This window comes from Arachis ipaensis, chromosome B6, assembly GCF_059453495.1.
Source record: "Arachis ipaensis isolate K30076 ecotype BB chromosome B6, ASM5945349v1, whole genome shotgun sequence".
In the NCBI taxonomy this organism is placed as follows: Eukaryota; Viridiplantae; Streptophyta; class Magnoliopsida; order Fabales; family Fabaceae; genus Arachis; species Arachis ipaensis.
This window is the reverse complement of record NC_142441.1, coordinates 49,990,905-50,279,262: the sequence shown is the minus strand read 5'-3', so window position 1 is coordinate 50,279,262 and position 288,358 is coordinate 49,990,905. Positions and strand designations below refer to the sequence as shown.

The 288,358-nt window shown below is 39.6% G+C and overlaps 8 non-coding genes and 1 pseudogene across 8 annotated transcripts; 5 read left to right on the top strand and 4 right to left on the bottom strand.

Annotated features, from left to right (window-relative positions):
* Positions 1-28,408: 28,408 nt before the first annotated feature.
* On the top strand, positions 28,409-28,516 carry LOC148555515 (small nucleolar RNA R71). Its single transcript, XR_015887729.1, has one exon. It is a non-coding gene; the product is annotated as a small nucleolar RNA R71 (small nucleolar RNA).
* A 29,105-nt stretch (positions 28,517-57,621) lies between these two features.
* Positions 57,622-57,725, bottom strand: LOC148555514 (small nucleolar RNA R71). The gene has a single exon (XR_015886365.1). It is a non-coding gene; the product is annotated as a small nucleolar RNA R71 (small nucleolar RNA).
* A 56,074-nt stretch (positions 57,726-113,799) lies between these two features.
* LOC148555510 (uncharacterized) lies at positions 113,800-206,838 on the top strand (annotated as a pseudogene).
* LOC148555513 (small nucleolar RNA R71) lies at positions 142,241-142,348 on the top strand. Its single transcript, XR_015886780.1, has one exon. It is a non-coding gene; the product is annotated as a small nucleolar RNA R71 (small nucleolar RNA).
* On the bottom strand, positions 175,534-175,637 carry LOC148555512 (small nucleolar RNA R71). Its single transcript, XR_015886575.1, has one exon. It is a non-coding gene; the product is annotated as a small nucleolar RNA R71 (small nucleolar RNA).
* Positions 191,765-191,871, bottom strand: LOC148555511 (small nucleolar RNA R71). Its single transcript, XR_015887051.1, has one exon. It is a non-coding gene; the product is annotated as a small nucleolar RNA R71 (small nucleolar RNA).
* Positions 206,839-213,676: 6,838 nt separating the features above from the next.
* On the bottom strand, positions 213,677-213,780 carry LOC148555509 (small nucleolar RNA R71). The gene has a single exon (XR_015886384.1). It is a non-coding gene; the product is annotated as a small nucleolar RNA R71 (small nucleolar RNA).
* An 18,095-nt stretch (positions 213,781-231,875) lies between these two features.
* Positions 231,876-231,982, top strand: LOC148555508 (small nucleolar RNA R71). Its single transcript, XR_015886873.1, has one exon. It is a non-coding gene; the product is annotated as a small nucleolar RNA R71 (small nucleolar RNA).
* Positions 231,983-255,153: 23,171 nt separating this feature from the next.
* On the top strand, positions 255,154-255,257 carry LOC148555507 (small nucleolar RNA R71). The gene has a single exon (XR_015886682.1). It is a non-coding gene; the product is annotated as a small nucleolar RNA R71 (small nucleolar RNA).
* Positions 255,258-288,358: the final 33,101 nt, after the last annotated feature.

Here is a 288,358-nt window from a genome sequence, read left to right as displayed (position 1 = left end):
GTTGTTTTTATCTCATTTAATTTCTAATCCCTTTAATTTCCATCTTATGCGTGAAAAACCCCGAGTTCACAACCAATGGTGTGCACTCGATTGCTAGTCCATGGGAGAATGACTCAGGATTTGGAACACCCAGTTATTTAATTTTTAACTTTCTGAGCTCTTTTTCTAAACTTTGATCTGTGTTGTTTGTCAGTTGGGCGCTAAACTTTTAATGAATCCATTCTTTCAATTAGCAAAATTCCTAACCGACATCCAACGATGCATCAGCCACCAAAAAGATTAGCCCTGGAGCATTCTGTCTTGGTGTGTGGCACGCCCATCCTTGGGTTTAGTGATGGAAGAGATTAATGTCGATCTAGAATTTCTGAATAAAAGAATCTCATTGCAGGTATAGTCTAGACCGATGAGTAACCCTCAATCAAAGTTTGAAAGGTTGTCACAATACAAACCAAAATAACTAGGAGTAGAATCCCAGGTCGTTCTCGTTAGAAATTGCAATCGAGTGCTCAATTATTGGCTATAAGGGAAATGGAGATTTTGGTTGAAATAAACAAGAAATGTAAATAGCAAAAAAGTAAATTGTAACGACCCAACTTCCAGTACGTCATGATCATACCAAAAGTAAGGAGTTACTAACCTATTTCTTTTATTAACTATTTAATATTGAGCCTTTAATTCGATATCGCATTTCTATTTTATAGAAAATTCCAAAAAATTTTGTTTTTGATTATCAAAATCATATATCAAACATTTCAAAGTAATAATAATCACATAATTATTAATAATAATATCTGTCATACAAAAGATTTCAAATAAAACCCAGATAAAAATCCTATCCCTCTATACAAAATAAAAATCTTAAGCAATAAGGGCGAGGGAACTCTATGAAAGCAAATTGCATACACTTAACTCATAAATAAATTCTATAATTGCCCACAGCTTCAAACTGTATCTTCAAACCTGTGTCACTGAAAGGATGGAAGATTTTGGGGTGAGAACAAACCACACGTTCTCAGTAGGGAATAGGAATGCCATAAAAGTAATGATTAACATGCAAATAATTAACTTTGCTTAATAAACCATCTTTGTCAAACCCCTTTGAAATACTTTTTAATCTTACTTTAGATAAATAATTACTTTCATTAAATTTCTAAATCCAAAACAGATCTCAATCGCAAAACTTGTCATATCAAATATCTTTCAGCCACAGAATTGATTCTCAGTCATAACAACAGATATTAATCATCTCTATCCATTCACAAACTACTAGCACAAGTAAGAAACTCAATTCAACACACAAACAAATCACAATAAGACAAACAACACAATCACAGAGAAGTAATACAGGCAAACACAACCAAATGTAAATGCACAACCAATATGATGCATGTCTGTCCTAAGCAGGCCATGAGCTCACGTGTCGGTTTACACCCTACAGCCCGACATTACCTAGGAACAAGTCCCAGATATGGCTTCCCTTTGTGTCCTTAGTGCATATGTGTCGGTGGTAAGAATACCACTCCTTCGTGACTACAGGCAGTCGGCGCAAAGCCCGACCCTATAATATACGCATAAGGGGAAACAGTGATCCTCAGTTCGTAGGCGTCCCCGAGATCAATACACAATAAAATAGCGATCTTCAGTTCGTGGGTTATACCCGAGATCAATACACAGCAAACAATAATCTTCAGTTCATGGGTTATACCCGAGATCAACATACAACAATTCATGGGTTATTCCCGTAATCAATGATTATCAGTCTGTGGGTTTTTCCCGCATATAAAAAAATAACAATTTATAGGTTTCTCCGAGATCAATGATCATTTATTTCGTGGGTACTTCCCGAGTTTAACCAATTATCAATTCATGGGTTTTCCCCGTAGTTAAACAACTAACAGTTCGTGGGGTTTTCCCGCCTTTTATCACTTTTCATTTTCCTTTCCAAAACTCAACAATCCATATATCAGTTCCCTATTCTCTTTTCCCCTTTAAATTCTTAATATTTTTTCTTAAACCTTTCTTAATTTTTCAGGCATTTGTCTATAAAAATCTTAATCATCAAATCATTTCATAATTTCTACTTTAGCAATCTTAACTCGAACCAACTTTAAAATTGTTTTCCAGTTTAATTCTCTATCAAAAGACTCAAGAAATTCATTTTTCTCTTTACTATTCTAACTCAAATGTTATAATATAAATTCACAAATCTCTAAAAGGTAATCCTTTACTTTAAGCCCAAATCATAACTTTTTCCTATATTGAATCAAACTCAAAATATAATTTCTTTCTTAAATAACTCAAATTCGAAACATAGACCTTTCCTTGGTAAATCGAACTTAAAATATTATAATTTTTTTTAACTAAATAAAACTCAAGTAATATAGTTTTCCAAATTCAAAGCTTCTAAAATAACTTTTCAAATGAAACCTCAGATTTTTATAAAATTTCGGCAGCACCTCCCCTAAAACTTGGACTTAACCACCCTTACGGGTTCCCTCTTTCTTAACAAATCAACAATCCTTTCTCAACAATTATCAAATAGAAGATTCTCAACTAATCAAAAAATCCACAATTCGCAACTATCACATAATCCAACAATCCAATTTTCATCTCATCAATTCATAACTAAACTCATAAGTCATAGAATCCTTTCAAATTAAACTCAATTAATTCTCCATCCGTTTATCAGCAACTATCATAATAGTTTCTCAATAATTATCTCATCATAATTCAGTTTAAGAACTAATATCCTTTCATCAATTAAAATCATAATTTTCCATCAACCATTCTTGAAAATTAGCCCAGTCCAACGTGAAAAGAATTATGAACAATTTCCGAAAAATTAGTCTTTAACCTCATGCAATATCGTTCACTATCAAATTACTAGTTCATTTTCAAAACTACTATTTTACCTTAAAATTCAGGTTTCAAGAAAATTGATTTAGTAATCAAATGAACCATTCAAAAGCTACCAACTTGACATAATCAACTAAAATCAGAATTTCCAGCAATTCTAAAATAATCAGAAAACCAATAACAATCACAGCCTCAAACCAAAGTAAATCTTATCAGTTAATTACTCACGACAACGAAGCCAGTCAATATCACAGCCATAACCCAAACTCAACTCACATCCGCATCCAATTTCAATCATAACTCAGAGCAATCACCACAGCTAACTTTTCTCAAATACATTTCATTCAATAATTAACTCATCATATTTCAATTTAATAAATAACATTACCATTTATAGCCACATTTCAACCAATTTTAACCTGTCACAAGTCTATTTCACAGCCATTCCTTTATAATAAAATTCCAATTCAATATCAAACAATTCAAAATAGTTCATCCAAGATCAGAATCTCAGCCAATTCATCACAAAAAAATCAACCATTCAAAGTACAATTCACAATCGCATTTAATTTTACTTATAATTCAGAATCATCACAATCGCATCCAATTCAAATTCATAATTCAGAATAATCACAACAGTATCCAATTCTGGTCATAATTCACAATAATCACTATAGTTAACTGTTCTCAAACACCTTTCAGAAATTTCACATCAATTAATCAATTCTTAACCATTGTTAACTATTCGTAATTATCCAATTAACTTTGTAGGCATTCTAAATTAAAAACTTTTAACTTTAAAAATAAATCCCCTACCTCAGCTAGTCGAAATCCACAAAATTAAGCGTGACTCTAACTTCATTCCAACTCGTAGCAGCAGCAGCAGCAACAGCTTTAAACCGAATCAATAACAGCAATGCCGTCGAACAATTTGCAGTGGTATTGACATAACCCTAACATATTAACACCTCAACATTTTCGATCAACCATGGAAGCAGAACGGTAACAATGAGGGTTTGGAACAAGGACAACATACTAAAACTTGAAAAGAACAGAGGAATGGAGCAGCAGCAGTAACAGCTTTGTTTAGGCACAAGCAACCCCACAGCCACCATCACGGTAGCAGTGACTTCGGCACACAAAATGGGAACCAAAAACAGAGACAAGGCTGAGCAACTAACAGAGACGGTGGCTTCACAACAGCAGCGGCGGCAACTCCTACCAGCGACAGCGACAGGCTCCTGTGACGATGATGGCGATTGGGTGCGGCGGCAGTGACTGGATTGGCTTCCCTTCTCTCTCATCTTCGCGCACTCTTGATTTCCTTCGGTACTGGTAAAAGATTACGCACTCGCTGAATAGCCTCTTTCAAAACTAGGACTTGCTTTCGGTGCACATAAACTGTTTGAAGAGAAGGGGAGTGGTAGTTGGAGTAGAACTCCACCACCCGAGAAAGGTTGGCCTCCTGTGGTCTCCGCATTAGAAATTCCCATTGCCGCCGCTCAATGCGGGGCATCACATACTGAACAATGTGGTTCGGTGAGCGAGTAGATGCTCGGAATGATAGTTCCTCTCAACCATAACAGGGAACATGAGCTCACAGAAGTGGTTGGAAAACCTTGTGGAGTCCCTTGCCGGATTGCCCTTCTCTTGTTCATCAATGTGAACAGTTTTCTTCGCCTTCTTTGAGTGGGGCTTAGCTCCTAGTGTTGGGTACACCTTGGTGGTTGATTTTTGGGGTGCCCTTTTTGTGGCCGGCTTCTTCGACGCCTACCTTTTCTGGTGGCCATCATGAAAAAAGAAGGAAAAGAGGAACATTAAACCCAAATAATCAACATGTGGAAAATAACATGCAAGTGACAAGTAGCACCCAAAAGGAATGGTGTGTCTTGAGGACATGACAGCTACAACATGTGATCAAGACAATAATGAAATCATGGGTTATAACACTTAGCATGGGATGCAAGAGTGAGTAAGGCATGCAATAAGGCATGAGAAGGAAAAACTCAAGCATCAATAATAATGAAGCAAGTCATGGGTAATGAGCATAAGAATAGTAAACAAGAGGCAAAATAGGCTCAATGCACTTAGAGAAGAGCTAGTGTATGAAGAAGAAGCACCAATTTGAGAGCATAAAGTCAAAATTAAACTAAAATGGTGTAGGTACCTTTCATCAAACACTTGGTGTGCAATATTCAAACAATGAGCAAGTAGGAAGAAATGAATCATGTAAAACCCCAAATAGAATACTAAACAACAACACCATATAGTCATAAAGGAATCAAGAGACATCAAAATGATCCATCAAAGCAAGAAAAAACTCAAGGTCCAACACCCATGGAAAATATGAAAAGAAAGAAAGCAAACAAGCAAGAACCAATCAATAAAAATGCAACTAAGAAGAGAAGAAAAAAGAAACTAAATGCAACTAGTAAGAGAAAGAAAATTTAGAATAAGAGACAAGAAGGAAGAAGGAGTAGGAGTGAACCTTGAGAAGAGAAAGAGAGCAAGGTGGAGTGTAGGTGAAAAATATGAGATGAGAGGGAAGGGAGAGAGAGGAGAGAGAAAGTATGGGGCTACCAGAGGTGGTAGTGGTGGTCGCCGATGGAGTGGCCGGAGACAAGGGTGGTAGGGTGATGGGGAAAGATAGAAGAAGTGATGGAAGAAGAGAGTGGAAAAGGAAAATTAAAAAGGAAAAGTAAATAGAACAAGGGGCGCAATGTGCATCAGTTGCGTCTGGGATGCGACGCGTGCGCGTGCTCCACGAGTTCGCGTGGATGGATAGAGAAGGGAGGTGATGCGTAAGCGTTCTCCACGCGTATGCATGGGTTGCAGAAAAGGGAGGGGACGCGTATGCGTAAGCGTGGGTCGCAATTGTGCCTTTGGCACAAAAGGGGCATAAAGTGGGCACAACTTTCGGGTTTTTATACCAGAGAGTTGTGAAACCGCGCCGACGCATACGCGTACAGCACGCTTGCGTGTGGATGCCCTTTTTTTTTGTTTTTTTTCATACACGTGAGAAGGGTCAATTATAGCACAAATTGGTGGTAATGTATGCTAAAGAGGTTAAAAACATCAAAAACCTCATGTAACACTCAATCTTAAGCATTTCCCCAACATGTCAATTCAATCAAACCATTACCAATGAACTCCTCATGAGCAATTTAACACAAAAATCAAGCTAAAAGCAATCATACTATGAACAAACTCACAAATCAAGCAATCACAAAAGCACAAAGACTCAAAAAGCTACATGTAAAGAACTATATACAAAGGAAGATCATACTGTGGTGGTGTGTCTCCCACCTAACACTTTTCTTTAACGTCCTTAAGTTGGACGGTCATGAGCTTAAATATCCTCTCCTTCGGGTGCATCCTCAAGAAGGAACACCTCAACCTCTTTGTTGCTTTTCATCTTCTCTCCATGGTATAGCTTCAGACGATGGCCATTAACTTTGAAGATGTTGGGGCTTGAAGGGTGGCGGAGGTGGTAGACCCCATATGGCTCAGCTTTCTCCACTCTGTAAGGACATTCCCACCTTGATCTCAACTTGTCTGGCATCAATCTCAATCTAGAGTTATAGAGGAGGACTAGCTCTCCTGCTCTAAACTCTCTCCTTTTTATGTCCTCATGCTAAAATTAAGAAAGATAAGACTAAGGGATGCAACACTTATTCAAAATAAACTATTTATATGTAATCTACCTAAATGCATTTAACTACTTGGTCAAAATAAATTAATTTCCAAGAATATATATATACAAACATAAGGGCTAAATTAAGCACAACCAAGTCAAATCCAACAATTGATTAGAGTTATTGAAAAGAATTTACAACTTGCAAGATAGGAAATAATAACCGGTGAAAACATAGGATTGAGCAATCGAATCCCTTAACAGATGTGTATACGCTCTAGTCGCTCAAGAGTATAGGGTTGATTCACTAAATTCTCATCTAATCATACTTTCTAAGATTTATTTTTCATCTAACAATCACCAATTTTTCAATGCATGCATACAAGTATCATGAGGGCTTTTTTAAGGTTGTAATCGGGCTAGGGTAAAGGTAAGGATGCATATGGTCAAGTGAGCTTGAAATTTAAATCTTTGATTAACTTAAACTCTTACTCCTAATACATATAACAACCTATATGTTCATACCCTGGACCGAGCTGTACAGTTTGGGTTGGACGAAGATAAAAACGTGCGACCTCTTGTAAAGTTGGCTCGTCACCGACCTCTTCCCAAAGAGCTCGGCCAAATTGCTGTAAGGGCCTAAACAGGCACAAAGCAGGAGATCACAGCCCACCTGAAAGCGGCTGGCGAAAAGATAAGTGGCCTCACCCACAAAAAGATAAGATAAGATAACTAACTTATCTCAAGGGAGGTCACTCCACACTACTATAAATACACTAGAGCACCCAGGTATAACTCATACTCCAATTCTACTAAAGAACCTGCTTAAAGCCCATGCTAACTTAAGCATTGGAGTCTCTTGCAGGTACCACCACCTTCTAGTGACCAAGGAGCGTCAGCACCCCAAGATCCGGTAAGTCAGACATAGCTGCTCCGACCACACCAGAAGATCTCCTCTGAGATTGACCTTCAGTTTCAGGTAAACCTCGGAACATTGGCACCATTGTCGGGGAACCTGGAAGTAATCCCATCACCATGGCAAGCAACCCTGCCAATCATCTCAACTCAGGATTAGAAGAAGGAACGCCACTAAAGAACACGGATGCCACACCAACCTCCCCAAAAAAACATACACCAATCCAAGGGAGACAAACAACCTCAAAACACAGAAATCTTATACGCCATCCGTGAATAGCAGGATCACCTCAAACAGCTCGAACAAGAGGCTGAACATCAGTGAGAGGCCGAGAGAGATCTCCGGAGAGAAACAAGACGGCGTCGAGAGCTGGAGGACAAGCTCCTAAAGCTTAAAGCCAACCTCAAAACTAAGAACACTCGATCTAATCGCCAAAATAGCCCTCACAAGGATCAAGACCCATTTATAAAGGAGATCATCAAAGCTAAAGTCCCAAAAGACTTCAAAGCCCCTGACATGACCCCGTACGATGGTACGTCTGATCCAAGCCACCATCTTAGTAATTTCCGAAGTTGGATGTATCTCACGGATGCCTCAGATGCAATCCATTACAAAGTCTTCCCGATCACCTTGACCAGGACGGCAATAAAATTGTTCGATAGTGATGATGCACAGAAGTTGGTGAATTAAAAATTATTAAAATAGTAACGTTGCAAGTATAGTCCTTAACTCACCGAAAATCTGCCTATCAATTTAGAAATATGTCACAGAGAGTTTAAAATAAAAATTACTGGGAGTTTAAGTCCCAGGTCATCTCCCAACGAGTTGCAGAAAAGTGTGCTATTTTATTAATCAGATGTTCCAAGAAGTTGAGTTAAGTAGGTGGAAAATTAAATTGAGAAAATTCAAATAATATGAATAAAAGCCTTGACTGGGAGTCGATTAGTTGGAATCTCTATTATTGATGGGATGATTTCAAGATTGATTTATAATTAATGGTTGTTCTGTTTAGTTATCCTTTACTAGGTAAAGGAAAGTCAAACAAGTTGGAATGCTAGATCTGTTCACGAGTTGCAACCCACTTAGTTCAAAGGGATTGGTGTTAGTGATTAGATAACAATCCAACAGTTAACCCAATTACAAATTTTCTTTCAATCCTTCCAACTCAAGAGTTCCTTTCAATCAACTCCCCATCAAGTGAGGGAACTACTCACTCATTATAAATAATAAACCCATAACACATGAAAGGGAATTAAAAGAAGACATGATTATTGGAATGGAAAATAAATTAAAATGGAAGAAGTAATCCTTGTACTAAATAATCCTGAAAGTATTCAAATGACAAAATTGAACAAAGCAAAGAACATGGAAGAATAAAACCAAGTTAAGAGAACGAACTAGAATGACGAAGTCTTGATAAGGAAATAACTCTTCTCAATGTTCCAATGCTAAGACCAATTGAAAATTAAAATTCTTAAACCTAGAGAGAGAAACCTAAAGGAGTAAAACTAGATCTAAAACTGAAAATTGTGTAGAATGAATGTTGTCTCTTGTTTCTGCATATTCTCTAGCTCTAGTCTGCTATTCCGGGCCGAAAACTGGGTCGAAATAAGGTCCAAAATCGCCCCCAGCGAATTCTGCAGATTATGCAGATAGCACATGTCACGCGATCGCGTCATCCATGCGGACGCGTCATTCGCGCTTTTCCTTGCCACGCGTTCGTGTCGTCCATGCTACCGCGTCGCTTGAGCTTTTCCAATCCGTGCGGCAGCGTGAGCCATGCGGCCGCGTCACTGCGATTTGCTCTCCTTCGCGCGGTCGCGTGAGCCATGCGACCGCGTCACTTCTCGCTGGTTATCTCTTCAAATTCTTGTGTTCCTTCCATTTTTCCTAGCTTCCTTTCCAATCTCCAACTCATTCATGCCCTATAAAGTCTGAAACACTCAACACACAGATCACGGCATCGAATGGAATAAAGGAGAATAAAAATTACATAATTAAAGTCTCTAGGAAGCAGTTTTCAAACATGTTATAAATTCAGGAAGGAATTATAATTTCATGCTAATTTAATGAATCAGTGGGTAAGGATCATGATAAAACCACACAATTAAACACAATATAAACCATAAAATAGTGGTTTATCAACCTCCCCACACTTAAACATTAGCATGTCCTCATGCTTAATTGAAGGAGATAAGGAAATAAGTATGAACATGTAGAAATTCATGAAATGCAATGCAAGCCTATATATACATAAATAAATGCAACTATATGATTCTTGCCCACTTGATCAAAAGTAAATAAGCTCTTCAAAATAATTACAAATCAAATTCCACTAATTCTATTATTATACAATAAAACAGACAAAAGTGCAAGAAGATAGCTCATGAAAGCAGGGAACATGAAAATTCAAGCATTAAACCCTCACTGATAATGTATGTACGCTCTAATCTCTACTGTATAGGGTAATCACTCTATCCTTCTCTAATCATGCTTTCTAACTTTTGTTCTTCTCCTAACCAATCAATAACAGTTAATATACCAATGCAAACATCATGAGGTATTTTCAAGGTTGTAATGGGGCTAAGGTACAGGTAGGGGTATACACTTGGTCAAGTGAGCTAATAAATTGAATCTTTAATTAACCCAAGCTTCAACCCAACCTATATATTTTTAATGTAATCTTAAAGTTCATACCTAGCTACCCAAAATTCCCTTTTTCTATCCATACTCATGTATCAAGTTTATATTTGGTTCTATCATATCTGCATTGATCTTTGAATTCTGAATTTAACATTGGGGTAATTTTTGTCCCCTTATTTATTTATATAATTTTTTTTGACATTAAAATAAATATAGCTTATCAATGCACATAGAATTTTTTAATTCTTATAGTTTCACATGAGTAGGTATCCAAATTCCCATTAAATTCTCATGACACATTCCCTTAACTATCACACACAATTTTATCTTAAGCTAACCAAAGATTCAAATTGGGATATACAATTGTTTTTCAGCTTAAGGTTAGTAATGTGGTAAAATATAGAACAAATGGGATTTAAAGGCTCAAAGTGGTTAACAAAGGTAATTGCAAAGGGTAGGCTTAATTTGGATAAGTGAGTTTAAACAAATAATGGCCTCAATCATGTGCAAGCATGCAAATATAATAAATATTGGACATATAAGATAAAATAAAATATAGATTACAATCATAGAGAAGTAAACACACAAATTATGGTTAAATAATGTAACCATACATAAAGGCTCAAATCTTTCACAGGTTGTGTGTTCTTTAGCTAAAATATCATGTTGCAAATACAACTCAAGCAAGTTTATCATAAAATTTTGAAAAATTAGTGAAATTTTGTTCCAAAGATAGAGTCTTAAAAAAAACTTATTGTCTTTTCAATCAAGTAGAACATGCATACAACTATCCTAACCTATGCAATTTATTCTATTCTATAAAAGAGAGAAAATCTAACTAAAATATCCTAATTATTGGTGCTAGAGAAGAGAAATTACCTCCGGAAGTCAGGTACTGACCGATCTCCCCACACTTAAGGCTTTGCACCGTCCTCGGTGCCGTCTGTCAGGAACAGGGGTGGGCTGGTGGCAGTATCTCCACAGTCGGGACCATTATGGCTCCCTGTGCTGGTAAAAGAAGTAGAGTCCGGGGTATCCGAGTCCTTGAAGTGTCCCTTGAGTAGCTCCTTGAGGTGTTTGAATCGGCGCTCGTTACGGCGCTCTCTCATCTTTGCTTTCTGTTCTTGCCGATCCAACCTTTCGATTATCTGCTGGAGCAATTCATCAGTTGTAGGTGCTTGTGGTGTTGAAGAAGGATTATCTTCAACTGGAGTAGTAGGAAGGCTTGTAGTGGCTGCTGGGAGTTTGAGGTATTTCCCGTTAGGGACATACTGATCATCCCGTGGAAGCACGGCTTTGGTGTCCCCAGCTCTGTAGGAGACTCCGGCTGCTGAGACAAGATCTGAGACCAAGGCGGGGAAAGGTAAGTTGCCCGCAATTTGTACGTGTCTCATAGCATTCCGGATATGTCTTGAGAGATGCAGAGGTTGGTCTGCAAGGATGCACCATAGTAGAACAGCCATGTCCGCAGTGAAGGAGGACTCATGAGTTCTCGGAAAGACGTAATGGGAAATGATCTGTGCCCAGGCGCGAGCCTCCAAGGTAAGTGCTGAAGCCAAGATTCCCTTAGGGTGGGTACGGTGGTATCCGTAGATCCAACGGCTGCCAGGTAATGTGATAACTCCGAGAACGTTGTCCCAGTCAAATTGGTACCTCTGGCGCTTAAGTGCGGCTTCTTGGAAGGCGTCCATTCCTTCTGGAATAGGGGGAAGATTCAGAGCTTGCTGAATGGCCTCTTCTGTGATGGGGACTTGCTTCTGCCGGACATAAACATACTGTAGGGTTGGCTATAGAAGTTAGAGTAGAACTCAACTACCCAAGAAAGATTGACCTGCCTTGGCTGTCTCCATAGGAAACCCTATTGTCTTCGTTCAATTTGCGGCTCAACAAAGGAAGCAATATTGGACGGGAGGATAAGAAGGTATTCATTGTTATAGTTTCTTTCTGCCAGGATAGGAAACATCTGTTCACAGTAGCGATTGGGAAATCGCACAGTGTCCTTTGCTGGAAAGGCTTTCTCCTTCTCATCAACCTTTATTATCCTCTTAACTCTTTTTGTTGAGGGCTTGACTGCGGTTGAAGAAGGCTCTGCCACTAATGCTCTTTTAGTTCCTCTTCTTGCTGGTGGTTTGGAAGTAGCTTTCTCTTTTCCTTTCTTAGTAGCCATCCTGAAAGAAGGGAAGAGAAAGTAAATTAAATTCAAAGAGATATACAGCAAGGAGGGAAACGGAAAAGAGGGTGAAGGATGCACATTAAGATATACTGACATTATCACATGCTCGCGAGTACATGTGAAAAGCCAACAATGGAAAATAGCTAGTGCATATAAAGGCAAGTGACTGCAAGGTGTTTATTGGCATGCCGGCAAAGGGCATGAGTAGCATAGACCAAGCAATACTTTGTAACAAACCATCACGTTTGTATTGACAATTAAATTCAACTAATACAATAGTAAAGGAAAGTTGTGAAAAGCAAGCATTGAATAGTATAACAACATAGAGAAGTGCATAATGCCATTTGAGCTTTTTCACAAACACATAGCATGCATGTTGAATAAGGTATAAAAAATATGAAGGTGAACATGCAAGCAATCCCTTAAATAGAATAAAAATAATTGTCAAACAATTTGCAACAATCCACAAGCATATAATGAGGGATAATGACTCAAAAAGGAAAAACAATTAAATTTCTAACACCATGTAAAAAGGAAAAGAAAAAGAAAGAAAATATGAATAATGAAAAGAAAAAGAAAAGAAAAGAAAATACATATAAAATAATAAGAATGATAGAAAAAGAAAGAGGGAGGAAGAAAGTAAAACCTTGTTAATGGAGGTGAGAGAGATAGAGAGTGAAAGGTGAGATAGAAGGGGGGAAGAGGGAAGGGGGAAACAAGGAGGGAAAAGAAAAACTAGGATTTGGAGGAGAGAAAGATAAGATAATTTGGAAATTTAGGTTGAGCTGTGAGGCACATGCGACGCGGCCACGTGGGGCACGCGTTCGCGTGAAGGCGCATCAGGTAAGGTGACGCGATCGCGTGGTCACGCGGTAGCGTGACCCATATTATGCTTCTGGCGTGAGTGCAGCCTCGCACCAGCACAACTCTCTGTTCAAATTAATTTATTTGCCAAAATTAGGGTGGCGCGATCGCGTGGGTCATGCGATCGCGTGAGTGTGCGTCAGAAAACGGATGACGCGGCCGCATTGGTAACGCTGTCGCATGATAAGGATTGTGCTTCCAGCACCAATCCAGCATCACTCTCGCACAATATTTCATTGTGCACTCTTTTACGTCGAAAACTCAGGGCACGCGCCCGCGTGGGGCACGTGGTCGCGTGGGAGGGAATGATTTCCTTGCGACGCTAACGCGTCGGCGACGCGGTCGCGTGTGTTGGTTTATGCCATTGGCATGCCTCCAGCCACACTCCAGCGTGACTTTCTGTTCATTTTTTTTTTTGAAAATAAAAACTTGTAAATGCAGATGCACGAAAGTACTAAGAAAGAGAAGAGTTATTGAATAGGAAAAAAAACTAAAAATAAAGAAAAAAAACGATCATACCATGGTGGGTTGTCTCCCACCTAGCACTTTGCTTTAACGTCCATAAGTTGGACGCACCACTAGCTCAATCTTCTACTATGTGGGGATCTTCCAAGAGGAAGATCTCAAGCTCCTTGTTTCTCTGCATCTTCTCGCCATGGTATAGCTTCAGGCGTTGTCCATTAATCTTAATGAGTTCAGAGTTTGAGGGATGGCTTAGGTGATAAACTCCGTACGGTTCGGCCTTCTCTACTCCGTACGGACCTTCCCATCTTGATCTCAACTTGCCTGGCATGAGTCTTAGTCGAGATTTGTAAAGGAGGACTAAATCCCCAGGTTGGAACTTTTTCTTCTTGATGTTTTGGTCATGTACAGCCTTCATCTTTTCCTTGTATATTCTGGAGTTTTGATGACAGAACTTTTGCGTGGTCTAAAAATTTGCAGATAAATTCTCGTTGCAAGTATAGTTTCTAAACCTTCAGAAGTCCTTTCATACAAACGTTTTAGTTGTCACAAGTAACAAACCCCTTAAAAATTGATAACCGAAGTATTCAAACCTCGGGTCGTCTTCTCAAGGAACTGCAAGGAAGCATGTTCTTATTATTGGCTATAAAGATTGTAATCGGGGTTTAGAAGGTGAGAAGCTAGTGATTTGAATGACAAGTAATGTAAATAGCAATTAAAATAAATAAATACTGTAAGGCAACTTTTGGCAAGGTAAGAGAAATTGGAAGTCCAACTTAATTATCTCTCTCAACAATAATGAAAGTTGAATCTAAATTCCACTTAGTTAACCTTTACTAAAGCAAAGAAAAGTCAAGGGACTAATTAGTTTGACCTTCGAATCCTATTTATTTCCTAAGAAAAAGTGGAGATTATTGAAGTTCAGTTCAATAAGCAAGATAGCGATTATCAGTTATGTTGAGTTTCATAATGTTGAGTTACTGATTTCTTAACCAATATCAAAAGGGGAAAAAGTAAAATTGTTGGAATAAAAATGTCCTTAGATGGAAATCAATGGTAACACAAATTAAGGAGAAAGTAATCAATAAGTGAAATACCTCAAATAATCATTAATTCAAATCATAACATGGAAAGGGTTCATAAGTCAAGTTGGCAACATTTATAGATACGAATAAAAGCATTAAAGTAAACATTAAACCTGGATCGAGAGTCACTCTTACAAACTAAGAGAAGTCCTAAATCCTAATCCTAATCCTAAGAGAGAGTGGAGAGAACCTCTCTCAAACTAAATCTAAATCATCAAAAGTGAAAATTGGCGAGCTCTACTTGAATGGATGCGTTCCCTCACTTTGTAACCTCTAGTCTATGCCTTCTGGACTTGGATTTGGGCCAAAAAGGGCTTCAGAATTCGCTATGAGCGTTTTTTGCAATTTCTGGTGCGTGGCCTCTGTCACGCGTCCGCGTGGGTCACGCGGTCGCATCATCTGGAGTTTTCCTTGTGGCGCGGTCGCGTCGGTCACGCGTTCGCATCGTATGCGCTATGCTTAAGTCGTGCGGCCGCGTCAGTCATGCAGCCGCGTCGCTGCTTCTTCGCGCCTGGCACGCGATCGCGTCGTCCATGCGATCGCGTGGATACCAGTTTCTGCAAAACTCCGTTTCGCACTTTCCTTCCATTTTTGTACGTTTCCTTTTCCATCCTTTAAGTCATTTTGCCTTAGAAAATCTAAAACTACTCAACACACTAATCACGGCATCGAATGGAAATAAAGGTAATTAAAATAATTAATTTTAAAGCTTAGGAAACATGTTTTTCACATACATCACATAATAAGGAAGGGAAAGTAAAACCATGCAATTAATATGAATAAGTGGGTGAAGGATTGAATAAATCACTGAAATTAAGCACAAAATATATCATAAAATATGGGTTTATCAACCTCCCCACACTTAAACAATAGCATGTCCTCATGCTAAATCCAAGGTAAAGAATAAGGTAAGGTAAAAGTGGTGGAATGTTATGCAATGCAACCTATTCTAAATGCATCTACCTAAATGAGTCATGCAATTCCAATTTATCCACTCATATATAAAGCTTATATGTAGTCAAATTAATTCACATTCTCAAGGAGTCATATATATATATATATATCCAACCCTTAAATAATAAAGCATTTTAGCAAATGAGATGGAAAATAAAAATATTGTACAAACTTACAAAACAATTATTAAAATAAGCACAGATATATGTTGATGAGTTATTGAACCCTCACTGGATTTTGTGTTTACCCTCTAGTCACTCAGTGTTTATTGGGTTTATTCACTCTACTTTTCTTTTTATTCCTACTTTCTATAACTTTGTTCTTCATCTAACCAATCAACAATTATATAGTACAGTCATACCAAAAGTCAGGAGGTCTTTAATTACGGTTGTAATGGGGCCAAGGTAAAGGTAAGGGTATATGTATAAGGCTAAGTGAGCTAATAAGTGAATCCTTAATTAGACTAAGATCTCACCTAACATAAATATTTAGTAGAACAAGCTTCTTTACCAATTTTCCCATATTATCCCACTTGTTGTTACATGCTCATGTTTCAATTTTATTTTTATCCCATTTGCATTGCTTTTATTTTGCATTGGAGAATTTTTTTGTATCCCCTTTTATTAAATGTTGAAAAAAATAACTTTTTTTTTAATGCACATGATAATTGAATCACTTTGATTTCTCATGAGCATGCTTCCCAAATTTTATTCTATTTCTTTTAACTCTTCTACCTTTTGTTTCTATCATCCATGTTCCCAATAGGTTTCCCACATTCTAATCTATTCATAATTTTCTATCTTAAGCTAACCAAGGATTCAACTTGGGATTTTATTTTGTTTTTCTGCTTAAGGCTAGTAGTGTGGCTAAATAGAATAAAAGGGATTTTAAAGGCTCAAGGGAGCTAACAAGGGTGATGTGAAAGGTAGGTTATTTTGGGGTAAGTGAGCTAAAATCAAATAATGCCCTCAATCATTCTTTTGGTATGTATCTATATTCTATATTCTATAATTGGACATATAGATTAAAGTAAAGTAAAGAACATCAGAATAAAAAGAAGCGAAACACACAGGAATGAAATTATGGTTTGAATGCAACCATATAATTAAGCTCAAGACTCACAGGCTGTGTGTTCTCTAACTCAAGCATCATATATCATTCATATATGTTATGCAGGTTTAGTTAAAAATTCTCATTATTCTGATAAAAAATTATTTAGGGTAGCCTTTAAAGTTTTAATGTTCCTCCTTGATGAAATGTTGTCAACTTAACTATATGATGTAATGCTATATATACAAGGTTTATGGATTTAAATCTGTTATGTTCAATTTCCTAGCTTACTTCCTTTTTATATTTTTCAATTTAACTATGCTATCTTATGCTAAAAAGGGTAAACTATACTAATTAATCTACTAATAAGTCAGAATTGCAAACTAAACTAAATAACTAAAAATATGAACTAAAAATGCAAAATGCAAAAATAGAGTAAAAATACATAAAAGCAGCAATGTATAAGTACTCAGAAAAAAAGAAAAATACAGAAAAATATCCAAAATAAAAGAAAAAGAGATGTAGTGGTTCACCAAAATAAAACGCCAGAGTTGGCGACCTTCCCACACTTAAAATGAAGCATCGTCCCTGATGCTCAGTCAAGCCGGGTGTGAAGGGGTGTCATCACTGGTAGGGATGGTAGCTGGAGGCTCTGTGGTGGTGGTGGGCTGAGCGTTTGGCTACTGTAGAGGCGGTGCGGACTGGATCGGTATCTCCGAATCTGCAGCCTCGATCTGATGTGTAACCTCCTGATGTGGTGCAGCCTGCTCTGTGGCTGCCTGCTGATGGTTCTCCTCCTGGAAGTGAGTCTCCTCCTCGTGCTCATCCTCCTCCTCCTCTGATGGCTCGGATGGTGTGTCGGGCTCGGAGGGGATGTCACCACCCTGTCGGATCATCAGCTTCAGATGCGAATAGCGTCGCTGGCTGCGACGCTCCAATCTCTCATACCGGCGCCGGTTACGGCGCTCCATCTGATCAAGCTGTCAGAATAGGCGGTGCACGAGGCGGTATATGGGCTAAGAGGCAGGTGGAGGTGCTGTGGTGGCAGCAGGGGCAGCAGGGGCAGCCGTGGATGAAGAGGGTCCAGCAGACGGTGGGGCTGTCTCATCAGTAGCAGTGAAGGGTGGTGGTCTGTAGCCCAAAGCTAGGAAGTTCCTGCTGTGAGGAATGATCTTCCTGCAGTCCGCCACTGGTGGTCTCTCATCGGCATCCTCCCATGGCACGTCAGCTCGACGGCCTAGCTGTGTAACCAGATACAAAAAAGGGAGCGTGCCTCGGACGTGGACCCTGGCCATATAATGCCGGATAAAGCGTGGCAGATAAAGGTCCTTACCCTCCAGCACACACCATAGGAGGGTGATCATAGCAGCTGGGATCTCCGTCTCATGAGTACTCGGCATCACATAATTGCTCAAGATCTGGTGCCATAACCGAGCCTCATCATTTAAGTACGCCCTCTTGATCCCTCTAGGCATGGTGGTGTCTTGACCCATCTCCCAAGGAACAGTCGGGTCGAGAGCTATCCGTGCCTTTACAGCATCCCAATCAAACTGCATCAGGCGCATGTCCTCCTTAGCCTTTGAACAACCATCAGGTTGATCGAACTTGGCTTGGAGCTGGAGAATGTCCTCTATGGCCTCCTCAGCGACCAGAATTTGCTTTCCTCTCAGGTTCACTGCATCTAGGGTGGTGATGTAGTAGTTGCAGTAGAATTCCCGGACCCAAGATGCATTGACCTTTGTCAGTGTTCTCTCCAGAAAGAACCAGCCTCTTTGCTTGATTTGCTCAGTGGTGTACTGCTGGAGTGCTTCTGGAATCTTCAGAGTTCTCTCCAGGTATAGATTCCTGGAGTCTGCAAATGCCGGATACTTCAGCTCACAGTACCGGTTTACAAATGTTATTGAATCATTTGCAGGGAGCAGCTGGTCAGCTTTTTCCTACTGTGTAAAGTTCTTCTCCGGCCATGAGGAATCATGCATGAGGGCAATGATGGACTGGGAGGAATCTCCTCTCCTGCGCTTGCCAGTAGCCTTGCCTTTTCCTTTCCTCTGTGAGGCAGACATCCTGAAAAATGGGAAACTAGGATATGGATAAAAATAGGGAAGCAAATAGGCAATTTAAACAAAGAAAACATAAAGCGGCAAAGGAGAATGGGAAACAGGTAAATGAGTTAAGTAATGGTATATTAAGGATTGTATAGTAGTTTAAAAGTTTGAAAGGAAGAATTTACAATCCAAAATGTATTAGAATCCAAGTTAAATAGAAAAAAATTGTCAGTATGCCATGGTTAGAAAGTTAGAGGAAAGTGAAAAATCAGAAAAGAGATTTTAAAAGGTTAGTATGGTTAGAATTTGAAAAAGAAGTTAGTAAATTAAAATTAGTGAGTCAGTAAAATGCGGGTTAAAGTAAGTGGCATAAAGAAAATATTCCATGTAACAAGGACTCACAATTATGACTAAAAATAACTCAAAACCTAACAAGGAAAACAGGGTGATGTTGATTCAAATAGATATAAAGAAAGCAAGAATTGGAATCAAAATATCACAGATGCAGTTTATAAACCAGAAAATCGAAGAGGATAAGAAAGTCTGCCATAGCATTCATGAAATGGTTTGGGTAAAGCAGAGTACAACAGAGTTCAGATTGCCAAACCAAAACATGAATGAAAACAATTCACAAAAAATTTGCGCAGCATTCGGGCTAAAGTTGGATTGTCCCGGAAAATAAACAGCAAACAAGGCAGTTCATATGAATTAAAAAACTTGCTGCAGTTATCTATAATTAATAGAAACATGAAAATTCAGAGTAACAAGCAGCAAATGTAGGAAATCACAGCATATGAACATGGTCACAGGAACAGCAGAATTGTAGTTTTAATAAAACAGAAGCATGAACAGTGGAAGTAAACAGACCTAGATCCACTAACCACAGCCTAATCTACCTAACAACCTAAAATCCAATACAACATGCAAGACTATCTATCCTAATTATGAACATAAACGGGAAAAATAAGAAAAACTATGAACGAAAAAAAAAAGGGGCTTGCGTGCTGCGGAACCTAGAAAGCCTAAGGAGTAGAATGGGGCAGAAAAGCGGCTGGGTGGTGACGGCGGCAGCGTCTGGGTGGTGGCGCAGTTGGGATGGCCGGCGGTGGTGGGTGGTGGTTTGCGAAGGGCAGTGGCGGAAGGGGGGAAGAGTAGAAGAAGGAAGAAGAAAGAAGGGGAGGGAGGAAGGGGGGTAGTTGGCGGCGGCGTTTGGGCGGCAGCGGCGTCTGGGTGGTGGTCTGGGCGACAGCAATGGTGGCTGGGTGGTGGTTGAGAGAAGAAGAAGAAGAGAGGGAGAAGAGGGTTGGGGGAGGATGCGCGACTGATAGGGTTCGCGTGGCTGGAGGGGTTATGTTTTCCAATCCACGCGGCCGCGTGCAGCACGCGGTTGCGTGGTTGGGGTGAAAATGGGAGTGACGCGATCGCATGGGGCACGCGATCGCATGAGAGGGGTGGAAGAGGGGATGACGCGATCGCGTGGGTCGCGCGATCGCGTCGCTGGAAATTGTGCTAAACGCACGATTCCAGCACCATTTCAGCTCAACTCTCTGTCTCCTTCGAGGGTGTTGTGGAATCCATACGACGCGATCGCGTCGCTCACGCGGTCGCGTGGGATTGGTTTTGTGCATGTGACGCGATCGCATGGGACATGCAATCGCGTGAGCCAATTTGTGCAAAACGCACAAGGGCCACACGATTCCAGCCTAACTTTCTGGACATTGGATGTTTACGCCGATCTCCAGGTCACGCGGCCGCGCGGATGACGCGGTCGCGTGGATAGTGTTTTCGCAATATGACACGATCGCATGGGGCATGCGGTCGTGTCGTGCATCCCTTTTTTTTGTATGATAAATGCAGAATGCAATGATTAACATGAATGCTATGCATGATTCCAGGTTCAATGAAGTAAAATGAAAAGAAAATAAAAATGAAAGCAATTAACAAGAAATAAATTGAAAAAGAAGCGACCATACCATGGTGGTTGTCTCCCACCTAGCACTTTTAGTTAAAGTCCTTAAGTAGGACACTGTAGGAGCTTCCTGCTATGGCGGCTTATGTTTAAATTCGTCCAAAAATCTCCACCAGTGCTTGGAATGCCAATAGCCTCCGGGGTCCCAAACTAGGCATGTAAAGCTTCTGAGCAGCTTCAAACGGATTGTTAGGCTCCCGGGGTGACGAATGTCAGAATAGATTCCAGGATCCCAAGCTTTGCTATTAAATCCGCCTCCGTATTGATCTATATGTTTCCATCTGGGCGGTTTAAAAAGTAGAATCTCACCATGGTGACCAAACGTTTTCCGAGATCCATTCAATTGAGCTTGATACCAATCTGTGCACTTCAAGTTGAAGCGTGGAACCTTATTGAACCTTGTACACCAGCCTTGAGTACGAGCCATTTCCCTCTTACTCTTAAAGCCGCAGAGAGCTCTAAGCTGGCCATCTGTTTCAAGCAAACCATATTCAAGTGAATAAGTAAAGTTATAGGTTAAGGATTGTACCCACTTGAAGCTTGTATTGGGTGGCAATGGCCTTGGGGTAGGTGTTTCTGGTGGTTCTGTAAGTTCTTCTCCCTTGTGTTCTTCTATGAATTTTTCCACTTCCTTGCAAGAGTCTTCCGATGTTGTATCACCCTGGTCAAAGTCTTCTATGTCTTCCTCATCACTCGAGTCGTAGATTGGAGGTTGAGAGAAATCTACCTCTGCATCATCTTCGTATTCATCTAGGGAAGATTTTTCGATCTCAGAGAATTCACTTGCGGATGCAAGTTCATTACTAAGAGAGCTAGACTTGTGACTATCACTATCAAGGGAAATTGCTTCTTGGATTATTCCGTCTGATTCTTCATAAATGACTTGCTTTGGGGATTGTGCACTATCCTCCTTAGCATCAACTGTAACGTCCTTGACGGAGTTCTCTTCAGCTCTGCATTCCCATGCAGGTTCAGCATCTCCTAGATCTTCAACCAACTCTTCTTCTTGACCGATGACAGCTTCTTCTACTTGTTCTAATACGAATTCATGTTCTGTCTTGTCCACTGGAGTTTCTAATATCTCCTTCATGCTACGCTCTTTATTAGTTTGTCCACATGGAGTTGTGGTTGATCCTTGTATATTTGAGCATCTAGAAACCCATTGAATTACTGCTTGCTCCAGTTGTCGAATGGTTGTTTGAAGTTTATTTATTGTTTCCTTTAGGCGAACCTCTACTTCTCGGGTTGCCGGACTTGGGCATGATACATAGGAAAGTGGTGGTGATTGGGAGTGATTGGATTGGTACTGGGGTAAGGAAGGATCATATGGTGGCGAATGGTGAAGAGAAGCTTGTGAGTGTGGTGGTTCGAGATTATGTTGAAATGATGGTTTATATGCAAGGGGTGGGGCTTGTTGGTAGTTACAAGGTTGTCCACCATATCTTTCAGCTGGGTATGCACGGTAGAATGGTCTTTGTCCAGGATATCTCGGAGGGTGTTGCTGCCTAAAGGGTTGATTAGATCCTCTTGGCTCCACCCATCCTTGATTGGTCCGACCTTGATGCATATTCCTGCTGTAACTTCTATTTCCTTCAACAAAGTTAGAACCAAACTCAAAGCGAGAGGGGTGAGAGTTCATGGTAGCAAATAAAGATAAAAAGGAAAAACAAAAATAAAGAAACAAGCAAAAGAAAAATATTTACAGTAACCAATAATAAGGCACACGTTAGCAGTTCCCCGGCAACGGCGGCATTTTGATGAGAGAACTTTTGCGTGGTCTAGAAATTTACGGATAAATCCTCGTTGCAAGTATAGTTTCTAACCCTTCAAAAGTCCTTTCATACAAACGTTTTGGTTGTCACAAGTAACAAACCCCTTAAAAATTGGTAACCGAAGTATTCAAACCTCGGGTCGTCTTCTCAAGGAACTGCAAGGAAGTATGTTCTTATTATTGGCTATAAAGATTGTAATCGGGGTTTAGAAGGTGAGAAGCTATTGATTTGAATGACAAGTAAAGTAAATAGCAATTAAAATAAATAAATACTATAAGGCAACTTCTGGCACGGTAAGAGAAATTGGAAGTCCAACTTAATTATCTCTCTCAACGATAATGAAAGTTGAATCTAAATTCCACTTAGTTAACCTTTACTAAAGCAAAGGAAAGTCAAGGGACTAATTAGTTTGACCTTCGAATCCTATTTATTTCCTAAGAAAAAGTGGGGATTATTGAAGTTCAGTTCAATTACCAAGATAGCGATTATCAGTTATGTTGAGTTTGATAATGTTGAGTTACTGATTTCTTAACCAAGACCAAAAGGGGAAAAAGTAAAATTGTTGGAATAAAAATGTCCTTAGATGGAAAGCAATGGTAACACAAATTAAGGAGAAAGCAATCAATAACTGAAATACCTCAAATAATCATTAATTCAAATCATAACATGGAAAGGGTTCATAAGTCAAGTTGGCAATATTTATAGATACGAATAAAAGCATTAAAGTAAATATTAAACCTGGATCGAGAGTCACTCTTACGAGCTAAGAGAAGTCCTAAATCCTAATCCTAATCCTAAGAGAGAGAGGAGAGAACCTCTTTGAAACTAAATCTAAAATCATCGAAAGTGAAAATTGGCGAGCTCTACTTGAATGGATGCATTCCCTCACTTTGTAACCTTTGGTCTATGCCTTCTGGACTTGGATTTGGGCCAAAAAGGGCTTCAGAATTCGCTTTGAGCGTTTTCTGCAATTTCTGGTGTGTGGCCTCTGTCACGCGTCCGCGTAGGTCACGCAGTCGCGTCATCTGGAGTTTTCCTTGTGGCGCGGTCGCGTCGGTCACGCGTCCGCATCGTATGCGCTATGCTCAAGTCGCACGGCCGCGTCAGTCATGCGGCCGCGTCGCTGCTTCTCCGCGCCTGGCACGCGATCGCGTCGAGTTTCTGCAAAACTCTGTTTCGCACTTTCCTTCCATTTTTGTACATTTCTTTTTCCATCCTTTAAGTCATTCTGCCTTAGAAAATCTGAAACTACTCAATACACTAATCACGGCATCGAATGGAAATAAAGGTAATTAAAATAATTAATTTTAAAGCTTAGGAAACATGTTTTTCACATACATCACATAATAAGGAAGGGAAAGTAAAACCATGCAATTAATATGAATAAGTGGGTGAAGGATTAAATAAATCACTCAAATTAAGCACAAAATATATCATAAAATATGGGTTTATCAAGTTTTCATAAGCTTCTAGGCGAAGGCTCTCCAATTCCTGCAGTTGCAACTTCCTTTCAGCTCCGGCTTTCTCAATTCCCATGTTGCACTCCTTAACTGCCCAAAAAGTTCTGTGTTCTACTTCAACTGGGAGATAACAAGCTTTTCCATAAACCAAGCGGAAAGGACTCATCCCAATGGGTGTCTTGTATGCTGTTCTATATGCCCAGAGTGCATCTTGTAGCCTGGTGCTCCAGTCTTTTCTATGAGGCTTTACTATCTTTTGCAAGATATGCTTAATTTCTCTATTCGACACCTCGGCTTGCCCATTAGTTTGGGGATGGTAAGCTGTTGCAACTTTATGAATTATCCCATGCTTCTTCATTAATCCTGTTAGTCTCCTGTTACAAAAATGGGTGCCTTGATCGCTCACGATTGCTCGTGGTGATCCGAAGCGACATATAATATGGTTTCTCACAAAGGAAACAACAGTGTTAGCATCATCAGTGCGGGTAGAAATTGCTTCCACCCATTTGGAAATATAATCCACAGCTAACAATATATAAAAATATCCATTAGAATTTGGAAATGGACCCATGAAGTCAATGCCCCAAACATCAAAAATTTCACAGAAAAGCATAATTTGTTGAGGCATCTCATCCCTCCTGGATATATTACCAAATTTCTGGCATGGGAGACAAGATTTACAAAACTCAGCAGCATCTCTAAAAAGAGTAGGCTACCAGAATCCACAGTCTAAGATCTTTCTAGCTGTTCTTTGAGGACCAAAATGTCCTCCACTCTCAGATGAGTGACAGGCCTCTAAAATGGACTGGAATTCTGATTGAGGCACACAACGTCTAATTACTTGATCAGCGCCACATCTCCATAAATATGGGTCATCCCATATATAATATTTAGACTCGCTTTTCAGCTTGTCTCTTTGATGCTTAGAAAAATTTGGAGGAAATGTGCGGCTAACTAAATAATTAGCAACAGGTGCATACCAAGGGACTACCTCAGATACTGCTTGCAGGTTATCAAAAGGAAAATTATCATCTATAGGAGTAGAATCATCCTTAATATGCTCAAGGCGACTCAAGTGGTCTGCCACTAAATTCTGATTACCACTCCTATCCTTTATTTCTAAATCAAATTCTTGTAACAACAGTATCCAACGTATAAGTCTTGGTTTGGACTCCTTTTTAGCTAATAGATACTTTAAAGCTGCATGGTCCGAATACACTACTACTCTAGTACCAAGTAAATAAGCTCGGAATTTATCCAAAGCAAAAACAATAGCAAGAAGCTCTTCCTCAGTAGTAGTATAGTTGGACTGGGCATTGTCTAAAGTCTTAGACGCATAAGCAATAACAACAGGATCCTTACCTTCATGTTGAGCCAGCGCTGCTCCTACTACATGGTTGGAAGCATCGCACATGATTTCAAACGGCTGGCTCCAGTCTGGTCCTCTCACAATTGGCGCTTGAGTCAGAGCAGTCTTCAGCTTATCAAATGCTTGTTTGCAATCCTCACTGAACTTGAACTCAATATCCTTCTGCAGTAATCTGGATAAGGGAAGTGCGACCTTACTAAAGTCCTTAATAAATCTCCTGTAAAAACCTGCATAGCCAAGGAACGAACGGACTTCCCTCACAGAAGAGGGGCAAGGTAAACTAGAAATAACATTCACCTTTGCTGGGTCTACAGAAATGCCATTATTAGATACCACATGTCCTAATACAATTCCTTGTTTTACCATAAAGTGACATTTTTTGAAATTTAATACAAGGTTTGTATTAACACATCTATCTAATACTCTAGATAATCCATCTAAGCAAATGCTAAAAGAATCACCATAAACACTAAAATTGTTCATAAAAACTTCCATACAGTCCTCAATGAGATCAGAGAAAAGAATCATCATGCACCTTTGGAAAGTAGCTGGTGCATTGCACAAGCCAAAGGGCATTCTCTTGTAAGCATAAGTCCCAAAAGGACATGTAAAAGTAGTCTTTTCCTGATCCTCAGGAGCTATATGAATCTGGAAATAACCTGTGTAACCATCTAAAAAGCAATAATGTGATTTACCTGATAGGCGATCCAGCATTTGATCAATGAATGGAAGTGGGTAATGATCCTTACGGGTAGCTTGGTTGAGACGCCTATAATCAATGCAGACTCTCCAAGCATTCTGAACTCTAGTTGCTATGAGCTCTGCATGCTCATTCTTCACTGTAGTGACTCCAGACTTCTTGGGCACCACTTGTACTGGGCTTACCCATTCACTGTCTGAAATGGGATATATGATACCGGCTTCCAATAGTCTGGTCACTTCCTTTTTGACAACATCCAAGATGGTGGGATTCAATCTTCTTTGGGGTTGACGGACAGGTCTTGCTCCCTCTTCTAAAAATATTCTGTGCTCACATACTTGAGGGTTGATGCCTACTATGTCTGCCAAGCTCCACCCAATTGCCTTTTTATGCTTCCTCAGCACATCAAGTAATTGCTCTTCTTGTTGAGAAGTAATTTCCCTTGCAATGATAACTAGAAACCTCTGCACATCTTCAAGATAAGCATATTTGAGATGTGGAGGGATGGGTTTCAATTCTAACTTTTGATCATGGACAGGCTCTGGATTATCTGGAGCTTGTGAAAATGACGAAGTGCCCTCATTGTCAGTTAAGAGGGTCCCCACACTTGGACCTTGTCCAGTGTGCCTCTCTTCTAACTCTTCCTTGTGAACTTCAGCTACACTTTCATCTATGACATCACACCGAAAGATAGAACGATCATCTGGGGGGTTGTCAATAATTCTGTTCAGATTGAAGATTACTATGCGGCCATCTATTTCAAAGGAGTATGTTCCTGAAAAAGCATCCAATTTGAATTTTGATGTCTTCAGGAATGGTCTTCCAAGTAGGATTGATGATGGCTTATCTGAATTATTTTGGGGCATCTCCAAGATATAAAAATCAGTGGGAAATGTAAGCCCTTTAATGTTCACCAAAACATCTTCAGCAACTCCAGCTACTGTAATAATGCTTTTATCTGCTAACACAAAACGAGCTGCCGACCTTTTTAAGGGAGGGAGCCTCAAAATATCATATATAGACAAAGGCATTATACTGACACATGCTCCTAAATCACACATGCAATCATAAATTACTACACCACCAATAGTACAGCTAACTATACAAGGACCTGGATCACTACATTTTTCAGGTAGTCCTCCCATTAAAGCAGATATAGAACTACCTAAAAGAATAGTTTCTAATTCATTAATTTTGTCTTTATGGATACATAAGTCCTTTAGAAACTTTGCATATTTAGGTACCTGCTAAATAACATCAAAAAGAGGAACAGTTACCTCAACCTTTTTGAATATTTCTACCATTTTAGGGTCGGGTTCCAGCTGCTTCCTGGGCTTCCTTGCAAGTTGTGAAAATGGAATGGGAGTAGTGTTTTCTTTTGTGTTTACGCCGTTTGGTGCTTCCTCTTGTGGTTGAGCTATTTCTTCTTCAGCTATATCCTGTATGTCCTCTTCCTCTTCAACATCTCCTATTTCTACTACCTCTTCAGCTGAGGTATGTTCTGGTGGGCCTGGTTCCTCCTGATTCCTCTCCTGCAGTGTGGTTCCAGACCTTAGGGTGATGGCATTAATACCTCCCTTTGGATTGGGTAATGGTTGAGAGGGGATTCCAGTGGAGCTTGAAGGTTGGTTACTGGAATTTTGCATTGATCCAATCTGTGACATAAGAGCTTGCAAAGTAGAGGTGAGACCATTTAGACTGGCATTAATACTATTCATGATGTTATTTTCCATGGTCTGTTGTCTTCGCTCAAAAGATTGTAGTAGCTCTTCATTAGGAGATAAAGAAGAATGAGTAAATTGAGAGGTCTGCTGTTGATTGTTCTGTGGTCCTCGGTTTTGCCTCAGGTGAGGTGCTCTGTAAGGTTGATTCTGCTGCCTGTTGTTGTTATTATTCCACCTCTGATTTCCCTGATTATCTCGGCCTCCTCTGTTATTGTTGTCCCTCCAATTCTGGTTAGAATTGTCCTGCCATCCATGGTTATTATTTCCACTTTGATTGTACCCTTGGTTGGGGCGGTCATAGAAGTTGTGAGTGGATGCCACCATGTTGTCTTCTTGTTGGAGCTGCGGGCATTCATCAGTGTAATGGCTATAATCAGTACAGATTTCGCAAACTCTCTGTGGGACTAGTTATTGGTTTTGCTGTGGTGGAGAGGGTTGAACTTGCTGAGCTTGTTGTTGATTCAATTGCATCTGCTTCAGCAAGTTAGTCATCTCACATATACTTTGAGTTAAAGTAGCAGTCTCTCTGCTAGAGGATACTTCTGCAACGGCTTTTGAACGGCCTTGCTTTTGCCTGTGGTTCCTAGTAGATTCAGCTAAATCACTGATCAATTGCCAAGCCTCATCAGTGGTCTTGTACTTCTTCATAGACCCATTGCTAGCACTTTCCAATGTGGTCTTATCTTGGGGCCTCATGCGCTGTGTGATACAGCTAAGTAACACTATCTTGTCAATCATGTGGTGGGGGCATGCTTCCAGAAGATTATTGAAGCGCTCCCAGTATTCAAAGAGAGTCTCATTGTCATCCTGAACAATTGTAGAAATATCCTTCCTCAGTTTATCAGTAACTTCAGATGGAAAGAATTTCTCCAAAAACTCCTTTCTGAGTGTATCCAAGTTGGATATATTTGCTAGAGGTTGAGTGTAGTACCACTCTCTTGCTTTTCCCTCAAGAAAAAACGGGAAAGCTTTCAGCAAAATTGAAGTTTCATCAGTACCATCATGCCTGACAGTAGAACAGGCTACTTGGAAATCTCTCAAGTGCTTGATAGGCTCTTGAGCAGGTAGGCCATGAAACTTGGGCATCAAATTTAGCAGTGCGGTCTTTATTTCAAAATTTGTAGCTACCGCTGGATGATGCGCTTGGAATGGTTGCATTGTAAAATTAGGGGCTCCTTCCTCCTGGATGGTAACTCTCCTAGCTGCCATGTCTTCTGCACGTAAAACAACCGAATCAGTAGAACAGGGGCTGGTTTCTTCCTCAAGTTCGCTTTTAGATCCGCCCTCAGAGCGGACTAACCGATGCTGTTGTCGCCTTATTCGTGAAATAGTCCTTTCAATTTCAGGATCGAATATTAGCAAGCGCGGATCAGGAAGTGAACGCGTCATTTGACGAAAGAAACATGCAGCTCATAGTAGCAAAATAAAATAAAATGCAAATAAATAAATTCTAATTAATAACTTTAGCACTCTATTGCAACTCCCCGGCAACGGTGCCAAAAATTGATGATGCACAGAAGTTGGTGAATTAAAAATTATTAAAATAGTTACGTTGCAAGTATAGTCCTTAACTCACCGAAATCTGCCTATCAATTTAGAAATATGTCACAGAGAGTTTAAATTAAAAATTACTGGGAGTTTATGTAACACCCTAACTACCAAAGCTCACACTTCCGGCTACGCGACTCTGATAGTTCGGACATTACGACGACTTTTATATTATTTAATACTAAAATATGAGCCTGTTTAAAACTTTAAATCGTAATACCGATCCAAAAATACTTTCATCCGATATCATACATCCATAAATACCATACAGCTTACAAAACTCATAAAGAGTACATCCATATATATACATACATATATATAAATAATATTACAACCATAATCCAATACAATTCCTATCCCTCTTACAGATTATATCAAGATAAAGGTGAGGGTACAATAAACCATAGCTAAAACAATACAGAGCATCACAACAACAATTAAATAAGCTCTTCGTAACTTCTGCGCCCATATCCTGAAAGGGGAAAAATGTAGGGGGGTGAGAACATCATCCTCGAAAGGGTTCTCAGTAGAGGGTTTTTGGGAATTACTGTGATAGGATACGTGAGTATAAACCGTACCAGTGATTAATAACCGTCTTATACCTCCTTTTCAAAAACAACGGTTTACAATAAAAGTAAAATCGAAAATCTTTTCTGAAAGAGGAACCATTCAATTCTCAAAAACATCAAAGCCTTTCAAAATGATTTATCTATACTGAACCAAAGTAGCCTTTCATATTTTATTCCCAACTAGAAACACGAAACCAAAATCAACCATTGGTTCATCTCATTCCAACCACGGCCCTAGGCCCAAACAATCCAACCAACAACAAATCACCACAATTCAACAGAGTCCCAGATGCAAACACAGATAGGAAGTTCAAGCACAAACAAGCAGTTATTACAAGTAGAACAGTTAGCAATTAATCACATAGGCAAACCAAGTATAATATGCACACCCAACCAATGTCACACAAATGCATATGATGCATGCCTGTCCCTAGTGGCTGATGATATCATCTGTCGGTTATAGAGCCAACCCGACAAGTCCTGGTAGCTAACCATTGGACTGTCCCTTTGTCGTGCATCCCCAACTCGAGTTATACTCATCATAAACTTGATCATAATCATGATCCATATCCATCACCCTCACTGGTGAATATTTACGGGGGCGAGCTCATCCGGGCCTTTCACAGTGCCCGGCCACACTTACGACTTGGGGGTCAAAGGAGCTTTGAGTCTCAACCTGGAGCACATGGTGGCTAGCCATTGCTACTACCCAGGGAAACCCTCATCTCCAATAGTGGAAGTGCAACATCACAACTTATCAATATCTCAGCATAAATGCTTTCATTCTCAATCAAGGATCAACATCCATCTCAGCCATTCGGCTCACGGTTCAATCCAGAACCAGCCAATATTCATATCATTCAAGGCCATTCCGGCTCACGATTCAATCCAGAACCAATCAATATGTATAATCATACACAGCCATTCCGGCTCACAACAAAACAGCACTTCCACCATTCAAAATCATCAGATTTATGAAATCGGCATTTAAGCCATAAATCATTTTCTCAATTCATTTCACTTTGAAATCAAGTTTCAACTCTTTTCAGCCTTGGCTTTAAAGATCTCATTTCTCAAATCATCTCAGGCTCATAAGCCACTTTTACTCAAGGTAAATTCCCCTTTTTAAAACAATGCCACTCTCGGCATCCTCTTTCCAAAACTTCCATAACCATGGCAAGTTAAAAGCCTCTTTGAGATATTCAAAATCACCCATCCAACAATGGGATTTTATAACAAAAGTTTCTCGGCAGAGTCCCAAGTCTTTAGGGGAAGGTCAACTCACATCAATTCTTTAAAATTCATTGAAAATCTTAAAATCATAGGTTCTCGGTTCAAGTAAATAAAATTGAATTTATTATGAAACCGAACCATACAAAATCACAAGTTCCAACCCGGTCCAAAAATCAACTCATTTGAAATGGAACCGGTTCATTTGAATCAAACCGCTTTCAGATTTCTTTTTGGAACCCATTTTTCCAACTCTTCCAAATGCCTCAAACTTGATTACTCAATCAAAAGTCTAGGTTCCTTTAAAAATCACTAAAAACTCCTTTTCATATTGAAATCAATATTAGAGCATCATTCTTTCCTTCAGTGATTCAAACGATAAAAATAGTTCAGTTCTAAATAAGCTGAACTCAACGTTTAAGGTTCATCAAATAAATTAAGCTTGAAAACATAAATATCCTCTTAATAAATCAAATAATACAATTTCTCAAATCCAACCCTTTTTAAATAACCTTTCAAACAAGACTAAGAGTTTATAGAAATTTCGGCAGCACCTCCCCTAAAACTTGGACTTTTGCCACCCGGTTCGGGTCCCAACTAAACCGTTTCTCATTCCTTTTTAACAGCTCAAAACCAGAAATCCATTCAAAAGCAAGCTAAGCCCAACAGTCGCCTCAGTGGCAAATCTCAAGGAAACCATTTCAAAAATCAACTCAATATCAACCGATTTAACTCATTTCTAAAGCTTTAAAGAATCGGTTCAGCGATAAATCATTTATCAAAACCAAATCAATTAAAGCAACCCAGGCTGAATTTCAAAAGTATTCTATCTTTCACATCATCAAAATAATTGACTCAATTCAAACGAATCCTCAACGGATTAAACTCATTTCAAATCTTTAAAGAATCAACTTTAAAACATTATATTTCATAAAGCCGCACAACAATTCAGCCAAACCAACATCCATAATCATTCGAGTCAATCAAATAATACATAAGGCAATTACAATCACCAAATACACAATATCTCACATCAGTATCCATATGTAATAATTCCAATACATAAAACATAGTTTTTGGAAAGCGCCCCTACCTCAAAACGCAAATTCCATAACTCAAACGTGTCACAGAATCCTTTTAGCCTCAACTCGAAATCAACCGCAGCCAACAACTCGGCTCCACTTGCTTTCTCAACAATCTCAACAACTCTAATCGCAACACATAACAGTCAGGACTCGACCCCACGTTACCGAAACTCATAATCATTAACCAAACACAACATGGTACTAACGCGAGGCTTTCGAAATAGAAATACTCACTGAATTAACAAAACGAAGCAGCTGCGATTCCGGACCGACTTGGCAACAGCTCCGGCAGCGGCCAAAAGCTCCGGTGGGTTAACTATAATAACCACGCAGCATCAAAATCTTCTCGAAACCCAAAATGACAGAAACAACAAATTTAACACCCTTACCGAAAAGTCGAAACTCGCAGAGATCACTGAACATAGCAACTCCATCAACGGCATCTCGTAACGCAGCGACCCAGGCAGCGGCATCAGCTGAACATCAGCTCCGATGATGCTATACCAGTGAGTTTCCGTACATTGGCAGTGACACGGCGACTCAGAATCAGCATAGCCGCTTGCAATCATCAACAGCGACTCCATTAGCAACCCTCACAGCACCCTGGCCTCAGCAGCAGCTCCCAATGGCAACAGCGGCGTGCTCAACCCAGATCCCAAATGGAGCAACGGTAAGAACGGCAGCCATGGGTGACAGTGACGCGAGCTTCGATGGTAGCAGGATGTGATGGCGGCTGGGTGCGGTGGCTACTCCCTCACGGCGCATCTCTCTCGCGCGACTGGCGACGGCTAGAGGTGATGACGCGACGGACAGAGGCGGCGACGGTGCCAAGCTTCCAGCGACGGCAACGAGGATGCGCGGCGGTGGCTCCTCCTTCCCAGTCCTGGCTCACTTCGATCTCTCTCTCTCTCATCCTGGTTCGGCGACGTCAGCAGCGGGGCGGACTTGACGGAAAGCAGAACGGACGGCGAGGCTGATCGCAGAAGGCACGACGGCGACTGCGACGGCAGTGAGCCCCAGGCTGTGGTGCCGTCCTTGTCTCTCCGACTCCCTTTCCTCTTCTTTGAACTTTTCCTCTTTGCGTGTGTATGTTGCTATGCTGAGGGAGAATGAGGTTGCTGCCTGATTAGGGGAAAAGGGCTGCGGCGGCTAGGTTTGGGAAAGATTAGGGTGTCATTTTGAAAAGTTAGGGTTAAGGGCATTATGGTAATTTCACATAAAATTGGGAATAATATAGTAATTGAAACCCAATTTAAATCCAACACTATTTGTACATAGAAAATACTATTTGCTCATCAATTTCACAAATTATTTTCAATAAAATGCCCAAAATCTAAAAATTAGAAATAATATACTTAATTTCTTCATTTTCCAAAATAGCAGTATTAATATTTAAAATATTACTTATCTAATCCAAATCATATAAAATCCTTATTATTTCATAACTATCAACTATATGATTCAAATATAGAAAATAATCCAATAATTGTAAAATTGGATAATAACCATAACTTATTTCAAATCCAATAAATCAAAACTTTCCTTAATTATCTTTAATAAAATAATTTCTGAAATTAAGGCTATAAATAACTATATGATTTGAGACTTGATCATAATAATACTTTTCAAAGATTCTGGGTCTTACATTCTACCCACCTTATAAAAATTTTCGCCCTCGAAAATTGATACAAAATGAAAGAAATTCCATAACAGTTCACCCTTGAACACATTTAAGGAAGAAGCAAAAATATCTCAGAATATAATCATATATACGATTTTCAAATACTTTGATTGTCATAAGCATAAGAATGTGAAGGTAGGAGTGTGATTGCAAAGCAAACGTTACAAGGTAGGCTCCATGCGAAAGATAACATGGGTCAATCATGTGGTAGAAGGGCAAGGCATCAGAGGCTATCAAACAGGATGGAGTTAAAACGACGTGCTTAACCTCCGCACGCTAATTTCATATCAACCTCAAAGTTTCAACTTTCCGACTCCATCAAGCACTTTACAAACCCCAAATTCGATCACAAGCCTGACGACCACAAATCCGTTCGCAAGGAAACAAACGCCCACAGCTCATACGTTGCACACCTACCGCTTCGACTTCCATATACACATATCACGTCTTAACTAACGCATCGCGTTACTACGTCTACAAGTCGTACATGATCTCAAAACAATTCTCGAGTCTACTCAGAAGAATGCAAGATCTTAGAAAGGAGAGACAATTGTCAAAGATACTACTCAAAGGTTTGCAAGAGTATATGTAATTCCAGATAAACAAGGATGTTCAAGCAATGAAGTTTGCTAGACACAATTCAATTGACAACTTCAAAGATAACCCTTGGATCAAAGAAGTTCAATAGGATCAACAAGAAAACCAGCGCATCAGTTTGAAACAAACTCAAACTGAGTCGATGAAGTATGAGGTTTACAGAAGAGAATATTTCAAACCCAAGACAAAGCTCACAGAACTCAAGAGCATAATTAAAATACTTCCAAATATCTTATTCATGAAAGAGTTGAAAACTTGCGGAAAACCACTTCGCGGTCTAGAAGAAAGGTTGAGCAACAAACATTCTTCAAGAGAGTAGCAAAAGCATAAACGTGGCTTTACTCCAATACAATTTCATGTTGAAGTAGATTTTGTAGAGTTCCAAAAATAAAATGCACACAACTTTGGCTAAGAGCTAAAATATTTCCTCAAATATTTTAGAAAGATAATTAGATGCACAACTTAACCAAAAGCAGTTCATAAAAACTCGGAAGTAATCAAATGCTTGCTCAAAAATTCTAAAAATTCATATTCAAACAAGCGTGTATAACATTTATAGCAAGTACGAAAGAGGAAGTTAAACTCTTTTTAGAAAAGAAACTCCGAAGTAAAAATTTGCTCACAATTTGGTAAAGAAAATAAGTAGTGCGTTACAAACGAACCGATTTCCACTAAACAAGGAAGTTCTCCAAAGCCTCATTTAAAATAGCGCATGCCGATTTTTAAATTAACTTCATCAAAATTGAACAATGGTTTCAATCTGAATCAAGCAACAGAAAATAAATTCCGTTTAAAACTTCTTACAAGAGAATTCAAAACTTCTTTAAAAAGTTCAAAACAAGACTCCAAAAGTGTTCTTAAAATCACCATCTCAGGAGAACATTCAAGAAGTTTAAGATGTACTAAAAAGGAGTCAAGTCTTGCAAGAAATGATCTTAATTTAAAGTAGTTCAACAAGATCCACTAGGCATGAGTCATTAAACAAGCTTTCAAATTGATTCAAGAGAATATAAAAGTCATAGGAAAAGACAACTCAATCATTAGTAATCTCTCAAGGATAAATCTTTGACTAAAAACTCTTGTAGAGATAATGAGAGAATAAACAATGCACTAACTTGAAACGAATCAAACTGACTCACTTAAGGATGAGATTCACAAGAGAGGACAAACCAAGATCAATGGTAATGTTCACAAGATGTAAAAGATTAGTTAAAAACAGAATCACGTATGACATTCATAGAGGTGAAAAGCTTAAGAAGGAGCGGGTCTGATCATAAGAAGAAAGCTATGAGTCCAACATTTTCAAAAGAATAACAATGGCATAAACCATGTAGTATGCTAAATCAAACTCAAATCAAAATGAACTAGGTAAAGTTTATCAAACGAAACTCAACCGGAATAAAAGCGAGAGATCCCCTTTATTTCCAGAATTTTGAAAAACACCCCAAATTCATAATCAAACGAAGATGTACATTGAAACTATAGTAAAATTACTAGAAAGTCAATTTACTTTTAAAGTAAGTGCAGTTCCGTAAACCAGTAAAAGTACAAGCGAGGTATTAGAAATAAATAGTCGTTAAACTGTATAAGTAGTCTCAAAGTTTCACATATGGATAAGTGTATATCTAGTCAACAGCAATTTTATAAAAATCTCAAAATTGGCTGTAATCACTGCCAAACAAGAGAAAAACTTAATCAACAATTTCTCTAAGAATAGACTCGGAATCCGAAGTTAAAATGAACAACGAATTAGGACAAGTTCGAAACCATATCAAAGAATACATGAACCAAGAAGAATTCAAACAGAGGAAGATAGATGCAACAAGGATTTTAAACAAGCATATGCACTTAAGGTCAAACAAGAATGCATATGATTAGAAGAATAGAGTTGAAAAATCAAACTGCTTCTCAAAAGGGTTAGCAAACAAGAACCTCAAGTTAGGACATGGAAGAACAGGTCAACTCGAACAGAATCCAAAACACACAACTGAATAGCCTCGAGAAATAATTTCCAACTTTTCCAAAACCCGCGATTCGCTTTACTTAAAACTCGGACTTCATCTATGATAACCCATCAGTGCTTTCATATACATAATTCACTAGTATTAAGCCGGCCGAACTTAATATCAAGAATTATGCAATGCAAGACTAACAGTGTTAATCAATAGATCATCATGTGCATAAAGCTCTAATTCTCGTCATTCGACAAGACCTAATACATGACAAACGCTCAGAGTATGCAACTGAAGCATAGTCAGTCCATTCCTCAGGCTCTACAGGAAGAACTGCTCTGATACCATAATGTAACACCCTAACTACCAAAGCTCACACTTCCGGCTGCGCGACTCTGATAGTTCGGACATTACGACGACTTTTATATTATTTAATACTAAAATATGAGCTTGTTTAAAACTTTAAATCGTAATACCGATCCAAAAATACTTTCATCCGATATCATACATCCATAAATACCATACAACTTACAAAACTCATAAAGAGTACATCCATATATATACATACATATATATAAATAATATTACAACCATAATCCAATACAATTCCTATCCCTCTTACAGATTATATCAAGATAAAGGCGAGGGTACAATAAACCATAGCTAAAATAATACAGAGCATCACAACAACAATTAAATAAGCTCTTCGTAACTTCTGCGCCCATATCCTGAAAGGGGAAAAATGTAGGGGGGTGAGAACATCATCCTCGAAAGGGTTCTCAGTAGAGGGTTTTTGGGAATTACTGTAATAGGATACGTGAGTATAAACCGTACCAGTGATTAATAACCGTCTTATACCTCCTTTTCAAAAACAACGGTTTACAATAAAAGTAAAATCGGAAATCTTTTCTGAAAGAGGAACCATTCAATTCTCAAAAACATCAAAGCCTTTCAAAATGATTTATCTATACTGAACCAAAGTAGCCTTTCATATTTTATTCCCAACTAGAAACACGAAACCAAAATCAACCATTGGTTCATCTCATTCCAACCACGGCCTTAGGCCCAAACAATCCAACCAACAACAAATCACCACAATTCAACAGAGTCCCAGATGCAAACACAGATAGGAAGTTCAAGCACAAACAAGCAGTTATTACAAGTAGAACAGTTAGCAATTAATCACATAGGCAAACCAAGTATAATATGCACACCCGACCAATGTCACACAAATGCATATGATGCATGCCTGTCCCTAGTGGCTGATGATATCATCTGTCGGTTATAGAGCCAACCCGACAAGTCCTGGTAGCTAACCATTGGACTGTCCCTTTGTCGTGCATCCCCAACTCGAGTTATACTCATCATAAACTTGATCATAATCATGATCCATATCCATCACCCTCACTGGTGAATATTTACGGGGGCGAGCTCATCCGGGCCTTTCACAGTGCCCGGCCACACTTACGACTTGGGGGTCAAAGGAGCTTTGAGTCTCAACCTGGAGCACATGGTGGCTAGCCATTGCTACTACCCAGGGAAACCCTCATCTCCAATAGTGGAAGTGCAACATCACAACTTATCAATATCTCAGCATAAATGCTTTCATTCTCAATCATGGATCAACATCCATCTCAGCCATTCGGCTCACGGTTCAATCCAGAACCAGCCAATATTCATATCATTCAAGGCCATTCCGGCTCACGATTCAATCCAGAACCAATCAATATGTATAATCATACACAGCCATTCCGGCTCACAACAAAACAGCACTTCCACCATTCAAAATCATCAGATTTATGAAATCGGCATTTAAGCCATAAATCATTTTCTCAATTCATTTCACTTTGAAATCAAGTTTCAACTCTTTTCAGCCTTGGCTTTAAAGATCTCATTTCTCAAATCATCTCAGGCTCATAAGCCACTTTTACTCAAGGTGAATTCCCCTTTTTAAAACAATGCCACTCTCGGCATCCTCTTTCCAAAACTTCCATAACCATGGCAAGTTAAAAGCCTCTTTGAGATATTCAAAATCACCCATCCAACAATGGGATTTTATAACAAAAGTTTCTCGGCAGAGTCCCAAGTCTTTAGGGGAAGGTCAACTCACATCAATTCTTTAAAATTCATTGAAAATCTTAAAATCATAGGTTCTCGGTTCAAGTAAATAAAATTGAATTTATTATGAAACCGAACCATACAAAATCACAAGTTCCAACCCGGTCCAAAAATCAACTCATTTGAAATGGAACCGGTTCATTTGAATCAAACCGCTTTCAGATTTCTTTTTGGAACCCATTTTTCCAACTCTTCCAAATGCCTCAAACTTGATTACTCAATCAAAAGTCTAGGTTCCTTTAAAAATCACTAAAAACTCCTTTTCATATTGAAATCAATATTAGAGCATCATTCTTTCCTTCAGTGATTCAAACGATAAAAATAGTTCAGTTCTAAATAAGCTGAACTCAACGTTTAAGGTTCATCAAATAAATTAAGCTTGAAAACATAAATATCCTCTTAATAAATCAAATAATACAATTTCTCAAATCCAACCCTTTTTAAATAACCTTTCAAACAAGACTAAGAGTTTATAGAAATTTCGGCAGCACCTCCCCTAAAACTTGGACTTTTGCCACCCGGTTCGGGTCCTAACTAAACCGTTTCTCATTCCTTTTTAACAGCTCAAAACCAGAAATCCATTCAAAAGCAAGCTAAGCCCAACAGTCGCCTCAGTGGCAAATCTCAAGGAAACCATTTCAAAAATCAACTCAATATCAACCGATTTAACTCATTTCTAAAGCTTTAAAGAATCGGTTCAGCAATAAATCATTTATCAAAACCAAATCAATTAAAGCAACCCAGGCTGAATTTCAAAAGTATTCTATCTTTCACATCATCAAAATAATTGACTCAATTCAAACGAATCCTCAACGGATTAAACTCATTTCAAATCTTTAAAGAATCAACTTTAAAACATTATATTTCATAAAGCCGCACAACAATTCAGCCAAACCAACATCCATAATCATTCGAGTCAATCAAATAATACATAAGGCAATTACAATCACCAAATACACAATATCTCACATCAGTATCCATATGTAATAATTCCAATACATAAAACATAGTTTTTGGAAAGCGCCCCTACCTCAAAACGCAAATTCCATAACTCAAACGTGTCACAGAATCCTTTTAGCCTCAACTCGAAATCAACCGCAGCCAACAACTCGGCTCCACTTGCTTTCTCAACAATCTCAACAACTCTAATCGCAACACATAACAGTCAGGACTCGACCCCACGTTACCGAAACTCATAATCATTAACCAAACACAACATGGTACTAACGCGAGGCTTTCGAAATAGAAATACTCACTGAATTAACAAAACGAAGCAGCTGCGATTCCGGACCGACTTGGCAACAGCTCCGGCAGTGGCCAAAAGCTCCGGTGGGTTAACTATAATAACCACGCAGCATCAAAATCTTCTCGAAACCCAAAATGACAGAAACAACAAATTTAACACCCTTACCGAAAAGTCGAAACTCGCAGAGATCACTGAACATAGCAACTCCATCAACGGCATCTCGTAACGCAGCGACCCAGGCAGCGGCATCAGCTGAACATCAGCTCCGATGATGCTATACCAGTGAGTTTCCGTACATTGGCAGTGACACGGCGACTCAGAATCAGCATAGCCGCTTGCAATCATCAACAGCGACTCCATTAGCAACCCTCACAGCACCCTGGCCTCAGCAGCAGCTCCCAATGGCAACAGCGGCGTGCTCAACCCAGATCCCAAATGGAGCAACGGTAAGAACGGCAGCCATGGGTGACAGTGACGCGAGCTTCGATGGTAGCAGGATGTGATGGCGGCTGGGTGCGGTGGCTACTCCCTCACGGCGCATCTCTCTCGCGCGACTGGCGACGGCTAGAGGTGATGACGCGACGGACAGAGGCGGCGACGGTGCCAAGCTTCCAGCGACGGCAACGAGGATGCGCGGCGGTGGCTCCTCCTTCCCAGTCCTGGCTCGCTTCGATCTCTCTCTCTCTCAGCCTGGTTCGGCGACGTCAGCAGCGGGGCGGACTTGACGGAAAGCAGAACGGACGGCGAGGCTGATCGCAGAAGGCACGACGGCGACTGCGACGGCAGTGAGCCCCAGGCTGTGGTGCCGTCCTTGTTTCCCCGACTCCCTTTCCTCTTCTTTGAACTTTTCCTCTTTGCGTGTGTATGTTGCTATGCTGAGGGAGAATGAGGTTGCTGCCTGATTAGGGGAAAAGGGCTGCGGCGGCTAGGTTTGGGAAAGATTAGGGTGTCATTTTGAAAAGTTAGGGTTAAGGGCATTATGGTAATTTCACATAAAATTGGGAATAATATAGTAATTGAAACCCAATTTAAATCCAACACTATTTGTACATAGAAAATACTATTTGCTCATCAATTTCACAAATTATTTTCAATAAAATGCCCAAAATCTAAAAATTAGAAATAATATACTTAATTTCTTCATTTTCCAAAATAGCAGTATTAATATTTAAAATATTACTTATCTAATCCAAATCATATAAAATCCTTATTATTTCATAACTATCAACTATATGATTCAAATATAGAAAATAATCCAATAATTGTAAAATTGGATAATAACCATAACTTATTTCAAATCCAATAAATCAAAACTTTCCTTAATTATCTTTAATAAAATAATTTCTGAAATTAAGGCTATAAATAACTATATGATTTGAGACTTGATCATAATAATACTTTTCAAAGATTCTGGGTCTTACATTCTACCCACCTTATAAAAATTTTCGCCCTCGAAAATTGATACAAAATGAAAGAAATTCCATAACAGTTCACCCTTGAACACATTTAAGGAAGAAGCAAAAATATCTCAGAATATAATCATATATACGATTTTCAAATACTTTGATTGTCATAAGCATAAGAATGTGAAGGTAGGAGTGTGATTGCAAAGCAAACGTTACAAGGTAGGCTCCATGCGAAAGATAACATGGGTCAATCATGTGGTAGAAGGGCAAGGCATCAGAGGCTATCAAACAGGATGGAGTTAAAACGACGTGCTTAACCTCCGCACGCTAATTTCATATCAACCTCAAAGTTTCAACTTTCCGACTCCATCAAGCACTTTACAAACCCCAAATTCGATCACAAGCCTGACGACCACAAATCCGTTCGCAAGGAAACAAACGCCCACAGCTCATACGTTGCACACCTACCGCTTCGACTTCCATATACACATATCACGTCTTAACTAACGCATCGCGTTACTACGTCTACAAGTCGTACATGATCTCAAAACAATTCTCGAGTCTACTCAGAAGAATGCAAGATCTTAGAAAGGAGAGACAATTGTCAAAGATACTACTCAAAGGTTTGCAAGAGTATATGTAATTCCAGATAAACAAGGATGTTCAAGCAATGAAGTTTGCTAGACACAATTCAATTGACAACTTCAAAGATAACCCTTGGATCAAAGAAGTTCAATAGGATCAACAAGAAAACCAGCGCATCAGTTTGAAACAAACTCAAACTGAGTCGATGAAGTATGAGGTTTACAGAAGAGAATATTTCAAACCCAAGACAAAGCTCACAGAACTCAAGAGCATAATTAAAATACTTCCAAATATCTTATTCATGAAAGAGTTGAAAACTTGCGGAAAACCACTTCGCGGTCTAGAAGAAAGGTTGAGCAACAAACATTCTTCAAGAGAGTAGCAAAAGCATAAACGTGGCTTTACTCCAATACAATTTCATGTTGAAGTAGATTTTGTAGAGTTCCAAAAATAAAATGCACACAACTTTGGCTAAGAGCTAAAATATTTCCTCAAATATTTTAGAAAGATAATTAGATGCACAACTTAACCAAAAGCAGTTCATAAAAACTCGGAAGTAATCAAATGCTTGCTCAAAAATTCTAAAAATTCATATTCAAACAAGCGTGTATAACATTTATAGCAAGTACGAAAGAGGAAGTTAAACTCTTTTTAGAAAAGAAACTCCGAAGTAAAAATTTGCTCACAATTTGGTAAAGAAAATAAGTAGTGCGTTACAAACGAACCGATTTCCACTAAACAAGGAAGTTCTCCAAAGCCTCATTTAAAATAGCGCATGCCGATTTTTAAATTAACTTCATCAAAATTGAACAATGGTTTCAATCTGAATCAAGCAACAGAAAATAAATTCCGTTTAAAACTTCTTACAAGAGAATTCAAAACTTCTTTAAAAAGTTCAAAACAAGACTCCAAAAGTGTTCTTAAAATCACCATCTCAGGAGAACATTCAAGAAGTTTAAGATGTACTAAAAAGGAGTCAAGTCTTGCAAGAAATGATCTTAATTTAAAGTAGTTCAACAAGATCCACTAGGCATGAGTCATTAAACAAGCTTTCAAATTGATTCAAGAGAATATAAAAGTCATAGGAAAAGACAACTCAATCATTAGTAATCTCTCAAGGATAAATCTTTGACTAAAAACTCTTGTAGAGATAATGAGAGAATAAACAATGCACTAACTTGAAACGAATCAAACTGACTCACTTAAGGATGAGATTCACAAGAGAGGACAAACCAAGATCAATGGTAATGTTCACAAGATGTAAAAGATTAGTTAAAAACAGAATCACGTATGACATTCATAGAGGTGAAAAGCTTAAGAAGGAGCGGGTCTGATCATAAGAAGAAAGCTATGAGTCCAACATTTTCAAAAGAATAACAATGGCATAAACCATGTAGTATGCTAAATCAAACTCAAATCAAAATGAACTAGGTAAAGTTTATCAAACGAAACTCAACCGGAATAAAAGCGAGAGATCCCCTTTATTTCCAGAATTTTGAAAAACACCCCAAATTCATAATCAAACGAAGATGTACATTGAAACTATAGTAAAATTACTAGAAAGTCAATTTACTTTTAAAGTAAGTGCAGTTCCGTAAACCAGTAAAAGTACAAGCGAGGTATTAGAAATAAATAGTCGTTAAACTGTATAAGTAGTCTCAAAGTTTCACATATGGATAAGTGTATATCTAGTCAACAGCAATTTTATAAAAATCTCAAAATTGGCTGTAATCACTGCCAAACAAGAGAAAAACTTAATCAACAATTTCTCTAAGAATAGACTCGGAATCCGAAGTTAAAATGAACAACGAATTAGGACAAGTTCGAAACCATATCAAAGAATACATGAACCAAGAAGAATTCAAACAGAGGAAGATAGATGCAACAAGGATTTTAAACAAGCATATGCACTTAAGGTCAAACAAGAATGCATATGATTAGAAGAATAGAGTTGAAAAATCAAACTGCTTCTCAAAAGGGTTAGCAAACAAGAACCTCAAGTTAGGACATGGAAGAACAGGTCAACTCGAACAGAATCCAAAACACACAACTGAATAGCCTCGAGAAATAATTTCCAACTTTTCCAAAACCCGCGATTCGCTTTACTCAAAACTCGGACTTCATCTATGATAACCCATCAGTGCTTTCATATACATAATTCACTAGTATTAAGCCGGCCGAACTTAATATCAAGAATTATGCAATGCAAGACTAACAGTGTTAATCAATAGATCATCATGTGCATAAAGCTCTAATTCTCGTCATTCGACAAGACCTAATACATGACAAACGCTCAGAGTATGCAACTGAAGCATAGTCAGTCCATTCCTCAGGCTCTACAGGAAGAACTGCTCTGATACCATAATGTAACACCCTAACTACCAAAGCTCACACTTCCGGCTGCGCGACTCTGATAGTTCGGACATTACGACGACTTTTATATTATTTAATACTAAAATATGAGCTTGTTTAAAACTTTAAATCGTAATACCGATCCAAAAATACTTTCATCCGATATCATACATCCATAAATACCATACAACTTACAAAACTCATAAAGAGTACATCCATATATATACATACATATATATAAATAATATTACAACCATAATCCAATACAATTCCTATCCCTCTTACAGATTATATCAAGATAAAGGCGAGGGTACAATAAACCATAGCTAAAATAATACAGAGCATCACAACAACAATTAAATAAGCTCTTCGTAACTTCTGCGCCCATATCCTGAAAGGGGAAAAATGTAGGGGGGTGAGAACATCATCCTCGAAAGGGTTCTCAGTAGAGGGTTTTTGGGAATTACTGTAATAGGATACGTGAGTATAAACCGTACCAGTGATTAATAACCGTCTTATACCTCCTTTTCAAAAACAACGGTTTACAATAAAAGTAAAATCGGAAATCTTTTCTGAAAGAGGAACCATTCAATTCTCAAAAACATCAAAGCCTTTCAAAATGATTTATCTATACTGAACCAAAGTAGCCTTTCATATTTTATTCCCAACTAGAAACACGAAACCAAAATCAACCATTGGTTCATCTCATTCCAACCACGGCCCTAGGCCCAAACAATCCAACCAACAACAAATCACCACAATTCAACAGAGTCCCAGATGCAAACACAGATAGGAAGTTCAAGCACAAACAAGCAGTTATTACAAGTAGAACAGTTAGCAATTAATCACATAGGCAAACCAAGTATAATATGCACACCCGACCAATGTCACACAAATGCATATGATGTATGCCTGTCCCTAGTGGCTGATGATATCATCTGTCGGTTATAGAGCCAACCCGACAAGTCCTGGTAGCTAACCATTGGACTGTCCCTTTGTCGTGCATCCCCAACTCGAGTTATACTCATCATAAACTTGATCATAATCATGATCCATATCCATCACCCTCACTGGTGAATATTTACGGGGGCGAGCTCATCCGGGCCTTTCACAGTGCCCGGCCACACTTACGACTTGGGGGTCAAAGGAGCTTTGAGTCTCAACCTGGAGCACATGGTGGCTAGCCATTGCTACTACCCAGGGAAACCCTCATCTCCAATAGTGGAAGTGCAACATCACAACTTATCAATATCTCAGCATAAATGCTTTCATTCTCAATCATGGATCAACATCCATCTCAGCCATTCGGCTCACGGTTCAATCCAGAACCAGCCAATATTCATATCATTCAAGGCCATTCCGGCTCACGATTCAATCCAGAACCAATCAATATGTATAATCATACACAGCCATTCCGGCTCACAACAAAACAGCACTTCCACCATTCAAAATCATCAGATTTATGAAATCGGCATTTAAGCCATAAATCATTTTCTCAATTCATTTCACTTTGAAATCAAGTTTCAACTCTTTTCAGCCTTGGCTTTAAAGATCTCATTTCTCAAATCATCTCAGGCTCATAAGCCACTTTTACTCAAGGTAAATTCCCCTTTTTAAAACAATGCCACTCTCGGCATCCTCTTTCCAAAACTTCCATAACCATGGCAAGTTAAAAGCCTCTTTGAGATATTCAAAATCACCCATCCAACAATGGGATTTTATAACAAAAGTTTCTCGGCAGAGTCCCAAGTCTTTAGGGGAAGGTCAACTCACATCAATTCTTTAAAATTCATTGAAAATCTTAAAGTCATAGGTTCTCGGTTCAAGTAAATAAAATTGAATTTATTATGAAACCGAACCATACAAAATCACAAGTTCCAACCCGGTCCAAAAATCAACTCATTTGAAATGGAACCGGTTCATTTGAATCAAACCGCTTTCAGATTTCTTTTTGGAACCCATTTTTCCAACTCTTCCAAAATGCCTCAAACTTGATTACTCAATCAAAAGTCTAGGTTCCTTTAAAAATCACTAAAAACTCCTTTTCATATTGAAATCAATATTAGAGCATCATTCTTTCCTTCAGTGATTCAAACGATAAAAATAGTTTAGTTCTAAATAAGCTGAACTCAACGTTTAAGGTTCATCAAATAAATTAAGCTTGAAAACATAAATATCCTCTTAATAAATCAAATAATACAATTTCTCAAATCCAACCCTTTTTAAATAACCTTTCAAACAAGACTAAGAGTTTATAGAAATTTCGGCAGCACCTCCCCTAAAACTTGGACTTTTGCCACCCGGTTCGGGTCCCAACTAAACCGTTTCTCATTCCTTTTTAACAGCTCAAAACCAGAAATCCATTCAAAAGCAAGCTAAGCCCAACAGTCGCCTCAGTGGCAAATCTCAAGGAAACCATTTCAAAAATCAACTCAATATCAACCGATTTAACTCATTTCTAAAGCTTTAAAGAATCGGTTCAGCAATAAATCATTTATCAAAACCAAATCAATTAAAGCAACCCAGGCTGAATTTCAAAAGTATTCTATCTTTCACATCATCAAAATAATTGACTCAATTCAAACGAATCCTCAACGGATTAAACTCATTTCAAATCTTTAAAGAATCAACTTTAAAACATTACATTTCATAAAGCCGCACAACAATTCAGCCAAACCAACATCCATAATCATTCAAGTCAATCAAATAATACATAAGGCAATTACAATCACCAAATACACAATATCTCACATCAGTATCCATATGTAATAATTCCAATACATAAAACATAGTTTTTGGAAAGCGCCCCTACCTCAAAACGCAAATTCCATAACTCAAACGTGTCACAGAATCCTTTTAGCCTCAACTCGAAATCAACCGCAGCCAACAACTCGGCTCCACTTGCTTTCTCAACAATCTCAACAACTCTAATCGCAACACATAACAGTCAGGACTCGACCCCACGTTACCAAAACTCATAATCATTAACCAAACACAACATGGTACTAACGCGAGGCTTTCGAAATAGAAATACTCACTGAATTAACAAAACGAAGCAGCTGCGATTCCGGACCGACTCGGCAACAGCTCCGGCAGCGGCCAAAAGCTCCGGTGGGTTAACTATAATAACCACGCAGCATCAAAATCTTCTCGAAACCCAAAATGACAGAAACAACAAATTTAACACCCTTACCGGAAAGTCGAAACTCGCAGAGATCACTGAACATAGCAACTCCATCAACGGCAACTCGTACCGCAGCGACCCAGGCAGCAGCATCAGCTGAACATCAGCTCCGATGATGCTATACCAGTTAGTTTCCGTACTTTGGCAGTGACACGGCGACTCAGAATCAGCATAGCCGCTTGCAATCATCAACAGCGACTCCATTAGCAACCCTCACAGCACCCTGGCCTCAGCAGCAGCTCCCAATGGCAACGGCGGTGTGCTCAACCCAGATCCCAAATGGAGCAACGGTAAGAACGGCAGCCATGGGTGATAGTGACGCGAGCTCCGATGGTAGCAGGATGTGATGGCAGCTGGGTGCGGTGGCTACTCCCTCACGGCGCATCTCTCTCACGCGACTGGCGACGGCTAGACGTGATGACGCGACGGACAGAGGCGGCGACGGTGCCAAGCTTCCAGCGACGGCAACGAGGATGCGCGGCGGTGGCTCCTCCTTCCCAGTCCTGGCTCGCTTTGATCTCTCTCTCTCTCAGCCTGGTTCGGCGACGTCAGCAGCGGGACAGACTTGACGGAAAGCAGAACGGACGGCGAGGCTGATCGCAGAAGGCGCGACGGCGACTGCGACGGCAGTGAGCCCCAGGCTGTGGTGCCGTCCCTGTCTCTCCGACTCCCTTTCCTCTTCTTTGAACTTTTCCTCTTTGCGTGTGTATGTTGCTATGCTGAGGGAGAATGAGGTTGCTGCCTGATTAGGGGAAAAGGGCTGCGGCGGCTAGGTTTGGGAAAGATTAGGGTGTCATTTTCAAAAGTTAGGGTTAAGGGCATTATGGTAATTTCACATAAAATTGGGAATAATATAGTAATTGAAACCCAATTTAAATCCAACACTATTTGTACATAGAAAATACTATTTGCTCATCAATTTCACAAATTATTTTCAATAAAATGCCCAAAATCTAAAAATTAAAAATAATATACTTAATTTCTTCATTTTCCAAAATAGTAGTATTAATATTTAAAATATTACTTATCTAATCCAAATCATATAAAATCCTTATTATTTCATAACTATCAACTATATGATTCAAATATAGAAAATAATCCAATAATTGTAAAATTGGATAATAACCATAACTTATCTCAAATCCAATAAATCAAAACTTGCCTTAATTATCTTTAATAAAATAATTTCTGAAATTAAGGCTATAAATAACTATATGATTTGAGACTTGATCATAATAATACTTTTCAAGATTCTGGGTCTTACAGTTTAAGTTCCAGGTCGTCTCCAAACGAGTTGCAGAAAAGTGTGCTATTTTATTAATCAGATGTTCCAAGAAGTTGAGTTAAGTAGGTGGAAAATTAAATTGAGAAAATTCAAATAATATGAATAAAAGCCTTGACTGGGAGTCGATTAGTTGGAATCTCTATTATTGATGGGATGATTTCAAGATTGATTTATAATTAATGGTTGTTCTGTTTAGTTATCCTTTACTAGGTAAAGGAAAGTCAAACAAGTTGGAATGCTAGATCTGTTCACGAGTTGCAACCCACTTAGTTCAAAGGGATTGGTGTTAGTGATTAGATAACAATCCAACAGTTAACCCAATTACAAATTTTCTTTCAATCCTTCCAACTCAAGAGTTCCTTTCAATCAACTCCCCATCAAGTGAGGGAACTACTCACTCATTATAAATAATAAACCCATAACACATGAAAGGGAATTAAAAGAAGACATGATTATTAGAATGGAAAATAAATTAAAATGGAAGAAGTAATCCTTGTACTAAATAATCCTGAAAGTATTCAAATGACAAAATTGAACAAAGCAAAGAACATGGAAGAATAAAACCAAGTTAAGAGAACGAACTAGAATGACGAAGTCTTGATGTGGAAATAACTCTTCTCAATGTTCCAATGCTAAGACCAATTGAAAATTAAAATTCTTAAACCTAGAGAGAGAAACCTGAAGGAGTAAAACTAGATCTAAAACTGAAAACTGTGTAGAATAAATGTTGTCTCTTGTTTCTTCATATTCTCTGGCTCTAGTCTGCTGTTTCGGGCCGAAAACTGGGTCGAAATAAGGTCCAAAATTGCCCCCAGTGAATTCTGTAGATCGCACATTTTCACGCGATCGCGTCATCCATGCGGACGCGTCATTCGCGCTTTTCCTTGCCATGCGTTCGCGTTGTCCATGCTACCGCGTCGCTTGAGCTTTTCCAATCTGCACGGCCGCGTGAGCCATGCGGCCGCGTCACTGCGATTTGCTCTCCTTCGCGCGGTCGCGTGAGCCATGCGACCGCGTCACTTCTCGCTGGTTATCTCTTCAAATTCTTGTGTTTCTTCCATTTTTCCTAGCTTCCTTTCCAATCTCCAACTCATTCATGCCCTATAAAGTCTGAAACACTCAACACACAGATCACGGCATCGAATGGAATAAAGGAGAATAAAAATTACATAATTAAAGTCTCTAGGAAGCAGTTTTCAAATATGTTATAAATTCAGGAAGGAATTATAATTTCATGCTAATTTAATGAATAAGTGGGTAAGGATCATGATAAAACCACACAATTAAACACAATATAAACCATAAAATAGTGGTTTATCAGACAGCTTGCCGCCAAGGTCGATAACAAGCTTTGATGACTTCGCCAAGAAATTCCTAGTTAGATTCTCCATCCAGAAAGACAAAGCTAAGCACGCTCCAAGCCTACTAGGGATTAAGCAAGGAGATCGGGAAAGCCTCCACAGTTATATAGAGATATTCAATAAATCATGCCTGGACATACAAAATCTTCCAACAGAAGAAGCCATCATGGGTCTCATCAATTGCCTACATGAGGGACCCTTTAGTCACTCCATATCCAAAAAGCATCCAACATCTCTCAACAAGGTTCAAGAACGGGCGGAAAAATATATTAATATGGAAGAGAACTCCCGATTAGGAGAAACCTCAAAGACTGGATTCTCCTACCCACCTCGGGACAAGCATAAAGAGTCTAGGAAGAAAGAAGACTGAGAATTCTTGCAAAGTTTTGAATCAATCAAAGACAAGCATCAATTCGTTGGTAGCATAGTCCAAACCAACGAGGAATTCTCAAGATCAAATAATAAATTCAAACCAAATATAAACCGAGAGTATTTAGCTCCCGGGTCTTCTTTCCCAGGAGTTGCAATTAAGTGTCTATTATTGGCTATAAGGGAATTGGTTGTTGTGAGAGCAAGAAGCAAGAAACGTAAATAGCAAGAAATCAAAGTGCAAGAAGGTAGCTTAGCGTGCAAGAAATTAAAGGTCAAAGAAATTAAAGAAAGCAATAAAAGGGACAATTAAATGCTAAAAAGAGCTCTTGGCAAGGATTGGATAATGAGGGCTTGCTATCCTAGTTGTGGACCACAAACATGGTAATTATGTGTGGATTAATCCCAATTAGTTACCTTACATTGAGGATAAGTAAACTAGGCATAATTAATCTCAATCCCTAAGTCCTAAGTCAACACTAGTGGGTCACATAGAGTCAAGGGATACAAAATTAATTAACAACCCTCACACAATGTTGAATGGACATCCACCACTCAAGTTCACCCAAACACCCCAATTCCCTACGAAGAGTGTGAAAAACTAAGCAAAAACCCAACCAAGCATTTTGTCAAACACTTGGTGGGCATGTAAAGAAAGCATGGTAAAATGACAAGAAATAATAAATGCTACAACTACTAAGCAAGGAAAATAAAGATAGCAACTCAAAAAAGCAATAAATGACATGAAACATAAAATTGCATTAAATGTAAATGAAAATAACAAGAGTGTGTATAAACATAAAAGACAAATAAAATGAGAAATTAACAAGATAAACAAGGAAATTAAGATAATAAAGTAAAGAAAGGTACAAGAAACTGGATCAAAACAAGAATTAAAAGTAGCAATTACAAGGAAATTAAACTAAAAATCCTAGGTTATAGAGAGAAGGGGGAGCTTCTCTCTCTAGAAAATAAACTACATGACTAAAATCTAACCCTAATTGCTCCCCCCTTTCACATGGAAAGAGGGCCCCTTTGATATAGTGTGAATCAGCTTTAGAAAGTCCCAAAATTGGGCTCTGGAGGCCCAGAAATCGCCCCCAGCTATTTCCATTAAGTAAGTCATGTGCTGGGACTTATGCGTATGCACAGATGTGTGCGTATGCACACTCGCTGATTGATGAGCGAATAATTTATACGCTTTTTGGCATTGTTTTTAGTATGTTTTTAGTATATTTTAGTTAGTTTTTATTATGTTTTTATTAGTTTTTAAATAAAAATCACATTTCTAGACTTTACTATGAGTTTGTGTGTTTTTTTGTGATTTCAAGTATTTTCTGGCTGAAAGTGAGGGACTTGAGCAAAAATCTTATTCAGAGGCTGAAAAAGGACTGCAGATGCTGTTGAATTCTGACCTCCCTGCACTCGAAGTGGATTTTCTAGAGCTACAGAAGCTCAATTGGCGCGCTCTCAATTTCTTTAGAAAGTAGACATTCTGGGATTTCCATCAATATATAATAGTCTATACTTTGCCCGAGATTTGATGGCCCAAATTGGCGTTCCAAGTCAGCATAGAAATTCTGGCGTCAAAACGCCAGAACTGGCATAAAAGCTGGAGTTAAACGCCCAAATTGGCACAAAAGCTGGCGTTTAACTCCAAGAAAAGCCTCTACATGTGAAAGATTCAACGCTCAGCCCAAGCACACACCAAGTGGGCCCTGAAGTTGATTCTGCATCATTTACTCATTTCTGTAAACCATAGGTTACTAGTTTTCTACAAATAGGACCTTTTGCTATTGTATTTTAAAAACAGACTTGATCATACTTTTGATCTTGGCTCTTCTGGTTCCCTCTCTGGGGCCGAAGCCAATGATCACCATTATCACTTTTGTATTTTCAACGGTGGAGTTTCTACACATCATAGATTAAGGTGTGGAGCTCTGATGTTCCTCATGAATTAACGCAAATTACTATTGTTTTTCTATTCAACTCAAGCCTATTTCTATTCTAAGATATCCATTTGTTCTTCAACATGATGAATGTGATGATCCGTGACACTCATCATCATTCTCACCTATGAACGCGTGCCTGACAGCCACTTCCGTTCTACATGCAAACAAGCTTGAATGTGTATCTCTTGGGTTTCTAATCTAAGATTAGAACCTTCGTGGTATAGGCTAGAATCATTGGCGGCCATTCCTGAGATCCGAAAAGTCTAAACCTTGTCTGTGGTATTCTGAGTAGGATCAGGGAAGGGATGACTGTGACGAGCTTTAAACTCGCGAGTGTTGGGCGTAGTGACAGACGCAAAAGGATCAATGGATCCTATTCCAACATGATGGAGAACCAACAGCTGATTAGTCGTGCGGTGACAGCACATTTGGAACATTTTCACTGAGAGGACGGGAAGTAGCCATTGACAACGGTGATGCCCAACATAAAGCTTGCCATGGAAAGGAGTATGATTGATTGGAAGAAGACAATAGGAAAGCAGAGGTTTAGAAGGAAAAAAGCATCTCCATACGCTTATCTGAAATTCTCACCAATGAATTACATAATATCTCTATCCTATTTTATGTTTTATTCATATTTTAATTATTAATTCTCCATAACCATTTGAATCCGCCTAACTGAGATTTACAAGATGACCATAGCTTGCTTCAAGCCGACGATCTCCGTGGGATCGACCCTTACTCACGTAAGGTTTACTACTTGGACGACCCAGTGCACTTGCTGGTTAGTTGTGCGGAGTTGTGACAAAGAGTTGAGATTACAATTGTGCGTACCATGATGTTGGCGCCATTGATGATCACATGCTCTGAGTATCTGTGAGGCTCCATGAGAGCCCACTGTCAAGCTACTGAAATTAAAGAAGCGCTTGTTGGGAGGCAACCCAATTTTACTTATCTATGTTAAATTTCTATTATCCATTGTTATTTTATGTTTTCTGTAGGTTGATGATCATGTGAAGTCACAAAAACAATTGAGAAAGCAAAAACAAACTGAAAAACAGAATGAAAAATAGCACACCCTAGAAGAGAAGCCTACTGGCGTTTAAACGCCAGTAAGGGCAGCAGAATGGGCGTTAAACGCCCAGTCTGGCACCATTCTGGGCGTTTAACGCCAGAAATGGGCACCAGACTGGCGTTTAACGCCAGAAAAGGGTAAGAAGCTGGCATTAAACGCCAGAAATGGGCAGCAACCTGGCGTTTAACGCTAGGATTGGCAGCAAAGGGCGTTTTGCAAGCCTAATTGGTGCAGGGATGAGAAATCCTTGACACCAAAAGATCTGTGGACCCCACAGGATCCCCACCAACCTCAACTCACTCCCTCTCTTCTTCACACCTTTTCATAATACCCTTCCCCAAATACCCTTCACCAATCACCTCAATACCTCTTCCCCAAAAACCCCTCACCTATCAAATCCTACCCTCTTCTCCATAAACCCTTCACCAATCCACATCCATCCATCATAAACCCCACCTACCTCACCATTCAAATTCAAACCACTTTTCCTCCCAAACCCACCTATACATGGCCGAACCTTACCCTCTCCCCACTCCTATATAAACCCATCTTCACCCCTTTATTTTCACACATCTTAAACACTACTTTTCCCCCTTGGCCGAAACAATAACCCCCCTCTATCTCCTCTATTTCTTCTTCCTCTACTCTCTTCCTTCTTCTTTTGCTCAAGGACGAGCAAACCTTCTAAGTTTGGTGTGGTAAAAGTGTTACTTTTTGTTTTTCCATAACCATTTATGGCACCTAAGGTCGGAGACACCTCTAGAAAGAGGAAAGGGAAGGCAAAAGCTTCCACCTCCAAGTCATGGGAGATGGAGAGATTCATCTCAAGGGTACATCAAGACCACTTCTATGAAGTTGTGGCCAAGAAGAAGGTGATCCCTGAGGTCCCTTTCAAGCTCAAAAAGGGTGAATACCCGAAGATCCGACATGAGATTCGAAGAAGAGGTTGGGAAGTTCTCACCAACCCCATTCAACAAGTCGAAATCTTAATGGTTCAAGAGTTCTATGCCAATGCATGGATCACCAAGAACCATGATCAAAGTGTGAACCCGGACCCAAAGAATTGGCTTACAATGGTTTGGGGGAAATACTTAGATTTCAGTCCGAAAAATGTAAGGATGGCATTAAACTTGCCCATGATGCAAGGAGATGTACGCCCCTACTGATGCCAGGGCATCTTGGCCAGTTTCACTGACCTTTTCTTTACTGTTTTTAGGTTAGTTTCATGCATTTCTTTAGGAAATAAGCTAGTTTTGGGTAGATATTCACTTATGCCTTGATTCAAGCATACATTGTGCATTTTACATAATTTCATGAGGATTTTGCATAAGTTTAGTGACAATTATTATGTTGCATTACTCATGACTTGGACTAGAGCTTTGATACACTTTATTGCTTGATTTCAGGACCAAATGGAAGCAAGAAAAAGGGAGGTAACTTGCAAGATTAATGAGAAAAGTGATTGCTAATAACACTCTCAAAAAGCCATCAATGCCCACGTTAGAGAGTCACGTTAACTAAGTTAACGTGAACTCTAACGTGGAGAAGAGAAGTTGAGCCAACGTTAGTGACACTTAACATTGTCACTAACGTTGGCAATTACTCATAAGTGGCCACGTTAGAGGGCACGTTAACCTAGTTAACGTTGCCTCTAACGTTAAGGGGGGAAGAGAAGCCAACGTTAGTGACACTCAACATTGTCACTAACGTTGGCCTATGGTGCAAAGTACCACGTTAACTCCCACGTTAACTTGGTTAACATGGGAACTAACGTAAGGGATGAAGAGTTGTCGACAACGTTAGTGACACTCAACATTGTCACTAACGTTGAAGCAACCACACAACCCCCAAGAGTCACGTTAACTTCCACGTTAACTTGGTTAACGTGGAAGCTAACGATGAGGAATGAAGAATGAGCCAACGTTAGTGACACTCAACATTGTCACTAACGTTGGGATGGCTAAAGATGGCCACGTTAGAAGCCACGTTAACCTAGTTAACGTGGACTCTAACGTGAGACCTAGGGGCACATTGGAACGTTAGTGACAATGTTGAATGTCACTAACGTTCTCGAAGGATGGCAAGGGCTACGTTAGAAGCCACGTTAACCTAGTTAACGTGGGCTTTAACGTGAAGCAAGAAGGGGCACACTGGAACGTTAGTGACAATGTTGAGTGTCACTAACGTTCTCGAAGGTTAACAAGGCAACGTTAAAAGCCACGTTAACCTAGTTAACGTGGGTTTTAACGTGATGCAAAGGGGTGCATTGGAACCTTAGTGACAATGTTAAGTGTCACTAACGTCCTCGAACTTATATTCTCACTAAATATTAACACCCCTGACGTCCTGAACAAATGTCTCCGCCCACTTCACACTTTCTCTCTGCAAGTAAAGCCAAGCCCAAATAAAGAAAGGAACTGCTTCAAACTCAAGATCCAAAGGCCCAAGACTTGAAGAATCACACTAGAAGCTGAGAAGAGTAGTATATATAGGAGTAGCTTTGAATTGAGAAAGAGTTCTGGAGGCTGAGAAAAAGAGAACTATTCTCTGTATTTTACTTTCTTTGCAATTTCTAGTTTTATGATGTATTCTCCATCTTTGTTTTCATTTTCAAGAGCTATGAACAACTAAACCCCTTTCATTGGGTTAGGGAGCTCTGTTGTAATTTGATGGATCAATACTAATTTTCATTATTCTTCTTCTATCTTTCCTCTTGATTTTACTTGAAAGCTTTCGATCTTCATCCAATTGAGTAGTTATCTTGGAAGAGAAGCTATTCAAACTTGGATCTCTTTTGAACCTTGAAAGAGGAATGAAGAGATCAAGCTAGAAATGCTTTCTCATGCTGGACCAAATTGGGTTTGGATGGGTATGTGACTATAACCCTCTAAATACTTGATTTGGGAAATGCATGTGGTATAATCAGTGACCATACTTCATCTCTTCTCATGAGCAATTGACCAAGGAATTGGCTATTGATCAAGATTTGAGAGATTGAATTGCAAGAAATTGTAATTCAATCACTTAAGATTGCCAAGGAGATCAATGAGTGCATTGATTGAGGAAGAGATGAAAATGAACTTGATCTGGAGAATTGCAACATCTCTTAAGCCCAATGAACTCCCCATCTCTGATCTTACCCATTATCTTTAATTTCTGCCATTTACTTTTATGAGCAAATCCCTCATTCCCATTTACAATTCTGTAATTTATTTTTAGTCATTTACTTCCAGTCCTTTAATTCTAGCATTTACTTTTCTGTTATTTACGTTCCTGCCATTTTTATTTTCTGCAACTCTCAACCCAAATTCTGGATTCGCTCAACTAGAACATTCTTCTAATTAAAGTTGCTTGATCAATCAATCCCTGTGGGATTTGACCTCACTCTATTGTGAGTTTTTACTTGACGACAAATTCGGTACACTTGCCGAAGGGAGATTTGTTGAGAGACAAGTTTTCCACGCATCAAGTTTATGGCGTCGTTGCCGGGGATTGATTGTGCATCAACAATGATTAAATTGAAAGATCACTAGATTGAGCATTTTTATTTTGTGAATTTCATTTCCTGTTTGAGTGATTTACTTTTTGTTTTAGTTAAACATCTTCCCTTCCTCCTCTACTCTTTTGTTTTTCTTTGTTATTTTCAATTCTATTTGCTAACCCACTAATTGTTTGATATATTGCATCACCCACAACTAACAGTAATTCTGACACAAATACTGTCTGCACCTATTTTCCTTGCTTGTACTTGTTGGTTGTATGACAGGGAGAAGAAGCGGGGCTTCAACTTCCTTTGATTCTGAACCTGAGAGAACCTTCCTTAGACTAAGGAGGGAGGCAAAAGAAAAACGTGAAGTTGGTGCTGAAGAAGAGGAGGAACACTTTGAGGAACCAAATATGGAAGAAAACATGGAAAATCATCATGAAGAAGAGACTCACAACCATGGCAGAGGAGGTGGAGCAAATCATGCTGGAGAGGATAGAAGAGTTTTGGGCTCTTACATCAATCCAAACCCAGGCAATTGTGGAAGTAGCATCCAAAAGCCAACAATCCATGCCAACAACTTTAAACTTAAACCACAGCTCATCACCCTTGTTCAGAACAACTGTTCGTTTGGAGGAGGTGTTCAAGAAGACCCCAATCAACATTTGACCACCTTCCTGAGAATATGTGATACAGTGAAATCTAATGGTGTTCATCCTGACGCCTATAGATTGCTCTTATTTCCTTTCTCACTCAGGGACAAGGCAGCCAAGTGGCTGGAATCCTTCCCAAGGGAGAGCTTGACAACTTGGGAGGATATGGTGAACAAATTCTTAGCAAGATTCTACCCTCCTCAACGAATTAATAGGCTGAGAGCTGAGGTTCAAACTTTCAGGCAACAAGATGGTGAGACTCTGTATGAAGCATGGGAGAGGTTCAAGGACTTAACAAGGAGGTGTCCACCTGACATGTTCAACGAATGGGTGCAGCTGCACATTTTTTATGAAGGTCTCTCTTATGAGTCAAAGAAGGCCGTAGACCATTCATCTGGAGGATCTTTGAACAAGAAAAAGACCATTGAGGAAGCCATAGATGTTATCGAAACAGTAGCAGAAAACGACTACTTCTATGCTTTCGAAAGAGGGAACACAAGAGGAGTGATGGAGCTAAACAATGTAGATGCTCTGTTGGCCCAAAACAAGCTCATTACCCAGCAGCTAGCTGACCTCACCAAGAAGATGGAGAGGAACCAAGTAGCAGCAATCTCATCTTCATCAACAATCCAAGAAGGAGTGAATGAAGAAGCAGAGGGGAGTCTGGAGCAAGCCAACTACATTGGGAATTCACCAAGGAAAAACTATGATCCATACTCCAAGACTTACAACCCTGGATGGAGAAACCACCCAAACTTTGGGTGGGGAAGTAAGCAAGATCAAAACCAAGACCAGAGGACATCTCAACAACCCCACAACAACACTTCTCCACATACTTATCAAAACCAAAATAGCACATCTGCTCTGAACCACTCATCAATTGATGACAAGATCTCTAAGATCGAAACCTTCATTGAAGGAATATGCAGAGACATTCAAGACAGTAAAGCATTCAGAGAGGAAGTGCAGTCAAACATGCAGAATCAAAATGCTGCCATCACAAAACTGGAAACACAAATCAGCTATCTGTTTAAGCAGCTTCCTAACCACAATTTTTGCTATAATGCCCATTCAAGCAAAAGAGAGGAGTGTCAAGCTATCACACTTAGGAGTGGGAAGGAACTGAAGGAACATCCCCAAAAACCACAAGAAGAAGGCTCAAATGAAAAGGGAGAAGAGCAAGATGGAATGCAACCCCCCACGCAAAGTCTGCAGAAAGAAAAAAAGATACCCCAACTGAACATCTCAAGAGCTCCATACCCCCAGTTATTGAAGAAAAAGAAAGATGACAACCAGTTCTTGAAATTTTTGGAAATCTTCAAGAAGCTACAAATCAACATACCATTTGCTGAAGCCATAGAACAAATGCCACTTTATGCCAATTTTTTGAAGGAGCTAATGACTAAGAAGAGAAGCTGAAAGAACAATGAGACTGTGATACTAACTGAAGAGTGCAGTGCTATCATTCAGCATAAACTACCTCAGAAACTGAAGGATCCTGGGAGTTTTCAGATCCCTTGCATTATAGGAGAAATCACAGTAGAAAAGGCTCTTTGTGACTTAGGGGCCAGCATCAATTTGATGTCAGTAGCTATGATGAGAAAGATGAAAATTAAGGAGGCTAAACCAACAAAAATGGCTCTACAACTGGCAGACCGGTCGTTCAAATTCCCTCACGGGATAGTAGAGGATTTGCTAGTAAAAGTAGGAGATTTCATATTCCCAGCAGATTTTGTGGTGCTGGACATGCAGGAAGACGCCAAGACCTCCATCATCTTGGGAAGGCCATTCTTGGCCACTGCTGGAGCTGTCATTGATGTTCAGAAGGGTGACCTCACCCTGAGATTACACAATGAAAAGATGACATTCAATGTGTTCAATGCCATGAGTTATCCACCGGAACAATTAGGGGAATGCATGAGGTTAGATGCACTTGAGGATGAAGTGGAGGAGAATTTTGAAGAAGATGAACCTGAAGAGAACGAGAGATTGGTGGAGGAAGAATCTGAATCAAGTGAAGAGGTAGCTACAGCAGAAATACATATACCAGATGCACCAAAGGAAGGGAACGAAAAATCAGAAGCACCCAAACTTGAACTCAAAGCATTGCCACCCACTCTCAAATATGCATATCTAGGAGAAAATGAAAACTACCCAATGATCATAAATTCATCCCTCAGTCAAGATCAAGAGGACGAACTACTCAAGATGCTGCGGGAGCATAAGGATGCCATTGGATGGACCCTTGTTGACTTGAAGGGAATCAGTTCAGCCATATGCATGCATAAAATACTGTTGGAAGATGATGCCAAGCCATCAATTCAATCCCAAAGAAGGCTGAACCCAATCATGAAGGAAGTGGTACAGAAAGAGGTTATGAAGCTTTGGCAAGGAGGGGTCATATACCCAATTTCAGACAGCCCTTGGGTTAGCCCCATACATGTTTTGCCAAAGAAGGGAGGGATCACTATGGTTACCAATGAGAAGAACGAGCTCATACCTACAAGGACCGTCATAGGATGGCGGATGTGCATAGACTACAGAAAACTCAATGAGGCTACTCAAAAGGACCATTTTCCCCTTCCATTCATGGATCAGATGTTGGAAAGACTTGCAGGGCACGCATATTATTGTTTTCTCGACAGTTATTCAGGATATAACCAAATAGTGGTTGATCCAAGAGACCAAGAGAAAACCTCATTTACCTGTCCGTATGGAGTGTTTGCCTATAGGCACATGCCATTTGGATTATGTAATGCCCCTGCAACTTTCCAACGCTGCATGCTTTCTATCTTTTCAGATATGATAGAAAAATTCATTGAAGTTTTTATGGATGATTTCTCGGTATTCGGAGATTCTTTTCCTAGTTGCCTACATCACCTCGCCTTGGTATTGAAAAGATGCCAAGAGACGAATTTGGTCTTGAATTGGGAAAAATGCCACTTCATGGTGACAGGAGGAATAGTCCTTGGTCACAAGGTCTCTCACCAAGGCATTGAGGTTGATAGAGCTAAAGTAGAACTTATTGAAAAACTACCCCCACCCAGTGATGTCAAGGCAATTAGAAGTTTTTTAGGGCATGCTGGTTTTTATAGAAGGTTCATCAAAGATTTTTCCAAGATAGCCAAGCCCTTAAGCAATCTCCTTGTATCTGATACACCATTCATCTTTGATGAAACATGCATGCTAGCATTTGCACATTTGAAAATGAGGTTATCCTCTGCTCCTATCATTTCCCCACCTGATTGGAACCTACCATTTGAATTGATGTGCGATGCATCTGATTTTGCAGTTGGGGCAGTGTTAGGACAAAGGAAAGATAACCTAGTTCATGTGATATACTATGCTAGCAAAGTCCTTAATGAAACTCAAAGAAATTATACCACTACTGAAAAGGAGTTGCTAGCAATAGTTTTTGCATTTGACAAATTTAGATCATACCTCATTGGTGCTAAAGTGATTGTTTTTACAGACCACACAGCACTTAAATATTTGTTTGCCAAACAATAATCAAAGCCAAGACTAATAAGGTGGATCTTACTGTTGCAGGAATTCAATATTGAAATCAGAGACAAGAAAGGAGTGGAGAACAAGGTGGCAGATCACCTATCCAGAATCCCTCATGATCAAGGTGGAGAGAATGATACAAATGTGAACGAGCTCTTCCCTGATGAGCAATTGATGACAGTTCACAAAGCACCATGGTTCGGAGATATTGCAAATTTCAAGGCAACTGGGGCATTACCCCCAGGGATCAATAAACATCAAAAGAGGAAGCTCATGAATGATGCAAAATACTTTGTCTGGGACGAGCCATATCTCTTCAAGAAATGTTCAGATGGAATTCTTAGAAGATGTGTTTCGGAAGAGGAAGGGAGAGAAGTCCTGTGGAACTGCCATGGTTCATGCTATGGCGGGCACTTTGGAGGAGACAGAACTGCAGCAAAGGTGTTACAAAGCGGATTCTTTTGGCCCACCCTTTTCAAGGATTCCAAGGAACTAGTAAAAAGCTGCAATGAATGTCAAAGATCTGGAAACCTGCCCAAAAGAAACGCCATGCCACAAAATTTCATCTTGGAACTGGAACTGTTTGATGTGTGGGGAATTGATTTCATGGGACCATTCCCAGCCTCATATGCAAACAAGTACATCGTGGTAGCAGTGGATTATGTTTCCAAATGGGTAGAAGCTATTGCAACCCCAACTAATGATAACAAGGTAGTCATGAACTTCCTCAGGAAGAATATCTTTAGCCGGTTTGGAGTCCCAAGAGCTCTCATCAGTGATGGAGGGAGCCACTTTTGCAACAAACCACTAGAAGCTCTCCTCTTACGATATGGGGTAAAACACAAAGTAGCCACACCTTACCATCCTCAAACAAGTGGGCAAACTGAGATATCCAACAGAGAGCTGAAAAGGATCCTGGAAAAGACTGTGGGCATATCTAGAAAAGATTGGTCGAAGAAGTTGGATGATCTCTTTGGGCATACAGAACAGCATTCAAAACTCCACTTGGAATGTCTCCATATCAACTAGTCTATAGGAAGGCTTGTCACTTACCACTGGAGCTGGAACACAAAGCTCTTTGGGCTATCAAGATACTAAATTTTGACAGCATTACTGCGGGTGCAAAAAGGATCTTGCAGCTGCAAGAGATGGAAGAATTCAGGTCACAAGCCTATGAAAACACTAAGATGTATAAAGAAAAGGCAAAGAGAAAACATGACATGCATCTGGCACCCAGGAGTTTCGAAAAAGGGCAGCAAGTACTCCTTTACAATTCTAAATTAAGGCTGTTCCCAGGAAAACTCAAGTCAAGGTGGTCCGGACCTTTCATGGTTACAAAAGTATCACCATATGGCCACATCGAAATCACAGATGAAGGTTCAGAGAGGACTTTTACAGTGAATGGACAAAGACTCAAGCATTACCTGGGCAACATGGGGGAAAACCCCAGAGTAAAGTACCATCTCAAATAAGTAAGGACTCGTCGAGCTAGCGACGATAAAAGAGCGCTCTGTTGGGAGGCAACCCAACCTCAGGTAGTTTCACTTTCATCTTTATTTCAATAAAAATTGCAAGTTGTTTCCCCTGTATTGTAAGGAGCTAAGTTTGGTGTTCCACACCAGAACAATCCAAGAGTGATAGTGTAGTTCTAAGTTTGGTGTTCCACTAAAAGACATTGGTTAGAATTACACTCCACTCCAAAAGAACATTGCTAGCTCCATCCAATCAAGAGAAACCACTTAGATGTAGTTAGACTATAGGTGATCATTGCTTTGTTGATAACAAGATATGAGGGTCTCTACATATAAGCAATATTTTGTACTGGGCAAAGAACTAAGTTTGGTGTTCACACACCAAATTGAGTTCAAGAGGCACAAGCATACATGTAAGCTAACTATGTCTCAAGTGCTTTGGGAACAAGCAACTTCCAGTAACCTTATAGGAATCTTATAAGGAAATGGTGCACCTTCACCCAAAGAAGCGAGGCAGCAAAAACTAGGATGATGACAAAGAGAGAGGGGGACCAGAGATCATCACCCGAAGGTTGTATTGTTACCTAATTCCATTTTACTCAAAATTGTTGAAAGTTGGAAGTTCGAATGCACTTTTGATTTGTAGTTACTCGTAGTTGAACCCTTTTTAAATTCTGTCTTTTAAATTCTGAATAGGTCTATGTACACTAGTCTTTATGTTACTGCACCATCACTTAACTTACTTGTATGCTGTCCCTTTAAATCAAATAAGAAGAGAAGGTTTATGTTTTTAAAAGACCAGAGTAGAATTCATATTATGGAAGTGCATTCATGAATCTTTGGGGTAGTCATAAGTTAGCTAAGTTGGTTCAACCACAAGGCTGGGATGACAATTATATGGCCTGAATACTTTGCTTTGTATACACTCATGAGACTAAGTTAATAACAAGATCCTAATAAGAGAAAAGGGAAAGAACAATGGAAGTGAAAAACAAAAGAAAAAGAGTAAGCAATAAGGCTAGGCATCAATGGTTTTAATCTTAAGGCAAGTGTCTGTGGTGCTCCTATGTGAGGGATCTACTTGGATGAATAAGCTCTTAGGGGTGCCTTATCACTTGGTAACTTGGGTTAACTAACTCGGGATTATCAGCTGAAAGTCCACTATCAAGAGTAACCTTCACTACAGAACACTTAGTAACCCAAAGAGGTGCTGGACACCAAGGTCTCAAGAAGAGAAAATAAACAAACTAAATGCCTGTAGTGTGTATGTATGGGGGATAGACTTGAGGGAGTAAGTCCTTAGGAGTTTCTCAACACCTAGCACCTTGAGCCAACTGGTTCGGGAGTGTTGGCTGAAAGCTTATCTTAAAGAGTTGCCCCCTTATAGAGCACTTAGCCTAAATAACACAAACACCCCTTGAAATAACAACAATAAAAGGATCAATGAATAAAGGTCTCATGGGATATAAACAAAGTGGGTGTTTTAGGACATGATAAAGGTCTGAAAGCCAGTAATGGAATGAACCTAAGTTGCTATGCATGAAATCACCATAAAATCAGTAACATAACTTCCACAAGAATGACTCATTCCTCTGGATATTCCATTCATCATTCTCTTGTTCCAGTACTTGCTTAGGGACAAGCAAGCTTTAAGTTTGGTGTTGTGATGCCAAGGCATCTTGGCCAGTTTCACTGACCTTTTCTTTACTGTTTTTAGGTTAGTTTCATGCATTTCTTTAGGAAACAAGCTAGTTTTGGGTAGATATTCACTTATGCCTTGATTCAAGCATACATTGTGCATTTTACATAATTTCATGAGGATTTTGCATAAGTTTAGTGACAATTATTATGTTGCATTACTCATGACTTGGACTAGAGCTTTGATGCACTTTATTGCTTGATTTCAGGACCAAAAGGAAGCAAGAAAAAGGGAGGTAACTTGCAAGATTAATGAGAAAAGTGATTGCCAATAACACTCTCAAAAAGCCATCAATGCCCACGTTAGAGAGTCACGTTAACTAAGTTAACGTGAACTCTAACGTGGAGAAGAGAAGTTGAGCCAACGTTAGTGACACTTAACATTGTCACTAACGTTGGCAATTACTCATAAGTGGCCACGTTAGAAGCCACGTTAACCTAGTTAACGTGGCCTCTAACGTTAAGGGGGGAAGAGAAGCCAACGTTAGTGACACTCAACATTGTCACTAACGTTGGCCTATGGTGCAAAGTACCACGTTAGCTTGGTTAACGTGGGAACTAACGTAAGGGATGAAGAGTTGTCGACAACGTTAGTGACACTCAACATTGTCACTAACGTTGAAGCAACCACACAACCCCTAAGAGTCACGTTAACTTCCACGTTAACTTGGTTAACATGGAAGCTAACGATGAGGAATGAAGAATGAGCCAACATTAGTGACACTCAACATTGTCACTAACGTTGGGATGGCTAAAGATGGCCAAGTTAGAAGCCACGTTAACCTAGTTAGCGTGGACTCTAACGTGAGACCTAGGGGCACATTGGAACGTTAGTGACAATGTTGAATGTCACTAACGTTCTCGAAGGATGGCAAGGGCTACGTTAAAAGCCACGTTAACCTAGTTAACGTGGGCTTTAACGTGAAGCAAGAAGGGGCACACTGGAACGTTAGTGACAATGTTGAGTGTCACTAACGTTCTCGAAGGTTAACAAGGAAACGTTAAAAGCCACGTTAACCTAGTTAATGTGGGTTTTAACGTGATGCAAAGGGGTGCATTGGAACGTTAGTGACAATGTTAAGTGTCACTAACGTCCTCGAACTTATATTCTCACTAAATATTAACACCCCTGACGTCCTGAACAAAAGTCTCCGCCCACTTTGCACTTTCTCTCTGCAAATAAAGCCAAGCCCAAATAAAGAAAGGAACTGCTTCAAACTCAAGATCCAAAGGCCCAAGACTTGAAGAATCACACTAGAAGCTGAGAAGAGTAGTATATATAGGAGTAGCTTTGAATTGAGAAAGAGTTCTGGAGGCTGAGAAAAAGAGAACTATTCTCTGTGTTTTACTTTCTTTGCAATTTCTAGTTTTATGATGTATTCTCCATCTTTGTTTTCATTTTCAAGAGCTATGAACAACTAAACCCCTTTCATTGGGTTAGGGAGCTCTGTTGTAATTTGATGGATCAATACTAATTTTCATTATTCTTCTTCTATCTTTCCTCTTGATTTTACTTGAAAGCTTTCGATCTTCATCCAATTGAGTAGTTATCTGGGAAGAGAAGCTATTCAAACTTGGATCTCTTTTGAACCTTGAAAGAGGAATGAAGAGATCAAGCTAGAAATGCTTTCTCATGCTAGACCAAATTGGGTTTGGATGGGTATGTGACTATAACCCTCTCAATACTTGATTTGGGAAATGCATGTGGTATAATCAGTGACCATACTTCATCTCTTCTCATGAGCAATTGACCAAGGAATTGGCTATTGATCAAGATTTGAGAGATTGAATTGCAAGAAATTGTAATTCAATCACTTAGGATTGCCAAGGAGATCAACGAGTGCATTGATTGAGGAATAGATGAAAATAAACTTGATCCGGAGAATTGCAACATATCCTAAGCCCAATGAACTCCCCATCTCTGATCTTACCCATTCTCTTTAATTTCTGCCATTTACTTTTATGAGCAAATCCCCCATTCCCATTTACAATTCTGCAATTTATTTTCAGTCATTTACTTCCAGTCCTTTAATTCTAGCATTTACTTTTCTGTTATTTACATTCCCGCTATTTTTATTTTCTGCAACTCTCAACCCAAATCCTGGATTCGCTCAACTAAAACATTCTTCTAATTAAAGTTGCTTGATCAATCAATCCCTGTGGGATTCGACCTCACTCTATTGTGAGTTTTTACTTGACGACAAATTCGGTAGACTTGCCGAAGGGTGATTTGTTGAGAGACAAGTTTTCCGCGCATCACCTACACTAGAAGTGTCAACTTTGATCAAAGGTTGGACCAAGTTCTTATAGATATTTGTGAAGAGGGCGCTCAATGTAAGAAAGATTCAAGAGGGAAGCCGGTCAGGTAAGAAGGCATGACCTTAAGCCCGTGGCTAGGGGATGGTTAGAGTTCATCCAACGCTCAATCATTCCCACTAGCAATCGGTCTGAAGTTACTATAGACCGGGCTATCATGATCCATAGCATCATGATTGGAGAGGAAGTAGAAATTCATGAGGTTATATCCCTAGAACTCTACAAGGTGGCGGACAAGTCCTCTAATTTGTCAAGGTTAGCCTTCCCTCATCTCATTTGTCACCTTTGCAATTCAGCTGGAATTGACATAGAGGAAGACATCCTCATTGATTAGGACAAGCCCATCACTAAGAAAAGGATGGAGCAAACAAGAGATCCCACTCATGGACAAGAGCATGAGGAAATTCCTCATCATGAAATCCCTGAGATGCCTCAAGGGATGCATTTTCCTCCACAAAATTATTGGGAGTAAATTAACACCTCCCTAGGAGAATTAAGTTCCAATATGGGACAACTAAGGGTGGAACACCAAGAGCATTCTATCCTCCTTCATGAAATTAGAGAAGATCAAAGAATCATGAGAGAGGAGAAACAAAGGCAAGGAAGAGACATTGAGGAGCTCAAGCACTCCATAAGATCTTCAAGAGGAAGAACTAGCCGCCATCACTAAGGTGGACCTGTTATTCAATTTTCTTGTTCTTTATTTTCTATTTTTTGAATTTTTATGCTTTATGTTTATCTATGTTTGTGTCTTTATTACATGATCACTAGTGTCTTAGTGTCTATGTCTTAAAGCTATGAATTTCCTATGAATCCATCACCTTTCTTAAAAGAAAAATATTTTAATCACAAAAGAACAAGAAGTACATGATTTCGAATTCATCCTTGAAACTAGTTTAATTATTTTGATGTAGTGACAATACTTTTTATTTTCTGAATGAATGCTTAAACGGTGCATATTTTTGAATTTGTTGTTTATGAATGTTAAAATTATTGGCTCTTGAAAGAATAATGAAAAAGGAGAAATGTTATTGATAATCTGAAAAATCATAAAATTGATTCTTGAAGCAAGAAAAAGTAGTGAAAAGCTTGCAGAAAAAAAAGAAAGAAAAAGAAAAAAAAAAGACAAGCAGAAAAAGCCAATAGCCCTTTAAACCAAAAGGCAAGGGTAAAATAAAAAGGATCCAAGGCTTTGAGCATCAGTGGATAGAAGGGCCTAAAGGAATAAAATCCTGGCCTAAGTGGCTAAACCAAGCTGTCCCTAACCATGTGCTTGTGGCGTGAAGGTGTCAAGTAAAAACTTGAGACTGAGCGGTTAAAGTCGTGGTCCAAAGCAAAAAGAGTGTGCTTAAGAGCTCTGGACACCTCTAATTGGGGACTCTAGCAAAGCTGAGTCACAATCTGAAAAGGTTCACCCAGTTATGTGTCTGTGGCATTTATGTATCCGGTGGTAATACTGGAAAACAAAATGCTTAGGGTCACGGCCAAGACTCAAAAAGTAGCTGTGTTCAAAAATCAACATACTGAACTAGGAGAATCAATAACACTATCTGAATTCTGAGTTTCTATAGATGCCAATCATTCTGAACTTCAAAGGATAAAGTGAGATGCCAAAACTGTTCAAAGGCAAAAAGCTACTAGTCCCGCTCATCTAATTGGAGCTAAGTTTCATTGATATTTTTGGAATTTATAGTATATTCATTTCTTTTTATCCTATTTGATTTTCAGTTGCTTGGGGACAAGCAACAATTTAAGTTTGGTGTTGTGATGAGTGGATAATTTATACGCTTTTTGGCATTATTTTTAGTATGTTTTTAGTATATTTTAGTTAGTTTTTATTATGTTTTTATTAGTTTTTAAATAAAAATCACATTTCTGGACTTTACTATGAGTTTGTATGTTTTTCTGTGATTTCAGGTATTTTCTGGCTGAAAGTGAGGGACCTGAGCAAAAATCTGATTCAGAGGCTGAAAAAGGACTGCAGATGCTGTTGGATTCTGACCTCCCTACACTCGAAGTAGGTTTTCTGGAGCTACAAAAGCCCAATTGGCGCGCTCTCAGTTTCTTTGGAAAGTAGACATCCTGGGCTTTCCAGAAATATATAATAGTTTATACTTTGCTTTAGATTTAATGGCCCAAACCGGCGTTCCAAGTCAGCATAGAAATTCTGGCGTCAAAACGCCAGAACTGGCATAAAAGCTGGAGTTAAACGCCCAAACTGGCACAAAAGCTGGTGTTTAACTCCAAGAAAAGCCTCTACACATGAAAGCTTCAACGCTCAGTCCAAGCACACACCAAGGGGGCCCTGAAGTGGATTCTGCATCATTTACTCATTTCTGTAAACCCTAGCTTACTAGTTTTCTACAAATAGGACCTTTTGCTATTGTATTTTAAAAACAGACTTGATCATACTTTTGATCTTGGCTCTTCTGGTTCCCTCTCTGGGGCTGAAGCCAATGATCACCATTATCACTTTTGTATTTTCAACGGTGGAGTTTCTACACACCATAGATTAAGGTGTGGAGCTTTGCTGTTCCTCATGGATTAATGCAAAGTACTATTGTTTTTCTATTCAACTTAAGCCTATTTCTATTCAAAGATATCCATTCGTTCTTCAACATGATGAATGTGATGATCTGTGACACTCATCACCATTCTCACTTATGAACGCGTGCCTAACAACCACTTCCGTTCTACATGCAAACAAGCTTAAATGTGAATCTCTTGGGTTTCTAATCTAAGATTAGAACCTTCGTAGTATAAGCTAGAATCATTGGCGGCCATTCCTGAGATCAGGAAAGTCTAAACCTTGTCTGTGGTATTCCGAGTAGGATCAGAGAAGGGATGACTGTGACGAGCTTCAAACTCGCGAGCGTTGGGCGTAGTGACAGACGCAAAAGGATCAATGGATCCTATTCCAACATGATCGAGAACCAACAGCTGATTAGGCGTGCGGTGACAGCGCATTTGGAACTTTTTCACTGAGAGGACGGGAAGTAGCCATTGACAACGGTGATGCCCAACATAAAGCTTGCCATGGAAAGGAGTATGATTGATTGGAAGAAGGCAATAGGAAAGCAGAGGTTCAGAAGGAACAAAGCATCTCCATACACTTATCTGAAATACTCACCAATGAATTACATAAGTATCTCTATCCTATTTTATGTTTTATTCATATTTTAATTATCAATTCTCCATAACCATTTGAATCCGCCTGACTGAGATTTACAAGATGACCATAGCTTGCATCAAGCCGACAATCTCTGTGGGATCGACCCTTACTCACGTAAGGTTTATTGCTTGGACGACCCAGTGCACTTGTTGGTTAGTTGTGCGGAGTTGTGACAAAGAGTTGAGATTACAATTGTGCGTACCATGGTGTTGTCGCCATTGATGATCACAATTTCGTACACCACTGATTTTCTTCTTGTGCATACACACAAACACATGGCTGAGTAGTTCTTGTGTGTATGCACAGAAGGTTGTGCATACGCACACTCCAATGTGTGCTTCTCCTTTGATTTCTTCATGTTTTCTCCCAATTCCATGCTTTCCTTCCATTCTTATCATGCCATTTCAACCTATTACACCTGAAATCACTCATCAAAGCCATCAAGGTATCGAATGGGATAAAAGTGGGATAAAAGTGATTAAAATATGCACAAAATAGCATATTTTCACAATTAGGCTCAATTTAGGGAGAGAACACAAAAGTATGCTATTCTAGTGAATAAGTGTGAGTTTATATCATGAAATCCATCGAATTCAAGCTAAAATATATCGTCAAATATGGACTCATCAATTCCCCAATACTTAAACAATAGCATGTCCTCATGCTAATCACAATCAAAGAAGAAGGAAAAAGGGAAAAAACAATTTATTCAATACAACCAACTACGTGCATGCAACTACACTAAATGCTATCTATATATATGTACACTGTGGTTCCTATTTAGTTTGGCATAAAACAAACAAGAGATTCCAATTAATCCAAAAAAAGCCTTAGGGCCAAGGCAAAGAATTAATGTACTATGATCAATGCCCAAAGAATTGAATTGATATTTTCAAAACTAACCAACAAACAACTTGCAAGAAGATACAATATAAGGCGCAAGAACATAGAATTGAGCGACCGAACCCCTCACCGGATGTGTATTCACTCAATTTGCTCAGTGTTTAGGGCTTAATCACTCAATTCTCCCTTAATCATGTTCCTCAAAGATATGCAAGTCATCTAACAATCAACAATTATTTAGTTCATGCATACAAATATCATGAGGACTTCCATGGTTGTAATGGGGCTAGGGTCAAGGTAGGATGCATATGGTCAAGTAGACTAGAATTTGAATCTTTGATCAACCTAAGCTTCCCACCTAACCTATGACAACCTATACAATTCAAAGCTAACCTAACTACCCATTCTTCACTTTTTCACACACTCATGTATTCTCTTATTGATCATACACATATGCATTGATTCTTATTAACTTCACTTTTGGGCATTTTGTCCCCTTTTTTATTACTTTTCTTTTTCTTTTCTTTTCTATTTTTTCTTTCATTTTTTTTCTTTTATTTATTTTTCTCATCGCTTTTTTTTTTCTTTTTCAAACTAAAATATATACAAGAATATCAATGCATATGGTTTAACTTAATTCATACATGAGTATGTACCCAATTCCCAATATTTCGACAAAAATGTAAAAACACCCTTTTATCCCAACCAATATTCCCAAACTTCCCAAACTTAAATGATAAACACACTCACTAGCCTAAGCTAATCAAAGATCCAAACAAGGGACATTTATTATTTTTCACTTAAGGCTTATGATGTGCTAAAATTAAGAACAAATAGGTTTAGTATAGGCTCAAAGTTGGCTAACAATGGAAGATAAAGGGTAGGCTATTTGGGAAAATGAGCTATTTGAAACAATGGCCTCAATCATATACACGCATTCATACACAAAATAATGGACATATAGAATCATGTAAATCAAATATCACAATCATAAAATGAGTTTATCATACAAGAACAAACTTTATGGTTGAAGATGTGCAACTATACAATTAAAGCTCAAATCTCACAAGGTATGTTGTTCTAGCTCTTTTCTATGTTCTATGAAAAATACTTCAAGCAAGTTTGAAACACAATTCCTCAATTCAATCAATGGCATGCCCTAAAAGGGATTTCATAAAAATTTCTTGTTGTTTTTTACCAAAAATATTCAATCTAACATGCAACATGCAAGTATGTACTACCATGATACTATAAGCATTAAAGATATATATTCAAACAAACCAAACAAAGTGCAAATAAGAACAAAAATTGCATAAATTGAAGAAAAAGAATAAAAAGAATATTGCAAAGTGTCTAAGAAGAGAAATTTTTACCCCCTTGAAGTTGGCGATCCTCCCCCACACTTAAATAATGCATGGTCCTCCGTGCACGCTCATGTTCCGGGGGTGAAAAGCGATGAGGCTCCACCTTCAGCTGGTGGGCTCCGGGGGTTCCGATTGCTTTGTAAACAAATAAATAACAATTGAGGGAAAGTAAGATATGTGTGGTATGATAAAAGGTACTGTGTGCATTCTAAGTGCGCGCGGTTTAGAACACACACGTTGGCCCGGTAAAAATAGAAACCACATAATCAAAAGAAATAGGACGGTCCTCAATTAGGTAGCCTAGGTTGCAAGTAAAGAATAAGTAAACTTAAGGCACAAGCAACCCTAGGTAACTGATAAACCCTAATTTTGTGGTTTATATTGTGTAGAATTTGCGGGGTTTTGTCAATATTTCTCACACTTATTCACAAGAAATGCATGGTTTTGTGTTCACCTCCTAATATTGCTCCATGATGAAAAACATGCTTGTTTTGCCTTAAAATTGCCATATTTTAATCCTCTTTTATTGTCATTCAATGCCGTGATGTATTTGTTGAGTAATTTCAGGAATTATAGGGTAGGAATGACCTAGAAGAGAGAAAGAAAGCATGCACAAAAGGAGGGAACATGAAGAATTGAATTTTTGGGAAAATCAGCATTGGCACGCACGCGCACGCGTGGATGAGGATGGCTGGAAGCGACGCGCAAGGATGGACGCATCCGCGCGGATCAGAAGATTTCTATCGACGCGCACGCGCACTTGGTGCACACGCGTGGATCACAAAGGCAATCGGCGCGCGCGCACACATGGCGCGCACGCGTGGGAAGCTGCACGTGACCTCATTAAAGGAAATCGTGCCTGGCGATTTCTGAGGCTCATGAGGCCCAATTTCAAGCTGTTTCTGCATGGAAAAGACCCAAGGATGCTAGGGGGAAGGGGGGATCATTCATTTTACACTAAGACACAATTTTAGCTAGTTTTTGGTTCTTTGTTCTTCTAGAGAGAAAAACCCTTGTTCCTCTCTAGATCTAGTTTTAATTTGATCTTCCCTTGTTGAATTGTGAATTGGATCTTGTTAATTACTAGTTTTGATAGTTTAATTTTAATTCCTTAGTATAATTTTGCTTAGATCTTGTGTTAGTTTTATGAATTCTTGTCAATTGTCATTTTATACCCATTTCATGAATATTGTGAATCTTGACTTGTTGATGTTATATTGATGATTTCTATGATTAATTGTGTTGTTTGGATGATTGTATGTTGATAATTGTTAGTGGGTATTTGTTAATTTCAATTTAATTGCAATTTGAACATGTCTTTTATTAATGCTTACTAAGTGTTTGATGAATTGTTTACCTTAATTATGGAGTAGTTCTTTTCACTCTTGGCCTAGGCTAAGGGAATTGGGTAAACTTAAGTCATTAAGTCTAATGGATTTGATGATTTGGGAGCCCTTAGTGGTCAATTTGATAACCATTGATGCTAACCTTCTATTAAGTCAATTAGTAGTGAGGTTAGAACTTATGGGTTGATGTTGACCAAACCATTTGACGTACTTCAAGTATAGAAGTAGACTTAATGAGTTTGGTTTCTCATAATTGTCAAGATATGGTTATTAGATAAGGATGGTGACCCCAATTCCTATGCTTAGCCAAGAGTTGCTTTTATCATTCATATTTGAAAACCCAAAATTCTTAATTACTTGACTTAGTTATAGTTACTTGTTTAGTTAGAATAGAATCATATTGAATGTTACTTGTTAGTTTGGAATTGCTCATGTCTTGCTTAGTTATGTGAATTAATTTCTTGCATTTAAGATTGCTTGCTTATTAAAATTCCCATTTTATTTTCTTGCTCATGACTTGCAACCCCGGAATTCTAACCAATATTGAAGCACATGTTTGCCCATTCCTTGTGAGACAACCCGAGGTTTGAATACCTCGGTTATTTTTATTGGGGTTGAACTTGTGACAACGAAATCCCTCTCTAAATTTGATCCTCGAGGCTTGTTGACGGTAGAGCTATACTTGCAACGCAACTTTATTGAGAAAATCTTTACCGTCATAGCGTCCTCTAGAGTGCCCCATTAAATTTTTGGCACCGTTTCCTGGGAGTGGTTGCAACATATGCCTTGATATTGGTTATGTGAATATGTGAATATTGTAGATAGTTTAATTGCTTTCAATACTTAGCTATAGTTTAGATTTCTTTTACATTTGTGCTATGACTCTCAAGTTTGATGACTCGGTCTCAACCGAATTCTAGCTTAGCCGATTTTGATCCCGAGATTGAAAGAACTTTGTTACATACTCGGCAAGCTAGACGGCGGTTGGATTATACGGCTAGTACTTCGGCCTCTCTTGAGGAACATACCGAATCACTAGGCGGTACCGAGAGTGACTTGGAGTCCGCTACTTCCAATTCTTCTATTGGCACTAATAATACGTCTTTACATCCTACAGGTGAACCACACATGGCGGAGCCACGACGGATCACTTTGCATGAGCAAGGAGCTCCGGATATCATACTTCAACCGTTGCAAGCAAGGTATCCTAACCTTGATCCAAACTTTGAATTGAAGAGTAGCTTGATAAATCTACTTCCTAAATATCATGGGTTGCCGGGTCAAGACCCCATCCGACATCTAAGAGATTTTCAAGTTGCTTGTTCTACGGCTCGAAGGCATGGGGCCGATGAGGTAGCTATCATGGTTTTTGCCTTCCCTTTCTCTCTTGAAGGGCAAGTGAAGACATGGTTTTATTCGCTACCGGATGAGATTATGACTAATTGGGAATTCTTGAGAAGAGAGTTTCTAGATAAATTTTTCCCACCAGAAAAGACTGACTACATCCGGAAGGAGATTTCGGGCATAATGCAAAGAGACCAAGAGAGTTTGTATGAGTATTGGTCTTGGTTCAAGAGGCTATTGGAATCTTGTCCACACCATGGGATGAACACTCACTTTCTCATTAGCTACTTCACCAGAGGTCTTTGTGTGGAAGATAGAAGATTGCTCACCGCTTCTAGCGGTGGTTCCCTTTCGAAAAACAAGACGGAGGGAGAAGCTTGGAATTTGATAAAGGATGTTGCCAAAGCTACACAACATACAAGGATGAGAAGTAATCCTCTCAAGGGTGTGGTAGAACCATCCCCTTCTGAATCAAGTCTAACCAAAGCACTTGGAGATATGACTTCCATCCTTACCCAAATACAAAATGATCAAAAGGAATAATACTCCATCCAAGCCATTCAAGCCCCACCTCCGGTTGCTCAACTTGAAGGCCCTCCTAGGATTTGTGGTTTGTGCTCTAGCACCACACATTACACCGATCAATGCCATCAAATTCAAGAGGAACATGCTCTTGTAGTAGCCAATGTGAATTACAACAACCGTCCACCCTATCCTTCTCAAGGCCACAATAATTACCCTCAAGGTGGTAATCAACATCAAGGGTGGAGAGATAATGCACAAGGAAGCAATCAAAACCAAAGATGGAACAACCCTTCTTCTTATCACAACAATAACCAATCTTCATCCCAATATCACCATAACAACACCAACTACCAAGCCAACCAAAGTCATTCCAACCAAAACCAAAACAACTACACCAAGTACCAAGCACCACACCATAGACAACAATCCAACCAAACTCCTCCATCTTCCAATAATCAAGTTGATGAGCTTAGAGCCGCCATGGAGAAAAGAGATGAGAGTAACAAGGCTCAATTTGATGCCTTGGGTGCTCAATCGGCTAACCTCACCAACATGCTTTCAAAGATGACCATGCCAAACCAACCATCAACTCCCAACAACAACAGCAACCAACCCTCAAGCTCTTCTAACCTTCCATCCCAACCCCAACCAAACCCAAAGGGCAGTCTCAACGCCATCACTCTACGGTCGGGGGCTACATGAAGCTCCACGTGAAGAAGAGGTGGTAGACAAAAGGTATGAGGAAGAAGTGGTTATTGAAGCTCCACGTGAAGAAGAGGTGGTAGACAAAAGGCATGAGGAAGAAGGAGTAAATCTCAAGGAGCCCAAGAGGAAAGCTATAGTGGATGACTCCATTCCTATTCCATTCCCTTCCATGGTGAAGAAGGCAAAGAAAACACCGGAATTTGATTTGAACATGCTTCAAGTGTTCAAGAAGGTTGAGGTAACCATACCCCTTCTTGATGCTATTCAACAAATTCTAAAGTATGCAAAATTTTTGAAAGACTTATGTACACACAAAGATAGGATAGGAGAATTGGAGACATTATCCTTAGGTAGTTCAATTTCTTCCTTGATAGAACCTATTCCAAAGAAATGTGGTCACCCTAGACCTTGTTTGGTGTCTTGTTGTATTGGTGGACGCACTTTTCATGATTGTATGTGTGACTTGGGAGCTTGTGTAAGCATCATGCCACTTTCTATCTATGTGCGGTTGAATTTAGCTCCATTAAAGAAGTCGGCGGTGAGGTTTGCCTTAGCCGATAAAGGTGTGATCACAGTGATGGGAATAACGGAAGATGTGCTTGTGGCGATCAAGGATTTGGTTTTTCCAGTTGATTTTTACATCCTTGAAATGCCTCCAACAGAAAATAGAAACTCCTCTTCCGTTCTACTTGGTAGACCCTTCCTCAAGACCTCTAAATTCAAGTTAGATGCCTTCACCAGCACATATTCCTTTGAGGTTGGAGACAAGACCATCAGCTTCAATTTAGAAGAAGCCATGAAACATCCTCCTGAAGAACATTTCGTGCTCCGATGTGATGTAATTGATGAAGTGGTAGTGGAAGTGCAAGAAGAAGACCACAACAAGTTATACTACCCTATTGTTGAGGAGGCGAATGACCAAGAGGATGAACATGAAAAAGCTGTCAAGAATGAACTCCATGAGCTTGATGAAAAGGAACCTCAGCTTGAGGTAAAAAGTGAATTGAAGCCCCTTCCATCTCATTTGAAGTATGCTTTCTTAGAGGACAATCAAAGGTTTCTGGTCATTATTGCTAGTGAGCTTTCATGTGAAGAAGAAGAAAAGCTCCTAGATGTTCTAAGAAAGTACAAGAAAGCAATAGGATGGAGCCTAGCAGATATTGTGGGAATTGACCCCCGCAAGTGCATGCATAGGATATTTCTCCAAGATAGAGCTAGGCCGGTTAGGCAACCACAAAGGAGGCTCAACCCGACCATCCTCGATGTAGTGAAGAAAGAGGTCATCAGATTACTGGATGCGAATATCATATACCCAATCTCCGACAGTGAGTGGGTAAGCCTGGTCCAGGTTGTTCCCAAGAAGTCGGGCATCACAACGGTCAAGAAAGACGACGATAAAATGGTCACTAAAAGAGTACAAAATGCGTGGCGAGTGTGTATTGATTACAGAAGATTGAACGCCGCTACACGGAAGGACCATTACCCCTTGTCCTTCATCGATCAGATGTTAGAACGTTTGGCAGGTAAATCTCACTACTTCTTTCTTGATAGATTTACTGGCTACTTCCAGATTTATATTGCTCCTGAAGATCAGGAGAAAACCACATTTACTTGTCCGTTTGACACCTTTGCCTATAAAAGGATGCCATTTGGACTGTTTAATGCACCCGCTACTTTTCAGCGGTGCATGACAAGTGTCTTCTCCGATCTAATGGAGAATTGTCTGGAAGTCTTTATGGATGACTTCAACATTTATGATACTTCATTTGACTGTTGCCTAGAGAACTTGGCCAAGGTCTTAGCTAGATGTGTTGACACTAACCTTGTCTTAAATTTTGAAAAATGTCACTTCATGGTACGATAAGGTATAGTGTTAGGACATGTAGTATCTCATGAAGGCATTTCTGTAGACCCGGCCAAGGTTGATGTTATCACCACTTTACCTCGCCCCTCATCTGTGAGGGAGGTCCGCTCGTTTTTGGGACATGCAGGATTCTATTGGCGCTTTATCAAAGATTTTAGCAAGATTGCTTTGCCATTGTAGCGCCTACTCCAAAAAGATGTGGATTTTGAGTTTGATAGTGAATGTGTGAAAGCTTTTGAAGAGCTAAGGAGAGTTCTTACCACGGCACCGATTGTGCGAGGCTCCAACTGGATGTTTCCATTTGAGAGAATGTGCGATGCGTCAAACCATGCTGTAGGTGCCGCGTTTGCACAGCGCGATGGTAAACTCCCTTATGTCATTGCTTACTCTTCTAAAACACTGTATGCAACACGATCCAACTATACCACTACTGAAAAAGAACTCCTAGCTATTGTTCATGCTTTAGATAAATTCAGATCTTATTTGCTAGGATCAAAGATAGTGATATACACGGATCATGCAGCTTTAAAGTACTTATTTACAAAGAATGAGTCAAATCCTAGACTCATACATTGGATCTTGCTTTTGCAAGAATTCGACATTGAGATTAGGGACCGGAGTAGATCTCAAAACTTGGTTGCGGATCATTTAAGCCGCATTGAGAATTTGAAATTTGATCCGTTTTCGATTGATGACTCATTCCCATTGGATAGTTTGCATGCTGTGTCGAATAGCTTTCCTTGGTTTGCCCCAATGGCGAACTACTTGGTTGCGAAAATCTTCCCTCCCAACTTTTCAAAAAACCAAAGGGACAAGTTGAGGAGTGATTCCAAATACTATATTTGGGATGACCCTCATTTATGGAAGAGGGGCGTGGACCAAGTAATTCGAAGATGTGTCCTGGAGTCCGAAATCCAACCAATTCTCGAAGCTTGCCATTCGTCCGAATGTGGTGGCCACTTTGACCCACAAAGGACCGCTAAAAAGGTGTTGGATTGTGGATTCTGGTGGCCAACCTTATTCAAGGATGCTAACCGGTTATGTGTGTCTTGCCATCAGTGTCAGAGGTCGGGAAACACATCCCAAAGGGATGAGATGCCTCAGCAACCTATGTTGTTCTGTGAGATATTTGACTTATGGGGCATTGACTTTATGGGACCGTTTCCCAACTCTAGCGGGTATCTGTATATTCTGTTAGCGGTTGACTATGTGTCAAAGTGGGTAGAGGCCATACCTACCCGCCTTGACGACGCCAACACCGTTGTTTCTTTTATTAGGAATCACATTGTATGCCGTTATGGGTCGCCATGAGCAATCGTGAGCGACCAAGGATCCCACTTTTGTAACAGAAAGGTAGAAGCATTGCTCAAGCGTTATGGAGTGTCGCATAAGGTTGCTACTGCTTATCATCCGCAAACAAATGGACAAGAGGAAGTGTCCAACCAGGAAATTAAGAGGATTTTGGAGAAAGTGGTAAATCCACAGAGGAAGGATTGGAGCCTCCGGTTAGGAGATGCACTATGGGCATATAGAACGGCATATAAGTCTCCAATAGGGATGAGTCCCTTCCGGATCATCTATGGTAAGGCATGCCACCTTCCGGTGGAGATTGAGCATCGAGCCTATTGGGCGGTAAAGCAGTGCAACATGGATTTAGCCAAGGCGGGTGAAGCCAGGAAGTTACAACTAGAGGAGCTTGAGTGTTTGAGGAATGAGTCATATGAGAATGCCCGGATTTACAAAGAAAAGACTAAGGCATTTCATGACCATCACATCCGGAAGAAGGACTTTCAAGAAGGTGATGAGGTCCTCCTCTACAACTCAAGGGTTCGATTCATGCCTGGCAAACTCCGTTCTAGATGGGAAGGACCTTCCAAGGTGAAAGAAATAAAGCCCTATGGAGTGGTGGAGTTGTTTGATCCCAAGAGTGAAGCAACTTTCAAAGTGAATGGACATAAAGTGAAGAAGTATCATGGCTACAAGCCCCCAAAAGAGCTAGAGGTGTTCCTATTGGAGGATGCACCAAGAAGAGAGGAAGCTTAAGAAAAGGACCGTCCAACTTAAGGATGTTAAAAGAAAAGTGCTTGGTGGGAGGCACCCCACCATGGTAAGATCTTCCTTGTATATACCATCTTGTTTATAACCTTAAATTCTTGTGAATTTTATGAATTCTTGATGATTGATTGATTGCATAGGCTTGCTAGTTTTATTCTTCTTGTGAATAGATAGGATGTTCATATAGTTTTCATCATTTTGGTATGGATAAATTGTTGAAGTAGGGAGAATGCTATGTTTTGAATAGTGCATGAAATTGTGGAGTATTCTCTTTGACTACTAGCTTAAGCACCTACCAAGAATGTGTTAGAATACCTCTTGTTGAAAAAAAAAGGGAGAGAAAAAGGAAAAATGGGCACCGATGTGCCAGCGCACTGTGCGCGCGTGCGCCGGTGGTGCAATTCCAACTCTTGGGCCAAATACCCGAGAGTTATGCCCACTTCGTGCCCAACTCGCGCCAGGCACTCACGCGTCCGTGTACTTGCCGCCTGCGCGCGCGCCGATGGCGATATCTGAACTCTCTGATACAAAATCCAGAGAGTTGTGCCACATTTGGGCCAATCTTGTGCCAAAACTGACGCGTCCGCGCATTGTGCGCGTCCGCTCCAGTCGCGAATTCCCTCAAGCACGCATCCGCGCAAGGTGTGCGTCCGCGTGCCTGCACCACTCACCAACTCTGGTACAAAATCCAGAGACTTATGCTAACTTTGTGCCAGTTCTGTGCCAGGAGCACAACTCCCCTCGCGCGAGCACGCCATTGACGCGTTCGCGTCCCTTGCCAAAATTTCCCCGATGCGCCATCGCACTATGCGCGCGTGCGTCGGTTGTGCAAATCAGTTTTAAAGCTGTGCGCCCTATTTTTCTCACCCCCTTTCTTTTCTTAATTCTTTCCTCTTCTTCCTCCATCACACCCCCTTCTCTTCTTCTCCTCCCATAATCCACCACCACCGTTTCCGGCCACTCAACCTTGCTCTTTTACACTTCTCAAGGTTCTACTTCTTCCATTTCTTTTCTTTCATTTTCTTTACATTATTTCATCCTTTAGTTAGAATCTTTTTGTTGCTTTACTTAGTTTCTCTTTTAATTGCATGATTATATTACTCACTTTTGCTTACTTACTTTTCCTTTTTCCTTATTTTTCTTTGAATGTTGAATTTGAGTTTAATTTGCATTAATATATCTTTTGTCATTCTTTTTCCTTATCTATGCCAAGATATGATGCTTATGTGATGATTGATGTTTCATTTTGGGCTTTAAATTGATTGAGTATCTCATAATTGCTCTTTGCTTGATAATTTCACGCCAAGTGTTCGAGGAAAAGCATAAATGCCGTTTTGGTTTCTTTTAATAATGTGCTTTCAATTGGATGCTTCTCCTTATTCACTTGTTGTCTTCTATACGCATTGAGTCCACTTTGGTTGTTGATTAGATACTCATTGAACATGACTTGCTCTTTGTTATGGATGCTTGAGTTTATACTTCTCATGCCATTTTGCATGTTTCATTTCCTCTTGCATCCCATGCCAAGTGTGATGACCCATGTCTTTATGATTAGATTATTGCAATGTTTCTTTTGGGCACTATCCTTTACTTGCATGTTTTTGTTAAAATGATTCTTTGGGTTTAATGTCTTCCTATTTCCCTTCCTTTCTTAGGATGGCCACCAAGAGAGGCAAGGAGAAAGCTCCAAGGAAACCGGCCGCAAGGAGGGCACCCCAAAGATCAATTTCTAAGGCGCACTCTTCATTGGGAGACAAACCCCTATCCAAGAAGGCAAAGACACCCACTCCTATTGATGAGAAAGAAAAGAGCAAACCGGCAAGGGATTCTTCAAGGTTCCCCAACCGCTTTTGTGAACTTATGTTCCCTTCCATAACTGTGAGGAACTATCATCCTGAGCATCTACTTGGTCCGCCGGACAAGGTTGCTCCTTATATTCTACCCTGCATTGAACAACGAGGATGGGAGTTTCTTTTGAGGAAACCAAGGGAGATCAGCCTCTCTTGGGTGGAAGAATTCTACACCAACTACCATCTCTCCTCCCTTCAATTGGTATACATGCGCCAAAAGCAAGTCTCAGTTTCAGAAGAGGCTATTCAGCAAGTACTTAATGTCCTACTGGTACCGAATAACATGGATAGTGGTGCACAAATTGTGAATCACACATTTCACAACTTGTACCACTAACCAGCAAGTGCACTGGGTCGTCCAAGTAATACCTTACGTGAGTAAGGGTCGAATCCCACGGAGATTATTGGCTTGAAGCAATCTATGGTTATCTTGTAACTCTTAGTCTGGATATCAATTAAATTATCAGTTTGAATTGTGAAAAATAAAAGAGCATGAAATAAATACTTGTTCTACAGTAATGGAGAATATATTGGAGTTTTGGAGATGCTTTGTCTTCTGAATCTCTGCTTTCCCCCTGTCTTCTTCTTCACGCACGCAAGGTTCCTCCTATGGCAAGCTGTATGTTGGTGGATCACTGTTGTCAATGGCTACCATCCATCCTCTCAGTGAAAATGGTCCAGGTGCGCTATCACCGCACGACTAATCATCTGTCGGTTCTCACTCATGCTGGAATAGGATCCATTGATCCTTTTGCGTCTGTCACTACGCCCAACCCTTGTGAGTTTGAAGCTTGTCACAGGCATCCAATCCCTGAATCCTACTCAGAATACCACAGACAATGTTTAGACTTTCCGGATTCTCAATAATGCTGCTAATGGATTCTAGCTTATACCACGAAGGCTCTGATTAAGGAATCCAAGAGATACTCATTCAATCTAATGTAGAACGGAGGTGGTTGTCAGGCACGTGTTCATAGGTTGAGAATGGTGATGAGTGTCACGGATCATCACATTCATCATATTAAAGTGCGAATAAATATCCTAGATAGAAATAAGCATGTTTGAATGGAAAACAGAATTAATTGCATTAATTCATCGAGACACAGCAGAGCTCCTCACCCCCAACAATGGAGTTTAGAGACTCATGCCGTCAAAGAGTACAAAGTTCAGATCTAAAATGTCATGAGATACAAAATAAATCTCTAAAAGTTGTTTAAATACTAAATTAGTAACCTAGGTTTACAGAAAATGAATAAACTAAGATAGATGGTGCAGAAATCCACTTCTGGGGCCCACTTGGTGTGTGCTGGGGCTGAGACTTAACCTTTACACGTGCCTAGGCTATTTCTGGAGTTAAATGCCAGGTTGTAACCTGTTTCTGGCGTTTAACTCCAATTTGTAACCTGTTTCTAGCGTTTAATGCCAGACTACAACATGGAACTGGCGTTGAACGCCAGTTTACGTCATTTATCCTTGAGCAAAGTATGGACTATTATATATTGTTGGAAAGCCCTAGATGTCTACTTTCCAACGCAATTGGGAGCGTGCCAATTGGACTCCTGTAGCTCAAGAAAATCCATTCCTACAAGGAGGTCAAAATCCAACAACATCAGCAGTCCTTTTTCAGCTTGAATCAGATTTTTGCTCAGCTCCCTCAATTTCAGCCAGTAATTACTTGAAATCACATAAAAACACACAAACTCATAGTAAAGTCCAGAAATATGAATTTTGCTTAGAACTAATAAAAAATATACTAAAGACTAACTAAAACATACTAAAAACTACATGAAATTAACCCCAAAAAGCTTATAAAATATCCGCTCATCAAAACACCAAACTTAAACTGTTGCTTGTCCCCAAGCAACTAGACAAATAAAATAGAATACAAATAAGTCATGAAGCAATAATATCTCAGAGTTTTTTGAGTGAAGCTCAGATTCTAATTAGATGAGCGAGACTAGTAGCTTTTTGCTTCCGAACAGTTTTGGCATCTCACTTTATCCATTAAAGCTCAGAATGATTGGCATCTATAGGAACTTAGAATTCAGATAGTGTCATTGATTCTCGTAGTTCAGTATGTTGATTCTTGAACACAGCTACTTTATGAGTCTTGGCCGTGGCCCTAAGCACTTTGTTTTCCAGTATTACCACCGGATACATAAATGCCACAGACACATAATTGGGTGAACCTTTTCAGATTGTGACTCAGCTTTGCTAAAGTCCCCAATTAGAGGTGTCCAGGGTTCTTAAGCACACCCTTCTTTTTGCTTTGGACCTTGACTTTAACCACTCAGTCTCAAGTTTTCACTTGACACCTTCACGCCACAAGAACATGGTTAGGGATAGCTTGTTTTAGCCGCTTAGGCCAGGATTTGATTCCTTTAGGCCCTCCTATCCACTGATGCTCAAAGCCTTGGATCCTTTTTATTACCCTTGCCTTTTCGTTTTAAGGGCTATTGGCTTTTTCTACTTGCTTTTTCTTTTTTTCTTTTATTTTTGCCATTTTTTTTGCAAGCTTTTGTATTCACTGCTTTTTCTTGCTTCAAGAATCAATTTTTTTTATGATTTTTCAGATTACCAAATAACATTTCTCCTTTTTCATCATTCTTTCAAGAGCCAACATATTTAGCATTCATAAACATCAAATTCAAAAGACATATGCACTGTTCAAGCATTCATTCAGAAGACAAAAAGCATTGCCACCACATGTAAATAATTAGAATTTTTCTTATTAAAAACTCGAAAAATATTGCCTCCTTATTCTAAAGAAAATCTGCTATTTTATTCATGTTTAATGATGATGAGAAAAATAAATTATAGCTTAATTGGAGATAAAATCAAAATATAGATACTAATTACTACTACTCATATATAACTTCTAAAGTAAAATTCAAATAAGAACAATTATCACAGAGTTAAGGCTAAGATTAGAACTCAACAACCTTGAATTTGGGAGGTGGATGCCTCTTTAGTCTGTGGAGTGCTTGGCCCTTCAAGAGATAGTTTCTGACGCTTTAATTCCTTCAGTTCACGCACTTGCTCTTCTTGTTCTCTAAGCAGTTTGCAGAGCATGCTGTTTTGATTTTGCTGTTCTTCCTTCAGTTGATCCACAGCTTCTTGCAACTTGGTGACAGATGTTTCTAGGCGCTCCTAGTATTCAATTTGAGGGATTTCCGGGAGGAACTCCTGTGCTTTTCTCTTGATGGGGTCGTCCTGCACTTGTTATCCTTCTATAGACTTTTTGGTGATTGGTTGCTCAACTAAGATATACTTATCTACTCCCATTTTTATCCCAGCATCTTTACATAACAGAGAGACTAAGCTTGGATAGGCCAATTTGGCATCTTTGGAGTTCTTGTTTGCAATTTTGTAAAGCTCACAAGCAATCAGCTGATGAACTTCCACTTCTTTTTCCAGCATAATGCAATGAATCATCATTGCTCTTCTAATGGTGACCTCAGAGCGGTTGCTAGTGGGCAGAATAGAGCACCCAATGAAGTCCAGCCTGCCTTTGGCGACTAGTTTGAGATCTCCTCTTTTGAGTTGGTTCGGGGCACCCTTTGTGTTGGTTGTCCACTTGGCTCTAGGGAGGCATATGTCCTCTAGGATTTTATCCAAGCCCAAGTTTGATCTCATCATTCTCCTATTGAAGGAGTCAGGGTCATCTTGCAGTTGAGGCAGCTCGAAGATCTCCCTTATTTTGTCAGGGTGGGTGTGAACAATCTTCCCTCTGACCAGAGTTTTATAGCCATAGAATGCGATTCCAGCTATTCTTTTCCTGTCTGTCTGCCATAGATTAGCGTAGAATTCCTGAACCATGTTTCTTCCCACCTTTGTTTCAGGATTAGCTAAGACTTCCCAGCTCCTGTTTCGGATATGCTATTGGATCTCCAGATATTCATCTTCTTTCAGATCGAATTTAACTTCCGGGATCACTGACCTTAGACTCATTATTTTGTAAAAATGGTCTAAATGTTCTTTGGTTATGAACTTCCCTTGATTCCGAAGTGGTTTTGGAATATTCTCTTTCTTACCTCTTGAGTCGGTTTGTTTTCCCTTAGGAGCCATGATCTTAGTGGGTATTGGTTTAGTGATCACGGATAAACACACCAAACTTAGAGGTTTGCTTGTCCTCAAGCAAAAGAAAGAAAAGGAGAGGGAAAGAGGAAGAGCCAAGCACAACTTGTGGAGGAGAGGGGGAGAGGCAGAACCAAAATTTAAAGGGAAGGGGGGTGGGTTTCGAAAATTATTTGAAAAAGATATGATAGAAAAAGTGATTTGGAAAAGATAAGTATGATAGGAAAAGATGTGATTTAAAATTGAAAAGATATGAAAGATATTTGAAAAAGATAAATCTGGATTTTGAAAAAGATGATGTGAAGATTTGAAAAAGATATTGATGAGTTGAAAAGATTTTAGAAGGAAAAGAGATAGATTTGTTTTGAAAAGGATTTGAAAATAATTTGAAGAGGAAAAAGGGTTTATGAATTAAGATACATTTGATATCTTTTGAAAAAGGATTTGAAAAATTAGGATTTGTAACATGTTTGTGCAAGAAATCATGTATTGAAACATAAAAAATGGAAAAAATTTGAATTGAAAACGAAATTGCCTACTCCTCACAATCCTGGCGTTAAACGTCCAACTGCTGCATGTTTTGGGCATTTAACGCCCAGTTGGTGCTTGGTTTGGGCGTTTAACGCCCAGCTGTTGCTTGTAGCTGGCGTTAAATGCCAGAAACTCCTTTGTCACTGGGCATTTTTCTGAACACCCAGTATGCTGTAAATCTGGCGTTAAACCCCCAGAAGCTGCTTCTTTCTGGTATTTAATGCCCAGATGGCTATCTTTACTGGCGTTAAATGCCCAGTAGGTGCTCCTTTTGGGCGTTTAACGCCCAATTGTGCCTCTTACTGGCGTTTTCTTGCCAGTGAGCTCCTTTTTCCTATTTTGTGCTCTGAATTCTTCTGTAACCCTGTGGACTTATGCAATTGATTCTTTACCTTGTAAATATTAAGCTCATATATTTCAAAAATAAATAAAATGAAGAATAAAATAAAATAAAATAACAGAAAAAGTTTTGCTAATGGCTGGGTTGCCTCCCAGCAAGCGCTTCTTTATTGTCTTTAGCTGGACCTTGCTGAGCTTTTAATCTAGCCTCAGCCTTGAGCACTCTTGCTCAACATTGCCTTCAAGATAGTGCTTGATTCTCTGTCCATTAACAATGAACTTCTTATCAGAATCAATGTCTTGAAGCTCCACATAACCATATGGTGATACACTTGTAATCACATATGGTCCCCTCCACCAGGATTTCAGTTTCCCGGGGAATAGCCTGAGCCTATAGTTAAACAACAGAACCTTTTGTCCTGGTTCAAAGACTCTAGATGACAGCATTCTGTCATGCCACCTTTTTTATTTCTCTTTAGAAAGCTTGGCATTTTCGAAAGCAGTGAATCTGAATTCCTCTAGCTAATTTGGCATCAAAGTTTAGGAATCTGGTTGCCCAGTAGGCCTTATGTTCCAGTTCCACAGGCAGATGACAGGCCTTACCATACACAAGTTGGTATGCAGAGGTCCCTATAGGAGTCTTAAATGCTGTTCTGTAAGCCCACAGAGCATCATCTAAGCTTCGTGCCCAATCCTTTCTACGGGTACTTACAATCTGTTCCAGGATTCTTTTTAGTTCTCTGTTAGAAACTTCAGCTTGCCCATTTGTCTGTGGATGATATGGAGTCGCCACCTTGTGGCGAATCCCATACCAGACCATGGCAGAGTAAAGCTGTTTGTTGCAGAAGTGAGTGCCCCCATCACTGATTAGTACTCTAGGGACACCAAACCTACTGAAGATATGTTTCTGGAGGAACTTCAGCACTGTTTTAGTATCATTGGTGGGTGTGGCAACGGCCTCTACCCATTTTGATACATAGTTGACTACAACCTGAATATAAGTGTTTGAGTATGATAGTGGGAAAGGTCCCATGAAGTCAATTCCCCATACATCAAACAACTCAATCTCCAAGATTCCCTGTTGAGGCATGGCGTAACCATGAGGCAGATTACCAGCTCTTTGGCAACTGTCACAGTTACGTATAAACTCTCGGGAATCCCTATATAATGTAGGCCAGTAGAAGCCAAATTGGAGGACCTTGGTGGCTGTTCGCTCACCTCCAAAATGGCCTCTATATTGTGATCCATGGCAATGTCATAAGATCCTCTGTGCTTCTTTTCTAGGCACACACCTACGAATTATTCTGTCTACACATCTCTTAAAGAGATAGGGTTCATCCCACAAGTAGTACTTTGCATCAGTGATGACAAGTCATCTTAGCCTATTTTAGCTAGTCTTTTTCTTTAGTTTTCATTAGAATTATGCACTTTCTTGAGCTGCAAGCAAGCTAATTGAGTAGATTTTCATGTTTCCCTTGATTGAACCAACCATATATGAATTGATGCCATTTCATGAGGTTTTAGGCTATATTTGTTGGATATTATGAAAGATTGAATATCTCATGATTTTGAGCATAGCTTTGATGAGTTTGGTTGATTAATGATAGGTGAAGAAAGCTTGGAGAAAGGTTGAAGCAAAGAGGAATGGCTAGGAGTGAAAAGAGGACAATGGAATAAGTGAAAATTGAACCAGGAAAGCATGAAGTTAGCCCCAACGTTAGCCCCCTAACTTGGAGGCTAACGTTGGGCATGAAGGATTCTCCCTGGGCTCCCCACGTTTGAGCCAACGTTAGCCCCCTAACTTGGAGGCTAACGTTGGCAAGAGAAACTTGAAATTCATCCCTGGGCCAGCCAACGTTTGCGCCAACGTTAGCCCCCTAACTTGGAGGCTAACGTTGGCACATGAACCACAAAGGGAGGGGCACCAACGTTTGCGCCAACGTTAGCCCCCTAACTTGGAGGCTAACGTTGGCGCCACTAGCACTAAGCAAGGCCAACGTTAGGGTCAAAGTTAGACCCCTAACGTTGGCACCAACGTCCAAACCAGAGAATATTGCTTGCTGCTATGAAAAGTTAGGGTCAAAGTTAGCCCCCTAACTTTGACCCTAACGTTGGGACCAACTTTGGCTAACTTCAAAACCGGTTCAATTGGTTCACTTCGGTTCTTCTTCAAACTTCAAGAGCAATCAATCAAGGCCTCTTTCAACCCAATTCCACCAAGAACAAAGGCCCAACTCAAGGCTTGAAGATCGTTTTGGAAAGTGTATAAATAGGATAGAATTCAAGTTATTCAGAGAGCTTTCTTTTTAGAATTTTCATAATAGTTTTCGGAGAGCTTTTGAACTTGAGTGAACTTTAATTTCTTGCTTTCATTGCTTTCAATGTCATTTTACAATTGTCTTGGATCTTGGATTGGAGAATTGAAGAAATTCTGTTTCAATCTCAATCTTAGATCTCTCTGTTTCTTTACTGTTGATTTAATTTCATTTCCGGTTCATTGCTCTTCATCTATTCTCTTTGCAATTTACAATTTCCTTGCAATTGTTCTTGTTGGATCTAGGAAGGCATTGAGATCTAGACTTGGTTTTCTAGTCTCTGGGTCCTGAGATCCAAATCTCCAATTTACATTCTGTTTCTTGCTTTCTTATGTTCATTTACTTTTCTGTTTAATTTTCGGTTCAATCCCAATTCCCTTTTACTCTTCTGTTTGATGCAATTTAGTTTTTCCTTGTTTAAATTCTGCAAATCCATTCCCCAATTCCCTTTACATTTCAAGAAATTTATATTCCTTGCACTTTAAGATTCCGCAATTTACATTTCTTGCACTTTAAGTTTCTGCCATTTAATTTCTTGTTCTTTAAGATTCAGCAATTTAATTCCCTGCTTTCTTTAATTTCATGCAATTTACATTCTGCAAGTCACAAATCACTCAACCAACACTTGATTCGCTTGACTAAATCAACCACTAAACTAAAATTGCTCAATCCTTCAATCCCTGTGGGATCGACCTCACTCCCGTGAGTTTTTATTACTTGATACGACCCGGTACACTTGCCGGTTAGTTTTGTGATGTTTTGTGAGAGATTCGCTTTTCACCAAAATATCTCATCAAGTTTTTGGCGCCGTTGCCGGGGATTGATTAGATTGACAATGATTAAGTGAGGTGGTAATTTAGATCAAGCACTTTTTCTTTAATTTTTGACTAACCCACTAACTGTTTGAAGTTTTGCCTGAGCTAATAGAAACCTCATTCTAGCAATAGAGTGAAATTTCCTTGGCTCATCCTGCTGAACATGGTTTTCATAGTTTGAAAAATAAACGAGAGGAGTGGTTTTCATTCATTACCCTCTCAAGTTTGCCCACTGTTTGATGCTTTGTGTCAACTGATCCTTCAATCATATCCTGGTCTGAATATGCTCTGTCTTCACTTGAATTGGTTGTGACTGTGCAGATCATGGAAGGGAACTCAACAAATTCTAGCAATCATGAGAGTAATACCCCCACCTTGGATGATAATGTAACCCATAGTTCGAAGCAACTATCCATAGCCATGAATGATGTTGCCCAATGGTTTGAAGCTTTTCCACAAGGAAGCATTATCGGATGGGAAGAACTGATGAATGGACTCCTAGTCAAATTTAACCCACCACAAGGAGTTGTTAAGCAAGAGGCAGAAGTGCATCCCTTAGAGAAAGAAATTGAAGGTGCTCGTGCAATAATAAGCCAAAACAAGCAGATGCATCAGCAGACTCTACAACAATTAGATATGATGGCTAAAAAATCATTGAGTTGAGACATGCTGTAGTACATACATACAACCTGACTCAAAGCTCATATGGGTATAATCAAGCTGAACAAAGCTTTGGGGCCATTAACTGAGAGCAACAAAGCTATGAGCAACTACAAGCTCCAAGCAATCACTCTAGCATGCTCCATAACAGGCCTCAGAATGATGTGTACAATCCACCTTGGAGAAATCATTCTAATGGGAGGGGGGTTGAGAACCAAAACCAAAGACCAAGGAACTTCAACTACAACAACCATTTCCCAAACTTGCAAAAACCATACGGCCCACCCTTCCAACCTCAGATACCTCTCAACCAACAACCTTCACAATACTATCATAGGACCACCAATTTGGAGGTCTTAATAGAGAAAATGATGGAACACCAAGAAATAACAAACAAAAACCAGGAAGCCTCATTGAAGATCCTGGAGAGTCAGATTGGGCAGCTCTCCAAGCAAATTTCTATTGAGAGATCTTTAAGCTCACTGCCCAGTGACACAATCTCAAATTTGCAACAACATCACCACACCATCTCACAGAATTCTCAAAGGATTTCCAATCTAGAAAGTGGAGTAGAGAAAATGATGACACATCTAAAAAGGATGAACAAACACTATGAGGACCTACTCGGGGGAATTGAGAAGCAAATAGAACAATTAGCCAAAAACCTCACAGAAACAAGTAAGAAGGAAGCAAAGCCTCACTTAGTTGGACAATGGGACAAGGAGAAGAAGGCTCAGAATCTGAAATAAGCAAGCACAGAGGATGTCAAGCTAGTGACATTAAAAGAGCGCTTGTTGGGAGGCAACCCAACCTGAGGTAGTTTTCTGTTCATAACTATTTTAATAAAAAGGTTAATTAGTTTATCTACTTTGCAAAGAAGCTAAGTTTGGTGTTACACACCAAAACAACATAAGAGAGAATGAAGGATTCTAAGTTTGGTGTTTCACCAAAATCCCATCATAAAACACATTCTCATTTTCTGCATAATGCTGGCTTCAAGCACGATGGATGAATTAGTTAACTATTCTGCTGTTTCCTAGTTTTCAGTTTTATCAATGTTGAAAAAGAAAAAGAGTTTCACACATGGTTAATCCGATGCATTGGCAAGGTGCTAAGTTTGGTGTTCCCACACCAGAGTAAGTACAAAGGCCACGAATAAATCATGCAAGCTAACCATTTTTCAAGTGCTTGGGGAACAAGCAACTTTCAATATCATTGCAGAGGTCCATACAAGCTGTTGGAAGGCTTAAGCATCATCAACCAAAGAAACAGAACCTAAAGGCCAGCAATGATGAGAAGAAGGAAAGCAATTGAACTCCAACAGGTTGTATTGTTAAGTAATTGTTTTACATCAAATATTGCTGTGATTGAAAGTTGGATTGTATCCCTAATTGCCCTGCCTGTCTGCATAGTATAAATTCTTTCTATATACCCCTGCCTGCATACATAGCATAGTCTTTCTTTATAATTCAATAAGCAAGGTGTCTGATCATTCACAACATTCTTATCTTCAAAACTTGTTTGCATTCAATTTTCAAGAAATGCATCACATGAAAGTTCTTTGAAACGAAGGATTGAGGAATCAATCAGTTTTGAGGCAAGCAAAAGATTGGGAGAAGTGGTGGTTCTAGTTGTATGATTTTGTATCGAGGTTGCATGCTTGTGAAAACTTGCATGGGAGCTCATAGGCGGGACATGAAGTTCAAAGAAGTATTGTGGGGATTCTCAAAAATCTATTGATCCGAGAAGCAGCAAACAAAACAAAAGAAAGAAAAGAAAGTACAAAAACAAAAAGAACATGGTCCAAGGCTCTGAGCATCAATTACTAGGCAGAAAAGAAAGAAGAAACAATGACTCAAAGAGTTGTTAGCCTAGTAAAATGCTTGTGGTTGAAGTGTGTCAAGGAAAGAGGCTTGAGCAAGTAAATCCTCAGGGGTGCTTCAACACCTAATACCTTAAAACCAACTGGTTTAGGAGTATTGATTGAAAGCTTATCTAAAGAGCCGCCTTGAGACATGATACTTAGAGTCGAGGCCAAAGCACAGAAACTATAAGCTGCTTCAAGGTGATTACATATAAAGAGATCTCCATGGTACCATTTGGATGAAAATCCTAAGACCTACGACTCCCAATATGTAAGGACTAGTGAGCACTGAAGCCCTTGCATGAGCATATGATTTAGAGTTCACTGACGAACGGATTTTTGATGGTTTAGAATTTCACAAATGAAATCTCGTTGCAAGTATAGTTTCTAAACCAATCACTAATCCTTTCATACAAAAAGTTGTTTGTCACTAAAACAAACCCCTAAAATTTATAAACCGAAGTATTCAAACCTCGGGTCGTTCTCCCTAGGAATTGTAATGAAGTGTCTTGTTATCGGTTGTGAGTTATATTTGGGGTTTTGATATGAAACATGAAAGATAAATGGTAAGAAAGTAAACTAATGGCTAAAAAGGTCTTGGCAAGGGTTGGTGGTCAAAGATCTCTATCCTAATTACTAACCACAATATGAGAATTGGCAAGGATTAATCTCATTAAATCATCCTCTAACTAGTAGTAAAGGAAAGTTAAATGAGCTATATCAATCCTAGTCCATAAGTCTTAACTCTCCACTAATTCAATTAGTGAGGGCTAGAGTCAATGAATCCCAATCATCAATTACTTGGACATTAGTAACTCAAGAGTTCCTAAGTTACCTTTCCAAGCCAAGAACATAAAACTCTACTCTAAAATCCAACCAAGCATTTCATCAAACACTTGGAAGGCACAAAAGAAAAACATAGTAAATCAACAACAAGAATTAATTCTAACTACAATCAAATGTAAAGAATTAACAACAACAATTAAAGGAAACAAGATCTACATGAATTACCTCTTATTGAATTGAAAGAAAATGGAAGGAATCTACAACAAAGTGTAAGAACAACATAAAGGAAATTACAATAAAAGATTGGAAGAAGAATGAATGTAACAACAAGTAATTGAGAAGATAGAAGTAGAAGAAGATGAATTAAAATCTAGATCTAAGAACTAAACCTAATCCTAATCCTAATTCTAGAGAGAAGTGAGAGCTTCTCTCTCTAGAAACTAACTCTAACTACTAAACTAAGCTAATGATTAAAAGTATGTTGATTCCTCTTCAATCCTTGGCTTAAATAACATCAGAAATGAGTTGGATTGGGCCCACAAGGCTTCTAAAATCGCTGGCTACGTTTTGCTTTAAGTGAACCAGGTGGCAGCAACGGCGCATGCGCGTACTATGCGCGTGCGCGCCACCATACGTGTAGCAACTATGGCAAATCTTATATCGTTTCGAAGCCCCGGATGTTAGCTTTCTAACCCAACTGGAACCGTATCATTTGGACCTCTGTAGCTCAAGTTATGGTCGTTTAAGTGCAAAGAGGTCGGCTTGACAGCTTTCCGGTTCTTTCATTTCTTCATGAGTTCTCCAACTTTTCATGCTTTCTTTCTTCATTCCCTTGATCCAATCTTTGCCTCCTAAACCTTAAATCACTTAACAAACATATCAAGGCATCTAATGGAATCAAGGAGAATTAGATTTAGCTATTTTAAGACCTAAAAAGCATGTTTTCACATTCAAGCACAATTAAAGGAGAATATACAAAACCATGCTATTTCTTGAATAAATATGGGTAAAAGGTGATAAAATCCCCAAAAATCAATACAAGATAAACCCTACAAATGGGGTTTGTCATTCACCCCACTGATACTTGATCACTTCACTCACTGCACTTTACAAGTGTTCCTCAATCCATCTTAATTGAAAGAACCTTGGAGCATAAATCTATTTCTTGCTTGGGACAAGCAAGCTTTAAGTTTGGTGTTGTGATGACAAGTCATCTTAGCCTATTTTAGCTAGTCTTTTTCTTTAGTTTTCATTAGAATTATGCATTTTCTTGAGCTGCAAGCAAGCTAATTGAGTAGATTTTCATGTTTCCCTTGATTGAACCAACCATATATGAATTCATGCCATTTCATGAGGTTTTAGGCTATATTTGTTGCATATTATGAAAGATTGAATATCTCATTATTTTGAGCATAGCTTTGATGAGTTTGGTTGATTAATGATAGGTGAAGAAAGCTTGGAGAAAGGTTGAAGCAAAGAGGAATGGCTAGGAGTGAAAAGAGGACAATGGAATAAGTGAAAATTGAACCAGGAAAGCATGAAGTTAGCCCCAACGTTAGCCCCCTAACTTGGAGGCTAACGTTGGGCATGAAGGATTCTCCCTGGGCTCCCCACGTTTGAGCCAACGTTAGCCCCCTAACCTGGAGGCTAACGTTGGCAAGAGAAACTTGAAATTCATCCCTGGGCCAGCCAACGTTTGCGCCAACGTTAGCCCCCTAACTTGGAGGCTAACGTTGGCACATGAACCACAAAGGGAGGGGCACCAACGTTTGCGCCAACATTAGCCCCCTAACTTGGAGGCTAACGTTGGCGCCACTAGCACTAAGCAAGGCCAACATTAGGGTCAAAGTTAGACCCCTAACGTTGGCACCAACGTCCAAACCAGAGAATATTGCTTGCTGCTATGAAAAGTTAGGGTCAAAGTTAGCCCCCTAACTTTGACCCTAACGTTGGGACCAACTTTGGCTAACTTCAAAACCGGTTCAATTGGTTCACTTCGGTTCTTCTTCAAACTTCAAGAGCAATCAACCAAGGCCTCTTTCAACCCAATTCCACCAAGAACAAAGGCCCAACTCAAGGCTTGAAGATCATTTTGGAAAGTGTATAAATAGGATAGAATTCAAGTTATTCAGAGAGCTTTCTTTTTAGAATTTTCATAATAGTTTTCGGAGAGCTTTTGAACTTGAGTGAACTTTAATTTCTTGCTTTCATTGCTTTCAATTTCATTTTACAATTGTCTTGGATCTTGGATTGGAGAATTGAAGAAATTCTGTTTCAATCTCAGTCTTAGATCTCTCTGTTTCTTTACTGTTGATTTAATTTCATTTCCGGTTCATTGCTCTTCATCTATTCTCTTTGCAATTTACAATTTCCTTGCAATTGTTCTTGTTGGATCTAGGAAGGCATTGAGATCTAGACTTGGTTTTCTAGTCTCTGGGTCCTGAGATCCAAATCTCCAATTTACATTCTGTTTCTTGCTTTCTTATGTTCATTTACTTTTCTGTTTAATTTCCGGTTCAATCCCAATTCCCTTTTACTCTTCTGTTTGATGCAATTTAGTTTTTCCTTGTTTAAATTCTGCAAATCCATTCCCCAATTCCCTTTACATTTCAAGAAATTTATATTCCTTGCACTTTAAGATTCCGCAATTTACATTTCTTGCACTTTAAGTTTCTGCCATTTAATTTCTTGTTCTTTAAGATTCAGCAATTTAATTCCCTGCTTTCTTTAATTTCATGCAATTTACATTCTGCAAGTCACAAATCACTCAACCAACACTTGATTCGCTTGACTAAATCAACCACTAAACTAAAATTGCTCAATCCTTCAATCCCTGTGGGATCGACCTCACTCCCGTGAGTTTTTATTACTTGATACAACCCGGTACACTTGCCGGTTAGTTTTGTGATGTTTTGTGAGAGATTTGCTTTTCACCAAAATATCTCATCAATCAGTAATTAATTTTTTCTTTTGTTGCCTGCTGTACTCCTTGGGTATGAACCTTGCAGCTTTATAGTTTGCAATGTCTGTAAACCATGGTGTTTCCTGAATGGCAAACAAATGCTCATCTGGAAAGGTCTCAGAGATCTCAATAGAGGGGGGGAACTCCCCTTCTACTGGTTCTATCTGGGATAGATGATCAGCCACTTGGTTCTCTGTCCCTTTTCTGTCTCTTATTTCTATATCAAACTCTTGCAAAAGCAACACCCATCTTATGAGCCTGGGTTTTGAATCCTGCTTTGTGAGTAGATATTTAAGAGCAGCATGGTCAGTGTACACAATCTCTTTTGATCTTACTAAGTATGATCTAAACTTGTCAATGGCATAAACCACTGCAAGCAATTCTTTTTCTGTGGTTGTGTAATTTTTCTGGGCATCATTTAAAACACGGCTAGCATAATAAATGACATGCAGATGTTTGTCATGCCTCTGCCCAGTACTGCACCAATGGCGTGGTCACTGGCATCACACATTAGTTCAAATGGTAAAGTCCAGTCTGGTGCAGAAATAACTGGTGTTGTGACCAGCTTAGCTTTCAGAGTCTCAAACGCCTGCAGACACTCTGTGTCAAACACAAATGGCATGTCAGCAGCTAGCAGATTGCTCAGGGGTTTTGCAATTTTTGAAAAATCCTTTATAAACCTCCTGTAGAATCCTGCATGCCCCAGAAAGCTTCTGATTGCCTTAACATTAGCAGGTGGTGGTATTTTTTCAATTACTTCCACTTTAGCTTGATCCACCTCTATTCCCTTGTTTGAAATTTTATGCCCAATGACAATTCCTTCAGTCACCATAAAGTGACATTTTTCCCAGTTTAAAACTAGGTTGGTCTCTTGGCATCTTTTCAGAACAAGTGCTAAATGGTCAAGGCAGGACTGAATGAGTCTCCAAATACTGAAAAGTCATCCATGAAGACTTCCAGAAACTTCTCAACTATATCAGAGAAGATAGAAAGCATTCACCTCTGAAAGGTTGCAGGTGCATTACACAAACCAAAAGACATTCTTCTGTAAGCAAATACTCCAGAAGGACATGTGAATGCTATTTTCTCTTGGTCTTGAGGATCTACTGCAATTTGGTTGTAACCTGAATAGCCATCTGAAAAGTAGTAATATTCATGACCTGCTAGTCTCTCTAGCATTTGGTCTATAAATGGTAAAGGAAAATGATCCTTTCTGGTGGCCGTGTTGATCCTTCTGTAGTCAACACATATGCGCCACCCTGTAACTGTTCTTGTAGGAACCAGTTTATTTTTTTCATTATGAACCACTGTCATGCCTCCCTTCTTGGGAACAACTTGAACAAGGCTCACCCAAGGGCTATCAGAAATAGGATAAATAATCCCAGCCTCCAGTAATTTGGTGACCTCTTTCTGCACCACTTCCTTCATGGCTGGATTTAGCCGCCTCTGTGGTTGAACCGCTGGCTTAGCATCATCCTCCAATAGGATTTTGTGCATGCATCTAGCTGGGCTTATGCCCTTAAGGTCACTTATGGACCACCCAAGAGCTGTCTTGTGTGTCCTTAGCACTTGAATTAGTGCTTCCTCTTCCAGTGGGTTTAAAGCAGAGCTTATGATCACTGGAAAAGTATTACCTTCTCCCAGAAATGCATATTTCAGGGATGGTGGTAATGGCTTGAGCTTGGGTTTAAGAGCTTTCTCCTCTTCCTGAGGAAGTCTCAGAGGCTCTTTCAATTCCTCTGAACCCTCCAAATCAGGCTGAACATCTTTAAAGATGTCTTCCAGCTCTGATTCGAGACTCTCAACCATGTTGACCTCCTCTACCAAAGAGTCAATGAGATCAACTTTCATGCAGTCTTTTAGTGTGTCTGGATGCTGCATGGCCTTGACAGCATTCAACTTAAACTCATCCTCATTGACTCTCAGGGTTACTTCCCCCTTCACGCCTGATGGGTATTTAATGGAGCCATCAGCAAGTTGGAGACATATCCGGGTTGGTTTAACTTCTTCAGTTAAACCAAGCTTTCTGATAGTGGATGCAGGTATTAGGTTGATGCTTGCCCCAAGATCACATAAAGCTGTCTTGGTGCAATTACCCTCTAATATGCATGGTATTAGAAAGCTCCCAGGATCTTTAAGCTTTTCTGGAAAGCTTTTCAGAATGACTGCACTGCATTTTTCAGTGAGGAGAACGCTTTCAGTTTTTCTCCAATCCTTCTTATGACTCAAGATCTCTTTCATGAACTTGGTATAAGAAGGTATTTGCTCAAGTGCCTCTGCAAACGGAATCTTTATTTCAAGAGTCCTGAGATAATCTGCAAAGCGAGCAAATTGCTTATCCTGCTCCTCTTGGCGGAGTTTTTGAGGATAAGGTATCTTGGCTTCATATTCCTCAACCTTAGTTGCTGCAGGTTTATTTCCTACAGAGGTGGTTAGAGAAGCCTTTTTAGAGGGGTTGTTATCAGCACTTGTGTATGTCTGATCCCTCACTGGCATTTGAATGCCAGGGTTAGAAGCTGAATTGGCGTTGGACGCCAACTCCTTACTTGTTCCTGGCATTTGAACGCCAGAACTGAGCTTCCATTGGGAGTTTGACACCAACTCCTTACTTGTTTCTGGCGTTTGAATGCCAGAGTTATTCCTCTGTCAGCTCTTACTATCCTCAGAGGGATTTTGGATAGCAGTTTGTTCATTTCTTGGCTTCCTACTGCCTTGAAGTGAGGTATTTAATGTTTTCCCACTTCTTAATTGAACTACTTGGCACTCTTCTGTTATTTATTTTGATAACTGTTGTTCTGTTTGCTTCAACTGTACCTCCATATTTATATTAGCCATTCTTGTGTCCTGTAGTATCTCCTTGAATTCGTCCAGCTATTTTGTTAGATAGTCTAATTGCTGATTGAATTCAGTAATTTGTTCTACAGGACTGAGTTCAGCAGTTACTGTTTTAGCCTCTTCTTTCATGGAAGATTCACTATTTAGGTACAGATGCTAATTTCTGGCAACTGTATCAATAAGCTCTTGAGCCTCTTCAACTGTCTTTCTCATGTGTATAGATCCACCAGCTGAGTGATCTAGAAAAAAAATGAGCTCTCTCTGTAAGCCCATAATAGAAGATGTCTAACTGCACCCATTTTGAAAACATTTCAGATGGGCATTTTCTTAGCATCTCTCTATATCTTTCCCATGCATCATAAAGAGATTCATTATCTCCTTGTTTAAAGCCTTGGATATCCAGCCTTAGCTGTGTCATCCGTTTTGGAGGGAAGTATTGATTCAAGAATTTTTCTGACAACTTTTCCATGTCCTTATGCTAGCCTTAGGTTGGTTATTTAACCACCTCTTAGCTTGGTCTTTTACAGCAAATGAAAATAGTAATAATCTGTAGACATCCTGATCTACTTCCTTATCATGTACTGTGTCATCAATTTGTAAAAATTGTGCCAGAAACTCTGTAGGTTCTTCCTGTAGAAGACCGAAATACTGGCAACTTTGCTGCACCATGATAATGAGCTGAGGATTCAACTCAAAGCTACTGACTCCAATGGAGGGTATACAGATACTGCTCCCATATGAAGAAGTAGTGGGATTAGCATATGACCCCAGAGTCCTTCTGGACTGTTCATTTCCACTTAGGTCCATGATGGAGAGAAGGGAATTGATGTGAATTGTAATTAAAATATATTTTTATTTTTATTTTATAAAAAGAGAACGAATAAAAAAATGAAATAAAATAACTAGAAATTAAATATAGATTTCAAAAATTAAGAATAAAAAATTTTAAAACTAAAATAATTACTTAATTAAGAAGATTTGAAAAACTTTGGATATGATTTTTGAAAAAGATTTTAGATTTTGAAATAGAAATCTGAATTTTAAAAGCAATTTTCGAAAATTTAGTTTAAAATAGAGAGAAAAGATATATTTTTTTTATTTTTGAATTTTATGATGAAAGAGAAAAACACTCAAAAGACACACAACTTAAAATTTTTAGATCTAATGTTCCTTATTTTCGAAAATTTTGGAGGGAAAACTCCAAGGAACACCAAACTTAAAAATTTTAAGATCAAAACACAAGGAAGATTCAAGAACACCTTGAAGACTCACAAGAACAACAAGAACATGAAGATAGAACACCAAACTTAAAATTTTTAGAAAACCAAAATAAAATTTTCGAAAACTAAAGAAAAATCAACAAGAGAACACCAAACTTAAAGTTTGGCACAAGATTTATTCAAAGAAAAATTATTTTTGAAAAAGTTTTAAAAAGAAGATAGCCAATTACCAAGAACATAAGTACAACGCTCTAGCCAATTGAGCTATAAATTTAACGTGTTTTAATAAGGTATTTAATAAATAAAGATTTTTTTTGAAAACTGATATTTTGAAAAAGCACAAGAAAAACAAGAAAAGACACAGAACAAGAAAAACTAAAGATCAAACAAGGAAAATAAACAAGAATAACTTGAAGATTAAGAAAGAACAAAGAACACAAATTCGAAAATTTAAAAGAAAATAAAAATATACAATTGATACCAAACTTAAAATACGAAACTAAACTCAAACAGAAAAACTCAATTTGTAGCTTATAAAAATTTTCGAAAATAATTAAAAAGAGAAAATAAGGATTTTTTAAAAAAAAATTCAACCAAAAACAATAATAGAAGACTCTAAACCAAAAAGAAAAATTTTTCCTAATCTAAGCAACAAAATAAACCGTCAGTTGTCCAAACTCGAACAATCCCCAGCAACGGCGCCAAAAACTTGGTGCACAAATTGTGAATCACACTTTTCACAACTTGTACCACTAACCAGCAAGTGTACTGGGTCGTCCAAGTAATACCTTACGTGAGTAAGGGTCGAATCCCACGGAGATTGTTAGCTTGAAACAATCAATGGTTATCTTGTAACTCTTAGTCAGGATATCAATTATATTTATCAGTTTGAATTGAGAAAAATAAAAGAGCATGAAATAAATACTTGTTCTGCAGTAATGGAGAATATGTTAGTGTTTTGGAGATGCTTTGTCTTCTGAATCTCTGCTTTCCCCCTGTCTTCTTCTTCACGCATGCAAGGTTCCTCCTATGGCAAGCTGTATGTTGGTGGATCACCGTTGTCAATGGCTACCATCCGTCCTCTCAGTGAAAATGGTCCAGTTGCGCTGTCACCGCATGACTAATCATATGTCAGTTCTCACTCATGCTGGAATAGGATCTATTGATCCTTTTGCGTCTGTCACTACGCCTAACCCTTGTGAGTTTAAAGCTCGTTATAGTCATCCAATCCCTGAATCCTACTCGGAATACCACAGACAAGGTTTAGACTTTCCAGATTCTCAAGAATGCTGCCAATGGATTCTAGCTTATACCACGAAGACTATGATTAAGGAATCCAAGAGATACTCATTCAATCTAATATAGAACGGAGGTGGTTGTCAGGCATGCGTTCATAGGTTGAGAATGGTGATGAGTGTCACGGATCATCACATTCATCATATTGAAGTACGGATAAATATCCTAGATAGAAACAAACATGTTTGAATGGAAAACAGAAGTAATTGCATTAATTCATCGAGACACAGCAGAGCTCCTCACCCCCAACAATGGAGTTTAGAGACTCATGCCGTCAAAGAGTACAAACTTCAGATCTAAAATGTCATGAGATACAAAATAAATCTCTAAAAGTTGTTTAAATACTAAACTAGTAACCTAGGTTTACAGAAAATGAGTAAACTAAGATAGATGGTGCAGAAATCCACTTCTGGGGCTCATTTGGTGTGTGCTGGGGCTGAGATTTAAGCTTTACACGTGCCTAGGCTGTTTCTGGAGTTAAACGCCAGGTTGTAACCTGTTTCTGGCGTTTAACTCCAATTTGTAACCTGTTTCTGGCGTTTAACGCCAGACTACAACATGGAACTGGCGTTGAACGCAAGTTTACGTCATCTATCCTTGAGCAAAGTATGGACTATTATATATTGCTGGAAAGCCCAGATGTCTACTTTTCAAAGCAATTGGGAGCGCGCCAATTAGACTCCTGTAGCTCAAGAAAATCCATTCCGAGTGTAGGGAGGTCAGAATCCAACAGCATCAGCAGTCCTTTTTCAGCTTGAATCAGATTTTTGCTCAGCTCCCTCAATTTCAGCCAGAAATTACCTGAAATCACAAAAAAAATACACAAACTCGTAGTAAAGTCCAGAAATATGAATTTTTCCTAGAACTAATAAAAAATATACTAAAAACTAACTAAAATATACTAAAAACTACATGAAATTAACCCCAAAAAGTGTATAAAATATCCGCTCATCAGATGGCTACCAAGAAGTCTTACGTCAGTGAGAGAAGTTTAGATTTGATTGGGACTCGATCCTCCGAGTCATTGCTGAGCCGGAGACATTTTGGACCCAAAATCGACTCCGGATGAGGCCCAAAAGCATTGACGCTCGCTTCCTCACTGTAGAAGCTAGAGCTTGGGCCCAGATCCTATCCCACTATGTGCTACCTAGCACCCACAAGTCTTCCTTCACGGTGGATCTCTGATGACTGAGTTTTGCTCGATGGTCTAGATTTTCTTCTTATGGAAAGAATTACTTCGTTGCAAGCATAGCTCCAGACCAACAAATAACTCTCGCATCAAATAAAGTTGTGGTTTTGTCACGAATAACGAACTCCAAATAAGAATTAACCGAAGTATTTGGACTCCGGGTCGTCTCCCTAGAAAATAATATAGTGCTTAGTTATTGGCTATGAGGGGTCAAAATGGGGGTTTTGGTTTATAAGAGGGCAAGAGAAGTAGATTTAGCAAGCAAGTAAAGAAAGCAAGATAAAGAGCTCTTGGCTAATACTTGGGTAATTGGGATCACCATCCTTGTCAACAAACTGAATATTGATAATTAAGATAGGCCAACCTATTAAGTCTACTTCCCAAAAGCTTTAAGTACGTCATATTTACTCCTAAGCTTGAAGTACGTCAAATAGATTTGATCACATCAACCCTTAAGTCCTAACCTACCTACTAATTAACTTAGTAGTGAGATAGTGTCAATGGGTATCAAATTGATCACCATGGGTTCTCAAATCACCAATTCCATCATACCCGATGACTCAAGATTACCCAATTCCCTTGGCTTAGACCAAGAGTTGACAAAACTACTCAAAAACTAAGGAGAACATTTCATCAAACATATAGAGTGCAATAAAAGTAAACATCATAAACTGCAAGAACAATAAAATCTAACAACTACTAAGTGCAATAAAAGCAAGATCAACAACTCAAATCAACAATAAAGAAACATCAAACATTAAATTGCATTAAAAGTAAATCAAATCCAACATGAGTTCATTATCACAAAAAGGAACAAAACGAGAAATTAACATCACAATTAAGAGAATCAAGATGTAGAAATGAGAAATTATAAAAGAGACAAGATAAGATCAAGTAATTAAACATGAATTTAAGACAACCTAACCTAATCCTAACCTAATTCTAGAGAGAATAGGGAGCTTCTCTCTCTAGAAAACTAACTAAAGGCTCATGTTGGCTAAAACTAATTGCTCCTCCTTTGCTTGGACTTCAATTCTGCATGAAATACACTCAGAAACAAGTTGGAATTGGGCCTGGGTAGCTCAGAAATCACCCCCAGCGTTTTGCCTTTAAGTGGGCCATGTAAGAGTATTGGCGCGTGCGCGCCATGTCCGCGTGCGCGTCGATTGGCAAATTTCCATCCGCGCGGGCGCGGCATGTACGCGTGCGCGTCTATAGGCGAGACAACTTTTGTGCGTACGCACCTTGTGCGCATGCGCGTCCCTTGATGCATTCCCAATCTTTGTTTCTTCATGCATTCTCCCCTTTGTATGCTTTTCTACTCATTTCTTCCATCCAATACTTGCCTTATAAACCTGAAATCACTCAACACACACATCAAGGCATCGAATGGAATTAAAGTGAATCAAAATTACCAATTTAAGGCCTAAAAAGCATTTTTTTACACTTAAGCAAAATTCAAGGGAGAATCACAAAACCATGCTGTTTCATTGAATAAATATGGAAAATGGTGGTAAAATCCCCCAAAATAAGCACAAGATAAATCACGAAATCGGGGTTTATCAAATCTGCCCACAGTTAAACTAAGAATGTCCTCATGCTAAAATCAAGAAGAAGCAAAGGGTATTAACATTTATTCAATGCAACTAACTAAATGGAATCTATTTTCATGACGTAATGGTTTAGTCAAAATAAATCAATTTCCAAGAATATACATAAAACCACAAGGGCTAAGGTATTAGCAATTAAGAAAACCACAATTGGATTGAATCATTGAAAGAGTTCACAAACTTGCAAGAAAAGATGATCATGGGTGGAAACATGTAATTGAGCGATTGAACCCTTACCGGATGTGTATCCGTTCTAGGCACTCAAGTGTATGGGGTTGATTCACTCAATTCTCTCCTAATAATGCTTTCCAAGATTTGTTTTTCATCTAACAATCAACAATTTTTTTTATGCATGTATACAAATATCAAGAGGACTCCCTATAGGTTGTAATGGGGCTAGGGTCAAGGTAGAATGCATATGGTCAAGTGAGCTTGAAATTTTAATCTTTGATTAACTTAAACTTCCCACCTAACCTATGACAACCTATACAATTCTAAGCAAACCTAGCTATCCATTCTTCACTTTTCACACACTCATGCAATTCCTTTTTAATACCTCACATATGCATTGAATTTATGAAACCTTAAACTTTGGGACCCTTTGTTCCCCTTTTGTTCCAAACAAGAGACATTTATTGTTTTTCACTTAAGCTTGTAATGTGCTATAATAATGAACAAATGGGTTAAGCATAGGCTCAAAATTGTTTAACAACGGAAGATAAAAGGTAAGTTATTTTGGGTAAGTGAGCTATTTGAACAATGGCCTCAATCATACAATTGCATATATACACAAAATAATGGGCATAAAGAATGAAACAAATCAAAGATTACAATCATAGGAAGAGAATAATGCACACAAGAATGAAAGTAAGTGGTCATAGGATGTAACCACACAATTAAGCTCAAACCTCACATGCTTGTGTTCTTTGCTCAAAACATGATCCACAAGTATATTGATGAGCGGCTAATTTATACATTTTTTTGGCATTGTTTTTAGTATATTTTTATTATATTTTTATTATTTTTTATTTAAAATTCACTTTTTTGGACTTTACTATGAGTTTGTGTGTTTTTCTATGATTTCAGGTATTTTTTGGCTGAAATTGAGGGACCTGAGCAAAAATCTAATTCAGAGGCTGAAAAAGGACTGCAGATGCTGTTGGATTCTGACCTCCCTACACTCAAAGTGGATTTTCTGGAGATACAGAAGCCCAATTAGCGCGCTCTCACTTGCGTTGAAAAGTAGACATCCTGGGCTTTCCAGTAATATATAATAGTCTATACTTTGCCCAATATTTGATGGCCCAAACCGGCGTTCCAAGTCAACATAGAAATTCTGGCGTCAAAAGGCCAGAACTGGCATAAAAGCTGCAGTTAAACGCCCAAACTGGCACAAAAGCTGGCGTTTAACTCCAAGAAAAGTCTCTACACATAGAAGCTTCAATGCTCAGCGCAAGCACACACCAAGTGGGCCCGAAAGAAGATTTCGGCATTATGTACCTATTTCTATAAACCCTAGGTTACTAGTTCTCTATAAATAGGACATTTTGCTATTGTATTTATTATACTTTGATACACTTGATCACGTTTTGGGAGGCTGGCCTCACGGCCATGCCTGAACCTTGTTCTTATGTATTTTCAACGGTGGAGTTTCTACACACCATAGATTAAGGTGTGGAGCTCTGCTGTTCTTCATGAATTAATGCAAAGTACTACTATTTTTCTATTCAATTCACGCCTACTTCTTCTCTAAGATATTCATTCGTTCTTCAACTTGATGAATGTGATGATCCGTGACACTCATCATCATTCTCACCTATGAACATGTGCCTGACAACCACCTCTGTTCTACTAGTAATGGCTTGGATGCATATCTCTTGGGTTTCTAATCTAAGATCGAAACCTTCGTGGTATAGGCTAGAATTATTGGCGATCATTCTTGAGATCCGGAAAGTCTAAACCTTGTCTGTGGTATTCCGAGTAGGATCTGGGAAGGGATGACTGTGACGAGCTTCAAACTCGCGATTGTTGGGCGTGTGACAGACGTAAAAGGATCAATGGATCCTATTCCAACATGATCGAGAACCGACAGATGATTAGCCGTGCGGTGACAGCGCATTTGGAACATTTTCACTGAGAGGACGAGAAGTAGCCATTGACAACGGTGATGCCCAACATAAAGCTTGCCATGGAAGGGAGTATGAATGATTGGATGAAAGCAATAGGAAAGCAGAAGTTTAGGAGGAACAAAGCATCTTCATACGCTTATCTGAAATTCTCACCAATGAATTACATAAGTATCTCTATCTTTATTTTATGTTTTATTCATCTTTTAATTATCAATCCTTCATAACCATTTGAATCTGTCTGACTGAGATTTACAAGATGACCATAGCTTTCTTCAAGCCGACAATCTCCGTGGGATCGACCCTTACTCACGTAAGGTATTACTTGGACGACCAAGTGCACTTGCTGGTTAGTTGTGCGGAATTGTGACTAAGTGTGATTCACGTTTGAGAGCTCCAAGTCTTTGGCGCCATCATTCTTGGCAGACCCTTCCTAGCCACAGCAAAAGCTGTGATTGATGTTGACAGAGGAAAATTGGTCCTTCAAGTGAATGAGGACTCCTTTGTATTTAAAGCTCAAGGATCTCCCTCTGTAATCATGAAGAAGAAGCATGAAAGGCTTCTCTCAATGCAGAGTCAAACAAAATCCCCACATTCAAACTCTAAGTTTGGTGTTGGGAGGCCATGCTCTGAACATCTATGAGGCTCCATGAGAGCCCACTGTCAAGCTATTGACATTAAAGAAGCGCTTGTTGGGAGGCAACCCAATCTTTAATTATCTATGTTAAATTTATATTTTCTTTTGTTATTTTATGTTTTCTGTAGGTTGATGATCATGTGAAGTCACAAAAACAATTGAAAAAGCAAAAACAGACTGAAAAATAGAATGAAAAATAGAACACCCTGGAGGAGAAGCTTACTGGCGTTTAAACGCCAGTAAGGGTAGTAGAATGGGCGTTAAACACCAAGTCGGGCACCATTCTGGGCGTTTAACGCCAGAAATGGGCACCAGACTGGCGTTTAACGCCAGAAAAGGGTAAGAAGCTGGTGTTAAACGCCACTTGGTGCAGGGATGAGAAATCCTTGACACCTCAGGATCTATGGACCCCACAGGATCCCCACCTACCCCACATCTCTCTCTTCTTCACCCATTCATCTAACGCTCAATCATTCCCACTAGCAACCGGTCTGAAGTTACTATAGACCGAGCGATCATGATCCATAGCATCATGATTGGAGAGGAAGTAGAAGTTCATGAGGTTATATCCCAAGAACTCTACAAGGTGGTAGACAAGTCCACCACTTTGGCAAGGTTAGCCTTCCCTCATCTCATTTGTCACGTTTGCAATTCGGCTGGAATTGATATAGAGGAAGACATCCTCATTGATGAGGACAAGCCCATCACTAAGAGAAGAATGGAGCAAACAAGAGACCCTACTCATAGGCAAGAGCATGAGGAAATTTCTCATCATGAAATCCCTGAGATGCCTCAAGGGATGCATTTTCCTCCACAAAACTATTGGGAGCAAATCAACACCTCCCTAGGAGAATTAAGTTCCAATATGGGACAACTAAGGGTGGAGCACCAAGAGCATTCCATCCTCCTCCATGAAATTAGAGAAGACCAAAGAACCATGAGAGAGGAGCAACAAAGGCAAGGAAGAGACATTGAGGAGCTCAAGCACTCCATAAGATCTTCAAGAGGAAGAACAAGCCGCCATCACTAAGGTGGACCCGTTTTTTAATTTCCTTGTTCTTTATTTTCTGTATTTCGAATTTTTAAGCTTTATGTCTATTTATGTTTGTGTCTTTATTACATGATCACTAGTGTCTAAGTGTCTATGCCTTAAAGCTATGAAAATAAATCCATCACCTTTCTTAAATGGAAAATGTTTTTCATTGAAAAGGAAAAAGAAGTACATGAATTTCAAATTTTAAAAGAGTTTAATTATTTTGATGTGTTGGCAATACTATTGTTTTTCTGAATGAATGCTTGAACGGTGCATATTTTTGAATTTGTTGTTTATGAATGTTGAAATTGTTGGCTCTTGAAAGAATGATGGCAAAAGGAGAAATGTTATTTGATAATCTGAAAAATCATAAAATTGATTCTTGAAGCAAGAAAAAGCAGTGAAAAGATTGCAGAAAAAAAATATATGTGAAAAAAATGCAAAAAAAAAAAAAAAAAATAGAGAGAAAAGAAAAAGAAAAAGCAAGCAGAAAAAGCCAATAGCCCTTTAAACCAAAAGGCAAGGGTAAAATAGAAAAAAAAAGGATCCAAGGCTTTGAGTATCAGTGGATAGGAGGGCCCACAGGAATAAAATCCTGGCCTAAGCGGCTAAACCAAGCTGTCCCTAACCATGTGCTTGTAGCGTGAAGGTGTCAAGTGAAAACTTGAGGCTGAGCGGTTAAAGTCATGGTCTAAAGCAAAAAGAGTGTGCTTAAGAGCTCTGGACACTTCTAATTGGGGACTCTAGCAAAGCTGAGTCACAATCTGAAAAGGTTCACCCAGTTATGTGTCTGTGGCATTTATGTATCCGGTGCTAATACTGGAAAACAAAATGCTTAGGGTCACGGCCAAGACTCATAAAGTAGCTATGTTTAAGAATCAACATACTTAACTAGGAGAATCAATAACACTATCTAGATTCTGAGTTCCTATAGAAGCCAATCATTCTGAATTTCAAAGGATAAAGTGAGATGCCAAAACTGTTCAGAAGCAAAAAGCTAAAAGCCCCACTCATCTAATTAATACTGATCTTCATAGATGTTTTTTGAATTCATTTTATATTCTCTTCTTTTTATCCGATTTGATTTTCAGTTGCTTGGGGACAAGCAACAATTTAAGTTTGGTGTTATGATGAGCGGATAATTTATATGCTTTTTGGCATTGTTTTTAGTATGTTTTTAGTATATTTTAGTTAGTTTTTATTTAAAATTCACTTTTCTGGACTTTACTATGAGTTTGTGTATTTTTCTGTGATTTTAGGAATTTTCTGGCTGAAATTGAGGGACCTGAGCAAAAATCTGATTCAGAGGCTGAAAAAGGACTGTAGATGTTGTTGGATTCTGACCTCCCTGCACTCGAAGTGGATTTTTTGGAGCTACAGAAGCCCCATTAGCGCGCTCTTAATTGCGTTGGAAAGTAGACATCCTGGGCTTTCCAGCAATATATAATAGTTCATACTTTGCCCAAGATTTGATGGCCCAAACCGGTGTTCCAAGTCAGCATAGAAATTCTGGCGTCAAAACGCCAAAACTGGCATAAAAGCTGGAGTTAAATGCCCAAACTGGCACAAAAGCTGGCGTTTAACTTCAAGAAAAGTCTCTACAAATGGAAGCTTCAATGCTCAGCCCAAGCACACACCAAGTGGGCCCGAAAGAAGATTTCTGCATTAATTACCTATTTCTGTAAACCCTAGGTTACTAGTTCTCTATAATTAGGACCTTTTGCTATTGTATTTTCTATACTTTGATACACTTGATCACGTATTGGGAGGCTGGCCTCACGGCCATGCCTGAACCTTGTTCTTATGTATTTTTAACGGTGGAGTTTCTACACACCATAGATTAAGGTGTGGAGCTCTGCTGTTCTTCATGAATTAATGCAAAGTACTACTGTTTTTCTATTCAATTCACGCCTACTTCTTCTCTAAGATATTCATTCGTTCTTCAACTTGATGAATGTGATGATCCGTGACACTCATCGTCATTCTCACCTATGAACATGTGCCTGACAACCACCTCTGTTCTACTATTAATGGCTTGGATGCGTATCTATTGGGTTTCCAATCATTCTTGAGATCCGAAAAGTCTAAACCTTGTCTGTGGTATTCCGAGTAGGATCTGGGAAGGGATGACTATGACGAGCTTCAAACTCGCGATTGTTGGGCGTGTGACAGATGCAAAAGGATCAATGGATCCTATTCCAACATGATCGAGAACCGACAGATGATTAGCCGTGCGGTGACAGTGCATTTGGAACATTTTCACTGAGAAGACGGGAAGTAGCCATTGACAACGGTGATGCCTAACATAAAGCTTGCCATGGAAGAGAGTATGAATGATTGGATGAAAGCAATAGGAAAGCAGAAGTTTAGGAGGAACAAAGCATCTTCATACGCTTATCTGAAATTCTCACCAATGAATTACATAAGTATCTCTATCTTTATTTTATGTTTTATTCATCTTTTAATTATCAATCCTCCATAACCATTTGAATCTGCCTGACTGAGATTTACAAGATGACCATAGCTTGCTTCAAGTCGACAATCTCCGTGGGATCGACCCTTACTCACGTAAGGTATTACTTGGACGACCCAATGCACTTGCTGGTTAGTTGTGCGGAATTGTGACTAAGTGTGATTCACATTTGAGAGCTCCAAGTCTTTGGTGCCATTGTTGATGATCACAATTTCGTGCACCATATATAATTCAAGCAAGTTCTAAAAAAAAATTCAACCAATTGGGTGGTACCCTAAAAATGAATTTCTTGAAAATTTTCATCATATTGACTAGGCTTATTCTAATGCAATGTTGTGATTTAGAAAATTTAAAAAAAAAATTTCCTAGTTTACTCCCTTTTCAATCAAAACATAATTCTCATACAAAAAGGGTCAACTAGAATTTTGTCAACCTGAAACATTTTTCTAATCACAATCAAAAACTAAGATGCAAAACACACACACACACACACACACACACATACACACACAGATATATATATATATATATATATATATATATATACTAAAAGTATGCAACAACCGAAACAAGAGTATCTACAATAGCAAATTTATACAGTCATTCCAAAATGATCTAAAATATAAAGTGCAAAATAACATAAAGTAGCAAAAACTAAAGATGGATGTCTGAAAGTTCACCACATAAATGTAAACACCGGTCACGAACGGTGACCTCCCCACACTTTAGAATCAAGCATCGTCCTCGATGCTACTACTGAAGCTCGGGACGGTAGGTCAACAATTGCGCCAGGCTCCTCAGGCTCGGGCTATTGGACTGGGACTGGCTGTGGCTCTGGATGTGGCTGCAGATCCTCAGGAGGCTGCTGGACCTCAGTAGTGGCCTGTGTCTCTGGAGGTGCATCCTGATGAGTCGGCTCCTCAGCCGGCTCCTCCTCCTGATCCTGCTCGTCGGAAGCGGGAGAGTCTGGGAGCAGCGGTAGCTCGATGCCCTGTGATACAAACACCTGGTCGATGCTATCGAGACGTCGCATGACACGAAGCTCGAAGCGCTCCATGAAGTGGAGGAGGTGCTGCATTAACAGATAAGTCGGCTCAGGTGCTGGTGGCGGCGGTGGTGGTGGTAAGGATGCTGCGGCTGCTGAAGTAGGGGGGTCCTACTACTGCCGCTGATGATGAGGGCTGAGTTGCCTCCTCCACTGCTCTGGCTTGGGAATGGCGTTTGGGTGGGGGCTTCTCGTGCACCCACCCACCCCACGGAATGGTAGTCTCCTTGTCATCGTCATCTGGGGGTGGTGGTGTCACATAATCATCCTCCCATGGGACACCTGCTAGCTCAATCATGCTTGTGACCAGTGTAGGGAAGGGTAGCAAACTGCGAATATGAGCTCTCCACATACTATGCCTGATCAGTCAGGGGAAGTTTACCTCCTTCCCTTCCATTACACACCCAATCAGAACTAGCATATCCATCGAAATCTTTGAGAAGTGAGTGGTGGGAAAGACATATTGGGCGAAGATATGCTGCCAGGTCTTGGCCTCCTTCGTCAGATAAGCAAAGCACATCCCCTTGGGCTTTTTGTTGTTCGAATCCATCACCCAAGGAGCGTCTGGTGTGGCAATCACGTGCTTAAGCGCCTCATAGTCAAAAGTCATGGAGAGGATAGCTACCTTTGCCTGCCTATAGGCACAAGTCTCATCAGGACGATGGTGGCAAAGCAGTGCATCCCCAATAGCATCCTCAGTGATTATAATCTCTCTACCCCGCAGCTGCACTGAATCAATATTGGCTCGAAAGAAGTTGCAATAAAATTCTCTCACCCATGAAGTGTTCACCCTCTCCAAATCTCTGTCAACAAAGTCCAATCCTAACTCCAAAATGCGGGCGTTAATGGCACGCCTCACATCATAGGGATGAAGCAGTTTCTTCTCAATGTTCAGATTTTTCTTCTGAAAGTCAGAGAAGGAAGCTCACAGTAGAGGTTTGGAAATTTGATTGGGTCAGTGGGTGGCAGCAGCTGATTTTCCTTGTCGACCTCATTCAACGGATTCTTAGCATAATTTGCATAGGGAGAGGGGGTAGAGGACTTAGAGCGCTTTCTCTTTTTGGAAGTGGTGGCTATAGCCTTTCCTTTGTCTGACATCCTGAAAAATAGAGATGATATAATATAAGCAGATAGCCAAGTAGATACAAAGAACTCAAAGCAAAGCATATTCATGAAGTGAATAAGGAAAGGAGATTTCTTGGAATGCAAGCAACAAAATTCAGAATTCAAATCATACTTCAAACCAAGAATTCAACCCACATTTGCACATTACATGTTCATCAAGTCTAAGAAACACCATATCCAAAATAATGATCAAAAGAGTTAGGTTGAAAACCAAAAGAAGTTAGTTGGTTAAACAGATTAAAGTTAGAAATCAGTTTGAAAATTAGTGATATGGTGGTTACAAGCTCAATTCAAAAAAGAATGCACAAAATAGGAATGTAAGCATGTTCACAATCATGAAATGCATCAAGTCATTGATGATGAAATATGGTGTAGCTAAAAAGCAACTAATATAGAACAGACCATCAATCAATGCAAGGATCACTAGAGTTATGTGAATTGGTGTTGGTGAAAGTGAAACCTTGAAAAACAAGTAAACCAAGCATATTTAACACCAATTCCAACAATGCATGCAAGTCACAAAGATTGGGATGAGATTTGAAAAATTTTTGACAACTCAAATTTTTGAAAAATTCATGCGCTATGTGACCAAGGGTAATTTGGGCATAAAGGAATTAGGCTCAATTCTCAATCATGTGAAGCAAGCAAATTAGGCTCAATTCTCAATCATGCAATGCATATATGCGAGTTAGCATTGCAAGCAAGCAAGGAGTATTAGAGGCATGACCAAAGAACCTGTTCTTGAGGAATTTTCAAAACCATTTAGACGACACAATTCTATCTGACACAGAAATCATCAAATAGAAGTTTGTTACATCCATCAAACAATGTCAATTCAAGAAATATGGTTAAGAAAAATTCGGCAGCATTTCAGCAGTACATTGGCTAAATCCTAAATTTAAACAGTCAAATCAGATTCTATATGAATTCATCAAAAGTCAAAAGCACAAAGATCATGTATGAGTTCATATGACTGGGGCAATCAAGCCAATAGTGTAGCAGCAAAGCATTAGAGAGCGATTTAAACTAAATCAGCCAACAAGTAGTTATGAACAAGTAAACAACCTGTATCCATGAGCAAAGCAATACTCAATAATGGCAAGCCAAGCATACAGCACAAGCAAGGCAATGGAACAGAGTAATTTCACACAGCAGCAAAATATTTAATCAATCCTAAATCCACTACTCAGCCCAGATTCGCTAACCACCTAAAGTAAACTAAACTAACTAACTAAGCTAACGAAACTAAATTAACAAAAAATAATGTAACACAATAAAGGAGTAGAACAGGGGGCAGAAACCCGGGAGATAGAGAGGAAGTGGAACAGGAAAGAAGAGCGGCCAGGGCAAGGACGGTGGCCTGGGATGTCACCGGGGAGTTTGCCGGTGACAATGGGGTCGCAGCTGTCGAGGGCGGTGACGGAGCAGAGGCGAAGTGAGAGAAAACAGAGAGGAGGAGGCAGAGGAGTGAGAGAGAGTGGGAGAGCGAGGAAGAGGGAGCTGGGATGCGCGGCAATGGCGGCCGTGGTGTGCGCCAGAGGTCGCTGGAGGGAGGCAGGTTATGGAGATGATGGTGGTGGTTATGGGTGAAAGGGAGAAGGAGAGACGTTGGGTGAAGGACGAAGGGGGTTTTGTGCGAATGCGCTAGGGCGTCACGTCCCTGGGTAAGTAAAAATTCAAATCCACGCGTGCACGCACCGTGCGCGTCCGCGTGGGTGGAGGAAATTAAGGATTGGCGCGGAAGCGCCATACGCGCTTACGCGTAGATGGGAGAATTAGGGATTGATGATCGAATATTTTATACGCTTTTTTAGGGTAATTTCATGTAGTTTTTTGTATGTTTTAGTTAGTTTTTAGTATATTTTTATTAGTTTCTAGGAAAAAATTCATATTTCTGGACTTTACTATGAGTTTGTTTGTTTTTCTGTGATTTCAGGTATTTTCTGGCCGAAATTGAGGGAGCTAAGTAAAAATCTGATTCAGGCTGAAAAAGGACTGCAGATGTTGTTGGATTCTGACCTCCCTGCACTCGAAATGGATTTTCTGGAGCTACAGAAGTCCAAATGGTGCGCTCTCAATTGCGTTGGAAAGTAAACGTTCAGTGCTTTCCAGAAATATATAATAGTTTATACTTTGCTCAAGGATAGACGACGTAAACTGGCATTCAACGCCAGTTCCATGTTGTATTCTAGCGTTAAACGCCAAAAACAGGTTACAAGTTGGAGTTAAACGCCAGAAACAGGTTACAACCTGGTGTATAACTCTAGAAACAGCCTAGGCACGTGTAAAGCTCAAGTCTAAGCCCCAGCACACACCAAGTGGGCCCCAGAAGTGGTTTTCTGCACTATCTATCTTAGTTTACTCATTTTCTGTAAACCTAGGTTACTAGTTTAGTATTTAAACAACTTTTAGAGATCTATTTTGTACCTCATGACATTTCAGATCTGAACTTTGTACCCTTTGACGGCATGAGTCTCTAAACTCCATTGTTGGGGGTGAGGAGCTCTGCTGTGTCCCGATGAATTAATGCAATTATTTCTCTTTTCTATTCAAACACGCTTGTTTCTATCTAATATGTTCATTCGCACTTCAATATGATGGATGTGATGATCCGTGACACTCATCACCATTCTCAACCTATGAACGCATGCCTGACAACCACCTCCGTTCTACCTTCGATTGAATGAGTATCTCTTGGATTTATTAATCAGAATCTTCGTGGTATAAGCTAGAATCCATTGGCAGCATTCTCGAGAATCCGAAAAGTCTAAACCTTGTCTGTGGTATTCCGAGTAGGATTCAAGGATTGAATGTCTGTGACGAGCTTCAAACTCGCTAGTGTTGGGCGTAGTGACAGACGCAAAAGGAACAATGGATCCTATTCCAGCATGATCGAGAACCGACAGATGATTAGCCGTGCGGTGACAGCGCACCTGGACCATTTTCAGTGAAAGGACGGATGGTAGCCATTGACAACGGTGATCCACTAACACACAGCTTGCCAAAGGAGGAAACTTGCGTGCGTGACGAAGATGACAGTAGGAAAGCAGAGATTCAGATGACAAGCATCTCCAAAACTCCAACATATTCTCCATTACTGCATAACAAGTATTTAATTCATGCTCTTTTATTCTTCGCAATTCAAACTGATAATTATAATTAATTTCCTGACTAAGAGTTACAAGATAACCATAGATTGCTTCAAGCCAACAATCTCCGTGGGATTCGACCCTTACTCACGTAAGGTATTACTTGGACGACCCAGTGCACTTGCTGGTTAGTGGTACGAGTTGTGAAAAGTGTGATTCGCAATTCGTGCACCAAGTTTTTGGCGCCATTGCCGGGGATTGTTCGAGTTTGGACAATTGACGGTTTATTTTGTTGCTTAGATTAGGAAAAATTTTTCTTTTTGGTTTAGAGTCTTCTATTATTGTTTTTGGTTAAAAATTTTTTTTTATCCTTTTTTTTTCTTTTTAAATTTTTCGAAAATTTTATAAACTAATAATTGAGTTTTTCTGTTTGAGTTTAGTTTCATATTTTAAGTTTGGTGTCAATTGCATTTTTTTTATTTATTTTCTTTTCTTTTAAATTTTCGAATTTGTGTTCATTGTTCTTTCTTAATCTTCAAGTTGTTCTTGTTTATTTTCCTTCTTTGATCTTTGGTTTGTCTTTTTTTGTGTCTTTTCTTGTTTTTCTTGTGCTTTTTCGAATTTTTAGTTTCAAAAAAAAACTTTTATTTACTAAATACCTTGTTAAAACACGTTAAATTTATAGCTCAATTGGCTAGAGCGTTGTGCTTATGTTCTTGGTAATTGGCTATCTTTTTTTAAAACTTTTTCAAAAATAATTTTTCTTTAAATAAATCTTGTGCCAAACTTTAAGTTTGGTGTTCTCCTGTTAACTTTTCTTTAGTTTTCAAAAATTTTATTTTGATTTTCTAAAAATTTCAAGTTTGGTGTCCTTTCTTCATGTTCTTGTTGTTCTTGTGAGTCTTCAGAGTGTTCTTGAGTCTTCCTTATGTTTTGATCTTAAAATTTTTAAGTTTGGTGTTCCTTGGTGTTTTCCCTCCAAAATTTTTGAAAATAAGGAGCATTAGATCTAAAAACTTTAAGTCCTGTGTCATTTTATTGTTTTTCTCTTTCCTCATTAAATTCAAAAATATCTTTTCTCTTTACTTTAAATTTAATTTTTAAAAAATACTTTTAAAAATTCAGATTTTTATTTTAAAATCAAATCCTTTCAAAATTCAAAATCTTTTTCAAAAATCATATACAGAGTTTTTCAAATCTTCTCAATTAAGCAATTATTCTCATTTTCAAATTTATTTTTCCCTTGATTTTCGAAAATTACATTTAAATTTCTAATTATTTTATTCTATTTTATCTTATTGTTTTTATTTATCTTAATAATTTGGTTTGTTCTAATTCAATAAAATAAAAACAAAAAATAATAAAAATATATTTTACTTGCAATTCACATCATCTCCCTTTCTCCGTCATGGATCTAAGTGAAAATGAGCAGTCCAGAAGGACTCTGGGGTATCTGTATACCCTCCATCAAAGCAGGTAGTTTTGAGCTAAATCCTCAGCTCATTGTCATGGTGCAGCAAAACTACCAGTATTCTGGTCTTCCACAAGAAGAACCTACTGAGTTTCTGGCACAATTCTTGTAAATTGCTGACACAGTACGTGACAAAGAGGTAGATCAGGATGTATACAGACTGTTACTATTTCCGTTTGCTGTAAAAGATCAAGCTAAAAGGTGGTTAAATAACCAACCCACAGCAAGCATAAGGACATGGAAACAGTTATCAGACAAATTCCTGAATCAATATTTCCCTCCAAAAAGGATAACACAACTAAAGCTGGACATCCAAGGCTTTAAACAAGAGGATAATGAATCCCTTTATAATGCCTAGGAGAGGTACAGAGGGATGCTAAGGAAATGCCTCTCTGAATTGTTTTCAGAATGGGTGCAATTAGACATCTTCTACTATGGGCTTACAGAAGGAGCTCAGATGTCCCTAGACCACTCAGCTGGTGGATCTATACACATGAGGAAAACTATTGAAGAGGCTCAAGAGCTTATTGATATAGTTGCCAGAAACCAGCATCTGTACATAAGTAATGGGTCCTCCATAAAATAAGAAGCCAAAGCAGTGTCTACTGAACTTGGTCCTCCAGAACAAGTTGCTGAACACAATCAACAATTGTGCTTTCTAACAAAACAGCTAGCAGAATTCAAGGAGATGCTACAAGACACTAAAAACGCTAATAAAAATATGGAGGCACAATTGAATCAGACAAAACAGCAGTTATCAAAGCAGATAATAGAAGAATGCCAGGCAGTTCAATTAAGAAGTGGGAAAACATTAAATACCTCGCTTCAGAACAGCAGAAAGCCAAGGAAAGAACAACTGACAGAGGATGAGCAAAATATCATCCAAAATTCCTCTGAGGATAGTAAGAGCCCAGAGAGGAATGATTCTGGCACTCAAACACCAGAAAAGGAGGGAGAGCTGGCGTTAAACGCCCAACCAATGCTCAGTTCTGGCGTTCAAATGCCACAAACAAGCAAGGAGTTGGCGTTAAACGCCCAAAGGAAGCTCAGTTCTGGCGTTCAAACGCCAGGAACAGGTAAGGAGTTGGCATCCAATGCTAGTCCAGCTTCCACCCTGGCATTCAAACGCCAGTGAGGGATCAAACACACACAAGTGCTGATAACAACCCATCTAAAACGGCTTCCCCAACCACCTCTGTAGGAAATAAATCTGCAGCAACCAAGGTTGAGGAATACAAAGCCAAGATGCCTTATCCTCAAAAACTCCGCCAAGAGGAGCAGGATAAGCAATTTGCTCGCTTTGCAGACTATCTCAGGACTCTTGAAATAAAGATTCCGTTTGCAGAGGCACTTGAGCAAATACCCTCTTATGCCAAGTTTATGAAAGAGATCTTGAGTCATAAGAAGGATTGGAGAGAAACTGAAAGAGTTCTCCTCACTGAAGAATGCAGTGCAGTCATTCTGAAAAGCTTCCCAAAAAACCTTAAAGATCCCGGGAGCTTCATGATACCAGGCACATTAGAAGGTAATTACACCAAGACAGCTCTATGTGATCTTGGGGCAAGTATCAATCTAATACCTGCATCCACTATCAGAAAGCTTGGTTTAACTGAAGAAGTCAAACCAACCCGGATATGTCTCCAACTTGCTGATAGCTCCATTAAATACCCATCAGGCGTGATTGAAGACATAATTGTCAGGGTTGGGCCATTCGCCTTCCCCACTGACTTGGTAGTGCTGGAAATGGAGGAGCACAAGAGTGCTACTCTCATTCTAGGAAGACCCTTCCTTGCAACTGGACGAACTCTCATTGATATCCAAAAGGGGGAAGTAACCCTGAGAGTCAATGAGGATGAGTTTAAGTTGAATGCTGTCAAAGCCATGCAGCATCCAGACACACCAAAAGACTACATGAAAGTTGATCTTATTGACTCTTTAGTAGAGGAGATCAACATGGCTGCGAGTCTCGAATCAGAGCTGGAAGACATCTTTAAAGATGTTCAGCCTAATCTGGGGGATTCAGAGGAATTAAAGGAGCCTCTGGAAATTCCTCAGGAAGAGGAAAAACCTCCTAAACCCGAGCTCAAACCATTACCACCATCCTTGAAATATGCATCTCTGGGAGAAGGTGACACTTTTCCAGTAATCATAAGCTTTGCTTTGAATTCACAGGAAGAGGAAGCACTACTTCAAGTGCTAAGGAGACACAAGACAGGTCTTGGGTGGTCCATAAGTGACCTTAAGGGCATAAGCCCAGCCAGATGCATGCACAAGATCCTATTGGAGGATGATGCTAAGCCAGTGGTTCAACCACAGAGGCGGTTAAATCCAGTCATGAAGGAAGTAGTGCAGAAAGAGGTCACCAAGTTACTGGAGGCTGGGATTATTTATCCTATTTCTGATAGCCCCTGGGTGAGCCCTGTTCAAGTTGTCCCCAAAAAGGGAGGCATGACAGTGGTTCATAATGAAAAAAATGAACTGGTTCCTACAAGAACAGTTACAGGGTGGGGCATGTGTATTGACTACAGAAGGCTCAATACAGCCACCAGAAAGGATCATTTTCCTTTACCATTCATAGACCAGATGCTAGAGAGACTAGCAGGTCATGATTTTTACTGCTTTTTGGATGGCTATTCAGGTTACAACCAAATTGCAGTAGATCCCCAGGATCAAGAGAAAACTGCATTTACATGTCCATCTGGAGTATTTGCCTACAGAAGGATGCCATTTGGGCTGTGTAATACACCTGCAACCTTTCAGAGATGCATGCTCTCTATTTTCTCTAATATTGTGGAAAATTTCTGGAAGTCTTCATGGATGACTTGTCAGTATATAGAGACTCATTCAGCTCCTGTCTTGATCACCTGACACTAGTTTTGAAAAGATGCCAAGAAACTAACCTGGTTTTAAACTGGGAAAAATGTCACTTTATACTGACTGAAGGTATTGTCCTTGGGCATAAAATTTCAAACAAGGGAATAAAGGTGGATCAAGCTAAAATGGAAGTAATTCAAAAATTACCACCACCTGATGCCAGGGCATTTTGGCCAATTTCGCTGACCTTTTCTTTACTGTTTTTAGGGTAGTTTCATGCATTTTCTTAGGAAATAAGCTAGTTTTGGGTAGATATTCACTTACACCTGGATTCAAGCATACATTGTGCATTTTATATGATTTCATGAGGATTTTGAATGAGTTTAGTGACAAATTGTATGTTGCATTACCCATGACTTGGACTAGAACTTTGATCCACTCTATTGCCTGATTTCAGGACCAAAGGAAGCAAGGAATGGGAGGTAACTTGCAGAGTTAATGAGAGAAGTGACTGCCAATAACGCTCTCGAAGCCATCATTACCCACGTTAAGAGTCACGTTAACTAAGTTAACGTGAACTCTAATGTGAAGAAGGGAATTTGAGCCAACGTTAGTGACACTTAACATTATCAATAACGTTGGCCAATACTCACAAGTGGCCACGTTAGAGTCCACGTTAACTAAGTTAACGTGGCCTCTAACATTAAAAGGGGGAAAGGAAGCAAACGTTAGTGACATTCAACATTGTCACTAACGTTTGCCTAAGTGCACAATGCCACGTTAACTCCCACGTTAACTTGGTTAACGTGGAAGCTAACGTGAAGAGGCAAGAGTGGTCAACAACGTTAGTGACACCCAACATTGTCACTAACGTTGGAAGCAACCACACAATCCCAAGGAGCCACGTTAACTTTCACGTCAATTTAGTTAACGTGGAGGCTAACGTGAGAGAAGAAGATGATGGCCAACGTTAGTGACACTCAACATTGTCACTAACGTTTGAAGGAGCCACACAAGCCACTATGAGCCACGTTAACTCCCACGTTAACTTAGTTAACGTGGAAGCTAACGTGGATGAGTAAAAGATGAGCCAACGTTAGTGACACTCAACATTGTCACTAATGTTGGGGATGGCTAAGCAATGCCACGTTAAAGAGCCACGTTAACTAAGTTAACGTGGGCTCTAACGTGAGACATGGGGGCACATTGGAACGTTAGTGACAATGTTGAGTGTCACTAACGTTCTCGAAGGATGGCAAGCCTACGTTAAAGAACCACGTTAACTAAGTTAACGTGGGCTCTAACGTAGGAGCAAGGGGGGCTTTTCAACGTTATTGGGAAAGTTAAGCCCCAATAACGTGTGCGAAGGACCTAGAGGCAATGTTAGTGGCAACGTTTGTGCTACTAACGTTGAAGTTAACGTGGCTTTTACTTAGGAACGTTAGTGAGAAAGTTGATTGTCACTAACGTTCTCGAACTCATATTTTCACTAAATGTTAACACCCCTAACGCCCTGAGCTAAAGTCTCTGCCCACTTCACACTTTCTCTCTGCAAGTAAAGCCAAGCCCAAATGAAGAAAAGAACTGCTTTAAACTCAAGATCCAAAGGCCCAAGACTTGAAGAACCAGCTAGAAGATGAGAAGAGTAGTATATATAGGAGTAGCTTTGAATTATTTTAGAGAGTTCCGGGAGTTGGAAAATAGCATAGAACTACTTCCTGTATTTACTTTCTCTGCACTTCTAGTTTTCATTATGTATTCTCCATCTTTGTTTTCATTTTCCAGAGCTATGAACAACTAAACCCCTTTCATTGGGTTAGGGAGCTCTGTTGTAATTTGATGGATCAATACTAGTTTTCATTATTCTTCTTCTATCTTTTCTCTTGATTTTACTTGAAAGCTTTCGATCTTCATCCAATTGGATAGTGATCTTGGAAAAGAAACTATTCATACTTGGATCTCTTCAGAACCTTGGAAGAGGAACGAAGAGATCAAGCTAGAAATACTTTCTCATGCTGGACCAAATTGGGTTTGGATGGATATGTGACTATAATCCTCTCAATACTTGTTTGGAAAATGCATGTGGTATAATCAGTGACCATACTTCATCTCTTCTCATGAGCAATTGACCAAGGAATTGGCTATTGATCAAGATTTGAGAGATTCAATTACAAGAAATTGTAATTCAATCACTTAAGATTGCCAAGGAGATCAATGAGTGCATTGATTGAGGAAGAGATGTAAATGAGATTGATCCGGAGAATGCAACATCTCCTAAGCCCAATGAACTCCCATTTCTGATCTTACCCATTCTTTTTAATTTCTGTCATTTACATTTATGAGCAATTCCCCCATTCCCATTTAAGATTCTGCAATTTACCTTCTGCCATTTACTTTCCCGCCATTTAATTTTCTGCAATTCTCAACTAAATTTCTGATTCGCTCAACTAGAACAGTCCTCTAATTAAAGTTGCTTGATCAATCAATCCTTGTGGGTTTCGACCTCACTCTATTGTGAGTTTTTACTTGACGACAAATTCGGTACACTTGCCGAACGAAATTTGTTGTGAGACAAGTTTTCCGTGCATCAAGTTTATGGCATCGTTGCTGGGGATTGATTGTGCATCAATAATGATTAGATTGGAGGATAACTAGATTGAACATTTTATTTTTGTTTGATTTAAATTTCTGTTTGAGTTATTTATTTCCTATTTTAGTTAATTTCTTCCTTTCTCCCCACTTTTTTTTCTGTTATTTACATTTCATCTCACTAACCCACTAACTGTTTGATATATTGCATCACTTGCACTAACAGTAATTCTGACAGATATACTTTCTGCATCTATTCTCTTTGCTTGTACTTGTTGGTTGTATGACAGGGAGAAGAAGCGGGGCTTCAACTTCCTTTGATTCTGAACCTGAGAGAACCTTCCTTAGACTAAGGAGGGAGGCAAGAGACAAACGTGTAGTTGGTGCTGAAGAAGAGGAGGAACACTTTGAGGAATACTTTGAAGCAAACATGGAAGAAAACATGGAAAACCATCATGAAGAAGAGGCTCACAACCATGGCGGAAGAGGTCGAGCAAATCATGCTGGGGAGGATAGAAGAGTTTTAGGCTCTTACATCAATCCAAACCCAGGAAACTGTGGAAGTAGCATTCAAAAGCCAACCATCCATGCCAACAATTTTGAACTGAAGCCACAACTCATCACCCTTGTATAGAACAACTGTTCGTTCGGAGGAAGTGTCCAAGGGGACCCAAATCAACATTTAACCACTTTCCTGAGAATATGTGACACAGTGAAGTCTAATGGTGTTCACCCTGACGCCTATAGACTGCTCTTATTTCCATTCTCACTCAGGGATAAGGCAGCCAAGTGGCTGGAATCTTTCCCAAGGGAAAGCTTGACAACTTGGGAAGACGTGGTGAACAAATTCTTAGCAAGATTTTACCCTCCTCAAAGAATCAATAAGCTAAGAGCTGAGGTCCAAACCTTCAGGCAACAAGATGGTGATACTCTATATGAGGCATGGGAGAGGTTTAAGGACCTGACAAGGAGGTGTCCACCTGACATGTTCAACGAATGGGTGCAGCTGCACATTTTCTATGAAGGGCTCTCTTATGAGTCAAAGAAGGCCGTAGACCATTCATCCAGAGGATCTTTGAACAAGAAGAAAACCATTGAGGAGGCTATAGATGTCATTGAAATAGTAGCAGAGAACGACTACTTCTATGCTTCCGAAAGAGGGAACACAAGAGGAGTAATGGAGCTAAACAATGTAGATGCTCTGTTGGCCCAAAACAAGCTCATTACCCAGCAGCTGGCTGACCTCACCAAGAAGATGGAGAGAAACCAAGTAGCAGAAATCTCCACTTTATCAACAACCCAAGAAGGAGTGAATGAAGAAGCAGAGGGTAGCCAGGAGCAAGCCAACTATATCGGGAATTCACCTAGGCAGAACCATGATCCATACTCCAAGACTTACAACCCTGGATGGAGGAATCACCCAAACTTTGGGTGGGGAAATCAACAAGACCAAAGCCTTGATCAAAGACGCCCAAATCCAAACAATGCAGCCCACCGACACTTCACATCTAGACCATATCAACATCCCAATAACAACACCTCTCCACATTCATATCAAGGCCAGAACAACCCTCCTCAACCTCACCTATCATCATTTGATGAAAGAATCTCAAGGATTGAAAATTTACTTGAAGGTATATGCAAAGACATCCAGGACAGTAAAGCATTCAGAGAGGAGGTGCAGTCAAATATGCAGAATCAGGATGCTGCCATCAAGAAACTTGAGACACAAATTGGCTATTTATTCAAGCAAATTCCCAGCCACAACCTTCGCAGTAAAACTAACTCAACCAAAAGGGAGGAGTGTCAGACTATCACCCTTCGGAGTGGGAAGGAACTGAAGGAAACCCCCCAGAAACCACAAGAAAAGGACTCAAAAAAAGAGGAAGAAGAGCAGGATGAAGCTCAAGTTCCGATTTTGAGTTCACAAAAAGGGGGAGGAGTGCTGAAACCAAACATCCCAAGAGTCCCATACCCTTAGCAACTAAAGAAGAAGGGAGATGACAATCAGTTTTCAAGATTTTTGGAAATCTTCAAGAAGCTGCAAATCAACATACCCTTTGCTGAAGCAATAGAACAAATGCCACTCTACGCTAAGTTCTTGAAGGAGCTCATGACTAAGAAAAGAAGTTGGAAGAACAACGAGACCGTGATACTAACAGAAGAATGTAGTGCTATCATTCAGCACAAACTGCCCCAGAAATTGAAGGATCCTGGGAGTTTTCAGATCCCTTGCATTATAGGAGAAATCACAATGGAGAAAGCCCTTTGTGACTTAGGAGCCAGCATCAACTTGATGTCAGTAGCTATGATGAGGAAGATGAAGATAGAGGAGGCTAAACCAACAAAAATGGCCCTACAGTTGGCAGACAGATCGTTCAAGTTCCCGCATGACGTCGTAGAAGATTTGCTGGTGAAAGTGGGAGGTTTTATCTTCCCAGCAGACTTTGTAGTGCTAGACATGCAGGAGGAAGCCAAGGCTTCCATTATCCTGGGAAGACCGTTCTTGGCCACTGTTGGAGCTGTCATTGATGTCCAAAAAGGTGATCTTACCTTAAGACTACACAATGAAAAGATGACATTCAATGTGTTCAAGGTCATGAGTTACCCACCAGAACAATTGGGGGAATGCATGAGGTTAGATGTACTTGAGGAGGAAGTGCAAGAGAATTTTGAAGAAGAAGAACCTGAAGAACCTGAGAGATTGGTAGATGAGGAATCTGAATGAAGTGAAGAGGTTGCAACAGCAGAGATTCATATACAAGGTGCACCAAAGGAAGAAAACGAAAATTCAGAAGCACCCAAACTTGAACTTAAAGCACTACCACCCACTCTCAAATATGCATACTTAGGAGAACATGAAAGTTACCCAGTGATCATAAGTTCATGCCTCAGCCAAGATCAAGAGGAAGAATTGCTCAAAGTACTGCGACAACACAAAGATGCCATTGGTTGGACTCTTGCTGACCTAAAGGGGATAAGTTCAGTCATATACATGCACAGGATACTGCTGGAAGATGATGCCAAACCATCCATTCAATCCCAAAGGAGGTTGAACCCTATCATGAAGGAAGTAGTACAGAAAGAAGTTATGAAGTTATGGTAGAGAGGGGTGATCTACCCGATCTCAGACAGCCCCTGGGTTAGCCCCGTACATGTTGTCCCAAAAAAAGGAGGAATCACCGTGGTTCCCAATAAGAAGAATGAATTAATTCCTACAAGGACAGTCACAGGATGGCGGATGTGCATAGACTACAGGAAGCTCAATGAGGCTACACGAAAAGACCATTTCCCCCTTCCATTCATGGATCAGATGTTGGAAAGACTTGCAGGGCACGCATATTATTGTTTTCTCGACGGTTATTCAGGATCTAACCAAATAGTGGTTGATCCCAGAGATCAAGAGAAAACCTCATTCACTTGCCCATATGGAGTGTTTGCCTACAGGCGCATGCCATTTGGGCTATGTAATACACTTGCAACTGATCTTTTCAAATATGATAGAAAAATTCATTGAAGTTTTTATGGATGATTTCTCGGTATTTAGAGATTCCTTCCCTAGTTGTCTACATCACCTCGCCTTGGTATTGAAAAGATGCCAAGAGAACAATTTGGTCTTGAACTGGGAGAAATGTCACTTTATGGTGACAGGAGGAATAGTCCTGGGTCACAAGGTTTCTAACCAAGGCATTGAGGTTGACAGAGCTAAAGTAGAACTCATTGAAAAACTGCCTCCACCCAGTGATGTCAGGGCAATTAGGAGTTTTTTGGGGCATGCTGGTTTCTACAGAAGATTTATTAATGATTTTTCAAAGATAGCCAAGCCCTTAAGAAATCTCCTTATATCTGATACACCATTCATCTTTGATAAAACATGCATGTTAGCCTTTGAAAATTTGAAAATGAGGTTGTCTTCTGCTCCTATCATTTCCCCACCTGATTGGAATATACCGTTTGAATTGATGTGTGATGCATCTGATTTTGCAGTTGGGGCAGTGTTAGGACAGAGGAAAGACAACTTAGTCCATGTGATATACTATGCTAGCAAAGTTCTTAATGATACTCAGAGAAATTATACCACTACTAAAAAGGAGTTACTAGCAATAGTTTTTGCATTTGACAAGTTTAGATCATACCTAATTGGTGCTAAAGTGATTGTTTTTACAGATCACACAGCACTTAAATATTTGTTTACCAAGCAAGAATCAAAACCAAGACTAATAAGATGGATCTTATTGTTGCAGGAATTCAATATTGAAATCAGAGACAAGAAATGAGTGGAAAACAAGGTAGCAGATCACCTATCCAGGATCCCTCATGATAAAGGTGGAGCACATGATACAAGTGTGAACGAGCTCTTCCCGGATGAGCAGTTGATGACAGTTCACAAAGAACCATGGTTCGCAGACATTGCCAACTTCAAGGCATCTGGAGCATTACCTCCAGAGATAAATAAACATCAAAAAAGAAAGCTCATGAATGATGCAAAATACTTTGTCTGGGATGAGCCATATCTCTTCAAAAAGTGTTCAGAAGTGATCCTTAGAAGATATGTTTCAGAAGAAGAAGGACGAGAGGTCCTATGGAACTGCCACGGCTCATGTTATGGAGGATACTTTGGAGGAGACAGAACTGCAGCAAAAGTGTTACAAAGCGGATTCTTTTGGCCTACCCTTTTCAAAGATGCAAAAGAACTGGTAAGGAGCTGCAATGAATGCCAAAGATCTGGAAATTTGCCCAAAAGAAATGAGATGCCACAGAATTTCATCTTGGAACTGGAACTGTTTGATGTGTGAGGAATTGATTTCATGGGACCATTCCCAACCTCATATGCAAACAATTACATTTTGGTAGCAGTAGATTATGTCTCCAAGTGGGTAGAGGCTATTACAACCCCAACAAATGATAACAAGGTTGTCATGAACTTCCTTAGAAAGAATATCTTTAGCTGGTTTGGAGTCCCACGAGCACTCATCAGTGATGGAGGGAGCCATTTTTGTAACAAACCACTAGAAGCTCTTCTCCTACAATATGGGGTAAAACATAAGGTAGCTACACCATATCATCCCCAAACAAGTGGACAAACTGAGATATCGAACAGAGAGCTAAAGAGGATTCTGGAAAAGACTGTGGGTGCATCAAGAAAGGATTAGTCGAAGAAGCTGGATGATGCTCTTTGGGCATATAGAACAGCATTCAAAACACCACTGGGGATGTCCCCTTATCAACTAGTTTATGGGAAAGCTTGTCACCTACCACTGGAGTTGGAGCACAAGGCTCTCTGGGCTATCAAGATACTAAACTTTGACAGCATTGCTGCTGGTGCAAAGAAGATCTTGCAGCTGCAAGAGATGGAGGAATTCAGGTCATAAGCCTATGAAAACACCAAGATGTATAAAGAGAAGGCAAAGAGAAGACATGACCTACATCTTGCACCTAGGAGTTTCGAAAAGGGGCAACGAGTACTCCTCTACAATTCCAAATTTAGACTATTCCTAGGAAAACTTAAATCAAGGTGGTCCGGACCTTTTCTTGTCACAAGAGTTTTGCCTTATGGACATATCGAAATCATGGATGAAGGCTCTGAAAGGACTTTTACAGTGAACGGACAAAGACTCAAGCATTATCTGGGCAACATGAGGGAACACCCCAGAGTAAATTACCACCTCAAGTAAAGGAGGAACTGTCGAGCTAGCGACAATAAAAGAGCGCTCTGTTGGGAGGCAACCCAACCTCAGGAAGTTTCCTTTTCATCTATATTTCAATAAGGATCACAAGTTGTTTCCCGTGGTATTGCGAGGAGCTAAGTTTGGTGTTCCACACCAAAACAAGTCAAGAGTGAAAGTGTGATTCTAAGTTTGGTGTTCCACCAAAGACATTAGAATTACAACCCACTCCCAAAACACATTGCTAGCTCCAACCAATCAAGGGAAACCACTTAGATGTAGTTAGACTTTAGTAATAGTTGTTATATTAACAACAAGATATGAGGTTCTCTGCATATATGCAATGTTTTGTACTGGACAAGGAACTAAGTTTGGTGTTCGCATACCAAAGTAAGTTCAACAGCCACAAGCACACATACAAGCTAACTATGTCTCAAGTGCTTTGAGAACAAGCAACTTCCAATAACTTTACAGGAATCTTATGAGGAAATAGTGCATCTTCACCCAAGGAAGTGAAGTAGCAAAGACTAGGATGATCACAAAGAAAGAGAGCAACTGGAAATCATCACCCGAAGGTTGTATTGTCACTTAATTCCATTATACTCAGAATTGTTAAAAAATTGGAAGTCCGAATGCACTTTTGATTAATAGATACTCGTTGTTGGAACCTTTTTCAATTCTGTCTTTTAAAGTTTTTGGTGTTGAAGAAGGTCGCTGTGTGCTAGTCTTTATGTTACCACATCATCTCCCTACTTAATTGTATGTTTGTCCCTTGAAACTAGATGAAAAAGAGAATGAGTGTGTTTTTTTTTTTTTTTAAAAAAAAAGACCAGAGTGGAGTTCATAATATGGAAGTGCATTCATGAGATTTTGGTGGGATCATAAGTTAGCTAAGTTGGTTCAACCATAAGGTGGAAAGACAACTATCTGTCATGAATACTATACTTGAGACACACCCCATGAGACTAGATAAATAAGAAGATCCTAATAAGAAAAAGGGAAAGAACAATCAATGTTGAGGAATAAAAGAAAAAGACTAGGCAATAAGGCTAGGCACCAATGGTTTTAAATCTTGAGACATGTGTCTGTGGTGTTCCTGTGTGAGGGATCTACTTGGATGAATAAGCTCTTAGGGGTGCCTTATCACTTGGTAACTTGGGTTAACTAACTCGGGATTATCAGCTGAAAGTCCACTATCAAGAGTAACCCTCACCACAAAACATTTAGTAACCCAAAGAGGTGCTAGACACCAAGGCATCAAGAAAAGAAAATGAATAAACTATATGCCTGTGGTGTGTATGTATGGGGGAGAGACTTGAGGGAGTATGTCCTTAGGGGTGTCTCAACACCTAGCACCTTGAACCAACTGGTTCGGGAGTGTTGGCTGAAAGCTTATCTTAAGAGTTGCCCCCTTACAGAACACCTAGCCTGAAGAACACCAATAAGCCCTGAAATAACAGCAAAAGGATCAACAATTAAAAGTTTCATGGGATGCAATCATAGTGAGTATTCTAGGATATGATAAAGGTCTGAAAGCCAGGAATAAACCTAGGTTGCTATGCATGAAACCACCATAAAACTAGGGACATAACTTCCACAAGAATGACTCATTTCTCTTGGTATCCCATTCATCATTCTCTTGTTCCAGTACTTGCTTAGGGACAAGCAAGCTTTAAGTTTGGTGTTGTGATGCCAGGGCATTTTGGCCAGTTTCACTGACCTTTTCTTTACTGTTTTTAGGGTAGTTTCATGCATTTTCTTAGGAAATAAGTTAGTTTTGAGTAGATATTCACTTACACCTAGATTCAAGCATACATTGTGCATTTTACATGATTTCATGAGGATTTTGCATGAGTTTAGTGACAAATTGTATGCTGCATTACCCATGACTTGGACTAGAACTTTGATGCACTCTATTGCCTGATTTCAGGATCAAAGGAAGCAAGGAATGGAAGGTAACTTGCAGAGTTAATGAGAAAAGTGACTGCCAATAACGCTCTCGAAGCCATCATTACCCACGTTAAGAGTCACGTTAACTAAGTTAACGTGAACTCTAATGTGAAGAAGGGAATTTGAGCCAACGTTAGTGACACTTAACATTATCACTAACGTTGGCCAATACTCACAAGTGGCCACGTTAGAGTCCCCGTTAACTTAGTTAACGTGGCCTCTAATGTTAAAAGGGGGAAAGGAAGCAAACGTTAGTGACATTCAACATTGTCACTAACGTTTGCCTAAGTGCACAATGCCACGTTAACTCCCACGTTAACTTGGTTAACGTGGAAGCTAACGTGAAGAGGCAAGAGTGGTCGACAATGTTAGTGACACCCAACATTGTCACTAACGTTGGAAGCAACCACACAACCCCAAGGAGCCACGTTAACTTCCACGTTAATTTAGTTAATGTGGAGGCTAACGTGAGAGAAGAAGGTGATGGCCAATGTTAATGACACTCAACATTGTCACTAACGTTGGAAGGAGCCACACAAGCCACTATGAGCCACGTTGACTCCCACGTTAACTTAGTTAACATGGAAGCTAACGTGGATGAGTAAAAGATGAGCCAACGTTAGTGACACTCAACATTGTCACTAACGTTGGGGATGGCTAAGCAATGCCACGTTAAAGAGCCACGTTAACTAAGTTAACGTGGGCTCTAACGTGAGACTTGGGGGCACATTGGAACGTTAGTGACAATATTGAGTGTCACTAACGTTCTCGAAGGATGGCAAGCCCACGTTAAAGAACCACGTTAACTAAGTTAACGTGGGCTCTAACGTAGGAGCAAGGGGGGCTTTTCAACGTTATTGGGAAAGTTAAGCCCCAATAACGTGTGCGAAGGACCTAGAGGCAACGTTAGTGGCAACGTTTGTGCTACTAACGTTGAAGTTAACGTGGCTTTTACTTAGGAACGTTAGTGAGAAAGTTGATTGTCACTAACGTTCTCAAACTCATATTTTCACTAAACGTTAACACCCCTGACGCCCTGAGCTAAAGTCTCTGCCCACTTCACACTTTCTCTCTGCAAGTAAAGCCAAGCCCAAATGAAGAAAAGAACTGCTTCAAACTCAAGATCCAAAGGCCCAAGACTTGAAGAACCAACTAGAAGATGAGAAGAGTAGTATATATAGGAGTAGCTTTGAATTATTTTAGAGAGTTCCGGGAGTTGGAAAATAGCATAGAACTACTTCCTGTATTTACTTTCTCTGCACTTCTAGTTTTCATTATGTATTCTCTATCTTTGTTTTCATTTTCTAGAGCTATGAACAACTAAACCCCTTTCATTGGGTTAGGGAGCTCTGTTGTAATTTGATGGATCATTTCATTATTCTTATTCTATCTTTTCTCTTGATTTTACTTGAAAGCTTTCGATCTTCATCCAATTGGATAGTGATCTTGGAAAAGAAACTATTCATACTTGGATCTCTTCAGAACCTTGGAAGAGGAATGAAGAGATCAAGCTAGAAATGCTTTCTCATGCTGGACCAAATTGGGTTTGGATGGATATGTGACTATAATCCACTCAATATTTGGTTTGGGAAATGCATGTGGTATAATCAGTGACCATACTTCATCTCTTCTCATGAGCAATTGACCAAGGAATTGGCTATTGATCAAGATTTGAGAGATTCAATTACGAGAAATTGCAATTCAGTCACTTAAAATTGCCAAGGAGATCAATGTGTGCATTGATTGAGGAAGAGATGTAAATGAGATTGATCTGGAGAATGCAACATCTCCTAAGCCCAATGAACTCCCATTTCTGATCTTACCCATTCTCTTTAATTTCTGTCATTTACATTTATGAGCAATTCCCCCATTCCCATTTAAGATTCTGCAATTTACCTTCTGCCATTTACTTTCCCGCCATTTAATTTTCTGCAATTCTCAACTAAATTTCTGATTCGCTCAACTAGAACATTCCTCTAATTAAAGTTGCTTGATCAATCAATCCTTGTGGGATTTGACCTCACTCTATTGTGAGTTTTTACTTGACGACAAATTCGGTACACTTGCCGAAGGAAATTTGTTATGAGACAAGTTTTCCGTGCATCACCACCTGCCAATGTTAAGGCAATCAGAAGCTTTCTAGGGCATCAGGATTCTATAGGAGGTTTATAAAGGATTTTTCAAAAATCACAAAATCTCTGAGCAATCTGCTAGCTGCTGACACGCCATTTGTGTTTAACACAGAGTGTCTGCAGGCGTTTGAAACTCTGAAAGCTAAGCTGGTCACAGCACCAGTTATTTCTGCACTAGACTGGACATTACCATTCGAATTGATGTGTGATGCCAGTGATCATGCCATTGGTGTAGTATTGGGGCAGAGGCATGACAAGCTTCTGCATGTCATTTATTATGCTAGCCGTGCTTTAAATGATGCCCAGAAAAATTACACAACCACAGAAAAAGAATTGCTTGCAGTGGTTTATGCCATTGACAAGTTTAGATCATACTTAGTAGGATCAAAAGTGATTGTGTACACTGACCATGTTGCTCTTAAATATCTACTTACAAAGCAGGATTCAAAACCCAGGCTCATAAGATGGGTGTTGCTTCTGCAAGAGTTTGATATAGAAATAAGAGACAGAAAAGGGACAGAAAACCAAGTGGCTGACCACCTGTCCCGAATAGAACCAGTAGAAGGGGCGTTCTTCCCCCCTATTGAGATCTCTGAAACCTTTCCGGATGAGCATTTGTTCGCCATTCAGGAAACACCATGGTTTGCAGACATAGCAAACTATAAAGCTGCAAGGTTCATACCCAAGGAGTACAGCAGGCAACAAAAGAAAAAATTAATTACTGATGCAAAGTACTACTTGTGGAATGAACCCTATCTCTTTAAGAGATGTGCAGACTGAATAATCCGTAGGTGTGTGCCTAGAGAAGAAGCATAGAAGATCTTATGGCATTGCCATGGGTCACAATATGGAGGTCATTTCGGAGGTGAGCGAACAACCACCAAGGTCCTCCAATGTGGTTTCTACTGGCCTACCCTTTATAAAGATTCCTGAGAGTTTGTACGTAACTGTGACAGTTGCCAGCGAGCTAGTAATCTGCCTCATGGTTACGCCATGCCTCAACAAGGGATCTTGGAGATTGAGTTGTTTGATGTATGGGGTATTGACTTCATGGGCCTTTCCCACCATCATACTCAAACACTTATATTCTGGTTGCAGTCGACTATGTATCTAAATGGGTAGAGGCCATTGCCACACCCACTAATGATACTAAGACGGTGCTGAAGTTCCTCCAGAAATATATCTTCAGTAGGTTTGGTGTCCCTAGAGTACTAATCAGTGATGGGGCACTCACTTCTGCAACAAACAGCTTTACTCTGCCATGGTCCGGTATGGAATTAGCCACAAAGTGGCAACTCCATATCATCCACAGACAAATGGGCAAGCTGAAATCTCTAACAGAGAACTATAAAGAATCCTGGAACGGACTGTAAATACCCATAGAAAGGATTGGGCAAGAAGCTTGGATGATACTCTGTGGGCTTATAGAACAGCATTTAAGACTCCTATAGGGACCTCTCCATACTAGCTTGTGTATGGTAAGGCTTGTCATCTGCCCGTGGAACTGGAATAAAAAGCCTACTGGACAACCAGATTCCTAAACTTTGATGCCAAAGTAGCTGGAGAAAAAAGATTGCTCCAGCTGAATGAGCTAGAGGAATTCAAACTCACTGCTTTCAAAAATGACAAACTCTACAAGGAGAAAGCAAAAAGATGGCATGACAGAAAGCTGTCATCTAGAGTTTTTGAACCAAGACATAAGGTTCTGCTGTTTAACTCTAGGCTCAGGCTATTCCCCGGGAACTGAAATCCTGGTGGAGGGGACCATATGTGATTACAAGTGTGTCATCATATGGCTATGTGGAGCTTCAAGACATTGATTCTAATAAGAAGTTCATTCTTAATGGACAGAGAATCAAACATTATCTTCAAGGAAATGTTGAGCAAGAATGCTCAAGGCTGAGGCTAGATTAAAAAGCTCAGCAAGGTCCAGCTAAAGACAATAAAGAAGCGCTTGCTGGGAGGCAACCCAGCCATTAGCAAAACTCTTTCTATTATTTTATTTTATTCTATTCTTCATTTTATTTATTTTTAAAGCATATAAGTTCCATATTAACAAGGTAAAGAATCAATTGCATAAGTTCACAGGGCTACAGAAGGATTCAGAGCACAAAACAGGAAAAAAGAGCTCACTGGCAAGAAAACACCAGTAAGAGGCACAATTGGGCGTTAAATGCCCAAAAGGAGCATCTACTGGGCGTTTAACGCCAGTAGAGATAGCCATCTGGGCATTCAGAAAAATGCCCAGTAACAAAGGAGTTTCCGGGGTTTAACACCAGCTGTAAGCAACAGCTGGGCGTTAAACGCCCAGACCAAGCACCAAGTGGGCGTTAAACGCCCAAAACATGCAGCAGTTGGGCGTTTAACACCAGGATTGTGGGGAGTAGGCAATTTCGTTTTCAATTCAAATTTTTTCCATTTTTTATGTTTCAATTCATGATTTCTTACACAAACATGTTACAAATCCTAATTTTTCAAATCCTTTTTCAAAAGATATCAAATGTATCTTAATTCATAAACCCTTTTTTAATCCTCTTCAAATTATTTTCAAATCCTTTTCAAAACAAATCTATCTCTTTTCCTTCTAAAATCTTTTCAACTCATCAATATCTTTTTCAAATCTTCACAACATCTTTTTCAAAATTCAGATTTATCTTTTTCAAAAATCTTTCATATCTTTTCAATTTTAAATTACATCTTTTCCTATCATACTTATCTTTTCCAAATTACTTTTTCTATCATATCTTTTTCAAACAATTTTTGAAACCCACCCCTCCTTCCCTTTAAATGTTGGTTCGGCCTCTCCCCCTCTCCTCCACAAGTCGAACTTGGCTCTCCCTCTTTCCCTCTCCTTTCTTTTCTTTTGCTTGAGGACAAGCAAACCTCTAAGTTTGGTGTGTTTATCCGTGATCATTAAGCCAATACCCACTAAGATCATGGCTCCTAAGGGAAAACAAACCAACTCAAAAGGCAAGAAAGAGAATATTCCAAAACCACTTTAGAATCAAGGGAAGTTCTTAACCAAAGAACATTCAGACCATTACTACAAAATAATGGGTCTAAGGTCAGTGATCCCGGAAGTTAAATTCGATCTGAAAGAAGATGAATATCCGGAGATCCAAGAGCAAATTCGAAACAGGAGTTGGGAAGTCCTAGCTAATCCTGAAACAACGGTGGGAAGAAGCATGGTTCAGGAATTCTACGCAAATCTGTGGCAGACGGACAGGTAGGGAATAGCAGGAACCGCATTCTATGACTATAGAACTCTGGTATGAGGGAAGATTGTTCACACCCACCCTGACAAAATAAGGGAGATCTTCAAGCTGCCTCAACTGCAAGATGACCCAGACTCCTTTGATAGGAGAATGATGAGATCAAACCTGAACTTGGACAAGATCCTAGAGGACATATGTCCCCCTGGAGCTAAATGGACAACCAACACAAAGGGTGCCCCGAACCAACTCAAAAGAGGAGATCTCAAACCAGTTGCCAGAGACTGGTTGGACTTTATTGGGCGCTCTATACTACCCACTAGCAACCGCTCTGAGGTCATGGTGCACGAAATTGTGATGTCCAGGCTCGAACAATCCCTGGTAATGGCTCCAAAGCTTGGTGCTTTGATCTTAATTCATAATTGCACAACTTCGATACAACTAACCAGCAAGTGCACTGGGTCGTCCAAGTAATACCTTACGTGAGTAAGGGTCGAATCCCACGGAGATTGTTGGTATGAAGCAAGCTATGGTCACCTTGTAAATCTCAGTCAGGCAGATATAAAGTGATAATGGTGTTTTCGAATATTATATAATAAAATAGGGATAGAGATACTTATGTAAATCATTGGTAGGAATTTTAGATAAGCGAATGGAGATGTTTTTCGTTCCTCTGAACCTCTGCTTTCCTGCTATCTTCATCCAATCAGTCTTACTCCTTTCCATGGCTGGCTTTATGTGATACATCACCACTGTCAACGGCTACTTTCGGTCATCTCACGGGAAAATGATCCAATGCCCTGTCACGGCACGGCTAATCGTCTGGAGGCATCACCCTTGTCAATGGCTTCATCTTATCCTCTCAGTGAATAATATGCTCACGCACCCTGTCACGGCACGGCTATTCATCTGTCGGTTCTCGATCATGCTGGAATAGGATTTACTATCCTTTTGCGTCTGTCACTAACGCCCTGCAATCGCGAGTTAGGAGCTCGTCACAGTCATTCAATCATTGAATCCTACTCGGAATACCACAGACAAGGTTTAGACCTTCCGGATTCTCTTGAATGCTGCCATCATTCTAGCTTACGCCACGAAGATTCTGGTTAGGAGATCTAAGAGATACTCATTCAAGCTTATTTCATGTAGAACAGAAGTGTTTGTCAAACACGCGTTCATAAGGGAGAAGGATAATGAGCGTCACACATAATCATCACCTTCATCACGTTCTTGGGTGCGAATGGATATCTTAGAAGCGAAATAAGAAGAATTGAATAGAAAACAGTAGTACTTTGCATTAATCTTTGAGGAACAGCAGAGCTCCACACCTTAATCTATGGAGTGTAGAAACTCTACCGTATGAAAATACATAAGTGAAAGGTCCAGGCATGGCCGTGTGGCCAGCCCCTATGGTCTAAGAACAATGCGTTCAAAGATACCTAATACAATAGTAAAAGGTCCTATTTATAATAAACTAGTCACTAGGGTTTACATGAGTAAGTAATTGACGTATAAATCCACTTCCGGGGCCCACTTGGTGTGTGTTTGGGCTGAGCTTAAGTGTAGCACGTGCAGAGGCCATTTGTGGAGTTGAACGCCAGTTTCTGTGCCAGTTTGGGCGTTCAACTCTGGTTTTGGATTCTTTTCTGGCGCTGGACGCCAGATTTGGGCAGAAGGCTGGCGTTGAACGCCAGTTTACGTCGTCAATTCTGGCCAAAGTATGGACTAATATATATTGCTGGAAAGCCCTGGATGTCTACTTTCCAAAGCAATTGGAAGCACGCCATTTCGAGTTCTGTGGCTCCAGAAAATCCACTTTGAATGTAGGGAGGTCAGAATCCAACAGCATCAGCAGTCCTTTTTCAACCTCTGAATCTGATTTCTGCTCAAGTCCCTCAATTTCAGCCAGAAAATACCTGAAATCACAGAAAAACACACAAACTCATAGTAAAGTCCAGAAATGTGAATTTAACATAAAAACTAATGAAAACATCCCTAAAAGTAACTAGATCCTACTAAAAACATACTAAAAACAATGCCAAAAAGTGTATAAATTATCCGCTCATCACAACACCAAACTTAAATTGTTGCTTGTCCCCAAGCAACTGAAAATCAAAATAGGATAAAAAGAAGAGAATATACTATAAATTCCAAACTATCAATGAAACATAGCTTCAATCATATGAGCGGGACTTATAGCTTTTTGCCTCTTGAATAGTTTTGGCATCTCACATTATTCATTGAGGTTCAGAATGATTGGCATCTATAGGAACTCAGAGTTCAGATAGTGTTATTGATTCTCCTAGCTCAGTATGATGATTCTTGAACACAACTTCCTTATGAGTCTTGGTCGTGGCCCTAAGCACTTTATTTTCCAGTATTACCACCGGATACATAAATGCCACAGACACATAATTGGGTGAACCTTTTCAGATTGTGACTCAGCTTTGCTAAAGTCCCCAATTAGAGGTGTCCAGGGTTCTTAAGCACACTCTTTTTTTGCTTTGGACCTTGACTTTAACCGCTTAGTCTCAAGTTTTCAGTTGACACCTACACGCCACAAGCACATGGTTAGGGACAGCTTGGTTTAGCCGCTTAGACCAGGATTTTATTCCTTTAGGCCCTCCTATCCACTGATGCTCAAAGCCTTGGGATCCTTTTTATTTGCCCTTGCCTTTTGGTTTTAAGGGTTATTGGCTTTTTCTGCTTGCTTTTTCTTTTTCTTTCTATTTTTTTTTTCGCCTACTTTTTTTTTCTTTTTTTTTTTCTGCAAGCTTTGTTCTTTGCTGCTTTTTCTTGCTTCAAGAATCATTTTTATGATTTTTCAGATTATCAAATAACATGTCTCCTAGTCATCATTCTTTCAAGAGCCAACATATTTAACATTCTTAAACAGCAATTTCAAAAGACATATGCACTGTTCAAGCATACATTCAGAAAACAAGAAGCATTGTCACCACATCAATATAATTAAGCTAAGTTCAAGGATAAATTCGAAACTCATGTACTTCTTGTTCTTTTGAATTAAAACATTTTTCATTTAAGAGAGGTGATGGATTCATAGGACATTCATAACTTTAAGACAAAGTTACTAACTACTAATGATCATGTAATGAAGGCACAAACATAGATAAGCACATAACACAGAGAAAACGAAAAACAGAGAAATAAGACAAGGAATGAATCCACCTTAGTGATGGTGGCGTTTCCTTCTTGAGGAACCAATGATGTCCTTGAGCTCTTCTATGTCTCTTCCTTGCCTTTGTTGCTCCTCCTTCATTGCTTTTTGATCTTCTCTTATTTCATGAAGCATGATGGAGTGCTCTTGATGTTCCACCCTTAGTTGTCCCATATTGGAACTCAATTCTTCTAGGGAGGTGTTGATGTGCTCCCAATAGTTTTGTGGAGGAAAGTGCATTTGAGGCATTTCCGGAATCTCATGGTGATGAGCTTCTTGCGCCTCTTGAGCTCCATGACTGGGCTCTCTTGCTTGCTCCATCTTTTTCTTAGTGATGGGCTTTTCCTCTTTAATAAGGATATCTCCCTCTATGTCAATCCCAGCTGAATTGCATAGGTGGCAAATGAGGTGAGGAAAGGCTAACCTTGCCATGGTAGAGGACTTGTCAGCCACCTTGTAGAGTTCTTGAGGTATAATCTCATGAACTTCCACCTCTTCTCCAATCATGATGCTATGGATCATGATGGCCCGGTCTATAGTAACTTCAGACCGGTTGCTAGTGGGAATGATTGAGCATTGAATAAACTCCAACCATCCTCTAGCTATAGGCTTGAGGTCCAATCTTCTTAGTTGAACCGGCTTGCCTTTGGAGTCAATCTTCCATTGAGCTCCTTCTACACATATGTCCATAAGGACTTGGTCCAACCTTTGATCAAAGTTGACCCTTCTTGTGTAGGGGCGTGCGTTCTCTTCCATGTATGGCAAGTTGAACGCCAACCTCACATTTTCCGGACTAAAATCTAGGTATTTCCCCCGAACCATTGTAACATAGTTCTTTGGATTCGGGTTCCTACTTTGATCATGGTTCTTGGTGATCCATGCATTAGCATAGAACTCTTGAACCATTAGGATTCCGACTTGTTGGATGGGATTTGTTAGAACTTCCCAACCTCTTCTTTGAATTTCATGTCAGATCTCCGGATACTCATTTCTTTTGAGTTTAAAAGGGACCTCAGGGATCACCTTCTTCTTGGCCACAACATCATAGAAGTGGTCTTGATGGGATTTGGAGATGAATCTTTCCATCTCCCATGACTCGGATGTGGAAGCTTTTATCTTCCCTTTCCCTCTTCTAGAGGATTCTCCGGTCTTAGGTGCCATCAATGGTAATGGAAAAACAAAAAAGCTATGCTTTTACCACACCAAACTTAGAATATTGCTCGCCCTCGAGCAATAAGCAAAAGAGTAGAAGAAGAAGAAAAAGAAATATGGAGAGGGAGAGGGAGATGTGGTTTCGGCTAAGTAGAGTGTAGAGGGGTGTGTTGTGTGAATTTGGTGAAGAATGGAGGTCTTTATATAGGGAATGGAGGGGGGGTCAAGGTTCGGCCATATGGGTGGGTTTGGGTGGGAAATTGGTTTTTAATTTTGAAGGTAGGTGGAGTTTATGAGGTAGGTTTATGGGGAAGAGTGGATGGATGTGAGTGGTGAAGGTTTAGTGGGGAAGAGAGATTGAGGTGATTGGTGAGGGGTTTTTAGGGAAGAGTGTTTATGGGGTTGTGTGAAAGAGAGTGGTGAGAAGAAGTGAGTGGAGGTAGGTGGGGATCCTGTGGGGTCCACAGATCCTGAGTGGATCCTGTGGGTCCACAGATCCTGAGTGGATCCTGTGGGGTCCACAGATCCTGAGGTTTTCAAGGATTTACATCCCTGCACCCCTTAGGCATGTAAAAATGCCTTTGTATCCAACTCTGGGCGTTCAGCGCCAGGTTGGTGGCCATTTTGGGCGTTCAACGCCCATTTGTGTGCCATTTCTGGCGTTCAGCACCCAGAAGCTGCCCATTTTGGGCGTTCAGCGCCAGAACCATGCTCTGTTCTGGCGCTGAACGCCAGACAAATGCTCCTCCAGGGTGTGATTTTTCTTCTGCTGTTTTTGATTCCGTTTTCAATTTTTCTATTTATTTTGTGACTCCACATGATCATTAACCTAAGAAAACATAAAAATAAGAATTAGATAAACATTGGGTTGCCTCCCAACAAGCGCTTCTTTAATGACAATAGCTTGACAGTGGGCTCTCATGGAGCCTCACAGATGTGCAGAGCTTTGTTGAAACTCTCCAACACCAAACTTAGAGTTTGGATATGGGAGTTCAACACCAAACTTAGAGTTTGACTGTGGGGGCTCTGGTTGACTCTGCTTGGAGAGAAGCTTTTTCTGCTTCCTCTCCATAGTTACAGAGGGAGATCCTTGAGTTTTAAACACAAGGGAGTCCTCATTCCATTGAAGGACTATTTCACCTCTGTCAACATCAATCACAGCTCTTGCTGTGGCCAGGAAAGGTCTTCATAGGATGATGGATTCATCCTCTTCCTTTCCAGTATCCAGGACTATGAAATCAGCAGGGATGTAAAGGCCTTCAACCTTTACTAATACGTCCTCTACTTGTCCATAAGCCTGTTTTCTAGAGCTGTCTGCCATCTCTAATGAGATTTTAGCAGCTTGCACCCCATAGATTCCCAATTTCTCTATTACAGAGAGGGGCATGAGGTTTATTCCTGAACCAAGGTCACACAGAGCCTTAAAGATCATGGTGCCTATGGTACAGGGTATTATGAACTTTCCAGGATCCTGTCTCTTCTGAGGCAATGTCAGTTGATCCAGATCACTTAGTTCATTGATGAACAAGGGAGGTTCAACTTCCCAAGTATCAATGCCAAATAATTTGGCATTCAGCTTCATGATTGCACCAAGAAACTTGGCAGTTTGCTCTTCAGTAACATCCTCATTCTCTTCAGAAGAGGAATACTCATCAGAGCTCATGAAGGGCATAAGGAGGTTCAATGGGATCTCTATGGTCTCTAGATGAGCCTCAGAGTCCCTTGGTTCCTCAGAGGGAAGCTCCTTATTGACCATTGGACGTCCCAGGAGGTCTTCCTCCTTGGGATTCACGTCCTCTCCTCTCCTCACAGGTTCGGCCATGGCGCTATGTCAATGGCCTTGCACTCTCCTTTTGGGTTCTCTTCTGTATTGCTTGGGAGAGTACTATGAGGGATTTCAGTGATCCTTTTACTCAGCTGGCCCACTTGTGCTTCCAGATTTCTAATGGAAGACCTTGTTTCATTCATGAAACTTACAGTGGCCTTAGATAGATCAGAGACTAGATTTGCTAAATTAGAAGCATTTTGTTCAGAGTTCTCTGTCTGTTGCTAAGTTGATGATGGAAAAGGCTTGCTATTGCTAAACCTGTTTCTTCCACCATTATTAAAGCCTTGTTGGGGCTTTTGATCCTTCCATGAGAAATTTGGATGATTTCTCCATGTTGAGTTATAGGTGTTTCCATAAGGTTCACCTAAGTAATTTACCTCTGCTATTGCAGGCTTCTCAGGATCATAGGCTTCTTCTTCAGAAGATGCCTCTTGAGTACTGTTGGATGCAGCTTGCATTCCATGCAGACTCTGAGAAATCATATTGACTTGCTGAGTCAATATTTTGTTCTGAGCCAATATGGCATTCAGAGTATCAACTTCAAGAACTCCCTTCTTCATAGGCGTCTCATTACTCACAGGATTCCTTTCAGAAGTGTACATGAACTGGTTATTAGCAACCATGTCAATGAGTTCTTGAGCTTCTGCAGGCGTTTTCTTTAGGTGAATGGATCCACCTGCAGAGGTATCCAATGACATCTTTGATAGCTCAGATAAACCATCATAGAATATATCCAGGATGGTCCATTCTGAAAGCATATCAGAAGGACACTTTTTGGTCAACTGTTTGTATCTTTCCCAAGCTTCATAGAGGGATTCACCTTCTTTCTGTCTGAAGGTTTGAACATCAGCTCTAAGCTTGCTCAGCTTTTGAGGAGGAAAGTACTTGGCTAAGAAAGCCGTGACCAGCTTATCCCAAGAGTTCAGGCTGTCTTTGGGTTGAGAATCCAACCATAATCTAGCTCTGTCTCTTACAGCAAAAGGGAAAAGCATGAGCCTGTAGACTTCAGGATCTACTCCATTAGTCTTAACAGTATCACATATCTGCAAGAATTCAGTCAAGAACTGAAAAGGATCTTCAGATGGAAGTCCATGAAACTTGCAGTTCTGCTGCATCAGAGAAACTAATTGAGGTTTCAGCTCAAAGTTGTTTGCTCCAATGGCAGGAATGGAGATGCTTCTTCCATGTAAATTGGAATTAGGTGCAGTAAAGTCACCAAGCATCTTCCTTACATTATTATTATTTTCGGCTGCCATCTCCTTTTCCTGTTCGAAAATTTCTGAAAGGTTATCTCTGGATTGTTGTATTTTAGCTTCTCTTAATTTTCTCTTCAGAGTACTTTCAGGTTCTGGATCTGCTTCCACAAGAATGTTCTTATCCTTGCTCCTGCTCATATGACAAAGAAGAAGGCACAGAAAAATAATAATAATAATGGAGATCCTTTATACCACAGTATAGGGATTCCTGTGTGAGTAGAAGAAAAGAGGGGGAGACAAAGAATGTGATGTAAAGGAAGAAACACAACTGTACCGATGGAAGAGATGTGAGATGGGATGTTAGGATATGAATGAATAAATAGAATAAGATGGGAGAGGGGGAATTTTCGAAAATATTTTTGAAAAAGAGTTAGTGATTTTTGAAAAATGATTTTTGAAAAATGTTTAGTATATTTTTTTTTTCGAAAATTTTTTTAATCTAAAAATAAAAATAAAAATAATTAGTTAATTAAAAAGAAATTTTTGAAAAAGGGGGAGATATTTTCGAAAATTAGAGAGAGAGAATTAGTTAGGTGGTTTTGAAAAAGTTAAGAAACAAACAAAAAGTTAGTTAGTTAGTTGAAACAAATTTTGAAAACCAATTTTGAAAAGATAAGTAGTTAGGAGGTTAGGAAAGATATTTTGAAAAGATATTTTTGAAAAAGATAAGATAAGAAGATATTTTTGAAAAGATATGATAAAATTAGTTTTGAAAAAGATTTGATTTTTAAAATCACAATTAATGACTTGATTCATAAGAAATCACAAGATATGATTCTAGAACTTAAAGTTTGAATCTTTCTTAACAAGCAAGTAACAAACTTCAAATTTTTGAATCAAAACATTAATTGATTATGTTATTTTCGAAAATTTGGTATAAAAATAAGAAAAAGATTTTTGAAAAATATTTTTGGAATTTTCGAAAATAACTAAGAATTTTGAAAAAGATTTGATTTTTGAAAAAGATTTTGAAAAAGATAAGATTTTCAAATTGAAAATTTGATTTGACTCATGAGAAACAATTTGATTTAAAAATTTTTGAAAAAGTCAATCCAAATTTTCGAATTTGATGAGAGAAAAAAGGAAAGATATTTTTTTGATTTTTGAATTTTTATGATGAGAGAGAAAAACACAAAAAAAATGTAATGCATGAAATTTTTAGATCAAAACATGTGATGCATGCAAGAATGCTATGAATGTCAAGATGAACACCAAGAACACTTTGAATGTCATGATGAACATCAAGAACATATTTTTGAAAAATTTTTAATGCAAAGAAAACATGCAAGACACCAAACTTAGAATTCTTTAATGCTTAGGCACTAAGAATTCAAGAATGCATATGATAAACATGAAAAGACACAAAACAAAAAATCATCAAGATCATACAAGAAGACTTACCAAGAACAACTTGAAGATCATGAAGAACACTATGAATGCATGATATTTTCGAAAAATACTAGATGCATATGCAAGTGACACCAAACTTATGATATGACTCAAGACTCAAACAAGAAACAGAAAAATATTTTTGATTTTTATGATTTTCTAATTTTTTTTGGATTTTTATTTTATATTTTTCGAAAATAGTTTTGAAAAAAGAAAAATAAGGATTCCAAAATTTTTAATATGAATTCCAGGAATCTTGCATTCTTAGTCTAAAGCTTCAGTCCAGGAATTAGACATGGCTCACTAGCCAGCCAAGCTTTCAAAGAAAGCTCCAGTCCAAAACACTAGACATGGCCAATGGCCAGCCAAGCTTCAGCATTTAACACCAGAGTATATTGATCTTGATAACAAATTGCTGCTCATCATTTATCAAGTATGTAACTTACCTCTGATGGTTTGGAAGCCTCAGTCCAAAAGAATTTAGACATGGCTTTACAGCTAGCCAGGCTTCTCATGCTTCATGAAACACTAGAATTCATTCTTAAAAATCTTGAATAAAATTTTTGAAAATATTTTTAATTTTTTTCGAAAACAAATGAGAAAGGTTTTGAAAATTTTTTTTTTTTTTGAAAAATTTTTGAAAAGAAAACAAAAAGAAAGTTACCCAATCTGAGCAACAAGATGAGCCGTTAGTTGTCCAAACTCAAACAATCCCCGGCAACGGTGCCAAAAACTTGGTGCACGAAATTGTGATGTCCAGGCTCGAACAATCCCTGGTAATGGCTCCAAAGCTTGGTGCTTTGATCTTAATTCATAATTGTCACAACTTCGATACAACTAACCAGCAAGTGCACTGGGTCGTCCAAGTAATACCTTACGTGAGTAAGGGTCGAATCCCACGGAAATTGTTGGTATGAAGCAAGCTATGGTCACCTTGTAAATCTCAGTCAGGCAGATATAAAGTGATAATGGTGTTTTCAAATATTATATAATAAAATAGGGATAGAGATACTTATGTAAATCATTGGTAGGAATTTCAGATAAGCGAATGGAGATGCTTTTCGTTCCTCTGAACCTCTGCTTTCCTGCTATCTTCATCCAATCAGTCTTACTCCTTTCCATGGCTAGCTTTATGTGATACATCACCACTGTCAACGGCTACTTTCGGTCATCTCACGGGAAAATGATCCAATGCCCTGTCACGGCACGGCTAATCGTCTGGAGGCATCACCCTTGTCAATGGCTTCATCTTATCCTCTCAGTGAATAATATGCTCACGCACCCTGTCACGGCACGGCTATTCATCTGTCGGTTCTCGATCATGCTGGAATAGGATTTACTATCCTTTTGCGTCTGTCACTAACGCCCTGCAATCGCGAGTTAGGAGCTCGTCACAGTCATTCAATCATTGAATCCTACTCGGAATACCACAGACAAGGTTTAGACCTTCCGGATTCTCTTGAATGCTGCCATCATTCTAGCTTACGCCACGAAGATTCTGGTTAGGAGATCTAAGAGATACTCATTCAAGCTTATTTCATGTAGAACAGAAGTGTTTGTCAGACACGCGTTCATAAGGGAGAAGGATAATGAGCGTCACACATAATCATCACCTTCATCACGTTCTTGGGTGCGAATGGATATCTTAGAAGCGAAATAAGAAGAATTGAATAGAAAACAGTAGTACTTTGCATTAATCTTTGAGGAACAGCAGAGCTCCACACCTTAATCTATGGAGTGTAGAAACTCTACCGTATGAAAATACATAAGTGAAAGGTCCAGGCATGGCCGTGTGGCCAGCCCCTATGGTCTAAGAACAATGCGTTCAAAGATACCTAATACAATAGTAAAAGGTCCTATTTATAATAAACTAGTCACTAGGGTTTACATGAGTAAGTAATTGACGTATAAATCCACTTCCGGGGCCCACTTGGTGTGTGTTTGGGCTGAGCTTAAGTGTAGCACGTGCAGAGGCCATTTGTGGAGTTGAACGCCAGTTTCTGTGCCAGTTTGGGCGTTCAACTCTGGTTTTGGATCCTTTTCTGGCGCTGGACGCCAGATTTGGGCAGAAGGCTGGCGTTGAACGCCAGTTTACGTCGTCAATTCTTGGCCAAAGTATGGACTATTATATATTGCTGGAAAGCCCTGGATGTCTACTTTCCAACGCAATTGGAAGAGCGCCATTTCGAGTTCTGTGGCTCCAGAAAATCCACTTTGAGTGTAGGGAGGTCAGAATCCAACAGCATCAGCAGTCCTTTTTCAACCTTTGAATCTGATTTCTGCTCAAGTCCCTCAATTTCAGCCAGAAAATACCTGAAATCACAGAAAAACACACAAACTCATAGTAAAGTCCAGAAATGTGAATTTAACATAAAAACTAATGAAAACATCCCTAAAAGTAACTAGATCCTACTAAAAACATACTAAAAACAATGCCAAAAAGCGTATAAATTATCCGCTCATCAGGTCACCATCAGAAGAGCAATAACGATTCATTCCATTATGCTGGAAAAAAAAGTGGAAGTTCATCAGCTGATTGCTTGTCAGCTTTACAAAATTGCAAATAAGAACTCCAAAGATGCCAGATTGGCTTACCCAAGCTTGGTCTCTCTGTTATGTAAAGATGCTCGGATAAAAATGGGAGTAGATGAGTACATCCCAGTTGAGCTACCAATCACCAAAAAGTCTATGGAAGGACAACAAGTGCAAGATGACCCCATCAAGAGGAGAGCACAGGAGTTCCTCCCAAAAATCCCTTAAATTGAATACTGGGAGCGCCTAGAAGCATCTGTCACCAAGTTGCAAGAAGTTGTGGATCAACTGAAGGAAGAACAGCAAAATCAAAACAGCATGCTCTGCAAACTGCTCAGAGAACATGAAGAGCAAGGGCGTGAACTGAAGGAACTGAAGCACCAGAAGCTATCTCTTGAAGGGCCAAGCACTCCACAGACTAAGGAGGCATCCACCTCCCAAATTCAAGGTTGTTGAGTTCTAATCTTAGCCTTAACTCTGTGATAATTGTTCTTATTAGAAATTTACCTTAGAAGTTATATATGATTAGTAGTAATTAGTATCTCTATTTTGACTTTATCTCTAATCAAGCCATAATTTATTTTTCTCATCATCATCAAACATGAATAAAATAGCAGATTTTTAGAATAAGGAGGCAATATTTTTTCGAGTTCTTAATAAGGAAAATTCTAATTATTTATATGTGGTGGCAATACTTTTTGTCTTCTGAATGAATGCCTGAACAGTGCATGTTTTTTATATTGAATTTTATGAATGTTAAATTTGTCGGCTCCTGAAAGAATGATGAACAAGAGAAATGTTATTGATGATCTGAAAAATCTTGAAATTGATTCTTGAAGCAAGAAAAAGCAGCAAAAAAAAAAGAAGAGAAAAGAGAAGGAGCAGTAGAAAAAGCCAATAGCCCTTAAAACCAAAAGGCAAGGGTAAAAAGGATCCAAGACTTTGAGCATTAATGGATAGGAGGGCCTAAAAGGAATAAAATCCTGGCCTAAGCGGCTAAACTAAGCTGTCCCTAACCATGTGCTTGTGGCGTGAAGGTGTCAAGTGAAAACATGAGACTGAGCGGTTAAAGTCAAGGTCCAAAGTAAAAACAGAGTGTGCTTAAGAACTCTGGACACCTCTAATTGGGGACTTCAGCAAAGCTAAGTCACAATCAAAAAAGGGTTCACCCAGTTATGTGTCTGTGACATTTATGTATCCGGTGGTAATACTGGAAGACAAAGTGCTTAGGGCCACGGCCAAGACTCATAAAATAGCTGTGCTCAAGAATCAACATACTAAACCAGGAGAATCAATAATACGATCTGAATTCTGAGTTTCTATGGATGCCAATCATTCTGAATTTCAAAGGATAAAGTGAAATACCAAAACTGTTCGGAAGCAAAAAGCTACCAGTCCCGCTCATTTGATTAGAATCTGAGCTTCACTTAAAACTCTGAGATATTATTGCTTCTTGATTTCTTTTCATCCTATTTTATTTTTCTAGTTGCTTGGGGACAAGCAACAGTTTAAGTTTGGTGTTGTGATGAGCGGATATTTTATATGCTTTTTTAGGGTAATTTCATGTAGTTTTTAGTATGTTTTAGTTAGTTTTTAGTATATTTTTATTAGTTTCTAGGAAAAAATTCATATTTCTGGACTTTACTATTAGTTTGTGTGTTTTTCTATGTTTTCAGGTATTTTCTGGCTGAAATTGAGGGAGCTGAGCAAAAATTTGATTCAGGCTGAAAAAAGACTACAGATGCTGTTGGATTCTGACCTCCCTGCACTCGAAATGGATTTTCTAGAGCTACAATAGTCCAAATGGTGCGCTCTCAATTGCGTTGGAAAGTATACATCCAGCGCTTTCCAGCAATATATAATAGTCCATACTTTGCTCAAGGATAGATGATGTAAACTGGCGTTCAACGCCAGTTTTATGTTGCATTCTGGCGTTAAACGCCAGAAACAAGTTACAAGTTGGAGTTAAACACCAGAAACAGGTTACAACCTAGCGTTTAACTCTAGAAATAGCCTAGGCATGTGTAAAGCTCAAGTCTAAGCCCCAGCACACACCAAGTGGGTCCCAGAAGTGGATTTTTGCACTATCTATCTTAGTTTACTCATTTTCTGTAAACCTAGGTTACTAGTTTAGTATTTAAACAACTTTTAGAGATTTATTTTGAACCTCATGACATTTCAGATCTGAACTTTGTTCTCTTTGATGGCATGAGTCTCTAAACTCCATTGTTGGGGGTGAGGAGCTCTGCTGTGTCCCGATGAATTAATTCAATTATTTCTGTTATCTATTCAAACACACTTGTTTCTATCTAAGATGTTCATTCGCACTTCAATATGATGAATGTGATGATCCATGATACTCATCACTATTCTGAATGAGTATCTCTTGGATTCATTAATCAGAATCTTCGTGGTATAAGCTAGAATCCATTGGCAGCATTCTTGAGAATCCGGAAAGTATAAACCTTGTCTGTGGTATTCCGGGTAGGATTCAAGGATTGAATGTCTGTGACGAGCTTCAAACTTACGAGTGTTGGGCGTAGTGACAGACACAAAAGGAACAATGGATCCTATTCCAACATGATCGAGAACCGACAGATGATTAGTCGTGCGGTGACAGCGCACCTGGACCATTTTCACTGAAAGGACGGATGGTAGCCATTGACAATGGTGATCCACTAACACACAGCTTGCCATAGGAGGAAACTTGCGTGCGTGACGAAGATGACAGTAGGAAAGCAGAGATTCAGATGACAAGCATCTCCAAAACTCCAACATATTCTCCATTACTGCATAACAAGTATTTAATTCATGCTCTTTTATTCTTCGCAATTCAAACTGATAATTATAATTGATTTCCTGACTAAGAGCTACAAGATAACCATAGATTGCTTCAAGCCAACAATCTCCGTGGGATTCGACCCTTACTCACGTAAGGTATTACTTGGACGACCCAGTGCACTTGCTGGTTAGTGGTACGAGTTGTGAAAAGTGTGATTCATAATTCGTGTACCAGGGATCGGCGCGGATGCGTACAGTGCGCATCCGCGTGGGTGTGCTGGGCTAGAGGCACAAAAGAAGCCCAGAGTTAGCACAACTCTCGGGTCCTTTGACCTGGGTGATGCAAAAACGAATCGACGCACGCGCGCACTGTGCGCTTGTGCGTGGATGGTTCGATCTTAAGTGATGGGCGCGGAGGCGTGAAGTACGCCAACGCATAGGTAGTGAAACAGGGAGTAGCGCAGACACGTACAGCGTGCGTCCGCATGGGCTGAGACACAGAGTTGGCCCAAAAGTGGCACAACTCTCTGGTCTTTGGCCCAGAAAGCTAAAAATGTGCAGCCGACGCACGCGCGCGCTTTGTGCTTGCGCGTGGCTTGGGGGGGTTTTTTATGAGCATCAAAAGAGCTTATAACCTTCCCATCCTTCATCAAAATTTTAAAACTAGCTAAGATGCAAAATTAAACACATTTTGAAATATTGGGGATTTTTCAAACAAATTGAGGAAACTTGCAATCCAAGCAACCTTAATTAGAGCATAGAATATATAAACATCTTAGCAAGCAAGCAAAATATTTCAAGAAGTAAAGAAATTATATATAATGGAACTCAATTTATTCATTCTTTATATCTACAAGAGAATGGAAAGAGTTTACCATGGTGGGGTGTCTCCCACCAACCATCTTCACTAAGCTTGAGTGAGGTCCTCTCGAAGACATGAGCTCCCAAAATTGATTCTCACAGGGTAATCCAGGATCCCATATCTTGTCCTCGCACCCATCTTCTAGTTGATTGCCTTGACTTTGTCCGGGCGACGAGAAAGCGGAATTCTCATGGAAGCACCAAACTACTCTCCTTGACCTATTTAATTGAGAATCACACCAATCCGTGCTCTTCAATTTTGAGCTTCCAACCATAATAAATCTAGACTTACAATGCCAACCACTACACATCCTCCTTTTTTGCTTAATTCCACAAAGCGCCCTAAGTTGGCCATCCGTCTCAAGCAGACCATACTCCAATGGGATAATAAAGCTGAGAGTTAGAAGTTTTACCCACTCAAGTGAAGGATTGGATGGCGAACTAGGTGAAGAAGTACCCAATGGTCTTGATAAAGCATGCTCTACTCCCGTCCATCCTCTTCAAGAGGTTTTCACCACTCGGTAAGGTTCTTCAAGTTTCTCCTCTTGCCAAGCTTCCTCAAGTTCACATTCTTCTTTACTAATTCCTTCTATCTCCTCCCCATCACTCTCATCATAGATCAGAGCTCTAGTAAAGTCTACCTCATCATCAAGTCTAAGCATTTTGGGGATGGACTCTTCAAAATCGAAAGGATCATATGTTGATGCGGAATCATCATAGATAGGAGGGCTTGTTGCTTGGACCACTCCTTCGAGTTCTTCACTTACAATGGGTTTTGGAGGTGGCGCATCCTCCTCAGTCTTACATTCTAGTCCACTGGGGGAAGGCTTAACAAGATTGTCAAGGGAATTGGTTAATGTGGGCAAAAAATCACTAGTGATTGAATCCACTTCTTGATCATTTTCCTTCAACTCTCTGTTTACTTCCGCAACTTTACTCTCCTCTTTACCATCCTTTATATGCTCAAAATATCCCAAACATCCACCCATTACTTCCTTTTGTTCGCTAATCTCTACCTTCTCCTCTTGTTGTACCTCTTGCTTCAACCCTTCTTCCTCACCATGGAGCTTCAAGTTCACTCCCTCACTAGGCTCCTTGATAGTTTCTCTACATTCAACAATGGAAGTACCCAGGGTACATGAGCCTAGGTGGGATGGTAGGTGATTCACGGCTTCAACCATGCTAGCTATCCTTGCTCTTAACTCCTTGAACTTAGTTTCATCATCCTCTTGTCGCCTTAAGATACGAGATTCAAGGTCTCTCAATTCTAACATGAAGGCTTCGTCGGGATGGTGGTTGTTCTATATGTGATTCAAATGGTGGTTGATACGGTGTGTATGAGTTATGGTCATATGGAGTTGAATGGTGGTGTGAGGCTTGTGAGTATGGTGTATGGCTATATTGAGGAGTGGGATCACATGCATATGATGATTGTGGTTGACAACCACAATGAGGATCATCACATACATTGGATTGATACACATTAGGATCAGGATTATACCCATAGAAGTTTGTAGGAGGTTGTTGCCATGAAGGTTGTTCATAAGCATGAGGTTCCTCCCATCCTTGAATTCCAAATCCTTGATGCATATCCTCATTGGAGCTTTTATTTCCTATAACATAGTTTGAACTACACTCATAGCCAAAAAAATGAGAATTCATAGTGAAAGAGAAAAAAAAGAAACAAAGATTAATAAGAAACAAAGAAAATAAAATCTTAAACTAGCAAAAACTAGCAAACAAACCAAAATTCAAGCTATTCACAATATATACAATAGCCAATAACATAGCACCATTGTGTCCCCGGCAACGGTGCCATTAATTTGATGACTGAGTTTTGCTCGATGATCTAGATTTTCTTCTTATGGAAAGAATTACTTCGTTGCAAGCATAGCTCCAAACCAACAAACAACTCTCGCATCAAATTAAGTTGTGGTTTTGTCACAAATAACGAACCCCAAATAAGAATTAACCGAAGTATTTGGACTCCGGGTCGTCTCCCTAGGAAACAATGTAGTGCTTAGTTATTGGCTATGAGGGGTCAAAAGGGGGGGTTTTGGTTCATAAGAGGGCAAGAGAAGTAGATTTAGCAAGCAAGTAAAGGAAGCAAGATAAAGAGCTCTTGGCTAAGACTTGGGTAATTGGGATCACCATCCTTGTCAACAAACCGAATATTGATAATTAAGAGAGGCCAACCTATTAAGTCTACTTCCCAAAAGCTTTAAGTACGTCATATTTACTCCTAAGCTTGAAGTACGTCAAATAGATTTGATCACATCAACCCTTAAGTCCTAACCTACATACTAATTAACTTAGTAGTGAGTTAGCATCAATGGGTATCAAATTGATAACCATGGGTTCTCAAATCACCAATTCCATCAAACCCGATGACTCAAGTTACCCAATTCCCTTGGCTTAGACCAAGAGTTTACAAAACTACTCAAAAACTAAGGAGAACATTTCATCAAACACATAGAGTGCAATAAAAGTAAACATCATAAATTGCAAGAACAATAAAATCTAACAACTACTAAGTGCAAGAAAAGCAAGATCAACAACTCAAATCAACAATAAAGAAACATCAAACATTAAATTGCATTAAAAGTAAATCAAATCCAACATGAGTTCATTATCAAAAAACGGAACAAAATGTGAAATTAACAACACAATTAAGAGAATCAAGATATAGAAATGAGAAATTATAAAAGAGACAAGATAAGATCAAGTAATGAAACTTGAATTTAAGACAACCTAACCTAATTCTAGAGAGAAGAGGGAGCTTCTCTCTCTAGAAAACTAACTAAAGGCTCATGTTGGCTAAAACTAATTGCTCCTCCTTTGCTTGGACTTCAATTCTGCATGAAATACACTCAGAAACAAGTTGGAATTGGGCCTGGGCAGCTCAGAAATCGCCCCCAGCGTTTTGCCTTTAAGTGGGCCATGTAAGAGTATTGGCGCGTGCGCGTCGAGTGGCAAATTTCCATCCGCGCGGGTGCGGCATGTACGCGTGCGCGTCTATGGGCGAGACCACTTTTGCACGTACGCGTCTTGTGCGCATGCGCGCACTTGATGCATTTCCAATTTTTGTTTCTTCATCCATTCTCCCCTTTGTATGCTTTTCTACTCATTTCTTCCATCCAATACTTGCCTTATAAACCTGAAATCACTCAACACACACATCAAGGCATCGAATGAAATTAAAGTGAATCAAAATTATCAATTTAAGGCCTAAAAGGCATGTTTTTACACTTAAGAAAAATTCAAGGGAGAATCACAAAACCATGCTATTTTATTAAATAAATGTGGAAAAAGGTGGTAAAATCCCCCAAAATAAGCACAAGATAAATCACGAAATCGGGGTTTATCAATCTCGCCTTGCTTGTTTGGTGTGCTCTCACGGAGAGGCCGGTGAACACTCCGTTTCTTTTCAAGCAAGCGATGAGTCAAGTCCATGCCCAGGGTAATTTACCATTTCCAGCATTGGTATCTGATTTAGTTACTGCTGCAGGTGTTCCTTGGGAAGCCAAGGACAGGAAGATTATAGTTCCGGCTAAGGGCGATGTGGTCCCAAGCAGAAAATACTTACATCTTCCCATGAACAACCCAAGCCTTGACATAGCCCTTCCATCTACTATCCCTTCCACTTCATCATCACCACCACGGCAAAGATCAACACTTCAGAGGATAGAAGATCTACACCGGAAGCTTGATAGATATGAACAGCGCAATCAACGCCGATACACTTACATCAAGAAGCTTCTGCGTTGTGTTACCCCTAGCATGGATGAACCCGAAATATTCACATCCACCTCAAACCCAAGTGATGGGAGCTCTGAAGGAGAGGATAGTGACGGTTCCGATCCCGACCGCCCTTTGCGCATTATTCGTAGCACGGAGGAACGTGCTAATTTTTAAGTGTGGGGAGGTCGTTCAACCGATCTCCATGGGTAACAATCTCTTCCTTTCAATACCCATGGATTTATCTTTTGCTTAGTAGTTAGTACATTGTTAGTACATTGCATGTGTAGTTAGTTTTGCTTGTAAATACTCCTTGCATGATAGCTAGTTTCTATAGAGTTGCTTGGTCAAAACAATAACTTCTTCCCCAAAAAACTGTGTTTTGGGGTACCCTACCAATTTTTGAAAAATTTTTTGCAGCGAACTTACTTTAAGAATGTATTTTGGAACATAGTGATTGAGCTAAGAACACAAACATGTAAGTTTTGAGCCTACTGCATGGTTACATCTTCTAACCATTAATTCTTATTCTTGTGGGCATATCTCTCTCTCTATGATTGTGATCCTTGCTTTGTCTGATTTTATATGTCCATTACTTTGTGTATGAATGCATTTACATGATTGAGGCCATCAATTCAGTAGTCACTTTTCCCAAATGGCCTTAATCCTTTTATCTACCATTGCTAACCAATTTTGAGCCCATGATAAATCCTTTTTGTTCTTAAATAGAGCACATCCACAACCCTAAGTGAAAAACCATGAATGTTCCAAAATTTGGATCCTTGATTAGCTTAGGTAAGTTAGGATGTGTTGATGCCAGGGCATTTTGGCCAGTTTCACTGACCTTTTCTTTATGGTTTTAGGTAGTTTCATGCATTTTCTTAGGAAATAAGCAAGTTTTGGGTAAATAATTACTTACATCTTGATTCAAGCAAACATTGTGAATTTTACATGATTTCATGAGAATTATGCATGAATTGAATGAAAAATTAGATGATGCATGTCTCATAACTTGGACTAGAACTTTGATGCACTTTATTGCTTGATTTCAGGACAAAGGAAGCAAGGAAGAACCACGTTAGCAGCCACGTTAGTCTAACTAACGTGACCTCTAACGTGGAAGGGGAGCTAGCTTGCAACGTTAATGAGAAAAGTAATCGCCAATAACGTCCTTGAAGCCATCACAGCCCACGTTAATTGCCACGTTAACTACATTAACGTGGTAGTTAACATGGAAGAAGAAAATGAAGCCAACGTTAGTGACACTCACCTTTGTCACTAACGTTTGACCAAGCTCATATTGGCCACGTTAAGAGCCACGTTAACTCAGTTAACGTGGACTCTAACGTGGGGAAACAAAAGAATGACCAACGTTGGTGACACTCACCTTTGTCACTAACGTTGAGCTAAGCCACTTTGAGCCATGTTAGTTGCCACGTTAACTCAGTTAACGTGGACTCTAACGTGGAGGGAGCAAAGAATCGCCAACATTAGTGATACTCACCTTTGTCACTAACGTTGGGATGAGCCACTATGAGCCACGTTAACTCCCACGTTAACTACATTAACGTGGAAGCTAACGTGAGTAAAAGGGATGACGAGCCAATGTTAGTGACACTCACCTTTGTCACTAACGTTGGAGATGGCTAGCAATACCACGTTAGAAGCCACGTTAACCTAGTTAACATGAACTCTAATGTGGGAAGTAGGGGCATTTTGGAACGTTAGTGACAAAGGTAAGTGTCACTAACGTTCTCGAAGATGTGGCAAACCTACGTTAAAGGTCACGTTAGCCACACTAACGTGAACTCTAATGTAGGGAGAAAGGAGGATTCTCAACGTTATTGAAAAAAGTAAGTCCTAATAATGTGTGCGAAGGACCAAGAGGCAACGTTAGTGGTCACGTTGGTGCCACTAACGTTGAAGTTTACGTGGACCATTCTTGGGTGAGAAATGTTAGTGAAAAAGGTGATTGTCACTAACGTTCTCGAACCCACACTTTCACTTAACATTAACGCCACTAACGTCCTAAGCTAGAATCCCTGCCTACTACACACTTTCTCTTTGCAAGTAAAGCTAAGCCCACTGAAGAAGATAACTGCTTCAACTCAAGATCCAAAGGCTCATATCCAAGACTTGAAGAGCCAACTAGAAGATCAGAAGAATAGTATAAATAGTGAGAGCTTTGAACTAGAAAAGAGCTTTTGGCATTATTAGAATTACTCTCTGTATTTTACTTTCTCTGCAACTTTTAGAATGTACTCTCCATCTATGCTTTTCATTCCCAGAGCTATGAACAACTAAACCCCTTTAATTGGGTTAGGGAGCTCTGTTGTAATTTGATGGATCAATAATAGTTTTCATTATCCTTCTTCTCTCTTTTCTCTTGATTTTACTAGAAAGCTTTCAATCTTCATCCAATTGAGTAGTTATCTTGAAAAAGAAGCTATTCATACTTGGATCTCTTCTGAACCTTGGAAGAGGAATGAAGAGATCATGCTAGAATTGCTTTCTCATGTTGGACCAAATTGGGGTTTGGGCGGATATGGTGACATACAATTCTCCCAATACTTTGATTTGGAAATACATGTGGTATAATCAATGACCATACTTCATCTCTTCTCATGAGCAATTTGACCAAGGAATTGGCTATTGATCTGATTTGAGAGATTGAATTACCAAGGAATTGGAATTCAATCACTTAAGATTGCCAAGGAGATCAATGAATGCATTGATTGAGGAAGAGATGAAAACGAACTTGATCCGGAGAATGCAACATCTCCTAAGCCCAATGAACTCCCCATTTCTGATCTTACCCATTCTCTTTACTTTCTGCTATTTACTTTCATGCTAAACTCCCCTTCCCCATTTAAGATTCTGCAATTTACCTTCTGTCATTTATTTTCTGCAATTTACTTTCCCGCCATTCAATTTCCTACAATTCTCAACCCAATTTCTGCTTAGCTCAACTAGAGCATTCTTCCAATTAAAGTTCCTTGACCAATCAATCCTTGTGGGATTCGACCTCACTCTATTGTGAGTTTTTACTTGACGACAATTCGATATACTTGCCGAGCGAGATTTGTTAAAGGACAAGTTTCCGTGCATCAAGTTTATGGCACCGTTGTCGGGAATTGATTTTGTATCAACAATGATTAAATTGGTGGATAACTAGATTGAGCATTTGTTTTTATTTTGTTTGATTTAAGTTCATTTGAGTAATTTACTTTCCTGCCAGCTCAATCATGCTGGTGACCAGTGTAGGGAAGGGTACCAAACCGCGAATATGAGCTCTCCACATACTATGCCTGATCAGTCGGGGGAAGTTTACCTCCTTCCCTTCCATTACACACCCAATTAGAACTAGCATATCCATCAAAATCTTTGAGAAGTGAGTGGGGGAAAAGACATATTGGGCGAAGATATGCTGCCAGGTCTTGGCCTCCTTCGTCAGATAAGCAAAGCACATCCCCTTGGGCTTCTTGTTGTTCGAATCTATCACCCAAGGAGCGTCTGGTGTGGCAATCACGCGCTTAAGCGCCTCATAGTCAAAAGTCATGGAGAGGATAGCTACCTCTGCCTGCCTATAGGCACAAGTCTCATCAGGACGATGGTGGCAAAGCAGTGCATCCTCAATAGCATCCTCAGTGATTATAATCTCTCTACCCCGCAGCTGCACTGAATCAATATTGGCTCGAAAGAAGTTGCAATAAAATTCTCTCACCCATGAAGTGTTCACCCTCTCCAAATCTCTGTCAACAAAGTCCAATCCTAACTCCAGAATGCGGGCGTTAATGGCACGCCTCACATCATAGGGATGAAGCAGTTTCTTCTCAATGTTCAGATTTTTCTTCCGAAAGTCAGAGAAGGAAGCTCACAGTAGAGGTTTGGAATTTTGATTGGGTCAGTGGGTGGTAGCAGCTGATTTCCCTTGTCGACCTCATTCAACGGATTCTTAGCATAATTTGCATAGGGAGAGGGGGGTAGAGGACTTAGAGCGCTTTCTCTTTTTGGAAGTGGTGGCTATAGCCTTTCCTTTGTCTGACATCCTGAAAAATAGAGATGATATAATATAAGCAGATAGCCAAGTAGATACAAAGAACTCAAAGCAAAGCATATTCATGAAGTGAATAAGGAAAGGAGATTTCTTGGAATGCAAGCAACAAAATTCAGAATTCAAATCATACTTCAAACCAAGAATTCAACCCACATTTGCACATTACATGTTCATCAAGTCTAGGAAACACCATATCCAAAATAATGATCAAAAGAGTTAGGTTGAAAACCAAAAGAAGTTAGTTGGTTAAACAGATTAAAGTTAGAAATCAGTTTGAAAATCAGTGATATGGTGGTTACAAGCTCAATTCAAAAAAGAATGCACAAAATAGGAATGTAAGCATGTTCACAATCATGAAATGCATCAAGTCATTGATGATGAATTATGGTGTAGCTAAAAAGCAACTAATATAGAACAAACCATCAATCAATGCAAGGATCACTAGAGTTATGTGAATTGGTGTTGGTGAAAGCGAAACCTTGAAAAACAAGTAAATCAAGCATATTTAACACCAATTCCAACAATGCATGCAAGTCACAAAGATTGGGATGAGATTTGAAAAATTTTTGACAACTCAAATTTTTGAAAAATTCATGCGCTATGTGACCAAGGGTAATTTGGGCATAAAGGAATTGAATCACAGTGGCCACATAGATAGAAGAACTCATCAATCTTGTGAAGCAAGCAAATTAGGCTCAATTCTCAATCATGCAATGCATATATGCGAGTTAGCATTGCAAGCAAGCAAGGAGTATTAGAGGCATGACCAAAGAACCTGTTCTTGACGAATTTTCAAAACCATTTAGACGACACAATTTTATCTGACACAGAAATCATCAAATAGAAGTTTGTTACATCCATCAAACATTGTCAATTCAAGAAACATGGTTAAGAAAAATTCGGCAGCATTTTAGCAGTACATTGGCTAAATCCTAAATTTAAACAGTCAAATCAGATTCTATATAAATTCATCAAAAGTCAAAAGTACAAAGATCATGTATGAGTTCATATGACTGGGGCAATCAAGCCAATAGTGTAGCAGCAAAGCATTAGAGAGAGATTTAAACTAAATCAGCCAACAAGTAGTTATGAACAAGTAAACAACCAGTATCCATGAGCAAAGCAATACTCAATAATGGCATGCCAAGCATACAGCACAAGCAAGGCAATGGAACAGAGTAATTTCACACAGTAGCAAAATATTTAATCAATCCTAAATCCACTACTCAGCCCAGATTCGCTAACCACCTAAAGTAAACTAAACTAACTAACTAAGCTAACGAAACTAAATTAATAAAAATTAATGTAACACAATAAAGGAGTAGAACAGGGGGCAGAAACACGGGAGACAGAGAGGAAGTGGAACAGGAAAGAAGAGCGGCCAGGGCAAGGACGGTAGCCTGGGATGTCACCGGGGAGTTTGCCGATGACAATGGGGTCGCAGGTGTCGAGGGCCGTGACGGAGCAGAGGCGAAGTGAGAGAAAATAGAGAGGAGGAGGCAGAGGAGTGAGAGAGAGTGGGAGAGCGAGGAAGTGGGGTGAGGGCGAGGAAGAGGGGGCTGGGACGCATGGCAATGGCGGCAGTGGTGTGCGCCGTAGGTCGCTGGAGGGAGGCTGGTTATGGAGATGATGGTGGTGGTTATGGGTGAAAGGGAGAAGGAGAGACGTTGGGTGAGGGACGAAGGGGGTTTTGCGCGAATGCGCTAGGGCGTCGCGTCCCTGGGTAAGTAAAAATTCGAATCCACGCGTGCACGCACCGTGCGCGTCCGCATGGGTGGAGGAAATTAAGGATTGGCGTGGAAGCGCCATACGCACTTACGCGTAGATGGGAGAATTAGGGATTGATGATCGAATATTTTATATGCTTTTTGAGGGTAATTTCATGTAGTTTTTTGTATGTTTTAGTTAGTTTTTAGTATATTTTTATTAGTTTCTAGGAAAAAATTCATATTTCTGGACTTTACTATGAGTTTGTTTGTTTTTCTGTGATTTCAGGTATTTTCTGGCTGAAATTGAGGGAGCTGAGCAAAAATCTGATTCAGGCTGAAAAAGGACTGTAGATGCTATTGGATTCTGACCTCCCTGCACTCGAAATGGATTTTCTAGAGCTACAGAAGTCCAAATGGCGCGCTCTCAATTGCGTTGGAAAGTAAACATCCAGTGCTTTCTAGCAATATATAATAGTCCATACTTTGCTCAAGGATAGATGGCGTAAACTGGTATTCAACGCCAGTTCCATGTTACATTCTGGTGTTAAACGCCAGAAACAGGTTACAAGTTGGAGTTAAACGCCAGAAACAAGTTACAACCTGGCGTTTAACTCTAGAAACAGCCTAGGCACGTGTAAAGCTCAAGTCTAAGCCCCAGCACACACCAAGTGGGCCCCAGAAGTGATTTTCTGCACTATCTATCTTAGTTTACTAATTTTCTGTAAACATAGGTTACTAGTTTAGTATTTAAACAACTTTTAGAGATTTGTTTTGTACCTCATGACATTTCAAATCTGAACTTTGTACTCTTTGACGGCATGAGTCTCTAAACTCCATTGTTGGGGGTGAGGAGCTCTGCTGTGTCCTGATGAATTAATGCAATTATTTCTGTTTTCTATTCAAACACGCTTGTTTCTATCTAAGATGTTCATTCGCACTTCAATATGATGGATGTGATGATCCGTGACACTCATCACCATTCTCAACCTATGAACGCATGCCTGACAACCACCTCCATTCTACCTTCAATTGAATGAGTATCTCTTCGATTCATTAATCAGAATCTTCGTGGTATAAGCTAGAATCCATTGGCAGCATTCTTGAGAGTCCAAAAAGTCTAAACCTTGTCTGTGGTATTCCAAGTAGGATTCAAGGATTGAATGTCTGTGACGAGCTTCAAACTCGCTAGTGTTGGGCGTAGTGACAGACGCAAAAGGAACAATGGATCCTATTCCAGCATGATCGAGAACCGACAGATGATTAGCCATGCGGTGACAGCGCACTTGGACCATTTTCACTGAAAGGACGGATGGTAGCCATTGACAACGGTGATCCACTAACACGCAGCTTGCCATAGGAGGAAACTTGCGTGCGTGACGAAGATGACAGTAGGAAAGCAGAGATTCAGATGACAAGCATCTCCAAAACTCCATCATATTCTCCATTACTGCATAACAAGTATTTAATTCATGCTCTTTTATTCTTCGCAATTCAAACAGATAATTATAATTGATTTCCTGACTAAGAGTTACAAGATAACCATAGATTGCTTCAAGCCAACAATCTCCGTGGGATTCGACCCTTACTCACGTAAGGTATTACTTGGACGACCCAGTGCACTTGCTGGTTAGTGGTACGAGTCGTGAAAAGTGTGATTCGCAATTCGTGCACCAAGTTTTTGGCGCCGTTGCCGGGGATTGTTCGAGTTTGGACAACTGACGGTTTATTTTGTTGCTTAGATTAGGAAAAATTTTTCTTTTTGGTTTAGAGTCTTCTATTATTGTTTTTGGTTGAAAAATTTTTTTTATCTTTTTTTTTTCTTTTTAAATTTTTCGAAAATTTTATAAACTGATAATTGAGTTTTTCTATTTGAGTTTAGTTTCATATTTTAAGTTTGGTGTCAATTGCATTTTTTTTTTATTTATTTTATTTTATTTTCTTTTCTTTTAAATTTTTGAATTTGTGTTCATTGTTCTTTCTTAATCTTCAAGTTGTTCTTGTTTATTTTCCTTCTTTAATCTTTGGTTTGTCTTGTTTTGTGTCTTTTCTTGTTTATCTTGTGCTTTTTCGAATTTTTAGTTTCAAAAAAAAACTTTTATTTATTAAATACCTTGTTAAAACACGTAAAATTTATAGCTCAATTGGCTAGAGCGTTGTGCTTATGTTCTTAGTAATTGGCTATCCTTTTTTAAAACTTTTTCAAAAATAATTTTTCTTTAAATAAATCTTGTGCCAAACTTTAAGTTTGGTGTTCTCCTGTTAACTTTTCTTTAGTTTTCAAAAATTTTTTTTGGTTTTCTAAAAATTTCAAGTTTGGTGTCCTTTCTTCATGTTCTTGTTGTTCTTGTGAGTCTTCAGAGTGTTCTTGAGTCTTCCTTATGTTTTGATCTTAAAATTTTTAAGTTTGGTGTTCCTTGGTGTTTTCCCTCCAAAATTTTTGAAAATAAGGAGCATTAGATCTAAAAACTTTAAGTCCTGTGTCATTTTATTGTTTTTCTCTTTCCTCATTAAATTCAAAAATATCTTTTCTCTTTACTTTAAATTTAATTTTCGAAAAATACTTTTAAAAATTCAGATTTTTGTTTTAAAATCAAATCCTTTTAAAATTCAAAATCTTTTTCAAAAATCATATACAAAGTTTTTCAAATCTTCTCAATTAAGCAATTATTCTCATTTTTAAATTTATTTTTCCCTTGGTTTTCGAAAATTACATTTAAATTTCTAATTATTTTATTCTATTTTATCTTATTGTTTTTATTTATCTTAATAATTTGGTTTGTTCTACTTCAATAAAATAAAAACAACAAATAATAAATATATATTTTACTTGCAATTCACATCATCTCCCTTTCTCCGTCATGGATCTAAGTGAAAATGAGCAGTCCAGAAGGACTCTGGGGTCATATGCTAACCTCACTACTACTGCATATGGGAGTAGTATCTGTATACCTTCCATCAAAGCAGGTAGTTTTGAGCTAAATCCTCAGCTCATTGTCATGGTGCAGCAAAACTGCCAGTATTCTGGTCTTCCACAGGAAGAACCTACTGAGTTTCTGGCACAATTCTTGCAAATTGCTGACACATTACGTGACAAAGAGGTAGATCAGGATGTATACAGACTGTTACTATTTTCGTTTGCTGTAAAAGATCAAGCTAAAAGGTGGTTAAATAACCAACCCACAGCAAGCATAAGGACATGGAAACAGTTATCAGACAAATTTTTGAATCAATATTTCCCTCCAAAAAGGATAACACAGCTAAGGCTGGACATCCAAGGCTTTAAACAAGAGGATAATGAATCCCTTTATAATGCCTAGGAGAGGTACAGAGGGATGCTAAGGAAATGCCTCTCTGAATTATTTTCAGACTGGGTGCAATTAGACATCTTCTACTATGGGCTTACAGAAGGAGCTCAGATGTCCCTAGACCACTCAGCTGGTGGATCTATACACATGAGGAAAACTATTGAAGAGGCTCAAGAGCTTATTGATATAGTTGCCAGAAACCAGCATCTATACATAAGTAATGGGTCCTCCATAAAAGAAGAAGCCAAAGCAGTGTCTACTGAACTTGGTCCTCCAGAACAAGTTGCTGAACTCAATCAACAATTGTGCTTTCTAACAAAACAGCTAGCAGAATTCAAGGAGATGCTACAAGACACTAAAAATGGTAATAAAAATATGGAGGCACAATTGAATCAGACAAAACAGCAGTTATCAAAGCAGATAATAGAAGAATGCCAGGCAGTTCAATTAAGAAGTAGGAAAACATTAAATACCTTGCTTCAGAACATCAGAAAGCCAAGGAAAGAACAACTGACAGAGGATGAGCAAAATATCATCCAAAATCCCTCTGAGGATAGTAAGAGCCCAGAGAGGAATGATTCTGGCGCTCAAACGCCAGAAAAGGATGGAGAGCTGGCGTTAAACGCCCAACCAATGCTCAGTTCTGGCGTTCAAACACCACAAACAAGCAAGGAGTTGGCGTTAAACGCCCAAAGGAAGCTCAGTTCTAGCGTTCAAACGCCAGGAACAGGTAAGGAGTTGGCATCCAATGCTAGTCCAGCTTCCACCCCTGGCATTCAAACGCCAGTGTGGGATCAGACACACACAAGTGCTGATAACAACCCATCTAAAAAGGCTTCCCCAACCACCTCTGTAGGAAATAAATCTGCAGCAACCAAGGTTGAGGAATACAAAGCCAAGATGCCTTATCCTCAAAAACTCCGCCAAGAGGAGTAGGATAAGCAATTTGCTCGCTTTGCAGACTATCTCAGGACTCTTGAAATAAAGATTCCGTTTGCAGAGGCACTTGAGCAAATACCCTCTTATGCCAGGTTCATGAAAGAGATCTTGAGTCATAAGAAGGATTAGAGAGAAACTGAAAGAGTTCTCCTCACTGAAGAATGCAATGCAGTCATTCTGAAAAGCTTCCCAGAAAAGCTTAAAGATCCCGGGAGCTTCATGATACCATGCACATTAGAAGGTAATTGCACCAAGACAGCTCTATGTGATCTTGGGGCAAGTATCAATCTAATACCTGCATCCACTATCAGAAAGCTTGGTTTAACTGAAGAAGTCAAACCAACCCGGATATGTCTCCAACTTGCTGGTGGCTCCAATAAATACCCATCAGGCGTGATTGAAGACATGATTGTCAAGGTTGGGCCATTCGCCTTCCCCACTGACTTTGTAGTACTGGAAATGGAGGAGCACAAGAGTGCTACTCTCATTCTAGGAAGACCCTTCCTAGCAACTGGACGAACTCTCATTGATATCCAAAAGGGGGAAGTAACCCTGAAAGTCAATGAGGATGAGTTTAAGTTGAATGCTGTCAAAGCCATGCAGCATCCAGACACACCAAAAGACTGCATGAAAGTTGATCTTATTGACTCTTTAGTAGAGGAGATCAACATGGCTGCGAGTCTCGAATCAGAGCTGGAAGACATCTTTAAAGATGTTCAGCCTGATCTGGGGGATTTAGAGGAATTGAAGGAGCCTCTGGAAATTCCTCAGGAAGAGGAAAAACCTCCTAAACCCGAGCTCAAACCATTACCACCATCCTTGAAATATGCATCTCTGGGAGAAGGTGACACTTTTCCAGTGATCATAAGCTCTGCTTTGAATTCACAGGAAGAGGAATCACTACTTCAAGTGCTAAGGAGACACAAGACAGGTCTTGGGTGGTCCATAAGTGACCTTAAGGGCATAAGCCTAGCCAGATGCATGCACAAGATCCTATTGGAGGATGATGCTAAGCCAGTGGTTCAACCACAGAGGCGGTTAAATCCAGCCATGAAGGAAGTAGTGCAGAAAGAGGTCACCAAGTTACTGGAGGCTAGGATTATTTATCCTATTTCTGATAGCCCCTGGGTGAGCCCTGTTCAAGTTGTCCCCAAAAAGGGAGGCATGACAGTGGTTCATAATGAAAAAATGAACTGGTTCCTACAAGAACAGTTACAGGGTGACGCATGTGTATTGACTACAGAAGGCTCAATACAGCCACCAGAAAGGATCATTTTCCTTTACCATTCATAGACCAGATGCTAGAGAGACTAGCAGGTCATAATTTTTACTGCTTTTTGGATAGCTATTCAGGTTACAACCAAATTGTAGTAGATCCCCAGGATCAAGAGAAAACTGTATTTACATGTCCATCTGAAGTATTGCCTACAGAAGGATGCCATTTGGGCTGTGTAATGCACCTGCAACCTTTCAGAGATGCATGCTCTCTATTTTCTCTGATATGGTGGAAAAATTTCTGGAAGTCTTCATGGATGACTTCTCAGTATATGGAGACTCATTCAGCTCCTGTCTTGATCACCTGACACTAGTTTTGAAAAGATGCCAAGAGACTAACCTGGTTTTAAACTGGGAAAAATGTCACTTTATAGTGACTGAAGGGATTGTCCTTGGGCATAAAATTTCAAACAAGGGAATAGAGGTGGATCAAGCTAAAGTGGAAGTAATTGAAAAATTACCACCACCTGCCAATGTTAAGGCAATCAGAAGCTTTCTAGGGCATACAGGATTTTATAGGAGGTTTATAAAGGATTTTTCAAAAATCGCAAAACCTCTGAGCAATCTGCTAGCTTCTGACACGCCATTTGTGTTTGACACAGAGTGTCTGCAGGCGTTTGAAACTCTGAAAGCTAAGCTGGTCACAGCACCAGTTATTTCTGCACCAGACTGGACATTACCATTCGAATTGATGTGTGATGCCAGTGATCATGCCATTGGTGCAGTATTGGGGCAGAGGCATGACAAGCTTCTACATGTCATTTATTATGCTAGCCATGTTTTAAATGACGTCTAGAAAAATTACACAACCACAGAAAAAGAATTGCTTACAGTGGTTTATGCCATTGACAAGTTTAGATCATACTTAGTAGGATCAAAAGTGATTATGTACACTGACCATGCTGCTCTTAAATATCTACTTACAAAGCAGGATTCAAAACCCAGGCTCATAAGATGGGTGTTGCTTCTGCAAGAGTTTGATATAGAAATAAGAGACAGAAAAGGGACAGAAAACCAAGTGGCTGACCACCTGTCCTGAATAGAACCAGTAGAAGGGGCGTTCTTCCCCCCTATTGAGATCTCTGAAACCTTTCCGGATGAGCATTTGTTCGCCATTCAGGAAACACCATGGTTTGCAGACATAGCAAACTATAAAGCTGCAAGGTTCATACCCAAGGAGTACAGCAGGCAACAAAAGAAAAAATTAATTACTGATGCAAAGTACTACTTGTGGGATGAACCCTATCTCTTTAAGAGATGTGCAGACGGAATAATCCGTAGGTGTGTGCCTAGAGAAGAAGCACAGAAGATCTTATGGCATTGCCATGGGTCACAATATGGAGGTCATTTCGGAGGTGAGCGAACAGCCACCAAGGTCCTCCAATGTGGTTTCTACTGGCCTACCCTTTATAAAGATTCCCGAGAGTTTGTACGTAACTGTGACAGTTGCCAGCGAGCTGGTATTCTGCCTCATGGTTACGCCATGCCTCAACAAGAGATCTTGGAGATTGAGTTGTTTGATGTTTGGGGTATTGACTTCTTGGGGCCTTTCCCACCATCATACTCAAACTTATATTCTGGTTGCAGTCGACTATATATCTAAATGGGTAGAGGCCATTGCCACACCCACTAATGATACTAAGACGGTGCTGAAGTTTCTCCAGAAACATATCTTCAACAGGTTTGGTGTCCCTAGATTATTAATCAGTGATGGGGCACTCACTTCTGCAACAAATAGCTTTACTCTGCCATGGTCCGGTATGGAATTAGCCACAAAGTGGCAACTCCATATCAACCACAGACAAATGGGCAAGCTGAAATCTCTAACAAAGAACTAAAAAGAATCCTGGAACGGACTGTAAGTACCCATAGAAAGGATTGGGAAAGAAGCTTGGATGATGCTCTGTGGGCTTACAGAACAGTATTTAAGACTCCTATAGGGACCTCTCCATACTAGCTTGTGTATGGTAAGGCTTGTCATCTGCCCGTGGAACTGGAATACAAAGCCTACTGGGCAACTAGATTCCTAAACTTTGATGCCAAATTAGCTGGAGAAAAAAGATTGCTCCAGCTGAATGAGCTAGAGAAATTCAGACTCGCTACTTTCGAAAATGCCAAACTCTACAAGGAGAAAGCAAAAAGATGGCATGACAGAAAGCTGTCATCTAGAGTCTTTGAACCAGGACATAAAGTTCTGCTATTTAACTCTAGGCTCAGGCTATTCCCCGGGAACTGAAATCCCGGTGGAGGGGACCATATGTGATTACAAGTGTGTCACCATATGGCTATGTGGAGCTTCAAGACATTGATTCTAATAAGAAGTTCATTCATAATGGACAGAGAATCAAACATTATCTTGAAGGAAATGTTGAGCAAGAATGCTCAAGGCTGAGGCTAGATTAAAAAGCTCAGCAAGGTCCAGCTAAAGACAATAAAGAAGCTCTTGCTGAGAGGCAACCCAGCCATTAGCAAAACTATTTCTGTTATTTTATTTTATTCTATTCTTCATTTTATTTATTTTTAAAGCATATAAGTTCCATATTAACAAGGTAAAGAATCAATTGCATAAGTTCACAGGGCTACAGAAGGATTCAGAGCACAAAACAGGAAAAAAGAGCTCACTGGCAAGAAAACGCCAATAAGAGACACAATTGGGCGTTAAACGCCCAAAAGGAGCATCTACTGGGCGTTTAACGCCAGTAGAGATAGCCATCTGGGCGTTTAGAAAAATGCCCAGTAACGAAGGAGTTTCTGGCGTTTAACGCCAGCTGGAAGCAACAGCTGGGCGTTAAACGCCCAGACCAAGCACCATGTGGGCGTTAAACGCCCAAAACATGCAGCAGTTGGGCGTTTAACACCAGGATTGTGGGGAGTAGGCGATTCGTTTTCAATTCAAATTTTTTCCATTTTTTATGTTTCAATTCATGATTTCTTACACAAACATGTTACAAATCCTAATTTTTCAAATCTTTTTTCAAAAGCTATCAAATGTATCTTAATTCATAAACCCTTTTTTAATCCTCTTCAAATTATTTTCAAATCCTTTTCAAAACAAATCTATCTCTTTTCCTTCTAAAATCTTGTCAACTCATCAATATCTTTTTCAAATCTTCGCAACATCTTTTTCAAAATTCAGATTTATCTTTTTCAAAAATCTTTCATATCTTTTCAATTTTAAATTACATCTTTTCCTATCATACTTATCTTTTCCAAATCACTTTTTCTATCATATCTTTTTCAAACAATTTTTGAAACCCACCCCTCCTTCCCTTTAAATGTTGGTTCGGCCTCTCCCCCTCTCCTCCATAAGTCGAACTTGGCTCTCCCTCTTTCCCTCTCCTTTCTTTTCTTTTGCTTGAGGACAAGCAAACCTCTAAGTTTGGTGTGTTTATCCGTGATCATTAAGCCAATACCCACTAAGATCATGGCTCCTAAGGGAAAACAAACCAACTCAAGAGGCAAGAAAGAGAATATTCCAAAACCACTTTGGAATCAAGGGAAGTTCTTAACCAAAGAACATTCAGACCATTACTACAAAATAATGGATCTAAGGTCAGTGATCCCGGAAGTTAAATTCGATCTGAAAGAAGATGAATATCCAGAGATCCAAGAGCAAATTCGAAACAGGAGCTGGGAAGTCCTAGCTAATCCTAAAACAAAGGTGGGAAGAAGCATGGTTCAGGAATTCTACGCAAATCTGTGGCAGACGGATAGGCAGGGAATAGCGGGAACCGCATTCTATGACTATAGAACTCTGGTCAGAGGGAAGATTGTTCACACCCACTCTGACAAAATAAGGGAGATCTTCAAGCTGCCTCAACTGCAAGATGACCCAGACTCCTTTAATAGGCGAATGATGAGATCAAACCTGAACTTGGACAAGATCCTAGAGGACATATGTCTCCTTGGAGCTAAATGGACAACCAACACAAAGGGTGCCCCGAATCAACTCAAAAGAGGAGATCTCAAACCAGTTGCCAGAGGCTGGTTGGACTTCATTGGGCGCTCTATACTACCCACTAGCAACCGCTCTGAGGTCACCATCAGAAGAGCAGTAACGATTCATTGCATTATCCTGGAAAAAGAAGTGGAAGTTCATCAGCTGATTGCTTGTGAGCTTTACAAAATTGCAAATAAGAACTCCAAAGATGCCAGATTGGCTTACCCAAGTTTGGTCTCTCTGTTATGTAAAGATGCTCGGATAAAAATTGGAGTAGATGAGTACATCCCAGTTGAGCTACCAATCACCAAAAAGTCTATGGAAGGACAACAAGTGCAGGACGACCCCATCAAGAGGAGAGCACAGGAGTTCCTCCCGGAAATCCCTCAAATTGAATACTGGGAGCGCCTAGAAGCATCTGTCACCAAGTTGCAAGAAGTTGTGGATCAACTGAAGGAAGAACAGCAAAATCAAAACAGCATGCTCTGCAAACTGCTCAGAGAACAAGAAGAGCAAGGGCGTGAACTGAAGGAACTGAAGCGCCAGAAGCTATCTCTTGAAGGGCCAAGCACTCCACAGACTAAGGAGGCATCCACCTCCCAAATTAAAGGTTGTTGAGTTCTAATCTTAGCCTTAACTCTGTGATAATTGTTCTTATTAAAAATTTACCTTAGAAGTTATATATGAGTAGTAGTAATTAGTATTTCTATTTTGACTTTATCTCCAATTAAGCCATAATTTATTTTTCTCATCATCATCAAACATGAATAAAATAGCAGATTTTTAGAATAAGGAGGCAATATTTTTTCGAGTTCTTAATAAGGAAAATTCTAATTATTTATATGTGGTGGCAATACTTTTTGTCTTCTGAATGAATGCCTGAACAGTGCATGTTTTTTATATTAAATTTTATGAATGTTAAATTTGTTGGCTCCTGAAAGAATGATGAACAAGAGAAATGTTATTGATGATCTGAAAAATCATGAAATTGATTCTTGAAGCAAGAAAAAGTAGCAAAAAAAAAAAGAAGAGAAAAGAGAAGGAGCAGTAGAAAAAGCCAATAGCCCTTAAAACCAAAAGGCAAGGGTAAAAAGGATCCAAGGCTTTGAGCATTAATGGATAGGAGGAACTAAAAGGAATAAAATCCTGGCCTAAGCGGCTAAACTAAGCTATCCCTAACCATGTGCTTGTGGCGTGAAGGTGTCAAGTGAAAACTTGAGACTAAGGGGTTAAAGTAAAGGTCCAAAGCAAAAACAGAGTGCGCTTAAGAACTCTGGACACCTCTAATTGGGGACTTCAGCAAAGCTAAGTCACAATCAAAAAAGGGTTCACCCAGTTATGTGTCTGTGGCATTTATGTATCCGGTGGTAATACTAGAAGACAAAGTGCTTAGGGCCACGGCCAAGACTCATAAAATAGCTGTGCTCAAGAATCAACATACTAAATTAGGAGAATCAATAATATGATCTGAATTCTGAGTTCCTATGGATGCCAATCATTCTGAATTTCAAAGGATAAAGTGAAATGCCAAAACTGTTCGGAAGCAAGAAGCTACCAGTCCCGCTCATTTGATTAGAATCTGAGCTTCACTTAAAACTCTGAGATATTATTGCTTCTTGATTTCTTTTCATCCTATTTTATTTTTCTAGTTGCTTGGGACAAGCAACAGTTTAAGTTTGGTGTTGTGATGAGCGGATATTTTATACGCTTTTTGAGGGTAATTTCATGTAGTTTTTAGTATGTTTTAGTTAGTTTTTAGTATATTTTTATTAGTTTCTAGGCAAAAATTCATATTTCTGGACTTTACTATGAGTTTGTGTGTTTTTCTGTGTTTTCAGGTATTTTCTGGCTGAAATTGAGGGAGCTGAGCAAAAATCTGATTCAGGCTGAAAAAGGACTGCAGATATTGTTGGATTCTGACCTCCCTGCACTCAAAATGGATTATCTGGAGCTACAATAGTCCAAATGGTGCGCTCTCAATTGCGTTGGAAAGTATACATCCAGGGCTTTCCAGCAATATATAATAGTCCATACTTTGCTCAAGGATAAATGACGTAAACTAGCGTTCAACGCCAGTTTCATGTTGCATTCTGGCGTTAAACGCCAGAAACAGGTTACAAGTTGGAGTTAAATGCCAGAAACAGGTTACAACCTAGCGTTTAACTCTAAAAACAGCCTAGGCCCATGTAAAGCTCAAGTCTAAGCCCCAGCACACACCAAGTGGGTCCCAGATGTGGATTTTTGCACTATCTATCTTAGTTTACTCATTTTCTGTAAACCTAGGTTACAAGTTTAGTATTTAAACAACTTTTAGAGATTTATTTTGTACCTCATGACATTTCAGATCTGAACTTTGTACTCTTTGATGGCATGAGTCTCTAAATTCCATTGTTGGGGGTGAGGAGCTCTGCTGTGTCCCGATGAATTAATGCAATTATTTCTGTTTTCTATTCAAACACGCTTGTTTCTATCTAAGATAGTCATTCGCACTTCAATATGATGAATGTGATGATCCATGACACTCATCACCATTCTCAACCTATGAACACATGCCTGACAACCACCTCCGTTCTACCTTCGATTGAATGAGTATCTCTTGGATTCATTAATCAGAATCTTCGTGGTATAAGCTAGAATCCATTGGCAGCATTTTTGAGAATCCGGAAAGTATAAACCTTGTCTGTGGTATTCCGAGTAGGATTCAAGGATTGAATGTCTGTGACGAGCTTCAAACTTGTGAGTGTTGGGCGTAGTGACAGACGCAAAAGGAACAATGGATCCTATTCCAGCATGATCGAGAACCGACAGATGATTAACCGTGCAGTGACAGCGCACCTGGACCATTTTCACTGAAAGGACGGCGGGTAGCCATTGACAATGGTGATCCACTAACACACAGCTTGCCATAGGAGGAAACTTGCGTGCGTGACGAAGATGACAGTAGGAAAGCAGAGATTCAGATGACAAGCATCTCCAAAACTCCAACATATTCTCCATTACTGCATAACAAGTATTTAATTCATGCTCTTTTATTCTTTGCAATTCAAACTGATAATTATAATTGATTTCCTGACTAAGAGCTGATGCCAGAGCATCTTGGCCAGTTTTACTGACCTTTTCTTTACTGTTTTTAGGTTAGTTTCATGCATTTCCTTAGGAAATAAGCTAGTTTTGGGTAGATATTCACTTACACCTTGAGTCAAGCATACATTGTGCATTTTACATTATTTCATGAGGATTTTGCATAAGTTTAGTGACAAATTGTATGTTGCATTGCCCATGACTTGGACTAGAACTTTGATGCACTCTATTGCTTGATTTCAGGACCAAAGGAAGCAAGGAAAGGGAGGAAACTTGCAAGGTTAATGAGAAAAGTGATTGCCAATGACACTCTTATAGCCATCATTGCCCACGTTGAGAGTCACGTTAACTAAGTTAACGTGAACTCTAACGTGGAAAAGGGAAGTTGAGCCAACGTTAGTGACACTTAACATTGTCACTAACGTTGGCAAACACTCATAAGTGGCCACGTTAGAGCCCACGTTAACCTAGTTAATGTGGCCTCTAACGTTAAAGGGGGAAAGAGAAGCCAACGTTAGTGACACTCAACATTGTCACTAACGTTGGCCTAAGGATGCAACACACCACGTTAACTCCCACGTTAACTTGGTTAACGTGGGAGCTAACGTAAGAAGTGAGAGTTGTCGCCAACGTTAGTGACACTCAACATTGTCACTAACGTTGTAAGCAACCACACAACCCCCCAAGGAGCCACGTTAACTTCCATGTTAACTTAGTTAACGTGGAAGCTAACGATGAGGAATGAATGATGAGCCAACGTTAGTGACACTCAACATTGTTACTAACGTTGGGATGGCTAAGAATGGCCATGTTAGGAGCCACGTTAACCTAGTTAACGTGGACTCTAACGTAAGATCTAGGGGCACATTGGAACGTTAGTGACAATGTTGAGTGTCACTAACGTTCTCGAAGGTTGGCAAGGCCACGTTAGAAGCCATGCTAACCTAGTTAAGGTGGAGCTTTAACGTGAAGCAAAAAGGGGCACACTGGAACGTTAGTGACAATGTTGAGTGTCACTAACGTTCTCGAAGTTTGGCAAGGCCATGTTAGAAGCCACGTTAACATGGTTAACGTGGGCTCTAACGTGAGGTAAAGGGGTACATTGGAACGTTAGTGAAAATGTTAAGTGTCACTAACGTTCTCGAACTTATACTTTCACTAAATGTTAACACCTCTAACGCCCTGAGCTGAAGTCTCTGCCCACTTAGCACTTTCTCTCTGCAAGTAAAGCCAAGCCCAAATGAGGAAAATAACTGCTTCAAACTCAAGATCCAAAGGCCCAAGACTTGAAGAGCAAACTAGAAGCTGAGAAGAGTAGTATATATAGGAGTAGCTTTGAATTGTAAAGAGAGTTCTGGAGGCTGGAAAAAGGAGAACTACTCTCTGTATTTTATCTTCTCTGCATTTTCTAGTTTTAAGATGTATTCTCCATCTTTGTTTTCATTTTCAAGAGCTATGAACAACTAAACCCCTTTCATTGGGTTAGGAAGCTCTGTTGTAATTTGATGGATCAATACTAATTTTCATTATTCTTCTTCTATCTTTTCTCTTGATTTTACTTGAAAGCTTTCGATCTTCATCCAATTGAGTAGTTATCTTGGAAGAGAAACTATTCAAACTTGGATCTCTTTTGAACCTTGAAAGAGGAATGAAGAGATCAAGCTAGAAATGCTTTCTCATGCTGGAACAAATTGGGTTTGGATGGGTATGTGACTATAACCCTCTCAATACTTGATTTGGGAAATGCATGTGGTATAATCAGTGACCATACTTCATCTCTTCTCATGAGCAATTGACCAAGGAATTGGCTATTGATCAAGATTTGAGAGATTGAATTGCAAGAAATTGTAATTCAATCACTTAAGATTGCCAAGGAGATCAATGAGTGCATTGATTGAGGAAGAGATGAAAGTGAACTTGATCCGGAGAATTGCAACATCTCCTATGCCCAATGAACTCCCCATCTCTGATCTTACCCATTCTCTTTAATTTCTGCCATTTAATTTTATGAGCAAATCCCCCATTCCCATTTACAATTCTGCAATTTATTTTCAGTCATTTACTTCCAATCCTTTAATTCTAGTATTTACTTTTCTGTTATTTACATTCCAGCCATTTTATTTTCTGCAATTCTCAACCCAAATTCTAGATTCGCTCAACTAGAACATTCTTCTAATTAAAGTTGCTTGATCAATCAATCCCTGTGGGATTCGACCTCACTCTATTGTGAATTTTTACTTGACGACAAATTCGGTATACCTGCCGAGGGGAGATTTGTTGTGAGACAAGTTTTTCCCGCATCAAGTTTATGGCGCTATTGCCGGGGATTGATTGTGCATCAACAATGATTAAATTGGAAGATCACTAGATTGAGCATTTTTATTTTGTGAATTTCATTTTCTGTTTGAGTGATTTACTTTTTATTTTAGTAAAATTCTTCCCTTCCTCGTCTACTCTTTTGTTCTGCTTTGTTATTTTCAATTCTGTTTGCTAACCCACTAACTGTTTGATATATTGCATCAACCACAACTAACAGTAATTCTGACACAAATACTTTCTGCACCTATCTTTTCTTGCTTGCACTTGATAGTTGTATGACAGGGAGAAGAAGCGGGGCTTCAACTTCCTTCGATTCTGAACCTGAGAGGACCTTCCTTAGATTAAGGAGGGAGGAAAGAGGAAAGAAAGTGGTTGGTGCTGAGGAAGAAGAGGAATTCTTTGAAACAAACATGGAAGACAACATGGAAAACCATCATGAAGAAGAAGATCACAACCATGGGGGAGGAGGTAGAGCAAATCATGTTGGGGAGGATAGAAGAGTTTTGGGCTCTTACATCAATCCAAACCCAGGCAATTGTGGAAGTAGCATCCAAAAGCCAACAATCCATGCCAACAACTTTGAACTTAAACCACAGCTCATCACCCTTGTTCAGAACAACTGTTCGTTTGGAGGAAGTGTTCAAGAAGACCCCAATCAACATTTAACCACCTTCCTGAGAATATGTGACACAGTAAAGTCTAATGGTGTTCATCCTGACACCTATAGACTGCTCTTATTTCCATTCTCACTCAGGGACAAGGCAGCCAAATGACTGGAATCTTTCCCAAGGGAAAGCTTGACAACTTGGGAAGACGTGGTGAACAAATTCTTAGCAAGATTTTACCCTCCTCAACGAATCAATAGGCTGAGAGCTGAGGTCCAAACTTTCAGGCAACAAGATGGTGAGACTCTATATGAAGCATGGGAGAGGTTCAAGGACTTAACAAGGAGGTGTCCACCTGACATGTTCAACGAATGGGTGCAGCTACACATTTTCTATGAAGGGCTCTCTTATGAGTCAAAGAAGGCCGTAGACCATTCATCTGGAGGATCTTTGAATAAGAAGAAGACCGTTGAGGAAGCCATAGATGTTATTGAAACAGTAGCAGAGAACGACTACTTCTATGTTTCCGAAAGAGGGAACACAAGAGGAGTAATGGAGCTAAACAATGTAGATGCTCTGTTGGCCCAAAACAAGCTCATTACCCAGCAGCTGGCTGACCTCACCAAGAAGATGGAGATGAACCAAGTAGCAGCAATCTCCACTTCATCAACAATCCAAGAAGGAGTAAATGAATAAGCAGAGGGGAGTCAGGAGCAAGCCAACTACATTGGGAATTGTCCAAGGAAAAACTATGATCCATACTCCAAAACCTACAACCCTGGATGGAGAAACCACCTAAACTTTGGGTGGGGAAGTGAGCAAGATCAAAACCAAGACCAGAGACGTTACAACTCCAACAACAATGCAGCTCACCAGCAATTCACACAGAGGACGTCTCAACACCCCCACAACAACACTTCTTCATATGCTTATCAAAACCAAAATAGCACATCTGCTCTGAATCACCCATCAATTGATGACAAGCTCTCTAAGATTGAAACCTTACTTGAAGGAATATGCCAAGAGATTCAAGAAAATAAGGTGTTCAAAGAGGAAGTGCGAGCCAACATTAAGAACCAGGGAGAGACCATTAGGAAGCTGGAATTCCAGGTGGGATATTTAGCTGAGAAGATTCCCAAACCTACCGATAGTTTCCCAAGTGACACAGAGAAAAACCCCAAGGGAGAAGCAAAGAAAGTAAGATGGGAAGATTGCAAAATGGTCACTACAAGTGATCAAGAGACTGAAGACAAGCAAGGCAAACTTTTCGAACAACCTGAAGACAACTCAACAAAGGAGGAGGATAGAGATCACCAAGAACCAGAAATCTCACAACAAGAGCTGCTGAAGCTCTATGCACCCTTCCCCAACTACTCAATGGTGCTGTGGGAAAGAGAATATACTCAAGGTTTCTAGACTTGTTTGCATCTCTGCATGTAAACATACCATTCATCAAGGAAATTCAACAAATGCCTGCATTCATCAAGTATATGAAGGAACTTCTTCCCAGGGAAAGCTCACTCAAAGGAGGCCAGACTATAGTGATGAACAAGGAATGTAGTGCCCTTATTCAACCTGAGCTGCCTATAAAAAAAAGAGACCCAGGGAGTTTTCACATCCCTTGTGCCATAGGTGAAACTATGTTCGATAGAGCACTATGTGATTTGGGGGCCAGCATCAACTTACTGCCTTTATCCCTGGTGAAGAGGCTGCAGATTAATGAGATAATGCCCACAGATGTAATCATCAGACTGGCTGACAAAACTCAAAAGCAAGCAATAGGAGTGGTGGAAAATGTGTTGCTAAAGGTTGGGAAATACTTTTTCCCAACAGACTTTGTCATTCTGGACATGGAAGAGAGTCACACTCACCCAATCATATTGGGAAGACCATTCCTAGCTACGGCCAGAGCACTTATCGATGTAGAGAAAGGGGAGCTAATATTGAGAATCCATGATGAACGACTCAGCTTCAATGTCTTCAAACTCTCACAAGAAACAGATCAAGAGGACAAGAAACTAAGCACAAACAATAAAAAGACACTGAAGGAGGAGACAAGCACTGAAGCACAACCAGTTCATTCTGAAACCCCCTCAATTGATAAACAAGGAAAACAGCAATTACCACAGCTCAAAGAAAAGTTGGAGGAACCTAAACCTCTAGAGGCATGTGAAGACAACATCACAACTCCTTGGAAAAAAAAAGGTCACCAAGGGGAAGGCAACCTTAAAAGAAACAAAGAAGAAGGTACCAAGGAGATGGAGGAACAAGAAGATCCCTACGGAAGCTTTCTCTCCAGGGGATAGAGTTGTCTCAGCTTACTTCCCAGATATTCCCCCTAATCTCCCTACTGTACCATCTCAATTACCCAAGGTCTTCACTATCAACAGAGTTCTTTCCCTGGAACATGTGGAGATCATTGATCCAACCAATGGATACAAGTCCACAGCAAGAGGGGAGGACTTTAAGCACTACCAACCACCCTGATGAAGGAAAAACGTCAAGCTAGTGACGCTAAAGAAGCGCTTCATGGGAGGCAACCCACGTTTTATATGTTTTTAAAATAATGAATAAATCAATGTTTATGAATTTCAACCCAAAACTTGACAAACACTTGGTGAAATCTTTATCATGCAGTCTATAGTGAAGAACAAGTTTGGTTTTCAAAGTAGAACTCTTGGAGCTTTGAACATAACTTTTCATCACATTGCTTCAAATTAAGTTTGGTGTCACCCCATGGTGCCACCAAAATGCATATAAGGACCCACCAATAGTTAGTTAGTTAGTTGGAATTCATAAATAAACAATCAATTCCTTTCTTCCCGTTTATTCTAGCCGTAGAGTTTGAATTTTTTTATGATATTAATTTTCTTATTTTAAATCTTTATAGGAAAGGAAAAGGAGCATAAAAAGAGATAGATTGGACAACCAAATAAAGAAGGTTCGGACACCACAAGAGGAGGGGTTACACACTTGTTCTAAAGAGGGAATACATTGGAAAATGTTGCCATGCAACATTGGAAAAAATGGAACCCCTAGAAGATCGAGCAATCCCCATCATAAAGTGATGATCCTTCTCTTATAGCCATGCATAACCCTAACCAACCATCAAGTGACCACTTCATCAATCTACACCCTCCATTCTCTCACAACTTCTTTATATAAACGACCCTTGTCAGTACCACCCTTCATTGTCATCACACACCCTTCACCACTCTTCATTTCGGTACAATACACCCCCTATCTGATTATAAACGTTCCTCCCCTCACTCTCTTCATTGCCATAAAACCCTAAACAACCAAAAGTCTCCACAACCTTACCACCTTCACATATTAATCATCATTCATGGCATCTTCAAGTTCTAAGAAAAGGGAGGGAAAGGAACCCATGGAAGAACACCCATATGATAAGAAGAGATTTAGAAGCTTGCATCATGCATTGCAATACGGGTGGATGGTTGATAAGCAAATCATCTATGAGCTGGGGTTTTAAGTTAAGAAGACTGAATGCCCCGAAATCACAGAGAAGGTAGAAAGGAGAAGATGGGAACTCCTCACTGAACCGGTCACTAAGGTGAATGCGAATCTCATAAGAGAATTTGATGCAAATGCAGTCAGATATGATAAGAAAGATGAATCATATACAAGCTTTGTGAGAGGAACAATGGTGGGTTTTGGTCCCATGAGTGTAATGAGGGCATTGAAGCTACGGTCTATACCATTTGAAGAAGAAAGTTATCACTCAAGATTGGACAACAATCCCAATTATGACCAGCTTTTACGAGACCTTTGTGTACCAGGAGCTGATTGGGAAAGGGGTGCAGGAAATAAACCAAAGTTCATTAAGAGAACAGACCTCACTCCTGAAGCTAAAGGGTGGTTCGAGCTAGTGAGGAGGTCTATTCTCCCAGCTACAAACAACTCGGAGGTAAATCTCGAGAGAGCAACAATGGTGCATTGTATACTCAAGGGAGGAGAAATCAAAGTTCATGAGATCATAGCTCAAGGCATTAGAAAGATGGCAGAGAAAAGTGACTCAAGAGGAACATTAGGTTACCCCAGCACTATTTACCGAATATGCAAGAAAGCTAGGGTGGTTTTTGAAGATGAGGACCCCGTTTGGATAAAGGAAGGCATTCCAATAATGGTCCGAAGGATGAATGCTGCAACATTCCCCCTGCCTCAACGGAAGCAAAGAAAGAGGACAGCCCCTCAAGTAGTGGAAGGCCAAGTCTCAGAGGGTCAAGCACAACAGACCTTGGACATGCACTAATTGCAGGAGGCCATTGATGGCTTGTCTAGACAATATTTGGAAAGCCAAGGAGCACAAAAAGAGCTTCAACTACAGATGATGGGGCAGCAAGAGGAAACACTTTCAAGATGGATGACTCAGCAAGGTGAGTGGCAAAGGCAAATGATGGAACAGCAACTAAGCCAAGGACAACAATGGGAAGAAGCATTCAACAGGATGGAACAAAGGCAAAACGAGCAACAAGAATCCACCCAGAGGCTAATCAACATCCAAGCACATCAAGGGGCACACATACATGAGATGCATCGAAGACAAATAAAACAGGCAGAACTATTGGACGAGCAAAGGGCATTCACAAAAGGAGTTTACATGAGCCAAACAGGACATCATATAAACACTCAAGCCAGGCTCAGCTACTTAGTGGGACAGCTGCCAATATTGCATCCAGGAATAGCCAAGTATGACGAAATGAAGGATGAATTAGCATGAAGGGAAAGACAAAGGGTGGAAGAGAGTCATGAGACAGTGAGGAAGGCACTTGAGGATTGGAAGTAAGCAAGATTGGCACGGATGCGAGGAAATGCAAGAGGAAACAAGGAGGACAAGCAAGGAAAAGAGCATGGACATCCACAACAGTAAAAGGTGGTGGAGTTCCTTCTTTGTTCCATCTTTCTCTATGTCTTAAAATAAGGAAGATCTTGTATGAAATAAAACCTGCTTCCATGTTATGTTTAAAACTTTTTAAATTATGTCTTTTAAGTTTTCTTTCTGAATAGGTCCATGATTTCTGGTTTAAATGTCACTGCATCTTTCCCTTATTTACTTGTAAGCTTGTCCATTTTAAATCAAATGAAGAAGAGAATGTTTATGTTTTTAAAAGACCAGAGTGGAGTTCATATTGTGGAAGTGCATTCATGAATCTTTGGGGTAGTCATAAGTTAGCTAAGTTGGTTCAACCACAAGGTTAGGAGGACAACTATCTATCCTGAATACTTGACTTTGGATATACCCATGAGACTGAGTATATGACAAGATCCTAATAAGAGAAAAGGGAAAGAATAATAGAAGTGAAAAACAAAAGAAAAAGAGTAAGCAATAAGGCTAGGCACCAATGGTTTGGACCTTGAGACAAGTGTCTGTGGTGCTCCTGTGTGAGGGATCTACTTGGATGAATAAGCTCTCAGGGGTGCTTTATCACTTGGTAACTTGGGTTAACTAATCCGGGATTATCAGCTGAAAATCCACTATCAAGAGTAACCCTCACTACAGAGCATTTAGTAACCCAAAGAGGTGCTGGACACCAAGGTCTCAAGAAAAGAAAATAAACAAACTATATGCCTGTGGTGTGTATGTATAGGGGAGAGACTTGAGGGAGTAAGTCCTTAGGGGTGCTTCAACACCTAGCACCTTGAACCAACTGGTTCGGGAGTGTTGGCTGAAAACTTATCTTAAAGAGTTGCCCCCTTACAGAGCACTTAACCTAAATAACACAAATAACCCTTGAAATAAAAGTCTCATGGGATATAGACAAAGTAAGTGTTTAGGAACATGATAAAGGTCTGAAAGCCAGTAATGGAAGATTAGGGACAAGAAAGATTTAAGTTTGGTGTTGTGATGCCAGGGCATCTTGGCCAGTTTTACTGACCTTTTCTTTACTATTTTTAGGTTAGTTTCATGCATTTCCTTAGGAAATAAGCTAGTTTTGGGTAGATATTCACTTACACCTTGAGTCAAGCATACATTGTGCATTTTACATTATTTAATGAGGATTTTGCATAAGTTTAGTGACAAATTGTATGTTGCATTGCCCATGACTTGGACTAGAACTTTGATGCACTCTATTGCTTGATTTCAGGACCAAAGGAAGCAAGGAAAGGGAGGAAACTTACAAGGTTAATGAGAAAAGTGATTGCCAATGACACTCTCATAGCCATCATTGCCCACGTTGAGAGTCACGTTAACTAAGTTAACGTGAACTCTAACGTGGAAAAGGGAAGTTGAGCCAACGTTAGTGACACTTAACATTGTCACTAACGTTGGCAAACACTCATAAGTGGCCACGTTAGAGCCCACGTTAACCTAGTTAACGTGGCCTCTAACGTTAAAGGGGGAAAGAGAAGCCATCGTTAGTGACACTCAACATTGTCACTAACGTTGGCCTAAGGATGCAACACACCACGTTAACTCCCACGTTAACTTGGTTAACGTGGGAGCTAACGTAAGAAGTGAGAGTTGTCGCCAACGTTAGTGACACTCAACATTGTCACTAACGTTGGAAGCAACCACACAACCCCCCAAGGAGCCACGTTAACTTCCACGTTAACTTAGTTAACGTGGAAGCTAACGATGAGGAATGAATGATGAGCCAACGTTAGTGACACTCAACATTGTCACTAACGTTGGGATGGCTAAGAATGGCCACGTTAGGAGCCACGTTAACCTAGTTAACGTGGACTCTAACGTAAGATCTAGGGGCACATTGGAATGTTAGTGACAATGTTGAGTGTCGCTAATGTTCTCGAAGGTTGGCAAGGCCACGTTAGAAGCCACGTTAACCTAGTTAACGTGGAGCTTTAACGTGAAGCAAAAAGGGGCACACTGGAACATTAGTGACAATGTTGAGTGTCACTAACGTTCTCGATGTTTGGCAAGGCCATGTTAGAAGCCACGTTAACATGGTTAACGTGGGCTCTAACGTGAGGCAAAGGGGTAGATTGGAACGTTAGTGAAAATGTTAAATGTCACTAACGTTCTCGAACTTATACTTTCACTAAATGTTAACACCCCTAACGCCCTGAGCTGAAGTCTCTGCCCACTTAGCACTTTCTCTCTGCAAGTAAAGCCAAGCCCAAATGAGGAAAAGAACTACTTCAAACTCATGATCCAAAGGCCCAAGACTTGAAGAGCAAACTAGAAGCTGAGAAGAATAGTATATATAGGAGTAGCTTTGAATTGTAAAGAGAGTTCTGGAGGCTGGAAAAAGGAGAACTACTCTCTGTATTTTATCTTCTCTGCATTTTCTAGTTTTAAGATGTATTCTCCATCTTTGTTTTCATTTTCAAGAGCTATGAACAACTAAACCCCTTTCGTTGGGTTAGGGAGCTCTGTTGTAATTTGATGGATCAATACTAATTTTCATTATTCTTCTTCTGTCTTTTCTCTTGATTTTACTTGAAAGCTTTCGATCTTCATCCAATTGAGTAGTTATCTTGGAAGTGAAGCTATTCAAACTTGGATCTCTTTTGAACCTTGAAAGAGGAATGAAGAGATCAAGCTAGAAATGCTTTCTCATGCTGGACCAAATTGGGTTTGGATGGGTATGTGACTATAACCCTCTCATTACTTGATTTAGGAAATGCATGTGGTATAATCAGTGACCATACTTCATCTCTTCTTATGAGCAATTGACCAAGGAATTGGCTATTGATCAAGATTTGAGAGATTGAATTACAAGAAATTGTAATTCAATCTCTTAAGATTGCCGAGGAGATCAATGAGTGCATTGATTGAGGAAGAGATGAAAATGAACTTGATCCGGAGAATTGCAACATCTCCTAAGCCCAATGAACTCCCCATCTCTGATCTTACCCATTCTCTTTAATTTCTCCCATTTAATTTTATGAGCAAATCCCCCATTCCCATTTACAATTCTGCAATTTATTTTCAGTCATTTACTTCCAATCCTTTAATTCTAGTATTTACTTTTCTGTTATTTACATTTCCGCCATTTTATTTTCTGTAATTCTCAACCCAAATTCTGGATTCGCTCAACTAGAACATTCTTCTAATTAAAGTTGCTTGATCAATCAATCCCTGTGGGATTCGACCTCACTCTATTGTGAGTTTTTACTTGACGACAAATTCGGTACACTTGCCGAAGGGAGATTTGTTGTGAGACAAGTTTTCCCCGCATCAAGACCTACAAGATAACCATAGATTGCTTCAAGCCAACAATCTCCGTGGGATTCGACCCTTACTCACGTAAGGTATTACTTGGACGACCCAGTGCACTTGCTGGTTAGTGGTACGAGTTGTGAAAAGTGTGATTCATAATTCGTGCACCAGGGATCGGCGCGGATGTGTACAGTGCGCATCCGCGTGGGTGTGCTGGGCTAGAGGCACAAAAGAGGCCCAGAGTTGGCACAACTCTCGGGTCCTTTGGCCTGGGTGATGCAAAAACGCATCGACGCACGCGCGCACTGTGCGCTTGCGCGTGGATGGTTTGATCTTAAAGGATGGGCACGGAGGCGCGAAGTACGCCAACGCGTGGGTAGTGAAACAGGGAGTGGCGCGGACGCGTACAGCATGCGTCCGCATGGGCTAAGACACAGAGTTGGCCCAAAAGTGGCACAACTCTCTGGTCTTTGGCCCAGAAAGCTAAAAATGTGCAGCCGACGCGCGCGCGCGCTTTGTGCTTGCGCGTGGCTTGGGGGGTTTTTTTATGAGCATCAAAAGAGCTTATAACCTTCCCATCCTTCATCAAAATTTTAAAACTAGCTAAGATGCAAAATTAAACACATTTTGAAATATTGGGGATTTTTCAAACAAATTGAGGAAACTTGCAATCCAAGTAAAAACTCAAATTCAAAGAATCATCCCTAATTAGAGCATAGAATATATAAACAACTTAGCAAGCAAGCAAAATATTTCAAGAAGTAAAGAAATTATATACAATGGAACTCAATTCATTCATTCTTTATATCTATAAGAGAATGGAAAGAGTTTACCATGGTGGGGTGTCTCCCACCAAGCACTTTTAGTTTAGGTCCTTAAGTTGGACATTGGGAGGCTTCTTGTCAAGGTGGCTTATGCTTGTATCCATCCTTGAACCTTTAAGAGTGCTTGTCCTTCAATCGGTTGTCAGAAGTTCCAACCATCTTCACTAAGCTTGAGTAAGGTCCTCTCCAAGACATGAGCTCCCAAAATTGATTCTCACAGGGTAATCCAGGATCCCATATCTTGTCCTCGCACCCATCTTCTAGTTGATTGCCTTGACTTTGTCCGGGCGACGAGAAAGCGGAATTCTCATGGAAGCACCAAACTACTCTCCTTGACCCATTTAATTGAGAATCACACCAATCCGTGCTCTTCAATTTTGAGCTTCCAACCATAATAAATCTAGACTTACAATGCCAACCACTAAACATCCTCCTTTTTTGCTTAATTCCACAAAGCGCCCTAAGCTGGCCATCCGTCTCAAGCAGACCATACTCCAGTGGGATAATAAAGCTGAGAGTTAGAAGTTTTACCCACTCAAGTGAAGGATTGGATGGCGAACTAGGTGAAGAAGTACCCAATGGTCTTGATAAAGCATGCTCTACTCCCGTCCATCCTCTTCTAGAGGTTTCCACCACTCGGCAAGGTTCTTCAAGTTTCTCCTCTTGCCAAGCTACCTCAAGTTCACATTCTTCTTCACTAATTCCTTCTATCTCCTCCCCATCACTCTCATCATAGATCAGAGGTCTAGTAAAGTCTACCTCATCATCAAGTCTAAGCATTTTGGGGATGGACTCTTCAAAATCGAAAGGATCATATGTTGATGCGGAATCATCATAGATAGGAGGGCTTGTTGCTTGGAACACTCCTTCCAGTTCTTCACTTATGATGGGTTTTGGAGGTGGCTCATCCTCCTCAACCTTACATTCTAGTCCACTGGGGGAAGGCTTAACAAGATTGTCAAGGGAATTGGTCAATGTGGGCAAAAAATCACTAGTGATGGAATCCACTTCTTGATCATTTTCCTTCAACTCTCTGTTTACTTCCGCAACTTTACTCTCCTCTTTACCATCCTCTATATGCTCAAAATATCCCAAACATCCACCCACTACTTCCTTTTGTTCGCTAATCTCTACCTTCTCCTCTTGTTGTACCTCTTGCTTCAACCCTTCTTCCTCACCATGGAGCTTCAAGTTCACTCCCTCACTAGGCTTCTTGATAGTTTCTCTACATTCAACAATGGAAGTACCCAGGGTACATGAGCCTAGGTGGGATGTTAGGTGATTCACGGCTTCTACCATGCTAGCTATCCTTGCTCTTAACTCCTTGAACTTAGTTTCATCATCCTCTTGTCGCCGTAAGATACGAGATTCAAGGTCTCTCAATTCTAACATGAAGGCTTCGTCGGGAGGTGGTGGTGGAAGATAGCGTTCAGTGTTTGAAGGAAGGTTGTTAATGTTGGAAGGTGGTTCATATTGGTGGAATCCTTGAGGTGGTATATGTGAAATTTGTGGTTCTTGGGAGTATTGGTGTTGGGATGGTGGTTGTTCTATATGTGATTCAAATGGTGGTTGATACGGTGTGTATGAGTTATGGTCATATGGAGTTGAATGGTGGTGTGAGGCTTGTGAGTATGGTGTATGGCTATATTGAGGAGTGGGATCACATGCATATGATGATTGTGGTTGACAACTACAATGAGGGTCATCACACACATTGGATTGATATACATTAGGATCAGGATTATATCCATAGAAGTTCGTAGGAGGTTGTTGCCATGAAGGTTGTTCATAAGCATGAGGTTCCTCCCATCCTTGAATTCTAAATCCTTGATGCATATCCTCATTGGAGCTTTCATTCCCTACAACATAGTTTGAACTACACTCATAGCCAAAAGAATGAGAATTCATAGTGAAAGAGAAAAAAATAAAACAAAGATTAATAAGAAACAAAGAAGATAAAATCTTAAACTAGCAAAAACTAGCAAACAAACCAAAATTCAAGCTATTCACAATATATACAATAGCTAATAACATAGCACCATTGTGTCATCAGCAACGGCGCCATTAATTTGATGACTGAGTTTTGCTCGATGATCTAGATTTTCTTCTTAAGGAAAGAATTACTTCGTTGCAAGCATAGCTCCAAACCAACAAACAACTCTCGCATCAAATTAAGTTATGGTTTTGTCATAAATAACGAACCCCAAATAAGAATTAAGCGAAGTATTTGGACTCTGGGTCGTCTCCTTAGGAAACAATGTAGTGCTTAGTTATTGGCTATGAGGGGTCAAAGGGGGGTTTTGGTTCATAAGAGGGCAAGAGAAGTAGATTTAGCAAGCAAGTAAAGGAAGCAAGATAAAGAGCTCTTGGCTAAGACTTGGGTAATTGGGATCACCATCCTTGTCAACAAACCGAATATTGATAATTAAGAGAGGCCAACCTATTAAGTCTACTTCCCAAAATCTTTAAGTACGTCATATTTACTCCTAAGCTTGAAGTACGTCAAATAGATTTGATCACATCAACCCTTAAGTCCTAACCTACATACTAATTAACTTAGTAGTGAGTTAGCGTCAATGGGTATCAAATTGATCACCATGGGTTCTCAAATCACCAATTCCATCAAACCCGATGACTCAAGATTACCCAATTCCCTTGGCTTAGACCAAGAGTTTACAAAACTACTCAAAAACTAAGGAGAACATTTCATCAAACACATAGAGTGCAATAAAAGTAAACATCATAAATTGCAAGAACAATAAAATCTAACAACTACTAAGTGCAAGAAAAGCAAGATCAACAACTCAAATCAACAATAAAGAAACATCAAACATTAAATTGCATTAAAAGTAAATCAAATCCAACATGAGTTCATTATCACAAAAGGGAACAAAATGTGAAATTAACATCACAATTAAGAGAATCAAGATGTAGAAATGAGAAATTATAAAAGAGACAAGATAAGATCAAGTAATTAAACATGAATTTAAGACAACCTAACCAAATCCTAACCTAATTCTAGAGAGAAGAGGGAGCTTCTCTCTCTAGAAAACTAACTAAAGGCTCATGTTGGCTAAAACTAATTGATCCTCCTTTGCTTGGACTTCAATTATGCATGAAATACACTCAGAAACAAGTTGGAATTGGGCCTGGGCAGCTCAGAAATCGCCCCCGGCGTTTTGCCTTTAAGTGGGCGATGTAAGAGTATTGGCGCATGCGCGCCATGTGCGCGTGCGCGTCGATTGGCAAATTTCCATCCGCGCGGGTGCGGCATGTACGCGTGCGCGTCTATGGGCGAGACCACTTTTGCACGTACGCGTCTTGTGCGCATGCGCGTCCCTTGATGCATTCCCAATTTTTGTTTCTTCATCCATTCTCCCCTTTGTATGCTTTTCTACTCATTTCTTCCATCCAATACTTGCCTTATAAACCTGAAATCACTCAACACACATATCAAGGCATCGAATGAAATTAAAGTGAATCAAAATTACCAATTTAAGGCCTAAAATGCATGTTTTTACACTTAAGAAAAATTCAAGGGAGAATCACAAAACCATGCTATTTTATTGAATAAATGTGGAAAAAGGTGGTAAAATCCCCCAAAATAAGCACAAGATAAATCACAAAATCGGGGTTTATCAATCTCGCCTTGCTTGTTTGGTGTGCTCTCACGGAGAGGCCAGTGAACATTCCGTTTCTTGTCAAGCAAGCGATGAGTCAAGTCCATGTCCAGGGTAATTTACCATTTCCAGCATTGGTATCTGATTTAGTTGCTGCTGCGGGTGTTCCTTGGAAAGCCAAGGACAGGAAGATTATAGTTCCGGCTAAGGGCAATGTGGTCCCAAGCGGAAAATACTTACATCTTCCCATGAACAACCCAAGCCTTGACATAGCCCTTCCATCTACTATCCCTTCCACTTCATCATCACCACCACGGCAAAGATCAACACTTCAGAGGATAGAAGATCTACACCGGAAGCTTGATAGATATGAGCAGCGCAATCAACGCCGATATACTTACATCAAGAAACTTCTGCGTTGTGTTACCCCTAGCATGGATTAACCCGAAATATTCACATTCACCTCAAACCCAAGTGATGGGAGCTCTGAAGGAGAGGATAGTGACGGTTCCGGTTCCGACCGCCCTTTGCGCATTATACGTAGCACGGAGGAACGTGCTAATTTTTAAGTGTGGGAAGGTCGTTCAACCGATCTCCATGGGTAACAATCTCTTCCTTTCAATACCCATGGATTTATCATTTGCTTAGTAGTTAGTACATTGTTAGTATATTGCATGTGTAGTTAGTTTTGCTTGTAAATACTCCTTGCATGATAGCTAGTTTCTATTGAGTTGCTTGATCAAAACAATAACTTCTTTATGGTTTTAAGGTAGTTTCATGCATTTTCTTAGGAAATAAGCAAGTTTTGGGTAAATAATCACTTACGTCTTGATTCAAGCAAATATTGTGAATTTTACATGATTTCATGAGAATTATGCATGAATTGAATGACAAATTAGATGATGCATGTCTCATAACTTGGACTAGAACTTTGATGCACTTTATTGCTTGATTTCAGGACAAAGGAAGCAAGGAAGAACCACGTTAGCAGCCACGTTAGTCTAACTAACGTGACCTCTAACGTGGAAGGGGAGCTAGCTTGCAATGTTAATAAGAAAAGTAATGGCCAATAACGTCCTCGAAGCCATCATAGCCCACGTTAATTGCCACGTTAACTACATTAACGTGGTAGTTAACGTGGAAGAAGAAAATGAAGCCAATGTTAGTGACACTCACCTTTGTCACTAATGTTTGACCAAGCTCATATTGGCCACGTTAAGAGCAACGTTAACTCAGTTAACGTGGACTCTAACGTGGACTCTAACGTGGGAAAACAAAAGAATGACCAACGTTAGTGACACTCACCTTTGTCACTAACGTTGAGCTAAGCCACTTTGAGCCACGTTAGTTGCCACGTTAACTCAGTTAACGTGGACTCTAACGTGGAGGGAGCAAAGAATCGGCAACGTTAGTGACACTCACCTTTGTCACTAACGTTGGGATGAGCCACTATGAGCCATGTTAACTCCCACGTTAACTACATTAACGTGGAAGCTAACGTGAGTAAAAGGGATGATGAGCCAATGTTAGTGACACTCACCTTTGTCACTAACGTTGGAGATGGCTAGGAATACCACGTTAGAAGCCACGTTAACCTAGTTAACGTGAACTCTAATGTGGGAAGTAAAGGCATTTTGGAATGTTAGTGACAAAGGTAAGTGTCACTAACACTCTCGAAGATGTGGCAAACCTACGTTAAAGGTCACGTTAGCCACACTAACGTGAACTCTAACGTAGGGAGAAAGGAGGATTCTCAAGGTTATTGAAAAAAGTAAGTCCCAATAACGTGTGCGAAGGACCAAGAGGCAACGTTAGTGGTCACGTTGGTGCCACTAACGTTGAAGTTTACGTGGACCATTCTTGGGTGAGAAACGTTAATGAAAAAGGTGATTGTCACTAACGTTCTTGAACCCACACTTTCACTTAACGTTAACGCCACTAACATCCTAAGCTAGAATCCCTGCCTACTTCACACTTTCTCTCTTCAAGTAAAGCTAAACCCACTGAAGAAGATAACTGCTTCAACTCAAGATCCAAAGGCCCATATCCAAGACTTGAAGAGCCAACTAGAAGATCAGAAGAATAGTATAAATAGTGAGAGCTTTGAACTAGAAAGGAGCTTTTGGCATTATTAGAATTACTCTCTGTATTTTACTTTCTCTGCAACTTTTAGAATGTACTATCCATCTATGCTTTTCATTCCCAGAGCTATGAACAACTAAACCCCTTTCATTGGGTTAGAGAGCTCTGTTGTAATTTGATGGATCAATAATAGTTTTCATTATCCTTCTTCTCTCTTTTCTCTTGATTTTACTAGAAAGCTTTCAATCTTCATCCAATTGAGTAGTTATCTTAGAAAAAAAGCTATTCATACTTGGATCTCTTCTGAACCTTGGAAGAGGAATGAAGAGATCATGCTAGAATTGCTTTCTCATGTTGGACCAAATTGGGGTTTGGGCGGATATGGTGACATACAATTCTCCCAATACTTTGATTTGGAAATACATGTGGTATAATCAGTGACCACACTTCATCTCTTCTCATGAGCAATTAGACCAAGGAATTGGCTATTGATCTAATTTGAGAGATTGAATTAACAAGGAATTGGAATTCAATCACTTAAGATTGCCAAGGAGATCAATGAATGCATTGATTGAGGAAGAGATGAAAATGAACTTTATCCGGAGAATGCAACATCTCCTAAGCCCAATGAACTCCCCATTTCTGATCTTATCCATTCTCTTTACTTTCTGCTATTTACTTTCATGTTAAACTCCCCTTCCCCATTTAAGATTCTGCAATTTACCATCCGTCATTTATTTTCTGCAATTTACTTTTTCGCCATTCAATTTCCTGCAATTCTCAACCCAATTTCTACTTAGCTCAACTAGAGCATTCTTCCAATTAAAGTTGCTTGACCAATCAATCCATGTGGGATTCGACCTTACTCTATTGTGAATTTTTACTTGACGACAATTCGATATACTTGCGGAGGGAGATTTGTTAAAGGACAAGTTTCCGTGCATCAAGTTTATGGCACCGTTGTTGGAGATTGATTTTGTATCAACAATAATTAAATTGGTGGATAACTAGATTGTGCATTTGTTTTTATTTTGTTTAATTTAAGTTCATTTGAGTAATTTACTTTCTGTTTTGCTATTTTCTTCCCTTTCCCCTACCCATTTTCTTAGTTGTTTACAATTCAGTCACTAACCCATAACTGTTTGATATATTGCATCACTCACACTAACAGCATTTTTATAGAAATTACTGTCTGCATCTATCTCTCTTGCTTTTGCTTTGTTGGTTGTATGACAGGTAGAAGAAGTGGGGCTTCAACTTCCTTTGATTCTGAACCTGAGAGGACCTTCCTTAGATTAAGGAGGGAAGCAAGAGGAAAGAGAGTAGTTGGTGCTGAGGAAGAGGAGGAGTACTTTGAACCAGATATGGATGAGAATATGGAGAACCATCATGAAGAAGAGGCTCACAACCATGGCCGAGAAGGTCCAGCACATCAGGCTGGGCAAGAGAGAAGAGTTCTGGGTTCTTACATCAACCCAAACCCAGGAAACTGTGGAAGTATTATCCAACGGCCAACCATACATGCCAACAACTTTGAACTAAAGCCTCAGCTCATCACCCTTGTTCAGAACAATTGTTCATTCAGAGGAAGTGTCCAAGAAGACCCCAATCAACATCTAACCACCTTCCTGAGGATATGCGATACTGTGAAGTCTAATGGTGTTCATCCTGACACCTATAGACTACTTCTGTTTCCCTTCTCACTCAAGGAGAAAGTATCTAAATGGCTGGAATCCTTTCCAAATGAGAGTTTAGCAACCTGGGAAGATGTGGTGAACAAGTTCTTGGCAAGATTCTATCCTCCTCAACGGATCAACAGGTTGAGAGCTGAGGTACAAACATTCAGGCAGCAGGATGGTGAGACTCTATATGAAGCATGGGAGAGGTTTAAAGACTTGACAAGAAGATGCCCGCCAGATATGTTCAATGAATGGGTGCAGTTGCACATTTTCTATGAAGGCCTTTCGTATGAATCAAAGAAGGCAGTAGACCACTCATCCGGGGGATCTCTGAACAAGAAGAAGACCATTGAAGAAGTCATAGATGTCATTGAGACTGTAGCAGAGAATGACTACTTCTATGCTTCTGAAAGAGGCAACACTAGAGGAGTGATAGAGCTGAACAACGTGGATGCACTGCTAGCTCAAAACAAGATGATTACCAAGCAATTAGTTGACCTCACCAAGAAGATGGAGAGGAATCAAGTAGCAGCAATCACCACTTCAGCAGCAACCCAAGAAGGAGTGAATGAAGAAGCAGAGGGTGATCAGAAATAAGCCAACTACATTGGGAATTCACCTAGGCAGCACCATGACCCATACTCGAAAACATATAATCCTGGTTGGAGGAACCACCCAAACTTTGGGTGGGGAAATCAACAAGATCAAGGCCAAGATCAGAGACGCCATAACCCCAACAACAATGCAACTCACCAACACTCCACACAGAGGTCTTATCAGCACCCACCTAACAACACACCTCAACATCCATACCAAAGTCAAAATGGCCCTTCTCACCCCTCCAATCTCAACTCACCATCATCTGAAGATAGACTCTCCAGGATTGAAACCCTACTTGAAGGCATATGCAAGGAAATCCAAGATAGTAAGATGTTCTGAGAGGAAGTGCGATCTAACCTGCAAAATCAAGATGCTGCCATCAAGAAACTTGAGACACAAATTGGCTACCTATTCCAGCAAGCTCCTAGCCATGACCTTTGTAGCAACATTGAGTCAAGGCCAAGGGAGGAGTGTCAAGCTATCACCCTCAGAAGTGGAAAGGAATTGAAGGAGACTTCTAAGCGACCACAAGAGAAGGATTCAGTTGGAAAGAAGGAGGAACAAGATGAAGTTCAAGTCCCCACCTCTAACTCATATCAAAAGGAAGGAGAGCTGAAGCCATATGTTCCGAAAGTCCCATATCCTCAACAACTGAAGAAGAAGGGGGATGACAGCCAGTTCTCCAGATTTTTAGAAATCTTCAAGAAACTACAGATTAACATACCCTTTGCTGAAGCAATAGAGCAAATGCCACTCTATGCCAAGTTCTTGAAGGAGTTGATGACCAAGAAGAGAAGCTGGAAGAACAACGATACTGTGATACTGACTGAAGAATGTAGTGCCATCATCCAGCATAAATTACCCCAGAAATTGAAGGATCCTGGAAGCTTCCAAATTCCTTGTATTATAGGAGAAATAACAGTAGAAAAGGCTCTATGTGATTTAGGAGCCAGTATAAATCTGATGTCTGTAGCTATGATGAGGAAAATGAGGATTGAGGAGGCCAAACCAACAAAAATGGCCTTACAACTGGCAGACCGATCATTCAAGTTTCCTCACGGCATAGTGGAAGACTTGCTAGTGAAGGTAGGAGACTTTATCTTTCCAGCAGACTTTGTAGTGTTGGACATGAAGGAAGGAGCTAAGGCTTCTATCATCTTGGGTAGACCATTCTTAGCTACTGCCGGAGCTGTCATTGATGTCCAAAAGGGTGAACTTACCCTTAGACTACACAATGAAACAATGATGATCAATGTGTTCAAGGCCATGAACTACCCACAGGAACCATTGGGAGAATGTATGAGGTTGGACTCACTGGAAGATGTGGTACAAGAGACTTTTGAAGAAGAAGAACTTGAGGAGTTAACAGAAAAGGAGGAATCAGCATCAAGCGAAGAAGCTGCAACAGCTGAAGTTCAGGTTCAGGGCACAATAGAGGAGAAGAATGAAAAGAAAGAAGCACCCAAACTTGAACTAAAGGCACTGCCACCCACTCTCAAGTATGCATATCTAGGGGAAAATGAAAGTCATCCGGTGATCATAAATTCATCCCTCAGCCAAGAACAAGAGGAAGAGTTACTTCAAGTATTACAAAAGCACAAGGATGCCATAGGATGGACCCTTGCTGACTTGAAGGGAATCAGTTCGGCCATATGTATGCATAAGATATTGTTGGAAGATGATGCCAAACCATCCATTCAACCCCAAAGGAGGCTGAATCCAGTCATGAAGGAAGTGGTACAGAAAGAATTCATGAAGTTGTGGCAAGGAGGAGTGATCTATCCGATCTCAGACAGCCCATGGGTTAGCCCTGTGCAAGTTGTCCCAAAAAAGGGAGGAATCACTGTAGTCCCCAATGAGAAGAACGAACTAATCCCTACAAGGACCGTCACAGGATGGCGGATGTGCATAGACTACAGAAAACTCAATGAAGCTACACAAAAAGATCATTTCCCCCTTCCCTTCATGGATCAGATGCTGGAAATACTTGCAGGGCATGCATATTACTGTTTTCTCGATGGTTATTCAGGATATAACCAAATAGTGGTTGATCCAAGAGACCAAGAGAAAACCTCCTTCACCTGCCGATATGGAGTGTTTGCCTACAGGCGCATGCCATTTGGGCTATGCAATGCACCCGCAACTTTCCAACTGGGAGTATGAGTCCCAGGTCGTCTCCCAACGAGTTGCAGAAAAGTGTGCTATTTTATTAATCAGATGTTTTCAAAAAGGTTTGAGTTGAGTAAACAGGAAATTAAATTGGTGAATTTGAATAATGTAAATAAAAGCCTTGACTGGGAATTGATTACATGGAAGCCCTATTCTTGATGGAATACTCTCAAGATTAATTGACAATTGAGAGTTATTTCGTTTAGTTATCCCTTACTAAGTAGGGGAAGATCAAACAAGTTGGAATGCTGTTCTATCCACAAGTCCCAATCCACTCTTGGGAGGATTGGTGTCAGGAACTAGAGAGAAAACCAATAATAACCCAATTACAATCTTTCTCTTGAACCTTCCAACTCAAGGGTTCCTTTCAATCAACTCCCCATCAAGTTAGGGAACTACTAGCTCATTGTGAATGTAAAATTCATAGCATATGAAAAGGAATTAAAGAAAGACATTGTAAATAAAAATCAAAATAGTCCATTAAAAAAAAAGTGATCCTTGTATTAAATAATCCTAAAAATATTCCAATGGTAAAATTAAACAAAGCAAAGAACATGGAAGAGTAAACCAAGTAAAGAAAACGAACTAGAATGACGAAGTCTTTATGAGGTAATAACTCTTCTCAATATCCCAATGCAAAAGCAAGAGAAAATTAAAATCCTAAGAACTATGAATGTGTAGAAAAGAAAAACCTAGAGGAGGAGTAAAAACTAGATCTAAAACTAAAACTGTGTAGAATGAATGTTGTCTTTGGTTTCTGCACGTTCTCTGGCTCTAGTCTGCTGTTCTGGGCCAAAAATTGGGTCAAACTAGGGTCCAAAATTGCCCCCAGCGATTGTGCAAATTATGCAGATCGCGCACGCCATGCGATTGCGTCGCTCATGCGGACGCGTCATTCGCATTTTGCTTCACCACGCGGGCGCGTAGTCCATGCCTCCGCATTGCTTGTGCTTTTTCATTCCGCGCGGTCGCGTGAGCCATGCGGCCGCGTCATTTCTCGCTGGTTATCTCCTCAATTTCTTGTGTTCCTTCCATTTTTGCTAGCTTCTTTTCCAATCTCCAACTCATTTATTCCCTAGAAAGCCTGAAACGCTTAACACACAGATCACGGCATCGAATGGAATAAAGGAGAATTAAAATGCATAATTAAAAGTCCCTAGGAAGCAGTTTTCAATCATGTAATAATTTCAGGAAGGAAATATAAATGCATGCTAAATTAATGAATAAGTGGGTAAGGATCATGATAAAACCACACAATTAAACACAATATAAACCATAAAATAGTGGTTTATCAACCTCCCCACACTTAAACATTAGCATGTCCTCATGCTTAATTGAAGGAGATAAAATAAATAAGTATGAACATGTAGAAACTCATGCAATGCAATGCAATCCTATATATATGAATGCAACTATATGATTCTTGCCCACTTGATCAAAAGTAAATAAGCTCTTCAAAACAATTACAAATCAAATTCTACTAATTCTATCATTATACAGTAAGACAGATAAAAGTGCAAGAAGATAGCTCATGAAAGCAGAGAACATGGAAATTCAAGCATTGAACCCTCACTGATGATGTATGTACGCTCTAATCTCTCTAGTGTATAGGGTAATCACTCTATCCTTCTCTAATCGTGCTCTCTAACTTTTATTTTTCTCCTAACCAGTCAACAACAGTTAATATACCAATGCAAACATCATGAGGTCTTTTCAAAGTTGTAATGGGGCCAAGGTAGGGGTAGGGATACATGTATGGTTAAGTGAGCTTATAAATTGAATCTTTAATTAACCCAAGCTTTAACCCAACCTATATATTTAATGTAACCTTAGAATTCATACCTAGCTACCCAGAATTCCCTTTTTACATTCCATACTCATGTATCAACTTTTTATTTTAATTTTACTATATGTGCATTGATCTTTGAAGTAAACACACAAGAATAAAATAATTATGGTTAAATAAGGTAACCATTCATAAAGGCTCAAATCTTTACAAGTTGTGTGTTCTTTAGCTCAAAAATCATGTTCCAAATACAACTTCAAGCAGATTTATCATAAATTTTTTTTTAAAAAATTAGTGAAATTTTGTTTCAAAGATAGAGTCTTAGAAGAAACTTATTGTCTTTTCAATCAAGTAGAACATGCATGCAACTAACCTATTACTATGCAATTTATCCTATTCTATAAAAGAAAGAAAATCTAACTAAAATATCCTAATTTATTGGTGCTAGGGAAGAGAAATTACCTCCGGAAGTCATGTACTGACCGACCTCCCCACACTTAAGGCTTTGCACCGTCCTTGGTGCCATCTGTCAGGAATAGGTGTGGGCTGGTAGCAGTATCTCCACAGTCGGGACCATCATGGCTCCCTGTGCTGGTAAAGGAAGTGGAGTCCGGGGTGTCTAAGTCCTTGAAGTGTCCCTTGAGTAGCTCCTTGAGGTGTTTGAATCGGCACTCGTTACGGCGCTCTCTTAACTTCGCTTTCTGTTCATGCCGATCCAACCTTTCAATTATCTGCTGGAGCAGTTCGTCTGTTGTAGGTGCTTGTGGTATTGAAGAAGGAATATCTTCAACCGATGCAGTAGGAAGGCTTGTAGTGGCTGCTGGAAGTCTGATGTATTTCCCGTTAGGGACATACTGATCATCCCGTGGAAGCATGGCTTTGGTGTCCCCAGCTCTGTAGGAGACTCCGATTGCTCAGACAAGATCTGAGACCAAGGCGGGAAAAGGTAAGTTGCCCGCAATTGGTACGTGTTCCATGGCATTCCGGATATGTCTTGGTAGATTCAGAGGTTGGTCTTTAAGGATGCACCATAGTAGAACGGCCATGTCTGTAGTGAAGGAGGACTCGTGAGTGCTCGGAAAGACGTAGTGGGACATGATCTGTGCCCATACGCGAGCCTCCAAGGTAAGTGCTGAAGCCGAAATTTCCTTAGGGCGGGTACGATGGTATCCGTAGATCCAACGGCTGCCAGGTAGTGCGATAACTCTGAGAACGGCGTCCTAGTCAAATTGGTACATCTGGCGCTTGAGTGCGGCTTCCTGAAAGGCGTCTAATCCTTCTGGAATAGGGGGAAGACATAGAGCTTTTTGAATAGCCTCTTCTGTAATGGGGACTTGCTTCTGACGAACATAGACAGACTGCAGAGTTGGTAGGTGGAAGTTGGAGTAGAACTCGACTACCCAAGAAAGATTGACCTACCTTGGCTGTCTCTGTAGGAAATCCCATTGTCTTCAGGTAATTTGTGGCTCAATAAAAGTAGCAATATTGGGTGGGAGGATAAGAAGGTGTTCGTTGTTGTAGCTCCTTTCAGCCAGGATGGGGAACATATGCTCACAGTAGCGATTTGGAAATCATGCAGTGTCCTTTGCTGGAAAGGCTTTCTCCTTTTCATCAACCTTGATGATCCTCTTAACTCTTTTTGTTGAGGGCCTGACTGTAGTTGAAGAAGGCTCTGCCACTAGTGCTCTTTTAGTTCCTCTTCTTGCTGGGGGTTTGGGAGTAGCTTTCTCTTTTCCTTTCTTGGTGGCCATCCTGAAAAAGGGGAGAGAAAGTAAATTAAATTCAAAGAGATATATAGCAAGGAAGAGAAAAGGTGGTGATGGATGCACATTAGGAGGTGACTGACATTAACACACGCTCGTGAGTACATGTGAAAAGTTATCAGTGGAAAATAGTTAGTGCATATAATGACAAGTGAATGCAAGGTGTTTATTGGCATGCCGGAAAAGGGCATGAGTAGCATAGATCATGCATCACTTTGTAACAAACCATCATGTTTTTATTGACAATTAAATTTAATTAATACAATAGTAGAGGGAGTTTATGAAAAGCAAGCATTGAATAGTAGAATAGAATAATGTAGAGAAGTGCATAATGCCATATGGGCTTTTTCACAAACACATGGCATGCATGGTGAATAAGGTATAGAAAGTATTAAAGTGAACATGCAAGCAACCCTTTAAAGAAAATAATATATAATTGCCAAATAATTTGCAATAATCCACAAGCATATAATGAGGAATAATGACTCAAATAAAATTCTAGCACCATGTAAAAAGGAAAGAAGAAGGAAAATATGAATAATGAAATGAAAAAGAAAAGAAAAGAAAATAGCATATAAAATAAGAAGAATGATAGAAAAGGAAAGAGGGTGGAAGAAAATAAAACCTTGTTAATGGAAGTGAGAGAGAGAGAGTGAAAGGGGAGATAGAAGGAAGAAGGGAGAAGGAAGAAATAAGGAGGGAAAAGAGAAAATAGGATTTGGGGAGAAAAAGATATGATATTTGGCAAAATTAGGAAAAACTGTGCGCCGCAAGCGACGCGATCACATGGGGCACGCGGTCGCGCGACTTACGCTTAAGGTGATTAACGCGGTCGCGTCGGTCACGCGGTCGCATGACCCGGTTTGTGCCAGTGGCGCGAGGTTTTCCTCGCACTCGTATAACTCTCTGTTCAAAATCATTAAATGCCAAATTTTAGGTGATGCGATCGCATGGGACATGCGATCGCGGGAGTGGGCAGTTTTTGGAGTACGACGCGGCCGCGTGCGGCACGCGGTCGCATGAGGGGGATTAAGCGTCCAACGCCAGTCCAGCACCACTCTAGCACAACTTTCAGTTATGCACCATTATTACGCCGAAATCCTAATCACGCGGCCGCGTGGGGCGCACAGTTGCGTGGGAGGCCATTATTCTCGTATGAGGCGGTCGCATCAGCGACGCAATCGCGTGGGACGATTTGCACCATTGGCACGCCTCCAGCCACGCTCTCGCGTGACTCTCTGTTCATTTTTTATTTTTCACCCTTCTCCATGCGACGCGGACGCGTCGCTGATGCGATCGCGTCACGAGGCGTTTTTTTTTTATTAAATAAAAGTATGTAAATGTAGATGCACGAAATATACTAATAAGGAGAAGAGTTATTGAGTCAGAAAACTAAAAATAGAGAAAAGAACGATCATACCATGGTGGGTTGTCTCCCACCTAGCACTTTGCTTTAACGTCCGTAAGTTGGACGCTCCACTAGCTTAGTCTTCGGCTATGTGGGGATCTTCCAAGAGGAAGATCTCGAGTTCCTTGTCTTTCTTCTGCTTTTCGCCATGGTACAGCTTTAAATGATGTCCATTAACTTTGATAAGCTCAAAGCTCGAAGGATGGCTAAGGTGATAAACTCCGTACGGTTCGGCCTTCTCTACTCTGTATGGACCTTCCCATCTTGATCTCAACTTGCCTGGCATGAGCCTCAGTCGAGATTTGTAAAGGAGGACTGAGTCCCCAGGTTGGAACTCTTTCCTCTTGATATGCTGATCATGTACAGCCATCATCTTCTCCTTGTATATTCTTGAGTTCTCATAAGCTTCTAGGCGAAGGCTCTCCAGTTCTTGCAGTTGCAACTTCCTTTCAACTCCGGCTTTCTCCATTCCCATGTTGCACTCCTTGACTGCCCAAAAGGCTTTGTGCTCTATTTCAACAGGGAGATGACAAGATTTTCCATAAACTAAGCGAAAAGGACTCATCCCAATGGGTGTTTTGTATGCTGTTCTGTATGCCCAGAGTGCATCTTGTAGCCTGGTGCTCCAGTCTTTTCTGTGAGGTTTGACTATCTTCTGTAAGATACGCTTTATTTCTCTGTTTGACACCTCGGCTTGCCCATTGGTCTAAGGATGGTATGCTATTGCAACCTTATGAATTATCCCCTGCCTCTTCATTAATCCTGTTAGTCTCCTGTTACAAAAATGGGTGCCTTGATCGCTCACGATTGCTCGTGGTGATCGAAAGCGAAAAATAATATGGTTTCTCACAAAGGAAACAATAGTGTTAGCATCATCATTGCGGGTAAGAATTGCTTCCAGCCATTTAGAAACATAATCCACAGCTAACAATATATAAAAATAACCATTAGAATTTGGAAATGGACCCATGAAGTCAATGCCCCAAACATAAAAAATTTCACAGAAAAGCATATATTGTTGAGGCATCTCATCCCTTCTAGATATATTACCAAAATTTTGGCATGGAAGACAGGATTTACAAAACTCAACAGCATCTCTAAAAAGAGTAGGCCACCAGAATCCACAATCTAAGATCTTTCTAGTTGTTCGTTGAGGGCCAAAATGCCCTCCACTCTCAGATGAGTGACAGGCCTCTAAAATGGACTGGAATTCTGATTGAGACACACACCGTCTAATTACTTGGTCAGTGCCACATCTCCATAAATATGGGTCATCCCATATATAATATTTAGACTCACTTTTCAGCTTGTCCCTTTGATGCTTAGAAAAGTTTGGAGGAAAGGTGCGGCTAACTAGATAATTAGCTACAGGCGCATACCAAGGGACTATCTCAGATACTGCTTGTAGGTTATCAAATGGGAAATTATCAGCTATAGGAGTAGGGTCATCTGTAATGTGCTCAAGGCGACTAAGGTGGTCCGCCACTAAATTTTGGTTACCACTCCTATCTTTAATTTCTAAATCAAATTCTTGTAATAGCAGTATCCAATGTATAAGACTTAGTTTGGAATCCTTTTTAGCTCACAGATACTTTAGAGCTGTGTGGTCTGAGTACACTACTACCTTCGTACCAAGTAGATAGGCTCAGAATTTATCCAGAGCGAAAACAATAGCAAGAAGCTCTTTCTCAGTAGTAGTATAATTAGACTGAGTAGCATCTAAAGTCTTAGACGCATAAGCAATAACAAAAGGATCCTTACCTTCATGCTGAGCCAGTGCTGCTCCTACTGCAAGGTTGGAAGCATCACACATAATTTCAAATGGTTGGCTCCAGTCTGGTCCTCTTACAATTGGAGCTTGAGTTAGTGCAATTTTCAGCTTATCAAACGCTTGTTTGCAATCCTCACTGAACTCGAACTCAATATCCTTCTGCAGTAATCTGGATAAGGGAAGTGCTACCTTACTAAAGTCCTTAATAAATCTCCTGTAAAAACCTGCATGGCCAAGGAACGAACGGACTTCCCTCACAGAGGAGGGGTAAGGTAAACTAGAAATAACATTCACCTTTGCTGGGTCTACAGAAATGCCATTATTAGATACCACATGTCCTAATACAATCCCTTGTTTTACCATAAAATGACATTTTTCAAAATTCAATACAAGGTTTGTATGAACACATCTATCTAATACTCTAGATAATCCATCTAAGCAAAGGCTAAAAGAATCACCATAAACGCTAAAATCATCCATAAAAACCTCCATACAGTCCTCAATAAGATCAGAGAAAAGACTTATCATACACCTTTGGAAAGTAGCTGGTGCATTGCACAAGCCAAAGGGCATTCTCTTGTAAGCATAAGTCCCAAAAGGACATGTAAAAGTGGTCTTTTCCTGATCCTCAGGAGCTATATGAATCTGGAAATAACCTGTGTAACCATCTAAAAAACAATAATGTGATTTACCTGACAGGCGATCCAGCATTTGATCGATGAATGGAAGTGGGTAGTGATCCTTACGGGTGGCTTGGTTGAGACGCCTGTAATCAATGCAGACTCTCCAAGCGTTCTGAACTCTAGTTGCTATGAGCTCTCCATGCTCATTCTTCACTGTAGTGACTCCAGACTTCTTGGGCACCACTTGTACTGGGCTAACCCATTCACTATCTGAAATGGGATAGATGATACCTGCTTACAATAGTGTGGTCACTTCCTTTTTGACAACTTCCAAGATAGTAGGATTCAATCTTCTTTGGGGTTGACGGACAGGTTTTGCTCCGTCTTCTAAAAATATTCTGTGCTCACATACTTGAGGGTTGATGCCTACTATGTCTACCAAACTCCACCCAATTGCCTTCTTATGCCTCCTCAGTACATCAAGTAACTGCTCTTCTTGTTGAGACGTGAGTTCCCTTGCAATGATGACTGGAAACTTCTGCTCAACTTCAAGATAAGCATATTTGAGATGTGGAGGAAGGGGTTTCAACACTAACTTCTGATCATGGGCAGGCTATGGATTGTCTGGGGCTTGTGAAAGTGCGGAACTGCCCTCATTGTCAGTCAAGAGGGTCCCCACACTTGGACCTTGTCCAGTGTGCCTCTCTTCTAATTCTTCCTTGTGAACTTCAGCTACAGTTTCATCTATGACATCACATTGAAAGATTGAATGATTTTCTGGAGGGTTGTTTATGACTCCATTCAGATTGAAGATTACTATTCGGACATCTATTTTAAAAGAGTATGTTCCTGAAAAAGCATCCAATTTGAATTTTGATGTCTCCAGGAATGGTCTTCCAAGTAGGATTGATGATGGCTTATCTGAGTCATTATGGGGCATCTCCAAGATATAAAAATCAGTGGGAAATGTAAGCCCTTTAATGTTTACTAAAACATCTTCAGCAACTCCAGCCACTGTAATAATGCTTTTATCTACTAACACAAAACGAGCTGCCGACCTTTTTAAGGGAGGGAGCCTCAAAATATCATATATAGACAAAGGCATTATACTAACACATGCTCCTTAATCACACATGCAATCATAAATTACTACTCCACCAATAGTACAACTAACTATACAAGGACCTGGGTCACTATACTTTTCAGGTAATCTTCCCATTAAATCAGATATGGAACTACCTAAAGGAATAGTTTCTAATTCATTAATATTGTCTTTATGTATACATAAATCTTTTAGAAACTTTGCATATTTAGGTACCTGTTGAATAACATCAAAAAGAGGAATAGTTACCTCAACCTTTTTGAATATTTCTACCATTTTGGGATCGGGTTCCAGCTGCTTCCTGGGCTTCCTTGCAAGTTGTGAAAATGGAATGGGAGTGGTGTTTTCTGCAGTGTCTGTGCCTTTTGGTGCTTCCTCCTGTGGTTGGGCTTCTTCTTTTTCAGTTATGTCCTGTATGTCCTCATCCTCTTCAACATCTTCTATTTCTACTGCCTCTTCAGCTGAGGCGTGTTCTGGTGGGCTTGGCTCCTCCTGATTCCTCTCTTGCAGTGTGGTTCCGGACCTTAGGGTGATGGCATTAATGCCTCCCTTTGGATTGGGTAATGGTTGAGAGGGAATTCCAGTAGAACTTGAAAGTTGGCTATTGGAATTTTGCATTGATCCAATCTGTGAGACAAGAGCTTGCAAAGTAGAGGTCAGACCATTCAGACTGGCATTAATGTTGTTCATAATGTTATTTTCCATGGTTTGTTGTCTTCGCTCAAAGGATTGTAGTAACTCTTCATTAGGAGATGAAGAAAGGTGAGTAAATTGAGAGGTCTGTTGTTGGGTATTTTGCGGTCCTTGGGATTGCCTCAGGTGAGGTGCTCTGTAAGGTTGGTTCTGCTGCTTGTTGTTGTTATTATTCCACCTCTGATTTCCTTGATTATCTCTGCCTCCTCTGTTATTATTGTCCCTCCAATTCTGGTTAGAAGTGTCCTGCCATCCATGGTTATGATTTCCACCTTGATTGTACCCTTGGTTGGGGCGGTCATAGAAGTTTTAAGTGGATGCCACCATGTTGTCTTCCTGCTGGAGTTGCGGGCATTCATCAGTATAATGGCTATAATCAGCACAAATTCCGCAGACTCTCTGTGGGACTAGCTGTTGGATTTGCTGTGCTAGAGAAGGTTGAGCTTGCTGAACTTGTTATTGATTCAATTGCATTTGCTTCAGCAAGTTGGTTTTTTCACAGATACTCTGAGCTAGAGCAGCAGTCTCTCTGCTAGAGGATACTTCTGCAACGGCTTTTGAACGACCTTGTTTCTGCCTGTGGTTCCTAGTAGATTTAGCTAAGTCGCTGATCAATTGCCATGCCTCATCAGTGGTCTTGTACTTCTTCATAGACCCATTGCTAGCACTTTCCAATGTGGTCTTATCTTGGGGCCTCATACCCTGTGTGATATAGCTGAGTAATACTATCATGTCAATCCTGTGGTGGGGGCATGCTTCCAGAAGATTATTGAAGCGCACCCAGTATTCAAAGAGAGTCTCGTTGTCATCTTGAACAATCGTGGAAATGTCTTTCCTCAGTTTATCAGTAACTTTAGATGGGAAGAATTTTTCTAAAAATTCTTTTCTGAGTGTATCCCAGTTGGATACATTTGCTAGGGGTTGAGTGTAGCACCACTCTCTTGCTTTTCCCTCAAGAGAAAACGGAAAAGCTTTCAGCAAAATTGAAGTTTCATCTGCACCATCACGCCTGACAGTAGAATAGGCTGCTTGGAAATCTCTCAGGTGCTTAATAGGCTCTTGAGCAGGTAAGCCATAAAACTTGGGCATCAAATTGAGCAGTGCGGTCTTTATTTCAAAATCTGTAGCCACTGCTGGGTGATGCGCTTGAAATGGTTGCATTGTAAAATCAGGGGCTCCTTCCTCCTGGATAGTAACTCTTCTGGCTGCCGCCATGTTACCTGTACATAAATCAACCGAATCAGTAGAACGGAGACTGGTTTCTTCCTCAAATGGCGTTTCAAATCTGCCCTCAGAGAGGACTAACCGACGCCGAGCTCGCCTTATTCGTGAAATAGTCCTTTCAATTTCAGGATCGAATATTGGCAAGCTTTGATCAGGAAGTGAACACGTCATTTGACGAAAGAAACATGCAACTCATAGTAGCAAAATAAAATAAAATGCAAATAAATAAATTCTAATTAATAACTTTAGCACTCTATTGCAACTCCCTGGCAACGGCGCCAAAAATTGATGCGGGCAGAAATTGGCGAATTAAAAATTGTTAATTTATATGCGTTGCAAGTATAGTTCTTAACTCGCCAGAAATCTGCCTATCAATTTAAAAAGGTGTCACAGAAAAATTGAAATTAAAATACTGGGAGTATGAGTCCCAGGTCGTCTCCCAACGAGTTGCAGAAAAGTGTGCTATTTTATTAATCAGATGTTTTCAAAAAGGTTTGAGTTGAGTAAACAAGAAATTGAATTGATGAATTTGAATAATATAAATAAAAGCCTTGACTGGGAGTTGATTACATGGAAGCCCTATTCTTGATGGAATACTCTCAAGATTAATTGACAATTGAGAGTTATTTCGTTTAGTTATCCCTTACTAAGTAGGAGAAGATCAAACAAGTTGGAATGCTGTTCTATCCACAAGTCCCAATCCACTCTTGGGAGGATTGGTGTCAGGAACTAGAGAGCAAACCAATAATAACCCAATTACAATCTTTTTCTTGCACGTTCTCTGGCTCTAGTCTGCTGTTTTGGGCCGAAAATTGGGTCAAAATAGGGTCCAAAATTGCCCCCAGCGATTCTGCAAATTATGCAGATCGCGCACGCCATGCGATTGCGTCGCTCATGCGGACGCGTCATTCGCGTTTCGCTTCACCACGCGGGCGGGTCGTCCACGCCTCTGCGTCGCTTATGCTTTTCCATTCCGTGCGGTCACGTGAGCCATGCGGCCGCGTCACTGCAATTTCTCCTCTTCCGCGCGGTCGCGTGAGCCATGCGGCCACGTCACTTCTTGTTTGTTATCTCCACAATTTCTTGCGTTCCTTCCATTTTTGCTAGCTTCCTTTCCAATCTCTAACTCATTTATGCCCTATAAAGCCTGAAACGCTTAACACACAGATTACGACATTGAATGAAATAAAGGAGAATTAAAATGCATAATTAAAAGTCCCTAGGAAGCAGTTTTCAATCGTGTAGTAATTTTAGGAAGGAAATATAAATGCATGCTAAATTAATGAATAAGTGGGTAAGGATCATGATAAAACCACACAATTAAACACAATATAAACCATAAAATAGTGGTTTATCAACGACTTCTCAGTATTCAGAGATTCCTTTCCTAGTTACCTAGATCACCTGGCCCTGGTATTAAAAAGATGTCAAGAAACTAATTTGGTCTTGAACTGGGGGAAATGTCACTTTATGGTGACAAGAGGAATAGTTCTTGGTCATAAGGTTTCTAACCAAGGCATTGAGGTGGACAGAGCCAAGGTGGAACTCATTGAAAAATTACCTCCACCAAGTGATGTTAAGGCAATTAGGAGTTTTCTAGGGCATACTGGTTTTTATAGAAGGTTTATTAAAGATTTTTCAAAGATAGCCAATCCCTTAAGCAATCTCCTTGTATCTGATACACCATTTATCTTTGATGAAAAGTGCTTGCTAGCATTCGAGAACTTGAAAAAGAGGTTATCCTCTGCTCCTATCATTTCCCCACCTGACTGGAACCTACCATTTGAACTGATGTGCGATGCATCTGATTTCGCAATTGAGGCAGTGTTGGGACAGAGGAAAGATAACTTGGTCCATGTGATATACTATGCCAGCAAAGTCCTCAATGATACTCAAAGAAACTATACCACTACTGAAAAAGAGTTGCTGGCAATAGTTTTTGCATTTGACAAGTTTAGATCATACCTCATTGGTGCCAAAGTGATTGTCTTCACAGATCACACAGCACTTAAATATTTGTTTCCCAAACAAGAATCAAAACCAAGACTAATAAGATGGATCTTATTGTTGTAGAAATTCAATATTGAAATCAGAGACAAAAAAGGAGTGGAGAACAAGGTAGCAGATCACCTATCCAGAATCCCTCATGATAAAGGAGGAACACATGATACAAATGTAAATGAGTTCTTCCCAGATGAGCAGTTGATGATGATTCACAAAGCACCCTGGTTTGCAGATATTGCCAATTTTAAAGCAACTAGGGCTTTACCTCCAGAACTCAACAAACACCAGAAAAGAAAGCTCATTAATGATGCAAAGTATTTTGTCTGGAATGAGCCATATCTCTTCAAGAAGTGTCCAGATGGAATCCTGAGAAGATGTGTTTCGGAAGAAGAGGGACGAGAGGTCTGTGGAATTGCCACGGCTCATGCTATGGAGGCCATTTTGGAGGGGACAGAACTGTAGCCAAGGTATTACAAAACGGATTCTTTTGGCCCACCCTTTTCAAGGATGCCAAAGAACTGGTAAAGAATTGCAATGAATGTCAAAGAGCTGGAAACTTACCCAAAAGAAATGAGATGCCACAGAACTTCATCTTAGAACTGGAACTGTTTGATGTGTGGGGAATCGATTTCATGGGACCATTCCCAACCTCATATTCAAACAAGTACATCATGGTAGTAGTGGATTATGTTTCCAAGTGGGTAGAGGCTATTGCAACCCCAACGAATGATAACAAGGTGGTCATGAACTTCCTCAGAAAGAACATCTTTAGCCGGTTCAGAGTCCCACGAGCACTCATTAGTGATGGAGGGAGCCATTTTTGTAACAGACCACTAGAAGCTCTCCTCCTACGATACAGGGTGAAACATAAGATTGCCACACCTTACCACCCCCAAACAAGTGGGCAAACTGAGATATCTAACAGAGAGCTAAAAAGGATTTTGGAAAAGACTGTAGGAGCATCAAGAAAGGATTGGTCGAAGAAACTGGATGATGCTCTTTGGGCATACCGGACGGCATTCAAGACACCAATCGGGATGTCCCCATACCAACTGGTGTATGGAAAGGCTTGTCATCTACCATTGGAGCTGGAACACAAAACCCTCTGGGCTCTCAAGCTGCTAAATTTTGATAGCATTGTTGCTGGTGAAAAAAGGATCTTGCAGCTGCAAGAAATGGAGGAGTTCAGATCTCAAGCCTATGAAAATGCCAAGATTTATAAAGAAAAGGCAAAGAGAAGGCACGACCTCCATTTGACACCTAGGAGCTTCGAAGAAGGACAGCAAGTGCTCCTCTACAATTCCAAATTAAGACTTTTCCCTGGGAAACTCAAATCAAGGTGGTCAGGACCCTTTCTTGTCACAAAGGTCTCGCCGTATGGACACATAGAAATTATGGAGGAAAGTTCAAAGAGGACGTTCACTGTGAACGGACAAAGGCTCAAACACTACATGGGCAACATGGGGGAAAACCCCAAAGTGAAGTATCACCTCAAGTAATGGAGGAATCGTCAAGCTAGCAATGCTAAAAGAGCGCTTCGTTGGGAGGCAACCCAACCTAAGGTAGTTTTTTTTTCATTTTCATTTTAATAAAAATCACAAGTAGTTTCCCCCGTATTGCGAGGAGCTAAGTTTGGTGTTACACACCAAAACAATACAAGAGTAAGTGTGTAATTCTAAGTTTGGTGTTCCACCAAAGATTTCAGTTAGAATCACACTACACTCCTTCAAGGGCAAATTGCTAGATCCAACCAATCAGGGGAACCACTTAACAGTAGTTAGTTCATAGTTGTCTTGCTGATAACAACCCATGAGATTTTCTGCATGTATTCAACCTGCTGTATTAGGCAAGGAACTAAGTTTGGTGTTCACACACCAAATTAAGTTCCGAAATTCACAAGCACACATGCATACTAACTATCTCTCAAGTGCTTTGGGGACAAGCAACTTCTAATAACTTTACAGGGATTCAATCAATCTTTTGGAAAAAAGTGCACCATCATCCAAGGAAGCGAGGAAGGATGCAGAAGCTATGGAGGATGACAACAAATGGGTAGCTGGAAGGCATCACCAAAAGGTTGTATTGTTACTTGATTCCATATGCTTGGAAATACTCAATTTGGAAGTCTGAATGTGCCCTTGATTAATAGTCACTCTTTAAGCTTAATTCACTAGAATTTGATGTTTGTTTTTGCTTAGGTCTATGATTGCTAGTCAAATTGCCTATTTTCAATTCCATCTTGCTTATTGTATGCTTGTCTTTTTTTTAAGCTAAATAAAAAGAGATGTTATAAAAGACTACAATGGAGTTCAATTTGTGGAGTAAGTTCTTAGATTTGTGGTGTAGTAATCACTTAGCTAAGTTGGTTCACCAACAAGGTGGGAAGGCAACTATCTGTCCTAAATCATATGCTTGAAACACACCCCATGAGACTAGCTAAATAATAAGATCCTAATAAGAAAAAGAAAAAGAACAATAAGAGTTGAAAAAGGAAAAAAAGTTAATAAAGAATAAGGCTAGGCACCAAGGGCTTGAATCTTGAGGGATGTGTCTGTGGTGCTCTTGTACCAAGGATCTGCTTGGATGAATAAGTTCTTAGGAGTGCTTCATCACTTGGTAACTTGGGTTAACTAACCCGAGATTATCAACTGAAAATCCACTATCAAGAGCAACCTTGCTACAGAACATTTAGTAACCCAAAGAGGTGTTAGACACCAAGACCTCAAGGGAAGAAAATAACAAATCATGTGCCTATGGTGTGCATGTATGGGGGAGAGAGACTTGAGGGAGTAAGTCCTTAGGCGTGTTTCAACACCTAGCACCTTGAACCAACTGGTTTGGGAGTGTTGGCTGAAAACTTATCTTAAAGAGTCTCCCCCTCACAGAACACTTAGCCTAAGGAAGAAATGAACCTTGGAAAGACAAAGGGATCAATAAATAAAAGTCTCAAAGGGTGCAATCAAGTGAGTATTCCAAGGCATGATAAAGGCCTGAAAGCCAGTAAAGGAATGAACCTAAGTTGCTATGCACGAAACCCCATAAAACCAAGAACATGACTTCCACAATAATAATTCATTCATTTTGTCATTTCATTCATCATTCTCTTGTTCCAGTACTTGCTTAGGGACAAGCAAGCTTTAAGTTTGGTGTTGTGATGCCAGGGCATTTTGGCCAGTTTCACTGACCTTTTCTTTATGGTTTTAAGGTAGTTTCATGCATTTTCTTAGGAAATAAGCAAGTTTTGGGTAAATAATCACTTACGTCTTGATTCAAGTAAACATTGTGAATTTTACAAAATTTCATGAGAATTATGCATGAATTGAATGACAAATTAGATGATGCATGTCTCATAACTTGGACTAGAACTTCGATGCACTTTATTGCTTGATTTCAGGACAAAGGAAGCAAGGAAGAACCACGTTAGCAGCCACGTTAGTCTAACTAACGTGACCTCTAATGTGGAAGGAGAGCTAGCTTGCAACGTTAATGAGAAAAGTAATCACCAATAACGTCCTTGAAGCAATCATAGCCCACGTTAATTGCCATGTTAACTACATTAACGTGGTAGTTAACGTGGAAGAAGAAAATGAAGCCAACGTTAGTGACACTCACATTTGTCACTAATGTTGGACCAAGCTCATATTGGCCACGTTAAGAGCCACGTTAACTCAGTTAAGTGGACTCTAACGTGGGGAAACAAAAGAATGACCAACGTTAGTGACACTCACCTTTGTCACTAACGTTGAGCTAAGCCACTTTGAGCCACATTAGTTGCCACATTAACTGATGCCAAGGCATCTTAGGCTAGTTTCACTAGCATTTTTTTTGTTAGTTTTAGTTGTTTTATGCATTTTCTTGAGCTTAAAGTAACCAAGAATGGTTAAATGAATAACAAAGCAATGAACCATCCAAACAGTATGATTTTGATGCAAATTCCATGAGTTTTTAGTTATATTACTTGAATGCTATGAATGGAAGATTTCTCATGAAATTTTGCAAGACTTTGATGCAATTGTTTGGATGATTTCAGGGAAGAAGAGGCTAGGCAAGGAAGAAACAAAATCAATAAAGGAAGCTTGCATATCACATGTGGAGTTTAAGTTCCAGTTTAAGCTTTATCACATGTGGAGTTTAAGTTCCAGTTTAAGCTTAAACTGGAACTTAAACTACCAAGCCATATAATGCTGGAAATAGCGTTTAAGTTCCAGTTTAAGCCTAAACTGGAGCTTAAACGCCAGAATCATGAAGGCTAAGAAATGCTGGAACTGGCGTTTAACCTCCAGTTTAACCTTAAACTGGAAGTTAAACGCCAGAATGAGAATTTCACCAAGGGAGCATTTCCACGTTTAAGCTCCAGTTTAACCTTAAACTGGAGCTTAAATGTGTTCGACACAATTTCTCACCAGGAAGCATTTCCACGTTTAACCTCCAGTTTAACCTTAAACTGGAGGTTAAACGCCAGAAGTAAGAAAGGCACCAGGAGCATTTCCACGTTTAAGCTCCAGTTTAACCTTAAACTGGAGCTTAAACGTGTTCGACTATTTCTCTCCTCCAGGGTTGCTTTCTCATTTCCACGTTTAAGCTTCAGTTTAACCTTAAACTGAAGCTTAAACGTGTTCGACCCAATTGCTCCTCCAGGGTTGCTTTCTTCATTTCCACGTTTAAGCTTCAGTTTAACCTTAAACTGAAGCTTAAACGTGTTCGACATTTCACACTCCTGGGTTGCTTTCTTCCATTTCCACGTTTAAGTTTCAGTTTAACCTTAAACTGAAACTTAAACTTCAACTTAAACGCCACTTTTTGAAAGGGGTTTCTGGGCCAAATATATTGAAGTTTAAGTTAGCATTTGAGCACAAACATTAACTTAAACGTATTATGGTATGAAACCCAATTGAATATCATGTTTATGGGATTGGGCCTGAAGAATTGATGAGTCTGGAGCTTCAATTTGTTGAGTCTTGTGTCATTACTTGTTTATCACTAAGTTTGCTCAATGAATGTTACAAAATTGGATCACAGCCTCATCAGGATTATGGACCATAAACCTAAAGCAAAAGGAAATCAGGGAAAGGCCTCAAAGCCCAAGAAACACAACAGAAGCTCAATTTAGAAAGTGTATAAATAGGATAGAATTTAAGTTAGAAAAGGAACTTTTTTTTACACGGAGAACTTCGGATTTTTCTTTTAGTTTTGTAATTGAATTCAGAGCTATGACTCACTAAACCCCTTTCATTGGGTTAGGGAGCTTTATTGTAATTCAATGAATCAATAATAGTTTTATCTTCTTCTTCAATCTTTTCTCTTGAAATTTTGTTAGAAAGCTTCTCGATCTAATTCCATTGGGTAGTTGTCTTGGAAAAGAAACTACCCATAATTGGAATCTTTCGAAACCTTGGGAAAGGAATGGAGGATTCATGCTAGAGAAGCTTTCTCACAGTGAATTGGATTGGGGTTTGGATGGATATTGTGACATGTAATCCTACCAAATTGTGGTTCATGAAACTGTGTGGTATAATCAATGATCGAGCATCATCTCTTCTTATGAACATTTAAACCAAGGGATTGGGAATTTGTTTGTTTTTAGAGAGAATTGGTGAGCCAAGGGATTGGGATCCAATCATATAAGATTGCCAAGCAAAATTCAATGAATGCATTGGTTGAGGAAGGGATAAAAGTTGTTTTGATTCGGAGATCTCAATATCTCCTAACACCCAATGAACTCCCCATTTCTGATTTACCACTTTCTCTTTACATTCTGCAATTAAATTCATGCAATCACCCCCATCCCTTTTAATTTCAGCAATTTAGCTTCTCGCTCTTTAATTCATGCAATTTTACATTCCGCAATTCTCATCTAAATCGTGATTCCGCTCAACTAGAACATACTTCTAATCCGAATTGCTCACTCAACCAATCCTTGTGGGATTCGACCTCACTCTATTGTGAGTTTTTACTTGACGATAACCGGTGCACTTGCCGGAAGGAATTTTGCCGATCGTGCATTTTCCTAAATCGTAGCATAACAAGTTTATGCGCATCAAGTTTATGGCGCCATTGCCGGGGATTGGTTTTCGATTGACAATTCTCAAATTGGAAGTTAACTAGATTGAGCATTTTTCTTGCTTTGTTAATTCGGTTCAAGTTACTTGTTGAATTTTAATTTCTGCACTCTGTTACTTGTTTTCTTTCTTTATGCCTTTAAATTCAAGCAACTAACTCACTGACTCACTAACTATTTGAATTAATTCCTCAACTGCTCTAACCATACTCTTCCATTAACCAAGAGTATTTCACTTGTTTGGTGCCTGTGCTGTGTTCTTGTATAACAGGTAGGAGAGGAGAGACATCAACTCCTCCATATACTGAACCAGAGAGGACCCTTCATAGACTTAGAAGGGAAGCAAGAGGGAAGAGAGTACTGAGAGAAGAGGAATCTGAAGGAGAATCTGAGGACAATTTTGAGGAAGCTTTAGATCTCAACATGGATAGAGAAGTTCACAACCATGAGAGGGCTGATGGAAACAATGCCATTCCTGAGAGGAGGGTTCTTGGTTCATACATAAACCCAACCTCTGGGAATTGTGGTAGCAGCATTCAGAAACCACCCATTCAGGCCAACAATTTTGAACTTAAACCACAACTAATATCACTTGTGGAGGATCATTGTTCATTTGGTGGGAGTGCTAATGAAGATCCAAACCAACATCTCACAAAATTCTTGAGAATTTGCGACACTGTGAAGTCCAATGGAGTCCAGGAAGATACCTATAAATTGCTCTTGTTCCCATTTTCACTTAGGGACAAGGCAGCTAAGTGGCTGGAATCATTCCCAAGGGGGAGCCTAACAACCTGGGATGAGGTGGAAAGTAAGTTTCTGGCACGTTTCTACCCCCCACAAAAGGTCAATAGGCTTCGATCTGAGGTTCAGACTTTTAGACAACAAGATGGTGAAACTCTCTACGAGGCATGGGAGAGATTCAAGGATTTGACAAGGAAATGCCCACCAGACATGTTCCATGACTGGGTGCAATTGCATATTTTCTATGATGGACTTTCTTATGAATCAAGGAAGGCTGTAGACCATTCATCAGGAGGTTCATTGAACAGGAAAAAGACTGTGGAAGAAGCCATTGAAGTGATTGAGACAGTGGCTGAGAATGAGTACTACTATGCTTCAGAGAGACACAACACTAAGGGAGTCATGGAGCTGAACCATGTTGATACAATTTTAGCCCAAAACAAGGTGTTTGCCAAGCAACTAGCAGAGCTCACCAGGAAATTAGAAACAAAGCAAGTGGCTGCAATACACACACAAGATCAAGAGGAAGTAAGCACTGAAGGAGGTGATTGGGAAGAGGCCAATTATGTAGGAAATCAACAAAGGCAACCATATGATCCACATTCCAACACTTACAACCCAGGCTGGAAAAACCACCCAAACTTTGGGTGGGGAAACCAGCAAAACCAACATAACAAGTCCACATACCAAAACTCCAACCAAAGATCATACCAAGCCACACAAAACACTTATTCCCAACCATCATATCATGGCCAAAATAATCAACCTACCCAACCTAATCCGAACCAACAATTTCAAGATCAATTAAACAGGATAGAAGGAATGCTGGCAAACATGGGTCAGGACATAAGTGAGTTGAAAAGCTTTAGGGATGATGTGAGATCTACCTTAAGGAACCATGGTGAAAAACTCAAGAGGATGGAGTCTCAAGTAGGAGAGCTATCTCAACAGGCCCCCAAATCAACTGCAGTGTTCCCTAGTGACACAGAAAAGAATCCTAAAGGGGAACAAAAGGGAGTGAGATGGGAAGAATGCAAGGCCATCACCATATTGAAGGAAGTCTCAGAAGAAGAAGGAATCAGACCCTCAGAACAGGAGCCAGAAATCTTGAAGGAAGGTGTGGAAGAAGCTAAGCAGGAAAGTGAAACTGAGCAAGCCAAGGAACTGCAAAAAGGCATGCTGGAAACATACCAACCAAAAGCACCATTTCCTCAGAAGTTAGGAGGAGGTGAAAAAGGGAAAACCTATTCAAGGTTTTTAGAGACATTTAAGTCTCTCCATATCAATATTCCCTTTCTTGAGATTCTCCAGCAGATGCCTACACATATCAAGTATTTAAAGGAATTGCTGAGCAAGAAAAGAGTTTTGAAGGGAGGACAAACTGTAATAATGAACAAAGAATGCAGTGCCCTCATCAAAAAGGACATAGTCTCTAAGAAAACAGACCCAGGAAGTTTTCATATCCCCTGTATCATAGGGGAAACAAAAATTGACAGAGGATTCTGTGATCTAGGAGCTAGCATAAATGTGATGCCTCTGACTCTTATGAAGAGGCTACAACTGAATGAGGTGAGATCCACTGATGTAATCATACAACTGGCTGACAAAACTCAGAAGCAAGCTGAAGGGGTAGTTGAAAATGTGCTGGTGAAAGTGGGAAATTATTTCTTCCCCACAGACTTTGTCATTTTGGACATGGAGGAAAGCTACCTACACCCTATCATTCTGGGAAGGCCATTTCTAGCCACTGCTAGAGCGCTTATAGATGTAGAACAAGGAGAGCTAATCTTGAGAATACATGATGAACAGATCATTTTCAATGTTTTCAAACCTGCATCTGAGCCTGAACCAGAACCTGAAAAGCCTAAGGATGATAGTAGCCATCTGTGTTTGGAGGAAAGCAATCCAGCAGCTGAAACTCTGAAACAGTCCTTGGAAGGCAAACAAGAATTGCAAGAGTTAAAGCCACAAGAATCAATAGAAACAGATCAGAAGGATCCTCCTGGCATAAGGGTCAATGAAGAAATCCTCAAGAGAAAGGGAAGAATTGTAAAGAAATTGCCAAGAGGGTGGAGAAACAAGAAAATTCCCACTGAAGGTTTCTCTCCGGGAGATAAAGTGATATCAAGTCATTATCTGCCAATCCCACCTGGCCTCAAAAACATTCCTTCCCAGCTCCCTCAAGTGTTCACAATCAGGAAAGTTCTTTCTATGGAACATTTGGAAATCATGAAGGAATCAAATGGGGACGTTTTCATAGTGAGAGGAGAGGACATCAAGCACTACAATCCACCCTAACAAGGGGCAACCGTCAAGCTAGTGACGTTAAAGAAGCGCTTGTTGGGAGGCAACCCAACCTGAGGTAATACTCCCTTGCTGTTTCTTTTATTTGTTTCAATAAAAAGGGTGAAGTAGTTTCTGTGCATTGCAAAGAATTAAGTTTGGTGTTTCACACCAAACAATGAATTCGTGGATCAATAATTCAAAGGGGAATGTGTGACCCTAAGTTTGGTGTTCCACCATAAAGATCAACTGAACACAACAACCTTTGAATTATATGAAAGGAACAACCATTCTAAGCAATCACAGAAATGCTTAAAATCCTTAGCAGCAACTTCATTCCAAGGAGAACTCAAGGATTCAAAGAATAGAGAAGTAAGTAGGAGACTAAGTTTGGTGTTCACACACCAACTTAAGACTCAGACACTTACCCATACATAGTTGAGCTAACCACTCAAGTGCTTGAGAAGCAAGCAACTTCATCACTCTTTGCAGGAAAGGAAACAAGGATCTTAAAGCATGAAGCAACAACTAGGAGAAGAAGGAGAAATCAAATTGTTTCCTGGAAACAAAGAGAAAACAAGGAATTTCACAAGGTGGTGTTGTTCCTTGACAATTCTTTAAAAAGGGCAAACAAAAGCATGCTTGTTCTGGTTTAAACTGTAATTGTTGAATCTTTCTGGAATGTGAAGTTTCTAGTATGTTTATCTGTTTATTGCTTTGAATAAAGTGAATGCCTAGATGTTTGGATATAACTTCACCTTCTTAAACAAATGCTTGCCATGCTTGTTCTGTTTCCAAAAATAAAAGAAAAGTTTGAACAAAAATAACTTGGCTCAATTAGTGACAAATCAAGTAGAATTAAAGTGGTGGTATGCATGCTTGATTGTTTAGTCAGATCACTGGAAATAGAGTGTAGAATTATCATTTTTTGTGTAGAAAGTGAAAACTGTCTATGGATCTTGATGAATAAATGTCTTTGGCCATGAAAAAGAAAGAAAAAGAAGAAGAAAAAGCCACTGAAAAAGGGCAACCAAAAAGCAAAAAAATTGAGAAAATAAGCTAGGCACCAATGGTTTGAACTTCTGAGACAAATGCCTGTGGTGTTTATGTATTAAGGATATGCTTGGATGAATAGGTTCTGAGGAGTGTTTCAACACTTGGTAACTTGGGTTAACTAACCCGGGATTATCAACCAAAAGTCCATTATCAAGAGCAACCTAAATACAAAACATTTAGTCACACAAAGAGGTGCTGGGCACCAATGTCTCAAGAAGAAATGTGAACTAAAATGCCTGTAGTGGATATGTGTAGTGCACTGATAAGAAAAAGAAAATGCCAAAGGCTTGTGCAACACATGACACTAAGCAAACAAGGAACAAAGGAGCTCTAAGAAAAAGAAAAGAAAAACAAAGAAGAGAAAAGTGCCAAGGACATAAGAATAACAAGAGGCCATAGCAGTGTTTGATGGATGCAATGAAAAAGTGATAATCTTACCTGATAAGAATGAAAAAGTGATGCTGCAACTTTCTGCATAAAACCCTTTTGATGAACTTCAAATGCTTGCTAATATAGCCAATGTAATTGCTTTCTGTTTCATACTTTCTTCTCAAATAACTCAGGACTTGCTTAGGGACAAGCAAGTATTAAGTTTGGTGTTGTGATGCCAAGGCATCTTAGGCTAGTTTCACTAGCATTTTTTTTGTTAGTTTTAGTTGTTTTATGCATTTTCTTGAGCTGAAAGTAAGCAAGAATGGTTAAATGAATAACAAAGCAATGAACCATCCAAACAGTATGATTTTGATGCAAATTCCATGAGTTTTTAGTTATATTACTTGAATGCTATGAATGGAAGATTTCTCATGAAATTTTGCAAGACTTTGATGCAATTGTTTGGATGATTTCAGGGAAGAAGAGGCTAGGCAAGGAAGCAACAAAATCAATAAAGGAAGCTTGAATATCACATGTGGAGTTTAAGTTCCAGTTTAAGCTTAAACTGGAACTTAAACTACCAAGCCATATAATGCTGGAAATGGCGTTTAGGTTCCAGTTTAAGCCTAAACTGGAGCTTAAACGCCAGAATCATGAAGGCTAAGAAATGCTGGAACTGGCGTTTAACCTCCAGTTTAACCTTAAACTGGAAGTTAAACGCCAGAATGAGAATTTCACCAAGGGAGCATTTCCACGTTTAAGCTCCAGTTTAACCTTAAACTAGAGCTTAAACGTGTTCGACACAATTTCTCACCAGGAAGCATTTCCACGTTTAACCTCCAGTTTAACCTTAAACTGGAGGTTAAACGCCAGAAGTAAGAAAGGCACCAGGAGCATTTCCACGTTTAAGCTCCAGTTTAACCTTAAACTGGAGCTTAAACGTGTTCGACTATTTCTCTCCTCCAGGGTTGCTTTCTCATTTCCACGTTTAAGCTTCAGTTTAACCTTAAACTGAAGCTTAAACGTGTTCGACCCAATTGCTCCTCCAGGGTTGCTTTCTTCATTTCCACGTTTAAGCTTCAGTTTAACCTTAAACTGAAGCTTAAACGTGTTCGACATTTCACACTCCTGGGTTGCTTTCTTCCATTTCCACGTTTAAGTTTCAGTTTAACCTTAAACTGAAACTTAAACTTCAACTTAAACGCCACTTTTTGAAAGGGGTTTCTGGGCCAAATATATTGAAGTTTAAGTTAGCATTTGAGCACAAACATTAACTTAAACGTATTATGGTATGAAACCCAATTGAATATCATGTTTATGGGATTGGGCCTGAAGAATTGATGAGTCTGGAGCTTCAATTTGTTGAGTCTTGTGTCATTACTTGTTTATCACTAAGTTTGCTCAATGAATGTTACAAAATTGGATCACAGCCTCATCAGGATTATGGACCATAAACCCAAAGCAAAAGGAAATCAGGGAAAGGCCTCAAAGCCCAAGAAACACAACAGAAGCTCAATTTAGAAAGTGTATAAATAGGATAGAATTTAAGTTAGAAAAGGAACTTTTTTTTACACGGAGAACTTCGGATTTTTTTTTTAGTTTTGTAATTGAATTCAGAGCTATGACTCACTAAACCCCTTTCATTGGGTTAGGGAGCTCTATTGTAATTCAATGAATCAATAATAGTTTTATCTTCTTCTTCAATCTTTTCTCTTGAATTTTGTTAGAAAGCTTCTCGATCTAATTCCATTGGGTAGTTGTCTTGGAAAAGAAACTACCCATAATTGGAATCCTTCGGAACCTTGGGAAAGGAATGGAGGATTCATGCTAGAGAAGCTTTCTCACAGTGAATTGGATTCCGGTTTGGATGGATATTGTGACATGTAATCCTACCAAATTGTGGTTCATGAAACTGTGTGGTATAATCAGTGATCGAGCATCATCTCTTCTTATGAACATATAAACCAAGGGATTGGGAATTTGTTTGTTTTTAGAGAGAATTGGTGAGCCAAGGGATTGGGATCCAATCATATAAGATTGCCAAGCAAAATTCAATGAATGCATTGGTTGAGGAAGGGATGAAAGTTGTTTTGATTCGGAGATCTCAATATCTCCTAACACCCAATGAACTCCCCATTTCTGATTTACCACTTTCTCTTTACATTCTGCAATTAAATTCATGCAATCACCCCCATCCCTTTTAATTTCAGCAATTTAGCTTCTCGCTCTTTAATTCATGCAATTTTACATTCCGCAATTCTCATCTAAATCGTGATTCTGCTCAACTAGAACATACTTCTAATCCGAATTGCTCACTCAACCAATCCTTGTGGGATTCGACCTCACTCTATTGTGAGTTTTTACTTGACGATAACCGGTGCACTTGCCGGAAGGAATTTTGCCGATCGTGCAATTTCCTAAATCGTAGCATAACAAGTTTATGCGCATCATTAACTCAGTTAACGTGGACTCTAACATGGAGGGAGCAAAGAATCGCCAACGTTAGTGACACTCACCTTTGTCACTAACGTTGGAATGAGCCACTATGAGCCACGTTAACTCCCACGTTAACTACATTAACGTGGAAGCTAACGTGAGTAAAAGGGATGATGAGCCAACGTTAGTGACACTCACCTTTGTCACTAACGTTGGAGATGGCTAGCAATACCACGTTAGAAGCCACGTTAACCTAGTTAACATGAACTCTAACGTGGGAAGTAGGGGCATTTTGGAACGTTAGTGACAAAGGTAAGTGTCACTAACGTTCTCGAAGATGTGGCAAACCTACGTTAAAGGTCACGTTAGCCACACTAACGTGAACTCTAACGTAGGGAGAAAGGAGGCTTCTCAACGTTATTGGAAAAAGTAAGTCCTAATAACGTGTGCGAAGGACCAAGAGGCAACGTTAGTGGTCACGTTGGTGCCACTAATGTTGAAGTTAACGTGGACCATTCTTGGGTGAGAAACGTTAGTGAAAAAGGTGATTGTCACTAATGTTCTCGAACCCACACTTTCACTTAACGTTAACGCCACTAACGTCCTAAGCTAGAATCCCTGCCTACTTCACACTTTCTCTCTGCAAGTAAAGCTAAGCCCACTGAAGAAGATAACTGCTTCAACTCAAGATCCAAAGGCCCATATCCAAGACGTAAAGAGCCAACTAGAAGATCAGAAGAATAGTATAAATAGGGAGAGCTTTGAACTAGAAAGGAGCTTTTGGCATTATTAGAATTACTCTCTATATTTTACTTTCTCTGCAACTTTTAGAATGTACTCTCCATCTATGCTTTTCATTCCCAGAGCTATGAACAACTAAACCCCTTTCATTGGGTTAGGGAGCTCTGCTGTAATTTGATGGATCAATAATAGCTTTCATTATCCTTCTTCTCTCTTTTCTCTTGATTTTACTAGAAAGCTTTCAGTCTTCATCCAATTGAGTAGTCATCTTGGAAAAGAAACTATTCATACTTGGATCTCTTCTGAACCTTAGAAGAGGAATGAAGAGATCATGCTAGAATTGCTTTCTCATGTTGGACCAAATTGGGATTTGGGCAGATATAGTGACATATAATTCTCCCAATACTTTGATTTGGAAATACATGTGGTATAAACAGTGACCACACTTCATCTCTTCTCATGAGCAATTAGACCAAGGAATTGGCTATTGATCTGATTTGAGAGATTGAATTACCAAGGAATTGGAATTCAATCACTTAAGATTGCCAAGGAGATCAATGAATGCATTGATTGAGGAAGAGATGAAAATGAACTTCATCCGGAGAATGCAACATCTCCTAAGACCAATGAACTCCCCATTTCTGATCTTACTCATTCTCTTTACTTTCTGCTATTTACTTTCATGCTAAACTCCCCTTCCCCATTTAAGATTCTACAATTTACCTTCCGTCATTTATTTTCTGCAATTTACTTTTCCGCCATTCAATTTTCTGCAATTCTCAACCCAATTTCTGCTTAGCTCAACTAGAGCATTCTTCCAATTAAAGTTGCTTGACCAATCAATCCCTGTGGGATTCGACCTCACTCTATTGTGAGTTTTTACTTGACGACAATTTGGTATACTTACCGAAGGAGATTTGTTAAAGGACAAGTTTCCGTGCATCATGTGTGTCATTCAATTGGGAGGGTATACTTGGGAAATTTGGGTAGATATATAGGTGTATAATTGTAGTGTAATTGAAATTCTAGGATTTGGGAACATGCTCATGTATTGAATGATTGAACTATATGCATTGAAACTTTTGTACATAAAGCCCCAAAAAAAAAGGGATCATAAAAAAAAGCAATAAAAGGGGACAAAGAAACCCCAAGACAAGGTGATGAAGAAAACAATGCATATGGAATGTGAATTGAAAAGAATGCATGAGTATGTAAAAAGTGAAACACAAGGGTAGCTAGGTAATGTATTATAGTTGTATAGGTTGTTCTATGTGTCTAGTGGGATCCTAGGTTAATCAAGGACTCAAATTTTAAGCTCACTTGGCCATATACATCCTTATTTTCACCCTAGCCCCAATACAACCCATGAATAAGACCTCATGATACTTGTAAGCATGCATTAAGTAATTGTTGATTGTTAGATGAAAGACAAATCTTGGAAAGCATGATTAGGAGAAGATTGAGTGACGAACCCTATACACTTGAGCGAATAGAGCGGATACACTTCTGGTGAGGGTTCGATGCTGAATTCTTTGTACCCGGCTTTCACAAGCGTTCATTTAGCGAGTTATATGCACCCCTTAGTGATGTTCAATTTGGTAGGAGTCATGAGCTACGTACTATTTTCACCCCATATGTTCACATGTGTTCTTGGAGGATAGATTTACCCTTGACCAAGTAGGTAGATGATTTTACATTAGTTGCATGCATTCGCTTAGGTAGTTTGCATTTCATAAACCCTTTCTCACCATAATCTTTGGTCTTTTTATTCTAAGCATGAGGACATGCTTGGTTTAAGTGTGGAGAGATTTGATAAACCCCAATTTTGTGGTTTATATTGTGTAGAATTTGAGGGGTTTTGTCAATATTTCTTACACTTATTCACAAGAAATGCATGGTTTTGTGTTCACCTCCTAATATTGCTACATGATGAAAAACATGCTTGTTTTGCCTTAAAATTGCCATATTTTAATCCTCTTCTATTGTCATTCGATGCCGTGATGTATTTGTTGAGTAATTTCAGAAATTATAGGGTAGAAATGACCTAGAAGAGAGAAATAAAGCATGCACAAAAGGAGGGAACATGAAGAATTAAATTTTTGGGAAAATCAGCATTGGCGCGCACGTGCACTCCACGCGCACGCGTGGATGAGGATGGCTGGAAGCGGCGCGCAAAGATGGACGCATCCGCGTGGATCAGAAGATTCCTATCGATGCGCACGCGCACCTGGCGCACACGTGTGGATCACAAAGGTAATCGGCGTGCGCGCACGCATAGCGCGCACGCGCGGGAAGCTGCACGTGACCTCATTAAAGGAAATTGTACCTGGCAATTTCTGAGGCTCATGAGGCCTAATTTCAAGCTGTTTCTGCATGGAAAAGACCCAAGGATGCTAGGGGGAAAGGGGGGATCATTCATTTTACACTAAGACACAATTTTAGCTAGTTTTTCGTTCTTTGTTCTTCTAGAGAGAGAAACCCTTGTTCCTCTCTAGATCTAGTTTTAATTTGATCTTCCCTTGTTGAATTGTGAATTGGATCTTGTTAATTACTAGTTTTGATAGTTTAATTTGAATTCCTTAGTATAATTTTGCTTAGATCTTTTGTTAGTTTTATGAATTCTTGTCAATTGTCATTTTATACCCATTTCATGAATATTGTGAATCTTGACTTGTTGATGTTATATTGATGATTTCTATGATTAATTGTGTTGTTTGGATGATTGTATGTTGATAATTATTAGTGGGTATTGTTAATTTCAATTTAATTGCAATTTGAACATATCTTTTATTAATTCTTACCAAGTGTTTGATGAATTGTTTACCTTGATTATGGAGTAGTTCCTTTCACTCTTGGCCTAGGCTAAGGGAATTGGGTAAACCTGAGTCATTGGGTCTAATGGATTTGATGATTTGGGAGACCTTAGTGGTCAATTTGATAACCATTGACGCTAACCTTCTATTAAGTCAATTAGTAGTGAGGTTAGAACTTATGGGTTGATGTTGACCAAACCATTTGACGTACTTCAAGTATAAAAGTAGACTTAATGAGTTTGGTTCCTCATAATTATCAATATACGGTTATTAGACTAGGATGGTGACCCCAATTCCCATGCTTAGCCAAGAGTTGATGTTATCATTCATATTTGAAAACTCAAAATTCTTAATTACTTGACTTAGTTATAGTTACTTGTTTAGTTAGAATTGAATCATATTGAATGTTACTTGTTAGTTTGGAATTGCTCATGTCTTGCTTAGTTATGTGAATTAATTTCTTGCATTTAAGATTACTTTCTTGTTAACATTCCCATTTTATTTTCTTGCTCATGACTTGCAACCCCGGAATTCTAACCAATATTGAAGCACATGTTTGCCCATTCCTTGTGAGATGACCCGAGGTTTGAATACTTCGGATATTTTTATTGGGGTTGAACTTGTGACAACCAAATTCCTCTCTAAATTTGATCCTCGAGGCTTGTTAACCGTAGAGCTATACTTGCAACGCAACTTTATTGAGAAAATCTTTACCGACATAGCATCCTCTCGAGTGTCCCATCAATAACCACAAAAGTAAATTGATTATTTGATATTGGTTATTGAATTTGTGCAGGTGAAAGTGCAAGATTGATATAAAATAGCACAATAAACAACAACCAATCCCATAATAAACGGAAACTCCTTATTCATCATGAAACATAATGAAAAAGTCACATGGAAAGGTACTTGTTACAAAAAGTGATAAGCTTGATAAAAAATCAAGTCAAGTCACTCAAACAAATGCAAAGCATTAACAAGGAACAAGTACCGGGCATGTGATGAATTTCAACTCAAATCACTTGATTCAATGCACTTATATAATTTATCCTAGTGGTACAATCAAAATATGAGTAGCCAAACCCACTAGGTACTTGGTAAGTTAAGGCAAAGTATAAGGGCATTGGTGTAAGTTTCAAGCAAGAAGCAACCCTATCAAAATTAAGCAACACTTGCAATTTATTCACTTAACAAGTAAGTAAAGCAAAACTAATGAAATTACTAAAATGAAAACGAAATGCAAACAAAATAGACATGAAAAAGCATAAAATAGGGTGAAAGGGGGAGAAGATAGAGGAAGAGAAAAGAAGGAAAGAAGTAGAGAGAATGAAGAGGAAAAAAGAAGCATAAAAGTGAGAAAACAGGGTCATGCATACGCACAGACACGTGTGCATACGCACACTATGAGGAAAAAGGAAGGTGTGCACTCGCACACTCTATGCGAGCAATCCTCGCAGAAGAGGGAGTAAGAAGTGTGCGTGCGCACAAGGGTGTGTGCACGCACAGAAGAATTTTTGATTTTTTTTTAAACATGTAGGGCAGGGTCATGTGTGCATGCACACACAGGTCCGTGCGCACGCACAGAATCAAAAATAGAAGGGGTTCATGCGCACAAGTTGTTCCTTCGCTCCCACCAGAGGGGCTATCAATTGTGTGCGGACGTACACGTCTATGCGCCCGAAAAGATTATGCAAGAAGGGAGACACGTGCGGACGCACATCTTGGTGCGCACGCACAGGTAAAGAAAAACAGGGTAGCGCGCACGCACGGGCTGTGCTGGCGCTGTGACCAGAGGGCATGTCAAGGAGTGTGCAGACGCACAAGCTTGTGTGGCCGCACAGGTGGCAAAAAATGCAGTTTTATGCGCACGCACAGCATCGTGCGCACGTACAGATGCCCTGTTTCACAAAAGTTTTCTTCAAAATTCTAAGGTACCAAGCCTTAGTTCAATGAAAGCTCAACCCCAAAAACATTCTAATATCCAAAATTTCATGACCCACATGCAAATTTACCTACTAAACTCAAAATTAAACTAATCCTAAGCAAACCAAAATAAGCAAAAATGCAATAAACAAAAATTATCTACAAGAAAATGGGTAAGAACAATGTTACCATGGTGGGGTGTCTTCCACCTAGCACTTTGGTTTATTGTCCTTAAGTTGGACTTATGGAGAGCTCTCATCAAACCTCCTTGAAATACCACCCAAGCTTGTATTCTCCAAGGCTTTTGAGGCTCCCAAAGCTTGTGCACCCATATCTTATTGTCAATTCTTTTCATTCAATGTAGGTAACAAGCAATTGAAATTCCCAATTTCTATAGCACAATAGCACAAAACTCACAATGTAATGGGTGAGAATTCATAGGACAAAAAGGAAATAAAAACCAAAGGTAATAAGAACAAATAAAATAAACTCCTAAGACTTAGCAAAAACAAGCAATCAATTAAAAACAACTATTTACATAACATATTTACAATAACAAAAACAAGCAAGCAACATATGTACACTCAACCAAAAATAATCTATTTACATATTGACATATTTACAATTGCCAATAACAAGCACCATTACAACTCCCCAGCAACGGCGTCAAATTTGACAATGAGAATTCTTGCATAGTTTGGAATCAATCAAAGACAAGCATCAATTCATTGGTAGTATAGTCCAAACCAACGAGGAATTCTCAAGATCAAATAATAAATTCAAACCAAATATAAAGCAAGAGTATTTAGCTCCCGGGACTTCTTCCCTAGGAGTTGCAATTAAGTGGCTATTATTTGCTATAAGGGGATTGGGGGTTGTGAGAGCGGTGCACGAAATTGTGATCTCAGGCAACGGCATCAAAAACTCTGTACGCACGTTTTAATAAATTGTTTTTCATTCACAACTTCGATACAACTAACCAGCAAGTGCACTGGGTCGTCCAAGTAATAAACCTTACTTGAGTAAGGGTCGATCCCACGGAGATTGTTGGTATGAAGCAAGCTATGGTCACCTTGTAAATCTCAGTCAGGCGGATATAAAACAGTTATGGAGTTTTCGAACATAAATAATAAATAGAAAGAAAATAAGGATAGAAACACTTATGTAATTCATTGGTGAGAATTTCAAATAAGCGTATAGAGATGCTTTCGTTCCTTTGAATCTCTGCTTTCCCGCTGTCTTTATCCAATCAGTCTTACTCCTTTCCATGGCTGGCTTTATGTAAGGACATCACCGTTGTCAATGGCTACTTTTTATCCTCTCTGAAAAATAGTCCGATGCGCTGTCACTGCATGGCTAATCGTCTGGAGGCATCACCCTTGTCAATGGCTGCATCCTATCCTCTTGTGAAAATGGTCCAAATGCTCTGTCACAGCACGGCTAATCATCTGAGGTTCTCGATCATACTAGAATAGGATTCACCCTCCTTTTGCGTCTATCACTACGCCCAGCACTCGCGAGTTTGAAGTTCGTCACAGTCATTCAATCCCAGAGTCCTACTCGGAATACCACAGACAAGGTTTAGACTTTCCGGACTCTCATGAATGCCGCCATCAATCTAGCTTATACCACGAAGATTCTGATTAAAAGATCCAACAGATACTCATTCAATCTAAGGTAGTACTTTGTATAATCTTTGAGGAACGCGTTCATAGGGAACGATGATGATTGTCACGTTCATCACATTCAGGTTGAAGTGCGAATAAATATCTTAGAAGCGGAATAAGTTGAATTGAATAGAAAAACAGTAGTACTTTGCATTAATCTTTGAGGAACAGCAGAGCTCCACACCTTAATCTATGGAGTGCAGAAACTCTACCGTTTGAAAATACACAAGCGAAAGGTTCAGGCATGGCCGAATGGCCAGCCCCCATGATCTAAGAACCAGACGTCTCAAGATGTCAAATACAATAGTAAAATGTTCTATTTATAATAAACTAGCTACTAGGGTTTACAGAAATAAGTAATTGATGCATAAATCCACTTCCGGGACCCATTTGGTGTGTGCTTGGGCTGAGCTTGAATGTTACACGTACAGAGGCTCTTTCTGGAGTTGAATTCCAGGTTGTAACGTATTTCTGGCGTTCAACTCTGGTTTGTGACATGTTTCTGGCGTTTAACTCCAGATAGCAGCATAGAACTGGCGTTCAACGCCCTTTTACGTCGTCTAAACTTGGCCAAAGTATAGACTATTATATATTTCTGGAAAGCCCTGGATGTCTACTTTCCAACGCAATTGGAAGCGCGCCATTTTGAGTTCTGTAGCTCCAGAAAATCCACTTTGAGTGCAGGGAGGTCAGAATCCAACAGCATCAGCAGTCCTTCTTCAACCTCTGAATCTGATTTTTGCTCAAGTCCCTCAATTTCAGTCATAAAATATCTGAAATCACAGAAAAACACACAAACTCATAGTAAAGTCCAGAAATGTGAATTTAACATAAAAACTAATGAAAACATCCCTAAAAGTAACTAGATTCTACTAAAAACATACTAAAAACAATGCCAAAAAGCGTATAAATTATCCGCTCATCACAACACCAAACTTAAATTGTTGCTTGTCCCCAAGCAACTGAAAATCAAATAGGATAAAAAGAAGAGAATATACTATAAATTCCAAACTATCAATGAAACATAGCTCCAATCAGATGAGCGGGACTTGTAGCTTTTTGCCTCTTGAATAGTTTTGGCATCTCGCTTTATTCATTGAAGTTCAGAATGATTGGAATCTATAGAAACTCAGAGTTTAGATAGTGTTATTGATTCTCCTAGTTCAGTATGATGATTTTTGAACACAGCTATTTTATGAGTCTTGGCCGTGACCCTAAGCACTTTGTTTTCCAGTATTACCACCGGATACATAAATGCCACAGACACATAATTGGGTGAACCTTTTTAGATTGTGACTCAGCTTTGCTAAAGTCCCCAATTAGAGGTGTCCAGAGTTCTTAAGCACACTCTTCTTTTGCTTTGGACCTTGACTTTAACCGCTCAGTCTCAAGTTTTCACTTGACACCTTCACGCCACAAGCACATGGTTAGGGACAGCTTGGTTTAGCCGCTTAGGCCAGGATTTTATTCCTTTAGGCCCTCCTATCCACTGATGCTCAAAGCCTTGGGATCCTTTTTATTTACCCTTGCCTTTTGGTTTTAAGGGTTATTGGCTTTTTGCTCTTGCCTCTTGGTTTTAAGAGCTTTTGGCTTTTTCTGCTTGCTTTTTCTCTTTTTTTTTACTATTTTTTTTCTCGCTATTTTTTTCTGCAAGCTTTGTTCTTTGCTACTTTTTCTTGCTTCAAGAATCATTTTTATGATTTTTCAGATTATCAAATAACATGTCTCCTTGTCATCATTCTTTCAAGAGCCAACATATTTAACATTCTTAAACAATAACTTCAAAAGACATATGCACTGTTCAAGCATTCATTCAGAAAACAAGAAGCATTGTCACCACATCAATATAATTAAACTAAGTTCAAGGATAAATTCGAAACTCATGTACTTCTTGTTCTTTTGAATTAAAACAATTTTCATTTAAGAGAGGTGATGAATTCATAGGACATTCATAACTTTAAGACATAGTTGCTAAATACTAATGATCATGTAATAAAGACACAAACATAGTTGCACAGAGAATGTAAGAACAAGGAATGAATCCACCTTAGTGATGGTGGCATTTCCTTCTTGAGGAACCAATGATGTTCTTGAGCTCTTCTATGTCTCTTCTTGTCTTTGTTGCTCCTCCCTCATTGCTTTTTGATCTTCTCTTATTTCATGAAGGATGATGGAGTGCTCTTGATGTTCCACCCTTAGTTGTCCCGTGTTGGAACTAAATTCTCCTAGGGAGGTGTTGATTTGCTCCCAAAAATTCTGTGGAGGAAAGTGCATCCCGTGAGGTATCTCAGGGGTTTCTTGATGATGAGCTTCTTCATGTGACTGTTGAGATCCATGAATGTGCACTCTTGTTTGCTCCATCCTTTTCTTAGTGATGGGCTTGTGAGATGAATCTTTTCATCTCCCATGGCTCAGAGGTGGAAGCAATTGTCTTCCCTTTCCTCTTCTTGAGGTTTCTCTAGCCTTAGGTGCCATTAATGGTAATGGAAAAACAAAAAGCTTATGCTTTTACCACAACAAACTTAGAATATTGCTCGCCCTCGAGCAAGAGAAGAAAGAATACATGAAGAAGAAGAAGATATGGAGGAGATGGAGAGATGTGTGTATTCGGTCATATGGGTGGGATTGGGTGGGAAAGAGACTTTGAATTTTTAAGGTAGGTGGGGTGTATGGATGTGAGTGGTAAAGTAGTGATAGGGAAGAGAGATTGAGCTAATTGGTGAAGAGTTTTGGGGAAGAGTGTTTATGGGATGGTGTAAAAGAGGGGTGAGAAGAAGTGAGTGGAGGTAGATGGGAATCCTGTGGGGTCTACAGATCTTGAGGTGATCCTGTGGGGTCCACAGATCCTGAGGTATTCAAGGATTTACAACCTTGCACCAAATTAGGCATGCAAAATGCCCTTGCACACAACTCTGGGCATTCAGTGCCAGATTGGTGCTTGTTCTGGGCGTTGAATGCCCATTTGTTACCCATTTCTGGCGTTGAACGCCAGAACCATGCTTGTTCTGGGCGTTCAGCGCCAGCTCTTCTCCAGGGTGCAATTCTGGCGTTCAAACGCCCAGATGCTGCCCATTTTGGGCGTTTAGCGCCAGAACCATGCTCTGTTCTGGCGTTGAACACCAGCCAGATGCTTCTTACTGGCGTTTAAACGCCAGTAAGGTCTTCCTCCAGGGTGTGATTTTTCTTCTGCTGTTTTTGATTCCGTTTTCAATTTTTTTATTTATTTTGTGACTCCACATGATCATGTACCTACAAAGACATATAACTAATAAAAATATAATTAAATAAAAATTGGGTTGCCTCCCAACAAGCGCTTCTTTAATGTCAATAGCTTGATAGTGAGCTCTCATGGAGCCTCACAGATGTTCAGAGCATTGTTGAGACTTCCCAACACCAAACGTAGAGTTTGGATATGGAAGTACAACACCAAACTTAGAGTTTGACTGTGGAGGCTCTGGTTGACTCTATTTTGAGAGAAGCTTTTCATGCTTCCTTTCCATGTTTACAGAAGGATGTCCTTGAGTTTTAAACTCAAGGGAGTCCTCATTCAATTGAAGGACTAGTTCACCTCTGTCAACATCAATTACAGCTCTTGCTGTGGCTAGGAAGGGTCTTCCAAGGATGATGAATTCATCTTCATCCTTCCCAGTATCTAGGACTATGAAATCAGCAGGGATGTAAAGGCCTTCAACCTTTACTAACACGTTCTCTACTTGTTCATAAGCCTGTTTTCTTGAATTGTCTGCCATCTCTAATGAGATTTTAGTAGCTTGCACCCCAAAGATTCCTAGTTTCTCTATTACAGAGAGGGGCATGAGGTTTATCCCTGAACCAAGGTCACACAGAGCTTTTTCAAATATCATGGTGCCTATGGTACAAGGTATTATGAACTTTTCAGGATCCTGTTTCTTCTGAGGCAATGTCAGTTGATCCAGATCACTCAGTTCATTAGTGAACAAGGGAGGTTCATCTTCCCAAGTCTCAATACCAAATAATTTGGCATTCAGCTTCATGATTGCACCAAGGTACTTGGTAACTTGCTTTTCATTAACATCCTCATTCTCTTCAGAAGATGAATACTCGTCAGAGCTCATGAAGGGCATATGGAAGTTCAATGAAATCTCTATGGTCTCTAGATGAGTTTCAGATTCCTTTGGTTCCTCAAAGGGAAACTCCTTATTGATCACTGGACGTCCCAGGAGGTCTTCCTCACTGGGATTTACGTCCTCTCCCTCCCTTACAGGTTCGGCCATGGTAATTAATTCAATGGCCTTGCACTCTCCTTTTGGATTTTCTTCTGTATTGCTTGGGAGAGTACTAGGAGGGATTTTTATGATCCTTTTACTCAGCTGGCCCACTTGTGCCTCCAAATTTCTAATGGAGGACCTTGTTTCATTCATGAAACTTACAGTGGCCTTAGATAGATCAGAGACTAAGTTTGCTAAATTAGAGGTATTTTGTTCAGAATTCTCTGTCTGTTGCTGAGTGGATGATGGAAAAGGTTTACTATTGTTAAACCTATTTCTTCCACTATTATTAAAGCCTTGTTGAGGCTTTTGTTGATCCTTCCATGAGAGATTTGGGTGATTTCTCCATGAGGGGTTATAGGTGTTTCCATAAGGTTCACCCATGTAATTCACCTTTGCTATTGCAGGGTTTTTAGGATCATAAGCTTCTTCTTCAGAAGATGCCTGTTGAGTACTGTTGGATACAGCTTGCATTACATTCAGACTCTGAGAAATCATATTGACTTACTGAGTCAATATTTTATTCTGAGGCAGTATGGCATTCAGAGTATCAATTTCAAGAACTCCCTTCTTCATAGGCGTCCCATTACTCACAGGATTCCTCTCAGAAGTGTACATGAACTGGTTATTAGCAACCATGTCAATGAGTTCTTGAGCTTCTGCAGGCGTTTTCTTTAAGTGAATGGATCCACCTGCAGAAGTATCCAATGACATTTTAGCCAATTCAGATAGACCATCATAGAATATATCCAGGATGGTCCATTCTGAAAGGATGTCAGAAGGACACTTTTTGGTCAGTCCTTTGTATCTCTCCCAAGCTTCATAGAGGGATTCACCTTCTTTTTGTCTGAAGGTTTGAACATCCACTCTAAGCTTACTCAGCTTTTGAGGAGGAAAGAACTTGGCTAAGAAAGCCTTGACCAGCTTATCCCAAGAGTTCAGGGTATCCTTAGGTTGAGAGTCCAACCATACTCTAGCTCTGTCTCTTACAGAAAAAGGGAAAAGCATGAGCCTGTAGACTTCAAGATCTACTCCATTAGTCTTAACAGTATCACATATCTGCAAGAATTCAGTTAAGAACTGAAAAGGATCTTCAGATGGAAGTCCATGAAACTTGCAGTTCTGCTGCATCAGAGAAACTAATTGAGGTTTCAGCTCAAAATTGTTTTCTCCAATGGCAGGAATGGAGATGCTTCTTCCATGTAAATTGGAATTAGGTGCAGTAAAGTCACCAAGCATCCTCCTTGCATTATTATTATTTTTGGCTGCCATCTCCTCTTCTTGTTCGAAAATTTCTGAAAGGTGCTTGCTGGATTGTTGTAATTTAGCTTCTCTTAGTTTCCTCTTCAGAGTCCTTTCAGGTTCTGGCTCTGCTTCAACAAGAATATTCTTGTCTTTGCTCCTGCTCATATGAAAAAGAGGGAACAGAAAAATAATAATAATAGGGATCCTTTTTACCATAGTATAGAGGTCCCTGTGTGAGTAGAAGAAAAGAAGAAGAGAAGAATGGAATGTAAGGAAAGAAACACAAGGGTGAGGAGATCAGAGATGTGGGATGAAGAGAAGTGTTAGTAGATAAATAAATAAATAGAAGGAAATGAGAGAGGGAGAGAATTTTCGAAAATTATTTTTGAAAAAGAGTTAGTGATTTTCAAAAATAGTTTTTGAAAAAGGTTAGTAATTTTCGAAAATTAAAATCAAAAATTAAGATAATTAGTTAATTAAAAAGAAATTTTAAAAAAAGAGGGAGATATTTTCGAAAATTAGAGAGAGAGAGAGTTAGTTAGGTAGTTTTGAAAAAGATAAGAAACTGATGCCAGGGCATTTTGGCCAGTTTCACTGACCTTTTCTTTACTGTTTTTAAGGTAGTTTCATGCATTTTCTTAGGAAATAAGCTAGTTTTGGGTAGATATTCACTTACATCTTGATTCAAGCATACATTGTGCACTTTACATGATTTCATGAGAATTTTGCATGAATTATATGATAAATTGGATGATGCATGATCCCATGATTAAGAGCAAGACTTTGATGCACTTTGTTTGATTGATTTCAGGCCAAAAGAAGAAGAGAAGAAGCCACGTTAGTGGCTACGTTAGTTACACTAACGTGGGCACTAACGTGGAAGGAAGGAAAGTCCTAACGTTAGTGAGAAAAGTTAGTGGCATTAACTTTGAAGAAAGGAAATGGAGCCAACGTTAGTGACACTTAACATTATCACTAACGTTGGACCAACCTCATAAGTGGCCACGTTAGTTGCCACGTTAACTTAGTTAACGTGGCCTCTAACGTTAATAAGAAAAGGGGGACGCCAACGTTAGTGTCATTCAACTTTCTCACTAACGTTGGCCAAGTCACAAGAAGCCACGTTAACTCCCACGTTAACCTAGTTAACTTGGAAGCTAACGTGAAGAAACTAGGTGGTCGACAACGTTAGTGACACCAAACATTGTCACTAACGTTGAGATGAACACACACTATCCCCAAGAAGTCACATTAACTCCCACGTTAACCTAGTTAACGTGGAAGTTAGCGTGAAGAAGAAAGGTTGTCGACAACGTTAGTGATACCAAACATTGTCACTAACGTTGAAAGGAGCCAACACAAGCCACAATGAGCCACGTTAACTCCCACGTTAACTTAGTTAACGTAGAAGTTAACGCAGGCAAAAGTCCCACCTGGCAGCCTGACCATGCCTTCTTCAAACACGCATAACTTGAGCCACAAAACTACAAATGAGGTGATTCCAGTGGCATTGGAAAGTAGGATTCCAGAGTTTTCCAAGAATATATGGCACTACATGGTTGACACTAGATTTGAGGGAGAAAACCTGCCCCGAAAGTGCAATGATGAACATGGTATCAACCTGTATTAAGGCCAACTGACCTCTTCACCTTCCAAGAAGTATAACTCGAGTTGTAGAGCTCCAAATGATGCGCTTCCAAAGGCATTGGAAAGTAGCCACCAAGGGCTTTCCAACAATATATAATAGTATGGGGTGGACACTAAGTTTGAGCTTCAGAAACTGGCAATAATGAAGCCCTGATCGATAGCGTTATTGGCACTCAAGTTTTCCATTAACGCTAGCAACTATGTCAGCGACCATGTCCACTTCAAAGGCGCATAACTTGAGCTACGGAGGTCCAATTGAGGTGATTCCAATTGCGTTAGAAAGCTGACATTTAGACGTTTCCAACGATATATAATACTCTATAGTGGGCATGAAATTGGAGCTCAAACAAGAGGAATTTTTTAAGCCCCAAAAACACCAACTGGGCAGCAAGTGCAACGTTAGCCACAATAACTTTAGCACTAACGCCACACTTGTAGCGTTAGTGTGGCTAACTTTAGCACTAACTTTAGCACCTGGACCTCAACTTGACTCACTTCTCTCTCAAGTCCACTTCAAAGCTCAAGCAAGCAAGCCCACAAGTGTCAACCAATCAAGGCCACAAGAAGAATCTAGAATAGGAATTTTCATTTTATTGTAATTTGTTTTTAATTTCATTTTGTAATTTAGGAGAGCCTATATAAAGGCCTTAGTTTTTACAAATCAGAAGGCTAGAAATTGGGGAATTAGGAGATTGAAGAGGGGTCTTCGGACTCCCTCTCCTCACACACTTTTCCTTTTCTTTCTTTGTACTTTTCATTTATGAATTTTAAAGTTTTATTTTCAGTTTTTATCTTCATCTTTACTTTTTTGCACTTTCTTTCTTTTCTATTTTTGTAGAGCAATGATCAACTAACTCTTTACATTGGGTTAGAGAGCTCTATTGTGATTCAATGGATTAAGTGTAGTTCTTATTCTTCTTCTTCTTTCTTTCCTCTTGATTTTACTAGAGAGCTTTCGATCTTCATCCAATTGGGTAGTTATCTTGGAAAAGAAACTATTCATACTTGGATCTCTTATGAACCTTGAAAGAGGAATGAAGAGATCATGCTAGAAATGCTTTCTCATGCTGGACCAAATTGGGTGTGGATGGATATGTGATTATAATCCTTACAACACTTGATTTGGGAAATGCATGTGGTATAATCAGTGACCATACTTCATCTCTTCTCATGAGCAATTGACCAATGAATTGGTTATTGATCAAGATTTGAGAGATTGAATTCCAAGAAATTGTAATTCGATCAATTAAGATTGCCAAGGACATCAATGAATGCATTGATTGAGGAAGAGATGAGAATGAACTTGATCCAGAGGATTGCAATATCTCTTGATCCCAATGTTCATTTTATTTTTAGTTCTTACATTTACTTTTATTGCCATTTTATTTCTCTGCACTTTATTGCTTTCTTAACTTTTCTGTCAATTTACAATTCTTGCTGCTCATCATTCAAATCTGAACCGTCTAACTAGGATAATCAATTAACCATTGATTGCTTAATCCGTTAATCTCTGTGGGATTCGACCTCACTCTATTGTGAGTTTTACTTGACGACAATTCGGTACACTTGCCGAAGGAAAATTTGTTGAGAGACAAGTTTTCCGTGCTATCAAGTTTATGGCGCCGTTGCCGGGGATTAATTGTGATTAACAAACTACCGGTTGATTGATTTACTAGATTAGACAATTTTCTTTTGTCTTTATTTTCTTTTGCTTCTTTATTTTCTTTTGCTAACTAACTGTTTGTGATATTGCCTCACTGGAAATTTCCTCATCTGTGACAATGGAGATTCCAATTTCTTTTGGTAATTATTGTTTGAGACAGAGCTTTCTGCAGGAAAGAAAGGAGCATCCATCATATTTTAGTCAATCAAATTTCATGGGAAACTCTCCACCACCACAGAATGATTCACTTTACTATGCTCATGGTGGGTGGGAGTATCAAGAACATGAAATGGGGTACTTTCCAGAGCCACAAAATGGTCCATGTTTTGGTGAAATTGATCACTACTCAAGTTGTGGCTGGGAAGATCAAAATCAAGGAGATTTCACTCATTCATACACTAGTCATCAAGAGCCATCACCTCTCAATTATACAATCTCACCTCCAAGTTTTACATGCCTAAATTCTTCATCATTTGAGTATGCCTCAGCACAAAAGTCTATCCCAAATCCATACAATTCATTTCACCATCCACAAAACTCAATCCATTACCCACAAAAGTCATACCACTCTCAGAACATAAAACCACAAAACAACCAATTCCATTCACAAAGTAGCCACCCTCAACCTCCAAATTTCACCCCAGCTGCACACCCTCCCCTCGAGGATAAGCTATCAAGGATAGAGAACCTACTAGCAATGCTCTTGGAAGAATCTAAGGACACAAGGACTTTCCAAGAGGAAGTAAAAACCATTATGCAGAACCGGTGGGTTGCCATTAAGAATCTTGAGGCACAAGTTGGATATCTATCAAAGCAAATCACTACCCACAATTCTCTCAGTGATACCATGGCAAACCCAAGGGAGGAATCAGAAGAACAAGAAAAAGAGGCACCCATACCAAGTGAGATTTCTATGAAGAAGGAGGAGGTTATAAGAGTATATAAGCCTAAGGCTCCATACCCACAGAGGTTACTAGTGGTGACAAAGGAACATGCAAACTCACTCCCAAAAGACTCAATGCAACATCATGTAGAAGAAAGGGAGGAAGTTAATCAAGGGAGTCCACACTCCAAGGAAACAGAGAGTTGCATAGAGGGTGAGTTCATTGAACCACCAATTCAAGAAGTTCTTGATGAAGAGGATGCTCCAACCATCATACAATACCCAAATCCTAAAATCAAGGTGGTAAAGGCAATCAACATGAACACTAACAAAAGGATGGTGACCAAGAAAAGAAGGACAATATCCATGAAGAAGAAAAGGTCAACCAAAAGCCATCCCAACCATACCCCAACAAGCAAGTTTACACAAGCTAACAACAAAAAAAAGCTTGCTGGAGAGAGGCACTCAAAACAAGGGGCATTAACTGGCTCCTCTTTCCTCTTGAGGTCATTCCTCTTAACAAACTGGAAGAAGAGGAAGAAAGTCATGAACAACATGTCAAGCTAATGACAGTAAAAGAGCGCTTGTTGGGAGGTAACCCAACCGTAGGTAACATTTCCTTGCTTTGCTTAGTTTACTTTCAATAATTTGGCATATGATTGCACTCTAAGTTTGGTGTTGCCATGCAACAATTTGAATTTCAAACTTCACCGGGTACTTGCAACAGTCTAGATTGACAGTGGCACACTAAGTTTGGTGTTGCCACTTAACTTTCATGCAAAGTACCCTGCCAACACCACTTATTAATGCAATCAAAAATGTCTCTGTTTGTATCTCTTGTGTCTTTATTGTATCCTTAATCTTGCTTGCTGAAACACATGCATACTCACACTTTATTTTAAGACATTCATGATCCATCATAAACCCCGTCACCACTGTTTTAATTATTTCTTGAGTATAAGCAATCATTCTATGTCTGGTGTGGGAAGGGGGAGAATAGGAGGAAAAGGGCAACAACAATGAAGATAAAATACAAGGTGGTAAAGTTCCTTTCTCCTCTTACTTATTTCCAGCACTTTAATTTGCATGATTGTCTTCTATGTTCTTTGTATGTATGTGTGCTTTCTCCTTGTGAATAAGCATGTCAATTCTGTCTTCTAAACTTTTTATTGATTAAGGCTGTGTTTTCTAGTCTGAATGTCATTACTGCATCCTTACTTTGCTTACTAGTATGCTTGTCCCTTTTGAATCAAATGAAAAGAGAATGAGTGTTTTATAAAAGACCAAAGTAGAGTTCATACTATGGAGTAAGTTCCTGAGTTTGTAGTGTGGTCATAAGTTAGCTAAGTTGGTTCAACCACAAGGTGGGAAGACAACTATCTGTCCTGAATCATATGCTTTGAACACACCCCATGAGACTAGCTAAATAAGAAGATCCTAATAAGAAAAAGGGAAAAAACAATAAAGGTTGAAAAAGAAAAGAAAAAGAGTAAGCAATAAGGCTGGGCACCAATGGTTTTAATCTAGAGGCGTGTGTCTGTGGTGCTCCTGTGTGAGGGATCTACTTGGATGAATAAGCTCTTAGGGGTGCCTTATCACTTGGTAACTTGGGTTAACTAACTCGGGATTATCAGTTGAAAGTCCACTATCAAGAGTAACCCTCAATACAGAGCATTTAGTAACCCAAAGAGGTGCTGGACACCAAGGTCTCAAGAAAAGAAAATAAATAAACTATGTGCCTGTGGTGTGTATGTATAGGGGAGAGACTTGAGCAAGTAAGTCCTTAGGGGTGCTTCAACACCTAGCACCTTGAACCAACTGGTTCGGGAGTATTGGCTGAAAGCTTATTCTAAAAAGTTGCCCCCTTACAGAGCACTTAGCTTAAAGAACACAAATAAACCCTGAAATGACAATAAAAGGATCAATGAATAAAAGTCTCATGGGATGCAATCAAAGTGAGTGTTTTAGGACATGATAAAGGTCTGAAAGCCAGGAATGAACCTAAGTTGCTATGCATGAAACCACCATAAAACCAGGGACATGACTTCCACAAGAATGACCCATTTCTCTTGGCATTCCATTCATCATTCTTTTGTTCCAGTACTTGCTTAGGGACAAGCAAGCTTTAAGTTTGGTGTTGTGATGCCAGGGCATTTTGGCCAGTTTCACTGACCTTTTCTTTACTGTTTTTAAGGTAGTTTCATGCATTTTCTTAGGAAATAAGCTTGTTTTGGGTAGATATTCACTTACATATTGATTCAAGCATACATTGTGCACTTTACATGATTTCATGAGAATTTTGCATGAATTATATGATAAATTGGATGATGCATGATCCCATGATTAAGAGCAAGACTTTGATGCACTTTGTTTGATTGATTTCAGGCCAAAAGAAGAAGAGAAGAAGCCACGTTAGTGGCTACGTTAGTTACACTAACATGGGCACTAACGTGGAAGGAAGGAAAGCCCCAATGTTAGTGAGAAAAGTTAGTGGCATTAACTTTGATGAAAGGAAATGGAGCCAACGTTAGTGACACTTAACAGTATCACTAACATTGGACCAAGCTCATAAGTGGCCACGTTAGTTGCCACGTTAACTTAGTTAACATGGCCTCTAACGTTAAGAAGAAAAGGGGGATGCCAACGTTAGTGTCATTCAACTTTCTCACTAATGTTGGCCAAGTCACAAGAAGCCACGTTAACTCCCACGTTAACCTAGTTAACTTGGAAGCTAACGTGAAGAAACTAGGTGGTCGACAACGTTAGTGACACCAAACATTATCACTAACGTTGGGATGTGATGCACGGAAAACTTGTCTCTCAACAAATCTCCCTTCGGCAAGTGTACCGAAGTTGTCGTCAAGTAAAAACTCACAATAGAGTGAGGTCGAATCCCACAGGGATTGATTGATCAAGCAACTTTAATTACAAGAATGTTCTAGTTGAGCAAATCCAGGATTTGGGTTGAGAGTTGCAGAAAATAAATGGCGGGAATGTAAATAATAGAAAAGTAAATGCTAGAATTAAAGGACTGGAAGTAAATGACTGAAAATAAATTGCAGAATTGTAAATGGGAATGGGGGATTTGCTCATAAAAGTAAATGGCAGAAATTAAAGAGAATGGGTAAGATCAGAGATGGGGAGTTCATTGGGCTTAGGAGATGTTGCAATTCTCCGGATCAAGTTCATTTTCATCTCTTCCTCAATCAATGCACTCATTGATCTCCTTGGCAATCTTAAGTGATTGAATTACAATTTCTTGCAATTCAATCTCTCAAATCTTGACCAATAGCCAATTCCTTGGTCAATTGCTCATGAGAAGAGATGAAGTATGGTCACTGATTATACCACATGCATTTCCCAAATCAAGTATTGAGAGCGTTATAGTCACATACCCATCCAAACCCAATTTGGTCCAGCATGAGAAAGCATTTCTAGCTTGATCTTTTCATTCCTCTTTCAAGGTTCAAAAGAGATCCAAGTTTGAATAGCTTCTCTTCCAAGATAACTACTCAATTGGATGAAGATCGAAAGCTTTCAAGTAAAATCAAGAGGAAAGATAGAAGAAGAATAATGAAAATTAGTATTGATCCATCAAATTACAACAGAGCTCCCTAACCCAATGAAAGGGGTTTAGTTGTTCATAGCTCTTGAAAATGAAAACAAAGATGGAGAATACATCATAAAACTAGAATTTGCAAAGAAAGTAAAATACAGAGAGTAGTTCTCTTTTTCCCAGCCTCCCCAGTGCTTCTTTACAATTAAAAGCTACTCCTATATATACTACTCTTCTCAGCTTCTTGTTTACTCTTCAAGTCTTGGGCCTTTAGATCTTGAGTTTGAAGCAGTTCTTTTCTTCATTTGGGCTTGGCTTTACTTGCAGAGAGAAAGTGCTAAGTGGGCAGAGACTTCAGCTCAGGACGTTAGGGGTGTTAATATTTAGTGAGAATATAAGTTCGAGAACATTAGTGACACTTAACATTGTCATTAACATTCCAATGCACCCCTTTGCCTTACGTTAAAACCCACGTTAACTAGGTTAACGTGGCTTTTAACGTTGCCTTGTTAATCCTTCGAGAACGTTAGTGACACTCAACATTGTCACTAACGTTCCAGTGTGCCCCTTCTTGTTTCACGTTAAAGCCCACGTTAACTAGGTTAACGTGGCTTCTAACATGGTCTTTGTCAACCTTCGAGAACGTTAGTGACACTCAACATTGTCACTAATGTGCCCCTGGGTCTCACGTTAGGGTCCACGTTAACTAGGTTAACGTGGCCTCTAACGTAGCCATCTTTAGCCATCCCAACATTAGTGACAATGTTGAGTGTCACTAACGTTGGCTCATACTTCATTCCTCATCGTTAGCTTCCATGTTAACTAAGTTAACGTGGAGGTTAACGTGACTCCTGGGGGTTGTGTGGTTGCTTCAACGTTAGTGACAATGTTGAATGTCACTAACGTTGTCGACAACTCTTCATCCTTTACGTTAGTTCCCACGTTAACCAAGTTAACGTGGGAGTTAACGTGGTACTTTGCACCATAGGCCAACGTTAGTGACAATGTTGAGTGTCACTAACGTTGGCTTCTCTTCCCCCCTTAACGTTAGAGGCCACGTTAACTAGGTTAACGTGGCTTCTAACGTGGCCACTTATGAGTAATTGCCAACGTTAGTGACAATGTTAAGTGTCACTAACGTTGGCTCAACTTCTCTTCTCCACGTTAGAGTTCACGTTAACTTAGTTAACGTGACTCTCTAACGTGGGCATTGATGGCTTTTTGAGAATGTTATTGGCAATCACTTTTCTCATTAATCTTGCAAGTTACCTCCCCTTTTCTTGCTTCCTTTTTGGTCCTGAAATCAAGCAATAAAGTGCATCAAAGCTCTAGTCCAAGTCATGAGTAATGCAACATAATATTTGTCACTAAACATATGCAAAATCCTCATGAAATTATGTAAAATGCACAATGTATGCTTGAATCAAGGCATAAGTGAATATTTACCCAAAACTAGCTTATTTCCTAAAGAAATGTATGAAACTATACTAAAAACAGTAAAGAAAAGGTCAATGAAACTGGCCAAGATGCCCTGGCATCACAACACCAAACTTAAAGCTTGCTTGTCCCTAAGCAAGTACTGGAACAAGAGAATGATGAATGGAATATCCAGAGGAATGAGTCATCCTTGGGGAAGTCATATTACTGATTTTATGGTGGTTTCATGCATAGCAACTTAGGTTCATTCCATTACTGGCTTTCAGACCTTTATCATGTCCCTAAACACTTACTTTGTTTATATCTCATGAGACTTTTATTCATTGATCCTTTTATTGTTATTTCAAGGGTTATTTGTGTTATTTAGGCTAAGTGCTCTGTAAGGGGGCAACTCTTTAAGATAAGCTTTCAGCCAACACTCCCGAACCAGTTGGTTCAAGGTGCTAGGTGTTGAAGCACCCCTAAGGACTTACTCCCTCAAGTCTCTCCCCCATACATACACACCACAGGCATATAGTTTATTTATTTTCTTTTCTTGAGACCTTGGTGTCCAGCACCTCTTTGGGTTACTAAATGCTCTGTAGTGAGGGTTACTCTTGATAATGGATTTTCAGCTGATAATCCCGGGTTAGTTAACCCAAGTTACCAACTGATAAAGCACCCCTAAGAGCTTAGTCATCCAAGTAGATCCCTCACACAGGAGCACCACAGACACTTGCCTCAAAGGTAAAACCATTGATGCCTAGCCTTATTGCTTACTCTTTTTCTTTTGTTTTTCACTTCCATTGTTCTTTCCCTTTTCTCTTCTTAGGATCTTGTTATTAACTTAGTCTCATGAGTATATCCAAAGTCAAGTATTCAGGATAGATAGTTGTCCTCCTAACCTTGTGGTTGAACCAACTTAGCTAACTTATGACTACCCCAAAGATTCATGAATGCACCTCCACATTAGGAACCCTACTCTGGTCTTTTAAAAACATAAACATTCTCTTCTTTAATTTGATTCAAAAGGGACAAGCTTACAAGTAAATAAGGGAATGATGCAGTGACATTTAAACCAGAAATCATGGACCTATTCAGAAGGACAATTTAAAAGACAGAATTTTAAAAAGTTTAAACATAACATGGAAGCAGGTTCTATTTCATACAAGATCTTCCTTATTTAAAGCATATAAAACAATGGACTAAAAAGAACTCCACCACCTTTCATTCATGTGGATGTCCCTGCTCCCCTCCTTGCTTGTTTTCATTGTGTCTCTCTTGAATGCTTGTGCTTCCACTTCCTTTGCCTTTTCCAAGTAGCTTCTTCCAGAAACCACCATCTTCTATCTTCTTTTTGAGTGTCTCCTTTTGCTGTTTCACCTTCCTCTCTTCTTGTTCTACAAAATCTTTTTGGACCTCATCATATGTAGGGATGGCATAGTGTAGCTGATGCCTATTACTGGTCATGTAGTTCAACTTGGCTTGAGTATTTACATAGAACTCCTCCCTATGTAGTTGCCTTCCTTCATTGAGTACACTGAACTCATTGAAAGTTTTCATTTGGGCTATCTCCCGCTGGTTGAGTTCTTGCAAGTGCTTCTCTTGAAGTTCTTGCCTCTCATTCACTTGGTTGATGGCTTGAGTGAGCCGGGAGTAGTGTTCCTGCTGCTGCTCCATTTGTTGTTTTTGCCATGCTTCTTGTTGGCTCAGCCAGTTGGTTTGAAGGTTCAGCATTTGCTTTTTTCCTTCCATATGTCTCTGTCCTAAATCTTCAATGGCTCTTAGAAGGTGAGTCATATTCAAGTTGGCTGGGTCATGATATTCTTCTTGATGATATTCCTCTTGATGAGATTCTTCCTGGGCCCTTTGCCTTCCTATATGTGGCCTTCTTAGTTGATGAGCCGGTGTGGTATAGACCATTCGCTCGAGTGTGACTGGCCTCCCTGGGTTCACCCAGTCTGGGCTGCTGTCCTCAAATATTACCTTGGCCTTGTTGCACAAGCGGAGAATGGTGCTGGGGTACCAAAGTCTGGCACCTGAGTCAGCTTTCTCAGCTGACTCTTGAATCCCTTCGGCAATGAGCTCATGCACTTTGATTTCCCCACCTTGCACTAAGCATTGTACCATAGTGGCTCGATTGATGTTAACCTCTGAATTATTAGCAGCTGGTAGGATGGACCTCCTTACAAGCTCAAACCACCCTTTGGTCTCACGGTGAAGGTCTCCCCTTTTTATGAATTTTGGTCTCCCATCTGAATACCTCTCCCAGTCAGCGGTTATGACACAGATATCTGATGCTATTTCTGAGAGCTCATCCTTATCGGGGCTTCTACTTATCCTTGCCTGATAACTCTCCTCATCAAAATGAGGTAATTTCAAGTGAAGAGCTCTTGTTATGGCACTTGGGCTGAAGTCCACCTCCCTTCCTCTCACATAGCTTTTGAAGGTTGGGGCTTTGGTCTTATCCTCTCTAACTGCATTTGCATAGAATTCTTTGATGAGGTTTCCATTGATCTTTCCCTCTGGACTGGTGAGCAATTGCCACCCCCTCTGTTCGATTTTTCTCCAAATCTGTGGTGATTCATTGGCATTGATTTGGAAGATTAATTCTGGCAATATCCTTCTGGCACTTATCGCTCAAATTCATGCTCATGAAAGGCAGTCTTGAATCTCTTGTCATCAAAAGGAGCACTCTCCATAGGCCTTTTCCTCTTTTGCCTCTTTGAGCTTGATGATGCCATGACTTGAATTGTTGTTTGAGGGGATTTGGGGCTTCGGATAGATGAAGAGTGGGTTGGTTAAAGCAATTTGTGATGAAGAGTTTAGTGTGCCAATAGAAGTGTGGAGAGTGGGGATTTGGATGTGAGGAGTGAGCATGCACTAAGGTTCACTTATATAAGAAAATCATGAGTGAGTGAAGGGTGTGGATTGCATGAATGTTTACTAGATGGACGGATGGGGTTGTATATGAAGGAAAGACAAGGATCATCACTTTAATGATAGTGATTGGTTCGGTCTTCAAGGGTTTTCTTTCTCCAATGTTGTATGGCAGCGTTTCCCTATGCGTTTCCTCTTGAGACATGTGTGTAGTGCTCTTCATTAAGTGGCGAAATCTCCCCCATTTAATTGTCCAGTCAATCCCTTTTTATGCTTCTTTTCCTTTTCTATAAAGATTTGAAACAAGGAAATTAATATCATAAAAAAAATCTACGGCTAGAAAAAATGAAAGAAAGGATTTGATTATTTGTTTATGAATTCCAACTAACTAACTAACTATTGGTGGGTCCTTATATGCATTTTGGTGGCACCATGGGGTGACACCAAACTTAGTTTGAAGCAATGTGATGAAAAGTTTTGTTCAAAGCTTCCAAGACTAGCATGCATCTTGGTTTGCTTTGAACACCAAACTTGTTCCCCACTATATTTTGCATAAGAATTTTTCACCAATTGTTTGTTAAGTTTGGATTGAAGCTCATAAAGATTGACTTATTCATTATCATCTGAAATCATATAAAACATGGGTTGCCTCCCATGAAGCGCTTCTTTAGCGTCACTAGCTTGACGTTTTTCCTTCATCATGGTGGTTGGTTGTGCTTAAAGTCCTCCCCTCTTGCTGTGGACTTGTATCCATTGGTTGGATCAATAATCTCCACATGTTCCAGGGAAAGAACTCTGTTGATAGTGAAGACCTTGGGTAATTGAGATGGCACAGTAGGGAGATTAGGGGGAATATCTGGGAAGTAGGCTGAGACAACTCTATCCCCTGGAGAGAAGTCTTCCGTAGGGATCTTCTTGTTCTTCCACCCTCTTGGTACCTTCTTCTTTGTTTCTTTTGAGGTTGCCTTCCCCTTGGTGACCTCTTTTTCTAAAGGAGTTGTGGTGATGTCTTCACCTGCCTCTAGAGGTTTAGGTTCCTCCAACTTTTCCTTGAGCTGTGGCAATTGCTGTTTTCCTTGTTTGTCAGTTAAAGGGATCTCAGAATGAACTGGCTGTGCTTCAGTGCTTGTTTCCTCCTTCAGTGTCTCATTATCATTTGTGCTTAGTTCCTTGTCCTCTTGATCTGTTTCTTGTGAGAGTTTGAAAACATTGAAGCTGAGTCATTCATCATGGATTCTCAATATTAGCTCCCCTTTCTCTACATCAATAAGTGCTCTGGCTGTAGCTAGGAATGGTCTTCCCAATATGATTGGATGAGTGTGACTCTCTTCCATGTCCCGAATGACAAAGTCTGTTGGGAGAAAGTACTTCCCAACTTTTAGCAACACATTTTCCACCACTCCTATTGCTTGCTTTTGAGTTTTGTCAGCCAGTCTGATAATGACATCTGTGGGCATTATCTCATTGATCTGCAGCCTCTTCACCAGGGATAAGGGCAGTAAGTTGATGCTGGCCCCTAAATCACATAGTGCTCTGTCGAACATGTTTTCACCTATGGCACAAGGTATATGAAAACTTCCTGGGTCTCTTCTTTTTATAGGCAATTCAGGTTGAATAAGGGCACTACATTCCTTGTTCATCACTATAATCTGCCCTCCCTTGAGTGAGCTTTTCCTGGGAAGAAGTTCCTTCATATACTTGATGAATGCAGGCATTTGTTGAATTGCCTTGATGAATGGTATGTTCACATGCAGAGATGCAAACAAGTCTAGGAACCTTGAGTGTATTCTTTTTCCCACAGCACCATTTAGCAGTTGAGGGAATGGTGTATAGAGCTTCAGCAGCTCTTGTTGTGAGATTTCTGGTTCTTTGTGCTTTCTATCCTCCTCCTTTGTTGAGTTGTCTTCAGGTTGTTTGTGCATTTTGCCTTGCTTGTCTTCAATCTCTTGATCACTTGTAGTGACCATTTTGTAATCTTCCCATCTTACTTTCTTTGCTTCTCCCTTGGGGTTTTTCTCCGTGTCACTTGGGAAGCTATCAGTAGGTTTGGGAATCTTCTCAGCTAAATATCCCACCTGGAATTCCAGCTTCCTAATGGTCTCTCCCTGGTTCTTAATATTGGCTCGCACCTCCTCTTTGAACACCTTATTTTCTTGAATCTCTTGGCATATTCCTTCAAGTAAGGCTTCAATCTTAGAGAGCTTGTCATCAATTGATGAGTGGTTCGGAGTAGATGTGCTATTTTGGTTTTGATAAGTATGTGGAGAAGTGTTGTTGTGGGGGTGTTGAGATGTCCTCTGGGTGAATTGCTTTTGATCTTGCTCACTTTCCCACCCAAAGTTCGGGTGATTTCTCTATCCAGGGTTGTAAGTCTTGGAGTATGGATCATAGTTTTTCCTTGGTGAATTCCCAATGTAGTTGGCTTGCTCCTGACTCCCCTCTGCTTCTTCATTCACTCCTTCTTGGATTGTTGATGAAGATGAGATTACTGCTACTTCGTTCCTCTCCATCTTCTTGGTGAGGTTAGCCAGCTGCTGGGTGATGCGCATAAACTTGTTATGCTACGATTTAGGAAATTGCACGATCGGCAAAATTCCTTCCGGCAAGTGCACCGGTTATCGTCAAGTAAAAACTCACAATAGAGTGAGGTCGAATCCCACAAGGATTGGTTGAGTGAGCAATTCGGATTAGAAGTATGTTCTAGTTGAGCGGAATCAAGATTTAGATGAGAATTGCGGAATGTAAAATTGCATGAATTAAAGAGCGAGAAGCTAAATTGCTGAAATTAAAAGGGATGGGGGTGATTGCATGAATTTAATTGCAGAATGTAAAGGGAAAGTGGTAAATCAGAAATGGGGAGTTCATTGGGTGTTAGGAGATATTGAGATCTCGGAATCAAAACAACTTTTATCCCTTCCTCAACCAATGCATTCATTGAATTTTGCTTGGCAATCTTATATGATTGGATCCCAATCCCTTGGCTCACCAATTCTCTCTAAAAACAAACAAATTCCCAATCCCTTGGTTTAAATGTTCATAAGAAGAGATGATGCTAGATCACTGATTATACCACACAGTTTCATGAACCACAATTTGGTAGGATTACATGTCACAATATCCATCCAAACCCCAATCCAATTCACTGTGAGAAAGCTTCTCTAGCATGAATCCTCCATTCCTTTCCCAAGGTTCCGAAGGATTCCAATTATGGGTAGTTTCTTTCCCAAGACAACTACCCAATGGAATTAGATCGAGAAGCTTTCTAACAAAATTCAAGAGAAAAGATTGAAGAAGAAGATAAAACTATTATTGATTCATTGAATTACAATAGAGCTCCCTAACCCAATGAAAGGGGTTTAGTGAGTCATAGCTCTGAATTCAATTACAAAACTAAAAGAAAATGATCCAAAGTTCTCCGTGTGTTCAAACTTCCCCCTCAGGGGCTGGATTCCCCCTCAATCCCCCGTGTCTCAAATGCAGAAACTAAGGCCTTTAAATAGGCTCCCTAAATTACAAAATGAAAATGAAATTCAAAGCAAATTACAATCAAATGAAAATAAACTATTCTAGATGATTCTTGTGGCCTTGATTTGGTGTTGTTGATGGGCCTTGCTTGCTTGAAGGGTAGAGTGACATAATTGATCCAAAAAGGATAATGATCCATTAAACTACACTCAAACGTTGCACCCCCCTTTCTTGAGTCGTCACTTTGTTCTCTTATCAACCTTGCCAATTTGATGCCAAATATAGACTATTATACCTCGTTGGAAAGCTATGGATGTCAGCTTTCTAACGCAACTGGAAGCATCTCAATTGAATCTCTATAGCTCAAGTAATGCTTGATTGAAGGTGACAAGGTTGCTGGTTGGTTTGACAGCGTTTAAGCCAACGTTTAAGTCACTTAAACGTGCTCGAAAATGCCAATTTTGGGAGCTCAGTTGCATTGTCCACCCCATACTTCTATACATCGTTGGAAAGCTCTGGATGTCTACTTTCCAATGCAACTGGAAGCGCATCATTTGGAGTTCTACAACTCGAGTTATACTCCATGGAAGGTGAAGAGGTCAGCTGGCCTGATTGCATGTTGGTACTATGCTCTTTTATGCACATTACGGGGCTGTTTTCTCCCTCAATTTTTAGTATCCACCATGCATGCCATATATTCTTGGAAAGCTCTAGATGTCTTCTTTCCAATGCATTTTGAATCACCTCATTTGAAGTTTCGTAGCTCAAGTTATTTATGTTTGAAGAAGGCATGGTCAAGCTGTTCCATATAACACGTTTAAGCTCCAGTTTAAGCTTAAACTGGAGCTTAAACGCTGGCACTCCCTGGAGGCACAAGCTCGAGCACGTTTAAGCTTCAGTTTAAGGTTAAACTGAAGCTTAAACGTGGAAATGAGAAAGCAACCCTGGAGGAGAAAAAATAGTCGAACACGTTTAAGCTCCAGTTTAAGGTTAAACTGGAGCTTAAACGTGGAAATGCTCCCTGGTGCATTTCTAATTCTGGCGTTTAACTTCCAGTTTAAGGTTAAACTGGAGGTTAAACGCCACTTTCAGCATTTCCTTAGCTCTCATGGTTTTGGCGTTTAAGCTCCAGTTTAAGCTTAAACTGGAACTTAAACTCCACATGTGATATTCAAGCTTCCTTTATTGATTTTGTTGCTTCCTTGCCTAGCCTCTTCTTCCCTGAAATCATCCAAACAACTGCATCAAAGTCTTGCAAAATTTCATGAGAAATCTTTCATTCATAGCATTCAAGGAATATAACTAAAAACTCATGGAATTTGCATCAAAATCTTCATGTTTGAATGATTTAAGACAAGCATGACTATTTGGCCCAAATGATTACTTAAGGCTCAAGAAAATGCATAAAACAACTAAAAATAATAGAAAAATGCTAGTGAAACTAGCCTAAGATGCCTTGACATCACAACACCAAACTTAATACTTGCTTGTCCCTAAGCAAGTCCTGAGTTACTTGAGAAGAAAGTATGAAACAGAAAGCAATTACATTGGCTATATTAGTAAGCACTTGAAGTTCATCAGAAGGGTTTTATGCAGAAAGTTGCAGCATCACTTTTTCATTCTTATCAAGTAAGATTATCACTTTTTCATTGCATCCATCAAACACTGCTATGGCCCCTTGTTATTCTTATGTCCTTGGCACTTTTCTCTTCTTTGTTTTTCTTTTCCTTAGAGCTCCTTTGCTCCTTGTTTGCTCAGTGTCATGTGTTGCACAAGCCTTTGGCATTTTCTTTTTCTTATCAGTGCACTACACATATCCACTACAGGCATTTTAGTTCACATTTCTTCTTGAGACATTGGTGCCCAGCACCTCTTTGTGTGACTAAATGTTTTGTATTTAGGTTGCTCTTGATAATGGACTTTTGGTTGATAATCCCGGGTTAGTTAACCCAAGTCACCAAGTGTTGAAACACTCCTCAGAACCTATTCATCCAAGCATATCCTTAATACATAAACACCACAGGCATTTGTCTCAGAAGTTCAAACCATTGGTGCCTAGCTTATTTTCTCAATTTTTTTTGCTTTTTTTTTTTGGTTGCCCTTTTTCAGTGGCTTTTTCTTCTTCTTTTTCTTTCTTTTTCATGGCCAAAGACATTTATTCATCAAGATCCATAGACAGTTTTCAAATTCTACACAAAAAATGATAATTCTACACTCAATTTCCAGTGATCTGACTAAACAATCAAGCATGCATACCACCACTTAATTCTACTTGATTTGTCACTAATTGAGCCAAGTTACTTTTGTTCAAACTTTTCTTTTATTTTTGGAAACAGAACAAGCATGGCAAGCATACATTTAAGCAAGTGAAGTTTATCCAGACACTTAGACTATCACTTATTTGGAAATTAAACAAACAGACAAACAAAAACTGCAATGACTCAAACTTAAAGCAGGGGTGCATGCAAACTTCCAATATCAGCAATTCAAAGTACAAGCAATTAAGTGACAATACAACCTTTTAGCATCTTCTTTGTTGTTCATCATCCTTCCTAGCCTTGGTGTTCTCTTTGATGATGATGTATATTCCTTCCATGAGATTGATTGTCTTCCTGCAAAGCTATTAGAAGTTGCTTGTTCCCCAAGCACTTTGAGAATTGGTTAGCATGCATGTATGTTTGTAGGCCTCTGAACTTAGATTGGTGTGTGAACACCAAACTTAGTTCCTTGCCATATGCAGCAATTTGGATCATATGCAGAAAACCTCATGTGCTTTTATTAAGAAAATAACTATGAACTAGAAATTAAACTATTGTTTAAGTAGTTTCCCTGATTGGTTGGAGCTAGTGACTAGTCATGCTGAGGTAGAAATGTGCTTTTAATGAAGTTTTTGGTGGAACACCAAACTTAGAATCTCACATTCACCCTTGAATTGTTTTGGTGTGCAACACCAAACTTAGCTCCTTGCAATACAGATAAATCTACTTAACTCTTTTATTGAAATAACTACAAAAGAAAAACTACCTTTGGTTGGGTTGCCTCCCAACAAACGCTCGTTTACTGTCATTAGCTTGACATGCTGTTCCTGACTTTCTTCCTCTTCCTCCAGTTTGTTAAGAGGAATGACTTCAAGTGGATAAAGGAGCTAGTTAGTGCCCCTTGTTGTGAATGCCTCTTTCCAGCAAGCTTTCCCTTGTGATTGGCTTGAGTGAACTTGCTTGTTGGCTCAGGAGTTGGATTGTTCTTCGACCTTCTCTTCTTCATGGATATGGTCCTTTGTTTCTCGGTCACAATCCTCATTTTGGTGCTTGTTTCTACTGCCTTCACATCCTTGATCTCAGAACTTGGTTGTTGTTGGACAGTTGGAGTATCCTGTTCATCAAAAGCTTCCTGAATTTGTGGTTCAATGAACCCTTCCTCTTTGCAACTCTCTGTTTCATTGGAGTGTGATCTCCCTTGATTGACTTTCTCCCTTTCTTGTTCTTCTGATTCCTCCCTTGGGTTTGCCATGGTATCACTAGAAGAATTGTGGGTAGGGATTTGCTTTGATAGATATCCAATTTGTGCTTCTAGCTTTTGAATGGCAGCACCTTGATTTTGTAAGTTGGATATCACTTCTTCCTTAAAGCTTTTCAAATCAGCCACATCTCTGCCCATAGTTGCAAGCATTCCTTCTATCGTGGTTAACTGATCATGAAGTGTTTGGTTCGGATTGGGTTGATGAGGTTGATTATCTTGGCTGTGATATGGTGGCTGGGAGTATGTGTTTTGTGTGGGCTGATAGAGTCTTTGGTTGGAGTGTTGGTAGTGGTATGACTCTTGTGTGTAGTGGAATGAGTCTTGTGGATAGTGAAATGAATTGTATGAATTTGAGAAGGAATTTTGTGCTGAGAAATGCTCAAGTGATGAAGAATTTGGATATGTAAAACTAGGAGGTGAGGTTGGATAATTCAGAGGTGATGGCTCTTGATGAATGGGGTGTGAATAAGTGAAATCTCTTTGGTTTTGATCTTCCCAGCCACAACTTGAGTAGTGATCAAATTCACCAAAACATGGACCATTTTGTGGCTCTGGGAAGTACCCCGTTTCCTGTTCCTGATACTCCCACCCACCATGAGCATAATAACATGAATCATTCTGTGGTGGTGGAGAGTTTCTCATGAATTTTGATTGACCAAAAGATGATGGATACTCCTTTCTTTTTTGCAATGTGCTCAGTCTCAAACAATACTCATCCAAAGATAGTGGAAATTCCATAGTGAGGCAATATCACAAACAGCTAGTGGTTAGTATGCTAACAAGTGAATAAGCAAAGAAAACAAATTAAAATTTGCAGAAATTAGCAGTAATAAACTGAAACAAAAACTATTAACAAAAGAAAAGAAAAATTGCTCAATCTAGTTAACTTCCAATTGGAGAATTGTCAATCGAAAACCAATCCCCGGCAACGGCGCCATAAACTTGATGCGCATAAACTTGTTATGCTACGATTTAGGAAATTGCACGATCGGCAAAATTCCTTCCGGCAAGTGCACCGGTTATCGTCAAGTAAAAACTCACAATAGAGTGAGGTCGAATCCCACAAGGATTGGTTGAGTGAGCAATTCGGATTAGAAGTATGTTCTAGTTGAGCGGAATCAAGATTTAGATGAGAATTGCGGAATGTAAAATTGCATGAATTAAAGAGCGAGAAGCTAAATTGCTGAAATTAAAAGGGATAGGGGTGATTGCATGAATTTAATTGCAGAATGTAAAGGGAAAGTGGTAAATCAGAAATGGGGAGTTCATTGGGTGTTAGGAGATATTGAGATCTCCGAATCAAAACAACTTTTATCCCTTCCTCAACCAATGCATTCATTGAATTTTGCTTGGCAATCTTATATGATTGGATCCCAATCCCTTGGCTCACCAATTCTCTCTAAAAACAAACAAATTCCCAATCCATTGGTTTAAATGTTCATAAGAAGAGATGATGCTCGATCACTGATTATACCACACAATTTCATGAACCACAATTTGGTAGGATTACATGTCACAATATCCATCCAAACCCCAATCCAATTCACTGTGAGAAAGCTTCTCTAGCATGAATCCTCCATTCCTTTCCCAAGGTTCCGAAGGATTCCAATTATGGGTAGTTTCTTTCCCAAGACAACTACCCAATGGAATTAGATCGAGAAGCTTTCTAACAAAATTCAAGAGAAAAGATTGAAGAAGAAGATAAAACTATTATTGATTCATTGAATTACAATAGAGCTCCCTAACCCAATGAAAGGGGTTTAGTGAGTCATAGCTCTGAATTCAATTACAAAACTAAAAGAAAATGATCCAAAGTTCTCCGTGTGTCCAAACTTCCCCCTCAGGGGCTGGATTCCCCCTCAATCCCCCGTGTCTCAAATGCAGAAACTAAGGCCTTTAAATAGGCTCCCTAAATTACAAAATGAAAATGAAATTCAAAGCAAATTACAATCAAATGAAAATAAACTATTCTAGATGATTCTTGTGGCCTTGATTTGGTGTTGTTGATGGGCCTTGCTTGCTTGAAGGGTAGAGTGACATAATTGATCCAAAAAGGATAATGATCCATTAAACTACACTCAAACGTTGCACCCCCCTTTCTTGAGTCGTCACTTTGTTCTCTTAGCCACCTTGCCAATTTGATGCCAAATATAGACTATTATACCTCGTTGGAAAGCTATGGATGTCAGCTTTCTAACGCAACTGGAAGCATCTCAATTGGATCTCTATAGCTCAAGTTATGCTTGATTGAAGGTGACAAGGTTGCTGGTTGGTTTGACAGCGTTTAAGCCAACGTTTAAGTCACTTAAACGTGCTCGAAAATGCCAATTTTGGGAGCTCAGTTGCATTTTCCACCCCATACCTCTATACATCGTTGGAAAGCTCTGGATGTCAGCTTTCTAACGCAACTGGAAGCACCTCAATTGGATCTCTATAGCTCAAGTTATGCTTGATTGAAGGTGACAAGGTTGCTGGTTGGTTTGACAGCGTTTAAGCCAACGTTTAAGTCACTTAAACGTGCTCGAAAATGCCAATTTTGGGAGCTCAGTTGCATTGTCCACCCCATACTTCTATACATCGTTGGAAAGCTCTGGATGTCTACTTTCCAATGCAACTGGAAGCGCATCATTTGGAGTTCTACAACTCGAGTTATACTCCATGGAAGGTGAAGAGGTCAGCTGGCCTGATTGCATGTTGGTACTATGCTCTTTTATGCACATTACGGGGCTGTTTTCTCCCTCAATTTTTAGTATCCACCATGCATGCCATATATGCTTGGAAAGCTCTAGATGTTTTCTTTCCAATGCATTTTGAATCACCTCATTTGGAGTTTTGTAGCTCAAGTTATTTATGTTTGAAGAAGGCATGGTCAAGCTGTTCCATATAACACGTTTAAGCTCCAGTTTAAGCTTAAACTGGAGCTTAAACGCTGGCACTCCCTGGAGGCACAAGCTCGAGCACGTTTAAGCTTCAGTTTAAGGTTAAACTGAAGCTTAAACGTGGAAATGAGAAAGCAACCCTGGAGGAGAAAAAATAGTCGAACACGTTTAAGCTCCAGTTTAAGGTTAAACTGGAGCTTAAACGTGGAAATGCTCCGTGGTGCATTTCTAATTCTGGCGTTTAACTTCCAGTTTAAGGTTAAACTGGAGGTTAAACGCCACTTTCAGCATTTCCTTAGCTCTCATGGTTTTGGCGTTTAAGCTCCAGTTTAAGCTTAAACTGGAACTTAAACTCCACATGTGATATTCAAGCTTCCTTTATTGATTTTGTTGCTTCCTTGCCTAGCCTCTTCTTCCCTGAAATCATCCAAACAACTGCATCAAAGTCTTGAAAAATTTCATGAGAAATCTTTCATTCATAGCATTCAAGGAATATAACTAAAAACTCATGGAATTTGCATCAAAATCTTCATGTTTGAATGATTTAAGACAAGCATGACTATTTGGCCCAAATGATTACTTAAGGCTCAAGAAAATGCATAAAACAACTAAAAATAACAGAAAAATGCTAGTGAAACTAGCCTAAGATGCCTTGGCATCACAGGGTAATGAGCTTGTTTTGGGCCAACAGAGCATCTACATTGTTTAGCTCCATCACTCCTCTTGTGTTCCCTCTTTTGGACGCATAAAAGTAGTCGTTTTCTGCTACTGTTTCAATAACATCTATGGCTTCCTCAATGGTCTTCTTCTTGTTCAAGGATCCTCCAGATGAATGGTCTACTGCCATAAGTGAGCTCTTCATAGAAAATGTGCAGCTGGACCCATTCGTTGAACATGTCAGGTGGACACCTCCTTGTTAAGTCTTTGAACCTCTCCCATGCTTCATACAGAGTCTCACCATCTTGTTGCCTGAAGGTTTGAACCTCAGCTCTCAGCCTATTGATTCGTTGAGGAGGGTAGAATCTTGCTAAGAATTTGTTCACCACATCCTCCCAAGTTGTCAAGTTCTCCCTTGGGAAGGATTCCAGCCACTTGGCTGCCTTGTCTCTGAGTGAGAAGGGAAATAAGAGCAATCTATAGGCGTCAGGATGAACACCATTAGATTTCACTGTGTCACATATTCTCAGGAAGGTGGTCAAATGTTGATTGGGGTCTTCTTGAACACCTCCTCCAAACGAACAGTTGTTCTGAACAAGGGTGATGAGCTGTAGTTTAAGTTCAAAGTTGTTGGCATGGATTGTTGGCTTTTGGATGCTACTTCCACAATTGCCTGTGTTTGGATTAATGTAAGAGCCCAAAACTCTTCTATCCTCCCCAGCATGATTTGCTCCACCTCCTCTGCCATGGTTGTGAGTCTCTTCTTCATGATGATTTTCCATGTTTTCTTCCATGTTTGGTTCAAAGTATTCCTCAAACTGTTCCTCCTCTTCTTCAGCACCAACTACTCATTTTTCTTTTGCCTCCCTCCTTAGTCTAAGAAAGGTTCTCTCCGGTTCAGAATCAAAGGAAGTTGAAGCCCCGCTTCTTCTCCCTGTCATACAACCAACAAGTACAAGCAGAGAAAATAGGTGCAGACAGTATTTATGTCAGAATTGCTGTTAGTTGTGGGTGATGCAATATATCAAACAGTTAGTGGGTTAGCAAACAGAATTGAAAATAACAAAGAAAAAAACAAAAGAGTAGAGGGAGAAGGGAAGAAGTATAACTAAAACAAAAAGTAAATCACTTAAACAGAAAATGAAATTCACAAAATAAAATGCTCAATCTAGTGATCTTCCAATCTAATCATTGTTGATGCACAATCAATCCCCAGCAACGGCGCCATAAACTTGATGCACGGAAAACTTGTCTCTCAACAAATCTCCCTTCGGCAAGTGTACCGAAGTTGTCGTCAAGTAAAAACTCACAATAGAGTGAGGTCGAATCCCACAGGGATTGATTGATCAAGCAACTTTAATTAGAAGAATGTTCTAGTTGAGCGAATCTAGGATTTGGGTTGAGAGTTGCAGAAAATAAATGGCGGGAATGTAAATAACAGAAAAGTAAATGCTAGAATTAAAGGACTGGAAGTAAATGACTGAAAATAAATTGCAGAATTGTAAATGGGAATGGGGGATTTGCTCATAAAAGTAAATGGCAGAAATTAAAGAGAATGGGTAAGATCAGAGATGGGGAGTTCATTGGGCTTAGGAGATGTTGCAATTCTCCAGATCAAGTTCATTTTCATCTCTTCCTCAATCAATGCACTCATTGATCTCCTTGGCAATCTTAAGTGATTGAATTACAATTTCTTGCAATTCAATCTCTCAAATCTTGATCAATAGCCAATTCCTTGGTCAATTGCTCATGAGAAGAGATGAAGTATGGTCACTGATTATACCACATGCATTTCCCAAATCAAGTATTCAGAGGGTTATAGTCACATACCCATCCAAACCCAATTTGGTCCAGCATGAGAAAGCATTTCTAGCTTGATCTCTTCATTCCTCTTTCAAGGTTAAAAAGAGATCCAAGTTTAAATAGCTTCTCTTCCAAGATAACTACTCAATTGGATGAAGATCGAAAGCTTTCAAGTAAAATCAAGAGGAAAGATAGAAGAAGAATAATGAAAATTAGTATTGATCCATCAAATTACAACAGAGCTCCATAACCCAATGAAAGGGGTTTAGTTGTTCATAGCTCTTGAAAATGAAAACAAAGATGGAGAATACATCATAAAACTAGAATTTGCAAAGAAAGTAAAATACAGAGAGTAGTTCTCTTTTTCCCAGCCTCCCCAGTGCTTCTTTACAATTCAAAGCTACTCCTATATATACTACTCTTCTCAGCTTCTAGTTTACTCTTCAAGTCTTGGGCCTTTGGATCTTGAGTTTGAAGCAGTTCTTTTCTTCATTTGGGCTTGGCTTTACTTGCAGAGAGAAAGTGCTAAGTGGGCAGAGACTTCAGCTCAGGACGTTAGGGGTGTTAATATTTAGTGAGAATATAAGTTCGAGAACGTTAGTGACACTTAACATTGTCACTAACGTTCCAATGCACCCCTTTGCCTTACGTTAAAACCCACGTTAACTAGGTTAACGTGGCTTTTAACGTTGCCTTGTTAATCCTTCGAGAACGTTAGTGACACTCAACATTGTCACTAACGTTCTAGTGTGCCCCTTCTTGTTTCACGTTAAAGCCCACGTTAACTAGGTTAACGTGGCTTCTAACGTGGTCCTTGCCAACCTTCGAGAACGTTAGTGACACTCAACATTGTCACTAACGTTCCAATGTGTCCCTGGGTCTCACGTTAGAGTCCACGTTAACTAGGTTAACGTGGCCTCTAACGTAGCCATCTTTAGCCATCCGAACGTTAGTGACAATGTTGAGTGTCACTAACGTTGGCTCATCCTTCATTCCTCATCGTTAGCTTCCACGTTAACTAAGTTAACGTGGAGGTTAACGTGACTCTTGGGGGTTGTGTGGTTGCTTCAACGTTAGTGACAATGTTGAGTGTCACTAATGTTGTCGACAACTCTTCATCCTTTACGTTAGTTCCCACGTTAACCAAGTTAACGTGGGAGTTAACGTGGTACTTTGCACCATAGGCCAACGTTAGTGACAATGTTGAGTGTCACTAACGTTGGCTTCTCTTCCCCCCTTAACGTTAGAGGCCACGTTAACTAGGTTAACGTGGCTTCTAACGTGGCCACTTATGAGTAATTGCCAACGTTAGTGACAATGTTAAGTGTCACTAACGTTGGCTCAACTTCTCTTCTCCACGTTAGAGTTCACGTTAACTTAGTTAACGTGACTCTCTAACGTGGGCATTGATGGCTTTTTGAGAATGTTATTGGCAATCACTTTTCTCATTAATCTTGCAAGTTACCTCCCCTTTTCTTTCTTCCTTTTTGGTCCTGAAATCAAGCAATAAAGTGCATCAAAGCTCTAGTCCAAGTCATGAGTAATGCAACATAATATTTGTCACTAAACTTATGCAAAATCCTCATGAAATTATGTAAAATGCACAATGTATGCTTGAATCAAGGCATAAGTGAATATTTACCCAAAACTATCTTATTTCCTAAAGAAATGTATGAAACTATCCTAAAAACAGTAAAGAAAAGGTCAGTGAAACTGGCCAAGATGCCCTGGCATCAGGATGAACACACATTATCCCCAAGAAGCCACGTTAACTCCCACGTTAACCTAGTTAACGTGGAAGTTAACGTGAAGAAGAAAGGTTGTCGACAGCGTTAGTGACACCAAACATTGTCACTAACGTTGAAAGGAGCCAACACAAGCCACAATGAGCCATGTTAACTCCCACGTTAACTTAGTTAACATGGAAGTTAACGCAGGCAAAAGTCCCACCTGACCATGCCTTCTTCAAACACGCATAACTTGAGCCACAAAACTACAAATGAGGTGATTCCAGTGGCATTGGAAAGTAGGATTCCAGAGTTTTCCAAGCATATATGGCACTACATGGTTGACACTAGATTTGAGAGAGAAAACCTGCCCCGAAAGTGCAATGATGAACATGGTATCAACCTGTATTAAGGCCAACTGACCTCTTCACCTTCCAAGAAGTATAACTCGAGTTGTAGAGCTCCAAATGATGCGCTTTCAAAGGCATTGGAAAGTAGACACCCAGGGCTTTCCAACAATATATAATAGTATGGGGTGGACACTAAGTTTAAGCTTCAGAAATTGGCAATAATGAAGCCCTGATCGCTAGCGTTATTGGCACTCAAGTTTTCCATTAACGCTAGCAACTATGTCAGCGACCATGTCCACTTCAAAGGAGCATAACCTGAGCTACATAGGTCCAATTGAGGTGATTCCAATTGCGGTAGAAAGCTGACATTCAGACGTTTCCAACGATATATAATAATCTATAGTGGGCATGAAATTGGAGCACAAACAAGAGGCATCTTTTAAGCCCCAAAAACACCAACTGGGCAGCAAGTGCAACGTTAGCCACAATAACTTTAGCACTAACGCCACACTTGTAGCGTTAGTGTGGCTAACTTTAGCACTAACTTTAGCACCTGGACCTCAACTTGACTCACTTCTCTCTCAAGTCCACTTCAAAGCTCAAGCAAGCAAGCCCACAAGTGTCAACCAATCAAGGCCACAAGAAGCATCTAGAATAGGAATTTTCATTTTATTGTAATTTGTTTTTAATTTCATTTTGTAATTTAGGAGAGCCTATATAAAGGCCTTAGTTTTTACAAATCGGAAGGCTGGAAATTAGGGAATTAGGGGATTGAAGAGGGGTCTTCGGACTCCCTCCCCTCACACACTTTTCCTTTTCTTTCTTTGTACTTTTCATTTATGAATTTTGAAGTTTTATTTTCAGTTTTTATCTTTATCTTTACTTTTCTGCACTTTCTTTCTTTTCTATTTTTGTAGAGCAATGATCAACTAACTCTTTACATTGGGTTAGAGAGCTCTATTGTGATTCAATGGATTAAGTGTAGTTCTTATTCTTCTTCTTCTTTCTTTCCTCTTGATTTTACTAGAGAGCTTTCGATCTTCATCCAATTGGGTAGTTATCTTGGAAAAGAAACTATTCATACTTGGATCTCTTCTGAACCTTGAAAGAGGAATGAAGAGATCATGCTAGAAATGCTTTCTTATGCTGGACCAAATTGGGTGTGGATGGATATGTGACTATAATCCTTACAACACTTGATTTGGGAAATGCATGTGGTATAATCAGTGACCATACTTCATCTCTTCTCATGAGCAATTGACCAAGGAATTGGCTATCGATCAAGATTTGAGAGATTGAATTCCAATCTTGGAATTCGATCAATTAAGATTGCCAAGGAGATCAATGAATGCATTGATTGAGGAATAGATGAGAATGAACTTGATCCGGAGGATTGCAATATCTCTTGATCCCAATGTTCATTTTATTTTTAGTTCTTACATTTACTTTTCTTGCCATTTTATTTCTCTGCACTTTATTGCTTTCTTTACTTGTCTGTCAATTTACAATTCTTGCTGCTCATCATTCAAATCTGAACCGTCTAAGTAGGATAATCAATTAACCATTGATTGCTTAATCCGTTAATCTCTGTGGGATTCGACCTCACTCTATTGTGAGTTTTACTTGAAGACAATTCGGTACACTTGCCGAAGGGAAATTTGTTGAGAGACAAGTTTTCCGTGCTATCAAGTTTATGGCGCCGTTGCAGGGGATTAATTGTGATTAACAAACTACCGGTTTATTGATTTACTAGATTAGACAGTTTTCTTTTGTCTTTATTTTCTTTTGCTAACTAACTCTTTGTGATATTGCCTCAGTGGGAATTTCCTCATCTGTGACAATGGAGATTCCAATTTCTTTTGGTGATTATTGTTTGAGACAGAGCTTTCTGCAGGAAAGAAAGGAGCATCCATCATATTTTAGTCAATCAAATTTCATGGGAAACTCTCCACCACCACAGAATGATTCACTTTACTATGCTCATGGTGGGTGGGAGTATCAAGAACATGAAATGGGGTACTTTCCAGAGCCACAAAATGGTCCATGTTTTAGTGAAATTGATCACTACTCAAGTTGTGGCTGGGAAGATCAAAATCAAGGAGATTTCACTCATTCATACACCAGTCATCAAGAGCCATCAATACAATCTCACCTCCAAGTTTTACATGCCTAAATTCTTCATCATTTAAGTATGCCTCAGCACAAAAGTCTATCCCAAATCCATACAATTCATTTCACCATCCACAAAACTCAATTCATTACCCACAAAAGTCATACCACTCTCAGAACATAAAACCACAAAACGACCAATTTCATTCACAAAGTAGCCACCCTCAACCTCCAAATTTCACCCCAGCTGCACACCCTCCCCTCGAGGATAAGCTATCAAGGATAGAGAACCTACTGGCAATGCTCTTGGAAGAATCTAAGGACACAAGGACTTTCCAAGAGGAAGTAAAAACCATTATGCAGAACCGGTGGGTTGCCATTAAGAATCTTGAGGCCCAAGTTGGATATCTATCAAAGCAAATCACTACCCACAATTCTCTCAGTGATACCATGGCAAACCCAAGGGAGGAATCAGAAGAACAAGAAAAAGAGGCACCCATACCAAGTGAGATTTCTATGAAGAAGAAGGAGGTTATAAGAGTATATAAGCCTAAGGCTCCATACCCATAGAGGTTACTAGTGGTGACAAAGGAACATGCAAACTCACTCCCAAAAGACTCAATGCAACATCATGTAGAAGAAAGGGAGGAAGTCAATCAAGGGAGTCCACACTCCAAGGAAACAGAGAGTTGCATAGAGGGTGAGTTCATTGAACCACCAATTCAAGAAGTTCTTGATGAAGAGGATGCTCCAACCATCATACAATACCCAAATCCTGAAATCAAGGTGGTAAAGGTAATCAACATGAACACTAACAAAAGGATGGTGACCAAGAAAAGAAGGACAATATCCATGAAGAAGAAAAGGTCAACCAAAAGCCATCCCAACCCTACCCCAACAAGCAAGTTTACACAAGCTAACAACAAAAAAAAGCTTGCTGGGGAGAGGCACTCAAAACAAGGGGCATTAACTGGCTCCTCTTTCCTCTTGAGGTCATTCCTCTTAACAAACTGGAAGAAGAGGAAGAAAGTCATGAACAACATGTCAAGCTAATGACAGTAAAAGAGCGCTTGTTGGGAGGCAACCCAACCGTAGGTAACATTTCCTTGCTTTGCTTAGTTTACTTTCAATAATTTGGCATATGATTGCACTCTAAGTTTGGTGTTGCCATGCAATAATTTGAATTTCAATCTTCATCGGGTACTTGCAACATTCTAGATTGACAGTGGCACACTAAGTTTGGTGTTGCCACTTAACTTTCATGCAAAGTACCATGCCAACACCACTTATTAATGCAATCAAAAATGTCTCTGTTTGTATCTCTTGTGTCTTTATTGTATCCTTAATCTTGCTTGCTGAAACACATGCATACTCTCAGTTTATTTTAAGACATTCATGATCCATCATAAACCCCGTCACCACTGTTTTAATTATTTCTTGAGTATAAGCAATCATTCTATGTCTGGTGTGGGAAGGGGGAGAATAGGAGGAAAAGGGCAACAACAATGAAGATAAAATACAAGGTGGTAAAGTTCCTTTCTCCTCTTACTTATTTCCAGCACTTTAATTTGCATGATTGTCTTCTATGTTCTTTGTATGTATGTGTGCTTTCTCCTTGTGAATAAGCATGTCAATTCTATCTTTTAAACTTTTTATTGATTAAGGCTGTGTTTTCTAGTCTGAATGTCATTACTGCATCCTTACTTTGCTTACTAGTATGCTTTTCCCTTTTGAATCAAATGAAAAGAGAATGAGTGTTTTATAAAAGACCAGAGTAGAGTTCATACTATGGAGTAAGTTCCTGAGTTTGTGGTATGGTCATAAGTTAGCTAAGTTGGTTCAACCACAAGGTGAGAAGACAACTATCTGTCCTGAATCATATGCTTTGAACACACCCCATGAGACTAGCTAAATAAGAAGATCCTAATAAGAAAAAGGGAAAGAACAATAAAGGTTGAAAAAGAAAAGAAAAAGAGTAAGCAATAAGGCTGGGCACCAATGGTTTTAATCTCGAGGCATGTGTCTGTGGTGCTCCTGTGTGAGGGATCTACTTAGATGAATAAGCTCTTAGGGGTGCCTTATCACTTGGTAACTTGGGTTAACTAACTTGAGATTATCAGCTGAAAGTCCACTATCAAGAGTAACCCTCAATACAGAGCATTTAGTAACCCAAAGAGGTGCTGGACACCAAGGTCTCAAGAAAAGAAAATAAATAAACTATGTGCCTGTGGTGTGTATGTATGGGGGAGAGACTTGAGCAAGTAAGTCCTTAGGGGTGCTTCAACACCTAGCACCGTGAACCAACTGGTTCGGGAGTGTTGGTTGAAAGCTTATTCTAAAAAGTTGCCCCCTTACAGAGCACTTAGCTTAAAGAACACAAATAAACCCTGAAATGACAATAAAAGGATCAATGAATAAAAGTCTCATGGGATGCAATCAAAGTGAGTGTTTTAGGACATGATAAAGGTCTGAAAGCCAGGAATGAACCTAAGTTGCTATGCATGAAACCACCATAAAACCAGGGACATGACTTCCACAAGAATGACTCATTTCTCTTGGCATTCCATTCATCATTCTTTTGTTCCAGTACTTGCTTAGGGACAAGCAAGCTTTAAGTTTGGTGTTGTGATGCCAGGGCATTTTGGCCAGTTTCACTGACCTTTTCTTTACTGTTATTAAGGTAGTTTCATGCATTTTCTTAGGAAATAAGCTAGTTTTGGGTAGATATTCACTTACATCTTGATTCAAGCATATATTGTGCACTTTACATGATTTCATGAGAATTTTGCATGAATTATATGATAAATTGGATGATGCATGATCCCATGATTAAGAGCAAGACTTTGATGCACTTTTTTTGATTGATTTCAGGCCAAAAGAAGAAGAGAAGAAGCCACGTTAGTGGCTACGTTAGTTACACTAACGTGGGCACTAACGTGAAAGGAAGGAAAGCCCCAACGTTAGTGAGAAAAGTTAGTGGCATTAACTTTGAAGAAAGGAAATGGAGCCAACGTTAGTGACAATTAACATTATCACTAACGTTGGACCAAGCTCATAAGTGGCCACGTTAGTTGCCACGTTAACTTAGTTAACGTGGCCTCTAACGTTAAGAAGAAAAGGGGGACGCCAACGTTAGTGTCATTCAACTTTCTCACTAACGTTGGCCAAGTCACAAGAAGCCACGTTAACTCCCACGTTAACCTAGTTAACTTGGAAGCTAACGTGAAGAAACTAGGTGGTCGACAACGTTAATGACACCAAACATTGTCACTAACGTTGGGATGAACACACACTATCCCCAAGAAGCCACGTTAACTCCCACGTTAACCTAGTTAACGTGGAAGTTAACGTGAAGAAGAAAGGTTGTCGACAACGTTAGTGACACCAAACATTGTCACTAACATTGAAAGGAGCCAACACAAGCCACAATGATCCACGTTAACTCCCACGTTAACTTAGTTAACATGGAAGTTAACGCAGGCAAAAGTCCCACCTGGCAGCCTGACCATGCCTTCTTCAAACATGCATAACATGAGCCACAAAACTCCAAATGAGGTGATTCCAGTGGCATTGGAAAGTAGGATTCCATAGTTTTCCAAGCATATATGGCACTACATGGTTGACACTAAATTTGAGAGAGAAAACCTGCCCCGAAAGTGCAATGATGATCATGGTATCAACCTGTATTAAGGCCAACTGACCTCTTCACCTTCCAAGAAGTATAACTCGAGTTGTAGAGCTCCAAATGATGCGCTTCCAAAGGCATTGGAAAGTAGACACCCAGGGCTTTCCAACAATATATAATAGTATGGGGTGGACACTAAGTTTGAGCTTCGGAAACTGGCAATAATGAAGCCCTGATCGCTAGCATTATTGGCACTCAAGTTTTCCATTAACGCTAGCAACTATGTCAGCGACCATGTCCACTTCAAAGGAGCATAACCTGAGCTACAGAGATCCAATTGAGGTGATTTTAATTGCGTTAGAAATCTGACATTCAGACGTTTCCAACGATATATAATACTCTATAGTGGGCATGAAATTAGAGTACAAACAAGAGGCATCTTTTAAGCCCCAAAAACACCAACTGGGCAGCAAGTGCAACGTTAGCCACAATAACTTTAGCACTAACGCCACACTTGTAGCGTTAGTGTGGCTAACTTTAGCACTAACTTTAGCACCTGGACCTCAACTTGACTCACTTCTCTCTCAAGTCCACTTCAAAGCTCAAGCAAGCAAGCCCACAAGTGTCAACCAATCAAGGCCACAAGAAGCATCTAGAATAGGAATTTTCATTTTATTGTAATTTGTTTTTAATTTCATTTTGTAATTTAGGAGAGCCTATATAAAGGCCTTAGTTTTTACAAATCGGAAGGCTGGAAATTAGGGAATTAGGGGATTGAAGAGGGGTCTTCGGACTCCCTCCCCTCACACACTTTTCCTTTTCTTTCTTTGTACTTTTCATTTATGAATTTTGAAGTTTTATTTTCAGTTTTTATCTTTATCTTTACTTTTCTGCACTTTCTTTCTTTTCTATTTTTGTAGAGAAATGATCAACTAACTCTTTACATTGGGTTAGAGAGCTCTATTGTGATTCAATGGATTAAGTGTAGTTCTTATTCTTCTTCTTCTTTCTTTCCTCTTGATTTTACTAGAGAGCTTTCGATCTTCATCCAATTGGGTAGTTATCTTGGAAAAGAAACTATTCATACTTGGATCTCTTCTGAACCTTGAAAGAGGAATGAAGAGATCATGCTAGAAATGCTTTCTCATGCTGGACTAAATTGGGTGTGGATGGATATGTGACTATAATCCTTACAACACTTGATTTGGGAAATGCATGTGGTATAATCAGTGACCATACTTCATCTCTTCTCATGAGCAATTGACCAAGGAATTGGCTATTGATCAAGATTTGAGAGATTGAATTCCAAGAATTCGATCAATTAAGATTGCCAAGGAGATCAATGAATGCATTGTTTGAGGAAGAGATGAGAATGAACTTGTTCCAGAGGATTGCAATATCTCTTGATCCCAATGTTCATTTTATTTTTAGTTCTTACATTTACTTTTCTTGCCATTTTATTTCTCTGCACTTTATTGCTTTCTTTACTTTTCTGTCAATTTACAATTCTTGCTGCTCATCATTCAAATCTGAACCGTCTAACTAGGATAATCAATTAACCATTGATTGCTTAATCCGTTAATCTCTGTGGGATTCGACCTCACTCTATTGTGAGTTTTACTTGATGACAATTCGGTACACTTGCCGAAGGGAAATTTGTTGAGAGACAAGTTTTCCGTGCTATCAGAAACAAACAAAAAGTTAGTTAGTTAGTTGAAACAAATTTGAAAATCAATTTTTTTAAAAAGATAAGAAGATAAGAAGTTATATAAGATATTTTAAAAATCAAATTTTTGAAAAAGATATGATTTTGAAAAAGATAAGATAATAAGATATTTTTGAAAAAATATGATTGAAATTAGTTTTGAAAAAGATTTGATTTTTAAAATCACAATTAATGACTTGATTCACAAGAAATCACAAGATATGATTCTAGAACTTAAAGTTTGAATCTTTCTTAACAAGTAAGTAACAAACTTGAAATTTTTGAATCAAGACATTAATTGATGATGTTATTTTCGAAAATTAGGAGGTAAAGATAAGAAAAAGATTTTTGAAAAATATTTTTAAAATTTTCGAAAATAACTAAGAAAATTGAAAAAGATTTGATTTTTGAAAAAGATTTTGAAAAAGATAAGATTTTCAAATTGAAAATTTGATTTGACTCACGAAAACAACTAGATTTTTAAAATTTTTGAAAAAGTCAAATCTAATTTTCGAAATTTTAAGAGAAGAAAAAGGAGAAGATATTTTTTTTTTATTTTTGAATTTTTATGATGAGAGAGAAAAATATGAAAAATGATACAATGCATGAAAGTTATGGATCAAAGTATGTGATGAATGCAAGAACACTATGAATGTCAAGATGAACACCAAGAACACTTTGAATGTCATGATGAACATCAAGACTTATTTTTGAAAATTTTTATATGCAAAGAAAACATGCAAGACACCAAACTTAGAAATCTTTCATGTTTAGACACTATGAATGCAAAAATGCACATGAAAAACAAGAAAAGATGCAACACAAGAAAACATCAAGATCAAACAAGAAGACTTACCAAGAACAAATTGAAGATCATGAAGAACACCATGAATGCATGAATTTTTTGAAAAATGCAAGATGAACATGCAATTGACACCAAACTTCAAATCTTACTCAAGAATCAAACAAGAAATACAAAATATTTTTTTTATTTTTATGATTTTATGATTTTTTGTATTTTCTTTTAATTTTTTTGAAAATCATTTTGAAAAAGAAAAATAAGGATTCCAAAATTTTTAATATGAATTCCAGGAATCTTATGCTCTTTAGTCTAAAGCTCCAATCAAAGGGTCAGGCATGGCTTAATAGCCAGCCAGGCTTTAGTATGTAACTCAGACATAACACGCCTGACATTCCCTATCCAGAAGAATCAGACATGGCTTTACAGCCAGCCAGGCTTCAACATGCTTCATGAAACACTAAAATTCATTCTTAAACATTCTGAAGAAAAATATATTTTTCAAAACATTTTTATTTTAAAATTTCTTTCGAAAAAGAAAGGAGAAATTTTTGAAATATTTTTAAAAAATTTTAGAAAATAAAACAAAAAGAAAATTACCTAATCTGAGCAATAAGATGAACTGTCAGTTATCCAAACTCGAACAATCCCCAGCAACGGCGCCAAAAACTTGGTGCACGAAATTGTGATCTCAGGCAACGGCGTCAAAAACTCTTTACGCACGTTTTAATAAATTGTTTTTCATTCACAACTTCGATACAACTAACCAGCAAGTGCACTGGGTCGTCCAAGTAATAAACCTTACGTGAGTAAGGGTCGATGCCACGGAGATTGTTGGTATGAAGCAAGGTATGGTCACCTTGTAAATCTCAGTCAGGTGGATATAAAACAGTTATGGAGTTTTCGAACATAAATAATAAATAGATAGAAAATAAGGATAGAAACACTTATGTAATTCATTGGTGAGAATTTCAGATAAGCGTATAGAGATGCTTTCCTTCCCCTGAATCTCTGCTTTCCCGCTGTCTTCATCCAATCAGTCTTACTCCTTTCCATGGCTGGCTTTATGTAAGGACATCACCGTTGTCAATGGCTACTTTTTATCCTCTTTGGAAAATGGTCCGATGCGCTGTCACTGCATGGCTAATCGTCTGAAGGCATCACCCTTGTCAATGGCTGCATCCTATCCTCTTGTGAAAATGGTCCAAATGCTCTGTCACAGCACGACTAATCATCTGAGGTTCTCGATCATACTGGAATAGGATTCACCCTCCTTTTGCATCTATCACTACGCCCATTACTCACGAGTTTGAAGTTCGTCACAGTCATTCAATCCCAGAGTCCTACTCAGAATACCACAGACAAGGTTTAGACTTTCTGGACTCTCATCAATGCCGCCATCAATCTAGCTTATACCACGAAGATTCTGATTAAGAGATCCAAGAGATACTCATTCAATCTAAGGTAGAACGGAAGTGGTTGTCAGGCACGCGTTCATAGGGAATGATGATGATTGTCACGTTCATCACATTCAGGTTGAAGTGCGAATGAATATCTTAGAAGCGGAATAAGTCGAATTGAATAGAAAAAAAGTAGTACTTTGCATTAATCTTTGAGGAACAGCAGAGCTCCACACCTTAATCTATGGAGTGCAGAAACTCTACCATTTGAAAATACATAAGCGAAAGGTTCAGGCATGGCCGAATGGCCAGCCCCCATGATCTAAGAACCAGACGTCTCAAGATGTCAAATACAATAGTAAAAAGTTCTATTTATAATAAACTAGCTACTAGGGTTTACAGAAGTAAGTAATTGATGCATAAATCCACTTCCGGGGCCCACTTGGTGTGTGCTTGGGCTGAGCTTGAATGTTACACATACAGAGGCTCTTTCTGGAGTTGAACGCCAGGTTGTAACGTATTTCTGGCGTTCAATTCTGGTTTGTGACGTGTTTCTGGCGTTTAACTCCAATTAGTTAACCCTACATCGAGGATAAGTCAACTAGGCATAATTAATCTCAATCCCTAAGTCCTAAGTCAACACTAGTGGGTCACATAGAGTCAAGGGAGACCAAATTAATTAACAACCCTCACACAATGTGGAATGGACATCCAACACTCATGTTCACCCAAACACCCCAATTCTCTACCAAGAGTGTGAAAAACTAAGCAAAAACCCAACCAAGCATTTTGTCAAATACTTGGTGGGCATGTAAAGAAAGCGTGGTAAAATGACAAGAAATAATAAATACTACAACTACTAAGCAAGGAAAATAAAGATAGTAACTCAATAAAGCAATAAATGACATGAAACATAAAATTGCATTAAATGTAAATGAAAATAACAAGAGTGTGCATAAACATAAAAGACAAATAAAATGAGAAATTAACAAGATAAACAAGAAAATTAAGTCAATAAAGTAAAGAAAGGTAGAAGAAACTAGATCAAAACAAGAATTAAAGGTAGCAATTACAAGGAAATTAAACTAAAAACCCTAGGTTCTAGAGAGAAGGGGGAGCTTCTCTCTCTAGAAAATGAACTACATGACTAAAATCTAACCCTAATTGCTCCCTCCTTTCACATGGAAAGAGGGCCCCTTTGATATAGTGTGAATCAGCTTCAGAAAGTCCCAAAATTGGGCTCTGGATGCCCAGAAATCGCTCCCAGCGATTTCCATTAAGTGAGTCACGCGCTGGGACTTGTGCGTACGCACAGATGTGTGCGTATGCACACTCGCTGATTTTCTTCTTGTCCGTACGCACAGGAGGTTGTGCGTACGCACACATGGCTGAGTAGTTCTTGTGCGTACATACAGAAGGTTGTGCGTAGGCACACTCCAATGTGTGATTCTCCTTTGATTTCTTCATGTTTTCTCCCAATTCAATGCTTTCCTTCCACTCTTATCAAGCCATTTCAACCTATTACACCTGAAATCACTCATCAAATCTATCAAGGTATTGAATGGGATAAAAGTGGGATAAAAGTGATTAAAATATGCACAAAATAGCATGTTTTCACAATTAGGCTCAATTTAGGGAGAGAACACAAAAGTATGCTATTCTAGTGAATAAGTGTGAGTTTATATGATGAAATCCATTCAATTCAAGCTAAAATATATCGTCAAATATGGACTCATCAAAGACCAACCTACTGAGAAACTCAGAAAGTACCACAACTACACCCCTCTTCGGTTGTCTCTTGTGGATGTTTATCCAGAGATATGCAACACTGAGAAGATCCCACCACCTCGCCCGATTAAACAAAAAGGAGGAAGAAGTCGGACAGAGTATTGCGAATACCACTGAATCTATGGGCATCTTACCAATGAATGCTACGACCTAAAGAATGTCATAGAAAAATTGGCACGAAAAGGGCGACTAGATTGATTCTTAGCCAATAGAGTGGATGAACCAAAAAAGAAAAGAAGGGATGAAGAGGTCGGACTAGTTGAACGTCCCCCTCACATCCCTGAGAGACATGTTCATATGATAAACAGAGGATTCGCAGGAGGAGGGATCTCTAAGTCATCCCGCAAAAGACACCTTAAAGAGGTGTATCATGTTGGAAAAGGGGACAATGCACCCGACCTCCCCACTATATCCATTATGGATAGTGATAAACCACTATTTTATGGCTTATCTTGTGCTCAATTGAGTGGATTTTATCAACTCTTTACCCACTTAATCATACTATTTGCATGAGTTTACATTTTCCTTCCTGATTTTGTGCTCTGATTGAAAACATGTTTCTTTGGCGTTTAAATTGCTAATTATTAAATCCTTTCTTATTACCATTATATGTCTTGATATGTGTGTTAAGTGTTTTCAAAGATTACAGGGCAGGAATGGCTTAGAGGATGGAAAGAAAGCATGCAAAAGTGGAAGGAATACAGGAAACTGAAGGAACTGCTAAAGCTGTCCAGCCTGTCCTCCTGGCACTCAAACGACTATAACTTGAGCTACAAAGGTTCAAATGAGATGGTTCTAGTTGCGTTGGAAAGCTAACGTCCGGGGCTTCACAACGATATATAATTTCCTATAGCTTACCCGAAGTTAAGTGACGCAAACACGTGAATGACACACCCGCATCGCATCTGCGAATTACAATCCGCGCGGACGCGTGGACAACGCCTCCACGTCACTTTACCGCGACCTCAACGTACCAGAAATCGCTCCCAGCGATTTTTGGGCTGTTTTTGACCCAGTTTTCAGCTTAGAACACACAGATTAGAGGCTATAAAGTGGGAGAATGCATCCATTCATACCAAGCTTTCATATTCACAATTATTAGGATTTAGATGTAGTTTCTAGGGAGAGAAGTTCTCTCTCTCTCTCTCTCTTAGGATTAGGATTAGGATTTCTCTTATTTTAGGATTGCTTCTACGATTACAGGTTCAATATTCCTTTTTATTATTTTCTCAATTTACTTTAATTTATGAACTCTTCCATTTTACATATTATTCTCTTAATTAATGTTATTTGAGGTATTTCAGTTTATGATCGTTTTATTCTATTTATATGAATGCTTTTAATTTAATTTAGATATTTTCTCCCTTTTGGCTCTGGTTAAGTAATTGGTAACACTTGAGTTATCAAACTCATTGTTGACTAAAAATTGGAATTCTTCAAGAATTAATTCGAGATCCAATAACTCTAACTTTTCCCAAGGAAAGACTAGGACCTGAGGAATCAAAAATTAATTCATCCACTTAACTTGCCTTCACAGTTAGAGGTTAACAAAGTGGGAGAAAAATCCAATTCTCATCACAATTGATAAGGATAACTAGGATAGGATTTCCAGTTCTCATACCTTGCCAAGAGTTTATTTTATAGTTATTTATTATTATTTTATTTTTCTTATCATTTAACATACTTGTTCCTTACTTTCAAAACCCCCAATTTACAAGACTCATAACCAATAATAAGAACATACCTCCCTTCAATTCCTTGAGAAGACGACCGGAGATTTAAATACTCGGTTATCAATTTTTAAGGAGTTTGTTACTTGTGACAACCAAAACGTTTGTAAGAAAGGACTTTTATTGGTTTAGAAGCTATACCTGCAACGAGAATTTATTCTGAATTCTAGACCACGCAAAAGTTCCTCTCTTCAAAATGGCGCCATTGCCGGGGAATTGCAAACGTGTGCCTTATTATTGGTTATTGTAAATATTTACTTTTTGCTTGTTTATTTGTTTTTATTTTTATTTTTTTTATTTTTTGCTTTTTCGTAAATTAAGAGGTTATTGCTCTTCAAGCCTTTTCAAAATTTAAATCTTTTTCAAATTTTTATCTTATATTGTTGACTTTTTCAAAATTCAAATTTCAAAATTTAAAAATTTTCAAATTTCAAATTTCAAATTTTAAAATTCAAAATTAAATTTAATTTTCAAAATTTAAATAACCTTTTAATTTAAAATTTGTTTTTATTTTTGTTTTTAATTTTTTATTTACTATTATGAGTTCTCACCCCTGTCGCTTTGAGTTTGGTTCCAATGTTGTTGCAAGGAATGGAAATTATAACAGGAACATGCATCAAGGTCAAAACAATCAGAGATGGAGGGAGCCACAAGGATCTGATCAACTCTTTAGGCAACAACCCCCTCCAAGATACCATGGACCACGACCATTCAACAATGCATGTCAAGACAATAGTTATGGTGGACCCTTCCGTGACAACCAACCTCCACCAAATTACTATGGTCAAGAGCCATTCCAGGGAGCGTACCAAGATGATGAATATGGTAGACCCCCTTGTAATTACCAACAAGGCCCACCATATGATTATGAACCCCCTCCACAACATGACTTTGGACCACCATACTCACAAGCCCCTTACCACCAAACACCCTCATATGATCCTAACCCTTATCCACCATACCAACCACCTTATGAGCCATATGAACCATATATAGAACCACCCCAATTCCAACCTAATTACTCCCAAGAACGACCACCTCAATATTTGCCATCTCCATATCCATCACCTCAAGAATCAACGGAGCATTTCAAGGAATCAATGGAAAAACTTAATGCAACCCTTTGCCAACTGGACCAAGCAATAAATTAATTACCTTCCAAACGTTCGGACATTCAGGGAACCCCCATGGCTTCATGTGAGCAATCTAATGAAGAACGTAGCATGAAGGAGATACTAGAAACTCCAGTGGATAGTAAAGAGCATGACTTTATACTGGAACAAGTGGAGGAAGCCAAAATCATCAAGGAAGAAGAATTGGTTGAAGATTTAGGAGATATGGAACCTCCATTTGAACCTCAAGTAACAAAGCCCCCTTCTAAGGAGTTTGCATTTGATGTCAAGGAGGGTGTACAACCTCCAAGGCATATCATAGTTGAAGACTTGGAAGAGGTTAATCAAGAAATATAGATTAAAGAAGAAGAAGCACAACCTCCCATGCCCTTGGTGAGCAATGAAGAAGAGATTGAATTGGAAGAAAGCTACCCAGAGGAAGAGGTTGATATTAAAGAAGCTTGCAAAGAGGTGGAAGTTGATAGAGAAGAGCACAAGGGAGTGGAGCTTGCAAGTTCATTAGAAACACCTCTCCCAAGGCCATTACCGTCCAACACAACATTCAAGTGGATAAAATTCTTATCCTTGACCTTTACCTTCCCACTTGAATATGGGCTACTGGAGACGGATGGTCAACTTTGAGCTCTTTGTGGCATTAAGAGTAAGAGAAAGATGGTCAGTGGTAAGAATTGTCCTGCAAGGTTCATTATGATTGGAAACTTTAAGTTTAAACGCAAAGGTTGGTGTAGAGCTCAACTGAATGGGTCTAGGAAGTTGTTTGGCTGCTTTAGTGAGAATTCTGATTGCTTGCTACTCGGATGGAATTATAATGATCAACAAGACGACGGGTGCAAAGGCAAGGTCTGGGACCCCGGAATTCAGCCTAGAAATCAACACTCTTGGGGCCTTGTCACTTTTTTCAACCTGGTGGAAGGCTTTCTACGCCTAGTTTGGGATCCCGGAGGCCATTGGAATCACAAACATTGGTGGAGATTCCTGGATGAGTTCAAGCACAAGCCACCATAACAGGGAGCTCACCAAATATCCAACTTAAGGACTTTAACTAAAAGTGCTAGGTGGGAGACAACCCACCACGGTATGATCGTTCCTTTTCAATTTTAATTTTAATTTTATTTTGTTTTGTTTGTTTTTGAGTTTTATTTTATTTTATTTCATTGAACCTGGAATTTCTCATAACATCCATATCATTTTGCTTCCTGCATTAAAAAAAAAAAGAGAAGCACTCACGCGACGCGGCAACGTCGCTGAAACGTCCGCGTCATGTGGGAAAAATGCCTCCCACGCGACCGCGTCACCCACGCGGCTTCGTGACATGAAAATCGACGTAAGAAAGGGTGCACGACCAAAAGTTGTGCAAGAGTGGTGCTGGACTGGTGCTGATCGCACACGCCTTACCACGCGGTCGCATGGCTCATGCGTCCGCGTCATATCCCCATGATGGCCACTCACGCGATCGCGTCGACCACGCGATCGTGTCGACCACGCGACCGCGTCACCCTGGATTTTGGCAATACTAAGTTTTGAACAGAGAGTTGTGCGACCGCGAGGCTGCGTTCGCGCCACTAGTACAAATCGAGTCACGCGATCGCGTGCGCCACGCGTCCGCGTCACCCAACCTTATCACGCACCACGCGGCCGCGTCGCCTGCGCCGTACAACTTACCCAAATCAGCGCCAATTATCTTATCTTTTCTTTTCTAATCTTAATTTCTTCTATCTTTCCTTCTTATTTCTTTCTTCTTCCTTTCTTATTTTCTTTGACTTCTCATCTTCTTCGCTTTCATTCTATTTTATTTAATTTATTTGCATACTTTCATTCATTGCATTATTTTCATTGGTGTTAGAATTTTATTTGGGTCATTATTTTCTATATTTTTGTGGATTATTAAAGGAATTATTTGACAATTATATATTACTTTTTAAAAAAGGTTGCTTGCATGTTCAATTTAATTCTTTCAATAGCTTATTTACCATGCTTGCTATGTGTTTGTGGAAAAGCCCGTATGGCATTGTGCACTATTTTTAGATTTCTTTTATTCTACTACTCTAAATGCTTGCTTTTCACAAAACCTTTATATATTTTATTAATTAAATATAATTGTTATTACAAACATGTTGTTAGTTTGAAAGGCTTGGTAATCTCACTGGGACATTAAATGCTTGATCTATACTACTCATGCCTTTGCCTGCATGCCAATAAACACCTCGCATTTAATTGTCATCATATGCACTTTCTATATTTCCATTTATGATTTTTTTCACATGTAGTCATGACCATGTGTTAACTTCATTCATCTTTTAATGTGCATTGATTACCACCTTACCCATCCTCTTCCTTGCTCTATCCCTTTGAATTCAAATTACTTTCTTTTTCCCTTTTCAAGATGGCCACCAAGAAAGGTAAAGAGAAAGCTACTACCAAACCACCGGCAAGGAAAGGAACAAAAAGACCCCTAGCTGAGGAACCACAACCCCCATCCACTTACACATCTTAGCATGCACCGAGGATGGTGCAATCTTTAAGTGTGGGGAGGTCGATACCGATCTCCATGGGTTAGCTATTTTCCTCTTTTCAACACCATTGTTTTATTTTCCTTATTAGTTGTTGTATTTACATGTTTGATTGCATATCTGTTTGATTTTGTGCATATTTTACCACTTGGTTGAAGTAATATTTTCTTTTTCAAGAAACCTTTTAGAGCATTTCATGTTACACTTGTTTGAAGAAATATTATACTGGAACATGGTTTAGAGCTCGAACACACAAAACGTGTGAGATTTTGAGCTTTTATGAATTGGTTGCATTTTACCAACCAATATTTTATTTTTGGTGTGTGTTTTTCTCTCTAAAATTGTGATCTTTGTCTTCCTTAATTCTATATTTCCATGGTTTGATGTATGCATACACTTACATGATTGAGGCCTTTGTTTCACTGAGCTTACATACCCATATGGCCTTAACCCTTCATTATCCCTTGCAAACCAATGTTGAGCCTATTATACCCCTTTGTTCTTTACTTTAGCACATCATTAACTCTAAGCGAAAGACAATAATGCCCTTAATTTGAATCTTTGGTTAGCTTAGACTAGTGAGAGTGCTCATGAATTAAGTGTGGGGAAATTGGGATTGAAAACATTTGGTTTGAGAATTGAGTATGTTAGAATTTTCTGAAAATGTGAAAGAAATGTTTAGGACATGTTCATGCATTCAATAATTTAATCATATGCATTGAAAAAATAAAAGAAAAAATATATAATATGAAAAAAAAAAGAAGAAGAAAAAGAGAAAAGGATGAGAAAAAGAGCAAATAAGTAAAAGGGGACAAAATGCCCCAAAGTAAATGGTGAAAGAAATGCATATGTACTGTATTCAAAATCGGATGCATGAATATGTGGAAAACATGGTTAATGGATAGTTAAATGTTGTATTATGATTACATGGATTGTCTAAGTTAGGTGGAAAAGTTTAAGTTAATTAAGGATTCAGATTTTAGTCCACCTGGCCAAATACAATCCTACCTTGACCTTAACCCCATTACAACCCTTAAAAGACCTCTTGATATGTGTATCTGTGCATTAAATTTTTGTTGATTGGTAGAAGAAAAGCAAGCCTTAGAAAGCAAGGTTAGTAGAGAATTGAGAGAATCAAACCTTAAACACTTGAGTGATTAGAGTGTATACACTACCAGTGAGGGTTCGATGCTCAATTCCTTGTTCCCTGCTTTCATGAGCTATTTTCTTCTTGCAAGTCTATTTGTACTTCATTTTCATGGTTTGAACTAGTGAAATCCAGTTCATATTTCTTCTTGAAGGATTTGTTTACTTTTAACTAAGTAGGTAGAAACATTTTGCATGTAGTTGCATTCATATAGATAGGTTGCATTTCATATTAATCTACCATTCCTCTTCATCTTTATAGCTTCTCTTGAGCTTAGCATGAGAACATGCTAATGTTTAAGTGTGGGGAGGTTGATAAACCACAATTTTATGGTTTATCTTGTGCTCAATTAAGTGGATTTTTTCAACTCTTTACCCACTTATTCATACTATTTGCATGAGTTTACATTTTCCTTCCTGATTTTGTGCTCTGATTGAAAACATGTTTCTTTGGCCTTTAAATTGCTAATTATTAAATCCTTTATTATTACCATTAGATGCCTTGATATGTGTGTTAAGTCTTTTCAGAGATTACAGGGCAGGAATGGCTTAGAGGATGGAAAGCAAGCATGCAAAAGTGGAAGGAATACAGGAAACTGAAGGAACTGCTAAAGTTGTCCAGCCTGACCTCCTGGCACTCAAACGTCTATAACTTGAGCTACAAAGGTCCAAATGAGATGGTTCTAGTTGCGTTGGAAAGCTAATGTCCGGGGCTTCGCAATGATATATAATCTGCTATAGCTGCCCCGAAGTAAAGTGATGCGAACGCGTGAATGACGCGCCCGCATCGCATCTGCGAATTGCAATCTGCGCGGACACATGGACGACGCCTCCGTGTCACTTTCCCGCGACTTGAACGTACCAGAGCGATTTCTGGGCTGTTTTTGACCCATTTTTCAGCCCAGAACACACAGATTAGAGGCTATAAAGTGGGAGAATGCATCCATTCATACCAAGATTTCATATTCACAATTATTAGGATTAGATGTAGTTTCTAGGGAGAGAGGTTCTCTCTCTCTCTTTTAGGATCAGGATTAGGATTTCTCTTATTTTAGGATTGCTTCTACGATTACAGGTTCAATATTCCTTTTTATTATTTCCTCAATTTACTTTAATTTATGAACTCTTCCATGTTACATATTATTCTCTTAATTAATGTTATTTGAGGTATTTCAGTTTGTGATCGTTTTATTCTATTTATATGAATGCTTTTAATTTAATTTAGATATTTTCTCCCTTTTGGCTCTGGTTAAGTAATTGGTAACACTTGATTGTTGACTGAAAATTGGAATTCTTCAAGAATTAATTCGAGATCCAATAACTCTAACTTTTCCCAAGGAAAGACTAGGACCTGAGGAATCAAAAATTAATTCATCCACTTAACTTGCCTTCATAGTTAGAGGTTAACAAAGTGGGAGAAAAATCCAATTTTCAACACAATTGATAAGGATAACTAGGATAGGACTTCCAGTTCTCATACCTTGCCAAGAGATTATTTTATAGTTATTTATTATTATTTTATTTTTCTTATCATTTAACATACTTGTTCCTTACTTTCAAAACCCCTAATTTACAAGACTCATAACCAATAATAAGAACATACCTCCCTGCAATTCCTTGAGAAGACGACCCGAGGTTTAAATACTCGGTTATCTATTTTTAAGGGGTTTGTTACTTGTGGCAACCAAAACATTTGTAAGAAAGGACTTTTGTTGGTTTAGAAGCTATACCTGCAACGAGAATTTATTCTGAATTCTAGACCACGCAAAAGTTCCTCTCTTCAGATAGCCAATGTAGTATTGGTCAAAAAGTCAAATGGGAAGTGGCAGATGTGCACTGATTACACCGACCTCAACAAAGCCTGCCCAAAAGATCCTTACCCACTCCCGAATATAGACACACTAGTTGACGCTTCATCAGGATACAAGTACCTCTCCTTCATGGACGCTTACTCGGAATATAAACAAATCCCGATGTATCAATCCGACCAGGAGAAAATCTCATTCCTAGCCCCAAGAGCAAATTACTGCTACCTAGTCATGCCCTTTGGACTCAAGAACCCAGGGGCTACATATTAAAAATTGATGAACAAAGCGTTTGCCAATCACATCGGAAAGCTAATGGAGGCTTATGTAGACGACATGTTGGTAAAAGCACAAAGAGAGGAAATGTTGTTATCCGACCTCACTGAAGTGTTCAACACCATAAGAAATCATGGGATGAGACTTAACCCACAAAGTGCCCCTTCCCAGTAGAAGCTGTCAAATTCCTGGGCTTCATGCTCACTCAAAGGGGGATTGAAGCAAACCCGGATAAATGCCAGGCCATACTTAGCATGAAAAGCCCGACCTGTGTCAAGGAGGTCTAGTAACTCAACAGAAGACTAGCGGCTCTGTCTAGATTTCTTGCTGAATCGGTATTAAGATCTCTCCCTTTCTACGCAACACTAAGGAAATGAAAGATGTTCGAATGGACCCCATAATGTGAAAAAGCCTTCCAAGACTTCAAGACATTCCTGGGGAGACCACCCATCCTATCCCGACCCAGGGGAAGGTGAAGAACTAATCCTATACCTCGCCGTAGGAAGTCGGGCAATAGCTTCAGCAATAGTTAGAGAAGATGAAAATGGTGATGGGATATTTTTGTGGAAAAACAAATTTCTCCAAAACACCCAGAACTAACCGGCAAGTGCACCGGGTCACATCAAGTAATAATAACTCACGGGAGTGAGGTCGATCCCACAGGGATTGAAGGATTGAGCAATTTTAGTTTAGTGGTTGATTTAGTCAAGCGAATCAAGATTTGGTTGAGAGATTTATGATTTGCAGAATTTAAATTGCATAAAAAGTAAAGGGAATGGGTAGTTTGCATGAAATTAAAGAGAACTGGAATTTAAAGTGCTGAATCTTAAAGAGCAAGAAATTAAATGGCAGAAACTTAGAACGCAAGAAATGTAAATTGCAGAATCTTAAAGTGCAAGAAATGTAAATGGCTTGAATTGAAAAGGGAATTGGGAATTGGATTTGCAGAAATTAAACAAGGAAACGTAAAATTGCAACAAGCAGAGAAATAGAAGTAGACTTGGATCGAATCGGATCTAAAACAGAAAAGTAAATGAGCATGAAAATAGTAAACAGGGAATGGGAAATGGGAAATCCGGATCTCAGGACCCAAGAGACTAGAAAACCAAGTCTAGATCTCAATGCCTTCCTAGATCCAACAAGAACAATTGCAAATGAAATGTAAATTGCAAAGAAAGTAGATGAAGAAGCAATTAACCGAAACTGAAATTTAATTAAGCAGTGAATTAAACAAGATCCCAAGGTGAGATTGAAACAGAAGTTCTTCAATTCTCCACCCAAGATCCGAAGCAAGAAAATTAAAGAGTGCTGGGCAAGAACAAGAAAGAAGAGAGATCAATTCTCCTCCCCAATTCTCTTGAATTAAAACAACAATGCTAAGAAAATGTAAAAGTGAGCTCTAAGCAAACCGAAAAGAAAACTGTTCTGAAAAACTAAAAGGGAAGCTCTCTTAAAAACTTAAATCCTATGCTATTTATACACTTTCTTCAAATGGTCTTCAAGCCTTCAATTGGGCCTTTGCTCTTGATGGAATTGGGTTCATAGAGGCCTTGGTTGATTGCTCTTGGAGTTTGGAGAAGAACCGAATTGAACCGGGTTGGAATCATGAAAGCTTGAGTAAAAGTTGGAGTAAAAGTTGGAGGATAACTTTTACTCCAACTTTTCACATCAGCCACCCTTACTTGCTGATACCAACGTTGGGACAAAAGTTAGGGGTCTAACTTTTGCTCCAACGTTGGCCTCCCCTTGCATATTCATGGCGCCAACGTTAGCAAAAAAGTTAGGGGCTAACGTTGGCGCAAACTTTTGCTCATCCAGGGAGAGTTTTTCATGCGCCAACGTTAGCCAAAAAGTTAGGGGCTAACGTTGGCGCAAACTTTTGGTCATCCAGGGAGTGTTTTTCATGCCAAAAGTTAGCCAAAAAGTTTGAGGCTAACTTTTGCTCCAGCTTTTGTCCAAAAGTTAGCCAAAAAGTTTGAGGCTAACTTTTGGTCCAGCTTTTTGCTTCCTGGTTCATTTTCAATTAATCCAAAAGTTTGAGCTAAAGTTTGAGGCAAACTTTTGCTCAAACTTTTTGTCCTCTCTTCCTCCTAACCATTCCTTCTTGCTTCAACCTTTCTCCAAGCTTTCTTCACCTATCATTAATCAACCAAACACATCAAAGCTATGCTCAAAATCATGAGATATTCATTCTTTCATAATATATGACAATTATAACATAAAACCTCATGAAATAGCATGAATTTATACATGGTTGATTAAATCAAAGGAAACATGAAAATCTACCCAATTGGCTTGCTTATGGCTCAAGAAAGTGCATAATTCAGTTGAAAACAAAAGAAAAAGGCTAGTGAAACTAGGCTAAGATGACTTGTCATCACAACACCAAACTTAAAGCTTGCTTGTCCCCAAGCAAGAAATGATTTATTGAGAAGAAAGAATGAAATGGAAGAGGATGTTCATGCTAGTAGAGTGTTATTGGTAGTTCATGTGGTTTTATGTGGATATGCATACACTCACCTCTTATTGATTCTTAAGCCTAGAAAGCCTCCTTCAAGCTTCAAGTACATACTGCTATGACCTCTCATTATTTCTTTATCCTTGGCTATTATTTTGTTCATAAGCTTTATTTGAGTGTCATGTGTAGCAAGTTCATTTCCTTTTCTTTATACTTGACACATTATTCACTATAGACACTTGGCTTACATTCCATCTTAGAACATTGATGCCCAGCACCTCTTTGGGCTGCTAAATGCCTTGTAGTTAGGTTGCTCTTGATAGTGGACTTTCAGCTGATGATCCCGGGTTAGTTAACCCAAGTCATCAAGTGTTGATGCACTCCAAAGAGCTTAATAATCCAAGCAGATCCTAATACAAAGACACCACAGGCATATATTCTAAGGTTCAAGCTATTGGTGTCCAGCTTTGTTTCTTTTTGTTTTTCTTTTGTTCTGCCACTTTTTGGCTATTTCTTTTTTTTCTTTTTTTATTTTTTATTTTTTTGTTTTTCTTTCTGACCAAGGACTTTTATTTGATTGAGATTCATAGACAGCAGCTACTTTCTACTTAAGAGGAGACATCCTAGTGTTCTTATTCATTAAAGGTGAGCTACTATACAATCACACACATACCACCACTTACTTTTATTTTACTTCTATCTAACAGAGAACTATTTCACTTCACATTCAAACATTTCTTTTATTGAATTGAAAATGCAGGGGACAAAGCATGCTTTTTGTTTAGTGAAAGTAAACACACAAGCACACACATAGACTAGCTTACTTATTCTAAGAGTGATTTTACTTGTATTAGATGAACACTTTAACAAAATACAATGTCAAAACATTTTTCAACAGTAAGAGTTAAGTGTAAATACAACCTATTGGTTTGCAGTTCCTTTGTCCTTCCTTCTGTTGTGCCCTTTTGAGTTATGATGCATAGTGTCTTCAAATGGTGGTGAATTCCCTGCATAATTCTCAAAAGTTGCTTGCTTCTCAAGCCCTTAGATGACCAGTTAGTATGCATGAATTGAGTGTGGCTTGTGGATTTAATTTGGTGTGGAAACACCAAACTTAAGTTCTTGCCACTTCTCTGGATGCAGCAGGTTAACTCTAGGCAAAATCTTGTGTCCTTGCTAAAGATTATGAAGTTAAGACTAAAAAGCAGTTAAGTGGTTGAATAATCTGTTCGATTGCTTGGAGCCAACAATGTGCAGGAGGTTAGAATGTGCTTTTGAATGAGGTTTTGGTGGAACACCAAACTTAGAATCCTCCATTCTCCCTTAAGTTGTTTTTGGTGTGCAACACCAAACTTAGCTCCTTGCAATACATATCAATTATTCAACATTTTTATTGAAAAAGCTATGAAAAGAAAACTACCTCAGGTTGGGTTGCCTCCCAACAAGCGCTCTTTTATTGTCACTAGCTTGACATCCTTCAATTCCTTTCAAGAAGGCTGTAGGTTCTGGACCTCTTTTTCCTTATCCCATTGTCCTCCCAAGTACAGCTTTGCTCTGTGACCATTTGCTGTGAATTGATTCTTTATTGCTTCATCTAGCAGTTCAATGCTCCCATAAGGAAAAACCTTTGTCACCAAGTATGGACCAGTCCACTTTGACTTCAGTTTGCCAGGGAAAATCTTAAGCCTTGAATTATACAGGAGCACTTGCTGTGCTGGCTTGAATTCCTTCTTTGTGATTTTTTTGTCATGCCACCTCTTAGCTCTTTCCTTGTATATCTTAGCACTCTCATAAGCTTCTATTCTGAATTCATCTAACTCATTTAGTTGCAACAACCTTTTTTCTCCTGCAGCTTGGGAATCAAGGTTGAGGAGTTTAGTGGCCCAAAAAGCTCTGTGTTCAAGCTCTACAGGGAGGTGGCAGGATTTGCCATACAATAGCTGGAAGGGTGACTTGCCAATAGGAGTTTTGAAAGCTGTCCTATATGCCCATAATGCATCTTCTAGCTTCCTAGCCCAATCTTTTCTTGTGCTTCCCACTGTTTTCTCTAGGATCTTCTTTAATTCCCTATTTGCTAGTTCAGCCTGGCCATTAGTCTGAGGGTGGTAAGGTGTAGCCACTTTATGGATTACTCCATATTTGTGGAGGAGCTTCTCCATCTGTTTGTTGCAAAAGTGACTTCCACCATCACTGACAAGACTCTTGGGCACTCCATATCTTGTGAAAATATGCTTTTTAAGGAATTGGAGGACAATCTGTGCATCACAGGTGGTCGTAGCTATGGCTTCCACCCACTTTGAGACATACTCCACTGCGACTAAGATATATCTGAAAGAATAGGAAGGGGGAAAGGGCCCCATGAAATCAATTCCCCATAGATCAAATAATTCCAGTTCCAAGAAGAAGTTTTGAGGCATCTCATTCCTTCTTGTTAATCCTCCTGCTTTCTGGCATTCATTACATTGGTGAACATATTCTCTGGCATCCTTGAAGATAGTTGGCCAATAGAAGCCGCTCTGCAATATCTTTGCAGCTGTTTTCTCTGGGCCAAAGTGTCCACCATAGGCTGAACCATGGCAGTGCCACAGGATATCCCTCATTTCACTCTCAGGGACACACCTTCTAATTACTCCATCAGAACATCTCTTGAACAGGAAGTGTTCATCCCATAAGAATTTCTTTCCCTCATTGATTAACTTCTTCACTTGTTGCTTAGAAAAGTCTTGAGGTATCTTTCTTCCCACTTTGTAGTTTGCTATGTCAGCAAACCAAGGTGCTTGCTGGATCTGCAAAAGGTGCTCATCTAGGAAGCTTTCGTTCATGGGCTGAGATGCTTGTCGAATTGTTTCATGTGGTAGTCTCGACAAATGGTCAGCAACCTGGTTTTCAGTGCCCTTCCTGTCTGTTACCTCAATGTCAAACTCTTGTAAGAGTAATATCCACCTGATAAGTCTTGGTTTAACATCCTGTTTTGACATCAAATACTTAAGTGCAGCATGGTCAGTATAAACCACAACTTTGGATCCTATCAAGTATGATCTAAACTTATCAAAAGCATAAACTACAGCTAGCAACTCCTTCTCCATTGTGGTGTAATTTCTTTGGGCCTCATTCAACACTTTACTTGCATAATATATGACATGATGTAAGTTTCCCTTCTTTTGCCCAAGTACAGCACCAATTGCAAGGTCACTTGCATCACACATGAGTTCAAAGGGTAACTCCCAATCTGGAGGTGTGATGATTGGTGCTGTTGTGAGTCTGTTTTTTAAAGTTTCAAAGGCTTGCTGGCAGTTTTCATCAAAAACAAAAAGGTTATCAAGCATTAATAGATTACTCAAAGGTTTAGCTATTTTTGAAAAATCCTTGATAAACCTTCTGTAGAATCCGGCATGCCCCAAGAAACTTCTAACAGATTTCACATTAATTGGTGGAGGGAGTTTTTCTATGATTTCAACCTTTGCCTTATCAACCTCTATCCCTTTTCTTGAAACTTTATGGCCAAGAACAATCCCTTCGGGTACCATGAAGTGGCATTTCTCCCAGTTCAAAACTAAATTAGTTTCTTGGCACTGTTTCAAAACAAGGGTTAAATGGTTTAGGCAAGCATTGAAATTATCACCAAAAACAGAGAAGTCATCCATGAAGACTTCTAAAAACTTTTCGACCATATCAGAGAAAATGGAGAGCATACACCTTTGGAATGTGGCAGGGGCGTTGCAGAGCCCAAAGGGCATCCTCCGATATGCAAAGACTCCAAATGGACATGTAAAGGCAGTTTTCTCTTGGTCCTTGGGGTCCACCACGATTTGATTATACCCAGAATATCCGTCCAAAAAGCAATAATAGGCATGGCCGGCCAACCTTTCCAGCATCTGATCAATGAATGGGAGAGGGAAATGGTCCTTCCTAGTGGCATCATTCAATCTTCTATAGTCTATGCACATCCTCCACCCAGTCACTGTTCTAGTAGGGATCAACTCATTCTTCTCATTAGTGATGACCGTCATTCCTCCTTTCTTTGGTACAACTTGAACCGGGCTTACCCATGGGCTGTCAGATATTGGGAAGATTATCCCTGTATTCCACAACTTCATTACTTCCTTCTGGACAACTTCCTTCATTGTGGGATTTAGCCTTCTTTGTGGTTGAACCACTGGTTTGGAATTATCTTCCAAGAGGATCTTATGCATACACACTGCAGGGCTGATTCCCTTCAGGTCATCAATGGTCCATCCTAAAGCATCTTTGTGAGCTTTGAGTACATCAAGAAGTTCTCCTTCTTCCTTCTTTGTCAGGGATGAATTAATGATTATTGGGAAGCTCTCGGATGTGCCAAGGAATGCATATTTGATATGGGTGGGTAATGGTTTCAGTTCTTGTTTTCGTACTTCTTCCTTTTTGTCTTGTTTTTCATCTTGCTCAATAGAAGTCTCAGCTACTTGTTCCTCTGTTGCCCCTTGATTTCCTTCTTGCTCTTGAGGACTTTCTTCCAGCATTTCTTCCACCAAACTCTCTATCATGTCCACTCTCACATAATCCTCTTGCTCAGGGATGTGGTGCATTGACTTGAAGACGTTTATGACCATTTGTTCATTGTGGACCCTGAAGATCATTTCTCCTTTTTCTACATCAATAGTGGCTCTTGCTGTGGCTAGAAATGGCCTTCCCAAAATAGTTGAATTGTTTCCTTCCTCTTCAGTATCCAAAATCACAAAATCTGCTGGGAAAATAAACTCCCCAACCTTCACCAACAGATTTTCCACAATTCCAGTGGGTGTTTTGATTGATCTGTCAGCCATGACCAATGACATCCTGGTGGGTTTAAGCTCTTCTATAGCAAGCTTTCTCATCATTGAGAGAGGCATTAAGTTGATGCTGGCACCAAAGTCACAGAGAGCTTTGTTGAGAATTATTCTGCCAATGGTGCATGAGACTACAAAGCTTCCTGGATCCTTGAGTTTTGGTGGAATGCCCCTTTGAATCAAAGCACTGCATTCCTTGGTGAGTAACACGGTTTCCTTCTCAAGCCAACTTCTTTTCTTGTTGATAAGCTCCTTCAAAAACTTGGCATACAGAGGCATTTGCTCAAGTGCTTCAGCAAAAGGAATATTGATTTCCAGCTTTTTGAAAGTCTCAAGGAACTTGTGAAAATGCTGGTCCTTGGTTTCTTTGTTGAACCTCTGGGGATATGGCAGTGGAGGTGTGATGCTCTTTCCTAGTTGCTGCTGTCCCTGAGTTACTTCTTTTGAACCGTGTGACTGGTTATCCTTTTCATTGAGTTTCTCAGTGCTCTTGTTTGGCATTACAACTTGATTCTTGGCTTCATCTTCCTTTGTTTGCTCCTCATCTTCTATTGCACTTTTGCTGCTCTCTGCTTGCTTCTTTGTAGTGTCATTATTGCTCATCAATGTTCTCCCACTCCTCAATTGTATCACCTTGCATTCTTCCTTAGGATTTGGAATTGTGTCACTCGGCAAAGAGCTTGAGGGTCTCTCAAGAGAAATCTGCTTAGAGATTTGCCCCATCTGTCTCTCTAGGCTCTTCAGGGATGCTTCATGATTCTTGGTTGTCATTTCCTGGTGTTTCAATATTTTGTCTATCACGGCCTCCAAGTTAGTGATTCTTTGGGCTTCAGGTGATACTTGAGGTGGGTTATGAGATGTGGGTGGTGGATGGTAGGCAGTTTGGTTGGGGTTGGGGTAGTTGTTTTGAGGTTTTCTGTAGGGGTTTTGGTTAGTTTGCTGCTGGTTGTGGTTTTGGTTGCTTCTTGGGTTGTTTTGGTTTGAGTTCCTCTGCCATGGTTGTTGGTTTTGGTTATGATTATCTCCCCATCTGAGGTTTGGGTGGTTCTTCCAGGATGGATTGTATGGATCACCATACACTTCATTTGGTCCTTGGTTGTGCATATACTGTACTTGCTCTTGTTGTTGTTCTTCTTGAGTTTCTTCATTCTGTCCCATGTGGTTGATGGTTGGCTAGTGTTAACTGCTGTAACTTGGAGACTATCAATCCTCTTGGCCATTTGCTCAAATTGTTGTTGAATTTGCTGCTGCATCATCTTGTTTTGAGCCAAGATTGAGTCCACTCCTTCTAGCTCCATTACTCCTCTCCTTTGTGATGGTTGGCAGTTTCTTTGATGAGCAAAGAAATATTGGTTGTTAGCCACCATATCAATGAGATTTTGAGCTTCCTCTGCAGTTTTCATGAGTTGCAAGGAACCTCCAACTGAATGATCCAAAGCCTCTTGAGATTTCAATGTTAAGCCCTCATAGAAATTCTGCAGCTTATCCCACTCAATGAACATTTCAGGAGGACATTTCCTGATTAGGGCCTTGTATCTCTCCCATGCCTCATGGATGGGTTTAGCCTCCATTTGTGTAAATGTTTGTACCTCAGTCTTCAACCTTATGATCCTTTGAGGTGGGTAAAATTTGGCAAGGAACTTGGTTACCAAATCATCCCAATTGTTGATGCTGTCTCTTGGAAAGGATTCCAACCATTGAGTGGCCTTGTCTCTGAGAGAAAATGGGAATAGCAATAGCTTGTAGCTGTCAGGAGGTACACCATTAGTTTTAACAGTGTTACAAATCCTCAAGAAGGTGGATAGGTGTTGGTTCGGATCTTCAAGTGGTCCTCCACCAAAAGAGCAATTGTTTTGAACCAAAGTGATGAGTTGTGGCTTTAGTTCAAAATTGTTTGCATTGACATTTGTAGTTAAGATGCTACTTCCACAATGTCTAGGATTTGCAAAAGTATAGGAAGCTAAAACTCTCCTCTGGGGTGGATTGTTATTGTTGTTGTCTGCTCCACCTGGTGGATTGGTTGAATGTTCCTCCATATCTTGGAATTCTTCTTCTGATTCCTCTTCTCCAACAATATTTTTCCCTCTTTCAGCTCTTCTTAACCTTCTAAGAGTTCTTTCGTCTTGTTCATGAAAGATGGGTGTATTTCTTCTTGTACCTGACATACAAGCAGAACATAAGAAACACACAAACCAGTGACACTTCAATCTATTGCTAGAATGAAGTTTTAGTTAGCTTAAGCAAAAATTCAAACAGTTAGTGGGTTAATTGAA